This window comes from Anolis sagrei, chromosome 2 (genome assembly GCF_037176765.1).
Source record: "Anolis sagrei isolate rAnoSag1 chromosome 2, rAnoSag1.mat, whole genome shotgun sequence".
Lineage (NCBI taxonomy): Eukaryota > Metazoa > Chordata > Lepidosauria > Squamata > Dactyloidae > Anolis > Anolis sagrei.
In genome coordinates this window covers 272,511,928-272,772,675 of record NC_090022.1, presented here as the reverse complement: position 1 = coordinate 272,772,675, position 260,748 = coordinate 272,511,928, and the positions used below count along the sequence as shown (strand labels likewise).

Sequence of the window (260,748 nt, the reverse complement as noted above, 5' to 3'; positions counted from 1 at the left end):
GCCCTATGAGGAGCAATTTAAGGAACTGGGCATGTTTAGCCTGAAGAAGAGAAGGCTGAGAGGAGACATGATGAGAGTCATGTATAAATATGTGAGGGGAAGTCATAGGGAGGAGGGAGCAAGCTTGTTTTCTGCTGCCCTGAAGACTAGGATGTGGAACAATTGCTTCAAACTGCAGGAAAGGAGATTCCACCTGAACATTAGGAAGAACTTCCTAACTGTGAGAGCTGTTCAGCAGTGGAACTCTCTGCCCCAGAGTGTGGTGGAGGCTCCTTCTTTGAAGGTTTTTAAACAGAGGCTGGATGGCCATCTGTCAGGGGTGCTTGAAGGCAATTTTTCTGTTTCTTGGTGGGGGGTTGGACTAGGTGGCCCACGAGGTCTCTTCCAATTCTATGATTCTACGATTTTATGATCCTTTACTTTATTCTGTCTTATTCACAGCTTATATCTTGAAGCCCATTCAGAAGAATTCCCACGTATTTGTACCTCCGTTATTGGATTCTCCTGATTATCCAGCTTTGATATGTTTCTCCTATGCAACAGCTGTGAGTCAACGATGCCCTGTGAAAATAGATTTAGACACTCAGTCAACTCAGGCATTCAGTTTTCCACCCTGTACTGTCTAAAATAACAAAGTTACCAATGCTCAGTGTCACTATTATGCTGAGATACGGGCTAAAATCTTTATTACATAGTGGCACTCCAAAAGCCACTCTTGGCAAAGTCCCATCATCCCAATAATCCCAGACAATGTTGGTGTTTATGAGGTTTGTAGTTTCAAGAAAAACTAGACATCCACAGAGTCTCTTCCCTCCAGTCTAGGATGCTTAAGTATCCCTTGGACCTCTCTCACACGCATACTCTTTGTGGAACTGTCAGTTATAATACTGTACCAAATAGAAGAGTGACTCTCAAATATCTTTTAGTTATTTAAAACTTTAATTCCTAGAATCCCCAGCTAACCTGCTGAATGGCTAAGGATTTTGGGATTTGAAGTTCAAAAATCTAAAACGCCAAAGCTTGAGATGTGTCACAAGAGTAAAAAAGGCAACATGAAATCCATGTTGCGAATAATATCATCTTAAATATTCTCATTAAAGACTGATTCTATCCAATTTGGATTAGAGTCCAGTTGGATGACTGAGGAAAAGGGCTGTAGCTTTTGGGGATGGGGGGGGGGGGATTGACCTTTTCTTTCTGTGTTGACATTCTGAGAGATGGTAAATAGGACAGTTTTAAGTGTGAGCTATTTTCAGTTTGAAAGGCTAAACATTTTGTGACCGAAAGGACATTTATTGGAAAGGGAGAGAATTCATGTTGTGGGGCAATGTCCTCTTTTTGGCCCTACCCTCATATCTAAACCATTGGGAGCCCTCACTGGCACAATGGGTTAAACCCTTGTGCTGACAGGACTGCTGACCAAAAGGTTGACAGTTCGAATCCAGGGAGTGAGATGAGCTTCCATCTGTCAGCTCCAGCTTCTCGTGCGGGGACATGAGAGAAGCCTCCCACAGGATGGTAAAACATCTGGGTGTCCACTGAGTAACATCATGGCCAATTCTCTCACACCAGAAGTGACTTGCAGTTTCTTAAGTCGCTCCTGACACACAGACACACAAAAAAAAAAACTAAACCATTGGATAGGAATCATATAGCTCACCATATTGTCATACTGCAGCTTCTAAACTGCACAGCTTATGTAGGCCAATAATATGATGGTATGTTACATATCTGACAGCATTCACTTCCCATCTTTGGTACCAGATGTTCTTGGCCATCAGCTCTTAAGAATCTGAAAGCCAGCAACATCTTGAGATCCTACATTACAAATTCAGAAGTAGCAAAGGACTCACAAAGTCATCACTTACTTTCCCCCCTCCGTCAGCTGGCAATACATTTTAAAATATAAGGTAATGTGGAATAGATAGATCAAGCAACTAGGTAAAGATAGAAAGCGAGTGCAATACACAGGCCACATATTTCTCACCTCTGGTGCTGTGTGAAGTTCCCTCACCCAGAGACAAATTTAAGGCACTAAACAATGGTGCAAGGTCATGCAATAATATGGAAGTGTATTTAGTTGCTGCAATATATACAACAGCTAACTAAGAGTACACTGCCAAACCATCACATACAGAGAATACTGGCACATTGTGGAATCAAAGATGCATGCTAGGATGAGAACCATTTAGTGAAATAACTGGAATAATTGCAAGCTTTCAGAACTCATAGAATCCCTCATGTGACTGTCCAATGCAAAAATAAAAAGGTAGAATATTCAAGGAAATACTGCACTTGTAGCAATATTAGCAAATACCTAGTATCCTAGATAGAAGGATAGATGGATGGATGGATGGATGGATGGATGGATGGATGGATGGATGGATAGATGGATAGATAGATAGATAGATAGATAGATAGATAGATAGATAGGAATAATTTATTACAATTAACAGATCAGACAAAATAGATAGATAGATAGATAGATAGATAGATAGATAGATAGATGGTTAATATGCAACCAGAGAAATTCGTTAATGTTAAAAGGTTAATGTTAAATTATCTAAAAGTCTGTTGATGTTGCATTGCTAAGTAATGTATATAGAATTTATTTGTTTTTATATCATCAAAATTCTAAAATATAATTTTAAAATCATTAAAAATAGCCAGGAACAAGTTAAAGCAACAAGAAAGAATAACAATTGCTTAAAAATATTTCTGCTCAGATCATTTTTGGTGGTTTGATGATCAAAATATGTGCCGTAGATTGGCAGCTGAATGTCAGTTGGGGCCATTGAGATACTCATCCAGCTAACAATACACTGCCATTCCACTACACACATACAAACTTACACACACACAGCTCCGTGGCATCTTTTACCAGACATGAATTTCTGCAACATCTAAGGCCTCTTTCACACTGCCTTATAATCCAGGATCTGATCCAATATTATCTGCTTTGAACTTGATTATATAAGTCTACATTGCCAGATAATCTGGGATAAGCAGATAATCTGGGATTATCTGCATGGAAGGGGCCTAAGAGTTCAGTAACAACTGCAGGAGTCATATGAAACAGCCAACAAAACATGGTAAAAAGTCAAAGGATTTAATAGTCAAGCAGCCTCAAGACAAGCTCCATTTACGAGGATGTGATACTAAGTTATGAATCGGTCATTTGTCTTAAGGTAAAGGTAAAGGTTTTCCCCTGACATTAAGTCCAGTTGTGTCCGACTCTGGAGGGTGGTGCACATCTCCATTTCTAAGCCGAAGAGCCAGCGTTGTCCATAGACATCTTCCCGCTGAAGACCTATTGATCTTCTCACATCTGCATGTTTTCAAACTGCTAGGTTGGCAGAAGCTGGGGATAACAGCGGAAGCTCACACAACTCCCCAGATTCAAACCTGTGACCTTTTGGTCAACAATGGCTCAATGGTTTCACCCACTGTGCCACCAGGCTTAGTACCAACTTATTACAAGGTTCGCAACAATACATTACTAGAAATTGAAATTGTTCAGTACCAATCATACAAAATAATGGCTAGAAGAAAATTGACATATTCATATCCTTCTTCCCAAGTCACTCCTGGGGCCTCTGGTGGTACAATGGGTTAAACCAGGGGTCCTCAAACTAAGGCCCGGGGGCCGAATACGGCCCTCCAAGGTCATTTACCTGGCCCTCGCTCAGGGTCAACCTAAGTCTGAAATGACTTGAAAGCACACAACAACAACAACAACAACAACAATCCCATCTCATCAGGCAAAAGCAGGCCCACACTTCCCATTGAAATAATAATAAGTTTATATTTGTTAAAATTGTTTTTCATTTTAATTATAGTATTGTTTTAAGTGTTTTTTGCACTACAAATAAGATATGTGCAGTGTTCATAAGAATTCATTCATGTTTTTTCAAATTATAATCTGGCTCTCCAACAGTTTGAGGGACTGTGACCTGGCCCATGGTTTAAAAAGTTTGGGGACCACTGGGTTAAACCCTTGTGCTGGCAGGACTGCTAACCAAAAGGTCGGTGGTTTGAATCCGCAAAACAGGGTGAGATCCCGTCTGTCAGCTCCAGCTTCCCATGTGGGGACATGAGAGAAGCATCCCAAAGGATTGTAAAACATCAGGGCATCCCCTGGGCAACATCCTTGCAGACAGCCAATTCTCTCACACCAGAAGCAACTTGCAGTTTCTCAAGTTGCTTCTAATACGAAATAAAAAACTTCTACAGTGTAGATTGACCTATAGCCTCATAACAAAGCCAAGTCAAACCCCCTCTGAATAAACCTTGCCAAAAAAAACATAAAAGGGTTGCCATAAGTCTAAACCAACTTTGATGCACTTAGCAACAACACCAGAACTAGTCATATTGGTCTGAAATATAGAAGGTGGACATCTCAGTAGCATACACAAGGGGGTGCAATTCCATTACTTTTGCAGTGTTTTGGACGGCATCAATGTGGAGTGCAACTAACTGCTGTAAACATGAATATATCTCAACAGCCAGCTAGTGGTGCACTGCCAAAGCGACACAGTCCCATATTCATTTTATCTGCCGGATTTTTCTCATGAATAGCACAACAATTAATTGCTATAGGCACTGAGGTGTCTCAATGATAAATATCATCATCAGCATAATGTGCACCATCTACACTGCCATATCACGTAGTTTGAAATTGCATGAGATGGTTAGTGTACACCAAGCATGGGCAAACAGCACCTCCAGGTGTTTTGGACATCAACTCCCACAATTCCAAACAGTTAGTTAGAGGCGAAGTTTGCCCATGTCTGGTGTAGACTCATATAATGTAGTTTAATTGTACTGAACTGCATTTTATGAGTCTACATAACCATGCTGGAAGAAGCAAAGACCACCAGCATTGAAGCGATGCTCCTCCGCCAACAACTCCGCTGGACTGGCCATGTTGTCAAAAGCAATTACTATGTTCCCAACTGAAGAACAGAAATGTTGGTGGACAGAAAAAGAGATTAAAGGTGGGCTTAAAGCCAACCTTAAAAACTGTGGCATAGACACAAAAAACTGGGAAGCCCTGGCCCGTGAGCACTCTAACTGGAAGTAAGCTGTGACCAGCAGTGCTGCAGAATTCAAAGGGACACGAATAAATGGCAAAAGGGAGAAATGTGCCAAGAGGAAGGTATGTCAAGCCAACCCTGACTGGGACTTGGATTCAGTCTAAATTTCACCATGGACCCAATGGTTTGCAAAGAAAAGGTGACAGAGAATTAATCCTCCAGTTTCAGATATTGCCTCACCTTTCTTGGTGTCCTGTTGAGCGAGTGTTGTTCTCTAGTCCACCTGAGATCTCTCCCAAGGTTTTTCATGATTTTTTCCTTCAAAACAATCATACAAGCATTTAATTATCATTCATAACCATGATTTATTTACATAACACCGTGACTGTACATGGTGCTTGGCAAGTAAACAAACAACAAAATAGTGGTGCTGTTTAATTTCTAGGCATTGGATTGTAAAGTGATACCAAACTGAATAGTGTAGAGCAGGCTAAGGGCCAACTTGGGCCCTCCGGGTGTTTTGGACTTCAAGTCCCACCATTCCTAACAGACTGAGGTTCTTACCTTTTACCCCTCAGCTTAAGCAGCTGAGAGGGACAAAGAAGTGGCCTGAGGCTGTTAGGAATGGTGGGAGTCGAAGTCCAAAACATCTGGAGGGCCCAAAATACCTGGAAGGAAAAAGGAAGGGGCCTGGGGCTGTTAAGAATGGTGGGAATCAAAGTCCAAAACACCTGGAGGGCCCAAAATACCTGGAGGGGAAAAGGAAGGGTCCTGAGGCTCTTAGGAATGGTGGGAATCGAAGTCCAAAACACCTGGAGGGCACAAAATACCTGGAGGGGAAAAGGAAAGGGCCTGAGCAGTTAGGAATGGTGGGAATTGAAGTCCAAAACACCTGGAGGGCCCAAAATACCTGGGGGTGAAAAGGAAGGGGCCTGAGGTTGTTGGGAATGGTGGGAGTCGAAGTCCAAAACACCTGGAGGGCCCAAAATACCTGGGGGTGAAAAGGAAGGGGCCTGAGGCTGTTAGGAATGATGGGAGTTGAAGTCCAAAACACCTGGAGGGCCCAAGTTGGCCCTTAGCCTGGTGGAAATGCTGCCCTGGAGTCAAACTGTGATGATGAATGCGAATTTACCCACAAGACATCTTCATCCGTCTTGACTTTGGGGGCTGCAGATCTTTCTAACTTCCACTCCATCTCAGACTAAGGGAAGGTTCGCCTGATGGAGCTCACTATGGCTGGAACTGAACAATCTCCTGCACTTTTCCTACTGATCAGACCCCACTGCGGGGACCTTTCTCTCTTAGGCTATCTCCAGACCCCTGGGAGGGCAATCTAGCTCCCCCTTCCTACTCTTCTTCGGGCTCCCATTGAAAAGGACTGAGTTCCTCCCTTGATCTTTGCGCCCTCCTGCTGACTACATCTCCCACCTCCATGGGGGATGGATGATGCCCTCTTCCCTCTGAAAGCGGCTCCAAGTTGGAACCATTTAAAAAGACAGAATAAGCGGCAACTGGAGCGGGAATCCCTCGCCCCGGCTCCTGATTGGCTGCCCGGCCCAGTGACGAAAGGAGGTTCCTCTCGATGGAACGTTGCCCGGGCAAAGCCCCGCTTCCACCGCGCGATAGAGAAGCGTCGCCATGGTTACCGCGGGGCAATCGCGGGCTGGACCCAAAGCGCAGCGCCAAGGAAGGCGAGGAGAGCGGGCGAAGAAGCGCGGAAAAGGGGAGGAAGGAGCAACCACTAGCAAGAAGTTGGTTGTTTCCCGCCTTGGGAAGGAGAGATGGGAGGGGGAAACGCCTGTCCCCTATCTCAAGATAGGGCCCATCCACACAGGCCTACATCCCAGCATATCAAGGCAGAAAATCCCACAGTATCTGCTTTGAACTGGGTTATCTGAGTCCACACTGCCATATATTCCAGTTCAAAGCAGGAAATGTGGAATTTTCTGCCTTGATAGTCTAGGAGAGTGTTTCTCAACCTTCCTAATGCCGCCACCCCTTGCTCTTACCTACAAGAAGCACTGCCTGAACATCAAGCAAAAAGTGGGTGCTAGAAACAATATCATACGAAAGCTGACTGGCACAACCTGGGGATCACAACCAGATACAGTGAAGACATCAGCCCTTGCGCTGTGCTACTCTGCTGCGGAGTATGCATGCCCAGTGTGGGACACATCTCACCACGCTAAAACAGTGGATGTGGCTCTTAATGAGACATGCCGCATTATCACAGGGTGTCTGCACCCTACATCACTGGAGAAATTACACTGCTTAGCCGGTATTGCACCACCTGACATCCCCCAGGAAGTAGCAGCCAATTGTGAAAGGACCAAGGCAGAGACATCTCCAGCTCATCCCCTGTTTGGGTATCAGCTAGCACGTCAACGACTTAAATCTAGAAATAGTTTTCTGAGATCTACAAAGACACTCGCTGGAACACCTCAGCAAGCGAGAGTCCAAAAGTAGCAGGCTCAAACCCAGAACCTCAACCAATGGCTGATACCAAATGAGAGACTCCCCCCTGGGCACACAGAAGACTGGGCAACTTGGAAAGTGCTGAACAGACTGCGCTCTGGCACTATGAGATGCAGAGCCAACCTTCAGAAATGGGGCTACAAAGTGGAATCCTCGACATGCGAATGTGGAGAAGAGCAAACCACTGACCACCTGCTGCAAAGCAACCTGAGCCCTGCCACATGCACAATGGAAGACCTTCTTGCAGCAACACCAGAGGCACTCCAAGTGGCCAGATACTGGTCAAAGGACATTTAATCAACTACCAAACTCACAAATTCTGTATTTTGTCTGTTCGTTTGCTTTGTTCTGTTAGAAATGTAATATAAGTGGCTGGTTGCCCTGACACGACAAATAAAAGCCCCTTAATACAGTTCCTCATGTGTTGGTGACCCCCCAACCAGAACATTACTTTCATTGCTACTTCATAACTGTGTTTTTGCTACTGTTATGAATCGTAATGTAAATATCTGATATGCAGGATGTATTTTCATTCATTGGACTAAATCTGGCACAAATACCCGATATGCCCACATCTGAATACTGGTGGGGTTGGGGGAGGATTGATATTGTCATTTGGGAGTTGTGGCTGTTGGGATTTATAGTTCGCCTACAATCAAAGAGCATTCTGAATTCCACAAACGATGGCATTGAAAAAAAAACTTGGCACAAAGAATTCCCATTATCAACAGAAAATATTGGAAGGGTTTGGTGGGCATTGGCCTTGAGTTTTGGAGTTGCAGTTCACCTACAGTCAGAGAGCACTGTGGACTCAAACAATGACGGATCTGGACCAAACTTGGCACAGATACTCAATATGCCCAAATGTGAACTCTGGTGGAGTTTGGGGACATTGAGATTTGGGAGTTGTAGTTGCTGGGATTTATAGTTCACCTACAATCAAAGAGCATTCTGAACCCCACCAATGATGGAATTGGGTCAAACTTCCCACACAGACAGGGGCAGCTCAACCCATTACGCAAAGTAAGCATTGGCACTAGCAATATCGTTGATTTTGCCCAGGGGCACTCTTGAGGCGCACTTGGGGGGAAATAGACCTTGACATATGCGAGTTGTAGTTACTGGGATGTATAGTTCACCTACAATGAAAGAGCATTCTGAACTCCACCAATGATGGAATTTAACCAAATATGGCACACAGAGCTCCCACGATGAACAGAAAATATATATCAGTGATTGGTGGGGGGGGGGGGGGGCAAAATACTGTTTGCTTACAGTTGAAAATTACCTAGGGCCGCCTCTGCACACAGAACAACATGGAAATCCTATGATCTTGGCCAAGTTGCACTCTCTCAGCCTCAGAAAGCAGCAAAGGCAAACCTTCTGAACATAGATTTCTAAAGTAGGAAGAGACTCCTGCAAATAAGCAAGAAAACCACCTTCAAAGCACCCCTGACAGATGGTCATCCATCTTCTGTTTAAAAGCCACCAAAGAAGAAGCCTCCACCACACTCCAGGGCAGAGAGTTCCACTGCTGAACAGCTCTCACAGTTAGGAAGTTTCTTGTAGTTTGAAGCCATTCTGTGTCCTAGTCTCCAGGGCAGCAGAAAAAAAGCCTGCTCCTTCCTTCCTATGACTTCTCCTCACATATTTATACATGGCTGTCATGTCTTGTCTCAGCCTTCTCTGCAGGCTAAACATGCATCCTCATCCGACTTCTTCAACCGGTCACACTGACTGCAGAACCCCTTCTCTCAAGTAGACCACCCTCAAAGAGAGAAGTATTTCTTCCTTCATCTTCTTCTGTTCTTCTTTCAGCTTGTGTCTGATCTCCTCCATGGCTATTTTCCTCCTCTTGACCCTAAGTTTGTGGAAGCCAGTCAGGTGCTCTCTGGGAAGATGAAAAATATTGCAGTAGAATCATTGAATCATTGAGTTGGAAGAGACCTCGTACGCCATCTAATCCAACCCCCAACTATGCAGGAAAAGCACATTCAAAGCACCCCCGGCAGATAGCCATCTAGCCTCTACTTAAAAGCCTCCAAAGAAGGAGCCTCCACCACACTCCGGGGCAGAGAGTTCCTCTGCTGAATAGCTCTCACAGTCAAGAAGTTCTTCCTAATGTTCAGGTGAAATCTCCTTTCCTGCAGTTCAAAGCTATTGTTCTGCACCCTAGTCTTCAGGGCAGAAAACAAGCTTGCTCCCTCCTCTCTATGACTTCCCCTCACATATTTATACATGGCCATCATGTCTCCTCTTAGCCTTCTCTTCTGCAGGCTAAACATGCCCAGCTCTTTAAGCTGCTCCTCATAGGGCTTGTTCTCCAGACCCTTGATCATTTTAGTTACCTTTCTCTGGACACATTTCAGCTTGTCAACATCTCCCTTCAATTGTGGTGCCCAGAACTGGATGCAGTGTGATTCCAGGTGTGGTCTAACCAAAGCAGAATAGAGCAGTACCATGACCTCCCTGGATATAGCCACTAGACTCCTACTTATGCAGGCCAAAATCCCAATGACTTTTTTTCCCACCAGCTGACATTGTTGGCTCATGTTTAACTTGTTGTCCAAAAGAACTCCAAGATCTTTTTCACACGTACTGCTCTTGAGGCAGGCATCCCCCATTCTGTACCTTTGCATTTCATTTTTTTCCTGACGAAGTGGAGTATCTTTGCATTTGTCTCCACTGACCTTCATTTTGTTAGTTTTGGCCCATCTCTCTAATCTGTTAAGATTGTTTTGAATTCTGTTCCTGTCTTCTGGGACATTGGCTATCCCTCCCAATTTGGTGTCGTCTGCAAACTTGATGATCATGCCTTCTAACCCTTCATCTAAGTCATTAATAAAGGTGTTGAACAGGACCGGGCCCAGGACGGAACCCTGCTTATGGCACTCCACTCGTCACTTCTTTCCAGGACGAAGAGGAAGCATTGGTGATTACCCTCTGGGTTTGTTCGCTTAACCAATTACAGATCCACATAATCGGAGTTTTGCCTAGCCCACATTGGACTAGTTTGTTTGTCAGAAGGTCATGGGGGATCTTGTCGAAGGCCTTACTGAAATCCAGATATGCTACATCCACGGCATTCCCTTCATCTACCCAGCTTGTAACTTTATCAAAAAAAGAGTTCAGATTAATCTGGCATGACTTGTTTTTGACAAATCCATGTTGACTATTAGCGATGACCGCATTCGTTTCTAAGTGTTTGCAGACCACTTCCTTAACAATCTTTTCCAGAATCTTGCCTGGTATCGACATGAGGCTGACTGGACAGTAATTGTTTGGGTTGTCCTTGTTTCCCTTCTTGAAGATAGATAGGGAACACATTTGTCCTCCTCCAATCTGTCCCATTCTTCAAGACCTCTCAAATATGATTGCCAAGTGGTTCTGGGATGACTTCTGCTAGTTCCTTCAATAGTCTTAGATGTAGTTGATCCAGGAGTTGGTCCAAAACAAATGGAGGGCCAACGTTTGTCCATGCCCGATCTAGACTGCTCCCTTCTTCCTATGTGGTGCTCTGAAACAGATCAATCCACAAAGAATGACTCACTCTTGTTGCCAAATAATGAGAGAAATTAAGGAATGGAAAGATATGGTTTCTTGAAGAGCGAAGAAATATGCATTTCTTTGTCCTGAAAAGAATGAAGATTGTTTATCATGTGGGCAGTGTACGCTTGACTGTGCCCTTCGGTTTTTATTTCCTCATTTTAAGTGCTTGACTTTGTCATCAATGATATGACAGCCTAACTGCAGACTTGTTACTTGGGAACTTTAACTGGCTTTGGGAACAAAGTGGTGACAGTTTGAGGTTGTGGGGAAATAGGAGAGTTTTTCTAAACAATAGCAAGACAGACTTTGCGGACAATGGAACGACACATAGCACTTTGCTCATGCTAACAACATTACATAGAAAAGTGGGACAGCTGTTCATTTTGCATTTTTAATGGGGTTTAGGTGTCCCCATCTGAGGGGCAGATGGGGACGCCTGCTTTTTCTGCCTTCAGTTTCCTTTTTGCCACTACAGGTGAGCTACTCGAAGGCTGCATCTACACTGTAGAATTAATGCAATGTGATACAACTTTGACTCTCATAGCTGAGTGCTTTGGGATCCTGGGGTTTCTAGTATGGCGAGGCACCAGCACTCTTTGGCAGAGAAAGCTAAAGTAGTTGTAAAACTACAACTTCCAGGATTCTATAGCATTGTGCCATGGCAGTTCAAGTGGGTCAAACTGCATTAGTTCTACATTGTAAATGCATCCCAAATCTGCCAGGATTGTTGCCAATGGGCTCTTATTAAATAGCAGCTCTTCCCAGGTAGAATTGTTCCTCACTAAATCACATTTCTTCTAACTGCTAGGCAGGGAAGAGCTGTAACTGGAGAGGTGACAAGATCATTGCATTCTGAGCTCTGGGTTTTTGAGGACCAGGCTTTAGTACAATAGGTTAAACCATGAGCTACAGAAAATCTTGCCAATCAAAAGATCAACACTTCAAGCCCAGGTTGGGGTGAGCAACCTCCATCAGGCCAGCTTCTGCTCACCCAGAAGTTCGAAAACAGCGATGGGAGTAGATAAATAGGTAACACTTTGGCAGGAAGGTAATAAAAGGCACCCATACAGATATGCCAGCAATTTGATCAGGAGAAAATCTAAGGACAACAATGCTCCTCGGCATGGAAGATGGAGCAACAACACCTCCCCGTGGCCAGAGTCAAGCACAGCCTCCAGATGCCAGAGATTGAAAAAGATGGGAAGCCTTTACCTCTGTTTATGTACTGTCTGTCTTTGTTAATTGTATAACGGCATTGGATGTTTGCCGTATATTTGTATTTATTTATTTAAGATATTTCTATCCCACCTCAGCCCAAAGGCGACTCAAGGCGGCTTACAAATTGTCAGCAATTCGATGCCATAATAGTTCATGGGGCTCCATAGGGCCTCCCCAGACAATCTTAAATTCCTGGATGTTTCATAAGGAGAGATACATACTGTACTGTAATCCGCCATGAGACTCCTTAGGGATATAGGGTGGAATATAAATAAAGTATATTACATTCTTTAATCAAGGAGCTACTTTGTGGCTGTGTCCCTTCAAGTTGTTTCCAAGCTGTGTCAATGTTAAGGTGAACCTCTCGCAAGGTTTTCCTGGGTTAAAATGTGTGGCTTGCCCAGGGATTCAAACCTTGGTCTCCAAAATCACAGTTTGACACTCAACCACTAGGCGTGATAATAGAGAGAGGGAAAGTCCACAAAAGACAAAAGAGTTCTGTCAACACCTTCATGCACATATTGGATTTCTGGATCACAGGTGCAAGTGCAAAACCACATTTTACTCAGGTGCACATATTCCAACCTAACATCTGTTTCTTGTAGGAAAAAAACATTTTGAAGAGAGTATATGATCTTCACCCCAATACTTGGTCATTGGAATGGTTCCTCCAATCATTTTTATTTCTTGCTTCTTCTTTTTCCTTCTTCCTCGCAAACGTCTGTACATTCCTGGGCCTCACACAGATAATCTGAAAAAGTAAACAAATGGCTAGAGTCCTGCAGTTTATTGTCTCCTAGCTTGGAGGTGATTCTTGTTATAAGAACAGCAACCCTGCTTTAATTATGAGCATTAGAATGAGCATTTGGGAAGTGCCTTTCTTGGAAGACATCTTCCAGTATTCCCAGCAGCCACCAAAGCTGGGTAAGAGCCCTGCAAGTTGGAATCCAAAAACAACAACATTCCCAAATTCTTATTAGACTGCAATGACAACTGATGAAGCTTATTGGTGCAGTTGAATTCTGAGGATGTTTGTAAATTGACAGTAGCTAGAATTACCAATCACAGCATATTCAGATTTCTACTCTCAATAGATTGTCTTTGAAAAGAAAGTTCACAAAAGTGGTGGGAAAATGCAGTTTCACAATGGAAGCAGATGTAATCAGTATGTGTAGAAGTACTTGTGAAAAAGATCTTTGAGTCCTCATGGACAACATGTTAAACATGAGCCAACACTATCATGCAGCGACAAAAAAAGCCAATGGGATGTTGGCCTGCATAAATAGAAGTATAATGTCTAGATCCAGATAAGTCATGCTACCCCTCTATTCTGCCTTGGTCAGACCACATCTGGAATACTGTGTCCAGTTCTGGGCACCACAGTTGAAGGGAGATGTTGACAAGCTGGAATGTGTCCAGAGGAGGGTGACTAAAATGATCAAGGGTCCGGAGAACAAGCCCTATGAAGAGTGGCTTAAAGAGCTGGGCATGTTTAGCCTGAAGAAGAGAAGGCTGAGAGTAGACATGATGGTCAAGTATCAAGATGTGAGGGGAAGTCATGGGGAGGAGGGAGCAAGCTTGTTTTCTGCTGTCCTGGAGACTAGGACATGGAACAATGGCTTCAAACTACAGTAAAGGAGATTCCACCTGAAGATTAGGAAGAACTTCCTGGCTGTAAGCTGTGGAACTCTCTGCCTTGGAGTGTGGTGGAGGATCCTACTTTGGAGGCTTTTAAGCAGAGGCTGGATAGCCATCTGTCGGGGGTGTTCTGAATGCGATTTTCCTGCTTCTTGGCAGGGGGTTGGACGGGATGGTCCACAAGGTCTCTTCCAACTCAATGATTCTATGATTCTATGATCTGGGAACTAGCCCATCTGAAATTTAGCTAAAGAAGAGGGACAAGTACATAATAAAAAAACTTGTGTGGAAGCATCCTGGAAATCTAAAGTGCAATAGTCAAATGTTGTCTTTCTTGTATTGTTTTGCAGCTGCATGCGGCACAAAGAAACACTAGGTGGTGCTGATGCTTTGTGTTTCATATAACCCATAATACACGCACTCCACAGAAACTGATGTAAAGATATGTCCTTCTTCCCTAATTTAAGCAGAAGGGAGATCCAAAGTCCCAGAAGATACCAATGGTATATTTACATTGCTCGTCGGATATTTCCTATTCTTCTTAAATGACAGCATATATTCTTCCACAGTGGTGTGCAACTTTGATGATACCTAAAGACATGTCTAGTCTGCAAAACACCAACAGGGGTAATGCTGCACTAATATTTATTTATTTATTTATTTCATGCACTTTTCTGCATGAAATAAATAAATAAATGATAACTGGCGTCATCTCCAAACAGGAAAACAATCAGTCAATGGTGGTAAACATCACAATCCAGGATCACCTGTGATTCCATCATTCTTACTTGCAGGAATCATGTGATCTGGCAGTTACAGTAGGCCCTGGATTCCACTTCATTCCCTCTATATCGTTTGAACACATCTTGAAAAAGTTACTCTTTTTGGGCTTCCAGCTCCTGGAATTACTGGACCAGCATGGCATGGTGCCATGTTAACTGTAGTGTGTGTGTGTGTGTAATTCTTGCAGCTGATGTCTAAAGCACTAGCTTTCCCAAACTGTGTGTCTGACTAAAAGTACCGTGAAGCTTTTGAGAAGGTATGGGCTATGCTTTACAAGAGATTAGTGTATTTGAAAGTAGTGAATATATTGATTGAATCAAATTTGCAAACAGGACACTGCTGCAGACTAGATCCCTATTTCTGGAGATTTGACGTTGAATCAAGCCATAGTCTGATTTATCAAAGATATGTCCATGTGAGTGAGTGAGCATTTTTCTATCATAGCTTCAAGATCACGAAAGCTAGGTTTCTGATGGTTGACATATACCTTCTTCTTAGGTGATCCCTTGTTGTCCAAGTAGGATTGTCTTCCAAGATCGGTGTACTGGCAGTGGGTCCGTAGGTAACTGTGGAGCCCTATTCTTGATCTGCATGTTCTCCCACAGTGAGGGCATTGGTTTCCAGGTGGAAAACGGTCCCGGTCAGGGTTGGCTTGACACACCTTCCTCTTGCCACATTTCTCTCTTTCACCATTTGTGCCTCTTCAAATTTTACAGCACTGCTGGTCACAGCTGACCTCCAGGTGGAACGCTCAAGGGCCAGGGCTTCCCAGTTCTCAGTGTCTATGCCAGAGTTTTTAAGGTTGGCTTTGAGTCCATATTTTAATCACTTTTCCTGACATATAGATAAGATATGAAAAACCGTTGCAAAACACACCTCTGGATTATTGGGGGGAGGGGTTGTTAAATTGGTGACATTTAAACTTGACTGTGGTGTACACTACCATCTCCAGTCACTAGATGTCCCTTTTGAGCAGAATTTATTTATATATTTATTTAGCATATTTGTATCTCATCCTTCTCACCCGTGAGAGGGGACTTAGGACGGCTTACAACAGGCAACCATTTGATGCCATCAAACCGATTCATAAATAACAATTGCGATTAAAACAGTAATTAAAACATTAAATTATTAAAGCAAGACCACAAGGAAGAAAAAGAATGTGGCAAGGGAGAGAAAACGAGAAACAGAAACAAAAGAAAGGACATCAAGTCTGGGAACAAGAGATATCTTTGTAGGCAGAAAAGTGAAGGGTGAGGAGGGAAGAAAATAGGGGGGGAGGAGTAGGTCAATGGTGGAAGGTTGAGGAAAACTGCCTGTATTGGTATGTAGATAAAGCAGGGAAAACAACAAAATGGGTGCAAAGAAAGAGCTTAGAGTTGGAGGGAAAGTGTTTTCTAACCTGTGCAAAATTTAATTCTTTATCTTTAAAGGGTCTGGAGAACAAGCCCTATGAGGAGCGGCTTAAGGAGCTGGGCATGTTTAGCCTGAAGAATAGAAGGCTAAGAGGAGATATGATAGCCATGTATAAATATGTGAGAGGAAGCCACAGGGAGGAGGGAGCAAGCTTGTTTTCTGCTTCCTTGGAGACTAGGACGCGGAACAATGGCTTCAAACTACAAGAGAGGAGATTCCATCTGAACATGAGGAAGAACTTCCTGACTGTGAGAGCCATTCAGCAGTGGAACTCTCTGCCCCAGAGTGTGGTGGAGGCTCCTTCTTTGGAAGCTTTTAAACAGAGGCTGGATGGCCATCTGTCAGGGGTGATTTGAATGCAATATTCCTGCTTCTTGGCAGGGGGTTGAACTGGATGGCCCATGAGGTCTCTTCCAACTCTTTGCTTCTATGATTTATGCCATTTTTGACTTTTGGTGAAACTTATCAGAGAATTTTCTAGGGCTGATAGTGACCAAGCAGGGAATTGAACCCTGGTCTTCAGAGTCTTAAAATGCTCAAACCACTACAGAAGTTTATTGATTTAAGTAGTTATTTTATATGATGCTTTTTCTTTATAACCTTAGTGGCACAACAGATATCTTCCCTCTTCTCGCTTTATTGTCAGACTGAGTGTATAGCAAACCTCAGGCCATGACTCAATGATGATGAGGACCTGGTCCCAATCTAACACTGATCAGCTCTCTCTCTTTTCATAACTGGTCTCCATGCCACTCAAAATCTCCTACGTGAGGCAACCATTTCCCTCTGCCTAATAGAAGGGCCAGTTTTTGACCAGTCTGATAAACCTTATGGTTGAACCCTTGATTACTAGAAATCCAATGCAAGTGGATTAACAGCAAACTGACCATTTTGTGTCTCTTCTAGTTGCCTTGGTTTCTGAGCTAGTCACAGAGAAAGGAAAGCCCCTTCTTCTGCAAATAGCACATAAAGGCAAACACTTGCCAAAGAAAGAATGGATTGAAGTATTCTGGCTCTGCCAGTCCCTTCATAGAAGTCTTTTTTTAAAAAAACTGTGCATTTTAAGTGGCAAGCCTTCATTATTTTCATGGCTACTTCTTCATGACCAGCATGGAAATGCAAGTGTCTAGCTTTTCGGCAAGCAAGTAAACTATTTTGCAGGACACCAGATCACATCTAATCTTAGAAGCTGAGTAGGGTTGACCCTAGTTAGTACTTGTATGGGAGGCTGTCAGCAAATATCAGATAGTGTAGGCTTTATTTTAATGGAAGGAACTCTGAGCATGGCTTTTTAAAAGAAAACTGAAATTCATGGAGCCTCCGTAAATCTGCAAGTGATAGAGAGGTTCTGATGGACATTCATTTTGGCTCAGTTCAGTAAAGTAAAAGTAATGGTTTCCTCTTGACATTAAGTCTAGTTGTGTTTGACTCTGGGGGGGGGGAGGGGTGCTCATCTCCATTTCTAAGCCGAAGAGCCGCCATTGTCCATAGACACTTCCTAGGTCATGTGGCCAGCATGACTGCCAAAGCTGAAGTAGTACCTATTGATCTACTCACATTTGCATATTGTTGAACTGCTAGGTTGGCAGAAACTTGGGCTAACAATGGAAGCTCACCATATCCCCAGATTCGAACCCCCGACCTTCCAGTCAGCAAGTTCCACTGCTTAGCCCCCTCAGTCCAGTACAGACCCAATATATTTAGAAGAAATCTACTCCTATACAAGTTCAATCCACCAATTATTCCCAAGTGGCTTGATCTGAACAGCTTCTGGCTGCACATCTCTCTTATTCACTCTCTCTTCTTTGTGGGATTTTCTTCCATCCCAATAGACGTCAGTCTAGGTTGGTCCAGTTTGACCTTCCTGATGGCCTCCAGGACGGCACTATTTTGTATGACCTTTGGTCCTTAAGACTCATCAATTGAATTTAACTAAAATTAAAATGTAAAAAAACATAATGTGTTTCCACTGTATGTGTATGATTTCAACTCATTTTTAAAAATCAACTGAGGGATAAAAATGGACCTTTAAATAAATAATTTTGCTGCACATGGTTGTCTATAGTTTTTGTAGCAGGCTATTTCCCATGGAAGGAAGTGAACTGGCTAAGTAGCTGGCAGCTGGGACGTGTAGTGCTGAGGCTGGAACCGAACCCTGCACGTGCTGCATTGAGCTATTTCAGGAAAGTTCTCTTAAGTACATATGTTACATTAAGCAGGTACAGAACTGGCACGTGAAAATAAAGCTTTGCCCCCTTAATGTTCAGGGGGGGCTATGTCATCTTTCTGCAAAAAAAAAAAAAATCCCACTCACAATGTTACTTAATAGTACTATATTCTTCATGTAGAGTGATATATTTGGTAAGTAATGTGGGGACAAAGAATGGTCTAACAAGAAGACTGTTTGCATAATCCCTCTACAACTCTGACATGGAGTGTTTTATTTGTTCAAAATAATAATACAAATGAAACAAAGCCAGCAGGTGGGTATGCATTCAAGCATGTTGCTTCAGCACCTGTGTACTAGATCTTAAATGGCTGGAAGGAGAATTTTAAATGAATATATTTATTGCAATAAATGTAAATAATGAACTATTACCAGCATTGTCAGGATGGCTCATGGTATGATTTGTAGATTACTGTTTTTGCGGAATAATCAAGGCACAATAGTCAATTCTTGCTCACATTGTAATCTGCCATTCCACTACATGCTTCGGAATATTGAGTTTGTTTTTGGGCAACTGTGTTACATGACAGTGTAGATGGGGCCTACGGTGATGTTGGTTGCACCCAGATAATGCTTCTGAATAAGGAAAACATCATAGAAACAGATAAAAGAAACTAAATAAAATCCCACATTACCTGCTTTGAACTGGGATATATGGCAATGTGGTCTCAGATAACCCAGTTCAAAGCAGATATTGTGGATTATTCTATCTTGATATTATGGATTATATGGCAATATGGAAAGGCTCTGGGCAGTACCATAGCCAGGATTTTGATGGGGGTGCTGAGTTTGATTTGGGGGGGCTGAGTCTGAGTGAGAGAGGATCTACCCTAGCAAACCTTTTGTATACCCCCATGCATATGGGATATATTGAGCATGGTGATCAGGTCATGATATGAATAAACATAACAGTTTAAATAATGTACCAGTAAGGCCTTCTCACGGACCACCCTGGGAATTTGGGGGGGGACTGCAGCCCCTCAAGCCCCCCCCCCCCCCCCCCCAGCTACGGGCCTGGCCCTGGGTTGCTGTGAGTTTTCCGGGATGTATGGCCATGTTCCAGAGGCATCTATGGCAGGCATAGGATATTGGCAAGCTGGAATGTGTCCAGCGAAGGGCGATCAAAATGATCAAAGGTCTGGAGTCCAAACCCTATTAGGAGTAGCTTTGGGAGTTGGACATGTTTCGCATGGGGACAAGAAAGTTAAAATTTGACATGATAGCCATGTTTAAATAGTTGAAAGGATGTAATATGAAGATGGAGCAGATTTGTTTTCTGCTGCCCTAGAGACTAGCGACCTCTTCAGACACAAGGTTCCACACACACTTGAAAAAACATTTCAAAGACAGAGTCCCATGGAGCCCATCAAACAATTCAAGACTGTCATTCCCCATGGGAATCCATCTTTGAAATCTCTTTCAAATGTGTAGAAACAAGAGTTTTGGAGTTGGAGAGCAATCTTGTTCATAGCTCCCAATTTGCGCAGAAACAGCTAAAGGGGCTTGTTTAACATGGGATGAAAACTGTCAGATTTCTCTGTTTTATATCATTGTAGTGACATCAAAGTATGGGCATTCCTCTTGGCAGTCTCGAAATGTGCCTTGATGCTCATTTTCTTTCCACTAATCCCCTTGCATGAAACCTTTAAGGTATTTTAAAAAAATAATTTATTTTTCAGGAATTGAGCAATTATGATATATTACCAGTTCGCTATAGCTATATTTTCTCCATTTTTTAGACCTGGGATTTCCCAATTTCAAGATAATACCAAGGTGATCTTCTTCAAAATCCAGAAAGAATTTACATGTAATTATACTTTAATTTGTTTTAATTGGTTATCTAACTGCACATATCAAATATGTTTTCAAACAGAGACTGGATGGCCATCTGCGGGGAATCATCTGATTTTGTGTTCCTGCATGACAGGAGGTTGGACTGAATGGTCCTTATGGTCTCTTTCAACTCTGTGATTGTGTGATTCAACAGAGTTCAAGTGAGGGAAAGAGAAATATTAGCGTAATAACACAAAGATTCTGTTTAATATAATACTGCTAAAACAGGGAGAATCAAAACAGAAAGATTTGGAAACTCTCAGTACACGACTTTGAGGCAATCTGTTTAAGCTTGCTGTTTCATTCAGTCCCTTTCTCTCTGTCTTGCAAAGAGCATAGCATTGTTGCCAAAAGCATTATGGAATTACTGAAGGAATATCAAACCCATACTTGAATGCCCAGTGTCTCCTGCCAATGGGAGTGAGCTATTCTTCACCAAGTCTGTCAATATGCAAACAGAAACTTGTACTACAGTTAACAAATTTTGTTCTTTTATGACAAGCTTACCTCACATTTCTTTTTATAGCGTTCCAAGTTTCGATTTCTTATGGATTTACTTTTTCCGCATTGCATTCCAATATTGATTTGTGTTACTGCTACAATTTTGACTCTTTTCAGCTAAACTTTTGTTCTGGCCATATTTTATTATGTTTTATATATTTGTAACATTTCCAATTCATATTGACAGATGTGCATATAAAATTCTTCAGAAAAGTGTAAGCACATAGCTTATTGCCTCCCAAGTAGCTTCTTGAGGGGGAACTCTAAGGTTTCACTTAGGGGAACTCTAAAGTAGAAAGCCTATCACAGGGTTTCTTTGCAAGTTTTGTTCAGAAGTGCTTTACGTTTGCCTTTTATCTTTGACCCTCTCTACATTGACGTAAAATCCAGATTATCAAAGCAGATAATCCAGATGTTCTGCTTTGAACTGGATTATATGAGTCTACACTGCCACATAATCCTGTTCAAAGCAGATAATCTGGATTTTATATGGCAGTGTAGAAGGGGCCTAAGAGTGACTTGCCGAAGGTCACCCAGTAACTTTGCATGACCAAGAAGGAATTTGAACCTTGGTCTCAAGAGTTGCCATCCGACTCTCAAACCATTGCACCATGCCGGCCTTCTGTTGCATATATACACTTACACCTTTGTACACTTTCATCGAAAAAACTCATCTTATAATCATTCTCTGCCCCAATAGGTCTCAACCCATGCTTTTACAAAAGTTTCTGTAAACCCAAGTGATTTTCACTCGAATACTAATCATTGTCATGTAACTCAATTCCATTAAACTCTGTTACAGTAAAGAAGCACACACACGGTTGTGTAAATTTTCTATAGAAGTAAAAGTCCCCAGAGTTTCTTAGTTCACATTATCAATGCACAAAACATAAGAAATACTGATTTCAGTAAGCAAGATATTTCCAGAATTCTGAACATTTTTAGAATGGTGTTAAGTATTGAGAATTTCCCATTCTTTTTGTTGTGTTTGTACATGCATTAGCAATATCATTAGCAATATCATTGTAAATAATATTTACAATTTTGTGTTTAAATATATGCTTCCCAATATTTCTTTGGTGAAATAAATGTGTTTGTTTTGAAGTGTAGGATAAAATGTTTGTTTGTGAGACTTTAAATGCCGTTTTTAGCGAAGTTTAATTCTTGAAAAAAAATCTGTACTGGTCAAAGGTGTGTTAAGTGAATTCAGCTATTCGCTGAGACCATGGGTTCAGAGCCCAGCGTGCTTCACTACTCCAAAGGGTCAGATTAAAAACATGAACCAAATTTGAAGGCAACAGAACAGAGATTTATTTATTTCAGACCTGAAAGGATGTCAGGATAGAGTCTGTACTCTCAAAGATCCAACATAGAACCCAATGCAAAATGCAGAACAGATTTATACTTTTGACAGCTGTTCAGAAAAACCTGTGCCAGCATTTGATTGGTGGCTGTCATTGGCTGCTGGCTCCATGACGCAGTCTGGTGATAGGTCCTCCATGCAGTGGGAAGCTCAAGGATCTATCATTTGATGTTTTAAAGTGTGAATCCATTTAAAGATCTCTTGAATGCAGTAGAGAATGTCAGTAGGGCAAAGGGCGAAACAAAGGGATGCTGTCTTCCCTGTATTACAAAGTTGTTAAAATATAAAAAATAAAATAAAAATCAAGTTTAATCACATTGAACTTGCATTGCATCCATATTTTAGGAGGGGGGTCCAATTTCTCAATAACAGCTGCCCTAGTCTCAATCTATGCAGCAAAATTCAACATCCCTTCCCAAAATGTTCAAATACATGGACAAATGGATTCCTTCATGGTGCAATGGCTTGAGTGTTGGAATAGGAGTGCAACTACACTGTAGGATTAATTCAGTTTGACACCACTTTAACTACCATAATTCAATGCTATGTAATCCTCGAATCTGTAGTTTGGCAAGGCCCCAGCACTTCTTAGTAAAGAAGGCCAAAGATTTTGTAGAACTGCAGCTCCTGGAATTCTATAGCATTGAGCTGTAAGAGCTAAAGTGATGTCAAACTACATTAATTCTACAATGTAAATGTACTGTTTTATAGGTAAGCATGGTTCAAGTCCTTATTTAATCATGGAAAGATACTGAGAAAAGCATTTCTTCAACCTTAGAGGACAGCCATGGCAAACTTCCTCTGAATAAATCTTACAAAGAATACCCAATGATAAGGTTGACATAAGTCATCGTTGACTTGAAAGCGCAGAACAACCACACAATGATTATACAAAGTTGTAAAGATAACCTTTCTACAGGGAGAGGTTTTTCACTGGGTGCATTATTGTTAACTTTTGTATTTCTCTGGAGGTTGAGAAATACTTTCCTGTACCTGAAAAGTGACTAAAACGATCTTTTAAAAAATTAATTAGGTAAAAGTAAACATAAACCTTACTATGATTTCTTCAGTCTTCCGTGACCCAAGTCAAGGAGAATATCAAGTTAGTAATAGTAGGAAGGGCCCTGTGGTTTATTACAGATTAACAGCATTAGCATTAATTTTTCACCTTTGAAAGAAGTGTTTTAAATTATCTGCTGTTGTTATTGCTGAACTATTCATGTGCACTCAAGTGATTAGAAGTAAAGTATGGCATTTTAGCATTTTAGGTCTGTTTATGAACAGTCCAATGACTGAAGGTAAGGACTGTTGAAAGTAAATTTTAATTGTTTTCATAGTTTGTGAACTAGGGGAGAGACACTAAAAATCACACCTCAAAACACCATTAATCAATTGATTAAACCCTACCATTAAATGTTTGGAACTTACAAAAAGAGAAAAATACAAATTTTGACAGTCTTGAGAGGAAATATACTGGTTTTTGTGTGATTGCCCCAAATGAAAAAATCAGATTGGAAATCACTCAGGACTCTTTTATCGTTGCAGCTTTTATATGAAAGACCATCTTATCTTGGATCCATTGCATGTTGTTTATGTCAGTGTTTCCCTACAATGGAGTTTGTGTTATTCAGTTAACTGTATGACCCCCCCCCCCCCAAAAAAAAAATTGGGTCCAGTTATATGTGGTTAGGGAGATGAGTCAAAGAAAAGTCTACTGGAACTTTTTTGCCATCCTCTTCCTCTGCACATCAGCTGTCATGCATGCATGCACTGCAATATACCAGCTGTTACAGCCATAGCAAACAATCTCTCCAGATATTGCAATTGCCAGATGGCGTTGGAATATAATTCCAATTAGCCATATATAACATAGCTCATAGGAAAGACATTGGACATTGCAGGCACCTGTAAAGCCACACTTTGCCCACCCCTTCTTAGCATACATCAGAATCATATTGAGATAATGTAAATTTCAGAAAGTGGAAACTGGCAGTCCACAGAAAATCCAAACCTATAATTTGTGTTTCTCATATCTTTAAATTAATGGCAGTCCAATCCAGTACTTGGAAAAGTATTTTTTCCAGACTCTAGGCCAATGTATCACATGATACATCTTCTACAGTGCATCCAAATATGTCTGTATAAGCTGTTTCTGACTGATTCCCAAGATTGGGATCCAGTGTGGCTCACAAGTTAAAATGCAATATAGTTAAAAGTATAACAAAGGTACATGCTAAAATAGAATTAAATTGATTACAATTATTAAAACAATTACAGTAAAATAATTTAAATAAATAAATAAAAGCTGTTAAAATAGTTTGTTCTAAATCTGTGAAGCCCACCCCCAGCCCATTTTTTTTAAACTCTGCTTTGAAAAGCCTATCTGAATAAAAAGGTATTAGCCTGCTGCTGGAAAGACAACTGAGGAGACATTCTGGTCTCCTTGGGAAGGGTGCTTCAAAGCCTAAAGACAGCCACTGGGGACATTATCCCACGCTGCCCCTTGAAAATGGACAGATAACAATGTATGATGGAGCCCTTCCCACAACACAGGACTTCCTGTCCTTGCCCATCATAAGAAAAGTGTCTCAGAAATCCTTGAAAATGGGTGGTCCCTACCAAGCATTGATTTCTCTCCCAAAATCCTGCTTGGTAATTTTTTAAAATTAATTTAATCATTCAAAACACCAAAATTTCCAAATATCTTTGTTTTTCTTATCTGTACTGCTAGCTTTTAAAGCTTTGGACTTCCATAATGGAGAGTACTGAGATAGGGAGAAAAGCCCAATATTCTCTTTAATATGTCTCTTTAAGATCGGTGCCTCTTTAAGAGTGGTCTCTCTTTAAGATCAATGCATCGGGTCTACTCCAGGGCAGCAGGATTGGAGGAGAAAGCCCAGTATCCCCAAAGATATTTTTTTCCAAGGCTTTTCTGTAAAAAAAGAAATGGAGTAGGTGGGAAACAGCATTTGCTCATGTGATAAATCTGAAAATGATTGATTTCGGGAGAAAAGACAAGAAATAACAACATCTGATAAGGAATGGCAAGTGGAACTATTTGCTTTGTAATGCTATACGACTAAACACCATGGTGATATGACATCTCCAGCATGGGCTAACATCCTAAGAAGACCCTCTCTCCTGACTCAAAAACTCTAGCAATGGTGATAGGACTGAGAGAAGGACCTCTCCTTGTGATCCTAGAAATTTGACAGATATAATCTGCCATGTAGCCTGGACCTAAACCGTATAGAGCTTATAAGACTTTAGAGACCATAACCAACACATGCTGGAAACAAGCAGGCAGCTAGTTGAGCTATTGCAGAATGGGACTTGTATTTCTCTCTGTAGTCAGATATAGATAATCTGACTACAATTTTTGGCCCAACCGAAGTTTCCAAACATTGTGTATCTGGTATGGTGGTTTGATAAAGCAACATATGCTTAAGAGGATTCCAAATGAACTAAGGCCCCTTTCACACAGCTGAATAAAATCCCACATTTTCTGATTTGAACAGGAATATATGGTAGTGTGGACTCAGATAACCCAGTTCAAAGCAGATATTTTGGGATTTTCTGCCTTTATATTCTGGGATACAGGGCTATGTTGAAGGCCCCAAGACTCTCTTTCTCTCCATTGACTCATGAACTGTCTTCCATTAATTACTGGGTTCTCCCACAAGTATCATAGAATCATAGAATCATAGAATCAAAGAGTTGGAAGAGACCTCATGGGCCATCCAGTCCAACCCCCTGCCAAGAAGCAGGAATATTGCATTCAAATCACCCCTGACAAATGGCCATCCAGCCTCTGCTTAAAAGCCTCCAAAGAAGGAGCCTCCACCACGCTCCGGGGCAGAGAGTTCCACTGCTGAACGGCTCTCACAGTCAGGAAGTTCTTCCTAATGTTCAGATGGAATCTCCTCTCTTGTAGTTTGAAGCCATTGTTCCGCGTCCTAGTCTCCAAGGAAGCAGAAAACAAGCTTGCTCCCTCCTCCCTGTGGCTTCCTCTCACATATTTATACATGGCTATCATATCTCCTCTCAGCCTTCTCTTCTTCAGGCTAAACATGCCCAGTTCCCTAAGCCGCTCCTCATAGGACTTGTTCTCCAGACCCTTGATCATTTTAGTATCCTCCTAAAAGTACTCAGATATTACTGCTATTGATTTACTTATCTACATTAATGATTAACCAGTCCCAAAAATATTGTGAACACTCCGTTTTTTTTCTTAATAGTCTAATTTAAATGTAATTTCCAAAACATTTCCCTATATGGAACCAACCAGGCAGACCTTGGTTATAAAACTGCAATCAATCTTTCCCAGTTTTTTTCTCCAGTGAAGGTTGGCATCATGTACCAACAGGGTTGTGGGTGGAATTTTGAGGGGAACTAGGGGGTTTTAAATGCATCTTAATTTATTTATCGTATTCAAACTGTATTTTTGTAACCTAACACACAATAATGTTTAATTGTTTTTTTAAAAGAAATTGTATTTGCTTTGTTTTAAATCAGTGGTTCCCAACCTGTGGTCCGTGGACCTCTAGTGGTCCGCAAAAACGAAGATATGGTCCACGGCCTCACCATTACTACACCATTGCGTGAGTAGCCAGCCTCTCCCCTCCCAACATCCCTGTTACCTAATGGTTGAGAACCACTGATTTATAGGAATTATAGTTCACCTACACCCAGAGAGCACTATAAACACAAACAATGGATCTGGGCATTCATACCCAATATGACCACATTTTAACATTAGTGAATTTGGGGTGGAATTGGCCTTGCTTGACATTTCTTGTTGTAGGTACTAGGATTTATAGTTCACCTGCAATTAAAGACCACTCCAAACCCCACCGATGATGGACTGGGACCAAACTTGGCACAGAGAATCCCTGTGACCAACTGAACATACTACAGGGGTTTGGGAGGGGGGGGGGATTGACCTTGATTTGGGAAGTTGTACCCCACCAACAATGGACCAGGACCAAACTTGGTACAGAGAAACCCCATGACCAACAGAACATACAAGAGAAGTTTGGGGAAAGGGGAGTTATAGTTCACCTGCATCAAGAGAAACAGTGACCCCCACTGACAATGGACCTGCACCAAACTTGGCACAGAGAAGCCCCATGACCAACTGAACATACTGCAGGGGTTTGTGGGAATTGGCCTTGATTTTGGGAGTTGTGGTTCACCTGCATCCAGAGAGCACGAAACCCAAGTGACAACAGATCTGGACCAAACTTGGCACACAGACCCCAAATGGCCAATTTTGAATACTGGCAGGGTTTGGGGAGGATTGACCCATGACTGACCCATGAACTGAGAATACCTAACATCCAAAAACAAACAATAACCTGAGCATCGCCAGGTCCCCAAGCTAGTAGAATAATAAAAACAAATCTTTTTAGCAAAACCAGACTGACAGTCTTGTTATGTTGAAATCAATAGAAAATTTAACATTAATTTGTGCATATCTTCACCAAGTTGCATTCAGCCAACAAATCCAGTAAGTTGAGTTGCTTGCTTCTGCCATATCCTATAGGAATTGACCTTGTTTAGAATTGCCACTTTTGCAATTTGAAGCTTGATAGAATGACCAAAATAACCCATAGCAATGATAAGAACTTGCAGGTGTTGTAATAAATAACAAAGGAGGCAACTCTCTGGTACCTTAACTCTTCTCTCTGAAATTAAGCAAGACATGTTTGCATTTAGCAGCACTGGAAGGTACAACTGATACCAGACTGTAAGGGTAAATACTCCATGTTAAGTGGTTTAAGACATTGAGCATTTAGACCAAACCTCTGGACAAAGGCCAAGAGTAAGATGAAGGAATGACGCTGCCAGAGAGGTCTCCAGCAGGGGCAAAGACTTAGCTGTCACAAAATTAAATTTTGTTCCTATCCTTAAAGTCAGTCATAAGTGTTTTGTGGTGGTGTGTGCATCTACACAAGCAACATTGCTACCTGTTTCTCCAGAAGTATTCCTCTGACTTTAAGGTTGAGTGGCATACAGAAATTCAACAAATTGAACTTCTCTCCAATTTATAACACATAAGAAGTATTGGTGACAATTCATCTTTGTTGGTTTATATTGGGATTGCAATTTTTTTTCGGGGATGAAGTTATCAGTGGCCTCTAATCATGATATTAACTCTAATCAGCCTCCTCCCAGTAGACTTATATCAAGGGAAAGTTTCATGAGAACCACCAGTTCACAAAATGTTTCTCCAACAACAGCAAGAGTATCCATCTGGGCAGAAAAATCAGGAAATCCCAACTGGAATGCCCCCAATGAGGGTTTTCCTCCAGGGGCCAACCAAGAATGGGCAACTTGGAAGTCCCTGAACAGACTCAGAAGTAGAGTGGGCAGATCAAAAGACAACCTGACAAAATGTAACTACTTAGAACAGGGGTCTCCAAACTAAGGCCCGTGGGCCAGATGTGGCCCTCCAAGACCCTTGACTCGCCCCCCCCCCCTAACTTTAGACTGAGGGTTGCCCTATGTCTGAAATGACTTGAAGGCATACAGCAACAATAATAATCCTATTTAACTTGACTATCTCACCAGCCAAAAGCAGACCCACACTTCCTATTGAAATACTGAGAAGTTTATGTTGGTAAAAATTGTTTGCCATTTTAAATATTGTATTGTTCTTTCATTTTTTTTGTTTTTTGTTTTTTAGCACTATAAATAAAACATGTGCCATGTGCCCAAGAATTGGTTTTTATTTTTTCAAACTATAGTCCCGTCCCCATCCCCCCCCCCATCGTCTGAGGGAATGTGAACTGACCCTCTGTCTAACACGTTTGAGGACCTCTGACATAGAACAATCCCCCACCATGTACGCTGTGGATCAGAACAAACAACTCAGCATCTGTATGCTTGCCCACAATGCCTTGCCTCATGCACAGAGAAAGAACTGTTTAAAGCTACAGACAATGCAGTCACTGTTGCCCGTTTTTGGACTAAAGCTATTTAACTGCTTGTACTCCCTTTATTTTATCATCTTAAACTTTTTTATTTATGTGATGCTTTTGACATGAAATAAATAAATAAATAAATAAATAAATACATGATATTAACTGAATTTCAGTTATTGAGGAATATCAACGCTATTGTATTGATGTCCAGCATGTGAACTTCCCAAGAGAGTCCTGTCTCAAAACGGGAAGTTTCCGAAGATAGGCCATTGGTCTGATCCAACACGACTACCCTCATATTCTTATATTCATTCCCTATTACAGTATTATATTGTAAATGCACTTGTGATCAATACTAAGTGATTTTAATTAAGAACATTAGATTCAACTGTGTTATTTCAACACATATTTCCCTTTAAAACTAAATAATAATAATAATAATAATAATAATAATAATAATAATAAATCTTTATTTATATCCTGCTTTTCTCCAAAGTGGCTCCCAGCATGTTAAAATACAGTAAAATAAATAAAAATACAAAATCAGCAACAATCAAAGACACAAATATAAAACATAATAAGCAATCAATAAAACATAAACATAAATAAACATCTAAAAACCAATATACATTATTGTAGTGTCTTGTCAAATCTTTTTGCAGTTAGCATTGCCCAATGAAGTTTAACTTTCATGGGATCCATCTTTAAGAAAACTTGTGGAACGCAATTCAGTTTAATCATAATTAATTAAACAATAAGTGATTCCACAAATATTTAACAGTTACTTAAATTACAATTCCCAATCCTTACTTGGATGACAAAGATTACATTTGTACATTTACAAGCAACTTCATTAATATTCTGCGATCATCTGGGGTCAAGCATTGTCGATTATGAAACTTTGAACACATTGTGTAGAAATAATACGGAAATCAAACAGCCCATTTACAACTTGGAAATCCCCTTCACTTTTGGATCCTTGACTACATTCCATATTATTTCCATAATTTAAGGCAACATTTGGTGTAAGGAAATATCAATTGGTTTTTGAATCATATTCATTCCTGTAACTCATTTAAACATTTTGTGGGGGGAGATCATTTTTAGAGAGTGCTTGCTAAAGCCCAATATTGTGTTTAATTAATTAATATTATTAAGAACAACACTCAAAAACATGGGGACTTCAGACAAGAAATAATCAGGAACAGCTAATCACCTCTCAACAAAATATTCCCCCAAGCAGTAAGAAGCCAGACCTTGAAACTGCTAGGCCATTAAATGCTAATCAAGGTGGCCAAGTGAAATATTCACACCTATCTCCAGCAGACAAGAGTTCTTTTTCCCACACTGGACATTGCACAGATATATAAACCCCATTTTCCTAGTTTCCAACAGACCTCACAACCTCTGAGGATGCCTGCCATCGATGCGGGTGAAACGTCAGGAGAGAATGCTTTTGGAACATGGCCATACAGCCCAAAAAACTTACAGCAACCCAGTGATTCCAGCCATGAAAGCATTCAATGATACATTTTAAAATCAGCAGAAAAAGTGAAGTGGCACAGGATTAATCGAGACTATTGTTGCCCAACTTGGATATTTGGAGTGTACGGCTTTCTGTACCATTGGCCTTCATGCGAAAGGAATATCAGATTCCTGCTGGTGTTTAAAACCGCAGCCTAGTTCTCATATTAAGGTCCAGTTCTATTATCCCTTTGTATTTTTATAGGTGTTTCTGTTACAGCAGAAAGAAAAGTAAATAGAATAACGAAGTGAACGTTGATTTTTGTTTAGAAACTTCATGCATACCCGAGGTTGCAATTTAAAGTTTAAAGTTTAGTTCTTTGATTAAGTGTGTAGGCATTGTTGAAACAGCATTCATACGCATTCATAAATGTTCTGGCCTTCTGTGGTAACCGCTGACTGAAAAAGTGTAACAACCCACTGAAGGTGAGTCTCTGGTACAGTAAACAAATTAATCTTGGCTGAATCTCCGATTTAGGGCTATAACCCGGGTGGATTTATTCTTTATTTAAACAGCTGTATATTGTTGAACAAATTGAAAAGAATATGTATTTAATTTTTTTCCATAACACTTCATAGGGTTGAGTTAAATATATAATTACCACAAAGGATTACGCTTTATATAAGCACTGAGTGATTGGGACAGTGTACGATTTCACAGTTCCCAGTGTGCAACAGCCATTGTAATACAGATCCTTGTCCGCACCCACATCTTTTCTCATGTAGGTGAAAAAGCGACAAGGAATATCATTTTTATTGATGAAACTACCATGAGAGCGTGTGCTAAATGGTTCTCTTCAACTAGAAATTGCATGTTTGCATGTGCCTCATTTATTTCATATCAAAAGCATTGCATAAACTAGTATAAAACTGATAAAAATGGAAAGATTGCAGACAACCAAATATCGTTTGACTGAAAACGGGCAACAGCAATGGTATTGTCTGTAGCCTCCAACAATTCTTCCTCTGTACATGAGGCGGGGCATAGTGGACAAGCATACAGATGCGGAGTTGTCTGTTCTGCTCCACAGTCACACAAGGTGTGGGATTCTTTTAGGTAGTGCCATTTTGCCAGGTTGTCTTTTGATCTGCCCACTCCACTTCTGAGTCTGTTCAGGGACTTCCAAGTTGCCCATTCTTGTTTTGCCCCTGGAGGAAGACCCTCGTGGGTGGCCATTGCAAGACAGCCATTGCAAGACTTAGAAGCAGCTGCTTGGAACAGTTTAAAGCCACAGTGTCAGCCTGATATTGAGTTATTTCAGCTCTGCTAAAACTAAGGGTTTGGGGCCCCGGAGTATCTAGCTTCCCAGAAGGCCAAATGAGACATAGACAGGTAGAAGGCAAAATCAGAGGTTTGTTCTCAATGGCCAAACATGATGTCAGCAGATAAAGCCCACCAAAGTATGGACATGGCAATTGTAAATATAGAACATTTCTATTTCATTTGACTGCTATTCAAGAAACCTACCCAGCTCCTCATTGGTTGAGAAACTGTCTAGCTAGGATCTGTGTTCTGCTCAGAACTCCATCCAATGACATCACTGGTTGGCTTTTTGTGGTGGCAGAAAATTCAATAAACTGTCATAGGAGTATTTGAAGTGTCAGTCTGTTTAATAATCCACCACCCAAGAGGGGTGTAATCATGAGCCAGTGTGGTCACGATGAGCTTAATGGGTTGGCTCTAGTGAACACAATGGGGTTAGCCAAAAGTACACAATAGATGCTTGAGGAAGATGACAATCTCAATGTATGAGGCTAGCTTGAATCATGGGAGATGGATCATTCCCACAAATAGTCCCAATTTTATCAAGGGAAACAGGAAACAGGCCCAGGAATTCTGGGATGTGTATCTCTGTGTTTGTGTGTATACAAGTCTAATATAGTACTTTGCTGCTGTTTAAACATTGGGGAGTCTGGCACTGGGAAACCACTTCTGAATATTCCTTGTCTAAGAAAACCCTATGAAATTCATGGGGTCACCATAAATCAACTGGCAACTTCAAGATGTGCACATGGTGCACACACACAACTGCAAAGCATAGAGAGGCCATCTTTGTGTCTAAAGGTAATACTAATATTAGTTTTATAACTATGAAGTACTTTTCTGTCTTTTGCAATGATTGAGTAGAACAATGTTTTAAGTTTTTCAAATATCACCCCAAAATCCCTTTTAAGTTATAAAAAAATTACACAGCAGGTGGGTTCTCAAAATCGGAACTAGTGTTTATTTTTTACATTAAATATTTGCTAATAAGTAGACTTCACTTAAGCAGGAGACCCAAAGTTCTTCAAAAATGCAACATTTTACATCATCTTATTCCGGGGTTCTGGGCCAAAGCCAAAGTAAACCCCAGCAGGAACTGTGGAAGTGAAGAAAATACTTTTTGAATAAGCAATTTCTCACTCTTCTGAAGTCGGTAATACATCATCCATAATTATTATGTTTCCAATTAAATGAAACCCATCAAACTCAGTGGTGCCTACTTCTGCTGTATAGATTCAACTTATAAAACACATTTGGCTTTAACAAAGGATCTCCAGACAGCTGAAATACAACCTTTAGCTTTCAATAAATAATATATACTTTCTTTAAAATTCAAAAATAATATCTATAATTTCAAAGTAATTAGAATTTTTGGCCTACTTTTCCCTTCACATAAGGGATTCCAATCTATGAAGACTCTCCTTTGCCTTAAGAATCCATCTTTTAATGAAGAAGTAGTTGAGATTTGTCATAGAGCTAACCTATAGCTGGGGGGTGGGGGTGGGGGTTAGGGATTCAAAGTACCCTCAAAAATTTTCACATTAAAAAAACTTTTACTCATGAATTTTAACTCATTAACCAAATCCCCATGCTAAGCCTATGAGAAGCAAAAATTAGAGTCCCTCCATAACTGCAGGCACTATCTCAACCAATTTGCCAAATCAGGAGACATTGACCTGAAAAGTCATCTCGAAACTGCAGCTATGAATCCCCAGTATACTAGTCTTCAAATACAGAATGAACTAATAAATATTGGTAGTGATAAGATAGTCCAAAAGTTGTTGAAAGATGAAATGCATCATAGTGTTTCTCTGTTTTGGCAGACAAAACTTTGCATATGAGTACCTCAGAACGGTCATCACTCTCTATAAGGTACATTGATGTGAAGGCTGCAGGAATAAGAGAAGACTGTATAGGCTTTGTGAAGATAAGTGATATGACAGACGGAGGACTTGCAGACATTTTGAAAATACTGGGGAAAAACTGGACTGAACTTGCAATATTTGTGTGGACAGAGTTATGATGGAGCTGCTAATATGGGTGGCCATATTAATAGTGCACAGGCAATTATACTGTAGTAGTATCCAGTGGCTATCTACATCCATTGCAGTGCTCACTCAGTAAATCTAACCTTAGCAAAGGTTTGCAGCATTCCACCTGTTAGAAACTGCCAAGGAACAGTATCATCTGTGTGCAATTTCTTCAGAGCATCATCCATTAGACTGGAGCTGTTGAGGAAAAATATAAAAGACTGTTTTCCTGAATCCAGAGCAAATGATATCTTGCTGCTTTGTGAAATCCTTTGGGGTTGCTGAACTGTACAGTGTGATGGTGAGAACACTTGACCTAAAAGAGAGTCCTCTAAACAGTGAGACTTTTTCCATGGTGGACACCTTCTTTTAGCTATTCTAAATACTGAATATGTAGTGCCCATACACATCCTAAGAAAGTTTCTGTCATCATCCCTTCAGCTTAGCAAAACATTACAAACAGTAGATATGGACATTTTCTCTAGTCTGCAACATGTCAGCAGTCTCTTAGAAAAAACAAAATGCACATAGAATCTATGAAAGAATTTCAGGGGATCTTTGGCACAGCAAAATCAGTGATGGAGTCTATGGGTGGAGAAGCTAGGATTTCTCACATCTGTTCAAAGCAAACTTGTAAAAGCAACATCCAGGCAACTGCACCAACACCAATGGAATATTATAGGCTAAATGTGTACATCCCATTTCTGGACTTTTTCTGCAGTCAGATTCAAGAAAGGTTTACAAGGCACAGGAAAGTAGTTCAGGAACTACAAGTGTTCCTCCCTATTAATTGTGGCCGTTTAAAATCCAACTTGAACAAGTGCATAGAACTTTACAGTTAATGCCTTCAAGATACTGACACACTGATGGAAGAGTTTGACCTGTGGTGTAGAAAATGAAAAAAGATTACACCTGCAGAAAAACCATCAAATGCACTGAAAGCATATATTTCCAGTGCTTTTCTGAATGGGAAGAAACCTCTTCGGATTTCTGCAGTATTGCCAGTGTCAACAGCTACAAATGAAAGTTTGTTTTCAACTCTTAACTTTTGAAAACATACAAAAAACACACAACAGGGCAAGAAAGACTGACTGGACTTGCTCTCCTGAGTGTCCACTGAAGTTTATCAATGGAGTCTGATTTCTGTCAAAGTGTATTGCCACAGATTTCAAGTGTTTTCAACAGGCATTTAATTAATCATATAATTAATGACTATTGCCACAGTTTATTGATTCTATTGCTCTTGTTAATTTTATATGTCTGGTTTTAAATGTGTTATTGATTTTAATGTTGATGTATTGGATTTTATATTTTGTATGGCACCATTGTGTGCTTTGTAAGCCACCCTGATCCCTAGTAGTCAGATGTGAGATGGTGACAGGGTAAAAATAAAAGATTATTATTATTATTATTCACTAAATTACCAATTAAGAGTCTTTTTGCATTTCTGTAGACTGGAAACATTTTAGATAAAATAGAAATTTGATTTAATTAAGTCTATATAAGGGCCCTCTATATCCTTGTTGACAAGTAGTACCCAGAACTACACCAAGCTTTCGGGATTTCAGTTTTCCAAAAAGAAATAGAGACTACTGCTTTCTTACTATTTTCTTCAATCTGGAAATGATATCCTGTTGACACCACCCAGAACTACATTGGCTTTTTTTTTTTTTTTTACTATTGCATCGCATTGTTGACTCATGAGTAGCTTGTGGTCTGTTAAGATTCCTTGAACCTTTTCAAGGAAGGTGTCCCCTTCATATGTTTGGGCATTTTACTTTTCCTGTCTAAACTTGTTTCCTTACACCCATCCTAATGTAAATTCCTTTTGTTAGTTTTGGCTCAGCTCTCCAATCTGTCATTTTGAATCCTGGTCCTGTTCTCTAAGCCTGTACTTCCCACCTTTGATATCACACGCAAATCTGATAAGTAGGCTTTCTATTCCATCAGCTAAGTTATTCATAAATACATTGAACAACATCATGCTTAGGACATAACCCAAAGACACCACACTTGTCACTTTTCTCCAAGATGAAGAATAACTGTTAGTAAGCACTCTCTAGATTCAGTCTATCAGCTAATTTCAGAAAGATCCACATCACTATCAAGCTCACAGTTCACCAGCTTGCCTCCAAGAATATTATGGGGAACCTTGTCAAGAACCTTATCTATATACCATGAGCATTATTGTTCTTCTGTACCTTCAAGTCATTTCTGATTTATGATGGCCCCAAAGCAAACCTATTATGGAGTCTTAGCAATTTGTTCAGGCCAGGTTTACCTTTGCCTTTCTCAGAACTAAGAGAATGTGACTTGCCCAAGGTTATCCAGTTAGGGACCCAAACATCCTTTCAACCAAGATATGGTATCTTGATGCCCTCCAGATTTTTTAAACTACACTTTTCATAATTCCCGACCACTCTTCATTTTAGCAGAGACTAATGGGAAATTGTCTACAGTCATTTCCTCCTCCAAACTGACATATCCTGTGAAGACATTTGTTACTACCGCTCTTTTCCTGCACTTTTTCTACCCTCATCTTCATGTGTAACAAGGATGACCTCCTTTAATAAGTCTTTTATCTCCACCCTGGCCTTGAACTGCTGTTAGCGCTTTCTCTGACCACCATTGGAAGCATCTAATCTGGACAACAAAGTTGAGTTTCTGTCCATAGTTTGAACAGAATGACAAGAAAAGAAGCCAAGTCAAAACATGCTAGAGGTTTTTAGATTTGGAGAGTTCATGATTAAAGGCAAAAAAAATTCTAGTTTTATGAAAAACTATGCCATCCTGGTTTAAGTATTTCCTTAAATAGATCCAGCTGTATGAACAAACTTCAAGGCAATTACAAATCCAGATTTCCCCAAAGATTTTGTTTAAGGGTGTGAAGTAAATATTGAAAATAAGAAGGCATTAGCTAAGAGTTTGAACAGGTGCTGGATTGCAAGTGGACCTGGTGGCCTTATCTAGTACACCTATGATGTCTCAGCAAATGTCTACACTTCTAAGCTTTGCTAGTTTCAGCTATCCGTTAAGCTCATACAATGAAAAATGTAAACAGAGGCAAACGACCAGGGAGCAGGTCAATGTTTAGAATGGATAAAAGGGTCTTCTGCACAACCATTTCAGAAAAGTGTGGGCTTTTTTATTTTAAAACATCTCGCGTAAGTTAGTAAGATAACTATTATTTGCATATAGTTCAAGTAAAAGTCATTAGATGCTTGTTGGAGACAGAGGCGGCCCTAGGTAATTTTCAACAGTAAGCAAACAGTATTTTGCCCCCACCCCCACCCCCCAACCAATGACTGATATATATTTTCTGTTCGTTGTGGGAGTTCTGTGTGCCATATTTGGTTCAATCCCATCATTGGTGGAGTTCAGAATGCTCTTTGATTGTAGGTGAACTATACATCTCAGTAACTACAACTCGCATATGTCAAGGTCTATTTTCCCCCAAGAGTGCCTCAAGAGCGCCCCTGGGCAAAATCAACTATACTGCAAATGCTTACTTTGCGTAATGGGTTGAGCCGTCCCTGGTTGGAGAGTAACAGAATGTTTTGCAATATGTGATGTTCAACCACTCTGTGCAAAGTAAGAAGAGTAATGAGTTACAAAATCTGAAGCTGGGGAAATTAAATTTGTCTGTTTCCCCGTGGATTAACATTAGAAACAAACATGTTGTTTCTTGTTTTGTTCCTTTCAAGTCATTTCTAATTCATGACTTTTCTAAAATAAATCTTTCACAGGGATTTCTTGGGGGAAAAATTCAGGGAGAGTGTTATTTTCTCAAAATCACCCAGGGCCCATCCAGACAGTGCCTTTATTGCTGTATCTGCCACAGTAAAGGAGTGGCTGTCCAGACAATGTTCTGGACAGTCCCAAATTAATTCACTACAAAACAGGAAAACCCAGGTTTGTAGCGAATTAATTAGATAGTGGGTTTATTCCATGCCTTCTTGCAAGGCATGGAATAAACCCACTATTTCTGGTTTTGGACTGTAGAATACTGCAGTACAGACAGTATTCCCACAGTTTACTAGGCTAAAGAAATCCGGTAGGAGTACCCCCCCCCCCCTCCAAGCCCTCAGACCCCTTAGAAAAGTAATGAAAACTTATCCGGCCTCCATTATGAGCCTCGGCTGGCTCTCCTGGTGCATAGAAATTATGTGCCAGGAGAGCGGGGGGGGGGGGGGGGGGATGAAAATTGCTCCCCTCCCCCTGCTCTCCTGGTGCATCATTTCTACGTGCCAGGAAAGCTGGCCAATGCATGTAATGAAGGCCAGGTAAGTTTTCATTACTTTTCGAAGGGATCTGGGGGATTGGGGGGTAGGGCCTCCAGATGATCTCTCGGGCTAGTCTTGAGAGCGCATCTGGACCCCCACCCCAGAAAGCATGTGTTTTCTGGGGTGGTTGTAGACAGGCCCCCTGGGATAAAGACCTGTCTGGATCCGCCCCCAGTGGATTTCCATGGCCGAATGAACTGGAATCCTTGCCGACCAGAGTCCCAATTCAACATTCACACTGTTGACTCTTGTTCAGTTTATATTACTAATGCTTTCAACACACACATATATAATATCTTTATATGCAAAAAACCCTCAGAAAAAATGTCTAATTGCCTCCCAAATTGCCACCTCAAACATTTAGAAATAATGTGAACACTAAAAAGTAACAATATTTATAGTGCCTTTCATGTTCCTTGATTTGTGTTTGGGTGTTGTGTTTAGTGGTCCCTATGTAGACTTGTCCATAGCTGCACAGTTCTAAAGGGCTCCAGCTAAGCATTAATAATTCACAACACCACAGTGGGACAAATGTCTTTAGCTCCTTGTTGATTAATCACACTTCCATATTGCCAACACAAAAGTACTTTTATTATTTTAAAGTGCTTAAATTTTCACAGTAATTTACATAAAATTATTTTAAGACACAGCAAAAATGTAACAAAAATGAGTTTGTGTCTTCATAATTTAATGTCTGCAGTGCAGGTGCACCTCAGTTAATGAAGTTGCTAACAAAGAAGTTCCTCTCTGCAAATGTTTTTTTAGTCCTCCTTGTTCTCTAAGTAGACTTCTTTTAGCAGCATCAACACTGGGAGGATGGTGGGGAAGCCTTTCAGTGACAGATGGCAACATATTTTTCAAAGCATGGATTTTTGCAATTATACCAAAATGAAAACTGTATGAAGAATGGAGAATGGTAAATGAAAAAATCATCCCTAAATAGATTTTGGGATAACTTTCAATGTATCTCTAAGTGGTTCAAAAATTGTTTACCAATGTAAATATTCCCTGATCTGGTCATTTCATTTCACTTGAGCATGCTGTTAAGTTTGGATATAAAAATTGCTGAAACACGTTGGACTACTCTTCCTTTTTCTTGTGATTTTTTCTGGTACCAAATTTTCTATTAAAGAACTAATGCCCAGGAACACACTTCATTAACTGAGGTATGTCAGTACAGCATTTATTCCTTCATTGTTATCTTTCTTCTAATAGGTGTCAGTAAAAAAAAAATCAACAAAAAACAAGCCAGATTCTGCACAATCAATTGCACTATTGTGATAGAAGCATCTAACATAAATTATATATGCCACATGAAATCTTTCTACATAAGTCAATGGTAGAATATATGTTTCCCAAGGGTAGATGGACTGGTGGAAAATTCAGTCGAAGGCACTTCTATACTTGTACATGAGGTTTGTGACCCAGAAAGTAAGGTAAAGGTTTTCCCTTGACATTAAGTCTAGTAATGTGTGACTCTGGGGGGTGGTGCTCAACTCCATTTCTAAGCCGAAGAGCCAGTGTTGTCCGTAGACACCTCTAAGGTCATGTGGCGGGCATAACTGCATGGAGTGCGGTTACCTTCCTGCAGAAGAAGTACCTATTGATCTACTCATATTTCATGCTTTCGAACTGCTAGGTTGGCAGAAGCTGGGGCTAACAGTGGGAGCTCACCCCACTCCCCGAATTTGAACCACCGACTTTTCAGTCAGCAAGTTCAGCAGCTCAGCAGTGTCACCAAGGGCTCCACAATTCAGTCAAAGGCATATTCTGTATCTGTACATGAGGTCTGTGGCGCAGAAAGGAGAGGAGCAACGAAAAGTATAGTCATATAAACACTTAGATGATTCTGCTCTCTCTCATTCAAGTTTCAATTGGGTGTAAATACAATGATGCAAACAAATTACTATCCTTGTTCAGATTAGTAATAAAAACTGGCCAATACAGTAGGCCATCCAATTCTTAACAACATCATTTTTAAATCTAAGATAAGTTTCTATGAATCTCTAAATCGTGCAGCATGGCTCTATGGTCAATTTCTGATTGGAGGAAGTTGGTCATAGAAGAGCCTTGGAGGACCTAGAAGTTCCCAGAAGGTGGTATTAATTGAACCCACAAATCATCAACTCTATAAAAGTTAAACCCACAAATGTGGAGGGTCAACTGAACATACAAATATTATATTAAGGCATAAGTGTACACATATATCAATGTACATAGCACAGTTTTGTAAACTTTCTGGCATCATAATTTGACATAGAGCAGCATCTTAGTTTGGAAAAGGGTCTACCCAGATTTATGCAATATTTTAAAAATATTATAATAGAATAAAGATTGCAAAAAAAAATCTGTGCCATTTAAAATTTGATCCAATTTTAATAATAAAATAGTCTGAGTCATATCTACATAAACAACCAAGATGACTTGGAAAAAAGACTACCCCTTCTCTGTTTTCTCCACTAATACATTCAGTCTCTTTTCATTAACCACCAGAAACAAGGGCTTAACATAGAAAAAGTTGGTGGTAAATCACTCCAGCAAGGAGATGCTATGGCTCAATGACAGGTTACATGCTTTGCCTGCAAATGTTCCCAGGTTCAATCCATGGGATCTCCGAATCTCCGGTTTGAGACCCCGAGGAATTGCTACCAGTTGGAGCTGAAAATAGGAGTCTTAAATGAACCAATGGGCTGATATAACATAAGATGGCATCTTATAATCCTAAATTAGCTCTTTTTCTGAAGTATTTACCTTTCCCCCAATTATCAGGAACTTTAGTTTTCATCAATTAGATGTCAGAACCACACAACATGAGTTGCCTTGGCAGCTCTTCTCCTGGACGTTAGTGGAGATTTGGGAAGAAGTAACTGGAAAGTGAGGCAAGTGTAGTTAGCTGATTGCTTGGTCCTTACATCAGCTAGGTACCCATCTGAATTTATAACCCCCAGTAACTGTCCTGACAGTAAACGCATTGCCTTGAGGAAAAGCCATCGTCCGGATATTACAATGCTCTTGGATGGACGTCCTGAAAGAGACCCCTTCCTCCAGCTCACTGCCACTCAAGTCCAGGGAGCTACGGCTGCTGCGTGTCTGTAATCCCTGGAAGGATCCATACATGTGGATTGCTTCATTCTCCCCACGAGGGCGCTTCGGGCCCCTGTCGTCAATGGACTGCAGTGCTGCATTGCATTTGTCTGATATCTCTCGCAAAATTTCGTTCACTTCCATGTCACCTTCTTGCTCAGCAACAGAAGCATGCGGGAGGCTTCTCTTGTTGGGGCCATTGGTGAGAAAAACATCTGGGCTGTCTTTGCACTGGGGAATCATCAGCTTCTACCAAGCAACATAAAGTGAGGCATTTACTGTTTGTGCAACATACATACAATATGGAGAAAGTGCAATTTAGGAGTAGGAATTTCTGCACTTTCTCTTTTACACAACTCCAGGGGTGCAGCTGCAGAATTAATGCCGTTTGACACACCACTTGAACTGCCATGATTCAATGCTATGGAATCCTGGGATTTATAGTTTGGTGAGGCATCAACACTCTTTGGCATAGAAAGGCTAAAGACCTTGAAAACTACTAATACAATGATTCCAGAGCACCAAACTATGACAGTTTAAGTGGTGTCAAACTGCATTAAGTGTGTATTGTCGAAGGCTTTCATGACCAGAATTACTGGGTTGTTGTAAGTTTTTTGGACTGTATGTCCATGTTCTAGAAGCATTCACTCCTGACGTTTTGCCTGCATCTATAGCAAGCATCCTCAGAGGTTGTGAGGTCTGTTAGAAACTAGGAAAATTGGGTTTATATATCTGTGGAAAGTCCAAGGTGGGAGAAAGAACTCTTGTCTGTTGGAGCTAGGTGTGACTGTTTCAATTGGCCATCTTGATTAGCATTTGATGGACTGACAGTTTTTAGGTGTGGCTTGTTACTGTCTGGGAGAATCCTTTGGTGAGGTGATTAGGTGTTCCTGATTGTTTCTTGTCTGTAGTTCTCTTGCATTTGAGTTTTGTTCTTTATTTACTGTTATAATTTTAGAGTTTTTTAATAGCCAGATTTTGTTCATTTTCATAATCACCTCTCAGCAAAGGATTCCCCCAGGTATTAACAAGCCACATCTAAAAACTGTCAGGTCATGAAATGCTAATCAAGGTGGCCAATTGAAACATTCACACCTAACCCCAACAGACAAGAGTTCTTTCTCCCACCCTGGACTTTCCACAGATATATAAACCCAACTTTCCTAGTTTCCAACAGACCTCACAACCTCTGAGGGTGCCTACCACAGATGCAGGTGAAACATCAGAAGAGAATGCTTCTAGAACATGACCATACAGCCCGAAAAACTTACAAAAACCCACTGCATTAAGTGTCCTGAGCAGAAAAGTTCTGTTTGTATTTTTGAGCATCTTTTTTCCCAATTGCCCCTTCATTGATTAAAGTGCAACTGTACCCAATTAAGAAATCTATGTAGTGACTTTTTGCATGCTTTTTTCCAATGTGGACATGCTAGTGAATATTTTTCTGTTTCACAGAACAGAATGCTGACTCAGAAATGTACAGATTTCAGACACAAACTGCATCCCATTTCATGTTCAGTCCAGGAGATATGAAATTAGGAAAACCGTTTTTATTTGATTTTTAAAAAAATATTAAATAATTTTTGGGGGAAACGTTTATCACGTGCTCCTAACATGGGTTTGAGCAACAGTCCCCTCTACAGAGTGAAATGTAACAATATACGGCAATTGTATAGGGTGAAAGCGAGTGAATTTCCGTCATCACCAGAATTTCCATCAACAACAGCAGGGTTCAGGTTGATGGTTACTATTGCCAAACATGTATTAAAAACCCACAAGATGGAATGACCCAGAAAGATATTTTAGCACCTACATCCAGCACAGAGGCGAGCTGTTTTGCTTGGCTAGCCAGTTCCTTCAGCTGGGTATTCTTTTCTTTCAAGGAAGCAATCTCTTCCTGCTTTTGGGTCAAGGTCACTTGAAGCTGTTGAGAGATCAACACAGCCAGTGTGAAATGTACAGCCGGAGGTAATCAAAAGAACACACTTAACCTATAATGTAAATACCAGCCACATTTTAGGTAAAGGTAAAGATTTCCCCTGCCATTAAGTCCAGTCATGTCCGACTCTGGTGCTCATCCCCATTTCTAAGTCGAAGAGCCGGCATTGTCCATAGATACCTCCTCGGTCATGTGGCTGGCATGACTGCATGGAGAGCCATTACCTTCCCACCTATTGATCTACTCCACAATTCAAGAGAGATATGGACAAGCTGGAATGTGTCCAGAGGAGGGCGACTAAAATGATCAAGGGTCTGGAGAACAAGCCCTATGAGGAGCGGCTTAAGGAGCTGGGCATGTTTAGCCTGAAGAAGAGAAGGCTGAGAGGAGATATGATAGCCATGTATAAATATGTGAGGGGAAGCCACAGGGAGGAGGGAGCAAGCTTGTTTTCTTCTTCCCTGGAGACTAGGACACGGAACAATGGCTTCAAACTAAAAGAAAGGAGATTCCATCTGAACATGAGGAAGAACTTCCTGACTGTGAGAGCCATTCAGCAGTGGAACTCTCTGCCACAGAGTGTGGTGGAGGCTCCTTCTTTGGAAGCTTTGAAACAGAGACTGGGTGGCCATCTGTCAGGGGTGATTTGAATGCAATATTCCTGCTTCTTGGCAGGGGGTTGGACTGGATGGCCCATGAGGTCTTTTCCAACTCTTTGATTCTATGATTCTATGATTCATATTTGCATGTTTTCGAACTGCTAGGTTGGCAGAAGCTGGGGATAACAATGGGAGCTCACCCCGCTCCCCAGATTCGAACCTGAGACTTTTCGGTTAGCAAGTTCAGCAACTCAGTGGTTTAACCCACTGCACCACCGGAGACTCCAAGCCACATTTTTGTGACCTGTCAAATACTTAACGACTCTCCTGTTTTTATTCATGCAGGAAGATATCTCTTTCCCTGGGAGGCCAGCATACAGGTTGAGCATCTCTAACCCAGAATGCCATAACTGGTCTCAATAATGGGTGGCTCGAATCTGGACACCTTTGCTTTCTTGTCATTCCATGTAGACAAACTTTGTTTCATGCGTATACTGTATATACAACTGTCTTCAGGCTATGCATAGAAGATGCATATGAAACATAAATTAATTTTGTGTTTAGATTTGGATCTCATCTCCAAAGCACCTCATTATGTGTGTGCAAGTACTCCAAAATCTGGAAAAAGACAAAATATGCAACACTTCTGGTCCTGAGCATTTAAAATCCTCAACCTCTATCTAACCATCTTTTCCTTGGAAGGTAGGACAAATGTTTTTCTTGACAATCCAATATATGCAAAACATACTAGCTTCACTAGAACAAGAAGTAACTTGGGCTTAATCAACTGTTCCTTCAGAAAACATAATTTTCCTCTTAACCCAAGGGACCTTTGGCCCTCAAGATGTTTTAGATTACAATTCCCACAATTTCTTGCCATTGGTCATGCTGGGTGGGGTTGATGGTAGCTATAGGCCAAATATTAGAGAGCCCAATGTCCAAATGTAGACACCCAAAGCTATTTTCATAGCTGTTGGGGAGCTTAGGGGTAAAGAAATAACCCCAAATCCCCCTTGGGCATTTTTACCATGTTTTTGAGCCTCCTTGAGGCATTTTTTAGGACCAAAACCCTGATAGTGACCGAAAATCACCTTTACTCCCCAGTGGCACAATAGGTTAAACACTTGTGCTGGCAGGACTGCTGACCGACAAGTTGATGGTTTGAATCTGTGGAGCAGGGTGAGCTCCCATCTTAGCTCTAGCTTCCCATGGGGGGGACATGAGAGAAGCCTCCCACAGGATGGTAAAACATCAAAACATCCAGGCGTCCCCTGGGCAATGTCCTTGCAGACAGCCAATTATCTCACACCAGAAGCAACTTGCAGTTTCTCAAGTCGCTCCTGACACACACAAAAAAAAACCCTCTAGTTTTGAAAAAAAGTTTTTCCCAGGTCTCCCAGTGGAATAATATAGCCTTTAATTTCCCATAGTTGCTTGGTCCTGACACAAGGTAAACAATTATGACTCTTAATCAATTCTGTTTCAATATAACAATCTGATTCCAAGTTAGTGTGCCATTCAACTTATTTCCAGACAATGCACCAAAGGTATCCATAGCAAAGTGAGTTCTCAGGGTGATCTAAATGCCATTTTTGTGCTTTTGTACCTGATTGTTTTCCACAAGCGCATTCCCTAGTGCTTTCTGGTTATGATCGGCCAAATCCTTCCAATACTGCTCAGAAGAAGAGATGTTTTCTCTATTTGTCTGTGAAGCAGGATCAACCTGTGAAGGTTGCTGGAGGCAAGGGCTGAATGGTTCATCGTCATCCACAGGAAAAGAGAAATCGTCAGAGTCTAGCAGAGGAGGCATCAGTGAGGAAGAATCTAGGGAGACCAATAGGAATCGAATTATATGGTTGAGCAGAATTATTCTTGTGATTGATATATACATAAATGATTTTTAGTGCTGAAAACCAAACTAGACGTGAAGCAGAATATTAAATATTAGGATTTGCTAAACTACAGCAGAAAAGAATGAGTTCCTGGGCTGGGGACAAGGCGAGGAATGAATAATTCCTTACACATCCCTCACCCCGAAGGTGACTCAGGGTGCCTCACAGCAAAAGTACAATTCAATGCCTTGAATAGATATAAAAATATAAAACAACATATACTTTAAGATTACATAATTAAAACATATCACTTAAAATAATTACTTAAAATCACACAGTCCAAAAGCATATTCCAACTGTTATTGCACAGAAATTATTGTTGGGAATCAGTGTGCAAATGCTTGGTCGCACAACCAGGATTTAACTTTCTTTCTGAAGGTCAGGAGGGAGGAAGCTGATTTCCCTGGGGAGGGAGTTCCATAGCCGAGGTGCCACCACCGAGAAGGCCCCATCTCTCATCTCCACCAGTCACACCTGTGAAGGAAGTGGGACCAAGAGTAGGGCCTTCCCAGGCGGTTGTAACCTCCAAGATTATTCATAGGGGGAGATATGTTCGGACAGGTAAGATGACCGGAACCCATTTAGGGCTTTATAGGCTAAAGCAAGCACTTTGAATTGTGCTCAGTAGCAGCCAGTGGAACTGGTGCAACAGGGGGTTATGTGCTCCCTGTACCCCACTCCAGTTAGAAACCTGGCTGCCACCCGTTGGACTACTTGAAGCTTCTGAACAGTCTTCAAAGGCAACCCCACATAGAGTGCATTGTAGTAGTCTATTCGAGATGTAACAAGAGTGTGGACCACCATGGCTAAATCTGACTTCCCAAGGTACAGGCACAAATAATGTCATTGACAGATGCGGAAAGCACAAGACCAGTCCACCAGACCAGCTCAAAATTTTTCTTCCCCATAGTCATTCCAACAGGTTGAAACCAACTGACATGCGATATGAAATAGAATTATTTCTGCTACTGAACTGTTACCACTTTTTTCATTTTCCCCTCCCATCCCTTTTTCCTTTCATGTCATGTCTTTCTAGATTATTATAGTTACATAGTGAGCAGGCCCGTAGCCAGGATTTTGTTTCGGGGGGGGGGGGGGGCTGAGTTTGGTTTGGGGGGGGTGAGCCTGAGTGAAAGAGGGTCTACCCTAGTAAACCTTTTGTATCGTTACCCCAATACCCCCATGCATATGGGATATATTGAGCATGGTGATCAGATCATGATATGAATAAACATAACAGTTTAAATAATGCACCAGTAAGGCCTTCTCGCAGACCACCATGAGAATTGGGGGGGGGGCTAAGGTCCCCCAAGCCCCTCCCCCCCCCCCTGGCTACATGCCTGATAGTGACTACAAAATGAGATAAAATACTTTAAATAAACAATAAAACAGAACAAGATATGAACAACACGGAGAGAGGGGATTTTCATCTTTTCCTAATATGAATATTAGGAAAATACTGGCATTTAATACTGGCTACCAGTATTAAAAAAATAGATCTGTGGGACTCCCCCATTCCCATACAGAATCAGTAACTGGCTAGAGGAGAATGGTTTCAAATCAGCAGAGTAGCAAAGAGGAAAAAGCACTGCACCCTTAGACAGTTTCCTCGTTCTCTCTAGCTGTTTTTGAACCTTATAATAAGCTATCAGAATCCTACATCTCCCATATCTCATTTGCTTGGAAATATCTCTTCAGTCACCAGAAATAGAGCTGGAATGTTTATCTGGACTCTTTTTACCAACTAAACACAGCATCCAACAACCTTTTCATTTGCTTCCACCAAGACTCTTCTGATCTCACTGAACCTGGTAATCCTTACCTCTTTCCCCCCACTTACCCAAGCAATCATTTTCTCTCCCATCTAACTGCTGTGAGATTTTGAACTAAACTCTCCCTACACGTACCTGATATGAAGCTATCGACAGCATCGCGAAACTCTTGGAAATCAAATTCTGGCTCAGGCTGCAAGCAAACGCTCTGAAATATATGCAAGAGAAAAGTGGGAATTAGAGAAATCCTCATCTGATATCCTCTTGTTGGGACTTCTGCAGGTCGTCATGTAAATGTTCAGTCGCATCTTATGGTGGACCTTCAAGTCATTGCAGATATATGGCAATCCTATCATGGAGCTTTCTTTGGAAATATTTATTCAGAAATAAGTTTACCTTTGCTCTTCCTCTGAGGCTGAGAGAGTGTGTCTTGGACTGCATCTTCACTGTAGGCCAGGCATAGGCAAACTCCTGCCCTCCAGGTGTTTTGGACTCTAACTCCCACAATTCCTAACAGCCGGTAGGCTGTTAGGAATTGTGGGAGTTGGAGTCCAAAACACCTGGAGGGCAAGAGTTTGCCCATGTCTCCTGTAGACACCCCTTTAACTGCCCCATGGTGCAATGCTATAGAATCCTTGGAGTTGTAGTTTTACAAGATCCTTAGCTTTCTCTGTCAAAGAGTGTTGGTGATTCACCAAACTGCAAATCTAAACCCATTTTAACTGCCATGGCTCAATGCTTATGGAATCCTAGGATTTGTAGTTTGCACTATTTGATGGAGAAAGTTAAGGGATTTTATAAAACTACAACTTCCATGATACCGCAACATTGAGTCATGGCAGTTAAAGAGGTGTCAAGCCCCATTAATTCTAGATGCAACCTTAATCAAGGTTACCTGTGACTGAGCAAGGATTCAAAGTCCAGTTTCCAGAATCATGGGGTGCATCTACACTGACACCCCTTTAACTGCCCTGATTCTATGCGATGGAATCCTGGGAGTTGTAGCTTTACAAGGCCTTTAGCCTTCCCTGCCAGACCGCTGAGTCCCATCCATGGGAGAAAAGCAGGATAAAAATAAATAATAATAATAATATTTCACCAAACTACAACTCCCATGATGCTACAGCATTGAGCCAGGGCCAATGGGGTCTCAAACTGCATTAATTTGACAGTGTAGTTGCTCTTCCTCTAAGGCTGAGAGTTCAAAGCTCAAATTACTTATTCCACCTTGTCTCACCTGGATATCCATGGGCCAAGCCAGGTGATGGAAGCTGCAAGCTTGCAGCGCCATGGTGCACGAGCCCATCAAAAAGACAGCAGCCAACCAGAGGTCCCTGCAGAAAAGTCAGAACTGACTCGAGTTTACAAATAGCCCTTTAAGACGCAGGGAGGAACTCATTGGACAGCCACAGGAGCCAATCATATCCCTTGGAGTTAGGCCTGCCTATAGTCCTGATGTTGACACTTTGGCAATTGGAAGGTTCCCAAAGAGGCTGCCAGGTAAGGAGTTTTGTGAGCTGCCTATGCACTCTTGTGGCTAGTCACCAGGGCTGCATCTACACAGTGCACTTTGGTACCACTTTAACTGCCATGGCTCACTGCTATGAGAATTGTGGTTAGTAACCAGGGCTGCATCTACACAGTGCACTTTGGTACCACTTTAACTATTCCATGGCTCACTGCTATGGCAATTGTAGTTTTACAAGGTCTTCGGCCATTTTCTGTCAAGTAGATCTGATGCCTCACCAAACAACAAATCTCATGATTCCATAGTATAGAGCTGGTATGGCAAACTTGAGCCCTCCAGGTATTTTGGACTCCAACTACCACCCTTCCTAACAGCCTCAGACCCTTTTCTTTTCACCCTCAACTGCTTAAACTGAAAAGGGCCTGAGGCTGTTAGGAATGGTGGGAGTTGGAGTTCAAAACACCTGGAGACCCAAAGTTTGCCCATGCTCTTTTTGGCTACTTGTTCTAGGAGGCTGGACCAAATTATGACCAAGGGGGTCAAAGGATGACAAGATGACATCTAGTGCCTTCCATATCCATGGCAAGATAAATAAATTCACTCCAGGTCTTACTTCAACATTCAAAAGAGTTATCATAGTTGCTCATTTGGGATTAGGGCCCAGCACCTTGGATAGATCCCTAAAAGTTCTGATTCATTATTATCCTGAACCAAAAGCCACAGTGACCAGTTTTCCTTTGCCCTAACCCAGCAGTCCTAAGTCTTTAGTTGTCCAGATGCTTTATGTTTCGGCTCTCAGAATCTGTGGCCAACAATAGCTGGATGGTCCAAGATTAAACAAAACCCCACCTTTCTCCCTAACCTGCAGCCCATTCACACTACAGACTTCTAGAACTATGATTCCACTTTAACTGCCATGGTTCCATTGTATGAAATTCTTTGATTGACTGGTTGAGAAAGAGCATTTTGAATTTTTGAGACAGGTGACTCCAGTGCCTCCCCAAACTATACATCCCATGATTCCACAGGATGTTACTATGACAATTGAAGTGGCATAGTAATAATAATAATAATAATAATAATAATAATAATAATAATAATAATAAAGTAAATAAATAAATAATATTTTATTTATATTCAAATTCTGGAGCCACCGGTGGCGCAGTGGTTTAAATCGCTGAGCTGCTGAACTTGCTGACTGAAGGGTTGGCGGTTCGAATCTGGGGAGCAGAGTGAGCTCCCGCTTTAGCCCCAGCTTCTGCCAACCTAGCAGTTTGAAAACATGCAAATGTGAGTAAATCAATAGGTTTCGTTCCGGTGGAAAGGTAACGGCGCTCCATGAAGTCATGTCAGCCAGATGAAAACGCTGGCTCTTCAGCTTAGAAATGGAGATGAACACTCAGAGTCAGACATTACCAGACTTAATGTCAGGAGAAAACTTTTACCTGACCTATTTATATTCTGCCCTATCTCCCCAAGGAGACTCAGAGAGGATTACAGCATATATACAAACTCAGGCAAACATTAAATGTCTTGATACAATGAAACAGAAATACACAAAGGCAAAGGCTTCCCCTTTTCACTTCCAGCTCTGGAGGTGGTGGTCATCTGGGCTTTGGGGCAGTTGCTCATCTCCTTTTCTTCATGTCCATTTCCAAGCCAAGGAGCCTGCGTTGCCCATAGACACTTCCTGGTCATGTGGCTGTCATGACTGCATGAGGCACCTATTTGCCTTCCCACCAAGGTGGTACCTATTGATCTACTCACATTTGCATGTTTTCAAACTGCTAGGTTGGTAGGAGCTGGGGCTAACAGCGGGGAGCTCATCCCAACCCTCGGATTTGATCTGTCAACCTTCAAGTCAGCAAGCTCAGCAGTTCAATGGTTTAACCCATTGCATCACCGTGGGCCCTAGATTCCATATGATCTTGGATGTTAAGCCCGGGCGACCCTGATTAGTACCTGGATGGGAGACCACCAATAAATACCAAGTGCTGTAGAATATCCTTCAGAGGAAGGAAATGACAAAATCACCTCTGAGTATTCCTTTTATGAAATTCATATGTGTGTCATAAGTCAACAGGAGACTTGAAGGGGACACACACAGAGTACTATACTGGCAGCCCCTGAGTTACAAACATCTGACTTACAAATGACTCATGGTTAAGAACAGGAGTAAGACAACAGGAAGTGAGATAAATCTACCTCTTGAAAGGGAAATTCACCCCTGAAAGAGTTATCATGGGGAAAAGGTGTCTCCACTGAAGCTTTATCACCAATCCTTGTTTTCACAACAAGCCACATTTTTCAAAATCCAATTTTCACAGGGACTGAAAGAGAGGTGAAATCTTCTGAACAGGGGCAGAGACAGCAAAAGAAACACCACAGGGGTGGTAACCCTTCTCTGTGTTACTCAAAGCTTTAAAAGATATTTTTTGGCTGAAGGTACACTTAAGAAATACACCTGTTCCAACTTACAAATAAATTCAACTTAAGAACAAACCTACAGAACCTATCTTGTTGGTAACTTCTTGTTTTGCAATGGCTCCCAAGGCCCTTTTACTCCACAGACTTAGAGCAGTATGATGCCACTATAATTCTCCTGGATGCATGATGTGGAATTCTGTGATTTGTAGTTTGGTGAAGCACTCCCTAGCTGAGTTTCTAAACACCTCTCCTTAAACTGCAAATTCCAGATGTGCATATGATGTCAATATAGTTGCATGCAGAGTGTAATAATAATACATCAAATATATGAAGAACACAAGGAAGATTATATTTGGTGACGGGCTGTGAATTACCTGCGGAATTGGAGAAATTCTAGCAACCTCCTGCTGGAAAACTGAGGTGCAGTCAGCTAAATCTTGCCAATCGATGGTTGGAAAGGCTGTTGAAGGAAAGGACAGGTCAGTGGAAGAGGTAACTGGAGTTGCTATAAAATGAACTAATCTGGCCATGAGCCAGATGAGAAAGCATGCAAGGAGAGTTTGTCAGCAGAAAGACAAATGATATATACAAGAATCATCAAGAGGAATGTATTCCAGATTAATTTTTCTAGGGTAATTATTATCCTTTGGTTTCTGCAGTTCAAATTCATCTTAAAAACTGTCCATCCCCAACCAAAAAAGCTATCTGATAGATGGGTTGCTGTAAGTTTTCTGGGTGTATGGCCTTGTCTGACAACCTCACAACTTCTGAGGATGCCTGCCATAGATTTGGGTGAAATGTCAGGAGAGAATGCTTCTGGAACTTGGTCATACAGCCCAGAAAACTCACAGAAATCCAGTGATTCTGGCCATGAAAGCCTTCTACAACATATCTAAAATATCTTTTTGAAACTCCATCCCTATAACCCTTGGCCTAACGAGCAGGGGCTACTGGGAGCTGCAATCCAAAAACAGCAGGAAACTCCCAAAAGTTCTTCATTCTTGATTATGTTATATTACAGTAGAGTCTCGCTTATCCAACATAAATGGGCCAGCAGAACGTTGGATAAGCAAAAATGTTGGATAATAAGAAGGGATTAAGAAAAAACCCTATTAAATGTCAAATTACTCAATGATTTTACAAGTTAAGCACTGATTTTACAACAAATCAACAGAAAAAGCAGTTCAATGTATGGTATTGTTCTGCAGTAATTACTGTATTTACGAATTTAGCACCATAACAGCGCAATGTATTGAAACAGCTGTGGATCTGGGCAGGAGGCAGATTTCGTTGGATAATACAGAACGTTGGATGAGCGAAGATTGGATAAGCAAGACTCTACTGTACCTGACTCTGAAGGAGCTGGGGGTGGTGACAGCCGACAGGGAGCTCTGGCATGGACTGGTCCATGAGGTCACGAAGAGTCGGAAGTGACTGAATGAATAAACAACAACACTGTACCTTGATTGGAAGGATGATTATTGTCTTTGCAAAGGGATGGCTATGCTGTATTAGTTAAGAAGCAGGTAATATATAATTTTTGCAAAAGAAATTGTTACATATCCAAAAACATAGGTCAATTTCAAGTCAAACTCACCTATATCTATAGAATCCAAAGGGGGATCATTATAAATGGTGACTGGGTTGCTTCTAGGTTGAATCTTCCGTGGGACCTGCAAGGGAAACAGATTAAAATCTCAAAGCCATCAGTTTGGATTTCAAGGAAGTCCCATTGCACTCTGTGGGTTTTGCCTCTGAGAAAACATGTTGCAAAGACAGAACTACTGGTACATTGCCTTTTAAACACTGGCAGCTTTTGTCATATACCTGAGTCATTGGTTGGGATTGTTTTGGAAGAGCATCTATGGTTCAAGAGCTGAAATGATTGCTAGATAAAACTCCTAAATTTAAGTTGCTGAGGTTTCAAGATGCTCAGGAAAGCTTTCTCTACTATTCAATGGCTGGTAGTGATTATTCTGGGAGCTCTGTATATGCTCAGACAGGCATTTGATCATTGCCCATCTTCCTGTGTCTGAATAGGGAATAGTAGTCAAATTGGTGTCAAACTATGGGGTAACTTGGCCCCTCATTCCGGGTGTTTTGGACTTCAACTCCCACCATGCCTAACAGCCTCAGGCCCTTTCCCTTTTCATTGGTCATTCCCACATGGCCCACTTTACAACCTGGTGAGGTTTGGGGCAGGATGGATCACGGGCGATGGGATTTCGAGTACCTTCACCCAATTCACCTCTCACAGAACACCATGGCCCCCACACATCAGAGATCTGGACCAAACTTGGCACACAGAGCCCTCATGATCCACTCTACATCCTGGTGCACTTTTAAGGAGGATGGACCATGGATAATGGGCTTTGCAGTACCTTCACTCACTTCCTGAGACCACTGTGACCCACACCAACAACCGATAAAGACCAAACTAGGCACACAGAACCCCCATGAACCACTCTACATCCTGATGCACTTTTAAGGAGGATGGACTCTGGATGATGGGGTTTGTAGTACCTTCACTCACTTTCTGAGACCACTGTGACCCACACCAACAACCGATAAAGACCAAACTAGGCACACAGAACCCCCATGATCCACTCTACATCCTGATGCACTTTTAAGGAGGATGGACTGTGGATGATGGGCTTTGCAGTACCTTCACTCACTTCCTGAGACTACTGTGACCAACACCAACAACCGATAAAGACCAAACTTGGCACACAGAGCCCTCATGACCCACTCCACATCATGGTGCACTTTGGAGGAGGACGGACCACATGATGGAACTTGCAGTACCTTCACACACTTCCTGGGACCACTACGACCCAGACCAATGACCAAGGAAAAGGAAGGGACCTGAGGCTGTTAGGAATAGTGGGAGTTGGAGTCCAAAACATCTGGAAGGGGGGACCCAGAGAAGGGTCAATAAATAATGAGTCCTCCAGTGGAGATGCGCCCTTGGGTTTCTCTTCTGTCTCCTCCTTTCCCCCGGTGATGAACGCACCTTCCTCTCTCCTTTGCCCGGCTTTTTGCCCACCAGCCTCTGGGCCAGATCTTGCACCCGGTTGGGACAGAGGTCGCCACAGGCTTGCCTGCTGCTGCTGCGGTGGCTCTGCATGGCTTGCCTTCCCTCGCCTGGGGCCAGGACGGATGGGCTGGGCAGGAGCGGAGCTGGGAAGAGGGAAAGCCGGGGGCGAAGGCGGGCCCTGGACTCCTCCGCCTTGGCAAGAAGGCAGAGGCAGGGAGGCAGGGGCCAGCCTGGCAACGCAACCGAGCCCTTCCCTCCCCTTTGCCCGCATCAGGCTCTCGCCCGCCGCTCTGCACCGAATTGCGCCTTTTCCTTGCACATTGGCGCCGCCGCCAACCGACGGGGCTTTGGGCTTCGGTCTCCAAGGAGTAACAAATCCCAGCTCCCTTTGTGTCAGGGATCCCCCTCCCCCTCCCCCTGCAAGACCTCGCTTCCAGGGTGGAAAGGTGAGAATGCCTCCCAACACGGGCAGAGCATCCTCCCTCTGCTCTTCACAACTGGACCTAGCAGAGCACCTGCAGCTTTGCTCCTGGAGGAAACCCCACACTGTGGAATGAATGCAGTTTGGCATCACTTTCACAACTTCTCCATGGCATGGAATTGTAGCTTTGGTGAGGCCCCAGCAGCACTCAAATACTACCAGTGTTTCTCAACCTTCCCAATGCCACAACCCCTTAATACAGTTCCTCATGTTGTGGTGACCTCCAACCATAACATAACATTTTCGTTGCTGCTTCATAACTGTGATTTTGCTACTGTTATGAAATGTAATGTGAATGTTTGATATGCAGGATGTATTTTCATTCACTGGACCAAATTTGGCACAAATATTTGATATACCCAAATTGGAATACTGCTGGGGTTGGATTGATTTTGTCATTTGGGAGTTGTAGATGCTGGGATTTATAGTTCACCTACAATCAAAGCGCATTCTGAACTCCACCAATGGTGGAATTGAACCAAACTTGGCACATAGAACTCCCATGAGCATCAGAAAATAGTGGAAGGGTTTGGTGGGCATTGACCTTGCGTTTTGAAGTTGTAGTTCACCTATATCCAGAAAGCACTTTGAACTCAAACAATGATGGATCTGGACCAGACTTGACATGAATACTCAATATGCCCAAATGTGGACACTGGTGGAGTCTGTGGAAATAGACCTTGACATTTGGGAGTTGTAGTTGCTGGGATGTATGGTCCTCCTACAGTTAAAGAGCATTCTGAACCCCACCCATGATAGAATTGGGCCAAACTTCCCACACAGAACCCCCATGACCCCCATGACCTACAGAAAATACTGACAATCCCCTCGCAACCCCCTCCCCAGGTGTCTCGACCCCCAGGTTGAGAAACACTGCACTAGAGAATGAATCCACTTTAAATCTGGTTTCTGCCTCCTGCAGAATTCTGGGGTTGGTAGTTTAGTGTGGCTGTTAAAGGCTCCTCCCAAAACTTCAAACCCCAGAAGTCTGCAAGAGGCAGCAATCAGATTTAAAGTGGATTTATTCACTGGTGTGATGAGGTCCTATAGAATCATTGAGTTGGAAGATACCTCATGGGCCATCCAGCCCAAGTCCCTGCCAAGAAGCAGGAAAATCACCTTCAAAGCACCCCCAACAGATGGCCATCCAGCCTCTGTTTAAAAGCCTCCAAAGAAGGAGCCTCTACCACACTCCGAGGCAGAGAATTCCACTGCTGAACAGCTCTCACAGTCAGAAATAGTTCTGATACTGGTTTTGGAAGTCATTCAATGTATTTTTTCAATAAATCGTGTTCAATTTAACAACCTCTGTAAATTAAGAGATTACAAAAAAAAAAAAAAGATGTAGTTCAAGCACATGTAAATTCCCTGGTCACTATATTACTTAAAGATCATGGAATCATAGAGTTGGAAGAGACCTAGTCGACCATCCAGGCCATCCCCCTGCCAAGAAGCAGGAAAATCACCTTCAAAGCACCCCCGATAGATAGCCATCCAGCATCTGTTTAAAAGCCTCCAAAGAAAGAGCCTCCACCACACTCTGGGGCAGAGAGTTCCACTGCTAAACAGTTCTCAAAGTTAGGAAGTTCTTCCTCCTGTTCAGGTGGAATCTCTTTTCCTGTAGTTTGAAACCATTGCTCCGCATCCTTGTCTCCAGGACAGCAGAAAACAAGTTGCCCTCAAGTTGTTTCCAACCTATAGAGGCCCAACCACATGGGTTTCTTGTTGAGATTTGTTCAGAAGAGGTGTGTCATTGCCTTTCTCAGAGGTTGAGAGAGTTTTGCTGGCCATGGTCACCCAGTGGGTTTTGTGACCAAATGGGATTCGAATTCTGGTCTCCACAACTATAGTCCAATGCTCTAATCATTACATTACACCAAATGAACCTTTCATGATTTGCTTAAGTGGTGTTATTATTGACTATATAGAGAACACATACAGAAAAAGGGGAAGATCTGAAATAGAAGAAAGGCTTGCACCAGGAAATAACGTTTTTAATAAGTCAGTGTTTCCTTCTTTAAAACATCTCACTGCAAAGAGAAAACAAGCAAAAGTGGCAAGGGCTGTGATTTAGCTTGATTTGTTAGTTTTCAGCTTGCAGAAGTTTATTTTGTTTGTTGATTTGTTTTAATGTGAAGAGCATTTGGAATGAGTTCCCCAGCTCTAGTTTTTTTATTGCTACTTTGTGTTTATGCTTTTTATGTATATATAGTTCAAAAGACTAGTCTTTATCAAGAAGGGGAGCACAAAAAAATTCCCCTTCAGATGTTAGATGTTGTCGTTTCATATTAAGTAGAAGCTAGAAGGGAGAAGAATTTGAATTCAGCTCATGTTTGAGATAGGGCCAGACTGAGAGGGCAGCAAACTCACTTTTTTCCAAATGCTATACCTTTTTGGTCTTAAATGCTTCACCTGCTGCACTATATAGGTAAAAGGGTGATTTTTTTTCTATTTCTCACTTTCCTAAAATACCACTTGTGTGCTATGGAACTGTAAAATGAAACCGCTGGAGTTCAATGTCATCTGTATGCAGATGACATCCAACTCTATTGCTCCTTTCCACCTGCTGCTGAGGCTGTTCAGGTCCTGAATCAGTGCTTGGCAGCTGTAATGATCTGGATGAGGGCGAACAAATTGAAATTGAATCAAGTCAAGACAGAGGTACTCCTGGTCAGTCATAAGGCTGAACAGGGTATAGGGTTACAGCTGGATGGGGTTATACTGCCCCTGAAAACACAGGTTCTCAGCTTGGAAGTGATCCTAGATTCATCACTGAGCCTACAACCACAGGTATCAGCAGTGGCCAGGAGAGTTTTTGCACAATTAAAACTTGTGCACCAGCTGCATATGTACCTTGAGAAGCCAGAATTGGCCACCGTGGTCCTTGCACTTGTTATATCCTGAATAGATTACGGCAATGCGCTCAACATGGGGTTGCCTTTGAAGACTGTTTGGAAGCTTCAAGTGATCCAACAGGAGGCAGCCAGATTCCTCACTGGAGCAGCATACAGACAGCATACAATCCCCGTTACGTCAACTCCACTGACTGCTGACGTGTCTGCTACCAAGCACAATTTAAAGTGCTGACTTTAGCCTATAAAGCCCTAAACTGTTCTGGCCCAGCTTACCTGTCCCAACATATTTCCCACTATGAACCATCTTGGAGATTAAGATCATCCAGGGAGGCCCTGCTCTCAGTCCCACCTCCTTTGGAGATGCTGTTGGTGGGGACGAGAGACAGGGCCTTCTCTGTGGCGGCCCCTCAGCTATGGAACTCTCTCCCCAATGAAATCAGGTCAGCCCCCTCCCTTCTGACCTTCAGAAAGAAAGTAAAAAATGGCTCTGGGACCAATCCTTTGGATAGAAGCAGTGCAATAAGTGAAGCTGGAATATGTACAGTCATGACTGGAATGGTCTTGACTATGATTACGGATTATGTGGTTTTAATAACTGGTTTTTAATGTTTTATACTGTTTTTAATTTAGTATTTCAATGTATATGTTTATTGTTACTGTGTTTGTTCACATGGCATCTAATTGCTGCCTGTTGTAAGGCTGCTCTGAGTCCCCTCCAAGGTGAGAAGGGCGGGGTAAAATATATCGTAAATAAATAAATAAAATGCTTAAATTCCAAATTAGAAGCTCCAAATGTATGTCCTCTTACAATAAAGGAACATAGAAGTCTTTAGGTAGTCAGTATTACAGAAACATGATTATAACTGTCCATTGTGTCCTGTATTTTCTCCTCTGACATTGGTTATCAGACAGAATTATATAAGCCTACATTGCCATATAATCCAGTTCAAAGCAGATAACCTGGATTTTACATGGCAGTATAGTCTGCTGCCAAAATCTAGTTATGATCCTAAAGTTACGATCATAAATATATGTATTAGGTAACATGCACCCTGAGCACAGAGGGATATACCAGTTATGTTCTACACAAAATTATATAATTAGCACATTTTCTCATGAGAGTACACTGAAAATAATACAACACACTTCTGCAAATTATTAATGATAGAAACTTTATTAGATGAATGGCTTAGTAATAAACTATAATCTCAATAAATAAGTACAGGCAGAATATATACACTGTTATTTAAAATAATATTAGTGCAATATACAACAAGTCTACTGTGCAAAATAGAATCTAAAATGATGTTCAAAGGGTTAGAGAAGCCATTGTTTAATTTATTATATTTTAAACCAGTATTACAGCTTCCACTACTAATATAAATACCATGTAAAACTTGTTGACTATTTAATAAAAGTACAAAACAAATACTTTTGAGGTATTACTTATGATCCTTCTATACATGCATTGGCAAATAGACAAAAAAAATTCTTCCAAATGCATGTCCACACACATAGCTTCAAGTATTTTTGGTTTGTTTGGTTAGCTAACTCATTTTTCTAAATGCAGATACTGATCTGAAATCTCAGGGGGTAGTACTAGAGGCAAAGAATCCTCATTCAAAGACACCAGTAAATGCAGCTTGTCCATACAATCTTGCATTTCTCCCTCAGGATAGTCACTTATCTTCAAGTCCAGTGGTTTCTGATGCTGCAACATCTGGTCAGCCAATCCCAAGCAGCAAATTGCCAGTAAGGAAGGCATATATTTGTTAAAAGCATAGTCAGCCAAGCTAAGTTCAGCCACGCCTTTTGCCAAAGTTTTGGCACAGCTGGCCTCCCAGGCATCCGCCTCACAAGCCTCTATCCGCATGTGAGTGAAGTAGTCCAGGAAGAAACTGATGGTAGGGGCTGCCAGGTTAAAGTGAAGCTTGCTCAGAATGATGCACTCCAGGTTGCAGAGTTGTTGGCGAGAGAAAGTGTTGCAGCAAAGGGCCAGGAGCTGTTTCACTTTGGGCGGGTGCACTTCCACCTGAAAGACACATAGGCATCAACACTATGGCACAAGTCTTTAAACAAAAAAACAATCCCCAAAGCTATCTATAAACTGTATATATTTTAATAGTTATTACATTAAAATCAAAGGCAAAACATTTCTTATTGTGTTGTTGTAGGTTTTTTGGGCTGTATGACCATGTTCTAGAAGCATTCTCTCCTGATGTTTCACCTGCATCTGGATGCCTGCCATAGATGCAGGTGAAACATCAGGAGAGAATGCTTCTAGAACATTGCCACACAGCCCTAAAAACCTGCAACAACCCAGTAATTCTGGCCATAAAAGCCTTCAACAATACATTTCTTATTGTTCTTGCCTTTGTCAGTATCTCCGTTTACAAAGTAGATGTGTTGCTGGACATTACTTTCTTAACAGAAAATCGTGTACCAGAGGCACAAAAGCATGGGAAAAAATGTTTCTACACCACAAACGGCGCTCCATGCAGTCATGCTGGCCACATGACCACATGATCATGCTAAGCCGTCACTTATGTAAGTGTAATTGATTTAAGGAGTCTCTGACAATAAGAGCTAACCATTCAAAATAGGCCAAACTAATTTGGGTGGCCATCTGTCAGGGGTGATTTGAATGCAATATTCCTGCTTCTTGGCAGGGCGTTGAACTGGATGGCCCATGAAGTCTCTTCCAACTCTTTTATTCTATGATTCTATATTTAGGCTTCTTTGAAGTTTCCTAATCACCATGTTTTCATCAGATGTTTTCCTTCCCTGCAGACAAGTTTTAATAAAGTTTGTCCTTCACTTTTTACAGCATTCAAGTCAAGTCATGATCCTACAATAGGGAAGACTTGTTAAATTCTGTTACCTGTTTGCAAGAGATTAAGAGCGAGGTGACCCCTAAGAGCTGGAAGCAGTCTGCGGCCACTGGGGTGGTGGTGAGGAAGCGGTCCAGCGTGTTCACAGCCAGGCACAAGGATTCAAAAGAGAAGCCAAAGTGCTTATACACTGGAATGAGCCAGCTGATCAGTTTGCACCGGGCCTCTGCAGTTACCTGGGAAAACAAGACCAAAAAAATGGAGATATGATAACAAAACAGTGAAACTGGGTTGCTGTGAGTTTTCCAGGCTGTATGGCTATGTTCCAGAGGCATTCTCTCTTGCCGTTACACCCACATCTATGGCAGGGCATCCTCAGAGGTTGTGAGGTCTGTTGGAAACTAGGCAAGTGAAGTTTATATATCTGTGGAAGGCTCAGGGTGGGAGAAAGAACTCTTGTCTGTTTGAGGCAAGTGTGAATGTTGCAGTTGGCCAGCTTGATTGGCATTGAATGGCCTTGCCGCTTCAAAGCCTGGGTGCTTCCTGCCTAGGGGGATCCTTTGTTGAGAGGTATTAGCTGGCCCCGATTGTTTCTTGTCCGGAATTCCCTGATTTTTTTTTTGATTTTTTTAGTGTTGCTCTTTATTCACTGCCCTGATTTTAGAGTTTCTTAATATTGGTAGCCAAAATCTGCCTACAGTATTTAAAAAACTCTTAAAATTAGGAAAGCAAATAAAGAGCAACGCTCAAAAAACAGCGGAATTCCAGACAAGAATCAGTTAGGGAGGTGATTAGCTGGTCCTGATTGTTTTTTGCCTGGGCTAATCACCTCCCAACAAAGGTAGGTGTGAATGTTTCAATTGGCCACCTCCCAACAAAGTATTTCCCAGGCAGTAAGAAGCCGAATCTTGAAACTGCTGGGCCATTAAATGCTAATCAAGGTGGCCAATTGAAACATTCACACCGACCTCCAGCAGACAAGAGTTCTTTCTCCCACCCTGGACATTCCACAGATATATAAACCCAATTTTCCTAGTTTCCAACAGACCTCCCAACCTCTGAGGATGCCTGCCATGTATGCAGGTGAAACATCAGGAGAGAATACTTCTGGAACATGGTCATACAGCCTGGAAAATTCACAGCAACCCAGTGATTCCTGCCATGAAAGCCTTCGACAATCCACTGAGTGATGATGGGCAATTCACACTCTCTCAACCTCATAGGAAAGCTAAAGTGAACACACTCTGAGCAAATCTTGCCCAGAAAACCCAGTGATCGGTTCTCCTTTGGGTTGTCATAAGGCAGTGTTTCTCAACCTGGGGGTAGGGACCCCTGGGGGGGGGGGGGGTTGCAAGGGGTGTGTGAGAGGGGATGTCACCTAAGACTATCAGAAAACACAGTATTTTCAGTTGGTCATGCAGGTTCTGTGTGGGCAGTTTTGCCCAATTCTATTGTTGGTGAGCTTCAGAATGCTCTTTGATTGTAGATGAACTATAAATCCCAGCAACTACAACTCCCAAATATCAAGGTGTATTTTCCCCAAACTCCACCAGTGTTCACATTTGGGCATATTGAGTATTCATGCCAAGTTTGGTTCAGATCCATCAATGTCATCATATGTCATCAGTTGGGAACCCCTCCCCTCAGCACCAACTGCCACTCTGGGCCTGAGTGAGGAGAGAGGAGGTCACTTCCACCTTGTCTCCTGTGCTATGCTAATAATATAATATAATATAATATAATATAATATAATATAATATAATATAATATAATATAATATATTGTATATACATATAATATTTTATAATGTAATACAATATAATACTACTAATTATATATTTTATATTACATGTAATATTATTAATAATATTACAATATAATGGTATAGTACAATATAGTAATATATAATATTGATATTGCACTATGCTAATTATCTATATAAATAAAAATGTAATGTTCATTTGTGGGATTAACAGAACTCAAAAACCACTGGACAAATTGACACCAAATTTGGACACAAGACACCTAACAACCCAATGTATGTCCTTTACTCAAAAAAATGATTCTGTCATTTGGGAGTTGTAGTAGCTGGGATTTATAGTTCACCTACAATCAAAGAGCATTCTGAACCCCACCAACGATGGAATTGAACCAAACTTGGCACACAGTACTCCCATGACCAACAGAAAATACTGGAAGGGTTTGGTGGGCAGTGTCCTTTGCTTTTGGACTTATAGTTCACCTACATCCAGAGATCACTGTAGTCACAACAATGATGGATCTGGACCAAACTCTACACGAATACTTAATATGTGCAAATGTGAACACTGGTGGAGTTTGGGGAAAATAGAATCTTGACATTTGGGAGTTGTAGTTGCTGGGATTTATAGTTCACCTACAATCACAGAGCATTCTGAACCCCACCAGCAATAGCATTGGGCCAAATTTCCCACAAAGAATCCCCATGTGAGCCACACCAACGCGTGGCAGGGGACGGCTAGTATATTATATATGTGTGTGTATATATATATATATATATATCTTGTAAGCTGCTCTGAGTCCCCTTTGGGGTGAGAAGAGCGGCATATAAATGTCGTAAATAATAAATAAATAAATAAATAAATTTTGAACTGTGGTGTTGGAGGAAAGTTCTGAGAGTGCCTTGGACTGTGAGAAGATCCAACCAGTCCATCCTCCAGGAAATAAAGCCCGGCTGCTCATTGGAGGGAAGGATACTAGAGACAAAGTTGAAGTACTTTGGCCACATCATGAGGAGACAGCAAAGCCTAGAGAAGACAATGATGCTGGGGAAAGTGGAAGGCAAAAGGAAGAAGGGCCGACCAAGGGCAAGATGGATGGATGGCATCCTTGAAGTGACTGGACTGACCTTGAAGGAGCTGGGGGTGGTGACGGCCGACAGGGGGCTCTGGTGTGGGCTGGTCCATGAGGTCATGAAGAGTCGGAGACGACTGAACGAATGAACAACAATAAATAAATAAATAAATGTTTTATTCCACAGTGCTCTCTGGATGTAGGTGAACTACATCTCCAAAACTCAAGGTCAATGCCCACCAAACCCTTCCAGTATTTTCTGATGCTCATGGGAGTTCTCTGTGCCAAGTTTGGTTCAATTCCATCTCTGGTGGAGTTCAGAATGCTCTTTGATTGTAGGTGAACTATAAATCCCAGCAACTACAACTCCCAAATGACAGAATCAATCCAACCCCACCAGTATTCCAATTTGGGCGTATGGGGGTATTTGGGTCAAATTTGGTCCAGTGAATGGAAACACATCCTGCATGTCAGATATTTATATTATGATTCATAGCAACCAAAATAATGTTGTGGCTGGGGGTCACCACAACATGAGGAAGGTTGGGAACCACTGCCATACGGAAAGGGGAGTCTTGGCTTACTTGGGGCTGGAGGGCGAGCGGGTCTTTCGGCTGGAAGCGCCCTTCCAGCGCCTTTCGGAAGCGGTACCAGCTGGGCCCGTATTCTCGGAAGGCCTGCCGCTCCAGGGCAGAGGAGACCCGGAGGGGAGAAGCGCCCCTCTCCCCCGGCTGGCTCCTCTTCTTGACCGGGGCGCGGGGCTCCTCCTGGCCGGGCCCGGGCCTCCTCTCCGCGGGGGTCACATCCTCGGCCCTTCGCCGCTTGCAAGGGCGCTGCTGGCCGGCAAGGCGCGCCACCATCTCCGCCTCTCTCTTTCCTTCTCTTTCTCTCTCCCTCCCTTCCTCGGACTCTTATATACCCAAGGGCCCCGCCTCCCTTCCGCCCCCTTGCCCCTCTTTCCCGGCCAAAGAACCGCTCTCCCTGCCGCCCAGCCTCGTACAACTCTCTACAAACATACAACGTAGCGGAAAAATGTATAGATTTCTGACCTGTTGCGTTGCCTCCAAGTCGCTTCCAGTGTAAGGCAACACAGTAACCAAAGTCCTTTCCCTTTTCAATTTATCCAAGGCTCCTTGTCAGGAGGATGGTTTTAGGGGTGCATAGACCAACTTGCCCCCCCCCCCCAGGTGTTTTGGACTTTAACACATATTGGGGAGAGGAAGTCCAAAACACCTGGAGGGCCGAAGTTTGCTCATGCCTGATCTAGTGCCATTACTGTGTGCTTTAAAATAGTTCTCTCTTTTCAGGCTTACTATCGGATTTAAAGTGCCATCTACACTGACCATTGAATGCAGTTCGAAGCTAGCTTCGAGCTGCAGTGGCGGCGGTAACAAAACTCCCACAAAGTGCCTTAATGCGCATCGGGGCTCTGTGGTTTGTGTCAACTGAAGCGGGTTCCAGGGTTTCCTATGCGATCTTCAGCACCACTAAACCACTGTTTTGAAAGTGCTTTAAATGGTCTGTGTAGATGGGAGCCTAAGAAACCACTCCATCCCAGAGTAATGTCAGGATCACAGTGGTCTTCTGAGGAAGCGCCTGCCATTTTGTTCTGACTACATGTGCACTGGGTTAGGGTGACCCTGAGCAAGGGGTAGGGTGTCCCTGAGCAAGGAGTTAGGTGTCCCTGAGCAAGGGGTAGGGTGGCCCTGAGCAAGGAGTGGGATGGCCCTGGGCAGGGGGAAGGGTGGCCCTGAGCAAGGAGTTGGGTGGCCCTGAGTAAGGAGTCAGGTGACCTTGGGCAAATGGTAGGGTGGCCCTGGGCAGGGGCTAGGAGATATTGTTGGAGATATTGTTGGACTGCTTCACTATTGGTTGTGCAGATTAGGGTTGATAGATGTTACAGTCCAGTATCTAGATAGGGTGCAGTTGCTTTCCCCAGTTGAGTGTAATACCATGTGGGTAGCAGGCTTTTATAAATGTACTAGCTGTCCCCTGCCACACGTTGCTGTGGCCCAGTCTGTGTATATGTGTTTTGTGTGTATATATGTGTGTGTGTGAGTATATATTTGTGTGTGTGTGTATATATGTGGTTTTGCACATGCCTTGTAATGTATTTTTATTTTTTGGCCTTTAAAGTCTCTTCTGCTGTCCCCCCCCCCCCAGTGTTTTTGTGAGTGGTGGTCATTCACTGGCCTGATAGGTGTATTGTGTCCAAATTTGGTGTCAATTCGTCCAGTGGTTTTTGAGTTATGTTAATCCCACAAACTAACATTGCATTTTTATTTATATAGAGTATGCCACACATCAATCTATGATTGGATTTCTCTTTTATAATGATCTTTTGTGGTGAGGTGCAACTTTGGACATGCTGTGTAAAGACAGCCTGGGAACCGCTTGCAAGTGAACTCAATGTGAAGAACCCTTATGTACTGAATATTCATATTTTGGGACAGCAGTAAATTGATGAACTTGTTAATTTGTTGTTTCAATTAGATTATTAAGATTATACAGACTGTCAAAAATGGTACCAATAGCTTTCCTACAAAGTTGGAATGACAAAAGGTTATTATTTCGAGAAGGAAAATGAATATTTATCTTTTTGTGCTTGTGCATACACATGCAATTTCTACTGTAAACGGAAACAAGTGCTTCTTCCAACCTTACAGGTCGATACGGTTTTAAACTACAAGAAATAAAAAATTAGAAAGAGACTGATTTGAAACCTGTTCTCAAAATGATTTTAAAAAGAAAAACAAGATTTAAGTATGATGTAAAGACTTCATGTGTTAGTGTTTCTGCAGGCAAGCTACTCCCTCTCTGGAATCAGTAGACAATTAGACTAGGTTTGTACACTTATGTTGAATATACGTAACGCTGCTCCATGCAGTCATGCCGGCCACATGACCTTGGTGGTGTCTACGGACAATGCTGGCTCTTGGGCTTAGAAATAGAGATGAGCACCACCCCCCAATGTTGGACACGACAAGACTTAATGTCAAGGGGAAACCTTTACCTTTACCTACAGCATGCTCTGCCTTTACAGAGAAAGGCCTTAAGCCTTATTTAGTACATTTTATATTTCGCCTTTCTACCATCATGGACTTAAAGGTGGCAACATGTAGTTCCGAGGATAAATCTAAGCCACTGCTTTCCAGCAACATGAAGATATAAAGATTTTTTTATCAGAGAGTCTGGTGTCTAGGCAGGCCCGTAGCCAGGATTTCGTTTCGGGGGGGGGGGGGGGGGGGGGCTGAATTTTTTTCAGGGGGGTTTTTGGGGGGGGCTGAGTTTCGGGGGGGTTGGGGGGGGCTGAGTTTCGGGGGGGGGGCTGAGTCTGAGTGAAAGAGGGTCTAGCCTAGCAAACCTTTTGTATCATTACCCCAATACCCCCATGCATATGACATATATTGAGTATGGTGATCAGATCATGATATGAATAAACGTAACAGTTTAAATAATGCACCAGTAAGGCCTTTTCGCGAACCACGACGAGAATTTCGGGGAGGGGCTGAAGCCCCCCGAGCCCCCCCCCCCCCGGCTACATGCCTGTGTCTAGGAATTTTCAGTTCAGAAGTCTATAAACCTACCAGTGTTTGAAGAGCTATGGTTTTCCTTTTAGCTGTGCCTGTTTGCAGAAAAGGCCAAGTGGGAGCAACTAGTCAGAATGAACCAACATGCTGCTCAGCCTGAATGAGTTGGTATCTCAATGCACTTAGAAAAGGTAAGCTCTACTATTCATTCTTTCAGTCTTATGGAAATGCTGTAATGGTTACAGATAATTAAAAATGAAAATGTTTGAGCTCTATATGCTGTATGACAATCCTCATGACCATTAACTGTTATTTTGAGGGTGAGCTATAAGCTCAGAATTAGAGCATTCGAATTTCATGAAGACGAGTTGGGCAAAAGCTTCAGCTGGTACAAGAAGGTGTAATATTCTCCAACAAGGCAACAACTATGTTTTAGAGGTCTTTTAAAAATATGTGCATATGCTATAAAATATTCACATTAATGTTCATAAATAAAATACATCTCAATTAAGATTGCACAAACTACTCATGCAGATAAACATTATTAAATAGCTTTAGTTTTCATCTGTTGACAAAGATTTCTAATACATTTTCCTTCTGTTCTTAGCTACATATTAGGCAAAAAACCAAAACACTGCAACAGATATTTGAGATACTATGGTATTCCACACCTTCGTTGCTTCCTGTTTGGACTACTGAAATGCTCCCTATGAGGGGCTGCCTTTGGAGATAGTTTAGAAGCGCTAATTGGTTCAGAGATTGGCAGTCAGATTATTAACTAGAGCACCTTACAGGGAGCAGACAACTCCCATGTTACAGCAGCTCCACTGGCTTCTGGGCTAAATACAAAGGGTGAGTTATTACCTATTAAGCCCTAAACAGTTCAGGCCCAGACTATTTGAAAAACAGCATTTTCTTGTATAAACCAGCACAAGCACTTCTGTCTGTGGAGGAGGCCCTGCTCTCAGTTCCCTCAGTCCTACCCCCATCTCAAGCACGTGGCTGCTCCCTGCCTCTGGAACTCCCTCCCCAAAGAACTAGAAATGCCCCCCCCCTCCCCTCCTTTAGCAAGCTTCTAAGGACTCATTTGTGTAATTTAGCTTACAGAGAGGAGTAAGATGAATATATCTGATACATACGGATATCCGATAATGGATATTTACCTGTTTGCTAATATGTTATGTTACATTATATTGTACTTTTAAGGTATTGTATATTAATTGGTATGGCTCTTTGTGTTTTATGTTTATGTAGTTTAACCCTTGTTTTTGATTGTTTATAAGTTACATTGAGTTTACTTTATTTTATATTTTTGCTTTGATTGTGTATTTGGTTTTTGGCATTGAATGTTTGCAATTTTGTTATTTCTGTAAACCGCCCTGAGTCCCTTTGGGGGGAGAGGGCGGGTTATAAATAATTTATTATTATTATTATTATTATTATTATTATTATCATATTTGAATACAACTAGGGGCTAATTCATATTTCATGTTCATCATTAACAGGATGGCCCTTTTGGTCTTTTCCAACTCTATGTTCCTATATGTTAAAAATAACCTTTTTTGATGTATTCCCCTGCTTGGTTTTGATACAACTGCAGTTTTGATATATGCATGCTGCACAAATCTTATTTGTAGTACAAAACAAATATGAAAGAACAATTTCATACAGTGGTTGACCTAGATCCCATTTTAGCAGTAATGCTCATATAGTCCAAGACGGACAAAACAACAACAAAAACCCAGTAAACACTTGTATTTGCTACACTCTCTGTATTGGAACAATTAAAAATCTTTAAGTACAAGTCCTTTATTTGTATAGATTAGTTTCCAGATCTGGTAACTGATTAGTGGACATAGTTTATGCAGCTTCTATATTTAAGAGAGGGGGAGGGAATACTTTTATTTACAGTAGAGCAGAGATAGGGAACATAGAGATCTCTCGATGCTTTTAGGACCAGAGCTCTCATCACTGATCACCATGGGATGGTGACGAGGACTGGCTTCATATGAGCTGTAGACCAATAATATTTGGAAGGCCACATGTTCTCTAACTATTCTTAAAAAGAGGGTGACTCATAATGAAAAAAAATTAAGACCTTACTTCAATACAAAGGCAACTGTTATACCTTTTCTTCTTTTGTAAACCTTCTTTCAAAGGAGAAAATAGGTTAAATTTCTTGAAGTGTAGAACTAAATGTTTGTTTTTTTTAAAAAAAAACATTATTGTTTTCTCTTGAGGTTTTAGTGCAGTGTCAACATCGTCTTACAATAAATTTCAAAAGACAGTATTAACAGAGCTCCAGAGCAAATGTCTTGCAGTTTTCTTTAACTCATCGTATGTGCAAAAATCAAAGAACAACAATTTCTTAAAATGTATTGCTTAAATGACCATGATACAGATCAAAATCCAGTGGACAGTTGCGTCTCTTACACACCTTTTGGCAAGGAAAACAAAAGGCTTCTTCACATGGAGAAGTAAAACCTGGTTCAAATTTTCGCTGGAACATTATGCTTGAAACTGAAATGAAAACTTCACAACTTCTCATTTTCTTAATGAAACAATCCTTCGTTATAGCATCCACTTAAAAACATTTGAACAAGGGGCACCAAATTTATTGTTAAAATTTACAATGCATTCCTATTCTCACAGAACAACATAAAACATGTACTTATCCAGCAGCTTCCACATGATAATTTGGCATTGCACCTCTTTAAAGCAACCCTATACTTTATTTCTGTTATTTTTATTATTATTATCCCAAGTATTATGGCAACGTAACTCTAGGCAACCTTTTGTTTCAGACTGTGTTTTCAGATTTTATCAGTTCTTTGATGATGTTCAAAATCTTATCATCTGAAAAACAAAGATGAAAAAACAGTGACAGTAAGAAATGGGAAGGAACTGTAAATAACAACAACAACAACAACAACAACTTTATTTATAACCCACTACCATCTCCCCAAAGAGGACTCGGTGCAGCTAACAGGAGGCCAGGCCCAAAATAATACAATATGATAAACACACAGTAACAAAATACATCATAACAAAATATAAAATAACAAAATCAACAATATAAAATGTAATTTATCACAAATTTTAATCATATATGCTCTAGATTGGGGTCCTAAAAACCATATTTAATAATGTAGCGAAAGGAGATTCCATCTAAACATTAGGAAGAACTTCCTGACTGTGAGAGCTGTTCAGCAGTGGAACTCACTGCCCCGGAGTGTGGTGGAGGCTGCTTCTTTGGAGGCTTTTAAACAGAGGCTGGATGGCCATCTGTCAGGGGTGCTTTGAATGCAATATTCCTGCTTCTTGGCAGGGGGTTGGACTGGATGGCCTCTTCCAACTCTATGATTCTATGCGGTCTATCCAATGCAATTTTCTGAATTAGCACCCCAAATAACCCCAGGAACAGGCCTAAAAATGAAGACACCAAGGTGCCCCTACTTCCAGGCACAACATGGAACGGCTTTGCTCAGGGGAGGGAGGAGGCTTGTTGTTGTACCTTTTGCAATTAGGAGGCTTGTTGTCGCACCTTTTGTGGGTAGTCAGCCCCTCTCCTCCCAACATCCCTGTTGACTTGGCACTGTAAGAGGATTTCGCAAGGCCAGTTGCTCTTGTTACAATGGTGTAGTAACGGTGAGGCTGCAGACCATATTTTAGTTCTTGGGGACCACTGGTGGTCCACGTACCACAGGTTGGGAACCACTGTCCTAGATCCTCTAACTGTGACTCTTATCAACTTCTGCTGTAATGCATTTTGAAAGGAATTTTTTCTACTCCTAGTCTGTTTTTTCCCCTTCATTTTTGGTGAGGAACAGCAGAAAAGGGATAAGCACAGAAGACTACCTGTGGTTCTCAAGCTGTTCTTGTTTGTAGTCATAAATGGAGCTAATCTTGGCATAAATTCTTTTTCATGTAGAACTCAAGTATCTTTTTTTAAAATGGATGTAAGAGATCTTTGCATAAAAGAACAATATGTAATCAAGAAGAATCTATTAAGCATCGATATCAATTTATTAGCTTTGATAAAACAAATATCAAAGTAGCATTTTACATTAATCATCTTTACATATGGATTTTCAGTTTCTACACTATGTTGAAAATAGGCTACTCTTATGTTATCTGTACTCATCATATGATGGCCCGTCAGTAAATACTTTTCTTTTCTACTAACTTTACATGTGGGCCCCCCAGTGGCACAGCAGGTTAAACCGCTGAGCTGCTGAACTTGCTGACCAAAAGGTTCAAATCCAGAGAGTGGGGTGAGCTCCCACTGTTAGGACCAGCTTCTACCAACCTAGCAGTTCGAAAACATGCAAATATGAGTAGATCAATAGGTACTGCACTGGCGGGAAGGTAGAAGCACTCCATGCAGTCATGCCGGCCACATGACCTTGGAGGTGTCTATGGACAACGCTGGCTCTTTGGCTTAGGGATGGAGATGAGCACCCCCCCCCCCCAAGAGTCAGACCCGACTAGACTTAATGTCAGGGGAGACCTTTACCTTTACATGTATTATGGGTTTACATTTTCCAAGAAACAATAAAAAAATTACCTTCTAATGACATTTTAGGACTTTCAAGTTTTTGCTTCAAAACTGAATCAATGAGTGCTCTCAGTTGCTTGAAGATGACAGCAATTTTTACAGGGGCCTGTTAAAAAAAAGAAAAGAAAATGAAATCATATGATTTTTCCTGCAGTGCAATTTGTTAATAGCATATTGGATCTTTTAGAAATAATTTTAATCCACAAAATCTTCAGGCAAAAATCATTTCTGTGACGCCTGAATACTAGTTTTAGGTAATAATTTAGGAAGAATTAAATCAAGTGCTTCTTAATTCATTATGGGACTCTTATTTAACCAGAAACAGAGGTTGGTACTCATTGTGAATGGTCATTCTTGGATGAATGTAAGAGCAATCTACACATATAGCTGGTTGTTCCCTTGTGCCAACAGATTAAGACAGGAATCCAAAATTCTACTTCTGTTACAATAATTGCCTCCACTGTCTTGTTTACCTGTTTTTGCAATATAATCTTGCATACAGCATCTATTAGAACTCTCTCTTACTGAAGATGACATGAGAGATAATGTAATACTGATGACAACACTGTCACTTGCATCGTTAATAAGATTATTCTGAGCCCTTTAAATGTTCAATCCTGTAGGAAGACCAACACATTTCTTACCTGCTGAATTGCAGTCAAAAGAATGGATACTAGGATTGGCTCTTTGTGTGTTTGTTCTCTCTCTTTATTGGAAGACACCCACTTCTCGGTCAGAGACTGACACTTTCCTATTTTTCCTTAAAACTTCTAGATAGATTCTTGAATTGCAAGTGTTGATAGTTTTAGAAACAGGTTGTGGAATCAAGTATAGGAATAGGAGTAACAGGGAGGACAGAACAGAACTGTCAATCATCTGGGAAGGTGGGAAAAGTAAAACTGGTAAATGGAAAAGTAGAGTCAATGTTTGTAAGAGAAATAGACTTTTTGACTTGATACCTCGATCTTTTGGCACAAGGGAATTTGTGGACATGCTCACACAGTTATTCTGAGATTGTTTCCTAACCAGAAATTATGTAGTTGGCCAAAAGTTACCAGAACTTAAAAGTACCTGAAAATGGATCCAGCCATCTACAGACAAAAGGCGTTCACGATGTAATACTTCTATATCTCCACCAAAGAGTAAAATTGGAAAGGGTGAAATTAAAGTGGTTTCTTTCAAATACACCTTGGCATACCTAACCTGCATTAAAAACACAAGAACAATGAAATTATTTTGTCAGACAAATTGATGTTATATAGAAATAAGTTATTGATGTTCCCATGAACCTTACAGCACTTAAAAGACTATTGTAAGTATGTGTTGTCAAAGGCTTTCATGGCCGGAATCACTAGGTTGCTGTGAGTTTTCCAGGCTGTATGGCCATGTTCCAGAAGCATTGTCTTCCAATGTTTTGCCCACATCTATGGCAGGCATCCTCAGAAGTTATACGATCTGTTGGAATGCCTGCCATAGATGTGGGCAAAGATCATCCCACATTAGGACTTTAAGATCATCTGAGGAGGCCCTGGTCTCGGTCCCACCTCTGTCTCAGATGTGCTTGGCGGGAATGAGAGACAGGGCCTTCTCAGTCGCGGCCCCTCTGCTGTGAAACACCCTTCCTAAGGATATTAGATCAGCCCCCTTCTTCTTAACATTTGGCTTTTTGAGCAGGCATTTGCAAACTTAATGTAACAGGCAATGATAAACCACAGAACAACTGACGATGCGATTGAATAGTGATTTCAGTAAGGAGACGTTAAGGATGTATTATTTTATTGACTTTTTATGAAACTATATTTATATGCTATGTTTTTAATTGTATTTTATATGTTGGGAGGCACCCGAATGTAAACCACCTTGATTCGCCTTCAGGCTGAGAAAGGTGGTACATAAATATGGTAAATAATAAATAACATGGCCATACAGTCCGGAAAACACATAGCAACCCTATTGTAAGTGTTTTGTAATAAGTGTATTTCTCCTAAACATTACACATACATATACAATGCTTCATAGCCTCATGCAAGCATACTTTACATACAAAACATAAGTTTATACAAGTAAAACACCACAGGAAAAATAATTGTTGCATTGTGTCAATCAATTGGGGGACTAGAGAAATCTTTATACAAAACATATGGTAAAGTTGTTGATCAGTCACCATTCTGTAGGAAAGAAGAGGAAGTTTTTCTAAACAAAAAGTCTTTGAACACTAAACAATGCTTTACTGCTACTAAAAAAGTTCAAATTATTTTGTTTTAACAATTTGTACCATACACAAGAGGCATTATTTCGGTCTTTTGGAAACACTCAAATAAAAGAATACTGAGAAATTAGTCATTCTGACATATTTGCTGCATCCTTATGGAAATGGAAAAAAACCACAAATAAAAAACACTATTTTTTTACCTAAGAGATCACCTGGAGTTAAAATCAAGCTTACAACAATAAAACGCTGGAGGCAAGTCTTTAAATCCTTCTTTCCACAATCTTAAAAAGACAGTTCTAAAGGTTTCCTGCTCAAATCTCCTGTATATATCAGCTTCAACTCCCATCCGCCCCCTAGTGAACAAACACTGTGCCTACAGTCTGTTAAGGGCAGTTTCAATTTCCCTCACAAAACAGATGTCTTATATACACTACGTTCCCCAACTGTACCCAGCCTCCCTCCTACCTCCCTTCTTTATGACAGAAACTGAAGCAGCCAGTCCCAGGCTGGTACAGTGATCCTGACATCACCTCTCTAGGAGTCTCTAGTCCTCCACTGTGATTCTATGGTCAACTTCTACCAAAGGTTGACCACAGAACTATGCTGGAGGGCATAGAGAGTTCTAGAGACAACATAGGAATCAACATATTTATCAAATCTATGAATAATCAAATGTGCTAAAATGAAAATCAGAAATGTGGAGGACTGACCATATGCTACAACATGTCAAATATACCCACTGCCATTAAAACAAGTCTACTTCAACCATACTGCAAAGATCTTGGTTTAAATAGCACAGTATTTTAATAGATTTAGAAGAAATCCAATTCTTCAAAGGATGTAGCAAACCTTACCTTTTCTTGATATAGCAACCATCCATAAGTCTGTAGATCCCTGTTCACGGAAGAAGGATGTGCTTGTGCTTTACCCTGAGCCGTCTCCGCCACACATGCCAACTTCTCGGTAATGTCCACAGACTTGGCGAACAGTATTTTCCCCACGTTGTCATATAACCCTGCAGTTAGCACAGCTTTAAGGAGGACCATATCTTGCAGTGAAAGGGAGTGTGTTCCTTCATGATGACATGAGGGTGCTGCAAAGCCTGCTAACCGCACCACCCTAATTAGCTCTTGTTTTACATCCTAAAATAAATGAAAATGGTTACACATTGTAGTATTTCATTCACTATGTAATACTAGATTTAGCCCAAAAAAAATTTGCTCTATTTTAGACTAAAATAAAGGTTTTTTTAAAAAAAAATTGGCTTATTTGGTAAATAATACTTGATATAAAGACAGTAAACCTATTAAAACTGTTATATAAATATACTGTACGTTCACTTTGGTCTCCAAGAAAAAGCATTTTGAAAAACGTGAGATCAACTTTAAAGAACAGTTAAAAGTGTGGGGGTTTAATAATAAATTGTATTTAACTTCATTTACATCATGAAGTACAGCTACTTATAGTAAAAGTGGTGCAGCGGGTTAAACCACTGAACTGCTGAATTTGCTGACTGAATGATTAGCTTTTCGAATCCGGGGACCAGGGTGAGCTCACACTCTTAGGCCCAGCTTCTGCTAACCCAGCAGTTTGAAAACATGCAAATGTGAGTAGATTAATAGGTACTGCTTCTGCAGGAAGGTAACGGCGCTCCATGCAGTCATGCTGGCCACATGATCTTGGAGGTGTCTACGGACAACGCAGGCTCTTTGGCTTAGAAATGGAAATGAGCAGGAGTCGGACATGTGAGGGGAAACTTCCCTTCATCTTATAGTAAAAATATCTATAACTGCTTCCTGCTATCTCTGGCACCATGCAGAAATATGAAAAGTTTGTCAACAAATTAGAGCTTCATACTATATGTAGAGCTGTCCTTGCCAGCTATTCTAAAAGAGGCCCAATAAGCAAAAAGAGACAAGGTGGATTTAACTTCACTTGCGCAGTGGTTCTCAACCTGGGGTCCCCAGACGTTTCAGGCCTACAACTCCCAGAAATCCCAGCAATTTCACAAAAATATGGTGTCATTTATTTCAATGACATTTTTGAAAATATAAACAAAACATTGTTGACATTGTGGATTACAGTGAAGGCCAATGGGATTCACCATGACCAAGGAAACATGCCAGTGTATGGCATTCGTGCTTCTTTTTGCAGGATCAACTAAGCACACCATCTTTCTGTTCATTCTTTGTTTTGTCTCATGTCTAAACCAAGAACTCTGGCTTGTTCCTCTTCTTTAAAAAGTGTCTCATACCTCCAGAGTTAGCAGTGAAGTTCTGTTGAGGAAATTTCTCCTACAGTAAGTCATTTCAGCACGATACCCTCCTTCGTGACGGGCTTTCTTCCACCTAGAAAATACATAGACATTTCCTATTTTTTTTATAACAGAAGAACTCAGTACCAAGGAATATTGAGAAAGCATTTGAAAATGATAGTGATAAAAGATACTTCAGCAATTGTTTGTCAAAACAGTCAGCTGAAATCAACACTGTCCTTCCAGAAATTAAGCTACACTTTCAACAGCCTTCCATGTATAAATACTAACAGACAGTTTGTAAGTACAGCTTACACCTTAGGCCCAAATGTTTATCTCAGGAATGGGCAAACTTCAGCTCTCCAGGTAATAGAATCAAAGAGTTGGAAGAGACCTTATGGGCCATCCAGTCCAACCCCCTGCCAAGAAGCAGAAATATTGCAATCAAAGCACCCCTGACAGATGGCCATCCAGCCTCTGTTTAAAAGCTTCCAAAGAAGGAGCCTCCACCAAACTCTGGAGCAGAGAGTTCCACTGCTGAACGGCTCTCACAGTCAGGAAGTTCTTCCTCATGTTCAGGTGGAATCTCCTTTCTTGTAGTTTGAAGCCATTGTTCCATGTCCTAGTCTCCAGGGAAGCAGAAAACAAGCTTACTCCCTCCTCCCTGTGACTTCCTCTCACATGTTTATACATGGCTATCATATCTGTGGGCTACTATAAACTTCTGTCTCAGCAAAATCCAGTTGAGGAGCAACAGTGAAGAATATTCTTGAGTTGCTGTATACTTATCTATCACATTAATAGCCCTCATAAGGAGGGAAAAAAACCCTAGACAATATTGTAGGTTTATTATCAGCAACTACTCTCAGTTTTCATTCCAATGACAATCACCAATAAGGATGAATTTTCTTTATCTGCTATTCTGTTTCCTAGACAAAAAGAGATGAGCAAAAGAGGATGGAAGAAAACACAGATATGATAAGATAATCTCACTGCTTAGATCTGGGTCTACACTTGTAACTATGATTTTAATGTATTTTAATGCATCTAATGGCTGCGGGATATAAATGCTTGAAATACATAAAATAAATACACTGACTATTTTAAAAGTCCTTAGAGATAGAATTACACCCAGAAATTAAGGACAAATCTAAATATTTTAATGTAGGGCGGGCGGGCCCTGGTGATGCAGTGGTTAAACCACTGAGCTGCTGAACTTTCTGACTGAAAGGTTTGTGGTTCGAATCCGGGGAGCAGGATGAGCTCCCGCTGTTAGCCCTAGCTTCTGCCAAACTAGCAGTTCAAAAACATGCAAATGTAAGTAGATCAATAGGTATCATTTCTGCAGGAAGGTAACAGTGCTCCATGCAGTCAAGCTGGCCACATGACCTTGCAGGTGTCTATGGACAACGCTGGCTCTTCGGCTTAGAAATGGAGATGAGCACTACCCCAAGAGTCAGACACGACTAGACTTAAAGTCAAGGAAAACCTTTACCTTTACTAGCTGAAGTGGATATAGGTGTATCCATTCCACTACCAAGAGAGAGAAGCAAAGAAAAGTTTGTTCTTTCTCACCCAATTCTCTCCCCCTCAATCACTCCATTAATGAAAATTCGAAAACAAATTCAGCCACATTAAATGGTACACTGGGTGTTTTGATACCCCCACAATGTGGATCACACTGAAGGCTTCAGGATGGACTCTGGTTAATAACAACAGTGCAGAGTTGTCAAAGGGATTAAGTACCAAGGAATACACTTGTTCTTTTTTCCTTTTCTTCTTCCTCCTCAACCTGCTCTTGTGCTCTTTGCCTCTTGTCTATCAGCTGCTCAAGGGCATTATACAGCCACACAAGCTGCTCATGGTCTGACCCTCCTTGTCACTAATTCCTTTGAGTCTACCAGGCCATACTATCATGGTGTTCTTTTCTAAACGACTCAGTGTTTCATGGGTTCTCTCTATGGACAGAAGGCAAACAGGTTATGATATGGCTATGATAACAAAATAAAACCAAAAATATTTTATTAAGAGCATACTACTATGCTACAAATGTTCTGTGAAATGTTATTCTTAGATACCCCAAGTATGCTTTGTAAATGGTCAAGTGGTCTGAGTTTGCTAGTGCCAGGGAAGATTTTGCAAGGTCTGCTTCATCTTTTCTTCCAATCGGTGTAGTAAATGGAGATTTTTCTGTCATGACAGCAGCAATTGTAGCCTGCAAACAATAGCAAAATATGACATATTAAAACTCCAAGAACAATTATATGGGTTTCAAATAATCTCTTGAGGATGAAAGTTATATCATTAGGGAAAGACAGCAAATATTCCATGCAAAAATTCACAGAAAAAAATTACAAGTTACATATGTGGAATAAATGAATGGTACACAAGTGCGTGTGCTTCCCAAAGTTGTTGACTGGATGCCTTGGAAAATTCAAAATTAAAGTATAAAGGACAGCTATTTTCTTTATCTCAACATGCTCCTACAACATGGTCAGGGAATGTGTGGCCCATGAGTCCCAAGTGTACACTGTATTCCAGTCATGTGCAACCAATTGCTCCATAGAAGTCACCCAAAGCCCCCGATTAAAATGCTTGTGGCCCTTTGAGGGAAATTTTCATGCTGAAATTGTGCCAACCTCCCACTGTATATAAATATGCCTCTCTCAACTCCTAGAATTCCCCATCTCCTGTTTTAACAGTATCCAGTTCCAAAAAAAAAAAAATGTAAATTGGAAGGTCATGGAATCCTTCATCCTGTTTGTCAACAACAGAAACTTGTTTCAAAAATGTTGCTGCCACTGTACTTTCAACGGCTGAAGCATCCTTCTGAATTTGTCTCACCTGCCATCCATAAAAGCACCTCAGTGCTAACATTTACCATGTGAACAATAATAAAGGATATCATAACAGAAATCATAGGTTTACCACTGGATCAAGGCAGCCAAATATAGCACCAAAGATAAGCATTTTTCCAATCTTCACATTGACTGGCAGTGATGCAAGATGTTGGCCTAAAGGAGTCAGCTTAGGCTCACTTAGTTCACAAGCCCCAATCTTGCGTAAGAGGTTCATGGCGTTAGCAACTACTTGAGGCTGAGGTGGATCTAAGGCTTTAGAGAGGAAATCTTCTGGAGAACCAAGATTACATTTCTGTAGAGGAAAAAGAAAAGATCAAACTCATGTAATTTTATTAAGTAATGCTCAAGAACAAGTTTCAGGCATCTGAGAATATAGAGTAGCTCTTCCCAGCAACCTGGCTACAGATAATTGGAGTTTTGGCCCAATATATCATAAAAGTATACACTTTTGGATGGCTTAGCTGAAGTATATTCCCCCTTTTTAAAAAAGGGAACCCACATTCCTTTTACAGTGGACTCTAATTACTATACCCCATATTATAACATACCATAGAGCCTGTATTGACTTGACAGTGATATTGAAATGCAGTGCCATATATACTTGAGTATAAGCTGAGTTTTTCAGTCCTTTTTTTTAGGCTGAAAAAGCCCCCCTCGGCTTATACACAAATCGAAGTTATTTATCATTTTACTCTATTATGATTATTATTTGTATTACATGTATTATTTTACTCTGTTATTATTATTATTATTATTATTACATTTATTATTTTACTCCATTTATTATTGTTACCTTTTTTACTCTATTTTTATTATTACATTTACATTAGTTTACTCTATTATTATTACATTTATTATTTTAATCTACTTATTATTATTACATTTATTATTTTACTCTTTTTATTATTATTAGAAGGATACGTAAGCACATTTACAATTAAGAAGGTTAGAATAATGGTTTAATCAGAGTTGAACAGTCTTATCTTAAATTACAGTTTTATGTAAATATACAAAAACATTTCATCTCCTGATGCCACAATTAATGTAATTTTATTGGTATCTATTTTTATTTTGAAATTTATCAAACCCACCCACCCTCAACTCGAGTCAATACGTTTTTCTAGTATTTTGTGGTAAAATTAGATGCCTCAGCTTATATTTGGGTTGGCTTATACTCTAGTAATTAAAAGTAAACAAATACAAAAACAAACTTAATGTAATATTTTTACTAAAGTATTTTATTTTACTTTTTATTTAAAGTATTGTTATTATTATTATTGCTGGCTGTTTGAGAGTTCTGGTTAGCTGACAGTCTGTAGTAATTCCTTTTTTAAAAGACCTTATCTCCTCAACTTGTAAAGCACTCAGGTTCTTGAGCCAACTGCATCTATAACATCTTGCTGTATGCTCAGCCTTTCTACATCTTTCTGAATTCAGCACAAACATCTTATATATTACACTATTCCAAGCTCTAAGATGTCATGCTTACATATGCTGATTCTGTCTTTGGAAACATTTAGAACATATTTTGATGTTCTTAAACATATTTTATCTGAGGGCATCTGCATAACCAATGTAAGATTATATTATTGCTTGCTCCTCCAGCTTGTCTTCAGAGAATTAGTATGTTCTGTTTCTGTACTGAACTGCTACAACTTCATGCACGCCCCCAGAGATTCTGATGATAGTTGTAGACATATGCAACCCCTCATTTCTAAAAACAAAAGAATTCATAATGAAAGCAGAAATGAGGTACCATGATGTGAAGGCACAGTTCTTCTAAGGGTACCCGTAATATTTCTGGAACAGAGTATTCTAGAAAACTTTCAAATCTGCAAAAAGTAAAAGACAAAACAATACTTATACAGCTGAATTCTTGTATTGATTCTGTATCCAGTTACATGAATATATGGAAACTATTAATGTGGTTTAAGCTGAAAGCCATGTCCTTGATTGTGGATATCGGAAAAATATTTAAAATTAAGACTATCTTGTTCACTTGTACTGATCCTCCCAATGACCTGTCAATTTGTGCTAAAAAATTGATGCCAAAATTACTCCTCAATTTTATTTCATTTATACACCAGCAGATATAAAACATAAAATGCTTATTAAAAGCTGAAATTACAGTACAGTAAATTATTTTAGAAATACTAAATGCTTCTTAAGAGATATGAAATACATACAGATATGGCATAAATATACTATTAATTAAAACATTAAAGAACCTAGCAGTTTGAAAACATGCAAATGTGTAAATAGGTACCACTTCTGCGAGAAGGTAACGGCACACCTTGCAGTCATGCTGACCACATGACCTTGGGGCTGTCTATGGACAATGCCAGCTCTTCGGCTTAGAAATGGAGATGAGCACCAACCCCCAGAGTCAGACTTACCAGAATGGATTATTTGTAATTTTAGTGCTGTCTAAGAGACAGTTCTATACAAAACACAGCAGTACTTGCTAAACCTCAGCATTTTGATAGCTTAATCCAATTTACCTGTCTCTCGTGTACATTCGAAAGCAGAATCCATCCCTCACACGGCCGGCTCTTCCTTGACGTTGTAGTGCACTGGCTTTACTGACAAATGTTTCCTCCAACGAACTCATCTGACTGCTTTCATGGTATCTGGAAAAAGGAATTTACCAAAAATGTGAATAATTAATCCCAGAAAATACTAAACCTAAGGTTTTTTCTCTCTCTCTTCAGATAAATATACTAATCAACTTCTCAAGAGTTCTAAAAAATCTACTTTATATTATCTTCTAATTTGGATAATACCCAAGTAGTTTTAACTACAGAAGCATATGCTAATTTTTCTTCATGGGTCATTTGTCAAAAGATAGTGATCTTTTAATGTATATCCGTTTTCTAGGAATGAATCTGTCCCATGATATTACTATGAGAAGACATTATAAATTACACTCATGTGGATAATGACACATAAAAAAGTGTTGGATGTCCATCTTCAAGAGGGGGATATGATTACATTACCTGTTTTCTTTTGTTCTCCCACTGTCAATTACAAAAACAACATCAGGTATAGTAATTCCTGTTTCGGCAATATTTGTGGCTAGAACAATCTGTAAAAGAAAAGGAAAATACTTAGAAATGCCATTTTTTGTCTAACTTTTGTGATGATGATGATGATGATGATTATAAAAACTTTATTTATGCCTTGCCACCATCTCCCCAAAGGGACTCGGGGCAGCTCAAAAAAGCACTCAATAGTGCAAAAATATAAAATACAACAAAGCAGATAAGCAAAATAACACAATAACAATGAAATCCATATAAATAAATCACATACTATGTCATATAAAACCCCCTACTGACTTAAAATGTACAGGAATGTATGCCTTGGAATTATTACCTAATTTACAGAATTTGTAAAAGGCAAACTCCTCTAATCTGGAACCCCCTGCACATTCCCAAGGGTTCCTCAATTACTGGGGGCACATTTTGAGGAAACAAGGAGGTGTATATGAAAGAGAGGGGCAGGAAAGTTCTGCTCAGCAGAAGTGAACTTCATTTTCTTCATATAAGGAAAATTTAAACCTAGAATGAGGCATACTTACAGCAGAGAAAATTTAAAATTATCGTAAATACTTGAGTATAAGATGAGTTTTTCAGCCCTTTGGGTTATACTTGAGTCAAGGTTATTTATTATTTTACTCTGTTATTATTTTTTATTATTTTACCTATTATTATTATTACATTTTGTACATTATTTTACTCTATTTTACATTTATTATTTGACTCTATTATTATTACTACATTTATTTTACTCTTTATTATTACATTTATTTTACTTTATTATTTTGGTTATTATTACATTTATTATTTCACTCTATTATTATTGGAAGGATACATAAGCACATTTATATTGAAGATAGTTAGAATAATGGTTTAATCAGAGTTGGACAGCGTTATCTTAAATTACAGTTTTATGTAAATATTCAAAAACATTTAACCTACAGATGCCTCAATTAATGTAATTTTATTTGTATCTATTTTTATTTTTATTCTTGTAATTTACTGCTGCATTTCCCACCCTCAGCTTATACTCGAATCAATACATTTTCCCAGTTTTTTGTGCTAAAATTAGTTGTTTTGGCTTATATTCGAGCATATATGGTACATAAATTTAATCATGACCAATTTTAATAATCATCTAAGTGTGCCTAAATCTGTTATCAAGCTCATCAAGTTCCATTATCCCAACGGAAGAAACATTATCTATATAATTTAATGATCTCTTTCTGCTTTTGACAACAGAAATTATTTTGTCTGTGCAAGCAGCCAATATTTATTGTAAAATTAGTTTTTAAAAGTCAGTATCAGCTTTAAAAAAACACAACCAAATTGAATCAAACAACAGCAATTCTAGCAGTATCCCTAAAGAGCTCATTCCAGCTATTTTGTAAAGACTACACTTCACTTCCAAGATCAGATAGGATCTGGTGCCTTTAGGATATTTAGGCCCTACCGCAACCCTAGAGGACCACGATTGTTCATCTTACTAGACATCAGATTACTCTGATGTTTCAGGAACTTTTAAATGGATTGAGAGTCACCTGGTAAGAACACATTTCCAGATATGTTCAAGCCAGAGCCAGTTTAAAAAGTATGGACAATTTAAAAGCAGAAGTATCACGTTTCAAGATGTATGGAGTGCAATTTTCTCTCATTTGTGAAGTGGTTTCTTGCAAAAGTAAGGGAAGAGAGAAATGTAAACTCTAAATGCAAAGTAAAACACCATACCTTTCTGATACCAAAAGGAGGCAGCGTAAAAGCAGCTGCTTGGTCTTGAGTGGACAGAACAGAATGCAGTGCTATTAACTGGTGTCTGAGAAGGAGAAAACAGAAAAATACACTGTGAAAAATCAAATATCTTACACATATATAGAAAGAGACATTACACTAAATTATTTTGACTTCTATCTATAGGGCAGGAGGAAAGTTACTTCAATCTTATACACTTGGGCAACGGGCATTCTTGAAATGTTAATACATCAGTAAATCATCAGTTTACCTTTGCCTTATATCAAATCTTCTGTCAGTTGCAATGAGGTCATATAACTGTTGAATATGAGCAAGACCCGGTAAAAAGATCAAAACAGCTCCTTCAACATTTTTGAACTGGGGAGTTCTGTCTGTAATGGAACACAATTAAATAGTGACCAACAAGAGAAAACATGTTACTTTTTCCAAAAATGAAAAAACAACAACACAGTAACATATGGTTAGAAATTTAAATAGTATTTCCTACCATTGAATAGTGAAAGAATGTGTACAAGCAGCAGAACAATGCTTGCAGCTTAATGGATGCAGATTAATTCAGCAGGCATTCATGCTGTGTTCAATGGGTCTTATTCCCTGAGAAGTGTATTTGGGACTGTAATCTTCATGAGTTTTCCTTATAATAATGACTAACTAGAAAACAATTTACAGAAATGCCTTCTAAGAGAATATTATGAAAAACAGAACAAAAACATACCTAAAAACGCAAGCAGCTCCAAGATGAGATCAAAGTTGATCTTGCGGGGATTCATATAAAAGATGGCTTGCCGTGTTCGACTGCTGTATTTCTGATAATAAGGGCCTAAATCAATACTTTGCGTACTTTGAACCGGTACACTTTCCTAAAAATCGGGAAAATAACCAGAATATAAACACTGAAAAGAGGTAATAAAATAGCTATTTCTAACTTCTGCTTATATTATCACCATAACACATATGCTGCGGGAAAATAACACAAGCAATGTTTTTGAGTGCTGGACTGGGACTTCAAAATCCAGGCTGAATATGGTTGGCACCCCATATTTGTGATTTTAAAATTCATGGGTTTGATTATTCACAGATTTAAGTAAAATCTTCTCTCTAGGAATATCTAGGGCCTTTAGCATAATTCTTTGATCTGCTTTCACTAAGAGAGTCATTCTGGATAACTCAAAAATTCCTTGAGAGCTAATCTCTCAGGTTAAAACATTGTTTTTGACCTTGGAGTTTCATGGAGTTTTATACAGGATGGACCTGTTTTTAATTTACAACACCATACCATCATATATAGCTTATATAGGAAATAAAATTATATTGCGTGTCAAATATTTTCAATTTGGTAAAACAATGTTATTAAAACATCAGACACCTTTGTGACTTTTGGTCCACCTTGTACAATACCAGTAGACAAGAAACAGCAATTTTTGAATTTGTGCTTTTTCCCTTTCATGGGGATCCTACACCCCTGAATCCAGCCAATGTGGAGGGCTGACTGTGCTTCCGTTGAAATTTACTGTGGAGCTTGGGCCATTCACACTTGTCCTACGGAGGCCCTAGTGGTGCAGTGGGTTAAACCCTTGTACCAGCAAGACTGCTGACTGAAAGGCTGGTGGTTCGAATCCAGGGAACAGCGTGAGCTTCAATCTGTCAGCTCCAGCTTCTCATGTGGGGACACGAGGGAAGCCTCCCACAGGATGGTAAAACATCCAGGCATCCCCTGGGCAAGGTCCTTGCAGATGGCCAATTCTCTCACACCTCACATGAAAAAAAAAGGCTGACCTACATCAGTGTTGCTGGGAGGATAAATTAAGGAGAGTCATAATAGCTGTCTTCAACTTCATTGTCCCAAAAGCCCAGATATAATTGTATAAACCAGTTATTTCAAAATGTTACAAAATCCAATAATATGTGGTTGGATCCACAACAAGAGGAAAGGAACTGGAATTCCTTTTTTTTCCCCATCTCCTTGTGACAGTCCATCCAGCTCATTGAAAATGCTACACAGATAGCCCTGGAGCAATGCCCCAAAATCTCTGAGTGGTACTTTGCAAAGTAGGATTTTGGTTATGCAGTATGCAAAGGATGAATATGCTAATCCACAGTGATTATGCCACTTGAGATAAATATGCATCTGGCACTTGCTCTTTAAAAAAGGATCTATTAAGAAACCTAGTGTTGAATAGGTAGTAAATCCCTTGGGTCAATTCCCCCGTATGGTCAGGAAGCGATATGGATTGACTAATGTCTCCAGAATCCAATCTATTTTACAGGATTGTGATATGATGCCACAAGGTCATAACAAACAACAAGAATCATACAATCATTGAGTTGGAAGAAATCTCATGGGCCATCCAGTCCAACCCCCTGCCAAGAAGCAGGGAAATCACATTCAAAGCACCCCCTACAGATGGCCATCCAGCCTCTGTTTAAAAGCCTCCAAAGGAGGAGCCTCCACCACACTTCAGAGCAGAGAGTTCCACTGCTGAACAGCTATCACAGTTAGGAAGATCTTCCTAATGTTCTGGTGGAACCTCCTGTAGTTTGAAGCCATTGTTCCACATCCTAGTCTCCAGGGCAGCAGAAAACAAGCTTGCTCCCTCCTCCCTATAACTTCTTTTCAGCCTTCTCTTCTGCAGGCTAACCGTGCCCAGCTCTTTAAGCCGCTCCTCATAGAGCTTTTTCTCCAGATCCTTGATCATTTTAGTCTCTCTTCTCTGGACACCTTCCAGTTTGTGGTGCCTAATATTAGACACAGTATTCCAGGTGTGGTCTGACCAAGGGAGAATAGAGGAGTAGCATGACTTCCCTGGATTTTTAATTATTTATCATATCAGAAGCAAACCAAGGGTACAGTTGTAATGTATTTTGAAAAAACAAGAAGTTAAAAACAGCTTTGATCTTATTAAAGAGAGTCACCTTTAGTTAAAGAATCTCACCTCATATTTGGTAATTCCACCTCCTTTGGTAGTAACGTTTATTGTTATTTCCTCCTCCTCTTCCAAAAATTTCTGACAATACTCGGAATCCTTTTCCAAAACAAAACCAGTTTCCTCTATCACTTCTTCAATATGGAACACCTAGAAAGGTATAAAATGAAACAATCTTTGAACACATAAATCGAAATATGTTTTGGGACAATGTCACTCAAGTTCAAATGAAAAACCCGTTCTGTGCTGCACAGCCTATAAGCCAAAGCTTGGCAATCCTGCTTTTTCTACTGGACAAAGGTAACAGATTTAATACAGCATGACCCTCCATGCAATAGCCCTCTGTGAGATGCACTAAAGCTTCTCTTTTCTTGAAATCATGAAGATGCTTTTAGAAAGAGAAGGTACTTCTAATGTGGTTAAAAACATTAATTACAAATAAGAAAATACAGTTTCAAAAACAATATGAAAATGTAAAATTCCATAAAATTCAAAAGCTAAAAAAGCAGATAAAACAAGTTGAAAAGAAATAATACAAAAACAATAAAGTATTAAAAGATATGTGGCAACACATATTGGATGATTTCTTCCCTTGAAATGATATAGGCATATCAAAGATAAAATAAAACAAAACATAAAAACTCAATGAAGTTTCACACACAATTCTGTAACAACCCCACATATTTACCTCTACAGGATAACTTCTCCCAGAAATTCTTATAATGGGACAGTGAGTAAAATAGCTGGAGAATTTCTCACTATCTACAGTGGCACTCATTAAAATAAGGTGCAGATCTGACCGCTTGTGCAAGATCTCCCTCAGAATAATTAGCAAGAAATCAGATTGAACACTTCTTTCGTGAACCTTGAGGGGAAGAAAGGAGAAAGAATACATTTAAAACTGAGGCAGACACACATCTAAAATATTTTCTTCTGCACCGTTCCAGTTCTCTCATATGATCAAGAAACTGTTGCTCACCTCGTCTACTAGAACATGAGACACGTCAGACAGAAGGATATCTTCTTGCAGCTTCCGGAGAAGAACACCCGTTGTGCAATAAAGCAATCTAGTGGCCTCGCCTGTTCGGGATTCCATACGGATTTGATAACCGCACAAAGAATTCTTTTTTTAAGAGAAAAAAATAAAATAGATTAGAAGGCAAAAAATGTAATCCTAATTTATTTTTGTGCAATACAATCAGCCCTTCACAATGAATAATAAAATAAACATTACAAATTACAAAAAAGATGTACTTCCAGCATATGTAACTTCCCTGGTCACTATATTACCTAAAGATTGTAAAGTCGAGCTAAGTAAAGCCTTATCTTTTCTTACACTTTCTTAAAAGTATTAGAGATCTTAACCAGTCAATAGACTCTATGAATACATTCAGAGTTATTCTTTACGTGATTCTTCCAACTTTTTGGATATGAATGCCAACCCTTCAATAATCAAGTATCATCAACAGTGGCTTCAAATATTACTCAAATTCATTACTCAGCAGCATTCAACAGACCTCCTTGAAACTTCTAAGAGCAACAAATGTGAGGTGGTTTCATGACAAATTGATAATTTGGAGTCTTCAGTATTCCTATTACAGTCTGTAAAAAGCAGTCTTTACACATTAACAATGAAGGATTCATGTAATAGCTTACTTTTCCACCAGGTCCACCTTCGCAGCCCAGTTCTTCACATACCCTAGTTGCCAAACTCACTGCTGAAATTCTTCGAGGTTGGGTGCAGACAATATTACATTTAGTCAAATTGTGGTCATTACGCAGCAAGTCTTCTAATAAAAAATGTGGAACTTGGGTACTTTTGCCACTGCCAGTTTCACCGGCTACAACCACCACTCGGTGCTTCTTAAGGGTTTCTATCAAGGAATGTCGGTGCTTAAATACAGGTAATTGCTCCCTTTCCTTTAATAGCTTCTGATATTTCGGAGTACTCTGAAGTTTTTTAAAGAGGGTCCTTGCAGGTTCCAAGTCGTCTATCACTGGACTCTCCAGAGAAAGTCCACTGAAGTCATCTTCAGAAACTAAATTTTCCCAGGAGTCCTCTGCATCATCAGAAATTTTGGGCTTGCTTTCCAACTGCGGCTGCGGCTGTTGCTGTTTCAATTTGTGCAACAGTTTGGCAATGAATTGGTCACGGGGCTTATTAGTTTCCATCTTGTTTTCTTCTTGCTTTTTCTTTTCAGCATCACTCCATTCCAGCCAAACATCTCTGTATGTAGGTGGAAGTAGCTGATGGACAGACTGAAGAAAATATATTTTTAAAAGCTTTGAAACAAAGGGTCTTTTAGGTAGGAATAGACAGGATCATAGCTCAACAACTTATTTTACTACTTGTTTATAGAGCACACAACCTATATTAAGCCAAGCCAAGGGAGTTTCTGTACCACTCTTCAGTATATATAATTCTTTAACCCCAACAGCATAAAGCTGTACTCATCCAGAAATGTTGCTTCATTCTCCCTTCTGTTATACATGAATCTCAAATGCATTACGCAACCAACCAAGAATATCTGGTTTTGAATTTACATCCCACTCATCCAGAAATTGAATGGTTCAACCTCAGCGTTGATCTCTGGACAACTCCAATGTAGGTCAACTCCCAAACTGAACTCTATGCCAGTGCAGATACTTGTTTGTGTTCTCATACTCATGATCAACATGGCATTACCAAATGGATTACTAAATGCTCAGTTTTTCTGGGCTTGCATCTAAGGAAGACTCTGCTTTATTCAGAATCTTCTGGACAAAACCACAAACATCTATCAATAACAGAGAAGGAAGAACCATTCAGTGCCATAACCTTCCTGGCCTAAGCCAGGGATGGAAAATCCATGGTCCTTTAGATATTGATAGATGGAAGTTATCAATATCAGTTGTGAGGGATGATGGGAGTTGCAATCTAGCAACATTTCACATCCCTGAGCTAGATTTCTAACATTGTTCTCTGCAATGCTCAGTTGAACTCATCAAAGTTTTTGTCCAGCTGTTACTGCATGGATTTCGATTGCCCATTCGTCACAGTTAAAAAAGATATAATTTGGGCTCTGGTCAATAAGGGTCATTATGTTAATAATCTCAGTTCAACAACCGACTAGAATCAGAGTTGGAAGAGATCTCATGGGCCATCCAGTCCAACCCCATTCTGCCAAGAAACAGGAAAATCACATTCAAAGCACCATCCAGCCTCTGTTTAAAAGCCTCCAAAAGGAGTCTCCAGCACACTCTGGGACAGAGAGTTCCACTGCTGAACAGTTCTCACAGTTAGGAAGTTCTTCCTTATGTTTGAGTGGAATCTCCTTTCCTGTAGTTAAAAGCCATTGTTCCACGTCCTAGTCTCCAGGGCAGCAGAAAACAAGCTTGCTCTGTCCTCCCTATGACTTCCCCTCACATATTTATACATGGTCTTCATCCTGTATCCTCTCAACCTTCTCTTCCTCAGGCTAAACATGCCCAGCTGTTTAAGCTGCTCATTACAAGGCTTGTTCTCCAGACTCTTGATTATTTTAGTCACCTTCCTCTGGACGCATTCCAGCTTGTCAACATCTCCCTTCAATTGCAGTGCCCAGAATTGGACACAGTATTCCAGGTGTGGTCTGACCAAGAGGGGTAGCATGACTTCCCTGGATCTATCCATGCAGGCCAGAATCCCAGAATCTGCCGCATCACATTGTTAGCTCATGTTTAACTTGTTGTCCACGAGGACTCAAAGATCTTTTTCACACATACTGCTGTCGAGCCAGGCACCCCCCATTCTGTATCTTTGCAGAATATCCGAAACAGTGTAATCGATAAACTTCCTGAAGCCAACCATTCAGATCCATTAGACTCCACAGCCTGGCTGGCACACACTTAGAAACACAAAATCACTACTTACATTCAGCCATCTTCTGCTCAAGGTTTTAAAATTTCAAAATAGGAAAAGTTATCACCCATATTTAAACTCTCACCTGTCCTTTTGTTAATTGATACAGTGCTAACGTAGCACCCAGATGCTGAGCTTGCATGCTGTCCTCTGTGACAATTGTTGGACACACCACCAGTGTATCATCTGCTGATTTGATCACTCTTACCCTTTAAAACAATTCAGCCAAAACAGACAGAAGTTATTTTAGTCATTCCTGCTTTCTAATAAAACTGCAAGTACTCAATTTCTTACTATTCTACACATTTGGGATCATCATTGACACAAGACATGTTGAAACATAACACGTTTTAACATCATTTTGTACTTCATGCTTCATTTTGTGTCTCTTGTTTTTCAGTACACCCCCACAACCGTAATTTATACTACTTTTTCATGTAGTTATCTATTTATGTGCATGATATCAGAGAGATGTATGTGTCGAATATATGTGGAAATACTGAATGTTCATTTTTTTCAGAGAAGCAAATGTGAGAACCTAATTCAGTAAGGATTCACTACAGATTTTTCTGTGCCCCAGTTGCCTCTGTCTACTGTAAAATTGGAAAAATCTAATTCAATGGTTCTTTCTATGGATAAATGAGACTGCACATTAAATCCTTGGCTTTTTGTGAACATTTTAACTATGGACAATATGTAAAGATGACAGTGTGTCCTTTCAGCATCATAATACTAAAATAAAAATAAAAAGTGTTCACGTTACATACGTTTACTACATACCTACATTTCCAGTATCTTCCTGCTGGAACTTTTTCAAAAGAAGGATTTGGGCACTTAGGATAGTGTTTCCTGCACCAATCGATCAAAAACTGTTTGGGGGATTTTCCCGTCCAACTTCGAGCAGTATAATCAAAATTCCTCAGATCATAAGGTTCTTTCTTTTTTGCTAAATTAGAAAAGATTAAACAGAAAATAAAATAATATAGAATGTAAGCACTCTTTAACTTGTGTTGTCGAAGGTTTTCATGGCCAGAACCACTGGGTTACTGTGAGTTTTCTGGGCTGTATGGCCATGTTCCAGAAGCATTCTGTCCTGACGTTTCGCCCACATCTATCGCAAGCATCCTCAGAGGTTGTGAGATTATGCAAGTGGGATTTATATATCTGTGGAATATACAGGGTGGGAGAAAGAACTCTTGTTGTTTGAAGCAGGTACGAATGTTGCATTTGGTCACTTTGATTAGCATTTTTTGTTAATTTTGTTAACCATTTTGTTAACAGATTTTGTTCATTTTAATGTTTTCATTCTCTCTGTTGAAACTGTCCACACACTTGTTGACTTCAATAGCTTTTCTATGTAGTCTGACATGGTAGTTGTTAGAGTGGTCCAGCATTTCAGAAAGGAGGAAACCATGAAAATGAACAAAATCTGGCTACCAGTATTTAAAAACTCTAAAATCAGGACAACACAAAAAACAGGGGAATTCTAGACAAAACGATCAGGGCCAGCTAATCATCTCCTAACAAAGGATTCCCCAGGCAGGAAGCAGCCAAGCTTTGAAGCTACAAGGCTATTAGATGCTGATCAATGTGATCAATTGCAACATTCACACTTTTCTCAAACAGACAAGAGTTCTTTCTCCTACCCTGGACATTCCACAGATATATAAACCCCACTTACCTAGTTCCCAACATACCTCACAACCTCTGAGTATGTCTGCCATAGATGTGGGTGAAACGTGAGGAGAGGATGTTTCTGGAACAAGGCCATCCAGCCCAGAAGACGAGCAGCAACTGACTCTTTAACTATTATGAAATTTGAAGGAAAAAAAAAGACTTCACATCAAGACACAACAAGAGTAACCTATTTCACATTGACCCATGTTAACAAACCTGTTAGCTAATCACCTTTGCCCAACGTAATCATTTTGAGTGGTCTCCTCAATATGCTTCTACGCAGAGAATGTAGTGAACTGAAGTGCTGTTTTAAACAAATTTCCCAATACCTTTTTGTTCCTCAGGAGGACCTTGAAGTTTTTCAAGCACATTCAGATTCAAAGCACTATCTGCTTCAAGAGGAACAGGAGTCTTCTTCTTTTCACTTGGCTGTTTTGTAACTTTTATAGTGGGATTAAACACAGGATGTTCTTCCAGTGCCTCCATTTCTGTAAGAGAGGACATAAATTTGATTAAACAAAAAGAGTGGATGAGATTTTCTTCATGTTAAGGGAAACTCTGGCTGTTCCTGGAAGTTGGGTATATAGTGAATACAACTTCTATCATTAGGTAGGTGTGTTCTTGAGTATCTATTGGCATCAGAGCTAAATGTTAACAGCTATCCAGTAACATCAAATGCTTTGCCTGTGTCTTAGCCCCGCTTGATAGTTGCTCTTTAGCCTGGCAGGTCACACCTGGCATAAGATCAGCAGGCCATGAAAGGAGAAACGTTCTTAGCAATCTGCTTGCATAGTTCCCACAACTATTCGGTTGGGAGAGGACTCCTGTCTGAGCATTTAAAACTTTCGTTTAGTTCTGACATGCATTATCTTTGTGATCTTTCCCTTCTCTGCCTTGTGTAGAGGATTAATTATTCAAGCTTAGGGAACAGAAGTGTTGGGCCTGGGATGATGAGGGTAAAGTGCATTGTTTAGAGGCAGAATTCTAACACTTATAGCAAAGTAATGTTGGAGATTATTAGTTAAAAGACTTTGATGCTTCCTCTGCTATAGGCTACCTGTTGCTTATTTTGTAACAGAAATATGTGTCAGGGTCCTTCCACACGGCCATATAACCCAGAATATCAAGGCAGAAAATCCCACAATCTCTGCTTTGAACCGGGTTATTTGAGTCCACACTGCCATATAATCCAGTTCAAAGCAGAAAATGTGGGGTTTTATTCAGCTTTGTGGAAGGGGCCTCCGTTTTTGGTACAAATGAAGTCTTAAAAAATCCAGAAAATGTTCAGCTCAGAATGGGGTGAAAGAACGGCAAATTTCAAAAATATATTTTGTTGTTGTTCATTCGTTCAGTGTTTTCCGACTCTTCATGACCAGTCCATGCCAGAGCTCCCTGTCAGCAATCACCACCCCCAGCTTAAAAATATATACAGTTGGCAAATTTTACTTATTTATTTTCTTAAATTACTAGGGACAACTGAGACTTAGATGCAAAATAAAGGATGCAGAGGAAAACAATATGCTACTGGTAGTCTTTTTTTTCAGTTTGGCAAGTAGTACACCAGTTGCTCTTGTGGTCCCTAGGCACAAACTGTTTGTGCAACTCATAGCAGAACTGGAAACTGTAATGATTCTACTCTGTCCTGACACCATCCCAGAGCACATCCCATGCCCAAGCACAATGACATTGTTGGATGCCAGCCATAGTCCTGAATGTTCTTACCTTGCTGAATGCGCCTGATTTTTTCTTGTGCCGCCTTCTGCCCTTGTTTGTTTTTGTCTTGCTTGGAAGAACTTGCTTGTTCTTTTGCTTCCACAAGTTTCCCAGCCAAATGTAAGTATCTTTCATTCTGTTCCAGACAAAATAATTATTATCTTGAACACTATATGTTGCATATAATCTAACAAAATTAACTTAAATGTATTTTTGAGACCTGAAGATTTTAAAGTACACTATGCACTCCCTTTGTATGTCATCACTGCTAATTGTGTAGAGTTCCTGGGACACTTGATAAACACCCAAAGAAGCAACACACAGTTTGATCCCATACTAATAAAAGCAATGTTGGAAAGGGATCTCCTTCAAAGAACATGCAAAAAGTGTTTTTTCCTTTGTCCCAAAAATGTCACTGGGACCCCTTCCACACAGCTGAAGAAAATCCCACATTATCTGCTTTAAACTGGAATATATGGCTGTGCAGAAGGGCCCTGGGTGTTTGCAAGTGTTATGGGGGAAGATCCAGTCTTTCAAGGTCTGGCAAGTGCCCATTCATTTTATAAAGCTTTTCTTGTCTGCCATCCTACCTATACTAAGGAGTATGCACATGGTAACATTTCTGAATATGTTATTAGGTGCAGAGCTTAGTTTCCTTAGAATCCCAGGTTTCTCCTTATCTATATAAATAAAAATGTAATGTTCGTTTGTGGGATTAACATAACTCAAAAACCACTGGGCAAATTGACACCAGATTTGGACACAAGACACCTATCAGGCCAACGAGTGACCATCACCCATAAAAACACTGGAAAACACAGCGGAAGAGACTTTAAAAGCCAAAAAATAAAAAATACATTACAACACATGCACAAAACCATATATATACACACATATATACATACACAAAGCACATATACACAGACTGGGCCACAGCAACGCGTGGCAGGGGATGGCTAGTGTTTTTTAAAAACCTTCACAGAGTCACTACCTGGTACTATTTTAGATGGTACCAGTTAATGCTAAAGTCTACCAAAAATCAGAATGGATACAGATTTATGTAAAAAGACTAATAGACTTACCGGGTCAAATTTTTCTTCTTCTGAATTTTTCACAGACTCACTTTTCTCCTCATCACTCTGCTGTTCTGCATATTGCAAAATCCATTCTTTCATGCTAATATCTTTCTGTTTTGCTGCATTTACCTTGGGATAATTAAAAAAGATTAAGCACTTGAAAATGTTTTAGATTTGTTTCAAAAACTAAGACAATGAATCTAGTTTGAATTACATACTGAAGTGCAAAATGAGGGGCATGTCTTGAGAAGATACTGCAAATATCTTCTAAAAAAGGGGGGGCTGTTGTTACTTTGTGTCTTCAGGTTATTTCTTAATTATAGCAATGGTAAGGCGAATCTATCATTTGGGCTTCCTTGGCAAAATTTATTCTGAGGGGATTTGTCTTTGCCTTCGTCTGAAAAATGGTCAGGCAAACAAACATAAGCCCTTTAAAATAATAACTTGTTCTACAAAATCAACAATCCCTTTGCTTTAGGTTCCCCATGTCCATCAAGTACCTTCTTTTCATTCTCATCTTCCTTCTTTTTATTGTTTGGCACCTGGGGAATTTCACACCGTGGCAAAGGAGGATGAAATCTTGCTCTAGTTTTCTGTTGTTCTTCACCAAATTGTTGACTGAAACCTTCAGGCAATGCATCTTTACACAACAAAATCACAAGTTAAAAATTTAAAGTCAAATATGTGACATAACAGATGTATACAATCATTGCTTCGTTCATTGGCAATGACTGGCATGCTCCAATGCAATGCAAAATTTTAAACAAATCCATTCTTATCATTTCTACTCCTATCATCATTCCGACTGTATTTTGCTTCCATCACTTCCAATATATAGCTCACTATTTCATTTCCAACCTTTGATTGGCACTTCCTGTTCATCTTACACCAAGAAAATGAATATAGCTTTACAATATTATCTATCAGAAAATGCAGGAGGAAGCTATATATTTATTTAGCAGTGTATGAGATGATTATAGGTTGGGTATCTCTTATATGGAAATCCAAGATCTGAAGTGCTTGAAAATCCAAAATTGTACATATGGGTGGCTAAGATAGGGACATTTTTGCTTTCTGATGGTTCAATGAACACAAATATTGTTTCATGCACAAAATGATTATATGTATGAGTAGAAAATGTATATGAGACATAAATGAAATCAATGTTTAGACTTGGATCCCATCTCTAAGTTATCACATGACAGATATGTAAGTACTCCAAAATCCAGAAAATCTGAAATTCAAAACTCTTCTGGTGCCAAGTATTTCAGATAAGAGATAATCAACCTATAAGGGGTCATTGGCCCCTTCCACACAACTGAATAAAATCCCACATTGTTCTGCCTTGATATTCTGGGAATAAATGGCTGTGGGGAAGGGCCCTTAGTTTGAATCCCTGGTCTATCTGTTGCTCTTCCTTTTTATAAACAAAATACCCACTATATCTTATTTTTAATTAAAGTGAGATTGTTACAATGCCATCTTCAATCAGAGCTCCATTGCAGGTTGCTACTAACATGACTTCAGACTTCTCTAACAAAGGAAATTATGAAGAAAATTCCTTTTATCATAATGCATTTCATGTTGAAAGAGACTAAGATGGAATTGCTACTTTTAATTAATACCAATATGAAGGATCAGTATGTGAATATTAAGTAAAAAGGCCATTTCTGTTAAATACAGAGAAAATCCAATGTTGCATAAGCTGACTTCTCCTTCTACAACAGGAATTCTGTTCCCTAACCCTTTCCCTTCATATTTACCATCAGACAGGTTTAAGCACAACCAATCAAGCGCAGAATGTAGATCACCACCATACAAAATAGTATTTTTCATGGCTTCTTCGATGTCTTCAGTCTTAAAAGAAAATCCTTGCAAAGCCATGTATACATCCTAGAAAGAAAAATATGTATATACTTACTATAAATACAAAACTAAAAAGCAGGAAAAATAAAAATAAAAGAATATTCCAGATTCTTAGGTTCTGATAATTTGCTAAGATATTTAGTAATATATATCACCCCCCTGTTACATCAGATTCACAGACTGCTAGCCTGCTACAGAGCACAATTCAAAGTGTGGCCCATTTTTGGTCAAAAGATATTTAGCCGCCAGCGCTACTTCTATTTTTATCAGTTTTATACTAATTTATGCAATGCTTATGGTACGAAATAAATAAATATTCTTTTCAATGGCACACAGCAAACAGAAGAATTGGTCAGCAACTGAACATACTAGAGAGGTTTGGAGAGACATCTAGAGTTGTAGGTACCTGGACATTTTGGAGTTGTAGGTACTAGGATTTATAGTTAACCTGCAATTAACGAACACTCTGAACTCCATCCAAGGTGGAATTGGACCAAACTTGGCACACAGAGGCCCCATGACCAGCAAAAATACTGGCGGTCTTTGGGGGAAATTCACCTTGATTTGGGGGATTTGTACTTCACCTTTATCAAGAGAGCACTGTGAACCCAAAATCCATTTGGACCAAACTTGGCGCACATACCCGATATCCCAAAGTTTGATTTCTTGATGGGTTTTTGGGGAACAGATCTTCCTTTATGGGAGTTGCAGTTCACCCACAACCAGAGAAACTGTGACCTCCACCGATGATAGACTTGATCCAAACTTGGCACACAGAACCCCCCCCCCCACCCCCACCCCGACTAACTCAGCCTACTGGAGGGGTTTGAGGGGACTGACTTTAAATACTGATAGAGTTTTTCAGAGTTAACCTGGCATGATGCAAGTCGTAGTTCACTCACAAACTTACGCATTTGTATAATTTAAAAATTGACTTTTTCAAATTACCCGGATAACGCCGGGTACCCAAGTTGGTAAATAATAAAACCCACTACTATTTAACAAATGATGGTGAATATTTGCATTTTCATTTTATTGCAATGGGTGGGAACTCTTATATTTTACCTGTTATACTTTACCTGTAATTTTTTAGCAGTAAGTCTTCTAGAAATCATCCCCTTTTCTCCACTTTGTTTTTTATGCTCGTTGATGATGCCAATGATTCGTTTTTCCAAATTATGGTTAATCACTACCTGTGAACATAATGATTAATTATTTGCATTTTTAGCTAAAATTCATTAAATACTGTACACAAGAAAACCAAATCCAAAAAGATATATGGGTTCATGGACCATGTATTTAACATTTCTTCATTACTAAACCGCAATAGATTTGAGAACGAAAGTAAAGAAAAAGTACACCTTAAACTTTTTTGTTGTCTGAAACTGTCTATTATTTATTTACAGCATTTATATGCTGCCCTTCTCACCCCGAAAGGGACTCTGAGCGGCTCACAAGATATATATACATAAAATATATTATATTATTAGAATAGTACAATATAAATAAAATAAAATATATAAAATAAATTAAATATTACTATATTGTACTATACCATTATATTATAATATTATTAGTAATGTTACATGTAATATAAATATATAATTATAATATCATATTTTAATAGTAGTAGCATTATAGTCTCCAGTAGCCTGCTATAATCAGACATGGGCAAACTTCGGCCCTCTAGATGTTTTGGATTTCAACTCCCACAATTCCTATTTATGAAATTCAAAACACTTGGATGGCCAAAGTTTGCCCATGCCTGTGCTATAGTGATCATGTCGTCTGCAGTCCCCTTTATAACTTCTCAGGAACCATAAAGTAAAAGAATCTGCATAGCAGAACATACATATATATAATATGTTATATAATATATTATATATACATATAATATTAATATTATAATGTAATGCACTATAAGACTAATAACAATATGCTATTATAATTATATATTTATAATACACTAGCCACCCCCTGCCGTGGCCCAGTCTGTGTACATGTGTTTTGTGTGTGTTTATGTGTGTATATATGTGTGTTTCCATATATATATATATATATATATATATATATGGTTTTGCACATGTGTTGTAATGTATTTTTATTTTTTACTTTTTAAGTCTCTTCTGCTGTGTTATTCAGTGTTTTTATGAGTGACAGTCACTCGTTGGTCTGATATGTGTATTGTGTCCAAATCTGGTGTCAATTCGTCCAGTGGTTTTTGAGTTATGTTAATCCCACAAACGAACATTGCATTTTTATTTATATAGATTTATATAGATTAGATTCTATATAAATTTTAGTTATATAGATTATATAGATTCACTCCACGTCTGCAGTAATCTTCGTGCCTAGGAAACTTCTCAGGGAGTAAAGGTAACTGCATACCAGAGCATACATACAGGAAACAGTAACTCACCGGATCATAGATAAACATTACTAGAGAAGGCTTGAAGAAGGTTGTCGATGCCAACAGTCCACGTCTGCAGTAATACAAAGCCTGTCACTGCATCCACGTTTTCTCCCTCTATGTGTTTAAATGCTACCCACATAAAATACAAAACCACATAATAGGCAGCCTTACCTTCAGAATAGATTTATCAGTGTTTGCAGAACCACTGCAATCAGATGGAGAACCCAAGGTGTATGTTTTGGGACCTAGAGAATTGAAGACAGAAATGTTAAAGGAGATTAGAGCAAGCAGGAGACAGTTTGGGCCTTCCAGGTGTTTTGGACTCCAACTCCCACCATTCCTAACAGCCTCAGGCCCTTTCCTTTGCCCCCTCAGCCGCTTCGGAGGGCCCCAACCTGCTCCTTCCTGGTGTGGAATGAGTCGCCCTCCCTTGGTAGACCTGCCTTGCTTGAGGCGCGGGTCCTTTAAGGCCGGGCTCGGCCGAGGCGCCGCCGCAGCTGCCCCTCTCTTGCCGGCAGCCTCTCCGGCGGCTCCGGACTCCGCCCCGGTGGCGGCGGCAGCGGCGACCACTTTGGCCCTGGCGGCGGCCACGGCAGCGGGGTGGACGGCGGAGGCTCCCGCGGCGCCGCTGGCGGCCTTGTGCTTTTTGTTCTTGCCGCCCATGACAGCCGTCCCGCTGTGCTCGGCTCTGCTCTCCACAAAAGACCTCGCGCCGGCTGAGCTTACATCCGGGTCCCCAGGCGAGCGCCTTCCCGATTGGTCCACCCGCAGAGGCGGGCACGCACGAGCGCCTTCCCGATTGGTCCACCTGAAGAGGCGAGCACGCACGACGCCTGACGCCTTCGAGCACCCGCTTCCGCCCACAGTTGTCCTAAAGCAAAAGAAGAAACTCTGTCACGCTTTCTCTTAGGTCCCTTTCACACAGCCCTATATCCCTGAATATCAAGGCAGAAAATCCCACATTATCTTGAGTGTGGGCTCAGATAACCCAGTTCAAAGCAGATATTGTGGGAATGTATTGTCGAAGGCTTTCATGGCTGGAATCACTAGGTTCTTGTGGGTTTTTTTCGGGCTATATATCCATGTTCAGGCATTTTCTCCTGACGTTTCGCCTGCATCTATGGCAAGCATCCTCAGAGGTAGTTTCAACTGACCACCTTCATTACCATTTGAAGGCCTGGCTGTGCCTGGGGGAATCTTTTGTTGAGAGGTGTTGAAACATTCACACCTAGCTCCAGCAGAGAAGAGCTCTTTGCCCCACCCCAGTCATTCCACAGATATATAAACCCATTTTCCTAATTCCAACAGACCTCACTACCTCTGAGGATGCTTGCCATAGATGCAGGCAAAACATCAGGAGAAAATGCCTCTAGAACATGGCCATATAGCTCGAAAAAACCCACAAGACCCTAAAACAAGAAACACTGTCACGCTTTCTCTTAGGGGACCTTTCACACAGCCCTATAGCATCATAGAATCAAAGAGTTGGAAGAGACCTCATGGGCCATCCAGTCCAACCCCCTGCCAAGAAGCAGGAATATTGCATTCAAATCACCCCTGACAGATGGCCATCCAGCCTCTGTTTAAAAGCCTCCAAAGAAGGAGCCTCCACCACACTCCAGGACAGAGAGTTCCACTGCTGAACGGCTCTCACAGTCAGGAAGTTCTTCCTCATGTTCAGGTGGAATCTCCTCTCTTGTAGTTTGAATATCCCAGAATATCAAGACAGAAAACCCCACATTATCTTGAGTGTGGGCTCAGATAACCCAGTTCAAAGCAGATATTGTGGGATTTTTCTCCTTGATATTCTGGGATATAGGACTGTGTCACATAGCCGTATGCCTTCTTTCCACACTTCCAAATCAGGAAAAAAATCAAATATTGTTACATAGTTTAATAAAGTGATGTCAAACTTCATTAACTGAATGCTCCTTCCACACTGCTTTATGGCAGTGCGGACTCAGATAACCCAGTTCAAAGTAAATATTGTGGATTATCTGCCTTGATATTCCAGATTATATGGCTGTATGGAAGGGCCCCAAGTCTTTTTTCCCCCCTCTCCTGTCCCCATTACAAAAAAAGGTAGTTTATAATAATAATAATAATAATTGAAATACACAAGCATGTGGACAATTTCAACAGAAAGGAGGAAACCATGAAAATGAACAAAATCTGGCTACCAGTATAATAATATAATAATAATAAACCTTTATTTGTACCATGCTACCATCTCCTGCAGGACTCGGTGCGGCTTACAAGAGGCCGAGCCCAAAGTACATCATCAACAAAAACACAACAGACAGCAATACAATGCAACAATACATAAGCAAACAATAAAATAGTAACAAAAGCACGACACTGTTAAAAACTTGTGGCAGGGCCAAATGTAATAGTTAAAATTCTAAAAATGCTGGGCATGTCCAGGTGAGGTAGACTGGATATTTTGGGAACAGAAGAGTGTGCAGACAATTCTAACTCTCTCATAAAGTGCATTAGGGACAATTGCTTGGGATTCCTTAAATAAGAGTATTAAAAAACTCTAAAATTACAACAGCACAACAACAGAGAGGAAACAAACAAGGACATCTAATCACCTCTCAACAAAAGTTTGCTCCAGGCACTGTCAGGCCATTATATGCTAATCAAGGTGGTCAGTTGAAACATTCACATCTAGCTCCAGCAGACAAGAGTCCTTTGTCCCACTCTGGTCATTCCACAGATATATAAACCCTTTTTCCTAGTTGCAGCAGACCTCACTACCTCTGAGGATGCTTGCCATAGATGCAGGCGAAACGTCAGGAGAGAATGCCTCTAGACCATGGCCATATAGCCCAAAAAACCCACAACAACCCAGTGATTCCGGCCATGAAAGCCTTCGACAATACACTAATAATAATAATAATAATAATAATAATAATAATATAAAAGGTAGTTTCAACAGAGTATGGATTTCCAATCTTGAGAGTCCTGATGATGGTTGGAAACCTTTGGGAGGTTTTTTTAAAGGCAAAAAGTAACTTTTCTAAGTTTTTATCATTGTGTGCATATAGGGAAAGGTTGTCCCCTGACATTGAGTCCAGTCGTGTCTGACTCTGGGGTTGGTGCTCATCTCCAGTTCTAAATTGAAGAGCCAGCGTTGTACGTAGACACCTCCAAGGTTATGTGGCTGGCATGACTGCATGGAGCGCTGTTATCTTCCCGCCGGAGCGGTACCTATTGATCTACTCACATTTGCATGTTTTCGAACTGCTAGGTTGGCAGAAGCTGGGGCTGACAGCGGAGGCTCACACCGCTCCCTGGATTCGAACCTGCGACCTTTCAGTCAACAAGCTCAGCGGTTTAACCCACTCACCACTGGGGGCTCCTTATATAGAAAATATATAATATTCTATCTGAAACAATTAGATTTTGTTCCTTTTGTATTCATAGTAAGTATACACATTTTTTTTCTTTTTTAGTATGTTTGCAAGGTTTTTAAGACTGAAGACATTGAAGAAGACATGAAAAATACTATTTTGTATGGTGATGATTTACATTCTGCTCTTGATTGCTTGTGCTTGAATCTGTCTGATGGTATTTATTTGTCGTGTCAGAGCAACCAGTCCATTATATTACATTTCTAACAGAACAAAGCAAACAAACAGAAAAATACACAACTTGTGAGTTTGGTAGTTGATTAAATGTCCTTTGACCAGTATCTGGCCACTTGGAGTGCTTCCGGTGTTGCTGCAAGAAGGTCCTCCATTGTGCATGTGGCAGGGCTCAGGTTGCATTGCAGCAGGTGGTCAGTGGTTTGCTCCTCTCCACACTCGCATGTCGAGGATTCCACTTTGTAGCCCCACTTCTGAAGGTTGGCTCTGCATCTCGTGGTGCCAGAGCGCAGTCTGTTCAGTGCCTTCCAAGTCGCCCAGTCTTCTGTGTGCCCAGGGGGGAGTCTCTCATTTGGTATCAGCCATTGGTTGAGGTGCTGGGTTTGAGCCTGCCACTTTTGGACTCTCGCTTGCTGAGGTGTTCTGATGGTAAAAAATAAAGGGAAGGGTTAGGGAACAGACCGCCAGTTGTTGAAGGAGAATTCAACTTATGCAACACTGGATTTTCTCTGTATTTAACTGAAATTGACTTTTTTCTTAATATTTACAGATTGATCTTTCTATAGTTGGCGTTAATTTTAAAAGTAGTATTTCCGTGTAAGTCTGGGAAAAGTTGGGTTTGCCATAGGCTGTTAGGAATTGTGGGAATTGAAGTCCTAAAACACCTGGAGAGCCCTTGCTTGCCCATTCATGCCTTCTCTATCTGTTTTGGTCTCTACGGTGCAATGGTGATGTGGAATGCATACCGGAAGTTTAGGTTTCCTGCCGTGCGTATTTTCTAACTCTATGTGCTTGCGCGCGGTGCATGGTGGGAAGAGGCGGCAGGCGGTTGTGAGGAAAGATGGCGGACGCCTTCGGGGACGAGCTGTTCAGCGTGTTCGAGGAAGATGCCTCCGCCTCGGCCTCGAAGAAGACGAAGGGAGCCCCCGAGGCAGTTGCTGGCCCTGTGGGCAAAGCTGGGTGAGGAAGACGGGACGAAGTAGAGAGCGGCTGCCCCTCTTCCTGAGGCAGCACCCAACTTGGGCCTTCCTCCAGATGTTTTGGACTCCAACTCCCACCATTCCTAACAGCTTCAGGCCCCTTCCTTTCCCCCCTCAGCCGCTTAAGCGCTTAAGCGGCTGAGGGGGGAAAAGGAAAGGGCCTGAGGTTGTTAGGAATGGTGGGAGTTGGAGTCCAAAACACCTGGAGGACTGAAGTTTACCCAGACCTGGACCAATGGGAGTTATTTATTATTATTTACTAGCCACCCCCTGCCATGCATTGCTGTGGCCCAGTCTACGTGTTTTGTGTGTGTGTATATATGTATATATGTGGTTTTGCACATGCATTGTAATGTATTTTATATCCCCCCCCCTTTTAAGTCTCTTCTGTTGTGTTTTTTAGTGTTTTTATGAGTGATGGTCACTCGTTGGCCTTCCTATTTCTATGACCCGAAAGCTCCGTATTGTCCAGAATGCTGCAGCCAGGTTACTCACAAAAACACCCATGAAATGCCATATAACACCAGTGCTGCGGCATCTTCACTGGCTCCCAATTGAGTACCGTGGTTTGTATAAGATGCTGGTCCTGACCTTTAAAACTTTATATGGCCAGGGTTCATTGTATCTTAGAGACCGTCTCTCCTTCTACCATCATCGGAGGTCGCCACGACCATCCCAACGCGATTTGCTCTATATACCGGGTCCTAGGGAAGTGCACTTGGAAAGCACCAGACACAGGGCCTTCTCTATTTCTGCCCCTGCCTTATGGAATTCCTTGCCTCCCTATTTGAGAGCCATGTGTGACTCAGGGCATTTTATCCTAGCACTCAAGACCTGGCTTTTTACTAGAGCATTTAACCCATGTTAATTTTAATATTTGTATGTATGTGTTTTATTCTGTTTAATTTCTGCTATGTAAATCGCCTGGATCCTCTCGGATGGAGGGCGATTAATAAGTAATTAAAGATTATGATGATAGGTGTCTTGAGTCCAAATTTGGTGTCAATTCATCCAGTGGTTTTTGAGTTATGCTAATCCCACAAACGAAAATTACATTTTTGTTTATATAGACTAGCAGTCTCCTGCCACACGTTGCTGTGGCCCACATGACTGTTCTGTGTGGTAGGTTTGGCCCAATTCCATCGTTGGTGGGGTTCAGAATGCTCTGTGATTGTAGGTGAACTATAAATCCCTGCAACTACAACTCCCAAATGTCAAGATTCTCTTTTCCCCAACCTGTGTTCACATTTGGGCATATTAAGTATTCGTGTAGAGTTTGGTCCAGATCCATCATTGTTTGAGTCCACAGTGATCTCTGGATGTAGGTGAATTACAACTCCAAAACCAAAGGTCAATGCCCACCAAACCCTTCCGGATGATCTTAAACTGCGAGGCGGGACGGGGAGGGAGGTGCGTTTGGACAAGTAAGCTGGGCCAGAACCGGGGCTTTATAGGTCAAAACCAGCACTTTGAATTGAGCTCGGAAGTTGACCGGCAGCGGGTGGAGCTGACACAAGGGGGTGGTATACTCCCTGTATGTTGCCCCAGTTAACAATTTGGCTGCTGCCCATTGGACTAGTTGTAATTCCGAACAGTCTTCAAAGGCAGCCCCACGTAGAGTGCATTGCAGTAATCTATTCAGGATGTAACAAGAGCGTGGGCCACTGTAGCCAGATCAGACTTCCCAAGGTATGGGCACAGCTGGCACACAAGCTTTAACTGTGCAAAAGCTCCCCTGGTCACCGCTGAAACCTAGGGTTTCAGGCTCAGCGATGAGTCCAGGATCACTCCCAAACTGCGAACCTGCATCTTCGGGGGATTGTAACCCCATCCAACACAGGCTGTAACCCTATGTCTTGTTCAGCCTTTCGACTGACTAGGAGGACCTCTGTCTTGTCTGGATTCAACTTCAATTGAAGTTAACACCAGTTTTGTTTGGGTCATGCTTATTTATTTGAAATGACCTATTCTGATGTTTGGATTTCAGGAAGCGATCAGAGGGCAAATCTACAGCGCCTGCTAAAGTTCCAGCAAAAACAAAGCGAGAGGAAGAGGCTGATAATGGAGACATTGCAGTTTTGGGGAAGAAGCCAAAGTTGGATGATTTCACTGCGGAAGATATGAAGTAACAATTAACTTTTTTATTAGTTTATTTGGAAATATTTACAAGGGTGAAAGTGTATATATATAGAAATGGTTGTTGTTTGGAAACTCTACAAAGAAAAATGCAGCAAAAAGCGATTATTTTGTAAGAGAGGTGTTATACATATTTGTGTGTATTTAAGCTTTTTTTAACCAATATGCTGCCCTAGAGAGTAGGATGCGGAGCAATGGCTTCAAACTACAAAAAAGGAGATTCCATCTGAACATTAGGAAGAACTTCCTGACTGAGAGCTGTTCAGCATTGGAACTCTCTGCCCCAGAGCATGGTAGAGGCGCCTTCTTTGGAAGCTTTTAAACAGAGGCTGGATGGCCATCTGTTGGGGGTGCTTTGAATGCAATTTTCCTGCATCTTGGCAGGGGGTTGGACTGGATGGCCCATGAGGTCTCTTCAAACTCTGTGATTCTATTTTTAAGAAGCTTGACATGGCAACCCTTTCAGGATACCTTGGTGCCCTTCCACACAGCCATGCAACCCAGAATATCAAGCTTATTTTATTTATCGTGTCAGGAGTGAATCAAACAGTTGTATTGTATTTAAATAATAAAAATACCACAAAGTTTGCACATTTGGCATTCTATTAAACGTCCTTTGACCAGTAGGAGTCCTACTTGGAGTGCTCCTTTTTGAAACTCCTGGCTTTGACATAGGGAACCTGGTGGCTCCATCCCTTTTGTTGCTGTGCTTCAATTTAAGTCTAGAAGTATATTCTGCTTTAATTAGTATGTTTGTAATTGTTTGCAAGGACTAATTTATAGTTTTATTTTCAGTTTGGCCGACCTGATGCCAAAAGTAAAGGTGCAAGCAGTAGAAACTGTTGAAGGCTGTACACATGAGGTAAGTGTAAAATGGATGGTGATGTTTCATTTTGCTCCAAACCTGGAGCCCAACAATAGAGCATCGAACAAGACTCCTTCCTAGTAATTTTCACCAGTTCGTTGATCCGAAGTGCATTCAGAGGAACTGCCAAGTTCACATGAAAAATAACAACCGATTCAATTGTCTACTTCATTGAATTACCTGATACTGATTAACATGCAAAGAAACTGAGATGACTTCAACTTTTAAAGAATTTTGTTTCTTCATAAAAAACTAGAAACTTCCTTAGGGAATATTGTATTATATTTTCTTTGTGCCTTTTCAGCAACAATTCGTTTAATTTTGATTTTTTTCTGCTTATTGCAAGCATATATAGAATTTTTAGTATGAGTGAGATATGGATTTAAATGTAATTTCAAATGTATATTAAGCAAGGAAAGAAAGGATATTATTATTATTATTACTATTATTAACAGATTTAATTTCTTTAAAAAAATAGGTTGCTCTTCCTGCGGATGAAGATTTCATAGCCCTTAAGCCAAGAACTGGGAAAGCTGCAAAGGTTTGTGATTTTGGAGCCTTCCCCTTTATTTTATAGCTAGTAGAGAAAAATGGAGGGAGGGTGGCTGGTATGTATAAATATATAGAAGGAATTGCATGTTTAAGAACATAATTTTATCTCACACTTCTTGTTTGGATGATTTGCGTGTTCCTAAAGATCTTACTGGTGGTGATATTGTTTGAAAGTTGCATTAAGAAGATCTGGCTTGAATTTAGAGGTTAGCACTAGTTTGTAAGTTAATAGTTGTTCAGTATTTATTTCTGAACTTATACATTCATATTAAATAACTTAAATAATGGAACTTTCAATAAAATGATTTGGAGAAAAACAGAATTGTTACTGCAGTTGATTTTGGATAGTGAATTCTGAAACTTTCTCTAAAACATCTGGTTTTCAAATTTTAAATTAATTGCATTTAATGGAGCTTTCCATTTCCAAAATTTATCAACTATATTCAGTTCACCTTTTAAGATGCTAGGCATGAATTAGACAGAATGAGTTTTATGGGTGGCTTTCTGCCATAAGATTCCTCTCTTACGCCTCAGATGAGGGAGAAAGAGGCTGAAAAAAGGAAAACTGACTAATGGAACAACTTCTCTTTAAAGCAATACTTGCAACCTTTGATCTGCTCCAGCCTTCTCAAGCAGGACTTTTCCAGAACTAAAAGTGGATTTATATTTTTGGTTTTGGGTGAGAGATGGGCCTGGTATGGCCTTTGGAGAATCTAGAATAATCAGTTCCTAGGCTTTTGAGGCCTGTGCATCCTTCATCTAAGAAGTCTGCACTGTTTGTTGTTACAGAGCATAAACTCCTCCATGTTTTGGACTGTAAAGCATGTATGTGAATATGTTTGTTGAACTAAAATTGTGCTCCAAATATAACAGATGTAGCATACTGATTTATCTCTTCTAAATTAAAATTTTAACTGAAATGCAGTTGGGTTGAAGAATTAATATGGTATAATTGAAGCTGAAATATTATTTTCCTGTTGTGCAAAGGAGATGGACAGTGTATAAGGAGTGCATGACGGTGTGCTTTCTTTCCAGGAATATCCATTCATTCTTGATGCTTTTCAAAGAGAAGCTATTCTGTGTGTGGATAACAATCAGTCGGTTTTAGTTTCTGCTCATACATCAGCAGGAAAAACAGTATGTGCAGAGTAAGTATTTCTTTGGTGAGTTTTAAAATAAATACGATATTTTCCCGCAACCATTTTTTCCTAAGAGAAACACTATTTCTGTTTCCAGTGTTGTGTAACATCTTCTACAAGTAACTAGCTGATCTCTAGTTGCTGTTTTGGTAAATTGACTGCCACCTTTCTACCTTCGTTACTTAGTTCTTAGCACCCTCAATAGACATTTTTTAAGATAAAGCAGATATGGTCACCTCTGTAGGCACAAGCTGCGGTGTTTATATGTCTGTTTCAGGCTATCTGGGGTGGAAGCGAGGTTAGATGAAAAGGGGGGTGTCTACTGAACTCCGTGCTCTTTAGTATTCCAGTATGTCCTCGTATTTTTTTCCTCCATTCAGATTTAAGAAACAAATGTAGTTTCTTGTAGTTTAAACCTTAAAATTTAAGCAGAAGGTTGCTGTGGATCAAAGAAATAGGTATGAGAGGAACCCAACATTGTTAAAAATGGTACATTTGGCTCCTAGATGATGATGATGATAGTTTTATTTCTTGTCTGCCTTTCCTCATGGCTTAAGGTGGGGTGCAGCATTAGTAAAACATAAACAAACACATAATCATTTAAAACACTGTAAAATACACATATTAAAACATACCTCCATAAAATATATATCAAAATACACAAAACCAAAACGATGTGTGAGATTGTGAGTTACAAAGAAAATCTAGAGAGGTTGGGAGTTAGGAAAATGAATTACGACTTGGCAGCTTCCTGATTATTATTTTTAAAACTGCATGGCTAGCTTTGTTGTATAACTTGGCACCTCACAGTCTTAGCAGTTTATTCATATATCATTTATACTCACATTTCCAAAGTAAGAAATTTCCTTTGTATTAATAGCAATGTTTTTGTATGCGTTATATGTTATATAGGAATAAACCAAAATGCTTCATTTAAAACAGTAAAACTTTATATGGTCCTTATTCAAATTATCAAAAGGTTTCAAATTAGCAATAGCCTAAACTTTAACATAGTTATAACAATAATTATAACAGAAGACATTAGTAGGCATTAGTGATATAAGAAGAGCCGATTTACTTCACTGATTTATTATGAAACTGCACCCTCAATAGACATTTTTTAAGATAAAGGTAAAGCCGCAAAGGACTGGATGGAAGTCAACAGACTTTTTAATACTTTTATCTTTTTTCATATATTTTTCCCTTCAATTTCTGATACAAGTCTTTTTTTTTCTTTTTCATTCTTTTTATATCTTTTTATATATATTTTCCTATTTCTGCTATATGTCTCCTACTTCCCTATTATTTTATTGTTCCCCCACTTTACATGTACGATTACCCTTCCTCTCCTTTTGTCTAGAGTCCCTTGCCTCTGATTTCCCTTTTTCACCTTTAATAAAATAGATTTGGGAAAAAAACAAAAACAAATCCCTTGTTTAATTAGGAGAGCAATGAGATATGGATTTCATAGATTTTTGTTAGGAAACATGTGGACTTCCTTAAAAGTGGGCACATATTACAATAATGCCAGCTCAGCTATTATTTTGATATAATTAATTAATTAATTAATTAAGAGTATTTTGGGTGCTTTTACTTTAGGTTTCAGCCTATAGAGAAAAAAAATGTATTCATTTATTTCAAAATGTAACCCTTCTACAAAATCCTCCATATACATTATAGAAATGTAGGATGTTGCAAGTATAATGAATATGCAATTATATTTGAATTCCAGATATGCTATTGCATTGGCTTTGAGGGAAAAACAGCGTGTGATCTTTACCAGTCCAATTAAAGCTCTAAGTAACCAAAAATATCGTGAGATGTATGAAGAATTTCAAGATGTTGGTTTAATGACTGGAGATGTCACCATCAACCCTACAGCATCTTGCCTTGTAATGACAACCGAAGTGAGTTTTGTTAATTAATCCTGTATTGTCTCTGTATTGGTTCTCTGTTGGAACGATAATGCATTCTGTTCTCATCTACTGAGAAGTATGTTCTGTTGTGTTCAGTGGAGATTATTGTCAGATAAGTGTGTTTAAGATTATAGGATAGGTTTGTGTTATGAAAAATATAGGGAGGGACACGTAGAAGAGATAATGAATGGGATAATCCCAATGAATTGCGCTGAATCATAATTCTCTTTTGCCATCTGATCCTTTTTGGTATGTAATGTAATTTACTATGTAGTTGTTTCTACTCAGTGCTTGTGAAAGGTCTCCAAAACATGGCTTTCAGTCCTGGGTATTTTTTAAAATGCTAAATGTTGATACCTGTTTAACAATATTTTTTAAGAGGTTCAGAAATTTGACTTACTGGGTTATATCCAGACCTTGTCGACATTGGATTAGGGCAGTTTATAGCACTTCAATTACTAATTGATTCCATTATGTCTACTTTAAGCATGGTTACGGTTGGATCTAACTCTCTGTATTTAGTTAGTTTTATTTATAATCTACACTGTTCTTTGGGTTTTCTCATGTCTCCAAAATAGTTCGTTTCCGTCTAGATGTGTTTGCTTAATACATCATTTGCATAATTTTATTCTTTTTTTTAGATTTTGAGAAGTATGCTTTACAGAGGTTCTGAGGTCATGCGTGAAGTTGCCTGGGTCATCTTTGATGAAATTCATTATATGAGAGATTCAGGTATTGCATTTACTTCTTTATATATAGCTTTATTCATTTAGTCTGTCTCCTCCAAGATGGGAATTAACTAAAAATGGAGATAAGTCCAGTGTTTATTTATCGTTCAGAAGCAAATTGAGAATACAGTTATAATTTTTAAGATTTACATGTTTTAATTATTTGGTTTTAATGTATATGTTTGGACTTTCACTTGTTGAGATGTTTCTGCGAGTATCTCTGTAGATCTTAGGGTGCTATTTCTTGATATTGAGAAAAGCCCAGTGAATTACAATATACAAAATCAACTCCCGATATTGAGAAAAGCCCAGTGAATTACAATATACAAAATCAACTCCCTCCCCCCCCCCCCTCCCTCAAATAAGACTGATAGAAGTACTGTATGGGTGCCTTGTAATCTAACTTGGGAATTTTCTCTTTGTAGAACGTGGTGTGGTATGGGAAGAAACCATTATTTTGCTGCCAGATAATGTTCATTATGTGTTTCTTTCTGCCACTATTCCAAATGCACGCCAATTTGCCGAATGGATATGCCATCTTCACAAACAGGTAATATTTTGTGTATAGAATACCTTTCATTTGGAGGAATTGTTGCCTTTAGAATAGTTGACTTGATGTTGAAACTGAAATTTCGCCCAGATGCTGAAATTAAGCAGTAGCATCTAAAAGCCCCATTCCTCTACAAAAATAAATGTTAAATTCAAACCAGCTTTTCTTTTTTTTAAGAAATATTTTTTATTTATTTTATCATAATTCAAAACATTTGTTATACATCATTTGTTTTACGCTAGACACCTAATATTTAATACATGGAATCATAGAGTCATAGAGTTGGAAGAGACCTCGTGGGCCATCCAGTCCAACCCCCTGCCAAGAAACAGGAAAATTTCATTCAAAGCACCCCCGACAGATGGCCATCCAGCCTCTGTTTAAAAGCCTCCAAAGAAGGAGCCTCCACCACACTCCGGGGCAGAGAGTTCCACTACTGAACAGCTCTCACAGTCAGGAAGTTCTTCCTCATGTTCAGATGGAATGTAATGCATTACAGTATGCAATACATTTTTTTTCTTTAGCATCTACTGTTATTTTCACACTTATGCATACATATTTTCTATCCCTCACCACCGTGCCCCCCTCCCTCTCAAGCCATTTCTTTTATGTTTACTCTGTCCAAAATTTCGTTTCCCCTTGTGGAAGTAATTTTCCGTTTTTCTTTTTAAATCTTCTTTCAATACATTTTCTCCATACATCATCAAAATCATTTTGATTCTATATCCCTCTTTTAACTTCTAATTTACATGTCAGCTTATCATTATTGCCAATTTTCATGCTTCCTTATACCACTCTTCTCTTTATGTCTTTATTTCCCTTTTCCAATTCCTTGCTATAAGCAGTCTTGCTATTGTTAATAAATTTGATATACAGTAGCAACTTTTCCCTCTTTATGCAACAATTTATTGTTATATAATAATAATAATAATAAAGCAATCTATGACTTATTTCTATTTTGATATCCATTATATCCTCTATCTCTTTAAATACACTTCCCCAAAAATTACTTACATATTTACATTGCCACCACACACACACACACACACACATATATATATGTACACACTTCTTGGCATCCTCTCCAACAATGTTTGAATTTTTTTGTTTATATTTGCTATTTTTATTGGTGTTACATATCATTTCCATATATCTTACAATAATTTTCTTTAACTCGTATTGATAAATTTTTCCAATATCTCTGTCTCCATAACTGTGACCACTCCATTCATTTATTTCTATCCCTAAGTCTTCTTCCCAAATCTCCTTGAGTTTGTTATTCTTTAATATCTTATATAATTTTCTGGTTATTCCTTTCAGATTTTTATTTTTCTCTCTACCTCTTCCATTTTGTATCAAGTGTTCCAATTGATTAAGCTTGTTTCCATCAAACCAGTTTGTTTTCAGTGGCTTGTGTATTGCAGTCCACCTTTAGCTGCCTCCGGTTTCATAAAATCTTAAATTCGAATTAAAGATTGCAGCTTTCCATTGGCAGTCCTTGGTCATTCACTTTTTTTCTCCCCTCGAGTGTGCTGTCTTAGTTTCATTGTTTGCTTTGTTATAAGGATAAACATGAAGCCAGAACATTTCCGATCCGCTCTGTATCATGTATAAATTAGACATTGGGCAAACTTTGGTCCTCTAAGTGTTTTGGATTTCAAATCCCAGAATTCCCAACAGCCCAAGTTTGCCCATGCCTGGTATAAATGAATTTTTTTACATGTTATGTTTTTATCTGCCAGCCTTGCCATGTGATCTACACAGATTACCGGCCCACTCCTCTGCAACACTATATCTTCCCAGCAGGGGGCGACGGACTTCACCTTGTGGTTGATGAAAATGTAAGAAATTATTTATTGGGTTGGAATAGGTGATGTCTTTATTTGTAATGTTCAATATCACGATGTGAAATGAAAAATGAGAACCAAATCTAGAAAACTTGGACTTTCAACCTCTTTTATTGAACACAACATTAAATGAATGTGTGCATTCCATTGGACCTTTGTCCAAACAAGCTTTTCTTGGGTTGCTGTAAGTTTTCCAGGCTGTATGGCCATGTTCCAGAAGCATTCTCTCCTGACTTTTCAACCACATCTATGGCAGGCATCCTTTCTTGAGAGGTGTTAGCTGACCCTGTTTGTGTTGAGTGCTTCTGTCCATGGATCCAAACAGTTATGCCCTAATTGTTCTTGCCTGTTGCCATTTCTTAGTTTTTTTGTTCACTGTGAATGTTCAGTTCCTATGCAAATATTAAGAGGTTTTTGCTGTTGTCTGTTTTTTTAAATGTATATTAAAGGGGAACAAATTAAAATGGACAAGAACCTCATAGCCAAAAAGTGGGAAATATGTTAAGAACCTGATAGCCAAGAAAGTATGAAATAAATTTAGTTAGTTTGACTGTAGGTGCTCCAGTTTAGAGTGAAATCCCAGATTCATATATTAGCTGGAATAAACTATAGTTCAAATAATGCAGATTAAACATTGTGTTAATGTTCACTTTATCTCCAGGGTGATTTTAGGGAAGATAATTTTAATACAGCAATGCAAGTACTTCGAGACGCTGGTGACTTAGCCAAAGGAGACCAAAAAGGGAGGAAAGGGGGAACAAAAGGTGGGTTTTAAGCTTTTTATGTAATATGCGTCGCAAAATACCATAATACCATTGCATCCCCCAAACAAAAAATTCTTTGTTGTTTTCATAGGTCCGTCCAATGTATTTAAGATTGTAAAGATGATTATGGAAAGAAACTTTCAACCTGTAATAATATTTAGTTTCAGTAAAAAAGATTGTGAAGCATATGCACTTCAAATGACAAAATTGGACTTCAATACAGGTATGTATTAATCACTTCCAACTGACAGTTTGCTCTCAGTCGGCATTGTTTCTGATCAACTGATTATTTGTTTCTTGTTTATTTGTTATACAATATAGGAGACTGTTGTTTGAGTTAAAAACAAGCTTAAACCATCTTTGGCTTACAGAATTATTTCTGTGTTTGATCCTAGCTAGCATCCTCAACCTGCTGGTTTTGTTTATCTTTGTTGTATATGGTGACTGGTTCTGTTCTTGATTGTATCAGTCTTACGGCTTTAGCAAAAACAAATCTAAAGAATATTTAGTTACTTCGCATTGCTAGTAAATAAACATTGCAAAATTATATTTTGTTTTGTTTTTCTGCAGTCTCTTTTGGATCACTCAGAATTTCTAAATTTGACATTTTGCTTTGATAATCCAATAAACATGTTCTGGTGTAAAAGTGTTTCAGCAGTTGGCAGCTCATTTTCCACAATAAAGTAGTTGTACTTGTCATACTTCCTGAAAAAAATTATATAAAAACTTATAGTATTGTAAAAAAGTGACACTTTGCTATCTCTTTAGTTATTGGCATTGCAGGGATGCTTTTGTAGAAAAGTAAATTTTTGTTTGGATTTTTATTTCAGATGAAGAAAAAAAGATGGTTGAAGAAGTGTTTAATAATGCAATTGACTGTTTATCTGATGAGGACAAAAAACTGCCACAAGTGAGTACCTTAAATCACTAAAGATGTATGTACAAGCAAGCAGAGGGGGGCAAAAGGTATTTCAGAGCTAACTTTTTAGACATGGGGAATTTGAAGTTGATCATCCAATAGCAGTTTTTGGCCTTCAAGTTGTTTAATAAAGTAAACTACTGTGGGCCAGAAAAATCAAAACAACCCAGTATTTTTCCTACTTAAAACTACACTCCATTTTAAAATTCTAAATGTGTGACCCCCCCCCCCCCAAAAAAAAAAACACACACACACACACACACACACACACACCTATTTTGGACTTGGGTCTTGTTGGTAGAGCTGAGTTCAAGTGAAAAAAACTACATCTTGTAAACTTGTTATTTGCCTAACTCCGGTTTAGGTACAGGGGTTATTTACATGTCACACGTATTCATGAAAGATTCATATTTTCTCAGCCACAAAGTAATTACATTGCTATCAGTCCCTATTTTATTTTATACCAGAGCTTTCCAAACATTGAATGTTGGTGATACATTTTTTAGAGTGCATCATTTTGGCAACACAGTAATCGAGTTTAAGTAGCAAGCTGAGGGTTAGATTAACCCTTATAAGAGATACAGACATATTTATTATTTATTTATTTACAGTATTTATATTCTGCACTTCTCACCCCAAAGGGGACTCAGGGAAGATCACAAAACACATATATGGCAAACGTTCAATGCCAATTATACAATGACAAGACAGACGACAGATAGAGGTATTTACGGTATATAGGCTTTCCCCCATCTTTCAGCATCTTTGGAGACTATGCTCAGTTCCGGCCACACAGGGGTGATGTCGTCCTATCTCCTTGCCAAAGAGCTTTCTTTGTTCGTTTTCTGTTCGAAACACCGTGCCTAAAATATCTCCCTGCTTAATGCAGTACCTATTCATCTACTTATATTGCTGCTTTCGATCCGCAAGATCTTCAACCTAGAAGATTTACTGCAGCTGCAGCTGATGTGATAAAGCCGATACACATAAATTGTAATAACAAAATGAATGGGGGCACAATCTATCTCATAAAAGCCTTTCATTTATATGATTTATGGCTTATTTCACGTAGACTCAAAATTTTCTTGTTCTCTTCATGTGACACAGCTACATACTGCAACTGTGCAGTTTAGAAAACTCTGCTCTATACAGTACTAGGCAATTTTTAGACCTGTGGATACTCCATTGCCATTTCTGCCAGATTTCCTATGTGTAGATGACCTTAATTGTCTGTTAAGTGAAGCATGTGTCATGGAAACAGACAAAGATACTATGCTTACTGTGGCTCAACCTATCTATTTGGACGTTTTTTTCTTCAGACATTATAGACCAGGCATGGGCAGAGTATGGCCCTCCAGGTGTTTTGGATTTCAACTCCCAAAATTCCTAACAGCTTACCTGGTGGCTGAAGTGTGGCCATGCCTGTTATAGAATGTCCAGTCCAATAAGGTGTTTCCTCTTATATTCCTAATATTCCTCTTGTAGAATGCTCTTCTATCCAGTAGGTGTTTCTGTGAGAGAAAGGGTTTTTTTCTATGTCAGGCATGACTTAAGAAACTGCAAGTCACTTCTGGTGTGAGGGAATTGGGCGTCATCAAGGACGTTGCCCAAGGGACGTCTGGATGTTTATCATCCTGTGGGAGGCTTCTCTCATGTCTCCACAGGGGAAGCTGGAGCTGTCAGACAAGAACTCGCCCCGCTTCCCAGATTAGAACCACCAGCCTTTTGGTCAGCAGTCCTACCAGCACAAGGGTTTAACCCATTTCTCCATCAAGGTCTCCTCAGAGAAATGGGTGATGATTTATATGAATTCTCCCATTCTGCATATATCACATTCTGCCTACTGTGAAGCAGATTTGGTGAAGCAAAAATGGCCTTCCCTCTGTTTTTCATGGAGCCTTTTTCTGGCTCAAAGAGCCTTCAGTAAATGGAAGGAAGCAGTTGGATACAGTCCAGTAGGATTGATATACGTAGTGCTCTTCCAGCAGGTCAGAGTTGTATAAAACTGCCATATGGCAGCTGGATGCATTGCAGTGTTAGGTTTAGCTTGTAAACATTTATAGTTTCTCAAAATTGGCTTTCAAGTATTCAAAGAAGGGGAATCAGACTTCCCTAGACTATTATTGTGCCTTTTAAGGTTAGTACATTAAATGGAGTTTATGTTTGGCGGTCACCAAAAGTAATTCCTAGCGTAATCCCCAGCATCTGGTTTCATCCTCGTGCTCTTGAATTTGTTTAGAAATACAGTGTTCTGAATGAGGTTGAATGGGTGGAGGTTAAACCTAGACAATGTGAACAGAACTTTGAAAATAAAGTTAAATGTTCCTAACAGTATTATCCCTTTTTAAAATATAAGACTAAATCCACAAATTTTGCTGGCTTACCAAAATGGTTGCTAATTTACATTGTCCACACTTACATGGTTACATTGGTCATTTAGGGCCTAAAATAAGAACTATATTTTGCAGACATGAGCAAACTTTGGTCTTCCAGGTGTTTTGGACTTCAATCCCTTAATTCCTAATAGCCTACCGGAATTATGGGAGTTGAAGTCCAAAACACCTAGAGGGCCAAGTTTTGCCCATGCCTGATCTTTTGTATATTACTGGCAAGTAGCATGGAGAAAATTCTTACTCAGTGCATGCAAACAGGCAATGGCTACTCAATTTTCATGTGATTAGATCACACTATGTAACAGAATTTGATTTTTTTCTGTTCCTGGTTTGAAAGTGCACAGTACCTACTTTAAAAGTAGTTTTTGTACTCTAGCAACTTTGTTTTTGTGGCTGCCACAAACTATGTTGAATTGGTTGAGACTCTATGAGATACTCATTGAAAAACTAGCAAAATGGGATGCAGGATGTCCAACAAAAAGAAAGTCTTTGCGGTTTAATAACTTTTTTCCATGTTTTTATGATAGAACTGATTAGGAAATGACATTTATAACCCAGGAACAAAAATCATGTTACATAGTATTCTATCCCTTCTTTTCAATTTCTGGTCACAGGTGGAGCATGTGCTGCCGCTTCTGAAGCGTGGCATTGGAATTCACCATGGAGGTTTGCTTCCTATTCTCAAGGAGACAATAGAAATACTTTTCTCTGAAGGACTGATAAAGGTACATATTATAAGATATATTTTGAAATTGCTTTAATTGTGGTTTCCCTTACAGATTACAGGTTTTTTAAATTACAATTTAGAGTGTATTCAAGCTTCTCAATTTGCCATGGGCCGATATATGGTTTATCAAAACTCGTTTATCATTTTTTTTCAATATATTTAAAATCAGCTTGAGAGTTTTAAATGATATAATATCAACAAGACATCTGTCCACTGTGCATCCCAAGCAGATACTATCTTAATTAGCAAGAAATATTTTGATTGGTTCTTCTTGTTGACTTAACCAATTAAACCTTCAGAGAGAAATAAAACATTGTTTATTTTAATCTATCTCCTCAGCTTGCAGGGTAAGAAATTGTAATGGAGCCCTCTAATTGAAGCCTTTTGCGTATGCATGGCAGTCGTAGAATAAGGTTATTAAACATCACACACAATCGTATGCTTGTTGGCACATGCCTGTTTATGTCTGCACTGCAGGTGTGACTTACAGAGCCATTTAATTGTTTAAAGTAAAAGAAGGTTGCTAATAAAAAGGCATGTCAGGAATCAGACTGTATTGTGAGCTGGATAGAGTTCTGAACTTCCTGTTGCCAAGCTTTGCTGCAAAGATAGTGTCTATAACATAATTTTTCTATTCATGCTATGATTGCTTAGGCGTTATTTGCAACAGAAACTTTTGCAATGGGAATAAACATGCCAGCAAGGACAGTGCTATTCACAAGTGCCCGGAAGTTTGATGGGAAGGACTTCCGATGGGTAAGCAAATTGCATCATCCTGTACATGAATCCATGTTGGAAAAGCAGATTTGCCCTCTAAATGGGAACATATGTACTCAATATAAGCAACAATTCAGCTGCAGAATGCAACCATTTGGTGTAGTGTGGGATAATATTCTGACAATGGAGTCAATATCCCCCATTTCTTTCTTGGTTTGCAGATTTTTATTGGTGAATTTTAACTGAAAAATCCCCCCACTTTGCTAAATTCAGCATAATCAGTGGGGGAAAGTACAAATATGAGCCATTTTATTATCAACATTATGTTAAAATTTATCTAAATACATTTAAAGTTGCATTATATGTTAATATAAATGTAATTATTTATAAACATGAATAAAGGTTTTTTTAAATAATTAATAGGAAGATTTTATTGTTTATTATTATGTTCAGTCATTGAGTGTTTGCCTTTTTGTTGTTGGAATCCATCCCGAGTCCCTTCGGGGAGATAGAGCGGAAAATAAATAAAGTTTTTATCATTTATTATATGTAAACATAAAAAATGAAATATATTGAAAAGTGAAGTGTCTCTAAGCCCCCCTGATTCCTCTTAGCCCGTTCCGCTTGGCTAGGCCATTTTCAAGCTGTTGCCCAACCTGAAAAGCAGCCCCCAGGCCTGCAGGAATTGCTCACCCTGAATTAGTGTATTTAGACTGTAGTGTATGTTCCTCAATTGCCAGTTGTCAAGGCAGCAGTGAGGCTTCCTTTGGCGTAACACTGAGTGCTAGCAAGGTATTATCATTATCCATCCTCTTTTATTTTCAGATCACCTCAGGGGAATATATTCAGATGTCTGGTCGTGCTGGCCGCCGTGGCATGGATGATAGAGGAATAGTCATTCTTATGGTGGATGAAAAGATGAGCCCATCAGTTGGAAAACAGCTTCTGAAGGTATCTTGATCGATATGGAACATTGACCAACTTTCATCTAATAGTTGCTGTTCTGGTTATTTTAACACTATCTTATTTGGGATTATAGCTGCATAAAATTACATTGTTCATTTGTTACCCCTTGGGGGTTCATCTACTCTGTAGAATTAATTTATTATTTATTTACAGTATTTATAGTTTGCCCTTCTCACCCCAAAGGGGACTCAGGGCGGTCACAGAACACATATACAGCGAACAATCAATTCCGTTACACTATGACAAGACAGACAACTGTACAGATAGAGATATATAGGCATTTCCCATTGGGAGGTTGTGCTTGATTCCAGCCACACTGGGACAGAGGTGCTGCCATTTCATCCTCCATGTTGAAGAGCCCTGTTCACAGACTTCCTCCTTTTTTGATCACCGGTATTTTTCTGATATTTCCTTATGGTGTCATTAAAATGCCCCCCGCCCCCACTTAAGCGGTACCTATTTATCTATTTACAGCTGTTTTCGATCTACTAGGTTTGCAGTGGGCTGCCAACCTTTCCAATTGGCAAGATTTATTGCAGATGGTGGTGAACCGGCTGTGCTAAAGCCTGGTCCACTTTGATGCCACTTTCACTGTCATAGCTGAACTGCTATGGAGTCATACAAGTTGGTTTGATGAGGCACCAACACGCTTTGGCAGAGAAGCATGAAGATGTGGCAATTAAAGTGGTGTCTAACTGCATTAATTTTGAGTACCAAAATACAATTTATAGTAACCTTTATCTGCCCATTTACCCTAAGGAATGGTAAAAATAATTTTCAAGTCTTGAGAAACTCGTGCATAAAAACTACTAAATCTACGGTTCAAACATCTTTTTTCAATCACGATCTTTTGCCATGGACTCCTAACAACCTTTCACAGAACCCTGCTTTCACAAAAAAAAAACCAAAAAAAAAAAAAACCAGAACCCCCCCCCCCCCCCCCAAAAAAAAAACCCAGAAACCCTGCTTTACAGCCTGTACTTTAGGTTTTCCTACTAGGAGAATTTTAGGTTTCTTCTAGGTTTCCCAGTAGCTTTTCATCAGCATATTATGCTGTATGTACTTTACAATAAAGTAGTCGACAATTATAAATGATGGGAGTGTAGTATTTTTTTAAAGCACCAAACACTCTTCAGTAGACCTTTACCATATAAAGTAGTGAATTGAAGCTACAAATTTAATACATTTTGTGGGCATACACACTTTGAGTGCAAACAACATGAAAAAGCAAGGAAATAAAATAGTTTGTTGTTTATTTTATATGAAAGGACATGAATTCTACACTGGTTTGTCATTATTTTAGGTCACGCTCATATTAATAGTGTTGTGTATTGGCCAAAAGAGCAGAAAATGGACAGCTTGTACTCTCGCAGTCTTCTAGTATTTGTCCTGATAGACGTAGCTAATGATTTCATGCTTAAAGTAATTTGCACATTTGAATCACTAATTGGAACCTGTAATCATTATATTTGGAAATTGGCAGAGGTGCCATTTTCTTTTCCTTTGAATGTCTGTGTTACGTTCACTTCTGTAGCAAATAGAGAAATGAACAGCAGTGCTTGTTCAAAAGTTAATTAAATGGATTGAAGGGAGTTGTGGCAAGTGTCCTCTTAGTTTGCTAGTTTCAAAACACAGTACTATGCACCAGTACTTTTCTTATAGCGTAACAAACCTTTTATACATCTGAGTTGTAGTTAATGTATCCCAGATCCACAGGAACAGAGCAATGTTATCTTTCTTTCATTCATTTAATTAGCACACTGTTTCATGAAAGGTCAGCTGGAAAATTTAATTTGAAGTGCTCAATTGCGGTTATGGACACAAGGAGTTTTGGCAAGAAAACTGTAGTGTTATCTCCTTTGCTTGTTTGATAGGCTAGTTTCCAAAGAGTGCTCTGCACGCATTGCAAGTGTGTCCATTAAGAAACAGGGAAGTTGGCCTTTGCTGAGCCACAGTCCTCATGTCACTCCAAATGATTTTCCTTAAACATTCCTCTACCTTGAGAGGTAGCTGTTAAGGGACTCCAGCTGGAAGAGGAATCCTGAAAATTCCTGTGTGGGTGCAGTGCACTGGTCTCAGTGGTTGCATCCCAGGAGTAATTTGTAAACCTTCATAAGGATTTTAGTGGGTTGTTTGTTTGTTTCTTAAAGCAACTTAGTTCAGGAAAATTCCAGTTGTGATGGGAAGGTAATTATCTTAAAACCTGTAGCAGTTGGGTATACATAAAACCCAGATTCAACAACAGTTTTTCAGTACTGTATTTTCTGGCGTACTAGACGACTGGGCGCATAAGACAACCTCCCGACTTTTCAATTTAAAATTTTAATTTTTGGATATATTTGCCATATTAGACTTCCCCTCTTGCCATCCCCTTCAGGCCCCAAGTTGCCTTTCCTGGGCCTTGAGGTGGCTTCTTGGCTCCATAGAAATGGCCTCCTCTCTCCGCCAGGCCCCGCCGCAGCCAGCCAACCGCCATGCTCATCATTTCCTGTTTTGGGTCCAAAACAAGATGGAGGCCCCTAACAAGCGAGGGAGGTGGGCAGCTGCCCTGTGCTGGAGCAGGGTGCCCGAAGCAGCTGCTGCTGCTGCGCTCCTCTGGCGCCGCTTGGCTCCCGCTGCCGGGCTGCAGCCTCACTGAAGGGCTCCTCCACTCCATGCCTGCCTCGGCTGTCAGTGTGGCAGTGGAGGAGGAGGAGGCAACGTGGCTGTTTGACGAGTATATCGCCTCCTCCTCCTCTGCTGCACTGATAGCTGAGGCAAACATGGAGTGGACGAGCCCTTTGGGGAGGCTGAAGCCCGGCAGCAGGAGCCAAGTGGCGCCAGAGGAGTGCAGGAGCTGCTGCTGCTGCTTCGGGCAATAGCACAGGTCAGCTGCCCACCTCCCTTGCCTGTTAGGAGCCTCCATCTTGTTTTGGACCTAAAACAGGAAATGATCTTTTATACCCAGCGTATTAGACAACCTCCAACTTCGGCAAGGATTTTCCAGGGTTAAAAAGTTGTCTAATACGTTGGAAAATATGGTAATATGGATACAGAAATTAAAATACAAGAAAATGTAAATTTCATAGAATAAACTATAGATAGACTTAAAAGTTAATAGAGGCCTAAATTCTACTGTTAGCCCTAATTGGGCATGGCCCGTTGAAGTAATAGGATTGACTAATCATTCAACAATTGAATGAATAGATACATTGTCTTAAAGGCTTCATAGTGCTTCAGTGTTGGAAATCATAGTGAAGGTTGCATGGGTGTGGGGAAGAGGTTTTATTTTGTGTGGTATAGGCGTTTCGATTGTATGGTCTGTAATACATCGTGTTGTTTGAATGATGGTGAACTCTTATATTATTTTAAAAAATCACAAAAAACCCAATTGAATGGATATGCTCTAATTTGGACTAATAAACAAGATTACTTGACACTTAAAAATATATATTTTAAAGAAATGGCCCTGCAATGTATATAATGAACTCTTAATCTTACAGCATAAAATGAACTGAGTTATCCTTCAGGCCTTACTTTTCCCTGTGCCACAGTTCCACCCATGTCAGATTTATCAAAATGTTGCATACAGGAAACGTGACTCATGGTAGAATCACTCAACTCAAGATGGAAATGCTTTTATCATTCATTTTTTATGGAAAGACTGTATATGGTCTTCAAGAACATTCTTTTAAATACCAATCTGATGGTATTTAAAATAATATCTTGAAAACCATATACAATACAGGGAGTCCTCAAGTTACCAACAAGATACAAATAGTTGAATTTGTATGTAAGTCAGAACGGGTAAATTTTTGAGGTACGCCTCCAAATAGATAGATGTACTTTGGATGGCATGTGGAGGGGTTAACACCTCTATGGTCTTTGTTTTACTGTCTCTGCCCCTGTTCGGAAGATTTCACATCACTTTCTGTCCCTGTGATCATTGGATTTCGAAAGATTTCACTTGTTGTAGAAACAAGGATTGGTGATGAAGATTCAGTCAGGCCGGGGGGGGGGGGGAGTTAGGGGTTCACCCCCCCCCCCCATTTTTTCAGGTTAAAAAAAGACCTGGTTTACTCATGAATTTTAGCTGGTTAACCAAATCCCCATGCTAAGTCTATGAGATGAAAAAAATTAAGAATCCCTCCAGAACTGCAAGCCCTCTCTCAAGCAAATATTGACAATTTATTCATACTCTCATTACTTGCAGCAATAGCCGATGTAGCGAAGCAACCAAGTTGCGGGGGGGGGGGGTGTTGAGTGCTCTCATTAAGGAGGCCAGACTTGATGGAGGTGGTTGACAGGGGCGGAGCTGCAGGCTATTGAAGGCTGCTCTGCCCCCTGCTGTGCTCTTTGCTTCAGTGTGAGCTAGCAGACAGGTTTCAACCCCCCCCACCCAAATTTTTTTTTTAAACCCAATTTTTTTCTGGCTACGGCCCTGGATTCAGTTGAGACACCTTTTCCCCATGATAACTCTTCGAGGGTGAATTTCCCTTCCGAGAGTTAGATTACGCTCACTTTCTGTTGTCTCACTCCTGTTCTGGAGTGGAGCCCCCGGTGGCACAGTGGGTTAAAGCCTTGTGCCGGCAGGATTGAAGACCGACAGGTCGCAGGTTCGAATCCGGGGAGAGGCGGATGAGCTCCGTCTATCAGCTCCAGCTCCTCATGCGGGGACATGAGAGAAGCCTCCCACAAGGATGATAAAAACATCAACTCATCCGGGCATCCCCTGGGCAACGTCCTTGCAGACGGCCAATTCTCTCACAACAGGAGCGACTCCTGACACGACAAAAAAACCAAAAAAAAACCCTGTTCTTAACTATGAGTTATTTGTAAATCAGATGTTTGTAACTCAAGAACTGCTTGTATGGAAATAATGTTCTTGAAGACATGTGTGTGTGTTTTCTTTTTAAATTAGGACCAATTATTTGAATGCTACCAAAAACATTTTATATTTACTGGAACCCACTTTTCTGTTTCGTGATGTGACTTCAATTTTCTTTTCCTTTCGTTGTACTGGATTTGCATTCCCTTGTAAGTTGAGACCTGCAGGGGCTGAACACGATGTTGTGATCCCCTTGGATCAGGACTTGAAGTGCCCATCCCACACAACTTAATAACAGATGCTTCTCCTTCTGTCCTCCTAAAGAATGTAATGTTCCGTGATGAAAGCATCTTTTTAGTGTATGAATCACCATTCTGTGTCCTTCACATTATACTGCTCTTTTTGTAGAACGTATGCTCTACTTTTTTAAAAATCCCCAAAGCTATTTTCTGTTGGAAAGTCATTCTGTGACCTCAGTGTTTATTGCAAGAAGAGAGAGAGGAGGGGCGGCATGACTTTCAAACAAGCTGCTGGAGTGGAATCCGTCCATCTATGTAGAGGCTGTCTATAAACATCAGCTGAACACACAGACTTAATTGCAGGCTTGTCTGGTTTTGCATCAATTGCATTCACGTATGTTTCCCAGCATCTGCATGTGTGGGCAGGCTTTGAAAACTGTAAGAAGGGTCAATTTGTCAAAGGGTCCAACCTGCCAGCCAGAGTCTAGCATGAAGATTGCCAGGTAGTTTAGCAACATCCATAGTCACCAGTGTTCCCAATAGCTTTGGTGCTCCCTTAGGACAGCGTAACAGAAATAAATTTCATTTGGAAGTAATAAAAACTTGTTCCAGACAGGCTTAATTCCACATGATGTTGAGGTCTATCAGGCAGGATTTTTTCAACAAGTATTTTGGAAATTAGTGAAGTATATTCTTAAATCTGCAAATATTTCCTCCCTTTAGTTGACCTATATACATTTTGATAATGCTATCTTCCAGGTTATCTTTAACAATTAATTTGTGGTCACAGAAGCACACCAGGTGTGTTTGTTCTACCTATTTTTTAAAGAACAATGCCTTTCTGTTCGGAATCTGGAAATCTGCCTTTTACTGGCACATTGTTGGACCACCTGGTTCTCCAGAGTTACTGACTGATTTCTTTCAAATTTTGTCTGAAGATAGTGGGGTTTGAATCCAGGATATTTTGTGTAAAAAGTCTGTGATCTGTCATAAAGGGATCACAGAGATTAATGTCTAGTTCCTCAACTGTGGGTAGTTCCATGCCTCTCCCAAGTGTGTTTTTTTTAAGAGCCAAACACTGATATAGTTTATTACTATAGCCTCAGCTGTATTGATGGCAAATGATGTAGGAGATATGGTACATAGCAAAAAAAAAAAAAAAGCATTCTAAACCTTTTCTGATATGATGTATCGCCCCCTCACTGCCAGTGACAGAACTGGGCCTCAAATTTTACCAGCTTGTTTCTTGATAGGCAGATCAAATCATTATTACTGGATTTATGTGGAACCTTTAGGCTAAAAGCATGTAGAAGCAAACACAAAAAAGTAACCAACGAGGTCCCCCTCAGGGTGAGAAAAGCGGTATACAAATACTGTAAGTAAAAGGTCCAAGCTAACTCTTTCACACCATGAATAGTTGTCAGCCGTGATTGAAAGAAGGGGTGCATCTACACTATGGAATAAATGCAGTTGGATACCACTTGCAATGCTACAATTCAATTCCATGGAATCCTGGGAGTTTTGGTTTGATGAGGGCTTTTGCCTTCTCCGCCAGAGTGCAGGTGCTTCACCAAATTACAGCTGCTCGGATTTCACAGCATTGAGTCTGACAGTTCAATTGGTATCAAACCGCATTTGTTCTACGATGTAGATCCACTGAAAAACTCCCAAACACAATCTACCCAGTTACTGCATTTCTTGATGTGGGATTCTTGGGCAGTGCTGTCCATGTTCTGACCAGCCCAGGATTCTGTTCATATCAGAGGCTCTACTCTTCCTCTGAAAGAGACTGGTTTTTATACCGTCACAAAGCAAAGCAAGATGGATTCATAGAATTTATACAGTAAATGAACAAATACAGCGGACTGGTTTGATATTATGCATCTCTATGTAACACATGGTGTGTGGGTGCATCCAGAATTTCAGTGCTATCTATTTGCAGAAATCACAGCAGCTACTGTTTCCTGGGATTCTTTCAAAAAATGCTGGATAGTGTGGGTCTTTTGATTTACTGAAGGGACTCCTTTATATCCACAACAGGATGACTTAACATAGTTAGGCAGTAACTCTTTAAGAGATCCCGGGTATACACTTTTTCCTCTGTACATTTATTTATTTATTTATCATATTTATATACCGCCTTTCTCAGCCCGAAGGTGACTCAAGGTGGTTTACAGTCAGCAATCAATGTCCCCAACAAGATTAACATATAATATAAACCATATAAAAACAGTAGAAAGAAAAAAAAAGCAATAAAACACAATTCCTCAATGTCTCACTACTAAAATAATTTTCCAGTCGCATCGTCCAATCATTCCGTGGGTCTAAATTAGCCTGTTACACTGCATTTGCAAATGCTTGCTCAAAAAGCCATGTTTTAACTCTTTCGAAATGTTAGAAGAGAGGGGGCCGATCTGATATCCATAGAGAGGGCGTTCCATAGCTGAGAGACCACCGCTGAGAAGACCCTGTCTCTCATTCCCGCAAATCATTTCTGCGAAGGAAGTGGGACCGAGAGCAGCCCCCCCCCCCCAGACAATCTTAAGCTCCTAGCTGGTTCATAGGGAGAGATATTTAAACACAGATGAGGACTCTGTAGTATTTCGTAAAGAAAAAAAGCAGACTTTCCAACATATTCCATCTTGTTATGCAGCATGTAGTCTAGATTGGTGTACTTGGTCTCTGCTTCTGCTTTTCCGTCTCTGGAAAATGTTGAGCTGTTACTGTTTTCCTTTTTTCCTTTCCCCTCTCTGCAGGTGCCATATATATATATATATATATATAGAGAGAGAGAGAGAGAGAGAGAGAGAGAGAGAGAGAGAGCTAGCTAGCCTAAACCATGAACCATGTTTCTTGGGAATTGCTTCTTTCTTGCCAAATTGGTCACAGTAAAGTATTTAATGTTTGAGCTTGCCTTTACTGACTCAGCTGAGAACCTTTCAGCTAAAACATTTTCAGGAAGGGATGTTAAAGTAGAACTGTTAGTTAAATGTTTATTATTTCAGATCATAAGGCCGTAACAACAAGTACACGTGTGCAAGGAAACAGGAAAAGCCATAGGAAGCTGTCATTTTTAGACCTGATGTGAAACACACATAATAAATAAAGCATATCCTCTAAGCTCTATGTTATTCTTCCTTTTTCTGTCATCAGGTCCTACCAGTCTTTTACATAGTTTAGTAGCATTATTTAATTGGCATTTTTTCAAAAAAAGTTGGGTCATTGGATAGAAAGCTTTGAATCAGTCTGGATGTCATAGTAAACCATGGTTTATATTGATGGGGAAAATAATTGGTCTCAACCCGATCTTGTTCCCTCTGCCTCTCTAGCGTGTCCACCAGGGGATTAGGAGCCATCACTTCTGTCTTTGATCAACTCCAGTTTACCATTTTAAACCGTAACTAAGGAACTCTAATTAACTTTATCCTATCTTCAAACAAAAAATAGTCATATCAAATTATTTGAATCTAGATTTCTTCAAACAAACCATAGCTGTAGTTTTTTTTTCTTTAAAAAGAAAGGTATATTTAGCAGGACTTGGCTTAGGAAAAAAGAAAGTAAGGGGGTATAAAATTAGGCATGGTGCGGAGAAGGTACGTATTATTTGATAATATAATTTTACTAGAGCCATGATCATGCATGGACACTAAATGGTGGATGATACAGTATACCAGGCATGGGAAACTTGGGCTCTCCAGGTGTTTTGGACTTCAATTCCCAGAATTCCTAACAGCCTCAGGCCCCTTTCTTTTCCTTCTCATACACTTAAGGTTATGTCTGTAGTATACAAAGAAAAATAGGCAAATCTTAGCACAATGTATAGTTAAGCCATGTAACTAATGGGCATATGGTTGCCAATTTCAATGTATTTAAAACAGAACTGGGTAAATATATAGATAGTAGCGTCATTGCCTCCAATCGTTTGAGGGAGAGTGAGGTGGTAAGTACAGGTTTCTCATAGGTAATTGATTGACAAATGCATGAACTCTGGGTCTAGGGAGGTCTGTGGTATAATTCATCATTGCTGCTTGTGCTGCCATCATCATTGTCTTTATTTGTTCTCTTCCCTTTTTCTCCAAATTGGAACTCAAGGTAATTTAGAGAGTAACATGCATACAGTATAGCTAAAAGCATGTAAAAGATCAACATTATATAGAATGAAATAGTTAAAAAGCTTAGAACAATTTTAAAAGATATATAAAACAATGTATACCATGTCCTCATTAAGTGTTGCAAAATGGGGTTGGTTGGGAGACTAAGAAAGTCGCAGAGCCTGTTAGAAGTGACAGAGGTAAGGAACCGTGTATTCAAAAACGGGTTCTCAATCCTCTATAGCTAACCACTTTGTGGATACCTGTTGAACTGGAAGGTGCCTCTGGAGATTTAAAAAAAATCAAATAATGATTGTGGCGAACCTTAAATGCTACAAAGAAGTTGGTTTTGCATAATCCAAGCAACAGCAGGCTTCATTCAGTGCCATCACAGGCTTCAGTTCAGCAGGGGGGAAGAAAACAAGAAGCTGTGCTGAAAGTGTAAAATACAAAGAATTAGATAAACAACAGAAAATATTTCCCACATGTCTGATATACAGAAAGTCCCAGAGTTACAAACATCTGACTCATAGTTAAGAATGGAGATGAGACACCAGGAAGTGAGAGAAATCTACCCCTAGGAAGGAAAATTTACTCCTGAAAGAGTTGTCATGGGGAAAAGGTGTCTCCACTCAAGCTTTATCACCAATCCTTGTTTCCACAGGAAGCCATATTTTTAAAATCCAATGCTCACAGGGACAGCAATGGTACAATTGCAACACAGATCTTTAGTATTCTACAGAACAGTGGTCTCATTGTGTTGTCTTCTGTGGTTGTCAGGGCCTCTGTCAATTTTGGGAACAGTTTAATTATCATCTGGGAAAAGTAGAATGCAACTCTCATATAGTGCATAATTGTGAGGATTTTTGTTTTGTTTTGATGTAGAAGTATAGTGAATTTAAATTATCAACCAAGAAGACAGTGTGTCTAGTTTTCTTTGAGTTTGTAGAAGCAGAGCACAAAGAAGTCCTTCAGGTTACCTCTTCCCGCTTTTGTGTTTTTTATATTGTGTTGGGAATATACTTCTTTCCAAAAAGGCAAAAAAGATGTGAAGATTGTACAGGCAGCTCTTGGTGAGGAGGAATGCAACATCTCCCTCTTTGTTTTGTTTACTTTTTGCTCAATCTGATGGTAATCTTTAAGAATCTGGAATATAATAATGTAAACTCTATATAACTTCATGGTTTCATTCAAAATTGAAGAGAATAAAGGTCAAATTATGTGAAAAAACAGCCCAACATGTGGATCTAACAAAGAAAATGCAAAACTTGTAACTCATCAATATGGTGCACTGAATGTTTGGATAAATTGCATGATGTTGAAACATCCCCTCTTAAAAAGACAACTGTCAGTACTTTCCCTTCACAATGACATGAAGCAGGCAGATTTCAAGATGGTTGCAAAAGCATTCTGCAGTTGAGATTGACAAGCTCTATGCTGACAGTTGTGTCTTAAAGCAAATAAGGGAAGATACTATTTCTGTGACCCCTTGTGAGACTGTTTTATGACATAATTATGGATGATAGCATTCTGAAGGCCAGGTGAAACTGAACATTAACATGGCCTGTGCTTAATTACTAAATGTCTTTAAAACGATTTGCCAAAAACAGCAAGATGCCAGCTTAAGTATAAGTATAAAAAGTAGGAAACGGGCCAAGCTGCTCCAGGTTGAGGATATAACTCATTTCAAGTATTTTAGTATTAAGATGTCATGCTGACCACCTAACTACTACGAAGTGGCAATACTAGGAAGGGGGGCTTCAGCTGACATGCCAACTGCACCCTTCCTGAAATAGGAAGCTCTAGAGATGGTTGTACATAAGCTGATAACCTCAAGGCTGGACTTCAGCAATGTGCTACATATTGGCCTACCTCTGAACCAAGTTCAGAAACTCCAATTAGTTCAAAACATGGCAGTCAAATTAATTATGGAGTGATGACATTGCACTCATAATAAAATCACTTTACTGGTTGCCCAATAGTTTCTGGGCAAGTACAAAATGTTGGTTCTACATGGTTTGAGTCCAGGTTGTTGGGGGAAGTGGGCTTTTTAACAAAAGACCCTCCTCATAAATGTATAGCAAAGTAACTTATTAGCAGCATCGTGACCCAGCACCAGTAACCCAAAGTGATAAGAACAAAAAACACACAGACGAATGTTATCTCTTCCATAGGAGACTTTTTCTTCGTAGTAAAATAATATAGTTGCACTACTTACAAAAACAAGGTTTCCATAACACAAATAAAGTTCAACCTTCACAATGGAGTTTCACATACAAGGCCTTCTTGTACCGAGACCTACCTCACACTGAGGCCTTGCCGAGTCATTGCATCCCTTTAGTGCTTGACTCACATTTCTGTAATTAGAAATACCTAGTTAATTTTTAATATTTGTGACAGAGGTTTCCTGCAGTATTGCCTTCTCCTGTACAGTCAACCCCATGCATTCAGGTCCTGTATTCTAGGCAACATTTACTTCAACAAGACTAGACTAGTGACTTTCACCCAAAGGACCATTACAATTTAAATTGACATTTTAAAATTTGTGTATGGATAATTTTAATGTGTGATGCTTTGTGTTTTAGTCTTATGTTTGTGTGTTTTTAATCTATGTATTTTGAACGATTCATATGTTTTTAGTTATCAATTGTCTTTTAAACTATATTGTATCCCTCCTTAAACTTTAGTGAGAGGTGAGTAAGAAATAAATTGCTGTTGTTGAGGAATGAACACACTTAAGAAAGTGACAAAAATGTCTTCTGGTAATAATTGCTTTTACAAACTTTTTTGGGTTTACTTACGGTACTTTAAAAAAATACTCTTTGTTTAAAAGTTTTCATATTTGTTTATATAATTATAACAAAATGTCATACAGAAAGTGCACAGAGAAGTCTGTAAAAACAAAAACAATGTACGATAAACAACATAAATGAAACAGGCTGTGCTTTCTGGCTTGTAAAGTCTGATTTTCTAAGTGTGGGTTTAAAAAGTAAAGGCAGATTAAATGGGTGGAAATTAAGCCTGGTAAAGCAACACGTAGAAATTCAATCTCAGTTGAAAAGATCTTCAGGAATTTCCCCTGCCAGCATTGGCAGCCCTAGTGAGGAATGATCAAGTGGGTGGAACCATTATTTCTGCCTCTCCAGCATCTTTATCAGTTTACAAGATGTCCCTGTTTTGTTAGAATAACTTGTCAAGGCTTCTTTACCAAGTAAAGATGTTAGAAACCATAAAGGTGAAGAAAAGTGACAATGTACAAGTCACAGGTGTACACTTTGTCTCAGATGTTACTTCTGGCATTAGTTAAGAAGGTCTAGACAGATAGCAATACAAGCAAAGACCATTTCGATTCTTTGTTATATGTCAATGTGGCTATCCCTAAATATATTTGTTGACAAGGGGCATGTACTTCTTGTTCTCCTTGTTGCATAGATTTTCTGTCATATGGCTTGAATTATTTTCTCACAATTTGCCATTTTGACAATGCCAGTAGATTGTTTTTGCTTGTTATGAATATGCTGGTTTCTTAAAACTTCTGGTTTGCACATTTAGGTCACTAAAGGTTGAAGCACACATTCTACTAAGAAAAGATTGAAGTGGGGGTTGTACATTTGTCTTGCCATGGTTTTCTTAGAAACAATCTCCTTTTTTTTAGATAAAGTGAATTGCGTTTTAACAGGTTCTCTGTTTTAAATTGTATTGGTATTAAATTACTAAGAAGATATGTTCAACAGATGGAATCTTTATTCAGTAGCAGAAACCAGTAATTGCTTTCGGTCATTCTTTCTTTTAAATGGAAATGTAAAATTGGTTTTAAATGGAAATGTGAAAAATTGTCACAATTGCTCGGTGCTTTTTAACTTTTGTTCATGAAATATTATTCTGTTTTAGGGATCTGCAGACCCTCTGAACAGTGCTTTCCATTTGACGTACAACATGGTATTAAATTTGCTGCGTGTGGAAGAAATTAACCCAGAATACATGCTAGAAAAATCTTTTTACCAGTTCCAACATTACAGAGCAATTCCAGGAGTTGTTGAAAGTAAGTTATGTAAAAATATTTTATTTTTTGTTTACTATTGTGTGTATTGCAACAGCTCACTTGTAATATAATCTGGAGAGCAAGCGAACTTGTTCTTAATTAATGACTATTATTAAAAATATCTAAAGAGCCAGGAAACACATATGTTTACTCTTCCCCCTGAAAACATACCCTCCACTCTTGCCAATTGCAAACTGCTATTTGAAAGTTTCTCACTTTCTGATTATATTTACAATCTCGTTTATATACACGTGTGTTATATGTCAATGCCTTTTGAGTATGTAGAACTAGTCACAGAGTTTGCTGGCTCCATGGTCAGTGAGCACAACTGGATGCGTTTCCAAATAACTAGCTTAACTTATACTGAAGTTAAAAGAAGCATTTTTCAGTTGAAATTAAATCTCAAGTAGAAATAAGAGGAATAAATAGCTTCGATATTATTGCAGTTTGCACAACAAGGATCTATGATCCCAAGTGTTGTATTAACTCTGCATGTTAGATAAAATAAATAAACTTTATTTATACCCTACCACCATCTCCCAGAGGACTCGGGACAGCTTACAAATCACTCAAAGGTGCAAACACATAAAATACAAAAATTGCAAAAACAATAACAGCTAACATAAATGTCTCACTTCACAAAACCCTCTGGTTAAAATCAGTAAGATACAGTAGTAGCTGCATGTATAAAGCAGAAATAATGAATCTCAGTCATGTAAAGTGCTTGGTGAAATCTATGGGTCCTCAAGTATATTAATTAAAGGAATCTAAATACAATCAAAGACTTGTTGAAAAACCATATCTTCATTTGTGTGCAGAAGGCTTGAAGAGCGGGGGCTAGTCTGATCTCCCTCAGGAGGGCATTCCAGAGACAGGAGGCCCACCACCGAGAAGGCCCTCTCTCTCGTCCCCACCAACCATATTTGAGACAGAGGTGGGACCGAGAGGAGGACCTCCCCAGTAGATCTTAATGCCCGTGCCAGTTCATAGAAAGACATGCAGTCACAATGATAGGCTGGACCTGAAGCGTATATGCTGCTCTTTTTGATCCTTTAAGGACACTCACTTCGGTGTACGCAACTCCTGAGAAGGAATACGATGCTATTTTGCTAGGAACAAGTGGATGACCCATGGTTCCATGCTACTAGCACAGTTTAACTCAGGCATGGGCAAACTTCAGCCCTCCAGGTGTTTGGACTTCCAATTCCCACAACCCCGGCTGTTAGGAATTGTAAGAGTTGAAGTACAAAACACCTGGAGGGCCAAAGTTTGCCCATGACTGCTTTAAAGTGTCATGTATGAAAAGGTCCTTGGAAATCAGTATCAAATGTTGGATAACAAAATTATTCTTACAACTTTGTGCTTTCTGGATGCAACACCAAGAAGAGTCTTTGGGGACCATAAAGGATCCTTGTTCTATTTTCCCCTTGCATTCATTCTGGTGCCACACTGAGCCATTCCTTGAAACAAGGCTCTCTAAGCTATGATGTTCCTTTTGAAAAGAAAGGCCACAGAAGTTTTCTATAGCACAGTATTTCATGATATCAAAGTGATATCATCACTTTTGCACACCATTTTTCACACCATTCACTGTTTCACATTTCTTTTTTCTTTTGGTAGAGGTGACTAAGTTGGAACAGCAGTACAATGAAATTGAAATTCCAAATGAGGAAAATGTTGTCATATACTATAAAATCAGGCAACAGCTTGCTAAACTGGGTAAAGAAATAGAAGAATACATTCATAAGCCAAAATACTGCTTACCATTTTTACAGCCAGGAAGACTAGTAAAGGTAAGTTGCTTTCATTCATTTCTGAAATGTCTTCTCTGCTTTAAAAAAAGCGTAACTTTTTAAACTGCCTTTCCTAGAGGCTATCCATGCTGTCACATGTATTTGTATTGTCAAATTTAACATGCAACTAAGAAAACATTAATTATAGGATTTTGATTAAGTAACAATAATTTCAGTATTTATTAATCTGCAAGTTAGGTTTACCCATGTCATTCTCTTGATGTATCTGGATCTGTTAGCAGAAGCAGGAAGAGAGTGGCTTCCCTTCGCTCCTTCAGACTCTGCTTACCTTCAGTTTTGGGCTGTGAAATAAGCTTGTGGGAGGGAAGAGAAATATCATTTGGTTGTGATCGTGGATTTCCTCTGGTGCAATGCTGGATTTGACATTCAGTCTAGATTCAACTATCTGCTTATTAAAATTAACTGCTGCAACCAACACTAGAACACTCAGAAAGTAGTGATATGCCAGATGTAGATATGATTCCGCAAGTTTATCAAACAGCAGAAATATCTCTTCTCATTATGTGGAGGAAAGGGTATAGAGAACCTCCAAAGATTGATTATGTTTCTAAGGCTCAAAATAGGTTTCTGAATGTTGTGGTTATATTTTCAATGGCTTTGTCTAATGCCTTTTCTCTGTTTCATGTTCATTTAAAATATATCTGTTGTTAACTGTGTTTTCAGAACTATTATTTGTGTCATCTTTTTTGTTCATCTTTTTTGTTCATCCTTTCTTGGGGACAGAGTACAACCTGTAGTGTTCTGGAATTGCACTATGTAGCACAGTAATGCGGTATGCTTTCAAATCACTGATCTGCATATTGCTATTTTGCATCCAGTACATTTATAACAGAACATTGTTACTTTTATATTATAACTGTTTTGACTGAAGTAGTGAAATCCTATTAATTATCTAACATATTTTGACAAACTTATATGATCTTTGAATAAGTATCTAAGTCCTTTCCATATTTTGTTAGTGTTCCTGTGAGACTCTCTGTCTTGCAACTGGATGAGAATTCCTCCTTATGCTGATTGGTAGAAATAGTGTCATGTGATGAGAACTTGGGAAAGTTGGACTCTGATTCCACGCCAAGTTTTGCAGAAGCTCAGAATCTGTACACTTTAATAACATTACAACATTACTTAAATGTTTTCTTTCATTTCAGCTCTATTATATAACGTTATTTTTAATTTTTCCCCCTTAGGTGCAAAATGAAGATGATGATTTTGGCTGGGGAGTGGTGGTAAATTTCTCCAAGAAGTCAAATGTGAAGGTAAACGAAAAGCGCTAAAGTTTTTTTCAAGTGGTGTGAAATACATATCAAAGATGTGATAATACAAAATTACATACTGGTTCTTACAGAGAACTTGTATCTCTTGTAGACAAGCTTTCACAGATGCTCTGATTTTTAGGAGCATCGTTTGTGGCTCCTTGTATATCTTTTTAAAGTAGGACTCAATTTAAATTCAATCATGTGATTACTGTTGTTGTTACTTCTAATTATTGCAGGGATAAGGGGCTTGGTTCTGTATACAACTACATTGTGCATGTCCCATGGAAAGTCAATGTGACTTTCAAGCTCTGTTTTGGATGTGTATTAAATGCATCACAACAGGCACTGCATAGGTGGAAATAAACTGGATGGAAAAGGCTGTTTCTGCCCTGGAAATTCTTAGACAAGAGAAAAATGAAACTTTTCCCTTTTTAAAAGTTTCAACCTGAAGTAGTGGAAGAACTGGCTCAATTTGTCTAAGAATAACTGTTTCCCTCCCTACATTTCTATAAGGTTGTTATTGGGAACACATGCTAATTTCTTTTTTGTTCATGAAATACATATTTTCTGCTATTAGTAGAAATTAGTAGACTCCCCTTTGGGGGGTTTCTGTATTAGATACTTGGCTACCTGTCTAGAATGCATCTAGTGAGGATGATGTAATCCAGCCCCAGTTGCTTTGTGTACCCTTAGAGTATTTTATGCATATGTCAGCCTCTTCCAAGTTCAAGTAAACAGCACATGTTTTTAAATGTTGGCCTAAAGCTGATTTTCCACATATGGACTGCATTTTCAAATGCAGTTCAGATGACACAAATAAACATACGGCTTTAAACCTAAACCAAAACAGCTGCTGTAAGTATCTTTCGTGCAGCATAGAATGGGGCAGATTATTCACAACTGTTTTTATGAATAAATACTTTGATTATTGGGTAATCTAATAGGGGAACAAGGCATGTGTTTCTGTTTACATCTGGGCATTTTAAAGTTATCTGTGATACAGTGTGAAATTCTTATATCTTCCAACTGGTATGCCTTGTTGAGAAAAGCTTTCCCTCAAAAGAGAGTAACCCACAATTGTCTTTATGCTTTTTGAAGATATTTTCTAATTTAATCCTTTGTGAAAGAACTTGTGCTATACCCTTACATATGTGTGTGTGTGTATACACACACACACACAGGGCCCCCTGGTGGCGCAGTAGGTTAAACCATTGAGCTGCTGAACTTGCTGACCGAAAGGTTGGCAGTTTGAATCCGGGAAGCGGGGTGAGCTACCACTGTTAGACCCAGGTTCTACCAACCTAGCAGTTCGAAAAAATGCAAATGTGAATATGTCTACGGACAATGCCAGCTCTTCATCTTAGAAATGGAGATGAGCATCACTTCCCAGAGTCGGACACGACTAGACTTAATGACAGGGGAAACCTTTACCTTTACCTTTATACACATATACGTACATAAATTTCATATGAAGTCATTTACACTAAATTTATGTGATGAGATTTTACAAATGTGTGTGGATATTGGCCCAGTGATAACCACAAATCTTTCTGTCACATATCCACACCAAGAGGCAAAGTAATAAACACTTTGTCTTCCCAGAATTTCCTGTAGATGAGAGAATTTCACTTTATACTGATTGGAAGAGGCAATATCATGTGACAAGAACTTGAGAAAACTGGGAAGGGCTCAGACTTCATGCCAAGTTTTGCAGAAATTCAGAATCTGTTTCTGAGTTGCCCTTGAACTGAAGACCAAAAACGAAAGTACACTTTCACTTCTGCCATTAGTTAATGCCATTTGTATTGGAAGGTTGAACTCTCCTGCCTCCTAGGAATAGAATCAAGCCAAAAGGGAGACCAAGCACCACCTGCGGAGATCTCACTTTCTTTTCCTTTTGTTTGTCGCCATTAAATGGAATGGCAGAAGTAAGGAGAAAAAGCACTTTGGACCCATGTATTGGTTAGAGCAGAGCTTTCCCGACATTTCATGTTGGTGACACACTTTTTCGACATACATCATTTTACAACACAGTAATTCGGTTTTACTAGCAAACCAGAGGTTAAACCAACCTCTTATGTAAATTATAATAGCAAAGTGTATGGGGCTACCACATAGCTCATAAAAACCTTTAATTTATATTTTTAAAATATATTATTTGTAAGATAATAACATTCATTTCCAAAGTTTTTGTCATTTCTCATTACATTCATACAACACACCTGCACACTTCAGGTGACACAATAAGGTGTTGTGACACACAATTTGGAAAGCTCTGAGTTAGAGGAATAAAAATTACTATTTGAGCAAAAATAGCAGCAGCAGAGATGTCTCTGTTTCAAGCTACATTTATTGCCCAGTTAATAGCTTACCACCTTATTTTTTTCCCTTCACGTTTGCTTCCCTGAGATAATAATAATAATAGTAATAATAATAGTAATAGTAATAATAATAAAACTTTATTTGTACCCCGCTACCATCTCCCCAAGGGACTCGGTGCGGCTTACATAAGACCGAGCCCACAATACATCAGCAAAAAACAACAACAACAGTAATACAAAACAATAAAATAAAACTCATAAACAGAAAATAAGCAGTAAACAACAACAATAACACAACAATGTTTTAAAAACGTATGGCTGGGCCAAATGTAATAGTTAAAATTTTAAAAATAATGCTGAGCATGACCAGGTGAAATATAGCCAGGATAGAGCTAATGATAATCCTTTATTTTCTTCTTATGTTTGTTATGCAAATATTAATTCTTTCTTGTTTCCCCATTTTGGCAGGACTTCTGTTTTCTCATGGAACCTTTATTTTGCCAAATAGATTCTTTGATTCTGTTCTGTAACTGCATTGACACACTCTTTCAGTTTGCTGTTACCTTTCCTGCTTTGTCCAGTCCAGATTTTTTAAAACGTCTGTTTTTGTGTTTAATGTTCATTTGCGCTAGAGATTTCACTGTTTTAACCTTCTTTTTAATTTTTAGTGTACCATTTTAGAGATTTCCTCTTTTGAATTTCAGTATGACTCTGCTAGTTTTCCTTGGCAGTTATCCAGTTACATACATGTTGAACTTGATAAGATTTGAGGCAAGATACAACTCTTGGCTTCTCCTTATGATTTATATCTCAAGGAGAAGCCAGGAATAGTTACCTCACATTACAGAATTACATTATGTGTAATACAAAGCTTTATGTGGGCTTCATAAAAATCAAGATCTTGTATACTTCCATTTTAGTTAAAATTGATAAAATCAAATACTTGGATGCAGGAAGTCCCTTGATTCACACTAATTCTGTTATCATTAGTATTAAAATGACACTGTCTTACAGACTTTGTTTCTTTCTGATACTTCAGCCTAACTCTGGTGAACTGGACCCACTTTATGTGGTTGAAGTCCTCCTGAACTGCAGCAAAGAGAGCCTGAAAAATTCTGCAACAGAGGCAGCAAAACCAGCAAAACCTGAGGAGAAAGGGGAGATGCAGGTAATACGTTTTATTTAAATGTTATTTGTTTGTTCATTTAATGAATTTATTAATTAATGAATTTATATGCAATTTTTCTAATAAGATAGTATTCATAATCACGAGAAGAGAGCAGAAATCATATGGCAATTTTGTGATTGGAGGGTACATTCTGTATTCAGGTTGCCAGGAAATCCTTTCTTTCACCTTTATAAATAGTTGCAAAACTAAAATGGAGTATTTTTACTGGTTGCTTAAAAATCCCCTTTTGCAGGATCAGTAAGAAATGAGGTTGTCAAAAAATCATAAGGATTTGGCTTGCATTTATTTCGTCAATGAAAGGAATGAAGCGCATGGAGGTCAAATAGCCCTTGGCTGCAGCAGCACATGATTGAGCAGTCATCTGGGAATGAGAGACCTGATTTAGAGATGGAGGATGGTCAACAGGAAGCACTAAATCTTAGACTTGTCTAAATTATTACGGGAACTGTAAGCTGTGCTGCTCTCTCACAGTTATGTCAACACAGTGTCAGAACACACAACAGAGCAATAAAAGCTCCTTTTCACTAACAGTGTGGTGAGGCAGCTATCCATCCAAATGAAGTATCAAGGAATCATCAAGTGGTGGGTTGTGCCTGGAGAATTCAGACCATACCAGCAGCATTTGTCTCAGTTTTGGTTGACAGGTCTGAAGAGCAAAGAGAGGGAGTGAAGTTCTCATTGCCAGGAATCCCAAATATTATACAGTGGCCTGATAGGTTTTTGAACTGACAAGCTGTTTTGTCGTGTAGTGCATCCACCCTTCACACACAAATGTTCTCATCACCTGGTGGACAACAGATCCTGCGATGACTTGCATCTGTGAAAAGAGACCATATTCTTGTGATCTCCATCATATCCTTCTCAGCAGAAACACCTTGCTTACATAAAACTGCAAGGTTTTTAAAGATGAACAGTGGAATTATCTGTATATACTCAAGTATAACCCGACCCGAATATACGCCAAGACACCTAATTTTTCCACATAAAAACTGGGAAAACGTATTGACTCGAGTTTAAGCTGAGGAAATGCAGCAGTTACTGGGAAAAATTCAAAATAAAAATAGATACCAATAAAATTACATTAATGGAGGCATCAGTAGGTTAAATGCTTTCGAATATTTACATAAAACTATAATTTAAGATAAAATTGTCCAACTCTGATTAAACCATTATTCTAACCTTCAATGTAAATGTGCTTACGCATCCTTCCAATAATAATAGAGTAAAATAATAAATGTAATGATAACAGTAATAATAGAGTAAATTAATAAATGAAATAATAATAAAAGAGTAAAATAATGGAAATGTAATAACAATAATAGAGTAATATAATAAATGTAATAATAACAATAATAAGTAGAGAAAAATACTACATATAATAATAATAATAATAATAATAGAGTAAGACCATATAAATGTAGTAATAATGGTAATAGAGTAAAATAATAGATGTAATAAAATATTAATAATAACATAGTAAAATAATAAATAACCTTGACTCGAGTATAAGCCGATGGGGGCTTTTTCAGCCTGCTGTATATACTCGAGTATATACAGTACATAAAATGGCAAGGTTTTTTAAAATGAACAGTGAAATTATGTGCGTGCCAGTGTGAGTCATCCCTAATTAGAAGGTAACCAATGAATAGAGGAACATTAAAATAGCTGTAGACATGAAGGATGACTGACCAAGAACATAAGGGGAACCATGGTTGATTAGACCAGACGCCTATCTAGTTTACCTAGTACTGTAGCGTTCTGTTCACAAAGTGATCACCCTGCCTTTTCTAATAGAACTTAATCTAAAAATGTCTCATTCTTCTTTCCAAAGCCTACTGAAGGCAAGGGCAATGACATACATTAAAATCGTGCTGTAAAATTCAAGGCTGAGAGCTTATTTTTTATTGCAACTGAACTTTTTGCGGCAGCCAAAGTTGGAAACGCAGTTTGAGCTGATCACAGATCTACTACTTGCTTTTTTAAAATGATTATGTGTCTGTGTGTATGTTTGTGTAAGATCTCTGCAATATTAATAATGTTAGTTGATTTCCTTCTCTAGTATTTCAAATCCTTCAGGTATATGTAGTAATATGATGGAATCCTAAAAGAAATCCATATACAATTAATAGCTTTTTATTCATTGTATTCTAATTTTGTTTCAGGACTTTGTAACATAGCCATAAAAAATATTCACTAGACAGAAACTTCTTCATCCATGGCTAGTCTTGTTTCGTACTCCCACATCCCTCATCTCAGTTGTGGTTATTTTTTTTTCTTCTCTAGGAAAAAAAGGAAACGTACAAAATAAAAAGTGATTTGGAACTTTTTGGCTGCAGCTTTCTAGCTAAATTTAATTCCCCTCCCACGATTACCCAAGTTTATAGAAGGCATCATTGTTTAAATCCCAGTTCTGCTTTTCAAAATCCCATTTGCCATATTTTCAGACTGTCTCAGAGAGTCTGTTAAACTATTTGCCAATTTGGCAGACAAAACAATATCATTTTAATGCAGCCATTTAATATTCAAGATATTTTCCTTCATTCCAATAAAGAGTTGACATTTTATTCTCTGTCTTTGAAAAATGAGATTTTTGCCATAAGGAAGTGATGCCAGTTGGCCTGATGTTAGGTACATTCTGTCACAGAGCATTGTTTGAAGAAGCAATAATGATAGCAGTGACTCCATTTGGGTCAACAGGAGATTTATCAAATCATGCTGTGTTGTAAATACTAACTCATTCCTTACATTTCATCAGTCCCAGCACAGCCAAAATGAAGCCTACTATTACTTTTGCAGCCTGTCATTTTCCTGCCACAAAGAGCTCAGACTTTATTGAATATTAGTTTCACAATTGCTTTATAAACTGGGCTACTGTGAGATGGAGTAACTCACTGAAAACTAATCAGTGAGTTCAGTTTATCCATGTGGTTTTACCTCTAGATAATAAGTTCAAGTGTGATGTCATAGCTAGCCCAATTTATCAGTGAACATTTATATATATATATGAGAAGATAAATTTATCACAATAGTGTAACATATGGCCAGGCTTAACATAGTTGTGCTAGAGAAAAATCCTGTGGGTCAAAAGGTCAGCAGTTGGAGCCGGGGTGTGCACCTGCCATTAGCCCCAGCTCACCTGCCCATGTAGCAGGTTGAAAGCAGAAATGCGAGTAGATAAACTAGGTACTGCTTTTAGTGGAGAAGTAATAAAGGTGCCCTTAAGGACATTGATCGGAGGAAAAGCTCCTCGGCATGGAAGATGGAGCGACAGCAGACACACACTCACACACCCCTGGCTGGAGTTGAGCACAACCTCCAAGATGCCGGAAATAAGATGGGAAAACTTCAGTGTACACAAACTTTGTATCAAAGTACCTTCAGGCTGTGTAAGGTGTAAATGGAACCAAGAGGAGCTTCTTGTTTAAACTTGATCCCCATTTCAAGATATTTTATTATGTATGCATGAGCAAATACATGTATTGAAAAATTAGGGTAAAATATACTCCAGAATACTTCTGATCTCAAGGGATACTCAACTTGTACTACATTTTTGTTAGAAAATCTGAAACAGAACAATGGTTTGCTGATACAAACCACAGTTTGCTGATACAAAATCACAGTCCTTTGTACAGAAAATGATTTGACTATCCTGCAATCTGAGGGATAGATCCTGCTAGTTCATGCTACATAGAATTGAATGAAACTTGTTATGCAAGTCCCATTGGTTTCAGTGGACTTGCTTGATTTTCCCTTCCAGTTTCAAAACACTGGGATTTTACCCAGTGGTTCACAAATTGATTCCTACTGATTCCTGTTTTAATAGGTTGTTCCTGTTCTTTTGCATCTTCTGTCAGCAATCAGTAGTGTTCGGCTTTATATACCAAAAGACCTGCGGCCTCTTGATAATAGGCAGAGTGTCCTGAAGTCTATACAGGTAAACTATTCCTGTTGTCCTTTTGTTTTTGAGGATGAAGGATTTTTTTTTAAAAAAAACAAAAACATAATGCTTTCAAGTATTTTAAACGTTTGGCTAACGGAAAGTGACTTGCTAGCAAAGGGCAAGGCTTGAGCCATGGAGTTCCACATTCATAGCCTCATCTCTTTACCGTGATATTATGCAACTCCCAAAATATGCAAAATACATTATGTAATAGAGTTTCTTGCTTTATTTTGTTTTGTTTTTGGTGTTTTTGTGCACCCTTAAAGTTTGTATTATTATTATTTTCTTTTTAGGAAGTACAAAAACGATTTCCTGATGGCGTTCCTCTGCTGGATCCTATTGACGACATGGGCATTAAAGATCCAGGTCTGAAAAAAGTAATCCAAAAAGTAGAAGCCTTTGAGCACAGAATGTATTCTCATCCACTTCACAATGATTCTAACTTGGAAACTGTGTATAAACTTTGTGAACGAAAAGCACAGGTAAGGTGTAGGTTTAACGTGTGTTTTAATTCTGAGAAGGCTGTGGGTCTGCTGTTTTGTTGTTTCTCAATATACCGTATTGGGGCTTATGGAGAACCCAGAATGCTTGCTTTTTTTGATGATTGCTCCCAGAATCTCCCATTTGACATGGTCACTGGCATAACCAGTTGTTCTTTGAGCAACTGGTCACTTCCTGAACTGCATGCTACAGTCCTGCAAAGGGGCTTTTTACACCAGAAAACTGTTTGCTTGACCAAAATGAACAGTGAAAGATGAGGTAGAAGTATATCTGCATTTAGAATACTTCTGACATCTCCCTGATTGTTTTTAACTCTAGATTGCTGTAGACATTAAAGCAGCCAAACGGGAACTGAAGAAAGCTAGGACGGTTTTACAAATGGATGAGCTCAAGTGTCGTAAACGGGTTTTGAGAAGGTTGGGTTTTGCAACCTCTTCTGATGTCATAGAGATGAAAGGACGAGTTGCTTGTGAAATTAGCAGGTAAAACATGATTATACTTTCAAAATACCCAAATACACATGTATGAAAAATACACACATCTTTCCTTTTTACCCGTAACCCATGATATTGGACAATTAAGGAAAATCTCATATGAATATATGCAACAAAAAAAAAAAACCAAGAAAAAGAGGAGAAAAAAACAAAGTTAAAGAAATCCTGTCTAGCATCTTGAATGTGAAAAGGAGCAACATATTAAAACATATAATGATGTTCCTACAAGTCATTGCTGTATCAGTTGCGTGGTTTATTTGTTATCGCCTTCATTTATTGATGTACTGTGGGCTTGGCCTCATGTAAGCCGCACCAAGTCCCTTGGGGAGATGGTAGTGGGATACAAATAAAGTTTTATTATTATTATTATTATTATTATTATTATTATTATTTGTCGCAGTAGGTGAAAATTCTAGCACAGGGTTCTCAACCTTTGATGCTAACCACCAATTAATTTGTTCTTTTCCAGCGCAGATGAGCTGCTGCTGACGGAAATGATGTTTAATGGGCTATTCAACGATTTATCTGCAGAACAAGCAACGGCTTTACTAAGCTGCTTTGTATTTCAAGAAAATGTAAGTTGTGTAAACTTGATCTGTCTTTAAGAAAGCTCATTGTTTGGATGACTTTTCTTTCTAGTTAAAAGCCTTAGGAGATAGATGGTCCTAGACCTCACAACATTACACAGCCCAACCAAAATATTTTTTCTTGGTGTTTTGGTTTTTAAGCCTGACAGCTACTGGATGGCGTATGTTCTATATCAGGAACTAGAGCTGATGTGGTCCATCCAGTGCAGTTTTCTGAATCAGCACCCCAAATAATCAAACCGAATCTAAAATTGACCAAAAACTGATTCATAACCCTTTTGGTACTAATGTTGGAGAGTGGTCCCTGGTCAAAATAGTCCCTGATCAAGTGGTCCTTGGTCAAGTGGTCTCTGGTCAAAAAAGGTTGGGAACCACTGATCTAAATACTAGATCCCTGTTGATGTCGCGTAGGATTCCAGCAGAGTTTGGTGCACACGAAAGAGGTCAACCCTCCTGTTTAAGGAGCTCCATTGGCTGCCGTTTACCTACCGAACCCAATTCAAGGTGCAGTTGCTTACCTACAAAGCCCTAAATGGTTTGGGACCTGCCTACCTGCGTGACCGCATCTCCGTTTACGAACCCACGCGCTCCCTTTGTTCATCCGTAGAGGCCCAGCTCGCGATCCACCTGCGTCGCAGGCGCGTTTGGTGGGGACGAGGGACAGGGCCTTCTCTGTGGTTGCCCCCTGACTCTGGAACACCCTCTCCAAAGACATTAGACTAGCACCCACGTTGGCAGTCTTTAGGAAGAATCTGAAGACCTGGCTATTCCGATGTCCCTTTCCAGAATAGGATAACCTCCAGCACTACATCCCAGAAGCACTTCATTAGAGTTTAAGACTCTCTGCACATTGCACTGCCCAGAAATCCAACATACCACCTGCCACACCCAGCACTTTTTAACCTGTACCCATCACTGGCCCGGCCATGGTTTTTATTGCGTAATGATGTAATGTTTCGTTATTGCGTATGTTTTTAATTTGCTTTAAATTGTATTGTTTTTTGTTTTGCTGTTGTTGTGTTGAGGCCTTGGCCTTTGTAAGCCGCATCGAGTCCTGTGGGAGATGCTAGCGGGGTACAAATAAAGTTTAATAATAATAATAATAATTACTCCTTCATCTCCTTCAGTGTATATTTCTCGGCACTGTCTCAGGTTCTGCTTCAGAACATCTCCTAAAGTGTTTTTAATGGCGAAATTGAAGGTCGTGCAGCAGGAAGTGGGACACCCAGGAAATATAACAAACTCCCACTGTTTGTATCTGGCTGTTATTTAATAGGAGGGAAATATTTCTTTGAAAGGAAAATAATTCAGAAGAGAAAATATTGAAGTACTTGTGGTTAAATAAATAACACAGTAATAAAGTTCTCATTGGTAACCACAGAGTTCTGTATCGAATGTTCTCTGGAACTTTAAAATAATATTGTGGCACAGAAGGCTTACTTTTTCATATTTTACCTTTGTGCCAAGTGAATGGGTACTAACATACTGAAAACAGGATTAGTATTTTGCTGAAAGGGAAGTTAGATGTCATTGGTTTTTCCCATAATTATTAGCCTCTTATTTTTTTTATTTTTTAAAAAACTTTTCTGGAATGATTAAAAGAACTTGTGAGAACAGTCCAACAAGCAGTGATCCTGTGTGATCCTTACCTGTTTTAGTGACACCGGATACCAGTTGCATAACTTCTAATTTTTGAAAGGAAGAAAACTAAATTGAATGTAAATTAAATGAAATGCATGAAAGTAATTGATATTTTCTTTATCTTTTTGTAGTCCAGTGAAATGCCCAAACTCACAGAACAGTTGGCAGGACCCCTCCGTCAGATGCAGGTGAACTTCAGCAAAAAAAACTGGTCAATTAATGTGCAAAGCTTTTGTGTAGAATTTAGACGGGAACAAAGTATTTCTAATTGGAAGTATAAACATAAATTGTTCAGTGCCAATTTTTTTGACATGGAAAATGTTTTCCCAGGTAATGGCTCTCATGGCTTGGGAAAATGCCTCTCCCGCTCAGCAGGCAATTTCCAAAGCCAAGACTTGTACATTACCTTGGTTTCTAAGATACTTCAGAGATAGGAGTGTGGGATGCGCATGCTGGGTGGCCCTCATCTTGGGCATTAGCAAGTGAGTTTATTAGGTGGTTTGAACCACCCACCAATATTGGTTGCTGCTGCCATTTATTGCTATTCTTCTGTAAGTGGCAAGAGAGTCAAATTATATGGGAAAGGTCCTTGTTCCCAAAGGATCCCAGCCATTGTATCAACATCACTCTTCATATCCTATGTGCTAGGCCTGGCATGGGCAAATTTCAGTCCTCCAGGTGCTTTGGACTTCAACTTCCACAATTCCTAACAGCCAGTAGAACAGCCCATGCCAGATCTACATTGCTTAATGAATGCAGTTTGACACCACTGTAACTACCATGGAATCCCGGGGTGGTAGTTCAGCAAGACACCAGCATTTTTTGGCAGAGAAGGCTAAATAAAAACCTTGCAAAGCTACAGGATTCCATGGCATTGAGTCCAAGTGATGTCCAGCAGCATTAATTCTGCAGTATGAAGTTATATTCAAGATCTCCATGTTTGCAAGTGTTGCTGCAGGGGATGATGCAGCTGCCCAGACCGCTCCCATAATGACTCATGAACACAGCCCTGCCCTCCAGTCAACAGATCTGTGACCTTGGATCCCTCCACAATCTCATGGACTTTTTACCAGCAGAGTATTAAGCTGTGCCAGTTCCCAGCTGAATTCCTGCCTATGTTTGAATGCTGTTAAATAATTTAGATCAGATTTGGTGGGGTGGTGTTTGGAAGATTCCCCTTTCCCAGTTGCACTTTAGGTTTGGTGTTTGAACTGCCACTGATCTGCATGCAAAACGTCCCATTAATCAGAAGTGGTTTTCCTCTGTCATTGACTTTTGAGGATGTGAAAAGATTTGCAGGGCATCAACTCAAGTGTTCCATTCCTCATGTCACGTGTTTCAGGAAGATAATTTCCCTACATATTTTCTGTTGATTAAAATAAATGCATGCCTCTTATTTTTAAAGGAATGTGCAAAAAGAATTGCTAAAGTATCAGCAGAAGCTAAATTGGAAATTGAGGAGGATACCTATCTCAGTTCTTTTAAACCAAACTTGATGGATGTGGTGCACACATGGGCCAATGGCGCTACATTTGCTCACATATGCAAAATGACAGATGTATTTGAAGGTATGTATATTTGTTACAAAAGTTAATGGAAAAGGACTGTTGAATTGCAGTTGTCCTTACCTGTAGTTAGATTACCAGAGAGTTGCATGTCACTAGTTCCTGTTATAATGATTTTCATTCATGGGATTGAGGGACAGCTAGAGTTTGTTTTGCATGACTGAATACAACTCCAGTGTTTAATAAGAAGGAAAGCTGAAAACAATTTATTATCAGTCAGCAGACTGTGAATTAGTTAACTCCTGTTACGAACCGCACTAGGCAAGATAGTATTGATCATCTCCTGCTTCAGTTCTTCCTGCCACTTTCAGGAAAGGTTGTGAGTCCATCTTTCCTGCTTTCCCTGGCAGTATTTCTCTTCTTTCATCTTTCTCCTGCCTCAATGATACATCATTTCAAAAAAAAAAAAGAAGATCTTTAGCCTTTAATTTCCTGTATTTGTTCCCCCCCCCCCCCCCCCACCAGTTCCACCCTTCCTTCCGCCCTTCCTTTATTCCCACCCTCCCTTCCTTCGCCTCTCCTCTTTGCATCTATTTCTCGTATTCTCCCTTGGGATGTGGGGAGCAAAAACAAAGTCCACCAAACCAGACTGTTCTGCCCCAAGATATATCCATTTCACCCATGACACTTACATGCCCCCACTGGGATCCACAAAGACATGCACAAAAGCATCCCTATGGACATGGTGGCCTCCTCCGGAGCTGTCTATGGCAATGAAGCAGATCCTCTTTGTGCCTCCTAATTGTATGTCTGAGGCAGTGCAGTCAGTTTTCATTCAGCCATTAGAAGGTGTTGACCTCCTAGGGAACTGATAGGCTTTTAAGGAGGCTTTTAAGCAGAGGCTGGATGGCCATCTGTCAGGGGTGCTTTGAATGTGATTTTCCTGCTTCTTGGCAGGTGGTTGGACTTGATGTCCTGTGAGTTCTCTTCCAACTCTATGATTCTGTGAACACTAAAGAGAGATTTAAATAAGGAGATGGGAGCTGACTCCAACAGGGATGCTTGCCCTTTCAATTCCTCCAATCCTTGTCCCATTTCTTCTGCAGTACCTCTCAAGACAAAGAGTGTGTACACATGTTGCAGCGTCTCAAGGCAACTATTTTTATCTTACGTTATAGATATCAGCTGTTTCAAGCAAGGCAATAAATACTATTCCTGGTGCAGTGCCTATCCCTTGTTTAATCAGAGTACATGGCTTCGAATTCTCTTGATAATGACAAAGGAATTAAAAAAAATGAACCAACCTCCTCCAACTAATAGTGGTGCCACTAAAAGGATAAAACATGACCCAGCCCTCAGGAAAAAATTGGCTAGCAAGCAGCTTGTGCCAATATGATACTATAGTTTTATGAATGTAGTCTTTGGTAGCTGAGAGATCCACTTTACCTGGAGCTGACACTTCATGCCCCTGTGCTCCCATTCAGGACCCAGATGCTGCTTCTCCCTATATAACATTCCTGAGAGAATTATCTGATTTAGGAGAGGCGGTACTCCTCAGGTATTTCACCAAGTAGTTCTAGTGGCCCTGTCTTGGCCAAAACTCTTTGCTCTGTCCATTCAGGTGCACCTAATGCTCCCATCATTTCCTCCTCTTGTTCCTTCCCCTGATTAATTGAAAATCATAAGAGCAAAACAGTAGTGTTGAAGCAAATATTTCTGTGGGTAAAATTGTATCACATAAAGCAGTTTACTCTGCTGAAACTATCCTGTTAGTGCCCTGTGGGAGAATCTTTCTATGTCAGTCCCGCCCCCTGGACATTCTTAAGTCTGATTCATGCCTCCTTTCTAAAGTCTGTTGCAAGCCTTCCTTACAAAAGTAACTACAACTTGCTGTATAACCATCTTACAGCTGGATCTGTTTGCATGTATGCAATAATAAATTCCATTGAATCTCATATAACACATTGTAAAATAATAATTATAGGAATGAAACCTTGCTTTTGCTCTTAGTGAGTGCAATAAGTATGTATGTATTTAAACAATGTAAGTAATCAAACATACAGTTATGAATACATGTAGAAAAACGGGAATTGCTGCACCTTGCTTCTGTTCTTTCAATTTCATTCATGGTCTCGGCTAGCTTTGTAAAGAAGGCACTTCCTTGTTTTTGCAATAGTCATCCTGAAAGCAATCACCTGAGCAATGACAAAAGCCTTCATTACAAAAGTAACTACGACTAGTAAGAGGCTCTGAAAGTGGTAGAAGATGGGCTTCTCTCCTTTACTCACAGAGAGCACAGGAAAGGATGGGAAGACCATGAGCTTACGCATATGACATTTTGGTGAAAGCACAAAGGAGCGGGGAGTAATGAAGACTCTGCATTTCTCTTGCACATCATCCATCTACTCTGGTTCTGTTTACCCTGATGTCTGCACAAACGCAAGATTCATTGACAGGAATATAGACTTTTGAATATTAATGACCTTGCTTTCTTGCAAATGGTCCTTATCTTTCTGTTGATACTGTTTCCTAACAAGTATGTTTCGATGAAATCAGGTTGTTACCGATTACAGGCAGTCCCCAAGTTACAAACATCCAACTTACAAATGACTCATAGTTACAAAGAGGACAAGACAACAGGAAGTGAGATAAATCTGCCCCTTGGAAGAGAATTTCTCTCCTGAAAGAGTTATCATGGGGAAAAGGTGTCTCCGCTGAAGCTTTATCACCAATCCTTGTTCCCACTAAGCAAGATGGTTCAAAATCCAGTTATCACAGGGACAGAAAGTGATATGAAATCTCACAGCAGAACAAACAGCACAGGGTTGTTAACCCTTTCCTATGCTATCCAGGACTCTCATCTCCCCATCCCTCTCTATATATAAATATCACACACACACGCACACAATGTGTATATGTATGTGTGTGTGTGTGTGTGTGTGTGTGTGTGTGTGTGTGTGTATATATATATATATATATATGAATGAAGCTACACTTTAAAAATGTGCCTGTTCAGACCTACATACAAATTCAACTTAAGAACAAGCTTACAGAACCATCTTGTATTGTCAAAGGCTTTCATGGCCAGAATCACTATGAGGTCCTCACAATCTCTGAGGATGCCTGCCATAGAAGCAAGCAAAACATCAGGAGAAAATGCTTCTGGGACATGGCCATACAGTCAGGAAGACTCACAACTACCCAGAACCCATATTGTTTGTACCTTGAGGACTGCTTGTAGTTACATTTCCCCAACTGCTATCACTTTCATTTTGAGAAAGGTATCAGAAAAGCTTGAAGTACAACACAGAAGAATGCTTACGTCACTTTTGACAAGATACACAGTTTATTGGTTGTAGTGAAGCAGACAATCAATCCTGTGGATAGTTGCATTTGCAAATGCCGTATCAAAATAACCCCACACATACCCCATGCGTTCCTTCCCCATGCAAGTAGGTAGGGGAAGATGTTGCTCAATAAGGGAACTCTTCAATTCTAGTAAAGAGAACAGAGTTGCTTCATGAGCCAAGTTTCTTGATGTTGAGCGTCAGGAACGGTGGGATAATGAACCCCTGAAAGTTGCCCACAATAGCAATTTCCACTGCTAGGGTAGAAATTATGTAAAACACAGGCAAGGCACTGACCAAAGCAGCGTAACTCCAAACCACCGTCATGCTCATTTTTTGCTAACTCTGTGTAAATGGCACATTCTTATTTCCCAGATAAGCAACTCTTTTAACAAAAATGTAGTTTCCAAAAGACATAAGGAGTAGTAATACTGGTAGAAAGGCACTTTTCTTTGACAGAGTACTTTGAAATGACATTTCAGAGTCCATGGATAAAGAGTCTATAATATTTGGAGGAAGACTGGAAAGTGGAAGTATTGGATGAACCTTCCCAAACTTACTGTTCTTGAAATATGTTGTATTATACTTCTCATTATCCCAGGGCAGTATAAGACAAAATGAAAGTTGTGGTCCAAAGGTCGAGACTGCTTTAGGTAATTCAGTGGTTTTAGCAGAGGCTGCTTTAATATATAGGTGAAGGAAATACATGCGTTCTGTAGTACGAGCATACATGTGCTAAACTTCTACAGATGGTGACATGCTCTTGATTTGAATTTCTTAGCATGCTTCAGAAGCAGAAGCCATCCTGTTCTCCAAAAACCAGTGTTCCTCAAACTATGCTCCTCCAGGTGTTTTGGGCTCCAGCTCCCAGAACTTCAGCTCCTGATTCTCAGACAGCTTAGAAGCCGTTGGGAATTGTCGGAGCTGAAGTCCAAAATACCTGAAGGAGCAGATATTTATTTATTTACAGCATTTATATACTGCTTTTCTCACCCCGAGAGGGACTCAAAGCAGAGAAACACTGCTCCAAATCACAGCACACGGTCTGCCCATGGAGGATACATCCTAACTTCCTTTGGCTCAGGCTTGTGTCTTTTTGGTAATTGACTCCATGTGGTCTTTTACAATAATTGCCAAGTCTGAATCAAACAATCAAATTTTATCTTTCGCTGAGGCTGGCTGATTAGACTTCACATCATGGTCATCATGTAAGATGTGAAGCGAGAGTGAGTGGACACAGGGCTTGATGTACAGTTCTCCAGCCACGTTTGAAAGAAAAGTGCAGCTTCTTCTAACGTGTGCATACTAGAAATAGAAGCAGGCCCATAAGAAATGAGGAATGTCTTTTCCCCTCCTCATTTCTCATTATGGAGTCAACTGACTACATGCTAAATACTGTAGCGTATATTTTCTAACAACTAGCACATTTAAGGATTCTTGCCACGTTTTCTCACAAAGGGTTACTCAGATGTCAAAGCAAGAAAGATAAAAATCAAGCCAATGCCTTTGAGTGGAGGAGAATTCACTTGAGCCCACCCTTTCTCAAAACATGTATTTGAGGAAAAACTAAATACCCAACAAGTATACAACACTGCCATTCCGATATAACATTGATGCTTTTTTTTACTTCCAACAAGTCAACCTCTGACAGTCCTTTGGCTCATGTTTAAGACAAGGGTTGGGTAAGCTGCATGCCTTTTTAGAAGGAAGAGTCAGCCAGTCGAGAGGAAGACTGAAAAGTTATTTATAGAGCTTGTCAAAGGGAACAGTAATGCTGATACTACTGATAATCAAGGAATACATATAATCTTATGATTCATCCAAAGCCTTGCTTTGCTCTTGCAGGAAGCATCATTCGATGCATGAGGAGGCTGGAAGAGTTGCTTCGACAAATGTGCCAGGCAGCAAAGGCCATTGGAAACACAGAACTGGAGAACAAATTTGCAGAAGGTTTGTATTAACAGTATTTTATAAATACATGCATCTTAAAGTGAAAGCTGTTTACAATCCTTTAAATTTCTTGGTGCCAAACCAAAATGTTCCCCTTCATCTGAATGTAGGTCCCATGGACCTCTTTTTACCTTCTGCTCTCTAGTTCTTTTACAAAGTAGGTAATTTGGAGCAGGCTTGTTTTCTGCTGCCCTGGAAACTGACTTGGAGTAATGGGTTTAAATTACAGAAAAGGAGATTCCATCTGAACATTAGGAAGAATTTCCTGACTGTAAGAACTTTTCAGCAGTAGAACTTACTGCCTTGGAGTGTGATGGAAGCTCCTTCCTTGAAAGCTTTTAAACAGAGGCTGGATGGCCATCTGTCAGGTGTACTTTGCTTGTCCTTTTCCTGCATGGCAGGAGGCTGGACTAGATGGCCCATGTGGTCTCTTCCAATTCTATGATTCTATGATAATTGGAAGATCTTTAATGTTGCCACAATCCCATCAAAATAGCGCCTATAGGTTTTTTCTGGGAAACTGGGGAGAAATCACGCATTTTGAATATTCGATACTGACCTTTAAACATGTGTAGTTGACTACACCCCTTATCACTATTAGTGTTAACTGCAAGGCTGCAGCTGCCCTTATGACTGGATTTTGTTTTACCCTCAACAGGCATTACCAAAATCAAGAGAGACATTGTATTTGCTGCAAGCCTTTACCTGTAAGAGGTGTTTTCCTGAAGTGGTGTAGCTAAAGAACTTGCATCTATTCTGCAACTGAGGCTTCAGTATACAACCATGAAGTAGATGTTAACCATCAAGGCTACCATTCCTTCATCTTCAAGCAAGAACAGCTGCTTAGTGTCATTACTTGTATGTATTTTGCTGTAAGCCTCATGCTAGCAAAGCATTTTACATATGCTATTGCTATTTGTACATAAGTATTACCACATTATTTTAATTAAAAAAAAGCTGGAGTACTGTGTTTTTAAAGCAAAAGCTCAACCAACAGAAATTTGGAAGTTTTTAGATACACAATTGTTACTATATACAAGTAAAGTGAGCATCCAAGAGGTATAGCAGCAGCAGTCCCTTCAAAAGGCATTTAATTTATTTTTGTACATAGGCCAAGAAAGATGGGTGAATTTTTCCTTTTCGAGATTCCACAGGCTAATAGCTCTTGAATCTATCATGGCTGGTGATTACTACCATAGTGATTCCCATTGGTAGGTGTCTCGTGTAAAGTTGTGTGTGAATCCTCTTCTTCCTTCTGTTTGAACGCACGGCCTCTCTCTTTGAAGAAATCAGATGCAAACACAGCCTAGGGAGAAAGATTGGACAATATCAGGCATCAGAAAACAAACTTTCAGAATAAGCAAAACTCAATTACTTATTCCCTTTGCATGAGACTTCAGGCACTTCACCCAATTGCTGCCAGAGAGGATAAGAAATAATAACACTTTATTTATATTCTGCTGTATCTTTCCAAGCGGAGTCAGAGAAGATGACAAGATACACAGATAGGCAAAAATTCAGTGCCTTTAATACAGTGGGATAGCAATGACATAGAAATACACAGAACAAAGTAAAGGCTTCCCTTTCATCTCTGGCTTTCTGGAGGTGGTGCTCAACTCTGGCCATGGGGAGGTGCTCTTGTTCCATTTCCAAGCTGAGGAGCCTGCTGTCCATAGACACCTTCAGGTCATGTTGCTGGCATGGCTGCATGGGTGCCTTTATTACCTTCCCGTGGTATCTATAGATATACTCGCATCTGTAGCTAGAGCTAACAGCTAGGAGCTCACCCGACCCACTGTTTTGAACTGCTAACCTTTATGTTAGCAGATTCAACAGGTCAGTGGCTAAACCCGTTGCACCACTGTGGTCCCAGTATTGCCAGAAATAGCCTGGCAATAGCAACATGGGCTCTATGGCCAACTGAAGGGGCTCTCTGCTTAAATGGACGTAATGTTTTGTTACTGTCCTGGATATATACAAACTGTGCCAATTGCTTGAGGCAATAGAAATGCTCACATGAATATGTGGGATAAGAAAATGCATGTTGAGAGGCAAGCATTTATTCAGAAAATATGGAGTTTCTCTCCTTTCTCCCTTCCCCAACACCTTCTAAACCAGTTAACATTATCTTTGTGTCATCATAATCAGCTTGTCCTTGATCCCATATTTTCCATAGCATATGCTAGACATTTCCTAAAGGCTTGTGCATATTTACAATCTTGCCCCTCACCATATTCTTACTTATTTTACACTTAACCAATTATCCATGTGCATTTCATCAGTGGAATTTTACAACTCTTTTAAAATGCTTCAGAGGTCAAACTTCTTAAGCAAGCCTTAATTGTATTAATCGCGTGTAGGCAGATTTCTCCAAACCTGACCGGAATCAGCATTTTAGAGGGTCACTTCAGGGCTTACCAGGAACTTTTTGCAGGAAAGCTACATCAGTGGCTTCTCTTCCCTCCATTGGAGGCATGCTGAATAAGAGCCTACATGGCACTTTTATTCTCTTCTAACTCCCACTCCGTGCTACAACTATCCAAGCCAACTTGAGGTATTTAGAAAAGGTTGTGAAGTAAATTAATTTGGTTGCAAGTAAAATTGTTTGAATAGTAAAGCAATTCTATATTGACTTACAATAAGTATAGCTACCAATGCTCCTTGGATAAGTCCAGTCAGTACATCACTCCAGTGATGTTTATAATCAGAAACACGGGAAAGACCCACATAGATGGATGATGCAATGAGTCCAAACTGTACTGTGGGGCGCAGAAGTCTTGCCCAGTCACCTTTCATTCGGGCTTGAAGATAAAGCTGAAATCCAAAAGATAGATGTTGGAACAGTAGCAGATTTACCTCTTTCGGAAACATATCCTTTCTGACAAAGCCTAAATAGAATTTCTGGTTGTGCAATAATACATAGAACTTCATAATTAACTGGCAAAACAAAATTTACTGCACTCCACATAAACCTATTAAGAGAATAACAATTTAGCAAAGTTAGATTATGATCTGCCTAGTTTTACAGATGTCATCTAAGAATTTTGCAAAATGGGTTAGCATTTTTATATGGACTGTTGGCCACCTTTTCAGACCCCAATTTTGTAGAACATATTATATAGTACAGTGAATAGTTATGTTTACTCAAGCTTACTTAATTGGTAGCTATGGTCTTAACTCAAGTAATAATCCAGTAATTTGTGAGTAGTAATATTCTTGCTTATTACACTGGAATTCTAGAATGCAATGCCAAGGCTATTTTTAGGGACCCAAATCCATCACAAGAGTACAAAATATTTATTTAAAATGCCTACCATTTCACCTAGACTGGGTGGGTTAGGATCCTGCCACTTTCTTGTCCTCCCTGCCTACTTCACACATATAAAAACACAATATTTTTGGCCACACAATTAAGAAAAACACAGTATGACCCCAATACCCATAGAACTGGTACCCACAGTTTCACCTACTCCATTTGACAAAATATGTCCTCTCTAAGTATTTTCTGGGTCCTCCAGGCAATTCTGTGGTATGCTTCAATACGAAGTTGCCATGGAACCATATTGGGAGGACCTAGCAATTATTCAAAGTCCCCCAACGTGAATCTGTAGTAACTTGTAGTGGAAGTTGCTCATTTCAGTGGTGTCTGCTATTATCCACACTTTTCTGTTTCCACAGTAAGTTCAGGAATGCAAATATAGAAGGCTTTACTATAATATTAACTTACAGATTGAAAAAAAGGCCTTCCCTAGGCATAAACCAGCCTGTGGGGAATTTTCCATGGTGGTGGTGGGGCACTTTCAGGGAAGGTGGCATAGCCTCTGGCTCATATGAAGTTGAATTCATGAAATATTAAAGAGTGCCTTGTCAAACAGTTCAAAAATGCATAGCAAAATATTACTGAAATTACAATGTTGGCAAGTAAACTGCAGCATGTAGGTTTAAACACTTGGAGAATGAAAAAGCCCTTGCCTGGTTTTAAAATGAAAGAAATACTGAGTTTGTGAAAATTGGGTAGCACCCATCCCTGCCTCTGTCTTTAATGCCTAGAATTCCTGAAGGATAACCTCAAAAGGTTATGCTGTTATACAGACAGGTTTGCATGGTGAGAGTAGTTTGTCAGGTCTCTATCTTGGACTTGGAAAAGCAATCAACAGCATTTTTGAACTGTACTCACAGAAACAGAAGGAGCCAATACTATTGTTTAAATAGTGGCAAAATGTGTTCTATCCTGGTCTCAACACAGTTGCATTATGAGTTTTCACACAATGTTCAAAGTCATTCTCACATATGACACATTGTAGTCATTTAATCCGAAGGTTGCCAAGAGTTTTTTTTAGTAGTGACCAGTCTGTGGCACAAAGTTACCGTGCAAATGACACTGCAGGAAATAAGTAGCTTCACGAACTGAATTTGCAATTTTAACATTATCTGGAAAATTCATTTATTTATTTCATACACTTGTACGGCCTCACAACAGGGCGGCCTCACAACAAGCACCATTCAGTGCCATCACAATCATAAAAACATTCAACAAATTCATTAAAACAACATTGAACAGTTGTTAAAATGCGCCAGTTAAAGCCAAAGTCCAGGTCAGTTCATTGTCGCTTCAAATTGCTTATGTCTTCTTCTCACTTGCCGCTATTCAATGATCAAGTGCTTGGTCCCACAACCAAGTCTTGAGTTTCCTTCTAAAGGACAGGAGGGAGGTGGCCAATCAAATAATATTTCAGTTTTAGTTGGACTATGTTCCTCTAATAGATCTCAGTGGTTAATTCCTGATCCTAGATTGTTTCCATTATCTCAAGTGAATTTGTCTTTAAATTTACCTTTACTCACTTCTGACATAATAGATAAATAACCTTTAAAATCAAAATATAGTTGGCTTTGCTAGGAATACACTGCCAGATACTTGTGTTGTGAATGCCCAACCAACCATCTTGTGTAACTAGATTGTCCAATTATGAATGTAACAACAGCAACATGGTACCACCTTTCATCTCTAAAAGCCTAAAGGAAGACTTTTCAACAGTACCAACAATTCTAAAAATCGCCTGTCTCAGAGGTTGTGGAGTCTCCTTTGGCAATCTTCAAATCGCCATCTTCTGAGAGATGTGTATTCCTGCATATCAGGAAGTGGACTAAATGCCCTTGCAATCCCTTCCAGCTCTGTTATTCTAGGTATTTACACCCACAATATAGTTCCTGTCAACATGATAAAGACATTTGCGCAAAAATGATAGATCCCTGTGATTTTAAAGAAACCTGAACTGACTAGCAGGCAAGTCCCATCCTCCTTCCTCCTGGTTTCAAGCCCTTTTGAGGAACTGAAAGCATCAGTAGGCCTGAATCAGTGAAAAGGGGAACAACCACACCACTTAAATATCTCCAGAGGCAGAACTCCCCACTTTCAGAAACGGGCTTTGGGGATCAAAGGTTTCTGAAGATTTCACCCCCACTACTCAGGCTATGCATGTCCCACACAAGCCAGAAGACTTCCAGATCTTTTATAGGAGAACCTCACAACCCCCTCCCTTTAAGATGCTCAGATCTGTGCCCTCTCATAAGGAGGCATTCACTATATTCTGGACACAGTCTGGTAAATCCCACCCAGCTGGAAGTTACGAGCCATAAGAGGCAGACATACCAGGAACAAACTGTACTTCACCAAACACCTTATTCAAGGCGTCAGGCCTTAAGAACTAAAATTCATGCAGCAAAACTGAATGGTACTCTAGTTACATCTGTGAACCACAGAAACATAGATGTAATAACACCACCATCTAAGATGACAAGCTAACAAGTGGACTTTATGGGATGCCAGCAGAGGTTCACACTTCCATAGGCAACTTCAAAAACTTTGTGTACCTCCTAGGATTATTTGGGTTGTATAAATGGATACACAGAGAAACACTCTATTTAAGAAATAGGTGCTATTTTCCAAAGTTAAATATTTGGGGAATGCCTAATCGGTTTTTCAAAGCAGGATTACATCACAGTTTTGGCATGCACCTCTTCCATTTTGCTATTAAAAGTTTGTCTGAAATTTAATGTGGGTAAGGAGCAAGTCTTTGCAAAGCAGGTAGTAGACTGAAGCTGTACTCCAGGTACGTTTTGTTTCCACAAATGCAGTTCAGGATTCTGAAGCATGTTTTAAAAGATGCATGCACATCTTTTAAAATATGCGTGCATTCAACTCCCAACAACAAGGGGTAAGTAAGCCTACTACTATTTAACCAAAAGAGTTCAACATAGTAAAGCTACGGAGAACAGTTCCAAGCCAACTGCCGTGTTTTCTCAAGGCCTGTTTGTGACTAACCTCCACACCAATGCAAATCATTTCTCCCCAGTGAGAACCCGAGCCAGGAGTCGTGCTGGTGGTCTAAAGACAGCAGCCTGGCAATCCAGTGCTGGCATATTTCCCTTTTTCCAGCTTACAAATTCCACCAAAGAGCCTGAAAAACTACATTACTTGGCTAATATTTTTTGCACGCAAGGAATTGCTGTAGTTGGCACAGGGACTTTATACATGTAGGAGGGAAGGTGGTATGTGCGGTTATGAGTGGGAGAGAAGGTGGGATCTTAAGACAGTCACTTAGAAAAATTGTGGCCCATGTTTGAGGGCCTGGGACAGGGATCCAGGTGATAGGATTTCATGCTGCTTGCCAATATGTCAGAGTTGAACGAATGATTAAAAGGTTTTGTTTGAACCTCCCTGCAGCAGAAAATTATTTAGGACTCTACGCTATGAAGGCAAAACAGGAAACCCAGGCTTGATGTTTATTCATGGCTTTTATTTCCACATTAAGAACTTAGGTATTAGCCACAGCTGTTTAAGACGTAGATCTACGTTCTAATGAGATGTATAGGAGGCACAGACTGAGCTGTGTTTGTTTTACCAACAAGAGCATCAGTTGCTGTGTTCATCTTTAAAATAATGTGAAGAGAAGCCAAATGCTCGCCCCTCTTGTTAGGCTACAACTGGTGTAAGTTTTCAAACTGCATCTGCCAGCTGTGCCAGTGCAGACTGAAGTGTCTGAACAAGAACTGGTAAGTCTAGCTTTTCAAACCAAAGACAACTTTCTTCAGAGTAGCTACTATTGCCATTTGTTAACCCAGGCATATTTTCATTTTCCATGCCTATGGCTGTCTAATCAAATGCACCAGGAAATATCTCAATTTATATGTCACGGCTGGATCTGTTGTTCGGTATAAATTTGAAACTCAAAAGCAGGCGAAAATGCTGGCACCCATCCAATCACAAGGAATAAGTATGGAATAGAAACTGCTATCTGAACCTACCATAATATAGCGAGGAAGGCTATGTCAAGCCAGGTTATACATTAATGATCACCTGCCTTCTGGTGACATCTTGAAAGGTACTATTTAACAGCACTCTATTAATTGAGTGCATAGTTAAGTGCATAATTAAAGCAATGGTATTCCCCGTAGTAACCTGTGGATGTGAGAGCTGGACCATAAGGAAGGCTGAGCGATGGAAGATAGATGCTTTTGAACTGTGGTGTTGGGAGAAAATTCTGAGAGTGCCTTGGACTGAAATAAGATCCAACCAGTCCATACTTCAGGAAATAAAGCCCGACTGCTCATTGGAGGGAGGGATATTATAGTCAAAGATGATATACTTTGTCCACATAATGCAAAGACAGGAAAGCTGGGAGAAGATAATGATGCTGGGGAAAATGGAAGGAAAAGAGGGACCGACCAAGGGCAAGATGGATGGGTGGTTTCCTTGAAGTGACTGACTTGACCTTGAAGGAGCTGGGGGTGGCAATGGCCCACAGGGAACCTTGGCGTGGGCTGGTCTATGAGGTCACAAAGAGTCAAAAGCGACTGAACGATTAAACAACAAATTAACTGAGGGCATGATGTAACAAGTTTCTCACTTGCTGCCAATGGCAAGAGGAAAAGCTCATTATATATGATAAATGCTCACAAGAATGAGAAAGTTTGGGGAGGGAAGGCTGCCAAAGAGATGCAATCACCAAGGGCACCTCTAACACATTCTGATTCTCAGTAAAAGAAGGAAGGCAAACAATGATTTTTGTAAACTAACAGCATGGTAAGCAACTTTACTCTTCAGACGTTTGGCTCTCCTCTGAAGAGTGTCCTTTAGATACCAGATGTGTTTGCCTTTGGTGGTCTTCTTTTAAAAGTGCTTTTAATTTCCTAACTTGAAGCACACCCACAGTTCCCTTCTAGGTGTGTTTACAGAACGTGGTTAAACCTTTCATTCATAATGAAAATGCAGTCTCTTGGCCACATATATCCTGAGCACAGCATTCCACCCACTTTCTGGTCAAATGCTCCATTTCTCCCACTGAAAGTTCAACATGTACCCCCTTCAGAAGAAGCCACAGACACAAGCAGAAATACTTTTTCAAGTAGAGAATGATTTGCTATTATAAAGGCATTGGTAAGCATCACAGTGAGCAGATGCAGCCGTTAAAAGGGTATTTGGAACCACTAGAGGCTCTAACCAAAAAAGGAATAACAGTAAGCAAGTAATTATTTTTAGCTATTGGAAAAGTTTGACTTTTTCTCCAAATGTTCGTTTGCAGCAGATATCACACAACCTTGTCCTGAGAGCATAGTTTAATTACTTGGGCCCCATCTACAGTGCCAAGTGATCTATATAAATAAAAATGTAAATGTCAGTTTGTGAATGACCTCAAAACTCCCAAAATACTTCACCGATTGCTGCGAAATGTGGACACAACATAGCATTCGAACAGGTGAATGTTTTTATTTATGCACATACCTATTATATGGATGTCACACCTGTGACAGGTAAAAACATGCTTGGCATCAAAAACAGTGCCATCTGCTGGATGTCTAAGCAACACACCACAAAGCGACCCCGTCAGGGTGAGAGCCACTGTTAGAGATCCGCAGCCAGGTCACCCTCACCAAGCCTGCCTGCCCGCCTCCATCTGGAGCAGAACGGAAGAAGAGCAGGAAAAGGGCAGCGAAGCAGGTAGGGAAATCCAGGCCAGGGAGAGGGGTGGGGCACGGGCCCAAGAGAGGGAGGGAAGGAAGCAGGCAAGGAGGTAGGCCCAGTCCAAGCCCCGGCCTCCCATAGCCTCACACCCTGGCTGGCCTTGCCCGGCACCGCCTCACGCCCATGCTTCCAGGAAGACTGGAGGTTCAGAAGGAAGGACTGAATAGTAGGAAGGGAGAGATAGATAGGAGGGAAGGAAAGGAAAGGGTTTCCCCAAAACACACTGATGGTTATTACATAGACCAGTATCATTGTTATTATCTTTATAATACACACCAGTATTATTACATAGATTATAAAGGCCAGTATTATTATTATTTACACTATTAGTATTTCACAGACAATGGAACAACAAAAAATGCTGCATACCCACAAGCATTATGAAATTACATATATTAGAAACCATCTCTTTCTTTTTTCTTTCTTTTCCATTTAATCAGACTGGGCCACAGCAACACATGGCCGGGTACAGCTAGTAAAATATAAAACTGTATTATATGGTCAATGTAGATTCATATGATGCAGTTCAGTACAATTAAACTGCATTATATGAGTTTACACTGACCTTATAATGCATCATATGTCACTGTAGATGGGGCCTTGGCCTCCCAAACCTTATCTCTTCTATGAAGCATCTTCTTATACAGACAAAGGAAATGAAACGTAGATCATCCCCTGTATAACAAAAGGAAGTACCTTTCTTCATGCATTAAGACACCCTTAATAAGTACCTCATTAAAATCACAGAAGTATTCAAAGCAATAATGTAGTGCAAGATGTGGTTATTTACATGGAAACAATTCTCCAGAACGTTCTGGCATTATCTACCAAAGTGGTGATTTGTATGTGGTATGAGATTTTGGGACTGGCACACAATCCCTTACAGTACGTGACATGCAAAGTTCTACTTTTTCAAGTTATAGTTCAAAATCAGAAACAGAACAACCCTTTTTCTAAGCTGTGCTTTAGAAGTGGTTGGCTTTTGTGTGCATGTTTCTGAGAAACAGCCATACAATCGCATGCTTTGGAACAAAAACTGACTGAATTTTAGGACTCTGAAAACTAGAAACCACATTGTATACATGTTTACTCATTACACAAACACCAGCCAATGTTTCATTTGGAATTCCCCCCCCCCCCCCCCAAAATTAATTGTTCTACATTTCTAACGTAGTCTACTAAATGACAATACTTCAAAAGGAAAGTACATGTCCTTGGGAACTACAATATAGGGAAGCAGGTATGGCATTCAGCTGAAAGATTTACCATGTGTCATATTTTCATTTTGACATTTCTCAGTAGAAGTTAAGCCACTGCATTTCTAGGCTCTTTATAACACATACAAAAAAGCTGAAATTCTCAAGTTAATGTATTAGAATCTATACTAATTAAATTATGTCCTGCTGCTTGCAACCACCTCAGAGTCATATTTACCTCTGAGAACCCTTATGATTCATGAGTGTATCTTGCACAATGACAGCAAGAGCAGGTAATGCCTGCCAAGTCATATTCTTTATTAATAAAGTGAGACATATGCAACTATATAATGTACACAGCAGCTTTGTCTACAGCAAGATAATTGTCAAAATAGTTTCCACCAGTTGTGATGCATTTGCACCACGTTCGAATCCACTCATCAAATTCACTTTGGAAAAACTCTTTTGGGCAGTCCCTGGGCCAAGGGCTGATAGCATTTTATATTTTATCTACATCACTGAAGCGCCATGCCCAAGGGATCCCTGGCCACCTTCCAGAAAGACTTAAAGACTTGGATGTTCATCTGTGCCTTTGGATAATGCAAGAGCCTGTGATGCTGTCACATAAATGTGGAGCCATTTATTTATTTATTTCCAACATTTCTACCCCGTCTTTCACAACCCCCCAAGGGGGACTCAGGGCGGCTAGAAACGGCAGCAATTCGATGCCGACAACATGCAAACGCATTGCATACAACATTATACAAAAGATAAAACATTAGATTAAAATACATATAAAACATTATTTATCATATAGCCGAATCCATGTCTGATTTAGCAACCGATGACCCAGTCCAAAGCCTGTTATATAGTCAAAGCCAAATTCCAACATTATGATTACTGCCAAACCTACTGTCCGAAAGCCTGGTCCCAAAATCATGTTTTGAGCTTATTTCTAAAAGAGAGGAGGGATGGAGCCAACCTAATTTTGCTAGGGAGAGCATTCCACAGATGGGGGGCCACCACCGAGAAGGCCCTGTCCCTCGTCCCCACACTTGCGAAAAGGATGGGACCGAGAGAAGGCCTTCCTGCAGAATCTTACATTCTGAGGAGGGATGTAGAGGGACATACGTTCGGACAGGTAAGCTGGGCTTTATAGGCCAAAACCAGCACTTTGAATTGTGCTCGGAAGTGGACTGGCAGCCAGTGGAGCTGACATAGCAGAGGGAGCCATGCATTATAAAGGTAGGTTGTATCTATCTGTTTGTTGTCTTTTCTTACAGATGGCTTACTGAAGCGATTGTATGTGACAGACATGCAATAATGCATATTTCATGTCTGTCACGTGAAATATTGTATATTTCATGTGACAGACATGAAATATACAATATTTTCCTACATGGTGGTGCTTTCCCTTATGGAAAGGAGTTAGTGAAGCTGTCTTCTGGTGCTTTAAGAGCCTGTCTTACCACATCTTTCATTCTGTGAACAGCACATGTTCTGTTCATCCCTTCCTCTTGGAATTAGACCATGGTGGTGGTGGTAATCTGACCTACTGTGGTGTGATAATTGAAAGCAATCTCTGTGTGGTATTTTTTTTCTCACTCCTAAAGGGCTAAGTGACCTGACAAACACAATGGAAAAGCTTATCCTCCTCATCTATGCAGAAAACACTGTTTAGCTAGTTTTCTTGCTGTTAATCATTACAAATACAACCATGAGGCCATTTCTGAAGCAGCTTGTGTTCAGTATTATGGTCCAAGAGCACATAACATCACAAGCAGTTCTTTCCTCAAAGAGCTGAGGAGATTAAAAAGTATAACTAGAGACAAACTAAAAACACTTGTAAAATCTCTCATCTTTGCTTCTCCACCCCACCCTCCTCATTAGGCAGTTCTTCACTGCTAGGCTAGTAACAGATGAGGCTTCTGCAATCTGAAAAAGATGACATTGTCCGGAATAAATATCGTATGAGATGACTGGTGTACAACCTACTGGAGAGGCAAAGAGGCTTGTTTTTGAGGGATTATTAATCTGCAATGACAAAGTATTTTTAAAAAATAATTTTTATAGTCACACTTCCTTTAGTACATTGATGGCTTTGGGAAATGTGGCAGAATTTTCTGCATCGATATCACAGCCATGTAAGAGAGTATACAGTATGTCCAGTCAGTTAAAGTGGACGGATTAAAGTACCTATCTCTTTTATACATCTTCCTTCTGCAGGAGACACAGCACTGCAAGGATGCTGAAGAGGTCTTAAAATGATAAGATACTCCAGCAAAGCAGGAGCAGCAAAACACACCAGAAAAATGATGGCAGAAATAATAAATATAATCCTGTCAAGATGAGATATATATATATAACATAATGATAAGCCAAAACAGAGATATTCAAAAGCCAGGCCAATCCAAAAGATAGTCAGAATTACAGAAACACTCAGAAGGCGCTAATTGACACGGATGCTGCGGCAGATGAAAAGTTACTGAGGCTTAAGGCAGGAAGAGTGCCAGTATGGCATGAGGGGGAAGGGCAGGTTGCCCACCCAAATACTTCGTAATAGTTCTATAACATTCCAAACAACACACTGTGTAGATGCAGAAAATCCATTTCTGTGAATCACAGAAAACTTTTCGATCTCTTTCCTTTCCTATTCCAATAGTGTTGATATGCCACCAATTGCTTAGTCAGTAAAAATAGTGGGCTACCAACCTCTGGACACTGTGAGGAGGCAAGGCCAAATTATACATACAAATATTTGAATGCCAAGATATAAACAACAGCCTTAAATAATCTAACAGCATTGGATCCTGTCTGATCATAGAACTTAAGCAGGGTCAACCCTGCTTAATACTTGGATGGAAGACTACAAAGACATACCAAGTGCTGTAGGCTGTATTTCACAGACAGAAACTGACAAAAAAAACGCAGCATTTTTTTTGCCTAAGAAAACACTGAAATTCATGGGGCCACCATATGCTGAGATTGACTTGGAGGAACAAAAACACAACACAGGATAAAACAACAGACTTGATTAATATTATGCTTTAGTATAAAACAAATAGATTATCCATCTCAATGAAAAAAAGCAACCTTCATGATAACATATTGATAACACTGCCCCCAGAGTAAGGCGTATGCATGTTTATTTGAAGTTTAAAGCATCTCTTAAGGAATTTCATAGTACAAGGCATTCCGTTGATCGAAAAGACCATATAAAGTACTGCCAGAAAGGTTTAGGTTATGCAGTCAACTGCCCTGTGAAGTATTTGGTCCAATAGGAACTGCTATTCTGGAAATAACTTGCTGACTGACATCTTCTGGGAAAGCTATCTGAAAGTGTACAGCCCTGACTCCTGTGTGATTCTCCTAACTTTGCCCAACAAAATTCACAAACCATTTCTGTGTCACTTTTATTCTCCCCAAGTGGGAGAGGAGTGGAGGAAAAACAGTCCATTTTCAGTGAATGGCAAATACTAAAGACAAAGTAACAGCTGCATATTCATAAGCAAAGACTGTCCCATTTCCTCATCAAGTAAATCTTTCCATTCCTGAGTCAGTGAGAGTCAGGTCAGCTGCCCAGCAAACCAGAACTGAGATTCCAAACAAAAACAGAGAAGACACCAAAATCCACATTTTAAACCACTTTTTAAGCTTAAGACTCATTTGTTTTACTCATTAACAACTATTATTCAGCCATTTAGATTTGGCGCAGATGACCAAGATGGTTATAAACAGTTTTTATAAACATTAAATGTTTTTAATGTTTATGTATGCATATAATGAATTCTTGTTCCGGCATCGAATGTTTGCCGTACATATGCTGTGCTCTGCCCTGAGTCCTCTTTGGGGTGAGAAGGGCAGAATATAAATGCTTTAAATAAATAAATAAATAAATAAATAAATTTTATAGCCCTAGTTCACCAGCCAAAAACAGACAACATTCCCTCAACTGTCCATAGAGGAATGTGCATGAGTATGAATCATGCCTTCTTTCAGCTCGCTCCAAGAACAAGCAACCCCTTGCCTGTTGCACCCTGGAAGGCAGCAGAAGGGAGGGAAGGGTGCTATCATTAGCTCACTGGGTTAAAACATTCCCCACTTGTTACTTGGCAACCTTCAATATTCCCAAAGCATACCATCCATGCTCAGTTCAATGGGAATAGTCACATAAATATTCTGTTATCTAGAAAGAATGTATCACTCAGTAAAAATATTAAATAGCCAAAATAAGATCCTTCGCATACAAATATTCCCTGTCCTTTTAGTGTGGCATTCATGTGTCTGGAAATTATAAGGTGCTGTTTCTAATCGAAGACTGAGCAACATTGGAGACTCTTGACAGTGTTCACCCAGTAGTCTGGGACAAACCTGATTTTCTAAAACAAAATGGGGGCAAAAAGAAATGGTAAAAGATCTCATTTTTGGTAAAATATCTCATTTCTGTCCAATGTCCTTTTTTTGTGCCCTGCTCCATCCTTGCTGTATTTTCAAAGAAATGGAAATATGTGCCATGTCCTTCAAGTATTAATGGAATCTGATGTCAAGTCTGCTTATATCCGCAGCCTTCGCTGTAGTTTACTGAATCTTTTAAAGTAGTGGGGGTTTTATATGTTGTTTTATGTAAATTTGTTAGGTGAACTTACTGATTTATGTCTCTATTTACCTTGCTGTATTTTGCATATTGTTGCACTATTGACTGCTTTTTGTGAGCTGCCCCGTGTCCCCTTGGGGAGATGGTGTGGGATACAAATAAATATTATTATTATTATTATTATTATTATTATTATTATTATTATTATTTCAACATGACAAAAATTGATTTCAGGTTTTCAATTATTTGACACACAATCTCATTTTGATTACGAGTTGCAGATATGCAAATCTTTTTAAAGGTAAAGGTTTCCCCTGACATTAAGTCTAGTCATGTCCGCACCACCACCACGGCTATTTCCTGGATGATGAAGACAAGGAGTAGTAAGAAAGACGAGCTCTAGAAAAATCAGCCAGTAACAGAACGGACTGAAGGATGAATGAATTCAATCTGCCCCTCCCTGTAAAGAAAGTAAGAATTAGGCAGAGACTAACAGTGACAGGCATCCTCTGGAATCTCCTGTGGCCTCTGTGGATGACGTCATTGCTGTGAATCCAGCTATAGGAAAACAGCTGGACATTCTCTGCTGCCAGGATATGGTCATGGGGAGCGAAAGACCTTAAGGGAAGGAAAATATGGGCTTTGTGGCAGATTTTGGCTCACTGCAGGGTCAAGATAGCCATAACAACAAAAGTGAATTATTATGGTGTAAGTTGGACTTACACCACCATAATTCACTAACAGGATGGCAGCCATTGTGTTCCTCAAAATGTCACAAACAAACCTATGTAATTCTTACAATGATCTTGTGAGAAAGGAAGACCAATATCTTCTCAAATTGCTGATGAAGAATTCAGAGAAAGCAGTTTGTCTTAGAAAGAATTCTGGGACCAAAAGTGTTTACTGGGCTTCTCCAAAATATCATGTCCCCTTCACCATTACACCAATGCTTTGTGGTTTCCTACCTTGTATGCCTTTTCCCTCTTTCTAACAGGCTTTTCTCCCTAAAGCATAGGCACGAAGAACTTTATTCTAGAAAACACTTCTGTATTCTAGAATACACTTTGATGGCTGAAAGTGAGGAGGGCCTGAGGAGCCTTCTAACAAAAGTGAAAGAAGAAAGTGCAAAAGCTGGGTTATAGTTAAACATCAAAAAACCCCAAGACTATGGCAACCAGACTGATTGATAACGCAAACAGAGGCAGAAAACATAAGAGGCAGTGACAGACTTTGTATTTCTAGGTGTGAAGAGATTACTGCAGACGCAGACTGCAGCCAGGAAATCAGAAGATGTTTACTGATTGGGAGGAGACCAATGGCCAATCTCCATAAAATAGTTAAGAGTAGAGACATCACACTGGCAACAAAGGTCCACATAGTTAAAGCAATGGTATTCCCCATAGTCACCTACAGATGCAAGAGCTGGACCATAAGGAAGTCTGAGTGAAGGAAGAAAGATGCTTTTTTGAACTGTGGTGCTGGAGGAAAATTCTGAGAGTGCCTTGGACCGCAAGAAGATCAAACCAGTCCATACTCCAAGAAATAATGCTCAACTGCTCACTGGAAGGTAGGATATTAGAGGCAAAGATTAAGTACTTTGGCCACATAATGAGAAGACAGGAAAGCTTGGAGAAGATAATGATGCTGGGGAAAATGGAAGGAAAAAGGAAGAGGGGCTGACCAAGAGCAAGATGGATGGATTAATGTTATCCTTGAAGTGACTGGCTTGACCTTGAAGGAGCTGGGGTGACAACGGCCGACACAGAGCTCTGGCAAGGGCTGGTCCATGAGGTCATGAAGAGTTGGAAGTGACTTAACGAATAAACAACAAATGTTCTTGTCTTCGAGCAACTCTGCCACTGAAATGTAATTCAATCTCAGGCTTGAAGAGGTTCCCCATTCTTACGGTAAGGCAAGGGTGGGAATAATCAGGACTTCCAGATGTTGATGGGCTTCAGTTTTTAACATTTCCCATTGGCTATAATGGCTAGGACTGATTGTGGTTGCAAGTCCAGCAACATTTGGCAGACTGAATGATTCTCCTCCCATTTCAAGGCAAGACTAGAACTGAGAATTTTTTGATTGGTAGCTTAATCTGAACCTGTAGGAGCAGGATTCCCTTTCCTTCCTAGTATCTGAGCAGGGATCATCTGTCTTCTGAATTGTACACAGATACCCATCTGAAATTGCAGTTAATCAAATTTAAGGATGTTAGTAGCATAACAAACTTATCTGATCCACTGCAATACTCAACTGCAGTGTTACATATTCAGTATTTAGAGTTTTGTGGGATCATTTCCTGAACTAAACAACCAGAAACTTTTGTTTGCTGGGGAGGAAATGCATGTTTCTGACATCTCCACACAGGATGGGAAAAATGAATTTGGTACAAAGCTTACACAACCAACAGAAACAGCAATGGCTTTCTTGGCCAAACATACAGAGTTCTAGAAAGGGCAACCTAAAGTTGAGGGGACTAAAGAAAGGATGACTAGTCAATATAACCAATGCTACTCTGTAAAGAGCACAGAGGTCAGGCAGATATTACAAGTTAATCACTGCATTTATCCAAGAGTTCGTTGCACTGAAAAAGGCTCCAGAAAAATAAAACATTCTAAACTCCATTTACAGTTCTCTAGATTCTTCTTCTAACTAGTGGTAAGGACTGAGAAAACACTCATAGGGAGAAATTTGGGCACAATTCCATCCAAAATGATGCTCTTGAAGAAAAGTGACCCAGAGTCCCAATGTCCATTTCTATGTCTATTCTTGGAGACACAGAGAATAGAAATGGGTCACTGGAACTACAATCCCCAAATCCCTTAGCCAGCAAGTCTAGTGACTGTTCCGATGGGGTCGATTCTGGGAGTTTTAATCCAGTCAAGTAATTTCCCCATCACTGTCCAGCTTTTCAAGGCCACCCAGCAGGCCTGTGCTGCTTATATAGCAGGGTCTCTGGAAAGAAAGGGAAGGAAAAGTAAGCATTCCCCACAGGAATTACAACACCGAGACAGACAGTGGCCGTTACAGTCCTAGGTTTGTGGTTCAGCAAGTTGCTGTAAGTAACTGACAAGCTGTGGCATCTTCTTGTGGGCCAGAGCAAACACGGCAAGACTGAAAACAAGCTTCACCTTCTTACAGTCTAGAGGAAGTTGAAGAGAACAGTTTAAAATCAAGACTGATAGGGATTGAGGGGAAGCTGGGGCTCCATTGGTTTCTACAGAGTTGTAATCTAGTTGTCAATGTGGCTGGCCAATTCCACTACCATATCCTTTTTCGCCTGCCTTTTTTGTTTTTGTATGCATGCACAGTTGGTTGCACCAGGCATACGTCAGATTCCTCCAGCCCTCAAGAGGCCAAAGTTTTAAGCGTCTGGTTCTGATTAATGCAGACGGTGTGAGTAATGCCACATGTTAGTAACTGGAGAGTTAAGAGCAGCGCACAACTGCAGCTGGGGTTGAGCGTGCAAAAGGCAAGATGAAGCTGGTCGGAAAGAACATTTCAAAAAGGTTATCAGAGGCATCAGACTTGACCTAGGGCCAGTAGCAGAACTCTATATTGCCACGTGGGAAAGTAGGGAGCCCTGAAATGTCAATGCAGGGAGACAGACCTGAACATCTGCATCCTGTAAATAGCAAATTGTCAGAACAGACAAAACCACCCATCGGGCAAAGACCTTCACAGCACATGACACAACCACTAACTCATTAAGTTTTCCAAACAGAGACAAATTACACAGACATTTTCGAGGTTCTCTCTAGTTTAGTTGTTCTCATCCTTTGGGTCCCCCCCCCCCCCAGGTGTGTTGACCTACAACTCCCAGAAATCCCAGTCAGTTTACCAGCTGTTAGGATTTCTGGGATTTGAAAGCCAAAACATCTGGGGACCTATAGGTTGAGAACCAGGGCGCTCATCCTGAATACAATGGTAGCCAAGGGAGGGAGTCAAACACGTATACTACGCTATCACTAGAATACACTGCTAAACTGCCAGTTGCTGTCTCACTGTTAATTCTAACATTTATCTAAGGGGGGGGAAACCCACTGGAGCACACTGTACAGTCAGTTGGCAATCTCATTACACTAGCGGATGGCAAGCTAATGTGATAGGGAGAGGACTGGGGAAAACAGACAAGCAAAAAGTAAATGATCACATAGTGTACTTCCCTAAAGCTATACATGTTTTTCCAGGATTCTAAAACAAAGCAACTTTGAGGGGTTTTTTAAAAAAATGTTACTGTCTTTATACTGCTGCCTTTCTCAACTAGGTGCCACACTATATCTCACATTGCTCCTATACTGGTGGCAGAGAATGATATCTGCAAAAAAATTGCAGGTTGAAGAGAGCTGGTCTACAATATAGTATTATGCCCATCCCACTACAGTAAATGATTAGAGAACCAGGATCTAAAGCCTAAAGTGCTGCTCTGTTATGTAAAAAGAGAAGGTACAGCTACCTAGGACAGATCCTTTTCAGTAATGGCACCAAGACTAGAGTTGCCTTCCTTTTCATTGCTGGGTTTCTAATGCTATACCAAAGCATGTCTTTTTTCCTACAACATTATAAGTGTTTGTTTTTTCAGAGCTTTTTCATGGCTTTTCTGAATTTGAGAAGGCTTTTCTTCCAGCTACTTCACTGAATGATACCACAGAGTATTTCCAAAAAAGGTAAACCAGCCTACTGTCTGCCTTCTTCCCAGTGGGGATGGCGAGAGATCATCATGCCTGCATAACTGTCTGACTTCTCAAGCCTTTAATCCCTCTCTTGGGACTAATTTTAACTACAGCCCTCCACAACTTAGCACACCTAGCCAAAACATTTTGGAGTCTCGTGTGATTCTCCCCCTCCTCATTTTTTATCATCTAGAACGGAAAAAAGATTTGGAGACCTAAACAAGAAAACACTGCATATTTTGAGAGTTTATATTTAATTTGGCTAAAAATGCTGCCCACCTGTGAATTTCAGATTTGGGACTATCCCAGTAGACCAATACAGCATCTATCTATCTTTCTTGGAATTGCAAAGACTACACAATTATTAAGTAAACCCCCAGAGTGAGTGAGAAAGCACATAGCACTCCTTGCATTGAAGGTCCTGACCAACAGCTCACCGCTGGAGCACGTTTGCATGCGGAAGGGTTCCAAATTCAATCCCAAGTCTTTCCAGTTGGAAGATGTTACAGTAGTAATGCCAGGAAATATCTCTGCATTAGAGAGCAGCTGCCAGGCAGAGGAGCCAATATCAGACTAGATGGCCCATGGATGTGTAAGACAGCTTCACAGCACAGTTCTTTTAACACAAGGTGAATCAGACAAAGTTGGCAGACACCACTGTTAGTACTGACACTGTTCATGATCAAAAACATCACTCCAGAGAAAATACCATGGATCCACAGAGTTTGTGAGAGACAAGAACAAAAACAAGGGATCTAATTTCAGGTGAGGAATCAGACTGCACTAAATGAATGCCCAAAATAAAAATAATAAAAAATTGAGTATCATAAATGTCACTATAAGCTAGAAAGCCAGACTTGTTACGATGCAGGGAGTTGAAACACTCTTAAAATTTATTGCATTTATTACCAATGGATCTTGTGGCCAGATACACAAGTACCAAAACTTGTGAAGCATACAATATGTACAAGTATTAAGTATTTAAAACATTGAATATCTTCCCAACTCTCCAGCAAGACGTATTTCTGTACAAAATAAAATCACAATGTTTTAAAATGTATTAAGCTTCCTAGAATATACTAAATCCACAAGATGTCTTCAAAACTATTCAGAATCGTCTATGAAAGAGAAGGAAGGAAGAAAGGGAGAGACTTAGGGATCTTGACCCACTGTTCTCCTTTGAATGGCTAAGATTTAGACAAATGCCTCTTTTGTGTGAATGGACCTCTTTCCAGGGGTGTCTCAACTATACTTGGCAGAGCAGACAACTGCCCAGATTTCTTTCCAATGATGCCTTTCATATCAGGAACACAATTTAGAAATCAGGCACTTGTACCATTGCTAACATGACTAACTCACTTTATCATCTTAGACAGCTCTTTACAAGTTTATTTGCAGTCATGAGTTGCATCTCTTTGAATCCCATTACCCCATGCTCTGATCCCACCCCCACACCCGTAGCTTAATATTGAACATCATTATGGTATCTGAAGTAATAGAATGAAGTGCTTCAAAAGCTCACACTAAAATAATTCATTTAGACTCAAAGATGATATAAAATTATTTTTTCTTTCTTTCACCACAATGTCCTTCCAAGGATGCCTTTGGTATCAAAACATGCAAGGATGCTTCCTTGCATCTTATAAAATGTAACAAGGTTTACACTCTCTATTTGTGCAGGGAGGGATGTCAGCAATGAAGCTGGTCTTACAACGTTAACACAGATTCAGTGCCAATCAATCTGCGTGTTTAACAGTTAGCTCTCCCTTTTCATTCACTTATGTGCTGTTAACATCTCAGTAGCCTGTTTTCCAAACTCGTTACCAGTCTGAAATGAGGAACAGAACATAAAAGAAGTCAAAATGCAGACCAGAAATCTTTATTATCTTCTTAACGATGTATTTTTGACCCACAAACACACAGAACAATTCTGAGCAAGATAACGTGACTTGCAGTGGCAAAACATTCCAACCTTGAGTCGGATTATCTCAGAGCAAACACTCCGCCCCATCCAAACCTTTTTTTTATTTAATGTTTCTCTTGTACAAACAGCCCAAATGAAATGCTGAGGCAGCAAATGTTTCAGCTTTCATGCTATGAAATACAAACAGATTTTTCCCTTCCCTTTAACTCCATAAAAGACAGAAAAATATACTTACTGCTAGGAACAGCATGCAATACATGGAGAACGAAGAGTGCCCAGAATAAAATGACAGCCTGAAAAACAGTGACACAGATTAATTGCTTTTTGTTGTATAAAGTCGTAAACATTAAGCAGTCATCATTATTTACAACTTTCTTTTCTTTAAAGAAACACAAAGATGAACAAAACGATTTTGTTGATCAGCCCCAAACACAAAGGTAAGTAGTGTGAGATAGTCCTCCATCTCTGAGTTGGAAAAGTAGAGTTCGTTTAAAAGCTGACTTGGTGTTTCCCACCATAACTTTGCTTAAGAGAAGTTAGAACAAGTGCTACCATGGGAGATGGAGTACAAGCGTAACTGTACAAAAATGCTTTGTGTTAAATGATAGTTTTATTTAGTTGAGAAGGAATGAAGCACACCTTCAAAATAATGCAGAAATATAACTGTTAAAGCCCCTTCTTTCTTGTTTTTTGTCTAGCTCGGTAATTTCCAACCTTTTTTTTGACCAGAGACCACTTGACCAGGGATCACTCTCCAATCACTCTCCAACATTAGTACCAAAAGGGTTATGAATCAGTTTTTGGTCAACTTTAGATTTGGTTTGGTTACTTGGTGTGCTGATTCAGAAAATTACATTGGATAGACTTCTTCAGCTCTAGTTTCTGATACAGGACATATGCCACCCAGTAGCCGCCATCTGCTTGCCCACAGAAAACCTTTTTTAATAAGCCTCGGCACTATAAAAGGGTTTCGCAAGACCAGTCGCTCTCATTGAAACAGTGTAGTAACGGTGAGGCCTCAGACCATATTTTAGGTCTTGCAGATCACTGTTGGCCCACGGACCAAAGGTTGGGAACCACTATTCTAGCTGGAAGCGTTTTAGTAGTGACTAAAGCACTGGATATTAATTACAATAATGATTTAGCCCCCAGATCCAATAGTTCTAATTAGATGGCTAATTACAGTGATTAAAGACTAAGTTCTCTCTCAATATGATGTTTACAATGCAGTATAAAACTTTTAATTAGGAACAGTAGTTGTCAGAGGATTACTGAGTTTTTTATGGTCTTAAGTTTCCTTCAAAACTTAAAGTTACTTTTCAAAACTTAAACAATTTCCAGACTCCCCAAGCCAATATGTTCACTGCAGATTATTTATTTATTTATTTGCTGCATTTATATACCGTCCCTCTCAGCCCGCAGGCGACTCGGGACGGTTTACAGTTGGTACCAAGACCATAAGTTGGTATCAAGACCAACTAGAAGAGCTGTTGTCAGAAGAGTAACTTTTCCATGCTCTGGATAATATTTAGGGCTGTGTCAAAAGAATTCATGCTGAAGTGCCACTTCTAGACTGCAGATTAGGCACATTAATACTTTTATATTCCTAATGGGAAGGTTAGAAGCTGATAAGGGAGCAAGCAACAAGGCAACTTCCACACCAGGAGCTCAGATTTATCAAGATTACTTTTCTATTCCTGGGTACGGCTTTTGCCATGAGACACAGCTGGTACTGTCATGACCTTGCACAATGGAGAACGTGTAATGTGCTTTGGAAAAAAAAATGCAATGACTCACTACAACATTTAGTTTACCTTTTCATGGGTCACACATAGATCCAGTACATAGACTACAGCCAAAGCCACGTCTGTCAGGGTGACTTGGCCAAAGGTGATGGATTACAGTGCCAGATTCCAGCTGGAAATATTATTTATCCCTTATTAAATCTGTCAGTCCTCCCTCCCACATACATACATTCTCTCTTGCTGGCCCCACAGTGATAATATTTTAAACAGAGCAGCAGACGCACAGGGAGGGGGAGACAATAGAAAGCCCCCCTGAGGCATTCCTCTACAGGCAGCAAATCCAACAGCAGTTCTGAGTCAAAAAATTTCTTCTCGCCTCCCATCCAGGAGCTTGAATGTCCCAACTCAGATGCAACTTCAGGGCATATAAACTTGCTTGGTCTTCACCCTGCCACCTTTCTCAAACACCAGTCCTCAGTCCCACCACTGAATAAGTAAATGCTTCCAATGTGAAAGTACCCCAGTGGTGGAACATCAAGCCCTTGTTTTGTTTTCATCCCTCCTCAATCTCTTCATATTTTAAAAAGACTAAAATCACCTCAGTAGCAGTTCATACATGAGGTCTTAAACTGTCAGGATACATATTATTGTTTCATGGTAACTGGCTTTCTATTGGACGCTTTCCTTCAATAATCAGATCCAGTGCACATTTTTTATTTCCACTTCTCACTTCAGTCCCAAAGACGAGGTGGCCACTACATCACAGAATGAGCTATTTAAGTTTAGGAAGGAGCCTCTCTTAATACAAGGATAACTTGCCGACCCATTATGAGGACTCTAGCATAGATCATGAATACAAAGCATAAGGTGAAATACAGAAAATTAAATATTTAATGACTATTCAACATAGTTTGCATGCTGGATTGTTTATCTATGGGCCATAGTATTTTTTTTTTACCAAGGCAGCTTGTAATCTCAGAAGACACTGAGCAGAGATTTCACAGAGCCATCATAATAATGGGTTGTTGTGAGTTTTCTGGGCTGTATGGCCATGTTCCAGAAGCATTCTCTCCTGACGTCTCGCCCAGGAGAGAATGCTTCTGGAGCCTGGCCATACAGCCTGGAAAACTGACAGCAACCCAGTGATTCCGGCCATGAAAGCCTTCAACAACTCATCATAATAATGTTGCCATAAAATGTCACATGTTCTTTTGCTTGATAGCTTTGTATTCCAAATAATATGACCCAATTATGTTAAGCATTTTAACCTGTTACTACAAAGATGTGTGCCATACAACTGAAAAATGCACCAGCAGTTGTGTTAACTCTTAAGAAGATTCCCAAGCAGGAAAAAAGGGAGTAAACACAGAACTGAATGGAAGGATATATAACAACATTAGGAACACAGTGCACAAATTTTGGAAAGTTTTCATTAGGACGTTACAACCAATCAACTTTAATAAGTATATAAACGCCACACACGCCTTTTCCAATACCTATTTGTCTAACACACATTTTAAAGAAAGTTGCTGTGTGAACTTGACGAAGTATTATCTGAAATGATATTTCAATATCCGGCTGATATTGAAAGAGATCTGGAAACCTAGCCCTATATAATCAGTCCTTGTGGTTATAATCAACAAGAACACAATCTTGCAATTCATTATACATACACATTACACAGGCAAAAAAAAGTCAGCAGGGCTGATAAAATCAGTAAGAACTGGGGTGTGCTACAAGATTTTTTTGAAACCATAATTAAGAACTTCAGGAATTTATTTCATTTATTTCAAAGTTTTATATACCGAGCTTCTCACCTCATAAGAGGGACTCAGCCCGGTTTCCAACCATAAAAACACATACAATCGGTAAAATATCAAAATACACATTACAATAAAACATTTAAAAAGCACATATATTTAAAACTACAGTGGTCAGTCGTCATACTAAAATGAAGAATGAAGAAGACTCAAGTGTCCCTGATGCCCCCCTTGGAGTACCTTAGGGGGGTACTGAAAAGGCTTGTTGTTGTTTATTTGTTCAACCACTTCCAACTCTTTGTGACCTCATGGACCAGCCCACACCAAAGCTTCCTGTTGGCCATCGCCACCCCCAGCTCCTTCAAGGTCAAGCCAGACACTTCAAGGATAACTTCTTGCCCTTGGTTGGCCCCTCTTTTTTAACTTCCATTTTCCCCAGCATAATTATCTTCTCCAAACTTTCATCTTTTCTCATTATGTGGCCAAAGTACTTTATCTTTGCCTCTAATATCCTTCCCTCCAGTTTTTTTTAAATTTTATTTTGATACATCCCAACAATCAATAAAAATTTTGCCATACAGGGCTTATTTCAATAAACATTATTCCAAGAGTAAATATTTCTTAACTGACATTCTATACATTCCTTAGTTATGTATCACCCAACAACCCCCCCCCCCCCCCCAATTACCTCCACCATATCCTTCCCTCCAGTAAGCAGCCGGGCATTATTTCCTGAAGAATGGACTGGTTTGATCTTTTTGTGGTCCAAGGCACTCTCAGAATTTTCCTCCAACACCACAGTTCAAAAGTATCTATCTTCCTTCACTCAGCCTTTCTTATGGTCCAGCTCTCATACCCATAGGTTATATGGGGAATACCATTGCTTTAACTATGCCTATCTAGGCTAACACATTTTATTTGGCATAGAATTCATGCAATGTAAGTAACTTTACAAGATGCATCTGTAGGGTACAATAATTGTGCTAAACAAAATTTGTTAAACAAAACAAAAACACTTATGAACTACCCCTTTAGAAATGTCATATTACAGTTAATAGTGGAGGAGAAGGGTTGATCAGTTTATGCCAGGAGTGGTCGATGAAGCCACTAGATGTTTTGCTTTTACAGATCCTATCCTATCAAGCCAGCATAACCACTGGTGAAAGATTATTGAAACTACAATTGAAAAACACCTGTACTGCCCTACTTTATCCTTTGGTTGGATCTGTCCAAACGCACACAGATGAAGCTGGACATTTCTGGAACTTGGCCAACTTAACCACCCTGCTATTTGCAGTTTACATCCTATGCAGTTACAACCAAGAGGCCTTATGGCAGTTAGATACCAGTTCGGCAACATTAACAACCTGCCAAAGAGTCTAAAGAAAAATCAGAAATAAAGCCCTTTTTTAAAAAGCAGGAAAGACAAGCTAATCAACAATAATTTATTATTCTTTAATTTTTTTTCATAAGCACAGCATGTTTTAACAAGTTAAGCATTCCACAGAGGAACAACCTGTACAGCATATTTTCTTCTTAGATCATTAGAACAGACCTTCTAATGCTTGAAGAATAACAACACAGAAAGATTTGTGAGAATGTTTGCTGAACATCTGTAAGATTCCAGAATATAAGGTAAATGCCCCATTTGTAAACATTTTGTATATGTATCTCTATAATATTGATAATGTATGTCAGACAGCAAACAATCTTCCACTATCCCTAATAAAATAACATTAATTCAGATACAGATATAGGATTCAGAGAAATATTATTCCTTGATATATTCCTTTTTTTAATTCCTCCCATTCTTACCAATAGCACAATGCAGATGAGAACATTTAAAATTTATGCTCTTGTTGAATCAATCACATTATGGCCATTTTAAAAAAATGAAGCACTGGGACAGGAGAAGAGCCAAAGTAAACAATCTTGGTACGCATGCATGTGTAAAGTCAACTTTATATCAGCACTATTTCACTCTTTATATCTACCTAAGAAACACATTTAAAAGTCAATATTATAGTAAGACAAGGCAAAACTATCTATAAAAGAGAAACTTTATGGTCACAGCAACTGAAAGTGTGCAAAGATTTAGAACCTAGAAACTAGTTTCCTTCTCATAATTAGCTTTCCAGAAGAAATCTTCACTTTATACCTGATGAATAAAGGAGGAAAATATTGACAAATGAATCAAGAAGGGAAGTCTTCACAATAATGCAATGTTTCACAAAAATGGGGAAAACTGGTTTGCATTAGTAAAATAGCACTGCTTTAACTGGACCGTTTATATGTAACGTTAAGCTAAGAACCGTTAGCAATCAGCTGAAATGTTTTAGAATAGCTTGATTCCAGCAATAAGCTGCTTCAGACACCCAAGAGGATTTCCTATTTCTTGTTAGTGGAAAGAGAGCACCTGCTTTTTAAAGGAAAATTTCAGCACATACAGTATGTGCAACAATTCCTCTCCTTAAGGTTCCTCTGTCAGCTACATCCAGGAGCTGTTTTCTGATGGCTGCCAGGAGTCTGCTGGGTTTCAAAAGCTAATTTTCTCAATAATGTGTTAACTTGCTAAGCATAGCATAAAGTTATTTTCACATTTTCCTCTAGTAAAAGTACGATTAACTTGTATTCATAAGAACTCAAGGGGTTTATAATTCAGTATACATCATGCACATATTTTACTAGATCTGCCATTAGCAGCTAGACTAAAACAGAAGTATTCCAGCTTATCAGCAATGGGACAACTAAATCTACAACACGGATTATATTTTTTTCAGGATTTTACATATGGAACCTATTTTCAATGACAGCTATGCAACAAAGAGAACCACTGACCATGTGCATGATAGGTTAAGGTGGCTGTAGTCTACATATAATGTATTTGTCAGCATCATGGATTCTACCATGTATTTAACCATGTTTGCACTTACTTTGTGTCTTTGTATACTGGATGATGGGGCATGCCACATTTTCTCAGCAGACTGGAATCTGGCTAGGTTTATAGCTAGATGCAATGGGAGTGAAAACTAATGTTTAAAACAGTGGTTCCCAACCTGTGGTCCCCAAAAAACAAAAATATGGCCTGCAGCCTCACCATTACTACACCGTTGCCTTGAAACCATGTGGCAACAAGAGCAACTGGTCTTGTGAAAATTTCTTATAGTGCTGAGGCAATGGGGATGTTGGGAGGGGAGAGGCTGACTATCCACAAAAGATTAATATTACATCAGCTCTAGATTATTAAATATGGTTTTCTGTGGGCAAACAGATGGCAACTACTGGATGGCATGTGTTCTGTTATCAGAAACTAGAGCTGATGTGGTCTATCCAATGTAATTTTCTGACCAAAAACTGATTCGTAACCCTTTTGATATTATGTTGGAGAGTGGTCCCTGGTAAAAAAAAAAAAAGGGGGGGGGGTGGGAACCACTGGTCTAAAAACTGCCAATGTCATTGTTGTGAGAGAAAATAGGAAGAAGGATAGCTCCGAGAAAAGTGAATGTTTTCATATTTTATCAGAAACAGCAGTATTACTTGCATCAAGATTTAATTGTTTGCTCTCAAATATATTGTATAACTGCTAAACCTTCAGGCATTATTTGTTTACTGAACATGTATGTAGGATATCTCGGTTAACAATCACATCACCTTCAGCCCAAACAAGAAACATGTACAGTAATCAACTCTCTTTTCTGAAGAAGAACCTTTTAAGAAAACTATTTCAAAGAGGAATCTTTAAACATGACGTGAGTAATTAACCTTAAGTTCTTATGGAACCAGATCATGGATCTTCCTAATTTGGTATTCTGTCACCAGTGAAGACAGACAAATAGTGTGGACCTTTTTCAGACCATCACAACAATCTGACACACATTAGCGACTACAGTAATGTCCTGCGTGTTTATAGCTAAGCAGACCAGAAGCAAAAGATGGGGAAATGGGAAGATTGGTATCTTTAATGGATCCAAATATTACTCATTTTTGCCTTTGGCAGCATTATCATTTTCAATAGTAATATATCAAAGCAACAGGTATGAAGAACTGGCTCATCCTATAAATTCAACATATTTTTTTAGCTCTGAGTTAAAGTTGTTCTTTTCCTTTTAAAATAACTGTGTGCCATTTTGTTTATTACTGATTTTGGGAAGCTGGAAGAAAGCCATTTTTTCCATCTGAAGGTACCTTTTCAACTGCATTAATTGTGAAACGACACAAGCTACACAGCAATTCATCTTCCTTGCAAAAATGATACACATATCTGGCTAAACATGTATATACAGCTATCTTTGAAGGCAGTTTTGACACACACTGCAATAAAATGGCTGTTAGGCAAGATCAGCATTGTAAACTCTGTTTGAATGTCTGACTGCCAAGGGCTGTTTCAATCTCACCAACACAGAGCACACATTTAATCAAGCCTCTTACTACTAACATTATCTGGTTTTTGTTCAGATAGAGCTTAAAATCCGAAGTCCCGTCTTCTGCTTTGCAACTTAAAAACAACTCATTAGAAAATAGCCAAAGATTTCATTTCAGGACTCTCTATAAAGTGAAACTCTATCCTTTTCCTGACTTCTGGTTGAAATAGTTTCCAAAATACAGAGAGCTATTACTTCAATAGTAAAGCCCTTGCAGGGCTCATTTGATGAGAAAGACAGAGTTCTTTCCTACTTTAAGCAGTGAAATTGTATCCTGCACACAACTATACAAACTTACATCCATGGTATATAAATATGGATCTCTCACCTCAACAAAGTCCAGCCACAAAATTCACCTGTAAATCAAATCAGAGAGATACCGGGGGAAACCATTTTACAGGTCCAAACAGAAATTAGGCCTGATGGATATGAGTGGGCTTCAAGACTTTCTTGCAGTTAAAGTTCACAAAGGTGTAAGCACTTCCCTTACTTTTCTGCCTTGACACAGATCAGTTGTGAGAAATGGTCAGCACAGGTCTCTTTATCTCACCGAGGATGCTAATGGTCATTTGCAGAATTAAAATAGTCACTTGTTCTAAATCAGTGGTTCTTCCAGATGTTTTGGCCTTCAGCTCCCAGAAATCCTAACAGCTGGTAAACTGGCTGGGATTTCTGGGAGTTGTAAGCTAAAGCACCTGGTGACTTTATCTTACAAGTGGATGAGGGATTAGAGTGGATGAGGGATTAAAGGACATCCAACCCCAAATTGGGAAACAAGTCGTCCAGGAATACCTGGCCGCTCTAAATGAGTTCAAGTCCCCAGGGCCAGATCAACTACACCCAAGAGTACTGAAGGAACTAGCGGAAGTCATTTCGGAACCATTGGCAATCATCTTTGAGAGTTCTTGGAGAACGGGAGAAGTTCCAGCAGATTGGAGGAGGGCCAATGTAGTCCCAATCTTCAAAAAGGGAAAAAGGATGACCCAAACAATTACTGTCCGATCAGCCTCACGTCAATACCAGGCAAGATTCTGGAAAAGATTGTTAAGGAAGTGGTCTGCAAACACTTAGAAACAAATGCAGTCATCGCTAATAGTCAACATGGATTTATCAAAAACAAGTTATGCCAGACTAATCTGATCTCTTTTTTTGATAGAGTTACAAGCTGGATAGATGCAGGGAATGCCGTGGATGTAGCGTACCTGGATTTCAGTAAGGCCTTCAACAAGATCCCCCATGACCTTCTGGCAAGGAAACTAGTCCAATGTGGGCTAGGCAAAACTACAGTGAGGTGGATCTGTAATTGGTTAAATGGACGAACCCAGAGGGTGCTCACCAATGCTTCCTCTTCATCTTGGAAAGAAGTGACAAGTGGAGTGCCACAGGGTTCCGTCCTGGGCCCGGTCCTGTTCAACATCTTTATTAATGACTTAGATGAAGGGCTAGAAGGCATGATCATCAAGTTTGCAGACAACACCAAATTGGGAGGGATAGCCAATACTTCAGAGGACAGGAGCAGGATTCAAAACCATCTTGACAGATTAGAGAGATGTGCCAAAACTAACAAAATGAAGTTCAACAGTGACAAATGCAAGATACTCCACTTTGGCAGGAAAAACGAAATGCAAAGATACAAAATGGGGGACAATGCCTGGCTCGAGAGCAGTACGTGTGAAAAAGATCTTGGAGTCCTCGTGGACAACAAGTTAAACATGAGCCAACAATGTGATGTGGCGGCAAAAAAAGCCAATGGGATTTTGGCCTGCATCAATAGGAGCATAGTGTCTAGATCTAGGGAAGTAATGCTACCCCTCTATTCCGCTTTGGTTAGACCACATCTGGAATATTGTGTCCAATTCTGGGCACCACAATTCAAGAGAGATATTGACAAGCTGGAATGTGTCCAGAGGAGGGTGACTAAAATGATCAAGGGTCTGGAGAACAAGCCCTATGAGGAGCGGCTTAAGGAGCTGGACATGTTTAGCCTGAAGAAGAGAAGGCTGAGAGGAGATATGATAGCCATGTATAAATATGTGAGAGGAAGCCACGGGGAGGAGGGAGCAAGCTTGTTTTCTGCTTCCTTGGAGACTAGGACGCGGAACAATGGCTTCAAACTACAAGAGAGGAGATTCCATCTGAATACGAGGAAGAACTTCCTGACTGCGAGAGCCGTTCAGCAGTGGAAAACTCTGCCCCAGAGTGTGGTGGAGGCTCCTTCTTTGGAAGCTTTTAAACAGAGGCTGGATGGCCATCTGTCAGGGGTGATTTGAATGCAATATTCCTGCTTCTTGGCAGGGGGTTGGACTGGATGGCCCATGAGGTCTCTTCCAACTCTTTGATTCTATGATTCTATGACCCACAGGTTGAAAACCACTTTTATAAAGGAAATGCTTACAGATCCAGTTATGTAACTTAAAGTACACAAGACTCTTCAGTGTAACAGCAGTATACTCCTCCTTAAGCATACAATGAAAGATGCTGTGGATATGTTGCATATATGATGCTGATTCTGTTGACTGTAAATATTTAAGCTTCATACTTCAGAGAAGCCACTGAAATCCACATGCATGCAGACAATTTCAACAGAAAGGCAGAAACCATGAAAATGAACAACATCTGGCTACCAGTATTAAAAAATTCTAAAATCGTATCAGTAAATAAAGAACAACATTCAATGGCCGTCACCTTACAGATATGAACTCATCTTCCTTTAGAGACTCTAGAGACTCCAAGTCAACACCAACCATTTCTCCAAGGAGCTGAAATTTAAGTTGTTCAATTACTAGACTTAAATTCAATTGAGTGAAATGATTTTGCTTTCTTTTATTTTACAGGGCATTTCTTTTATTGGATTGTGGTTTTAGAAAAGTAGAGACATTCTTATTTTGTTAGGCATTAACTAGCACGGGAAGGAAGCTAGTGCTACTAGCAGTTTAAAAAAGAACAGTTCTACCGTATTTCCATTTATTATATATTTTAAAACATTCTGGGGGACTCTCTTGCTGCTAAACATGTCGAAAACACATTAAGAAAAGTGTTTTGGTGATTTCATTTACAATAATATTAAACTGGAAAACAGATAAACATAAACAGAAGTAAGCTTGAAAAAATGAGGCAAAATTAAGGTTCTTAGATTTACATACTATTCAGGGAGGCTAAAACCAATGTTAATAAATAGTAAAATTCTAAGGAGGAATAATATAATCAGACGGCTATTGAAGATAAACTGTTGCAAAACCCATTAAGTAAACAAGGAGGCTTTTGCCATATGGTGAAATGACATATAAAACACAGTTGCCAACCTGGTTTCCTACGTCAAAGAATTAGAATTATTTATATAAATGCAAAAATCCAATGGATAATCCAACACAAACACAAAACAAAAAATATACCTACATATATATAAAGCCAATTCTGGGTCATTTAGGATGTATGGCTTGTACTGAAATAATCCAATTTAACAATTTAACCGTAAGAATGTAACCTTATATTTATATATTTAAAAGTTAAATTATTGCAGAATGTACTAAAACCTTTATATTATTTTTAAAGAAGGAAAGCATCACACAATATCAGTCATAGGGGCTGTCAGGAGACCATTATAAATAGTTTAAAGTCTCTTTTAAGATAAAATATTTTTCCTTACCATAAAAACAGTGCAACAAGTGCAAAGGGGTATTTTTGCTAACTCCACAAAGAAATGACTAATCTCAAAAATTCTCTCTTTGTAATTATTTCAGATAACAAGAGGACAGTGGATTAAAGTTAGAACAGCTCGCCTCTCTGGCAAGGTGTCTGCAGGAAATCTGGATTACTTCGTTGCACTAAAAGAAGAGGAAATTATGCATGGAAAGTATAAGTAGTCAGTAAATGTTAACAAAACTGCAATATTAGAACACACTGGAGAATAACAAGACACGAGCAAAGGTCATTGTACAGACTGGAAATCAAGCAAGAAAGGAAAACCAGAGGCTTTGGCTCAGCAATGAAGCTCCTGGTTGTCTACAGCTGCCTGCTGGCCCCCAGCCTTCCCTGAAAAACTTAGTTCCCTGGCTCAAAAGGACTCTCTGGCTCCCTAGTTTAACACAGCCTCCTCCATCCTAACTTTCCTTTCTTTTTCTCCTTCTTCACTTATGCTGGGGCTGAAAATTAGTTTCAGAATAAAGCAAAAAGTGGCTGTGTTGTATGAGAAAAAAATTAACTCATATTCCATGAAGTATCTTTATCAGAGGAAAATGCGTAAGGGTTTGGTTTATGAATTTACGAAGGAGAAAACAGAACAGGGAAGAAGGAATTGCAGTCGTCCCTCCCCTGCTGCAGATTTTATTAATATGGTCTCTTTAGGAATCTCTTAGATCCTCCACTTCAATTCTATGGACAATTTAAAATTATTTTATGAATAAAATCAACTTTTAATACACATGATGATTTTATGCCAAATCAAGTTAGATATAATGCAGTTTATGTTCCCAAAGTAACGAAATAATGTCCAATCCATACAGCATGATACTACACTTTTCATTCCTGCATTTGGTTTAATAGGCACAAAAACACTTTCTCCATTACATCTCTAAGTATGCAGTCCTGCAGATCCCATAAAAAAAGTCATTTTACTCTGAACTCTGGTATAGTTCTATCACACAATGCAATGATTTTGGATTTCACATCAAGAAATTTTAGATAACTAAAAAGAAACCTTAAAGGGTTTACTTTTTCAGCCTTCAAAATATAAAATCTAACTGTAAACTCTACCTTATATAAGCACTAGCCTGTGCAATCAATGAAAAAAATGTTTCAATATTCATTACAAAATTACATAACTACTTTTTTGTTACTTTTCGTTAAGTAAATGTGCCAATGGGGAAACTTCAGAGGTGTCTTTCTCCCTCATTGTTAGAGCCCCTCCCGAATAAAATCAGATTGGCCCCCTCCCACCTATCCTTTAGGAAAAATCTTAAAATTAAGTTGTGGGATCAAGAATTTGAGCAGAAAATGTAGCAATAATAATAAGAATGATTTATTGGACTGACACTGGACTGACCTGGATTATGACTTGAACTTGAGTGATTTTAATTGTTTGTTTATATTTGATATTTTAGCTATTATTTTAAATCTAAATTGTTATTGTAATTGTCTGTGTTTAGGCATCTAATGGTTGCCGATTGTGAGGCCGCCCTGAGTCCCACTCTGGGGGTGAGAAGCGTGGGATACAAACGTATGAAATAAATAAATAAATAAATCTCTTCTTAATTTGAAGAGAAATGACAGCCTTTATAGCTTCACCTCACTTGCTCTGAAAATAAAACTCACTTCCAAGCATTACAGAATTCAAATGAAAAAGTATTAGATGAGTTTTGATTCTAAAGTTTTTATTCTCATGTATCTTAGCATCTGTTTGTATATAAAAAACTTACGAATTACATATGACTTACGATTTAAAAACGAAAACGTGCACATCCCTAATAAGCACACCACCTTCTTTGATGATAGAAAAAGGATAGACATTGTTAGATGGTAGACCACGGTAGGGGTTTTGTTTTTTTAATCGCCAAATTGCAAACAGGGGTGGTTAACCAAAGCACAGACTTCCAGTCTGTGGTTGGCTTATCATGGCATTCAGACATGGCAATCTGTCTGGCTTCTCCTTCAAGGAATCAGATAAATAAACCAAGAACAAATTGTGGGTTGTTTCCTTGGCTTCCTGGTGGATGAAGTAGCCAGATTGCTGGGTTCAAATGTCACAATAAGCAAACCACTAAGGGAAGGTCCATGGCTTCTTTAACCACTCCAAATGTCTTCTCCCTGATTAGCCAGTACCCTCAAGAATTAAGAATTTTTGGCTAGCGGTAGCCTATAAATGCAGTCCGCCTGTTTTTCTTTATCTCCCTTCTCTTCCCTTCCCCAAGACCATAAACTATTTCAGCAGACTGACCTTTTAACTTTTGTACAGTACTTGTATGCTTTTAAAACACTTAATAAGCAAACAACAAGGACAGGTTGGAAAGGAAGCATAACATTAGAAAAGTGCCCGATGTGTCATGCCAAGGGTGAAACTCAATGCCCTAATTGATCTATGCATCCTTCTTTGGAAAAAGCAACAAAATAAAATAACTCTCATGGCATTTTCTCATGATGTGGCAAGTTTGGAGAATGAATCCCTGAACTATGTGCCAGAAATGTGATGATTTCTGCTGGAAAACAGTTCTCCTGCAGCCTCCCAAGCCGAAACAGAATAAATAGAAAGAGTACTGAACATTCCTAGATGATGAACATTTTGATGGCAAGTGGTTAGTGGTGTTTTGAAATACCTGTGAAAGTGTCCGTTGACATTAATATGAAGATTTAATTGTATACTCCAAACTATAAATTAGGACACAGGGTGTTGTTTATTAGCGAAATACATGCTTCGTATTTAGTAGACTCTGTTTACCCCCATGGAAGGCTGGGAAAAGACTCCCATCAAACTCCGAACTACTTTGGATGGAACTAGATGGATCAGTGCAGCAATCCATACATTATTATATGCAAATTCTTACCATGGACTTAATTCAGCATGTATTTAGATGTATGAGTATGCATTTATTTATTTAGCTTATACCCCACCTGTTTCCCAGCACAAGATCCAAGGTTGTACACAATATTTAAAAAGCAAAATAAAGAACTTGTACTTTTTAAAAATGATTTTAGTGTTTCTTCCCTTTGCGGCCTTTCCCTTATCCTCGGCTTTCTTGACTTTATCTGAATCAAGGAAACACATAGCTCAGCTAGGGGAATATGGCTAACAGTGTGTAGCAGGAGCATCTTATCTGAGCAGAACATTACAGTGTATGTTTGCAATTAAAATTGGACACCCTCTATAGTGAAGTGGTATGAATACATCCAGTCTTCAAACAGAATAAAACAGACCACACAAAATAAAACATCCAAAGTTATATTAGATCAAGGGTGGGAACTGTATTGCCCTCCAATTTCCCCATCACTGAAAAAAAATCACTGTAAAAATAGAAGCCACAGAAGCTCTAAGATTTGTACTTGGTTTTTAAAGATCAGCTTAGCATTGAGGACCTCTCAGAATGAAATATGCTATAAGTGCACCAAATCAATGGTGTATTGATTACATGAATGCATCAAACCAAATGCAGAAATGAAACCTACAGGCAAAGTTAACTCATGCCCTTCAGTTATTCATGAGAACTACTGTTCACTGGGGTTCCAACAATGAACTTGAAACCAGGCCAATGGACTGGGGTTCCTGGGCTGGACAACCTAGCAGCAAGTGCAATTGCCCATTGTTGTTCATGCATTCAGTCGTTTCCGACCCTTTGTGACTTCATGGACCAGCCCATGCCAGAGCTCCCTGTCAGTCGTCAACACCCCCAGCTCCTTCAAGGTCAATCCAGTCACTTCAAGGATACCATCCATCCATCTTGGCCCTCTTCCTTTATCCTTCCATTTTTCCCAGCATAACTGTCTTCTCTAAGCTTTCCTTTCTTCTCATGATGTGCCCAACGCAATGTTATTTCCCTCAGATCTTTTTAGGGCCCAAAACAGCCCTTCCTTTTCCAAACTATCAATGAAAAAAATAAAGATGTCTGGCAGTGGTGGGAAAAGGGACTTATGTAGTTTCCAATCTATCTGCAGTTGTCTGTCTATATGCCATATGTAATCATGTGAACTATCATGAGGACAATTGCTTGTAGCATCAAACCAAGCTCCTCCCAGTCTATCATTCTGTTTTCAATCACAGTAAACCAGATGCTTCTGGACAATCAACAGCAGAACATGAAAATCATGACCATCCTCTGATGTCCGTCCAAAGCATCTGGTACCTGATGTCTGTCCAAAGCATCTGGTACCAAGCTCCAAGGACTTGTGTAGCTATACAGCCATTTTGAGTGCAAGCTGAAAAATGTCTGACAATATTCTCTTGATGTCTTCACGAAAGGTAGACAAATAGTTTGTTACACTGCCCAAACTGAGTGCATGTGATAAGAAATGATCATTTCAAGATGGAATGATAAGTTTTAGAAATTTGCTACCAAATTTAATCAGTACAGTTTGCAACACCAAGAAATCACCTTAGACGGGTGCTTAACTTTAAAGCCATGTGTTGTCCATACCTATGCAAGAATAGCGGAACCCATGCCACATGAGCAAAAAACCACATATGCTGTGGCACAACACCCGAGATACACTAATGGAACACTTTCTCAGTACAGCAAAAGCCCAATAACTAAAATGAAGTGGAGCTGGGGGTGTGATACTAGCAGCACATGGAAGGAGTATCTCTCCTCACTATCAAGATTTACACATTTAGAGCAAACAAGGAGGAACTTCAGAGACAGAAAACAAGGAAGTTAATCTATATGCTAAGGCAGCAATTTCTAAAAAATGGATTGTCCTCCAATTTTTGTGACAGAGTGCTAAAATTTCTCTGCCCAGCAACCTAGCAGGTACCTCATCTTGGGACTTCAAACACACTCCTCCAATTCTACTTCACACCAATAATAGGGAATGCCCAGGTAAGTAACTCCACACCAGCCCAATGACCTCATCTGACTACATAACCAACCCACACCATTTTGTGAACCCTTGCTGGCTGTTGTACATTAATGTGAATGTCTTGTTTAGATCTCTGCTTTTATAGAATTTTGTCTGATTACATGTAGTTAAATTTATTGATGTCAGGTATAATTTACTGATGTTAGGTCTTGATTTAATGTTAGGCTTTAATGTTACTTTTCTATGTGGGATTTTTCTGGGATTTTCTGTTAGTATCGTGTGTTTTATGCAGGCATTGAATGTTTACCATTGTTATGTTGGAATCCACCCTGATTCCTCTTGGGGAGATAGGACGGAATACAAATAAAGTTGTTTATTACTACTACTACTACTACTACTACTATTGGGGCCAGTAAATAATGTAATACTCTGTAACAACACACATCACTATTATGTTTTTATGTCATACGTTACAATGCATGGGTGACATATACTCATTCTCTTCCTGTTGATAATGACACCAGCATAACCTGGCTAATGAATCTTAATGTTTCTGGGAAGTGGCTGCCATTTTGTGTGTGTGCGGTTTTATGATTTTTAAAGCAATTTTTCCATCCTGCCCTGAATTAAACCCATTAGAAGGATGTAATAGCTACTGTATCAATATAGAATTGGTGCACATTCCACTTTTCTCCCATTTTGCATAGAAGGAATTCAGAAGCTATTGAGGGATCAAGGTAATTAGCCCACAGCAGGCTGCACAGAAGTGCCCCAAATACTGTACATCCAATTCTCATAGTGTTCATAGTAGGGAACAGTGAGAGAGGCAAAGGGAATCAAAAACACATTTTCTGGTTACATGTGTGTTTTTTCTTAGTTTTTTTTACCATCTAGGGACAAGCCTGGGGTCTTCAAAGCCAACAAAACGGTCCTGCAGTCTACATCTTCCCCACTGTGGAGTAGATTTAGACTTCTCAAAAAACCTAATCCTTAGACCATAATACCCTGCTTCAATATACAAGCAGTACCCAATTTACAAACATCCAACTTACAAATTACTCGCAGTGAAGAATGGAGATGAGACAACAGGAAATGAGAGAAATTGACCCCAAGGAAGGGAAATTCAGTCCTGAAAGATTTACCACGGGGAAAAGGTGTCTCAAATGGGGCTTTCCCATCAATCCTTGTTTCCACAACAAGCCAATTTTTTCAAAATCCATTTATCAAATGGACAGAAAGTGTGGTGGAATCTTCTGAAAAGGGGCACAGACACTAAACAAACATCACAGGGCTGTTAACCCTTCCCTATACTAGCCAAAGCTTAGATAGATAGATAGATAGATAGATAGATAGATAGATAGATAGATAGATAGGCAGGCAGGCAGGCAGGCAGGCAGGCAGGCAGGCAGGCAGGCAGGCAGGCAGGCAGAATTACACTTAAAAATGTGCCTGTTCTGACTTAGATACAAATTCAACTTAAAAAGAAACCTACAGAACCAGTCTTATTTATAACTTAGGGGCTGCCTGTATCCTTCTTTTATATACCAAGTACATAGATAGGCAACATGGTCAACAACAGTCCTTGATGATTAAAGAAATTACTTACTAAAACCATCTACAGATTACTTTTTTTTAAAAGGGGGCATTGCTTGCAACAAGGTAAATTTATAAAATATGGTACAAAAATCTTGTAGCTCTCTGCCTTATACAAATGCCAATTTCCAAAGTTGTCATAGTAAAAACAAAAAAACAAAAACAAGATCAAGGCCAACATTTGTTGCTCTGCTTTTCTTCAATGTTATTCTTAACCATGCTGAGAAAATAGACCAGCGAGTGTTGGAATGCTCATCTCTACATACCTGACCTTTCTACAAAAGATCTGTGCTATATCATTTTCCACTATAAAAATGTGCATCTGGCAATACAAGTCTTACATTAAAACTAAAAATATGTTAACATGTATATGACATTTATTCTGGAGTTACATTTAGCTTCCTTCCAACTTCCATTTTAGCACTCTGACTACCTACAAATAGAAAACTGAACTGTAGTTAGACTTCCCTACACTTTGTATAATACTGGAATAACATAAAATTACATTATAAACAGATAAACATCCTATGCTAAAATCTCAATTGTCATTCTCTTCCGTCAGGGATATTTCACCCCTAACATTTCTCTACACAGGAACAAAGAAAAGAAAGACCTGTCACATGTGACTATGGTATTGTTTTGCTCCAAAAGTCAAAAGTAACATAAGGAGGCTTTTTAATAATACATTCTTTAAAAAAATTTAGTTGATTTACCATCTAATGCTTAATTTGAATGGATGTCATTTCACACTACACAAATGGGTGTTTGTCCAAGAAAGCACTTTCCTTTTCTGCTTGCATGCACCTCCTACATGCCCAAATTTAATGTGGAGGGCCTCTCAAACCTCTGCAGATTTTAGGGAGACAGGAATCTGTTTCAAGAAACAAATCCCACTGGATAGCATTATATTAGAAACCATTCCATAAAGATGCCTTGCTAGGGAGAGGAACATCTTCTTTGAAAAATAAAGCAATATGGGGAGAAGGACGAAATATAAATAAAGTGTTGTTCTTGTTGCAATTATTATTATTATTATTATTATTATTATTATTATTATTATTCCAGAATCATAGGGTTGGAAGGGACCACACGGGCCATTGATTCCAACCCCCTGCCATGTAGAAAAAGTACAAAGCACCCCCCGACAGATAGCCACCCACCCTCTGTTTAAAATAGAAACACAGCACATCCCTACCACACCCCCACCCCCGTAAAACCTTCCAGCTAAGCTGTCCTAACAAAACCAATGGAGATGAATTCTGTTAGTAGTAGCACCAAAATATTTGATACGCCATAATCACCAACCCAACCTTTTATGGCATTAAGGGTTTTTGAAACAATCATGTAATTGTCTTGTTTTATTTTAACAAAGGCTTCCTTCAGTCCCTCAAAGTTAGCAGCCCTTGGATGGATAAACTAACTAGTGTCAATATTTATGACACTTTTGGTCATTGCAGAAGTGGACCAAATCAATATTTAAATCATATCAGCAATGGAATTGTGGAAAGGTTGATACTTCAGAGGCAGAGCTCAGTATTTGCATACTACAAGTCCCAGAATCGACCTCTTTGCTAATCAGATGGGACTGCAACTTCCATCACCTTTGGCTAACAGCAAGGGATGATGGGAATTGCATTTCAAAAAATATCAATAAACAATAACTGGGATGAGTTCTGTTTCACCTTATTTGAAAATAATATTGGTGAATAAAAGATTTGGGAATTTTGAGCTTCAGCACTTATTTTGTGATTGAATATGTTTATTAAAATACACTTAGTATTCAAGAATATGTGTGCACACAAAAAAAGCCAACCTTGTTCTGTAAGACACTCACTCATAAAAGAAAAAGGGGGTTGAAAAAAGATTTTGTGTTCACTTCTATTTTGCTCCCTGGCTACTGTTTTTGTTCTGTTCACTTAAAAATACCCAGTGTCCTTCCACAGACCAAACAAAGGCATTTTAAAATTAGACATCCATAGTTATTGTGGGATTCACTCTTTTAGTAAAGTTGAATGGTAATTGTAGTACAACAGCTCACGTTAGTATATATTTTAAAACAGAGCAATGATTCAAGCAAAATGAAATTTGACACCAAGGTTCAGACATGATTGAGATACAAAAAATTCAATCTTCAAAATATTCTGGCCACTCAGTGTGATCATAAAGTTACAAAATACATCTCAAGCAAAAAGCCTAAATAAAACCTCCAATTCCTCTGATAGAATTGAAACCAACGGTTATTGCATGTGTTATATGTGTTATAACAGTTATTGCATGGGATGTGTTAATGCCCCAACTTTATTCTCCATCTTCATTGCTATGATATTGCACCTTGTTGATGGGAAGCTACCCACCCAAAAATGCTGCACTTGCAGAGTTCAGTGTTCCTCAAACACTCTCTGCTTCATTCGAAAAAATGTCCCAATGGACATTCATAGGAATATCAAGATACTTGTTTAGAAAGTGATTGTCCTCACAACCCTGTTATACACCTGCAAAATGTGGACCATTTACAGATGCCACACTCAACCTCTGGAACAATTCCATCGGCCCTGCCTCAGAAAAATCCTGCAAATCTTTTGGGAAGACAGGCGGACAAATGTCAGCGTGCTGGAAGAAGCAAAGACCACCAGCATTGAAGCAATGATCTTTTGTCATAAACTTCACGCGATTGGCCACATTGTCCAAATGCCTGATCACCATCTCCCAAAGCAGTTACTATACTCCCAACTCAAGAATGGAAAATGGAATGTTGATGGACAGGAAAAGAGATTTAAATATGGGCTTAAAGCCAGCCTTAAAAACGGGCACCAAGAACTGGCCCTTAAGCATTCTAACTGGAGGTCAGCTGTGACCAACAGTGCTGTGGAATTCAAAGAGGCACGAACGGAGGTTGAAAGGAAGGTGCATCAAGCCAACCCTGACTGGGAAATCCACTTGGAAATCGATGTCCTCACTGCGGAAGTACATGCAGGTCAAGAATAGGTCTCTATAGTCACCAACAGACCCACCGCCAAGACCTTGCACTTGAAAGGCAATCATACTTGGACACAAGTGATTGCCGGTGATGATTGAAATACACTAATTAAAAACAAATAAAGACAGACTTGTCTTAAACTTCCATTTCTGCTAAAATATTTAATATTTCAACATTTATTTTTTATTTAAAATATGATACCCTTGATTTTGTTGCCAGTTATTTCACAGTTCTGGTTGCTTGAGTTCCGGTTAACTGAGAGTCTGCTGTATCGTGTAACTAAGTGCCACATTAGTAATATTACTGATGCTTTCAAGCCAATTATGTTTTCAGATGGAAGCCATATTAATACAAATTCTGTACATCAGCAAATGGACTCCTACTGCATTACATAAAATCAAATTTCCATTATCAGCTGCCTGATTTCTAAAGCTGGCCTTGTGCCTTGTGCCCTCATCTCAGCATCAATGTATGGCAACCCTAAGTAGGAGAGACCTTCAAATGTCCTGGTCATCGTAAATGCAAGGCGATGGTTTCTTTAAATGAGTCAATCCACTTGCAATGTGTTCTTCCTCTTTACCTATTTCTTTCAGCCATACTATGCAGTATCATATTCTTTTAGAAACTATTACTTTAAACAGTAAGTTTCTAACTATTCTAACTTGGCTGCAGATGCAGTACTGAACACAGAAAAAAACTTTTAAGTAGTGAAAACTATAATATCTGGAGTTCCAAGATAAAATAAAATATTACACATTTGGCTCTCAGCTATTTTCAGGCCTGGGTTGAGTAGCGGGAGTCTCTGAAACTTATTTCAAGATCATCTGCAGCACCAAGGCTGACCCCACAAACACAATGACCATTCCTAAAGAGCTACTTTGAAGTGTAAGCATCGGGACGTATCCACAAGTAATTTATCTTTTTCTCTTTGCATGGCAATCCCTTCCTGTACTGTGTCCCAAACTTTCAGAAAAGCCTTTAGATTTCAGAAGAGATACTCTATAGTGGAAATGACTATTGTCTAAAAAATAGAAATTCAAACTTCCTTGGGCATTCAGAGCCAGTCCTACATTTCTTTGGACCCAAGCCGTTAAAATTACTTTCACCCTTTTGGCTTCAGTAACTATGTTCAATGAACCTGTTTGAGCGCATCACCCTTTTATCTTTGATCACCAAATTTTTGTCCCATCTCACACATTGTGAAATTCCTCTAGGCTTAAAAAAGTGTTTTGACACATTGCCTTGCGGTGGATGGAGTATTGGCGAATTCTGCTGGCCTAAAAAACCTCAAAGGGTTATCATAGATGTATGAACAGGGTTATAGACAAGTGGTGGGTTTTGGTGTCCATAATTTGGATCCATGATGCTTACAAGTCTATCTATTAACATGACCTGTCTTCTCATAAGCTTTGGAGATTCCTCCCTAATGGGCTGATTCCATTACAATTTCTTAACTTCTGAAACCCTTAAGAAATCCCTTCTTGCATATGGACAGTGCCACTTTGGCTATAGTAGGAACAGTACTCACAAAGTGAACAATGGAAACAGAAGGAATGACTCCGCATGAAGAAGTGACTTAAGCATCAGCAGCAAATTAATTATCTTATTAGTCCTACTTGTGGCATCTGCTCTTGATGATACCCATTCAGCAAAGGGAATTTATCTTGATCAATAAGATAATGCAAGCCTATTTGATTTGTTTCCTACTTTTGCACAGCTGAGTGCTTCATAAATGGAATCTAACAAATGAATTGACAGCAATTAAAGCAATTTATACTTTACTCAATGTGCACACTAAATTCTGGAAAGCATTATTATTTATTATTACTACTGGTGTTGTTAATAGACACACGATTTCGGCAATATATCCAATACATTATATGTGCTCAAGCAAGATAAATCTGACTTTTGGTTGAGGTGAACTTAAAATCCATTATCATTACAAAGCCAACTCCACTGGGATCAAAACTCCACTTATAAAGTATGTAAATTCACAATTTCATCAGGCAATCTCAATATATGTACATATAAAAAAGGTTACCACACTCACCTTCCCTCATTAACCTTTGTTTTGTCTCCAAGGCATTTGAAGTTTTCGATGTAACCTGCACTGCAGTTGATTTGTGACCAATCTGGTTTACATATGTCCAGAAAATGAGGTCTCAGTCTGCCTATAGAATATTTGGCAATGTCTGTCAGAGACTGGCTGACTGCTGCGCCAAAAATGAATGTCCCAATGGCTTTGTATATAGCAGCGATATAGTTGTTTCGCACAAATGAATTGGAGTGCAAACGGTTGTAATACACTGAAAGGGCCTCTCCTAGGATCATCTAGAATAAAAAAAACAGAAATACACAAATTAAATGGAAACACTTATACCACTGGAATAAAAGAATTATATCAGAACTACACACATTTGTAAAGTGGGTTTTCAATTGTCTAGATGAAAAAGTTAATTAAGGCTCTATAAAGAGAAAATAATTTCTAGAAACCATCTCAGACCCCTACTACATTGCCATATAATCCAGATTATCAAAACAGATAATTCAAATGACCTGCTTTGAAGTGGATTATATGAGTTTACGCTGCCATATAATCCAGTTCAAAGCAGATAATCTGGAATATATATGGCAGTGTAGAAGGAGTCGCAGTATCTGGTTCTAATGACCCAGCTAAAATCACTGAAGTAAACAGGAACTTCTGTTCTTTCTCCACTTGATTAAAAGGTGATGGTTTAATGAACTCACAACATAAGTATTAGGAAATCTTCACCTTTCCTTCCTGGAGACGGAAAAAAAAACCTTTCCCACACTCTTTATCAAAAGCTCAGTAGCATCACCCTCAGCACTTAGCACACTTCATTCTTCATCAACTTTCTACTCATTCTTGACCTTCTGCTCAGAAGAAATGGTGTCTCTGCCAAAAACGTGATCATTCTGGAAATTCAGGAACCAAGTCAAATGGCAAGACAAGAACACACATGCCATCGATGTTAAAAGCCAACTCCCACATTCAGCAAAATTTAATCATGTAAAAGAGCAGGCTTCCTTCAGGATGGAAAGGTTTGCCAAAAAAACAACAGAACTATGGGGAAGGTGGGGATCTGGAACTATGGGGAAGTACACTTGTATAACTTTTTGAAATGTTTTTGTTTTATTTTGTGTGTGCTTTTTCACAATAAAGCAAGTCAATTGTAGAGCACTGATAATCATTACTTCATAGTAAAGACTGGGTGATGTGAAGTGTTATTTGTTGTGGTTTCCCACCATAACCCACAAAGATAAATATTATTCTAAAGCTAAGAATCTAATCAGTAACTATTCTGAACAGTTGCTAGACCATGAGAAAGAGATCAGGATCCCAAGAGTGCATACCAGAATTTAGAAGGAGTTTTTTCCCTGTTTTTCCGATACTCTGGCCAAAGTCTATAACAGTGCAATTTAAAGTAACAGCACTTACTTGGGAAAGGGGAAGATCATCATCAAAGTGATTTAAAATGTAGCAAGCACAGATTTTTCCTTTTGAGGGCACTCCCAGCATCTGATGCCAGGTTTTCTGTTTACCCCAGATTATCTGACAGCATGGATCCATATAATCTAGTTTAAAGCAGAAAACCTGGGATCAGAACCTGGGATATAGGGCCTGTCTGGAAGGGACCTGAGTCTATGGATTCAGAACAAGAGTTACAATATTCACACAAGGTATGTTATTAGTGTTTTGCAGGTGAGTTACACAGGACTAAGGATTTGTCTCATGGTTGGAGATATGGCTGCAATACAAATAGTAGAACTGGAAACCCAACATACTGCACATATTCGAGTATAAGCCAAGTTTTTCAGCCCTTTTTTTAGGCTGATAAAGCCCACCTCGGCTTATACTCGAGTCAAGGTTATTTATTATTTTACTCTGTTATTATTATTATTATATTTAGTACAGTTATTTTAATCTATCTATTGTTATTATTACATTTATATTATTTTAATCTATTTATTATTATTACATGTATTGTTTTACACTATTTTTATTTTTATTACATGTATTACTTTACTCTATTATTATTGGAAGGATACGTAAAAATAGATACCAATAAAATTACATTAATTGAGGGATCAGTAGGTAAAGGTTTTTGAAAAATATACATGAAACTGTAATTTAAGATTTTTTCGTGTCAGGAGAGACTTGAGAAACTGTAAGTCGCTTCTGGTGTGAGAGAATTGGCCGTCTGCAAGGACATTGCCCAGGGGGCGCCCAGGTGTTTTGATGTTTTTCCATCCTTCTGGGAGGTTTCTCTCATGTCCTCGCATGGGGAGCTGGAGCTGACAGAGGGAGGTCATCCATGCTCTCCCCGAATTTGAACCTTTACCCTGTTGGTCTTCAGTCCTGCTGGCACAAGGGTTGAAACCACTGTGCCACCTCCATGATTTAAGATGAGACTGTCCAACTCTGATTAAACCATTATTCTAACCTTTTTCAATGTAAATGTGCTTATTTTGAAATTTACTAGTAGCTGCTGCATTTCCCATCCTTGGCTTATACTCGAGTCAGTTTTTTTGTGGTAACATTAGGTGCCTCGACTTATATTCGGTTTGGCTCATACTCGAGTATATATGGTACATAGACAGAAGTAATTTCCATTTGTGCCTCTTGTGATGTAAGCCACCCTGCAAAGTCCATGTTCCATGGTACATATTCCTATACTTACAGCCATCATTCATAATAATCAAGTGACATATAGGGATGCTAACATGATATAATAAGCAAAAAATCATATGGAGGGGCATGTATGTTACTTGCTTGGTTAACAAATACCAAGGCACCCTGTTTTGCCAGGATTATCCACCGGCACTGTCGGAACGAATTAATTACCCTAGATCTCACACCTGGAACTAGTTGAAACAACACTGTCAAAAGCATGTGGGGGTGCAACAAGACAGCAGTTCCCACCCAAAATTAATAATCAGTCCCTGGATCTTTCAGAGTCACAATAAAGAGCCCAGGGTTTTTTTTACATACCCACTTAAAACAAGATTGGAATGTTTATCTTTCTATATACTGCATTTATTTATTCTGCAAGAACTGCACACAAGACAATCTCTGTTGCTATTATAAATATATTAACTGCATATGCCATTACCAGGCCCAAAGCACATGCTGGTTCATTTGTATCTAGACCTGTGTTCCTCAGACTGTGTTCCTCCAGGTGTTTTGGACTTCAGCTCCCAGAAATCCCAGCCAGTTTACCAAATGTTAGGAATTGTGGGAAATGAAGTCCAAAACATTTGGAGGAGCACAGTTTGAGGAAACCCTGATCTAGACAAATGCTTTGGGGTTTAAGAAATGCCCTAGGACAGTGGTTCTCAACCTGTGGGTCCCCAGATGTTTTGGCCTTCAACTCCCAGAAATCCTTTTAAGCAGAGGCTGGATGGCCATTTGTCAGGGGTGATTTGAATGCAATATTCCTGCTTCTTGGCAGGGGGTTGGACTGGATGGCCCATGATGTCTCTTCCAACTCTTTGATTCTATGATTCTATGATTCCTAACAGCTGGTAAACTGGCTGGGATTTCTGGGAGTTGTAGGCCAAAACACCTTGAGAACCACTGACCTAAGAAACTTGTGTCAAGATAATTTTTGCACACTCGTGAGTTCTGCCTTCTCCCAGGAAACATATAATACCCTTTACAAAATGACCTTAGTACATTTTACAGAACAGGTAAATCGCTTGATCTTATATTTAAGATGGGTGTTGCTGCATTATCCCATTCTGAGTTTCAGGGCAGGTGTCTAATTATTAGCATCACAAGTAGTTTATTATTTCATAATCCGAGAAACTCCTCAACACAACCTAGTTAGCATGTTAAAATAAATCTCAGTGCTTCCAAGGAGGATGACCTTCTTTGACAGATACTTTCAGTACCAAGGTACCTTATAAGAGCATTCGCTCCTTCCCAGACATGCTAATATTTCTGACAAATGTGTAACTGTCCTTTAGTAGTAATCTGATTATCTCCAGACAGAGTAATCTCACCTATCAATGTTTATTTGCTAAAGACAAATACATATTGGTACTTTTCCTACAGAATCAGCACTTCTGTTAACTACCAAGATAAGAATTTTCTAAAATAATTTAACAGTTTGGAATTGTTTGTTTACTCTCAAAAATGATGATGGGTGCTTGACTAAAAAACAAACTAATGTTGACAAAGGTGGTTAAAGATGTTCATCTGGTTTCAGCCACACCTAGAAAACTGGAGCCAATCAGCGGTGAAGGATGCTTACTCACGTCTGCAAAACAGAAGCTGTGGTGTCCCTAAATTTTATCCTACTGTGCAGGTTGCTCAGCATCTTCAGGGGATATCACAACAAGAACAGAATTCAAGAATAATCTGCAGCTATTCATAACTCGCTTCATTAGCCCTAGAAGTTCCATCTCTTCTTTTAGAATGCCTGAAATATACAGCAAACTTTCTGAAGTATGATGACTGGAAAAAGCAACCAACAGGAATATGTTTTCATCTTTCTATATACTGAAAGATTATCAGTTCAGGAATTCAGGCAAGGAATGAACATTGAAATAATCATAATTACGCATAATATATACAACATCTTGGACATAGATATTAGTGTCATTATTTACTTGCATCTAATTCTCTATGTAGCCCAAACAGATCTCAGTAGAAACTTAAACACACAAGAGTCAGTTGAGTTTTTTTTAATTAATTAATTAATTAGTTATTTGTATTTATACTTCACCTTTCTCTCCATGGGGTCTCAAGGGCTGGGCTTAACACAACAGGCCGAACTGCTGTGCTGCAGAAAAAAATCCTGTTAACCCAGCAGTTCAATCCTGGGTTGGGGTGAGCACCCACCATTAGCCCCAGCTCACCTGCCCACCAAGCAGGTCGAAAGCAGAAATGCGAGTAAATAGGTGCTGCTTTTTGTGGAGACGTACTAAGGCACCCTTAAGGACATCGATTGATTGGAGGAAAGCCCCCCATGGCTGGAGTTGAGCACAGCCTCCAAGATGCCAGAAATAATTTGGGAACAACTGCCTTTACCTCTGTTTGTTAAGTCTTTAATCAGCGTTGTTCAGTGTTTAATCAGCATTGAATGTTTGCCATATGTGTATATTCTGTAAAGATGCTCTTGAATACCCTTCGGGGTGAGAAAGGAGGAGTATAAATACTGTAAATAAATAAATAAATAATGCGGACTTCTAGAACTGCATCTTTGTCACTTCCAGATTGCAGCAGTCATAATAACATTGTATTATGTGCAACACTATATGTCTTGTGGAGAGTATGCCCTAAAATGCTTTCTCAGCCTCTATCCCAAAGCACCCCACCAAAACTAAAAAGCCAGAAAGGAGTGACTATATATCATTTTCAGCTTTGAAAGATGCATGCAGTACCTTTCCAGAATGGCTGAAAATTGGATTTGGTAAAGTATTTGATGATGTAGACTTAAAGCTATGGATATTTATGCCATGCTATCAACTTCTTTCTCTCAACTGCTCTTGAATATGCTATAAGATCCTTTCATATACTTATCCAGATTAGCATAGCTATGGTCTTTGAAAACTGGGTGTTGTAGCTGCCTGAGCTTCAGACCATGTCTAGCCCTACTTTAAGCAGTCACACACTATTAATTTTTTTAAGTTATTCTACTACACTTAGAACCAAACCTTTCTCCACAAATAAGTAAATATTTAATCTTGATTAGAATGTGTCTTTTTGTTAGAATAATATATGGTTAGAATGTATTATTCAGCAACTGGCTTTCTAAAATTCAGTTTCAGAAACTGCTTTATTTTATTTTATATTAGAGGGCCCTCAGGCTCTTTTCTTTAAATACTTAGCACAAAGTGAGTTTTTGGTTAATATTGTTATAGCCTTGAAGAACATCCTGAGCTGAAAAATACTTGGAACTGCTTTTATAATAGGCAGCATTAAAAATAGCTAAACTGGAAATGACTTCCAGGAACAAAACAACACTACAGAAAAGTTATTTTTACTTCACCTCAAGAGCAGGGTGAACTGGAAATCAGAAGAATGCTGAACCTGTTCATCTTCTCATTTATGGTAAGGAGCTAGTAATTTGTTTCAAGCATCCTTTCATTTTTTTTAAACAATGTAACACTGATGATATATTTCAGTACAATGTATATCTGAACAAATTATAACAGTTATCTATGGCACAATCAATTTTCCAGTAAGCTGAGGAAACTATCAGAAATATTTGGGCTTACAGCAATCATGTATGACATATAAGTAGCCTCTTACCCAGGAACTAGGCCCAATCTAGTTTAACTTTAGAAATTAGGCAAGGTCATGTGATTTCAGGGTGGTATAGGGATCCTGGGGTTCTTTGTAATACAAAAAACAATAACAAGAATTCACTTATTAATGCAATGGTAAGCAACAAAATTTCACACTCCCTAAAGCTATTTGCCTCAAGTAAAGGCATACAGGGTTAGCTCTATTTTAAGTGCTAACCCTATACTTCTACCCTTCCTTGATTTAAATAATGGTGCAACTTAATCGGGAAAATGGCCTGTTCACAGAAAGACTTGACACTCTGGGTTCTTCCACACAGCCCTATATCCCAGAATATCAAGGCAGAAAATCCCACATTATCTGAGTGTGGATTCAGATAACCCAGTTCAAAGTAGATATTTTGGGATTTTCTGCCTTGATATTCTGGGATATAGGGCTGTGTGGAAGGGCCCTCGGGGGCTTCTTATTACATAGTAATTAAAACTTGTAGATGCATGCAATACACACATTGCAGCCGACACACTAACATGTCGCAAATTACAGTTTGGAAAACTCTGCTCTAAAGATTTCAGGCAGCATTCTTTCCTAATTTCACCTGAAAATCCCTTCAATCTACTTTTGACCTTCCATCTAAATGAAGTAAGATCATGTGTTCAGAGTAATATAATGATCCTTCAGGTGAATAAGATGTAACATCACTTGGAACGTCCTGTTTTAAGCACTACAGCTCATAAAGGATAATTACAAGCTGAAATGTGTTGAGGAAAGTGACTACAAGAGCAAAACGACCAAACCCTATGAGGAATGGCTTAAGCACCTGGATATGTTTAAAGACGAGAGGCTTAAGTGGTGCTATGATAGCCACCACTGAATGGCATCTTCTAAAGGGATACCCATATAGAAGACGGAGCTAACTTTGGGGAGATGGTGGTGGGGTATAAATAAAGATTATTATTATTATTATTATTATTATTATTATTATCATCATCATCATCATCATTATTATTATTCTGTTGCTCCAAATGGCCTGAAATGACAAAAAGAAGATTTCACTTAAACATTAGCAAGAGCCTTCTGTCAGTACAAGTCACTTTACAGTGGAATGCACTGCCTCAGATGGTGGTGGGTTCTCCTTCAATTGAGATCTTTAAAGAATAGCTGGGTGATAATCTTCCAGGAGTCTATAGTTGCATATTTCTGCATGGCAGGGATAGGACCACATGGTCCTTGTGGTCCCTTCCAACTCTAAGATTCCATGATTTTATATGAATTTGATATGTCCTTATCTCTAGTGCACAATACAGTTGTTCATGAATCATACTTTTTTGAGCCATAACATTTATTATTCTATGAGCATCAGACAGAAAACCGCACCTAAACACACTTACTTGAACTATCCATATTTCTGCAAGAGATCCCACCTACCTCACAGACTTGATAACCCTGTGCACAAATGCTTTGTCCAAATACCAAAGGATATTATCTACAGCTTTTAATTACTATTAGAATCCTAAAATTATTTCCTTTTGTTTGAGTAAATACAAAGGCTGGAGTGAGAAGAATATTTTATTTAACATGAACAGAGTGAAAAAGTTCTACTACTACTACTACCACCACCACCACCACCAACTGGCCTAGAAACAGTTAACATAATTAGATGGAATTATCAGGCATTAAATGACAACTGAGAGTAAAAAAAAAACTGCTGTTTTTTAATCAGACCAGATGGAAAATTTCTGCTTTGCCTCTTCTACTGATTATATTGTTTACCTTTCTTCCTGATATACTGTACAAAGTAAGCCCTACTCTCTGTGCTTAGGCTTCATTACTAGGGTCTGTGTGTGTGAGTGAATGTGTAAGTCAGAACACAGTCAGTTTAAGAAAACTGGAAATCTCCCTTGATCACAACATTGGATTCATCTTTATGTCTAGGTTGGTATTGGGCAAAAGGCCACAGACATTTCCAACAAGATAACGACCCAATAAGACTCTCATTTGTTCATATCCTCAAGGCAAAATGATAATAAAGTTTATTTAGTATGTGTCTCCATTTCTTTCCTGAATAACCTAAAACTGAAAATATTTTCCTTGAAAGCACTGCATGACCTTTCCATTTTGGTTGAGTTTTCAGTTAAAAGCAGACAGTAGATTCAGATTTTGCGTGACTTCCTTTAGATACCAATCAAACTAGATATTCTGCAAGTGGGTTTTTTTCTTTTCAGGGGAAAAGGGTTAGCTGCTGAGATTTTAGAATGAAGCAAGCAATGCATGTACAAAATTAAAATAAAAAGGACTTTTAACAATTAAGTTAATAATAAATGCATTACAAAGGTTCTAAGATGTATGTAAATTCTGCTCAACATAAAGCAGTTCATCTTTGTTCATAAATAAACCAAATGCTTACTCCTGAAGGAACTCCTGAAGAGCTGCCTTCTTCAAAGACTGTGGACTCTCCTTTGACATCATGTATACCCGATTGCAAAACAAGGCATGACAACTTCTCAAGTGCAAGATAATGGAAAAAAATTAGGTGTACACTTACAACGATTATATCGAATGGAACAATAATCCCCGCTAACAACTGATATGAAATGGTGTCCTCTCTGTAAGGGTACTGGATGGATTCATCATTACAGAACACTCCTCGTTTGAAGGGAATATGCCTTGCAGTCAGAATTGCAAAAGGCAAGCCAGCTAGCAAAAAGAATAAGATAATTACGTTACACAGGGTGTTTCAAAAAGTTTTAACCCCAAGCATTTTCCATCCAAAGCAATAAGCAAGAGCATAAAAGAGACATGCAGATAGGTGGACCATTTCGGCTTCCTTCCCCATGCATGCTGATTCAACATTATGTTTTGAAGCTTTGAGATCAAAAAGAAAGGCACGACAACTTTTCAAGATTTATCTCTGCCCACACAACTGTACTAAATTGACAGTTCACAAAATGCATTCTTAGAAATAATTTTAAAGCAACTCTAATAGGCCTTCTATATTTGTTTCTTGCTCATAAGCAAGCCAGATTTTTGTGTTCCTCTCCAGTCAATGTTCCTATCCAGAGACAGACAACTGTGTTCTGTGAAACATTATGATTAGTGTGTCAAAGAAAGAAAAGAGGAAATAATGCAAAGGAATATGGAAAAACTTGGTCACTGTTTCTTCTGTAAATTGCGTCCAACACTACCACTTATGGTAAATTCAAATCAAAACAACACATCAAAAAAAGATGCATATGCAAACACAGGTTTGTTTTGCAAATACAGCTCATTGCTGCATCTTCTTTGCTGCCTTTGTAATCTGACAGACTAATTAGAAGCACCTTTTAAAAAGCTTCATCTACAAAGAGGACTTCGGAGAAAACATATCTCAACATGAACTTGACAGGCAATAAGAAATGTATACATCTAAACTTGAATATTATTTCGACAAAAAGCAAACAGACCACAAAACTTGCCACTCAATTTTCGTTAAACAGAAAACATAAAAATCCCTCCACTCTCTCCAGCTCCTCATGCGGGGACAAGAGAGAAGCCTCCCACAAGGATGAGAAAACATCAGAAATCATCTGGGCGTCCCCTGGGCAACATCCTTGCAGACGGCCAATTCTCTCACAACAGGAGCGGTTGCTCCTGACACGACAAAAAAAACAAACAAAAAAACAGCATATTTCAAATTAGTGTAAGAGAAACCCAACCCTAAAAGCTTCTTTTAAATATCTCGGAGTTGAGGCAGAACCACATTAAATTTTTAATCACTCCACTTTTAAGGCAGCATGAAAATTTCCAGTTCCAAATAATTACCAAAAACATTCATGTATTGCTTGCTGAAGCTTTAAAGGAACTTCAGAATTTTAATGAAGAAAGAAATAACTTCGCATACTGCAGTCTTGTACTCTGCCAAGGAGATCTGTCCTGCAACATTGGGGCAGTAAGAGCCAGAGCTGTGTAGGTTTGAGCACTGGACAATGACTCTGGAGACTAGAGTTCCAGTCCCAACTCAGCCATTGAAACCCAGGGCAAGACATACTCTCATTACCCCAGATGATGGAAAAAGAAAATCTCCTCTGAACAAATCTTGCAGAAAGAAAGAAAACCCCCTGATCATTTACCTTAGGATCACCATAAGGCAGAATGAGCACCAAACCATCTACACATAAATGTTTTACACATGAAGTAAAGTGAGTATCAACAAGTCTGAGATTTTCCTCAGCTCCTTTTCTGAAAATAAGGTTATGCAGATGCAGACCATCATCTATAAGGTCTGCCTCTGAATTACCTTAAAGATTACATTAAATTCAAATACACAATAACCTTCTTTGTCTTACTGTAATGCTGACTGTTTTCAGCTTTTACCATTCTTCCCACTTCTCATAAACTGTCAAAACCTAAGAGAAACTACAAATCTTACAATCCAGAAACTTGTCCCTTGTTATGTAACAAAATTTAGAAGACTTTAAAAGTGAATTGAATTCAGAAGTTATTCAAATATATAAAATTTAAAATGTTCAAATGTGATAGTTTTATGAACGAAGTTATACAGAAAGAATAATGGCATCTTAGATACTGGGCTGGGAGAAGGAATTAATATATAAGATGCCATTATTCTTTCTGTATAACTTCGTTCATAAAACTATCACATTTGAACATTTTAAATTTTATATATTTGAATAACTTCTGAATTCAATTCACTTTTAAAGTCTTCTAAATTTTGTTACATAACAAGGGACAAGTTTCTGGATTGTAAGATTTGTAGTTTCTCTTAGGTTTTGACAGTTTATGAGAAGTGTTTCAGTAATCTATATGGGATGTAACCTTAAAATTGGGTCATAACATTTGGAACATTTATGGACAATTAACAAAAAACAAACAAAGAAAGAAAGAAAAACAGATACTGGGCTGGGAGAAGGAATTAATATATGTTTTTCTTTCTTTGTTTGTTTGTTTTTTTATGGGGGGGGGGGGGCTAAAAAAAGTTTTTGTGGCTTCAACAATCCTAAAGTGTTCCATCCCTACCATTATCACACCAATATTCATCTCTTCCCGATTAATTGTCCATAAATGTTCCAAATGTTATGACCCAATTTTAAGGTTACATCCCATATAGATTACTAAAACACGTTCTACGTGGGGTTGACTTGAAGACTGTTCAGAAGCTTCAATGGGTTCAACGGGCGGCAACCAGGTTGCTCACTAGAGCGGCGTAAAAGGAGCATACCATCCCCATTATGTTAGCTTCACTGGCTGCTAGTCTGCTACAGAGCACAGTTCAAAGCACTGGCTTTAGCCTATAAAGCCTTAAAAGGTTCTAGCCCAGTCTACCTATCCCAACATATCTTCCCGCCATGAACTATCTCAGAAATTAAGGTTGTTTAACATAGGAATGTATTTTAATATGTATTAATTTTAATCTAATTTATTTTTAAATTAACATTGTATGTTTTTAAGGCACTGTGGAGGTGCCACATGTAAGCTGCCTTGAGTCCCCCTTGGGGTAGAGAAAGGCAGGATATTAATAAGGTAAATAAATTAAAGAAATAAAGTTAAGTAAGGTATTCCTATACCCCTGCATTTAGAAGCATATAATATAAGATTAATTGGAAGGAAGAATAAAGCAAAACCTGAACAGAGAAGAACCCTCTTTCAGAAATTAGTACTAGAAAACATAAGGACACCAATAAGATTGGATGTTGAGTCTATTTGAAATTAATTTCATGTTTAGATTTCAGTGTTTTGCATATGCTCTATTTTCAACTCAGACAGTTGTGCATTCTGTTTGTATAAATTCATTTGAGGGTTAGGCTGATCAAATTGGTAATTCAATTAGTTTGGCAAATACATTCAAAGGGAGTTCAAGCATAAGGCTTAAGTCTGTTTGCATTAGTCCAAACTTCTTAATTAAGAAATGTTTTGACAGGAAATATTTGTCGATTTTTTTATTGCATTTGCACTCAATCTTGTTCAAGGCAATGTTTTAATGGCCAGAAAATCCTATGATGTAAATCAGGTAAAATAGCTATGACCTCAAAGACATTCAAGTATGATGGGTTTGGATGTGAGCCTAGGTGTGCCATGTTCAAAACCCAGTAGTTAATGACTGCACATTGCCACTAGTCTAGCTAGTTATAATACTTATCTAAGAACCTTTTAGGTTTGTTTTTTAGCATTGTTTCAACGATATGTACAAGGACTTTCAGATCATGTATACAGTTCTTTTAAATTACAACCAATAGAATCGATCTTGCCTGGGTTAGCTATATAATAAAAGGGCATTTTGCATATCAGTGTTTGTCAACAAGCTAACACAAAACAGGATATAACAGCATATTCTGGCTTCTCAATGTACAATGCACACAATTATATATTTAATGAATAAATTCTTTATATTTTTACAGGTATTCTTGTCACAGCTTTCATGTACAGATAAACAGTAGTGTGTAAAGCAGTTTTAATCACAGTGAATATTTTTAAATAAAACTCCTGATTTGCTTTGTTTTGAAGGTAGTGGTTCTCAACCTGTGGGTTCCCAGGTGTTTTGACCTACAACTCCCAGAAATCCCCGCCAGTCTAACAGCTGTTAGGATTTCTGGGAGCTGAAAGCCAAAATATCTGGGAACCCACAGGTTGAGAACCACCATTTTAAGGTAAAGGAACCCAAGATAAATAGGAGGAGGCTTAGTATTCGCTGCAGGTTGATTTCAGCTCACCCCCCATGGATACCAAAATCCATGCTTAAGTCTAATTATATACAATGGTATATTGAAATCGTGTCCCTTATATCAAATAACAAAACAAAGGTTGGGTTTGGGGGGGGGGGGGGTAATTAAAAAAATATTTTCAAGCAGTGGATGGTTGAATCCATGGATGCAGAATCCGTGGGTACAGAGGGCCAACTATTACTAAAGCAAGTTGGTATACAGCTGCTAGGAACTCTGAATGCAGTTCTGACTTCCTGAGATCATTATTCTATGCACTGGGCCATTCTGCTGCCACAGGCCCCAGCTGTAAAGGGGAGAAAACCCATGAAATAACACTATTTGTAGATGTCAAGAATGGTACTAAGATGCATCCTGCTTTTAACACTCCCACAAAACCTGCTTCTACTCCTAGAAAAGCAGTACTGTTCATTTTGGCATAGCTCTGAAACAGGTTTTAAATACATCATAGAAATTCCTGAGGCAAAGGCTGCACGAAGAAGGTTTTTAGCATGCACATTCAAGTCAGTGTACATTTTATACATAGGGGCAAGAGCTGAGGTATTCCTGAGGACAAAGCAGGAGGTGCTATGGCTGACTCACACTGCTTCCCCTACATAGCACTCCCTTTTTATCACATTCCTAGGTTCTGGAACCCAAACAAGCTTGAAAATAGGTCTGTGGCCTTCCAAATAATAAGATACACCTACAGTGTTTAAAGTTTGTCAAATATCAGCAAAACATCTTTCAGCCTCACAAAAATCCTACTCTGCAACTACACAGCATAATGTACCATACCTCCTGCATAGCCCCTAGCCTACCACTGCTCCTACTACTGGTCATTCCTCCATTGAAGTGGGACCTGAAACAGATGTTGCTGTGAGAGTGTTCCTGGTCAGTCAGTAATGCATCATTCCATTATATTCTATCATCATCATCATCATATGGCATTCTCCCTAAACTGAGACTCATGGCTTACAATTCTCCTTATTCTTTGGTTTTCCATTTTCCCTTTACAAAATACTTTGCCCTTCCCACTGAGTAAACATAGTATCTAATGGGCTGTATCTACTGATTCCTCCCATCTTGTAGATGGTTGGTTCAGTTTTAGCTACAGCCACCTCTAAATTCAGGAAATACAAGACATGATGAGGAGAGAACAAATGGACAATGTGCCACTCACATGTAACAAACGCCCCCCCCCCACATTGCACATATCTTTTTAAAGAAAAGAGGTACCTTAGTCTGCCACCGAAATTTGTCTGCACACTACTTCATGTAGCATTTTGACTGAGAAAATGAACTAAATGCAGCACACTCAGGCAAACAGTCAATACTTTACATGAATTTAGATTCTTTTAGTTTAATATCAATAGTCAATATCATAATGAATATTCAAATACCTACTTTAAAGGTTAATGTTGATATAGATGAAAATTCAATAATCTAGAATCAGTGGGAATGTTTTATTTCTCACTAATAAGTGTGGGGGTTAATAATAAGCATACACAATGGGGCTTTGAGGGGGGGAAACCTGGTATTAAAACACAGAAATACAATAAAAATACACTTGAAGAATAGACACCACAATGTTTGAACAGTTTGTCCATATTGTGTAAAATATTGTTAGTAACTATTCATTTACAGATAAATGTTGTGCCTCCTGAAGTCAGATATAATAGGTTAGCCCAAGAAAATGGAAGGTGTTCACACCTATCATGCCCCCACAGAGACTCCCACTATTTCCCCCAATTTAAGTCTTCTTTAGTCCAAAGGGCCTGGTCTGTTTGTGTATAGTGATTGTTGGGGGGAAACCACAGTTAGCCCTTCCCTTTAAGACAGTGGTTTCAACCTTTGATGCTCCAGTTGTTTTGGACTGCAACTACCAGAAATCCCATCCAGTTTACCAGCTGTTAGGAAGCTGAAGTCCAAAACAACAAAGCTTGGGAACCACTGCTTTAAGACATTCCCTTTCCCTTAAAGACACCCCCCGGGAGGCAGAGCCTTACAGCTAACTCTGGCAGCCTCTCGGGAGTAAACCATTTGTCCAGGAGGTGTTAGAAGGAGTAAGGACGCTAACATTATTGAAGGTCAAAGGTTGATAGTCAAAGGCTGGTAGAAGTCCAACAATTGAAAAAATGAACAGCTAGTTTTACAAACAAAGAGACTTTGCCATAGATACAGAGAACAAGGAAGAAAAGACACAGAAGACAAGGAAGAAAAGAACACTGCACAATCTAACCTCCAACCTTTTTCAGAGACTTTTGATTGTCAGATTGGGAAAGAGTTAGAATTTGGACCTTTTGCGATTTTATTAAATTCTTTATTAACTGTCTTTCTAGATACATCAACTCTGTTCCTAGTAAGATCAGGGCACCTTCTGAAACCTTTACCTTTACTAACTTCTGAAAACAGCTTGCATGGACCTAACAACACCCTTTAAAAGGACTTCCAGCGGTTCCAGCTCTTAATGAACAATGACAACTTGGCTGGTTTCAGGTTCTACAGGATAGTCAAAGGAGGAACAGCTCCAAGTAAATGTCAAGTATTGACTGTAATAGTATGTTGCTGAAGTAAAGAGCAAACAAATGAGCAGTACTAACTTTGGGGAGTGTAGATATATAATGAAATATTACTTCCAGGAAGAGTTACCATGAGCACATGATTGTAATTTGTGATGCGTGTTTATCTGATTGCACAAAGCATTTCACAAAGGTCTTACTTTTTTAAGAGTCTTAAAAGGCTAGTAGACACATGTTATGATGTTTACAACACTTTCTAAGAAACAGTTCTTCAACGTGTGGCCTACTGTTTTGATGATTCAAGGTTGCTGATAACTAAAAACTGAAACTGGATTTCCCCACACTTTCTTCCCCAAGCATACATTGAAGTTACACTAGTTAATCTTACATCCAAACATATATAGGTTCATGCTAGGCATCTTAGATTTGCATTTCATTGCTATAAATACTTCTCAGCACTCAGTTTAACTGCACATTGGAATTCAATAAGGATGCTTAACTCTAAATCAGGCACCCTGGTAACGCAGCGGATTAAACCACTGAACTGTTGAACTTGCTGACTGAAAGGTTGGCAGTTCAAATCCAGGGAACTGGCTGAGCTCCCACTGTTGCCCAGCTTCTGCCAACCTAGCAGTTCGAAAACATGCAAATGTAAGTAGATCAACAGGTAGCACTTCTGTGGGAAGGTAAAGGTGCTCCATGCAGTCACACTGGCCACATGACCTTGGAGTTGTTTACGGACAACACCGGCTCTTTGGCTTAGAAATGATGAGAACCATTCCCCCAGAGTCGGACACGACTAGACTTAATGTCAGGGGAAACCTTTACCTTTACTAACTTGAAATATTTTCTAATGCAAAGAAAAGTCATTTTTTTCACAAAGTAATTGTATTTTTTCAATTTCCTTTGCTAGGATATGAAGGGGAAATGTTGGGCAGAACTGCTCTCCTCAACATCTAGTTTTAGCTACAAAGGGTCCTAAAATCAATACAGAATTATTCGTGATTAAATCAGTTGATTTCAATGTGCTTAAGCATGCATAAATTCTGCACTGGGATTAGGTCAAGGAACTATTATATGAAGATAACACGAACTAGGCGATCTCCCCACCTTCTCTACCCCAGTAATGCATCGGGGAAACATCTGATTCCTTTATTTGCTGTTAGTGTGATAAGATAAGTTCTCTTGTTTGGCAATATGGAAAGTAATCACTGATTTAATTTGAAAGAGTTAAGCAACTAATGGGATATTAAAAATCTTTGTCTTGGGCTATACCAGACATAGCCAAACTTTGTCCCTCCAGGTGTTTTGGGCCTTTGGACCAGTAGGCTGTTAGGAATTGTGGGGGTTGAAGTCCAAAACACCTGGAGGGGCGAAGTTTGCCCAGGTCTGGGCTAAACTGTTTGCAAACTTTGGAAACATAAAAAGACTTCTGTAAATCTATTCTAAAACCTGTAAATATAGGCCTAACCTGTCAACCACTTAAATCTATGTCACGTCACCTAATAAATACAGAAGACGGAGTTTGTGGATGTTGCTTCAATGGCTGTTGCTTTCTAACTTTGTTTTCATATATCAGCTGGTTGACTGAAGCTTGATGTCAAAAACTGCCTACAAAAAGAATTTTCAAAATAATGTAACACCTATCATCCTATATTATTCAAAGTACTTGCTGTTTAATCATGATTTATTGACACCAACCCTGTTTTCTCTTGAAACTCTTAAATGTTACTACAACATCAATGTTGAATGATACTATATAACTAGGAAAGAAAATATCTGTTCTGTATAATCAGTTGATTTAACAGCACTAAATATGATTGCTGAAAACTATTTCCCAATGGGATCTGAACTGGGATAAACAGGACAAGATTGAGTCTTAAAGGTCAACACAAGTTATTTCCAATTATGAATTAGCCTTTCCCCATAGCGATTGCTAGAGTAACTGATTTTCCTCCTGCTCTTTACAAGCACACGCACACACACACACGCACACACACACATATATATAACCAATTGCTAGTTTGAGTTTAGGTCAGTTTATTTTTCAACAAATACAGAGATGATCATAGAGACATTTCATAAGAATACAGTGTTACTTGAGACAGAGATGCAATTAATTGAACATCTTTTATTCTGAGTTACTGTATTTATTTAGTCCAGGGGTTCTCAAACCTTTTCAGTCGTGGAGCCCTTTTTGAAGCAAAAGTTTCTTGTGGAGCCCCAAGAAATGTTTATATATTAACTAGTCAGTGGTTCTCAACCTGTGGGTCACCAGGTGTTTTGGCATACATCTCCCAGAAATCCCAGCCAGTTTACCAGCTGTTAGGATTTCTGAGAGTTGAAAGCCAAAACTTTTGAGGACCCACAGGTTGAGAACCACTGATCTAGGCCATGCAGGAAAAACACAATCAAAGCACCCACTGGGCAATGGGAGGGAAATACGGCTTTGGGGGGGGAAAGTGGGCGAGGGTCTGGGCAGTGAGAAAATGAGTCTGGACAGCAAGGGAGAGGGCGAAAAAGGGGTCTGTGCCTTGGGTGGACGCTGCTGCTGCTATTTCCAGCAACTCAAAACTTCAATTGCCCTTGATTTCTTAAGAGGATGAAAGAGGAGGAGTCGGGATGCTGCATGGCACTGTGGAGCCCATCACTATTACCCAGGGGGCCCCAAGGGCTCTGCGGAGCACAGTTTGAGAACCCTTGATTTAGTCAATAATAAATTCATTGAAGCCAAGCCTTCCCACTCAAAGTCTTGGTCAAATGGTGAAGTCTTGATCCGAACTAAAGATCTTTCCCAGACAGCTGCCCATATTTTTAGCTACTTACAGAGCAAATGGGCAGAGTGAAGCCCACTACGTAGAGGACACTGGATGTGATGGTACTGTCATGGAACGGATACTTGATGCTGTCATCATTACAGAAAAAGCCCCTCTGATACGGCTTTATTTTTGCCAAGTTTAGAACAGCAAGGGGTAAGCCAGCTGTTGGGGAAGGGAAAAATACAGAGTTAAATATGTGTGTGTGTGTGTGTGTGTTTGTGTGTGTAAATTTTATTCAAGCATGGAAGAAACTACAGTGCAACATGCAACATTCAAGAGATTCTCCAAGACAGGGAAAGGAATTTCATATCATGCAATGCACAAAAGCTGCCTGCAACATTAAATGCCATGAAATGGTCTGTCCATTTTGCCAGCAACCAGGCCTGCCAACAATCACAAAAAATACTGTGATACTAAATTCGGAGTTCTTGGATGTACAAAAAGATCCTTTATATATAAGGCACATTATGGAATAAAGTATTTAGATGATGTAACACTAACATCAGAAAAGGTGTAAAGAAAGGGGAAGCCCCTGAAACTTGTAAGTAACAAGAAAGTCTGCAGGGATTGTGATACAACAAATTAAAGAGGGTTGGTTTCGAGAAAGGCACTATTGGCAGGAAATGTGTGAAAGGTCAAGAACACTGCCAAATAAGCTCAATGTTAAATAAACCAATTTCAGTAGTAGAAGTGTGGAGCAATGTGCTAGTAGTCATGGAATCAACACCATTTAAGAAGGTGAGAATTTGGTAAAACTGATACACATTTCTTCAATTCTAAGACACATTTCCCCCCCTACCACATAAACATATATAAAAATGATGTGCACCTTAGAACCAAAGGTACTATACATACAAAAAGCTATATAAGCTTTTTTCTGTTGGTAGTACTGAAATTAGTGTGCATCTTACAATCAATGGCATCTTAGATTGGAAGAATGCTGTATTGTTTCAGGAGATATGTGCTACTGGCCCACTGAGGCTAGGAACTGCTCCCTAAGCTTTCTTAAGGAAAGAATGTGGAGCTCCACCAATTCCCTCCAAAGTTTGGGGCTAGCAAGGAGGAGGAAACATCCTGGCAACCATAGTGCCCATCAACTATAGTTTCATGTGTTGTCAAAACAATTCCAAATAAAAGGATTTCCACACATGTGGGACCCCTTTTTAAATTTAATATTTTCTCCATGACATTCAACATCAATCTTATGGAAGAGTAAAACCAGAAGATTGGTTTTTGCTTTGTGCCCTATAGAGAACAAGCCCTATGAGGAGCGGCTTAAAGAGCTGGGCATGTTTAGCCTGCAGAAGAGAAGACTGGGAGGAGACATGATAGCGATGTATAAATATGTGAGGGGAAGTTATAGGGAGGAGGGAGAAAGCTTGTTTTCTGCTGCCCTGGAGACTAGGACATGGAGCAATGGCTTCAAACTACAGGAAAGGAGATTCCACCTGAACATTAGGAAGAACTTTCTGACCGTGAGAGCTGTTCAGCAGTGGAATTCTCTACCCTGAAGTGTGGTGGAGGCTCCTTCTATGAAGGCTTTTAAACAGAGGCTGGATGGCCATCTGTTGGAGGTGCTTTGAATGCAATTGTCCTGCTTCTTGGCAGGGCGTTGGACTGGATGGCCCACAAGGTCTCTTCCAACTCTATGATTCTATAACCACGGTTTTATTTGGAAACAGGGCAGGATTTACTCTATATTCAAGAAATCCAGAATTCCTCAATTTGGGGCTATTGTTGTGTGGGTCTGTCTGTGCAGCTTTTCTGTGAGAATTCTCTGCACTGAAGAAACCTTGGTACATGTGTCTATTCACTCAATCTCCTAAGCCTTCTTGGGTTATCCTTGGTAAGGGATAAAGACCGGACCCTGTTCCACCCTAACATTGCATTTAACTGTTTCTTACAGTGTTTCCAAAGGACCTACACCACATTTTGTACACATTCCTTTATGAGGAATCACAATTATGGAGGCTGACTTAAAACATTACATCTGTTCCAATATGGCAATTCAAAGCATTAACTGTCCCAAGCTGTAATTATAACTAGACCTGACACTTTTGTGTAGGTCTACATATTCTTTGTAACATGTTAAAGCTTGGATTACACAGATGTTAAGACATCCAATGGTGGCCTGCACTTTGCTGTAATTTTTATTACCAAGGGGGTATGACACTGTAAGGATGGGGAGGAAAACTGTCATTTGCAGGAACCAGCCCTTTCAGAGAGTCACATAATTATAAATGACTCTTGAAAAGTGGCCAGCCTCTGAAGTACAAACAATAATCAAGTATGTACTTTAATGAAGACATCTCTCCCATACTGACGTATTTCTGATTTCCACAACTGGGGATATACTCAAAGGGATTTTCCACCTCTCTTGGTGTCTTCCCACCTGCTTTGCCAGTGCCATCCAAATTAGGATTAAGAAACCTTCCAGAACAGTATGGAGAGTGGTACAGGAAATTTGCAATGCAAATCAGTGTGTTTTTGAGGGGTATCTGTGCAAGCAACAGTGCCTTATATTTGCATCTTTGATCCTTTGCATCCAACTAGAGAAAAAACAATCAAGGAAACAGAGGCTGAATGTTAAAGGGCATGGAAGACAGGAAGAGCAGAAAAAGCATGATTGGTGCCAAAAGACAAGCAGTGTGGATTAAATGGACATAGGCATGAATACATGAATCAGAACTTGGAAGAATGGAATCATGGGGCTACACAAAACAGCAAAATATTATTAGAGAGGAATCTACTTCACTTATCCAGCAAACTAACACCTAACTTTAAATTATTCAACAGTTTTTGCAGCATCTCTTACTCAAAATAAAAAAGCAACAACATACAGTATTTCTTTAAAAGTTACACAAACATGAAGCATAACATACAGGAATAAGCCTATACAGGTTGAGTATCTCTTATCCAAAATGCTTGAGGCCAGAAGTGTTTTTGATTTAAGATTTTAAAATACCTGTATTTGCACACAAGTACATAATGAGATGGGATTCAAGTTTAAACACTAAATTCATTTATGTTTCATATTTATGTTTACATGACCTGGAGATAACTTTATAACATTTTAACAATTGTATGCATGAAACAAAGTATATGCACCATTAGAAAACAAAGGTGTTACTATCTCATACACCAATTTTTTATTTCAGAATTCCATATAAGGGATGCTCAACCTGTATTACTTCTAATAGCAGAGTTACAAAACATATTGAGTTCTCAGAACAAGCAACAACTTCAAATAAAGAGCTTAGGAAGCTGCCTGCTCATATTCAGCCTTCTTTAAATTAGTATCTTCCAGATGTGTTAGGTCACATTTCCCATTATCCCTTGTCAGATAGGGATGATGGAATTTATAGCCCAAGACATCTGAAATAAAACAGACTAAGGAAGGATCATCATTATTATATGGACTGTAAATTTAGCAAAATATATCCCAGACTACAGTGGGCCGCATGTCTTTTACATTCAGTAAGATCCAATTGCTATCATCCCTTTTGTTAGGAGAGTCTTGGATACAGACTATGTGTATGTCATGCTCAACAAGAAAGAACAATCAAAAGTACAAGACAGCATCTGATTTGATCCTAAATAGCTGCTTTTGAACTGGAGTAACTGGAAATGTTACACACCGAATCAGGAATGAAATGTTTGTGTATGTGTCAGAAGAAAGCATTATGAAATAGCTGAAAGTGAATTCTTTTTAATTTGTCAGACTTTCCCCCTATTAAATCTGAGAAGTTTTATTTGACGTTGCTGAAAAAACTCCTAGAAATGAGAAATTCCGTAAGTGATAAGATTTTAAAAAATATTATCAATATCATCTTTGGGAAGACATTTCAAAATGTTCTCTCCTGACACAGTGCAAATGTTCATGCTGATTTCAATCTGCAACCACTTCTGTAAATACAAGATCAGAGCAGCTATGCAGGATCAGAGCAAATGCCAGTCTCCTGCGGTATCCCTGTCCTCTCCCATACCCAAGGGAGACCCATAAACAAGACATAAACATACTAGCACCCTCTTTCTTGCTCATGCTCTCCGGGATCACGGGACACTGTCTAATCAATCAGTTCAGCAGAGAGAGTCCTGTTTCCATTCTTAGGCAGGGTGAGAAGCAATTGTTCTGGCTGAAATGGTTACAGGGAAGGGAGGGGAAGCCCATAGGAAATCCTCAGTACAGAACACGGATGTCCACAGGAAAAGGAGTGCCAACTTGTTAATATCCGCAGAAGTGAAAAATGTGCTTCCCTTGACAAAAAAAAAAAATAGCCTGTTCAGTTAGGGTTTTTTTTATTAGTCTGTTTCTGTTATGGAAATATTCTAGTTTAAGAATGTGAAATGGTGAAAGAAGCACTGCAAAAATAACTCTACATAACTAACAAGATGTCTACTGATGATATTTTACCAAAAGAACAAGGACATTACTGATTCAAGCTATACTTTCTGAAATCCTAAGTCTGATTAACAGGTAGCATTTTTCAATGGTGAAATGATTTCACATTTTAGACACAGATCAAAGTATGAAAGGTTCAGGGATGTTTTGTCTCTAGGAGAATTTGCATGCAGCTGCATGTGTTTCCAGAAGACAGAGCAGAGCTGGTATCATTGACCATTGAAAAGATCTGGGGCTAGAGCAACAAACAAAAGCAATAAATGTCATCTGTCAGGAACAGCATGAGGCTCTGGCAGCAGAGCACACTCCAAATTTGCTTTTATTGTGACAGGATACAAAGGCAGCATTCATTTCAGAAATATTCTCCTAGTAAGCAAATCAGAAAATAAAGCAGAAGGGGTTAGACTATAATACAACACTAAAGCAGAGACTGATTACAATAAAAAAATTAAGTGTAATAAATAGCAAGGATAGTTATTTTGGCCACAAGGGGGAAAAAATCCAAAATCTATGTTCAGGCAACAGGCATATTAGGCCAAGATAAGAGATCATAAAATTGTGTGCAAAATCTCAAATTCTCTAGAATTCTTCAATAAAGTAAATGTTAAATAAAAGAAAGGCTAGCCTATTTTAATAGAGTTTTTTAATACTGGTAGCTCTAAAATCATAACAGTAAATAAAGAACAACACTCAAAAACAGGGGAATTCCAGACAAGAAACTATCAGGGCCAGCTAATCACCTCCCAATAAAGGATTCTCCAGGAAGTAAGAAGCCAAACCTTGAAACTGCCAAGCCATTAAATGCTAATCAAGGTAGCCAATTGAAACATTCACACCTACCTCAAACAGACAAGAGTTCTTTCTCCCATCCTGGACATTCCACAGATATATACACCCTACTTGCCTAGTTTCCAACAGACCTCACAACCTCTGAGGGTGCCTGCCATAGATGTTGGTGAAACATCAGGAGAGAATGTTTCTGGAACATAGCCATACAGCCCGGAAAACTCACAACAACCCAGTGATTCCAGTCATGAAAGCTTTAGACAATACAATAAATATTTGGTTTGCAACTCTGTTGAATTACCAGTTTATTGGTCAGCATAGTGAGAGATACCCTACACAGTAACAAGGGGTGTTAAATAGCTCAGAAATCCTTATTTTTTTTTCTTAATACAATAACATACCAAGAACAAAGGATCCTCCTATAATAAAAAAAATCAACTAAAGCTTTTCTTTACCAATTATAGCAGCCATTCTCCAATAAATGTTAAACGGATTAACCTATGAACCTCAAATTATAGGCCTCTATACAAAACAAATGAATGCTGGACTCAATCAATTAGATGGAACTGAGATTACTACACTATCTAATTTTCGATTGCTTCACTTAGGTCAAAGGTTGATGGTAAAACATGTGTTCATATACAAAGAAATGAATGTCACTAAACTAGATGCCAAAAAAGTCCTGCCCCAAGCTATCGTAAATTTTATTTATTTCGCAAAAAACAAGTTTTCTTTCCTCTTTTCACATACCTTTCCTTCTTCCAACATGATCAGCATCTTGAGGGGGTCATTATACTTTGATAAAATGCACATAAACTATATTTGCTATCTGTTTGCCCAATGCACAAGTCTTCCTAGAAAACCCAACAAGAAATTAAAAAGGACACAAGTATAGTTATTCCGCCTAATATCGTACATGCTTACTCAAGAGTTCCTTCTTTAGAATTTAGAGAATCAGTCAGAAAGTTATGCAAAAAGTTATCCTGAATTCAAGAACTGCACTTTCATATTCATTATGCTGTGTTTTCTGTTTTTCTCTACTATGCAGAACTATGAAGGTCTGTTGATTTCCTTCAACATGACTACATGGGTGGCCTAGATACCTCAGAAAGGAGCGAAATGCTGCCCAAAACACAGACACCTTTACTTCCCAACAGCCAACCATATCTAAGTGCAAGAGCGCTTGCATGTTGATTACAAAAAGCAAACCACCCAAGTCATTTTGTTTAGGTTTATTAAATGCAGTTAAGCAAGAAACAGCTCCATTCATAGTTAATGATTATTTCTTAAGAGAATATTACAGCAATGCAGCCCAGAATTTCTGTCAATGTCAACACTCCAGCACAGGTTTCCAATACAGTCACAGGTCTAAGAAGTAACTGGAATGGGAAGTATTTTCTTCCAGCCTTTTAAAAGTATTTTAAGAACCTCAATCCTGTACACTCTGTTGAAGTAAGCAGGAAGTTCATATTATGTAAATAAAGGTCCAAGGAAAATAACACATATCTTGGTTTTAGAGATCAACAGAGATAGTAAACATGTGACTTTCCAAATATGTTGGGACTATAGCTTCCACTTTTTTTCCAATTCACTGCCCATACTGGCTGAAGTTTATGGATATTGGAGTACAATCTAATCTGAAGTGCCATAGGTTTTATGCCCATTCCTCAAAACTAGATTATGGAGTGTTACAAAAATCAATGAGAAATAAGGAACACATTCAGATGGAGGTGGGGTGTCTTCCAGAGCTACCCCATTTATATCTCCCAAACTCCTGTGTGAACTCAAAGTATATTGTCTTTCTTTACCCACACTTTGCAGTACAGTTTATCTTGGAAAACATCCAAAAATTAGTGTATTAGGGGAAAGTTTGCACAAAGGGCTAAATAGAATTGTATCTGAATAAATGGGACTTCTAAAATAAAAGTAATGAAGCAGGATGCATATACATTGTAAGACCCATTTCGATAGAAAGTATGTTCCAGAGCTTTGCATGAATATGCAGAACAACAGATAATTGCAAACCTATTCAACAAACAACTTCTGGCATAAGGACACCACAGAGTGACACTGGAGGACCTAGAAAACGCCTAGACTAGAGAGAACAAATTTTGTAATACATGGATAAATAAAACCATGGGTATTCAGTCCCGCAAATAGCACAGAGTAATTGAGAGCACAAGAAATATCCACAAGGAAAATATTCATAAAAATATAGACATTTCCATATAAATCGCTTTTTAAGAAGTCAAAAACCTAAGCTGGAATGGGACTAAATAAAGTGTTCCCTCGCTACTTCGCAGCTCACTTTTAGCAGACTTGCTGTTTTGTGGGGGGGGGGGGGGGGGGGGTTGAAAATATTAATAAAATATATAAAATATAAAATATTTACGTCCAGTGGAGGCCAGGGACCCCAGAAGTGCGGTGGCCTGAGGCGTGGCAGAGAAGGCCTGCCTCCCTGGCCTGCTGCTACCTGCGTGGCTCCAGAGGCTCTGCTGGGGTCTGTGGAGGCCAGGGAGAAAGGCAGGTGCCCTTGGGACGGGACGGGAGGTGGGTAAGGAAGCGCAGGTAAGAAATTAAGAAATTAATATATAAAATATATAAAATAATGTATAAATATTAAAAAATTATTATGGTGTCCCTACTTCGCTGGTGGTCCTGGAATGGAACCCCCACGATAAGTGAGGGAACACTGTAAGCCTGACCTGGCAAGCTCCAAAAGCACAGTAAGACTGAGACTGGCAAATCCATTCAACTCTGCAGCACTGTATCTCTGCTATTGTGTCACGAATATGAACTACATTTAAGACTGATACCAGCTGAACCTCTGAACTATGACTCACAGAATCTCCTTTTCCAGTTCTCCAAGTATCAACTCATTGCAATTGCTCACACTGTGATGAAATCTATGTTTATTTAACACGATCTGTAATTTTTTCCACTGTTATTTAACATTTGATCATGCAACAAAAATGTTTTATCTAAAAGGCCAGTGGTGAAGAATTGATAAGAAAGCTTAATTAAGGCTGTCTTTAGATTACAAGCCTAAAGAAATCAGTCTATGCCCAGAAATCAGATGCAAGGGCTCATACTGCCACGGAGAAATCATTACAATCTCTTAGTACTAAAGAAGGGCAAGAGGGTCCTTTATACAGCCATTCAGAATGCTAAAGTCATTAAAACTTTTTAAAAACCTTTTAAAGACACTGTAATTTTTTCCAAAAATGTTTTAAATTACAGTTTCTTTTATACTAGATAATACAATATTTCTATTGATAGACTTACATGACATCACTAAGCTACCGTTTTTCCAGATGAAAAGGGCAGATGGGAAACCATCTAGTAGTTTTCCATCCCACATAAATTTTGTGAATTCAACCAATTATTTAAAAAAAATCTATCCTTAAATGGCATGTAGACACTGAATAAATAAGAAACAAAATTGCCGATAGTAATGTTAGTCTGTTAATAAAAATCCAGTGAAGTTATATACTTTTTACTAGCACCAGTTAAAACACTAAGGCCTTTCTACACTGCCATATAATCCAGATTATCTTCTTTGAACTGGATTATATGACTACACTCATATAATCCAGTTCAAAAAAGATCATCTGGATTTTATATGGCAGTGTAGAAGGGGTCTAAGATGAATCTTTGAATGGCTTTCTGTGTTTTGATATATTTTAGTTGTAATACTTAAAAATTATATTTATGTTCCTGTATTTTAAAGGAAGTGAGTGATCCTGAACACATGAAATGATGAGTGGGAAGACTTAGACAGAGACTTAACATCTAACATAGGATTTTTAAAGGCAGGGGGTGGGGGGAGACTAATACAAGTTTCATAAAACATTACTGCATAGTTCAATGCCACATTTGGCAAAATATTATATGAAATTAGAGAATCACTCTGCAGTGTGCAAAGCACACAGTGAAACCAAGTACTAAAGAGAAAACCCTTCTAAATATAATGGGAACCATTCCTTCCTTTGGCACACAGAACTTTCTATAACATGCAAACCTAGACACATTTCCAGGCTGCTAGCTCTGTCCTTAAAATTATGCTATGATTACATTGTAGGATATAAACCAAATTGTAATGCATGTTTTGAGTAATAAAATGTTTTAATAGAAAATATTGAAGTATTAATAATATTTCATGAAAACAAAAACAAAAATTCCAGAAATGTGCATCCTGAATGTTAGCATTGGAAATATTAAGGGTACTTTGGGTGGAGTTATAGAAAACTATCATTTATTTATTTCATACATTTATATCCTGTCTTTATCGCACACACCCTGGGGTAAGGCTCAATGGCCCCACACCCGGCAACAATTAGATGCCCAAACAGACACAATTATAAAAACAATTTACATTTAAAACAAGTACCGTAGTTAAAATATCAAATATAAAAAAACTCCAATTAAAATTACACAAGTTCAAGTTATAATCCAGGTCTGTCCATTGTCAGTCAAATAAATCATGCTCATTGTTATTGCTGCATCTAGTGCTCAAATGCTTGGTCCCATAATCATGTTTTAAGGTTTTTTTTCCCCTAAAGGATAGATAAGAGGGAAGGAACTAACCTTTCTTCCTGGAAAAAACTGTTCAGGCTTTTCTTTTACTTTAAATTATCTGGGTCAAATAAAATACCCAGGACTATAAAAATAAAATAGCAATGATTATGGCAAATCCATAGAAAATGTGAATATGAGCAAATAGTACATACATGTACTTTCACCAAGTAACTGAAACTGCCTGAAAATACTGATCATATTTATTAAAATGCTATTCAGCTTTCACAACATATGCAGTTGAAGACTTCATCTAAGTTCTCCCCCTTCAGCAAGAGGAAGAAACCAGTCCTATTAGAGAGAGCAATGCTGTTGTCTTCCTAGAAGGAGGAGAAGATAAAGAACTGGCCAATTGCTGGGAAATTTGCAGCAACTGTTCAAATAATTCTAACATAGAGAAGTTGACTGTCATACTCTCTTAAACTATACTGCAAAACCAAAGCAATGTTGCACAGAAGCCAGTTTTTGTGTGTGATGACCGAAATCTACCAATATTTAGTTCTAGTATTCAAACAAAATATTCAGCTCTGAATTCTACGTACTTGTACACGTCTTTTGCAACAAACTTCAGACCTTGATCTCAAGGTTCGAATTTTTAAAACAAGCAAGCAGATCCCACAAAATTGAAATCAGCCACCCTTATCAAAGTAATTTCTCAGAAAGGCCAGTGCCAGGGATGGCTGCTCTCACCACTGAACCTTTACAATTATTATTTATTTTATTTATTTACAGTATTTATATTCCACCCTTCTCACCCCACAGGGGACTTAGGGCGAATTACAATGCACATATACATGGCAAACATTCAATGCCATTTAGACATACAACATATATAGATAGACACAGAGGCAATTTAACATTCCAGCTTTCCGGCTTCATGAGGGTATGCTTAATTCCGGCCACAGGGGGATCTGCCACTTCACCATCCTCTTGTGACACTGAGTCCTTGATGGAGTACTTCCTCATTCTTACGCTGCTGGAAGGTTTTATGGTGTCGTAAATTAGTTAAATTAGCCTCCCTACATAAAGCGCTACCTAAATTGCCTACTTGACAGATGCAGTTGTCTTTCAGGCTGCATAGGTCAACAGCAAGCTAGACTATTAATGGTTGGGAGCTCACTCTGACCTGGGATGGCTTTGAACTCATTATCTTTATATTAGTAGTGATCTATAGTGAATTACAATCTCCTATCACTGAAATTACCAGCAACTTCAGCAAGTAGAACCAAAGGTGGGAAATTATATATGTACAGGCAGTCCCTGAGTTACAAACATCCGACTTACAAATGACTCATATTTAAGAGGAATGCCATTGAAAACCAGCAGAAAAAGTATCCTGATGCTGTACATATTATAGCAGAGGATTTAAACCATGCTGACTTGAAAACAGTACTCTCTAAATCAGTGTTTCTCAACCTGGGGGTCAGGACCCCTGGGGGGTCGCGAGGGGGTGTCAGAGGGGTCGCCAAAGACCATAAGAAAACACAGTATTTTCTGGTGGTCATGGGGATTCCATGTGGGAAGTTTGAGCCAATTCTGTCATTGGTGGAGTTCAGAATGTTCTTTGATTGTAATGAACCATAAATCCCAGCAACTACAACTCCCAAATGTCAAGATCTATTTTCCCCAGACTCCACCAGTGTTCACATTTGGGCATATTGAATATTCGTGCCAAGTTTGGTCCAGATCCACCATTGCATGAGTCCACAGTGATCTCTGGATATAGGTGAACTACAACTCCCAAACTCAAGGTCAATGCCCATCAAACGCTTCCAGTGTTTTCCATTGGTCATAGGAGTCAGGTTTGGTTCCAATCCATCGCTGGTGGAGTTCAGAATGCTCTTTGTTTATAAATGAATTATAAATCCCAGCAACTACAACTCCCAAATTACAAAATCAATCCTCCCCCAACCCCACTAGAATTCACATTTGGGTGTATTGGGTATTTGTGCCCAGTTTGGTCCAGTGAATGAAAATGCATCCTGCATATCAGATATTTACATTATGATTTATAACAGTAGTAAAATGACTGTTATGAAGTAGCAACGAAAACAATAATGGTTGGGGGTCAACACAACATGAGGGACTGTATGAAGGGGTCACGGCATTAGGAAGGTTGAGAACCACTGCTCTAAATTCTATCAGCATGTTAAGTGCAATACCAGGGGAGCTAACATGCTGGATAAAGTGTATACTAACCTCAAACAGGGCTACAAGGTCATAAAAGTACCACAATTTGGGCAGTCAAATCATGTGTCATTGTTCTTGGCACCAGCATATATTCCTTTCAGGAAACAGGCCCTGCCTAAAACAAAGACTGTGAAATCCTGGCCTAAAGATACTTCCCAAGAACTTCAGGATTGCTCTGAGAGGACAAACTGAGACATTTTTTATCACCCAGACCTGGAAAAACATACTGTAACTGTTCTGAGCTACACCAAATACGGAACACATAATGTCACTGTGGACAAACTCATCCAGATGTATCCAAACCAGAAACCCTGGATGACCAAAGGAAGTCCAGCAACTTTTGCTTGATAGAAACAATGGTTCAGGCCTGGTGATGAGGTGAAATGTAGTGCTGTCAGAGCAAGTCTCAAGAAAGGCATTCGGACAGGCAAGATGAAGTGTAAGAGAAAGGCTGAAAATAATTTCTACAACATCCTGATACAGGCATGGGAGGGGATACAACAAATTGCTAACTGTAAACCAAACACTGACATTTCTGCTGAGGGGGACGCCTCATTGGCAGAGGAGTTGAATCACTTTTTGCCTGCTTTGAAGTAAGCCCACCAGAAGTAGCTGGAATTCAGCCAATTTCACCATGGAGGAACATGATGTAAGGCGTGTTTTGAGGGCTGAGAATCCTAGGAAAGCTGCTAGACCGGGTGGCATTTCTGGTCAGGTGCTTAAAGACTGTGCCAACCAATTGGCCGGTGTTTTTACTGTGATCTTTAACTGGTCTTTATCTCAGTCTGTTACTCCATCTTCTTTGAAGGCCTCAATCATTATCACCCAGACCTGGTGATAGTTCACTGGTTCCCAGTGAACTGTTTTTAAATGGAATGTAATAACTGTTTTAATTGTGTTAATTGTAACTGCATTTTAATGTATTATGTTGGCATCTAATGGCTGCCTGTTGTAAGCCGTTCTGTGTCAGTCTTTGGAGGTGAGAAAGACGGGATATAAAGGCTCAAAATGAATGAATAAATAAATAAATAAAATGTCAAGGCTGCAGACCAGTGACACTTCCATGATCATAAAGTGCCTTGAAAAACTGGTCTGCAGGCATATCATTTCTTGCCTTCCACATGCACTGAGTAAACATCAGTTTGCATACAGAGCCAACAGATCAACAGAGGATGCCATAGCCATCACACTCCATACTACTCTGACCCACCTGGAACGATGGAGGAACTATGCAAGGATGCTTTTTGAAGACTTTAGTTCCACATTCAACACAATCCTTCCACACAGGCTGGCATCTAAACTCATGGATCTTGGATTGTCATATTCAATCTGTTCCTGGATTATGGACTTATCTTGACGTTCTCAGAGGGTGAGATTAGTTCACCATACCTCATCAGTTCTCACTCTCAACACTGGGATACCAGAGCTGTATACTGAGTCCTCTGCTTTTCAATCTGTACACATATGATTTTACCCCCATCCACCATAGCAATAATATTATCAAATTTGTAGATGACACAACCATAGAGGAGCTTATTTCTGAAGGGGATGGGTCTGTCTATCAGGATGAGGTGAATCGGCTGCTCTCATGGTGCAGGGACAATAATCTGGTTCTTAACTTCAACAAGACTAAGGATCTCATAGTGGATTATAGGAAAAACAAACCAGAAATTCAGCCCTTGGTCATAAATGGAGACCAAGTGGAACAGGTGGCCAGTTTTAAGTTCCTGTGTGTCACTGTGAAGGAGGATCTGACCTGAGGCACTCATACAGCAGTGTTAGTTAAGAGAGCCCAGCAAAGACTCTACTACCCTGAGCCACCTAAGGAATCATTAACTAAATGAAAAACTGTTGATAACTTTCTACCACTGTGCTATAGAGAGTATCCTAACCTAGTGCATCTGTGCATGGTTTGGTAGCAGCACAGTAGCAGATAGGAAGGCGCTCCAAAGGATCACCACTTCGGTACAGCAAATCATTGGTTGCCCTCTCCACTCTTTGGAAGAATTTTTATAATTCCCTCTACCTTAAGAAACCTCAGAGCATTCTTGGCAATCCATCTCACCCAACATATTCTTTTTTTGAATTATTGCCATCTGACACACCATACAGGGTGACATAGACAAGGACAAACAGACTGAAGGATAGTGTTTATCCTAGAGCTATGGCTATGTTGAACTCTGTGGTTTCACACAGATGTGGCATTTGGGGCTGTGTGGTGGTGGGTGGGATGTGCTGTTTAGTGGTGTGGGGGAAGGCATGTAAATTCATTGCGCAATAGCACAATGACAAAGGACGCTATTATATTCTATTAGATTTTCTGAATTATTAATAAAAACATCCACCAAAGCAACAAGTCCAAACAATATTGCTTCAAGACAAGGTTAGGAATTTCTCAGATGGACTATCAGCGTTACAAATGGCAATAAACACAGACTGTAACGGCAGTAACCCACGGGTAAGTTCTCATTCTGTGTTTGTGAGTAGTGTTACTAAAACATGATACTACACCAACTGGAACACTATTTAAATCACCATTCCCCATTTCAGCAGTGAACTTTGGCCTAAGCTCAACTCATCACTTACTGAATTGGTATTTTAAGAACACCTACAGGCAAAGAAGAAAAAGAAAACAAATTAGCTGTCCTGTCTGTAACTATTTCATATGCTTTGATTGTACAAAACCATCATGCAGTTCTTCACAACATCACATAAACATGCTGTTTAATAGATACTGCCTATATTAGTCCTACAAGCCAAAATAAAGGCCACTTGGTCTCTATTTATACTTTTCTAAATTAGTCATCATGTTTCAAAGGTTCTCCGCTATATATTCCATGCCTATAACATCAATTTGTCTGGGCATCAGACAACATTCCAATTTGATTCACATGTGCTAAATTCCTGCAAGGAAAACTCTGCTGTTTTTATTAACACTTCACACTTTTTCAAGTGTAAATATACTTTAAAATACATATTTGTGCAAGGACACACAACTGATTCTCAGTTAACCGGAACACATGCAACCAGAACTCCAAGGCAAAAAATATATACATACATGATTTTTTATTTTTGAAGTTGTTTTTATAATGCAGTAGTATATTAAAACTATGTTACATTAAGTTACATTTGTCTACATTACTGTATTTCAATAGTAACATTACATAAATACAGAGTTTATGGTATATGAGTACAGGCTTTAGTTTGGGATATAGTATTTGTTAGACTTTTAAATAGTAAAACTCAAGCAACAATTTATCTGGCATCTACCAATCATCATGGGTATCAATTAACTGAGAGTCTATTCTAACTGCTCTTAAAAAAAACTATCAGATTGGCTACTAACAAATAAGGGCATATAAAACCAGAGGCAACAAAATTCCGTAATCCCCATATGCTTAGGCCAAGGAATCAACACTTTTAAAAATCTGCTTCAGCTGCACCTACTCCAATTCCTTTCCCATGCTACCTTGATTGGCTATATTTCCAAAAGAGCTGCAAATGTATTCATAAACCAATGTGACGCTTTATGTATACATAGCATGCCAGAAGCAGGAGTTCAGTTGTAACTCCTCAAAATTTAATGCATCAGCAATAGCTGGGGTTAAAATCTAGGAGGCCTTCAAACAAAATTAAGTCAAATGTGTATATTTTCATGCAAGGCATATAGAACCTGATCATAAGATTTGATGGCTTTATGTTGAACTGTTTTGTTTTCTTGCCATAAGTAACAAACAAAGACATGCCTCAACCCAACATGTCAAGCTATTGCTTAGTAAATGGAGCAAAACCAAGTTGTTAATGTATTGTGCAGGAACTGAGGCTAAAGAAGAAGAAATGTGTCTGAAGGGAGTGGATTGCCATTGTGCCACACAAAGGGCATGCTCTCCTACTGCTATGCGTGGCAGGAAGGCTGTATCACTGATATGATTGAACATAAAAAAAGCTTTAAACAAGACCATAAACATTATGGAGGTGTTTTTTTTTTAAAAGAGTTGTAATTTAGGTTTTCCATTTTTTTTCTGCATGAAATTATGTCAACATCAAATACCTTCATATTGAGAAAACATTTATAAAAAATTCTTCAAATCAAGAATACCCCTACTCTCAAGATACATCCATCAGTCTTTCCTGTTTATTTCCTTAAAATGGTTACTGGAAGGCTTGTTTATGGCTTCTCTCATGTCTGAAACAGTGCAGTGCAGCTGGGAATAGATCTAAAAACAATTAGAGACTCTAAGCATTTGACAAAACTTGAAAAGGCTTTTTTTTTTTAGCACAATTCCCAAAGTGCTACAGGTAGTTAAAGTCATAGTTATGATGGCCATGGGAATCTGGAAAATCCCCTCCCCCTCTAGTACGTTTTCCAAGGTTTAACATTTGGCAACACAAGAAAAGAAGCTGAAGGGAAGAGGCTCTAAAAAGTGTACCTTCCAGGCATTGGACCTATGTCTTTAACAGATATAGCCTTACCCAGTATGGACGTACAACTATGGAAAATACTGCAACTGCTGGATACATGCCTGTTGGGCAGCTTTTTAGGAAAGCCTTGCCAGAGCATAAATGACTATGAGCAGCCAGCTGACTTTCTGTCTATTGGCCTTACCACCAAAAGATTTTTCCAGCTAATGGTAACTGTTCACTTCAAGGATGCCATCCATCCATCTTGCCCTTGGTCGGCCCCTCTTCCTTTTACCTTCTACTTTCCCCAGCATAATTGTCTTCTCTAGACTTTGCTGTCTCCTCATGATGTGGCCAAAGTACTTCAACTTTGTCTCTAGTATCCTTCCCTCCAGTGAGCAGTCGGGCTTTATTTCTTGGAGGATGGACTGGTTGGACTCTCAGAACTTTCCTCCAACACCACAGCTCAAAAGCATCTATCTTCCTTCGCTCAGCCTTCCCTAAGGTCCAACTCTCACATCCGTAGGTTACTACAGGGAATACCATGGCTTTGACTAGGCGGATCTTTATTGCCAGTGTGATGTCTCTACTCTTTACTATTTTATCGAGACTGGACATTGCTCTCCTCCCAAGAAGTAAGCGTCTTCTGATTTCCTGGCCACAGTCTGCATCTGCAATAATCTTTGCACCTAGAAATACAAAGTCTGTCACGGTCTCCACATTTTCTCCCTCTATTTCCCAGTTGTCAGTCATTCTTGTTGCCATAATCTTGGGTTTTTTGATGTTTAGCTGCAACCCGGCTTTTGCGCTTTCTTCTTTCACCTTCAGTCTAAAACTTTAAAATACCCAACACAAGTTCAGAACCTTGGGTAGCTCCTTTTAGATTCAGACTATGGTAGATTTCCCATGCAATTATTGTGAAAGTCACTAATCACCACTGCATTCCACTCTTGTGGAAATCTAAGCTCTTCCACACAACTTGTCCTCCATCCCACTAAACCAGATTGCTGTCTTTCGGATAAAACAATAGGGATTCAATCTGTGCTGGATGGAATTATACTCCCCCTAAAGATGCAGTTTTGTAATCTGGTAATCGTTCGTAATTGGTGTAGCTATTTGGGTATACTTCTGAACCTGTCACATCAAGTCCCAACTTTGGGGGGGGGGGGGGGGGGCAATGATAAAATCTTGATAATGATAACTGAAGTGTAGCTTGAATCCTAATCTCATTGCCAGTGTTGAAGTAAGGATCAAATGCTAGTCCATTTGCAACACAGTTTCTATATTCCCTTATTGAAGAGACTTGTTCATATCAGAAGAGGCCATCAGGCATCATTACACGCATCTGGGTGTGAAATATAATTCAGTAATAAAATTTCAGTCATGCTGTTTCAGTCAAACAGAAAGTAGACATGCAACCTTGAAGTGTAGTGGAACTTAAATTACTCACAGCTTTGGAAGCAAATCTCATAATTAAAGCCGAATGCAAAGTCAACATCAGAACAGTTTCATCAACTGCGTAAGGAAATATATCATTGACAGGAACTTGGGAAAATATTTCCTTATTGTTTTATTACATCCTGGGCAAACTGTTTCCACTGGATTGCATTATAGCCCTAATAGTTAGATGAAGATCTAAGTGCCCCCCCCCCACCAAAAAAATGCACAATTTGCATTCTTCAAAATTGTGTGTTCACAGAGATCCAGCATCAAACAGGGAGAGCATAACACTGTGCCCACACAGTTTCCTGTCCTCTCATGACCCTAACATTTGCTAGGTCCCAGGTAGGGCAGCTACTGTTGCTTACTGATAGGGAGGGAGGAAAAGGCAAGTCAAATGATGACTCCTAGCTGGAAAAGCATTCTATTCCATATTTTAAGTGTGGTTAGCCTACCAATCAGGATAGCTTGCGCATAAGAAAGAAAAATAGTTGACAAGCGAGTAAATATTGTGCTAGCATCAAGAAGCACAGAACTATTTGATCAATACTATTCAGGGTTGCTATATTACATGAAAGATGGTGTTCCTCTCCATCCAATGTACAGAAGCCAACTGGAATAGCAACTGGTACTTACTACAACACCTGAAATTGATAGTGATCTCCAGCACCCCAGACACACTAGACTGGTTTATAGGGCCCATGGTATAATGGCTGGTCTTTTATTACTGATATGTACAAAGGCAAGTCCAATGTCTTTTTGGTGACCACTGAATTTGATATTTTCTTCTTATTCCTTATTCCTTATTCAAAAATGACCAGAAATGATCACTGCCTAGCTCCTGCAGCTTCCTCCTCTCCCTGCCATTCCTTCCCTACTGGCAAGCTGAGCTGCAAGACACGCATTTGAGTGTACCCAGATACAGAATTATTATATCATCTCCAGAGGACCCTCACAGACCTCAGGAGATGCTGCAATTATTCTATGTCTGGCTGTGGGATATTGCTAGATGCTTTTCTAATTCTCTCCCCCACCCCCACTCCCGGCAGATCCATTTCAAGCAGTCACTGAATTGCTGAGGGTGTAAGGACTAAACATACTCTATATCACAAGATTTCAGCCTCTCTGCAGCACAGGCGGCTCTGGTCACAATACAGGGGAAAGTTTGTAGAAACAGCAAGGACACCACTGCCACTGATTCCAAATCTAGCATTTGCTGCCTGAGGCAGTTGTCTCACTGTACCTGGGTGACCTCTAGGTCTACATAGCACTATCATTGACCTACTAACACAGGAAACTAAACTGTAGTAGCAGCAGCGCTCAGTTATTATTCACCTCCACTAAAAGGACAGAGCTATGCGCCCTGCATACTCTTGGAATCATAAACTAGGCTACAGCCCTCGGGTAACAGTGAGCTGTCAAAAGGAAAAAAGATTAAATCAGTCTCAGAGTGAGGTGGGAAATCAAACTTGCCCTAGGTCCAGTTCCCAGGTAATCAGATAGTACTCTGTCCTGCACTTCATCCACTTCCTCGCCCTATGATCTGCTATTTGCACTATCCCATGCCCAGCCCTTTTATAGTTGCCCCCATCCATTTAGTAACCCTGGTCATTAGTTTTGTTAAACCTCTACTGATGGAGCTATAATGAAATGAGTTTTAAATATTTTTTTATCTTTAATGTGTTTTAGCAGAATTTTTTGTACTTACGTTTTATTTTGTCTATTAAGTTTAATTTATTTATTTATTTATCATGTCAGGGGCAACCAGATGATTATTAAGTTTAATTAGGTTGCCTTATGTTGTCATATGTGTTTATTTTGATGTGATTGTCTGTATTGTTTTTTTCTGGCAATTGAATGCCTGACTTACATGTTGGAAACCACCCTGTGTCCCTCTGGGGAGATAGGGTGGTATACAAATAAAGATTATTATTATCAGACAAAAAAACTGTGGCCCAATCACATCTCTACTTGTAGCAATTTTTACCCTTTCCTCTCCAATAACAAGTACATATTCTATTTTCTCTTCAAGCTCAATTTTGTCAAAACTTTTTTTCAGTCTTTAAATACCATTTCAACTTTATCTTAATATATACACAGCTTTACATGTCTAACTCACTACAGCTTTCCATTTCCGTAATATATCCACTATCACCATCTATAACTAACTGTGATCACATTATTATTGGAAGGGAGTCAACTAATAAGCAATAACAATCATCACATAGAGAGTAGGAACTTTGTTATTGTTATAATAATTGAGTTGTGGCATCTTAATTGTAGTACAGAGCATGTAGTTATGTTATTCTGGTAGTTTTAAATATCTTGTCTGTGTGCTTTATTTTATCTTTTGCTTGAATAAAAATATTGTTTAAAAATCTATGTCTACCACCTTCCCTTTTTGTGCCATCTGGCTACAACACTAATTCAAAACTGAGTAAGCACTCTAAGGAATATTTCAATTGACAGCAGAAATGTTGTTTCTTCATGTCCTTACTTCTGAAAAATGGAACCTGTGTGGAGATTTACTAAATTGCAACTCATTAAAAGGTTCAGTCACATCACCTGTACACTAATCAGAATCAAGTCATTTCAGCATGCTACATGAAATATTAGCATATGAATACCAATATGTTTACAACTACCAGAAATTTTCCTTTGAATAGCCACCATTAAGTAAAGTACTGATTATACTCTCCACATTTAATCTCTCACTGGTTTTATTTAATATAATCCTTCCCAAACCTCTTGCACTGTGGGGAGTTTTCCCTTATGTCCCAGTCTTTAGGGTCTTTAGGGTGTTTCAAGAAACACACAACAAAGAAGTTTACTACCCACCATCATTCACGTTATTTACTCTTCAAGGCAATGAACAAAACATATCTGGAGAGAACCACACTTTGGTCCACTCCCCAGTCAATTATCAACGCCACTATTTATAACAATTATTTTCATAAGCACTTCTGTTAAAATGATTAGACTGGGAGATTTGCCTTTAAGTCATCAAGACACATTAGCTAAGATACGTGAGGCCAGTTCTAAAAATTACTCTGTCTTGCAATTAGGAAATGTATTGACATAGCACATTAGATTATTCAAGATCACACCCATGATTTGATTGTAATCGTTACAAAACCCTGAAAGATAAGTCAGTATAAACATTTCGACATTGCAGATGGGGTCAAAGGCTGACTAGACTAAGGCCACTTATTCAAAGGCTAAATAGGCTAAGACTATCAATTCACAGCTCAGTCTTCATTCCCACCACTTCAATTTTAAACAGAGCCCTAGAATCTATATTGTTGTATAAGAGAAACACACAAAAATGACATTAGATAATAATTTATTTGTATTCCACCCCATTTCCCCAGAGAGAATCTGGGCGGATTGCAAACATAAAAGGCAGACATTCAATGCCTGAATATAATAATATATCCATAACAACAAAAATTGACAACTCAACATATAAAAACAAATTATGGCTTAACAACTAAAATTTTATGAAAAACGCAACCTGTTATATCAGACATCTCTTTTACACAGGTTTTTTTTTTCAATTGTTCAAAATGTAAACCAATTTTAGTGGATTTTTTTATATTGAGATTGGCTTGTTGCCCCGCAATTTTCTACTTGCCAGAATTGGAAAGAATGCCAAAATGAAAAGGTAACACAACTCCAAGTTTTATATTATTTTTGAATAATGGAAGATTATCTCATACGTCTTTCCCTTTTTCTTTCAAACCCAAGCACTAACATTTACATGGCAAGAAATTATTTAATTGTTTTAATTAGCTACCTTACTTCAGTGCCAGTTACCAATTACCTATGGATATTGATAACCAATTATATTTCTAGCAATTAATTTGCGGGGAGCTGAGCACTGGTAAAAATATAACACTTAATAAACCCCTGAAACAGCGCTACCAAAGGATGCTGGGTCACCATCTGTAAGCTGCCATTTAAAAAAACTTTTGACATACATTTAGCAACACATAAAGAAACCCATTAGCCCAATATTATATCTATTCTATGAGATTAGTCCATCCCAAAGTCAAGGATGCTTTGTTATATAAGACTTTCCAAATCCCTATAAATATACACATAGCTATTATCATTATCTGGCAGTGGGGACTCATATAATCCAGGTTAAAGCAGAAAACCTGGGATCAGTTCCTAGGATATAGCGCCTGTCTGGAGGGGCCATTAGACTGCTGAAATATACACACCTTCCTTCAGGTAGCAATTATTGGGGTTTAAAATGGATGATTCCACATATCACCAGTGTTCTTCAGATAACGGCTAGAATAAATTCCATGCACTAAGACCAAAACAGAAGATTTAGAGTGAATGCAGCACATGCTGCATATTTCCATATTTTTTCATACAAGCGATGAAAATGGCAACATTCTAACTTACCATGGCTCAATGCTATGGCTTCCTGGGATTTGTAGCACTTTCTGGTGGAGAAGGCTAAAGTCCTTGTAAAACTGCAACTCCCAAGATTAGATGACACTGAGCCATGGCAGTTAAACTGGGGTCTGTATTCATTCTACAGTGTAGTTCAGGCATGGGCAAACTTTGGCCCTCCAGATGTTTTGGATTCCGACTCACACAATTCCTAACAGCCTATTAGCTGTTAGGAATTGTGAGAGTTGGAGTCCAAAACACCTGGATCGCCAAAGTTTGCCCATGACTTATATAGATGCACCATTCCTTCTTGGTGCCTCAAAATAGAACAAAGACCAGCTACATAAAGAATTAGTAAAGACATGTAGAATAAGAGTGAATTGTATATTGGTAAACAATAGGGTGGTTTAGCCTACCTTATTCCTAAAACACAAGCGCAATGCAAGAGAAAAAAAAATGAAATCACCTTTCCATCAGGTCTCAACTTCACAACACTTCAGCCACCTTGCTCTCATTTCTCTCACTCTAGTCACTGATGCAAATTCTTACAACTCCAAATTATCTTCCTTTAGAGCAGCCTGTTAGAAATCATGGGAGAGGAAGTCCAACACACCTGGAGGGTCCAAGTTTGCCCATGGCTGCTTTAGAACCAGTGATTCCCAAACTGTTCCAAGTGTTTTGGACTTCAACTCCCAGAAGCCTCAGTTGCCTTGGCCAATGATTTGAGACTCTGTGAGCTGAAGTCCAAAACATCTGGAAGGAACATGAAAGGCACTGCAGACTAACTGAACCAAAGAAGTCAGCCATAGCAGAGCTATTGATGAAACAACCTGAATATAGCATATTATTTGAGAACACAGAAATGCTGGACTATTCCAACAATCACCATGTCAGACTACACAGAAAAGCCACTGAACCCCACAAGCATGTGGACAATTTCAAAAGAAAGGAGGAAACCATGAAAATAAACAAAATCTGGCTACCAGTATTTTTTAAAAAACTCTAAAATCAGGACAGTAAATAAAGAACAACACATCACAAAGAGTTGGAAGCGACTGAACAAATAAACAACAAAAACACATTATAAACAGGGGAATCCCAGACATGAACCAATCAGGGCCAGCTAACAACTCCCAACAAAATATTCCACCAGACAGGAAGCAGCCAGGTTTTGAAGCTTCAAGGCCATTCAATGCTAATCAGAGTGACCAATTGCAATATTCACACCTGCCTCAAAAAGACAGGAGTTCTTTCTCCCACCCTGGACATTCCACAGATAAATAAACCCCACTTGCCTATCCAACAGACCTCACAACTTCTGAGGATGCCTGACATAGATATGGGTGAAACGTCAGGAAAGAATGCTTCTGGAACATGGACACACGGCCCGGAAAATTCACAGCAACTCAACTCCGAATTATCTTCCTTTAGAGCAGGCATGGGCGAACTTGGCCTTCCAGGTGTTTTGGACTTCAACTCCCACAATTCCTAAGTCCAAAACACCTGGAGGGCCCAAGTTTGCCCTTGCCTGCTTTAGATCCAGCGATTCCCAAATTCGAGCCTTCCAAGTGTCTTGGACTTCAACTCCCAGAAGCCTCAGCTGCCTTGGCCAATGATCAGGGATTCAGGGAACTGAAGTCCAAAACAAATGGAAGACCAGTTGTGTCATATTTCATAATACTATTAATAAAATATAAGTATTTTTGTTATATTACATGTGATATTACTAATAATATTACAGTATAGTGGTATAGTACAATATAGTAATACATAATACTAATATTGTGCTGTGCTAACAATATAATATATTGTATACACATATAATATTGATAATATTATAATGTAATACAATATAATACTAATAATACAAAATAACAATTATATATTTCGAATTACATGTAATATTACTAATAATATTACAGTATACTGGTGTAGTACAATATAGTAATATATAATACCAATATTGTGCTGTGCTAATAATATATTGTATACACATATAATACTGATAATAATAATGTAATACAATATAATAATACAATATAATAGTAATATATTTCATATTACATGTAATATTACTAATAATATTACAGTATACTGGTGTAGTACAATATGGGAATATATGTTTGTAATATTGTGCTATGCTAATATATTGTATTATCGAAGGATTTCATGGCCGGAATCACTGGGTTGTTGTAGGTTTTTTGGGGGCTATATGGCCATGTTCTAGAGGCATTATCTCCTAACATTTCGCCTGCATCTATGGCAAGCATCCTCAGTGGCAGTGACCTCACTATTTCTGAGGATGCTTGCCATAGATGCAGGCGAAACGTCAGGAGAAAATGCCTCTAGAACAATATGGGAATGTATGTTAGTAATATTGTGCTATGCTAATATATTGTATTATCGAAAGCTTTCATGGCCGGAATCACTGGGTTGTTGTAGGTTTTTTTGGGCTATATAGCCGTGTTCTAGAGGCATTTTTTCCTGATGTTTCGCCTGCATCTATGGCAAGCATCCTCAGTGGTAGAAAATGGAGAAAATGCCTCTAGAACAAGGCCATATAGCCCGAAAAAACCTACAACAACCCAATAATATATTGTATTTACATATACCTTGTAAGCCGCTCTGAGTCCTCTTTGGGATGAGAAGGGCGGCATATAAATGTAAATAAATATATAAATAAATAAAATATTTCTTACTTGAGTCTAGATATAGAACTAAATAAAATAAGCAATGATTGGACAAAAAGAAACACAGTGACCAAGTACCTCCAAGTCCTTTCCACTTAAGGATGGATGAATGGATAGACAGAAAGAGGCAGAGAGAGAGTGAAATGTACGGAAAGCAGGATGGGACAAGATGATGGAGTGTTGTTGCAACGCCTTGGTGATCAAAGCAGGTGAGGCTGTCAGCATGCAAAGGAAGGCAAGCTGCCCCACATATACACACACACACAAACCGCATTGGTTCATATCAACACTCAGGTAGATTATGTGGGCGCAGATAATACATACTGACAGGCATACGAAGCAAGCGAATTGGCCACAGCCAAGGGGAAAGGGAAGCGCCCAGCCAAGCAGCACCGCGGCTGAGGAAAGAACATACCCAGGATCACGCAGATAACATCCAGCGCCACATAAGGCAGCCGCGTCTTGTCGAACATGGTCGCGGAGGAAGAGGCCCAGCCGCATCCAGCCACAGGGCCGGCTGAGGGGAAGCGAAAAAGGTAGAGAGCAGCACTACCTCACGCTCCGAACGCCTCTCCTAATGTGGCTCGCGCGCCGGGCGGGCTGGGCTTTTAAACCAAAGGGGCGGGGCTTGGGGAAAAGAACGCTGGCAAGGCCCCGCCTACTTTCCGGGCGCGCGCTATACAGCTCCGGCTCTTGCTTGGCCACGCCCACAGAGCGCGAGCAAAGGTTGGCTCCGCCCTCTTTCTCTCCCCGCTCATTTCATACTGACTAGGCGGGGTTTGACACTTAAGGGGCGGAGTTCCCTTAAGGCCACGCCCACAGCGTTCAGTTAGGCTCCGCCTTCTTTTTTTCCACTCTCTCTCTCTCTCTCTCCCCCTCCTCCATTGGTTGTGTCTTAGCGGCACAACCAATCAGATCACTCCATTCCTTACTAAGAAGGAATGGGCGGGGGGACTGACAAAGGCACGCGCTCCAATTGCGGCCTGCTTAGCCACGCCCACAAAACACAACTGCCTCCTCACCCTCCTCACATTCCTTGTCTTTCTCGCAGAACCAATCACAGCGCCCCATTCCTTAGTCCCCGCCTCCGCGGCTTCAGTCTGGCCACGCCCATTCCCTTGGGGGACTCATCATCGTCATCAGTCGCTATGATTCATTGCTTCCCTTGGCCTCTCATACTGGAGGAGTGACTGTACCGCGCATGCGCACCGTTGTCTCCTTTGTGTCAGCTGTAGTGGAGAAGTTGTGATGGTTGGGGCCAGCCTTGTCCCTCCATGTTTGTGTTAATAGCATCTTTGCTTTGCTTGATCTGCTTTATGTATTCATTCTCCAACCCTTGGAGATTAATTAATATGGAATAATTCAAAATGGAAGAATTTTATTTTGAAAATCTATTTGAATTCAGGACACAAGGGAGGTTTGGTGGCAACAAGATGGAGCCTATACTGCTAGATCGGGCCAACTTGGGCCCTCCAGGTGTTTTGGACTCCCACAATTCCTAACAGCCTCAGGCCCTTTCCTTGCATAGCGCAATGGGTTAAAACCTTGTGCTGCTGAACTGCTGACCTGAAGTTTGGCAGTTCAAATCTGCAGGTCGGGGTGAGCTCCCACTGTTAGCCCTAGCTCCTATCAACCAATAATAATGATCATAATAAACCTTTATTTGTATACTGCTCCATCTCCCCGAGGGGACTTAGGGCGGTTTCCAGCATGGTAAAGCATTGCAATTACCAACATAAAAATATAAAAAGTCATCATAATAAAGTATAAACATAGTACTATATAACAATCAACTTGTCTGCAGAACACATCATGCGATGTGCGGGGCTTGATGAATGCAAGGCTGGGGTGAAAATTGCTGGAAGAAACATTAACAACCTTAGATATGCAGATGACACCACTTTGATGGCCGAAAGCGAGGAGGAGCTGAGGAGCCTTCTAATCAAGGTGAAAGAAGACAGCGCAAAAGCTGAGTTGCAGTTAAATATAAAAAACTAAGATTATGGCAACAAGAATGATTGACAACTGGGAAATAGAGGGAGAAAACGTGGAGGCAGTGACAAACTTTGTATTTATAGGTGGAAAGATTGCTGCAGACGCAGACTGAAGCCAGGAAATCAGGAGACGCTTACTTCTTGGGAGGAGAGCAATGTCCAGTCTCGATAAAATACTGAAGAGTGGAGACATCACACTGGCAACGAAGATCCGCATAGTTAAAGCAATGGTATTCCCTGTAGTCACCTACCGATGTGAGAGCTGGATCATAGGGAAGGCTGAGCGAAGGAAGAGAGATGCTTTTGAACTGTGGTGCTGGAGGAAAGTTCTGAGAGTGCCTTGGACCGCAAGAAGATCCAACCAGTCCATCCTCCAGGAAATAAAGCCCGACTGCTCATTGGAAGCAAGGATAATAGAGGCAAAGATGAAGTACTTTGGCCACATCAGGAGAAGATAGGAAAGCTTAGAGAAGACAATTATGCTGGGGAAAATGGAAGGAAAAAGGAAGAGGGGCCAACCAAGGGCAAGATGGATGGATGGCATCCTTGAAGTGACTGGCTTGATCTTGAAAGAGCTGGAAGTGGTGATGGCCGACAGGGAGCTCTGGCGTGGGCTGGTCCATGAGGTCACGAAGAGTTGGAAACGACTGAACGAATGAACAACAACAACAAATATAACAATCGTACATATTTAAAATTTAAAAGACAGTTTCAGTACTAATTACATCAGGAAGCTCAGCTTCCAATGGCCAAGATTCCAAAGGGCCTCAACAAATATGAGAGGCCGGTGCTAGTACCACGAAGTGGACTAGGGCCCAGGGAGTGGGTAAAGGACAAGCATGGCTTACCTAATGGCCAGAGTGGTACCTGCAGCTCTTTCCAGGGCCTGCTGAATAGCTATAATAGGGATAGACCAGGGCTAGTAGCAAAGGGCTGGGGAAGTGTGTAGAGTACAAAGTGGGGACCTAACTAATAGCCAGGGTAGGGCCTAGGGTTAATAATTTCGAAAAGCCTGCTGGAATCACCAGGTTTTCAGGTCCTTGCGGAAGGAGGCAAGTGACGGGGCTTGTCTTATCTCTCTACCAGTTTGAAAACCAGTTTATCTCTCTACCAGTTTATAAACAACGCAGGCTCTTTGGCTTGGAAATGGAGAAGAGCTCCTCCCCCAGAGCTGGAGACGAGTGTCTTCTCCAGAGCCGGAAATGAAAGGAGAAGCCTTTGCCTTTGTGTATTTGTGTCTCATTGTATTTCATTGTAACAAGGCATTGAATGTTTGCCTGTGTCTGTTTATTTGCTGTAATCTGCTCTGAAAGAAGAGCGGAATATAAATAAAGTATTATTATTATTATTATTATTATTATTATTATTATTATTACTCTGGGAACAATGTAACGGGAGCCAATAACCACCCACCCAGAGGTAGGTTTACTTGCTCTTTCTCCAATATGACATAAGCCTGCCTATGCCAATAATGCTCTTCTACACTCTAAATTTGGACAAACAAGGCATTGTGTGCCCGAGATGATAATTAAGACACAAATATAACACCAGGCACGGCAATATCTAAAAGCTAATTTCAGAACATTTCAACATTCCTGGAGGTACAGTATAGTATTTACAGGTTGCAGTCTATGAACAAGAAAATTACAAGACAAGACTGGAAAGAAAAAATGCTGAATTAAATTATATTCGGAAATCCCAATCCCATAGCTGAGGTATGATCCTATTACAATATTTCCCACTCCCACAGATGTATAAATAGGCTTTTTAACCTATCGCTCTGAAATGCATCTAAGTTTAATTTGATATATACAGAAGCTCAAGTTAAAATAAAAACCAGTTAATTTTAAAGATGCGACATTCCTTTTCACCCTCCCTTCCAGCTTTTTACAACGAGATTAACATGGGTACTTCTTTGGAAACCAGTTCACCAAGCGATCAAGTCTTGCAAGTCCGGACCCGTGGCTTCCTTGCATGCATCAGTAATACGGTCCTTTTCTTTTTCTACTTAAAAGCATCGTTGTCCGTTCTCATGAGTCACGTTTTCTCATGAAATCTTCAAAGTACAACAGTTTTCAGCGTAGCCATCTTGGCTTTTATGGAGGCTTCGGGCTTGATTTGCTCTTGGATTTGGATTTGTCTTTGGACTTTGGATGTGTTGGAACTCTCTTACAACACATTGCAAGTTATGAATGGTACTTACAATTAGTTAAGTATATCTTAGCCAAACAGTTATTACGGCATGAATACTTGAAGCCTAGAATCCCACTTGTCACATGCACTAAGTGTGATTTTAAACAAACAAACAAATACACTTCTGTAACCATATATATGTGTGTGTTTTGCTGTCCAAGGAAGTTCCAAACTCAACAAGCTGTCAAACCTTTTTTGAGCCAACTCCATTGTGTAAAATAGATTATGCAGGTTTTGCTTCTATGGGCAAAAAATGTTTAAAATCACACAGGAGAAAAACTAAATTAGGGATGATGTTAAGACTCACACGCTTATATTCTGAGATGTTGTCACTTAGATGGCATTGTGGGATTTCAATGCAAGCAGAGGCCATTCCCTTTATGGGCCCTGTGAGGACTAGGGACAAAGAAGCAATAAAAGACAGTTAATAAAATTTCAATTCCTATTAGCAACAGAAAAGTAACTTGTCATGAGATCCAGATGTCCCCATCCTGCTCGTTTCATAGGCAGACAACATTGACTTTCTCAAGGAGTTTTTGTACTTTTACATCCAAAAAAATCTCTGGGTGCTGTAGAAGGAAAACTTGTCAAACTTACCAAATTACTTTTCTGAAACAAATGTCTATTGAAGGGAGGGGGATTTTCAGAGGGAGAAATAAAAAAGAATAGCACATTACTAACCCTGCTTTGTAACCTTGGCCTCTCACTGGATATCAGGAAAACCAAGTGCTCTTCCAGCAGTCACCAACCAATCCCTCTGCAATTCCAGAAATACAGCTTAATGGTGTAACATTAGAAAATGTTGACCATTTCCACTGCCTTGGCAGCCACCTCTCCACAAAAGTCAACATTGATACCAAAATACAACACTACCTGAGCTCTATGAGTGCAGTATTTTTCCTGAATGTAGTAGAGAGTGTTTGAGGATCAAGACATCTGTAGGGATACCAAGGTGCTTGTTAATCAAGCTATTGACCTCCCAACCCTGTTATACGCCTGTGAGACGTGGACTGTCTACAGACGTCACACTCAACTCCTGGAATGATTCCATCAGCATTGCCTCTAAAAAATCCTGCAAATCTCTTGGGAAAACAGGAGGAGAAACATCAACAAAGACCACCAGCATTGAAGCAATGCTCCTACGCCATCAACTCCGCTGGACTGGCCACGTTGTCCAAATGCTCAATCACCATCTTCCAAAGCAATTACTATATCCCAACTCAAGAATGGAAAACAGAATGTTGGTAGAAAGATGGTCTTAAAGCTAACCTTAAAAATTGTGGCATAGACACCAAGAAATTGGAAGCCCTGGCCCTTGAGTGCTCTAGCTGGAGGCCAGCTATGACCAGCAGTGTTGTGGAATTTGAAGAGGCATGAATGGAGGGAGAAATGTGCCAAGAGGAAGGCACGTCAAACCAACCCTGACCAGGATCGCCTTCCACCTAGAAATCAGTGTCCTCACTGTGGGAGAAGATGCAGATCAAGAATAGGGCTGCACAGCCACCTACAGACCCACTACACTTGGATGACCATCATCCTCAAGCTATGAGGGATTACTTAAGTAAGATACAAAATACTCAAGACTGGATAAAATAAAGCAAAATTTTCCACGCAGAGGAAGAAATAGAATATACTATGTGAAGAATTTTTTTGTGGATTCCAGAACTGAATATATTTGGAAAACTCTTTTGATACCTTAGGTGATGCAAGAAGATGGCTTAAATAAATGAAAATGTACAAAATTTAAGTAGTGCCTTTAGTGCATCATTCTTTTAAAATGCAGGAAGTGTTCAACTTACTGAATCAACCTTGGTAAAAAGTCGAATAACCTGATGTAATTGCCCTGATTAAAACAATTAGCATCTTTTACTACTTCTCTCCATGATTCCTTTCTAACATGTGAGATGCTAGTATGCAAATCACTTCTAGAACCCAGAGGTTGACAATGAGTTACTCGTCTAGAATTACACAATTAACAAGGCACAACAGAAAGATTGTAGTGTAGCTTTGTGGCAGGCCATTCCAATTCAATGGCTGTGTCAAGGAAATAAGATATTTCGATTAAAGGAGTGAATCAGGTGCCGCATAGTGTGTGATTAGTTTACACATGGTGATGAGCAGCATAACTTCCTTTCTATGTTACACCATGTTAAGACACATTTCCTTTTTACATATTGAATAGCCACATATATGTAATCCTTTAAACTACATGGTTTGTTCTAAATTTATTCCTTTGGCTTCTTAGGGGAAAGGGACAAGACAGAATGTGTCTCCTCCTTGATTGGGTGTAAATAATAAACAAACTAAACATGGGATGTCCATTGTTGGCACACTTGTTATTCCTTGTAGCAGGAACAATCAAGAGATCTGCTGTAGGACAATTTGCATGAACTCATGACACTTCAAAATACCTTCCTCATCATAAAATTTAAATTGGATTTATGCGAAATTTCCAAACAGAGGAAATTTAGAGAGGTGTTGTGGAAGAGTAGTCATGGGACTATGCGTTGCCAAAGCAGCACCGTAGCATGATGATAGAGAAATGTGATTAGTGATTGTCTCATGATTGCTACTAGACAATAGACTGATATGATAAAGTCCTCAGATTCCTTTCTCTCTTTGATCCCTCTTCAAGCTTCTTTCCTGAGAAGCCTTTATATGTCCCTGCTTGGAACTCACCATAAAGCTGTAAATAGATATGGATTAATGGCCCGATTCTTAGAAACATCACAAATGCAGTTCTTACAGTCACCATTTTTCTTTGAATTAATATTTATTTATTTATTTATAAAATTTCTATCCCAACCTTCTCACTCCAAAGGGAACTGAGGGCAACTTACATGAGTGGCATTATTCCATGCTCAAACAACAACAATTAAAACCAATTAAACAACAATTTAAAACAACATATGTAAACATTAGACATAGATGTGCATAGATCCAAAGCCAGATACTCAGTTAATCATATTCATCAGTCCAAAGCCAGTTCTAAATGTAATGCACAGATAATTATGCTGGGCCAAATGCTTGCTCCCAAAGCCAATTTTTCAGTTGTTTTTTAAATTACAGGAGAGAAGAGACCAGTCTAATTCCACTAGGGAGGGAGTTCCACAGCAAAGGGGTCACCACTGAGAAGGCTCTGTCTCTTCAGCCCACCAGTCGCACCTGCGAAGGTTGTGGGACCGAGAGCAAGTCCTTCCCAGAAGAGCTTAACTTCCATGATGGTTCATAGAGGGAGATGCGTTCAGAAAGGTAAGTTGAACTGGGGCCATTCAGGGCTTTATAGGCCAAAGCCAGCACTTTGTATTATGCTCGGTAGCAAACCAGTAGCCAGTGGAGCTGGTGCAATGGGGGGGGGGGGTTATGTGCTCCCTGTACGCTGCTCCCAATCTGGCTGCTACATGTTGGACTACTTAAACCTTCTGAACAGTCTTCAACGGCAAGGCCAGCTAGAGCTCATTGCAATAGTCTATACGAGATTTAACTAGCTCATGGACCACCGTGACCAAGTCTGACTGCCCAACTGGCACACAAGTTTTAACTGTACAAAAGCCCCCCTGGCACCGGTTCAGAACTAGACAGTTTCCTTAGCAGCAGGTGGGAAAGAGTGATAGAGCTGGACATCATCTGCATATAGATGGCATCAAACTCCAAAACTCCAGATGATCTCTCCCACCGGCTTCATGTAGATGTTAAACAACATGGAAGACAGTACTGAACCCTGAAGGACAACGGCTGTGCAGTCGAGCAGGTGTCCCCAACAACAATCCTCGAGGAAGGATCGGAACCACTGTAAGACAGTGCCCCCAAGCCCCATTCCCATGTTTCATCCAATTTAAGCAAAGCCTGCTTTAAGGAACTATTTTTATTCACATAATTATTTTGCTGTTTTTTTCTAATGTGTACTAGACTGTTTTTCATTCATGAGCTAACTAATTCTGTGTTAGAAGCTATATATGGTAATTTTTTTGCTATTCCCCAAGGCAATTATTGTATATATTGTTATTCTTGTGTGTTAAATAAAATATAACCAAGAAATTGCTGTTTGTGTGACTCACTAGGAACAATTTACAAGAGCATGTCACTGCCAGGGTTCAAAGATCCCTTCTATATTTGCATCCTGGGAACGTGTATCTGGAAAACATAGTCAGAAACACCAGTAATGATGGTAGTGAAGTGATTTTCCCACATCAGTACATGCTGATTTGTCCGATTATTGGTATGGGAAGTGTTTCTCATAAATTCAGGTTAGAGCTTTGGATGCTGAGAAACAATTTCCCCATAGTCGAAGTACTTGCTGAAAGGATATGTTCTAGATTGCATACAGGACATTTGCCTCATAAACATATTGCAAAAACATTGTAAATGCAACAAGGAATATTGGTAGAGCCCTGCACTGTATTTAAACGTACCCTAAAGCTTTATGGGCATCATTTCTACAGAAAGATTTTCATATCTCCTGAAGAAGAATGTGTTCACATAGTCAGCAAACCATTGTGTGAGCCAAAGGCATATGAATATATCTCCCCCATCACCTATTTTACCAAGGGATCCCATTAGTTCATAACATTTTTCGTCTTAGAGGACAAATAAAAATCAATTGGACCAAACGTGAACTTCTCATATGTGGATGTAACACCCTGTAGTATTGAAGCAATGGGTGTAGGAAGAGGAAGAAATCCACAAAATAAGTTAAAAACAGATTTCAGAATGTGATTCTCTCAGTTTTCTGCTAGATCAACCACTGTGATTTGATTGGCAATTGTATCATGAGGATTACATCCTAAAATGTTTAACTAAGACAGGCCAAATTCATTTTCGAGCAAATGTAGTTGTTGTGGGAACCCACTTACACAGCCACATTGAGTTTATGGTTCCTTTAATGCCATTTTCTTTGGTCATGAGGAACCCTCAACAGGATGTGGCCTGAATAAGCGATCACAGAGTTGGATGAGGTGTTATAGGCCAGTTGGTTCAACCATGTGCTTAGTACAAGAAATGTACAGTTGGAGAATAACAAATGGCTATCTACACACAACCTGAAGGCCTCTAGTAAAGAACACACTGCCCCGTTAGGTAATTGACGCCATTGTAATAGAAATAACAGTTTGATATAGTATTTCTTAATGTTAATCCAACATTTATCCTCTGTAGCAAGCTCTGGAATATGGTTTGGCTTCCTGAAACACTGAAAAACAAGTCTTAATGTTCCTATGATAGTTGCTATCGTGTTTTTTCCTCAACATTCTCTTTTCCTTCCATCCTCCTTCACAGGATGTGTTTTCCTCACCACTGACTCTCTTTGGTAGATTCCACTAATCCTATTCTGGCACATCTCTGTCTTTCATAAAGTGTGGCATCCAGAACTCGGCACAATACTAATTATGTTGGACTACTGAAGAGTAGAGTGGAACTGTTACTTCACATGATTTGGAAACTATGGCTCTGATTATGCTCAACTTGTGACTGACTTACCGGAAGCAAAGATTTTAATTCTTCTCTGCTGGATTTCATTTTGTTTGCTTCATCCAGAGTTTGGAAATACTGCTTTTTGAAATTACATTTCCAAGAAGCCCCCAGCCAGCATCTGTAGGTAATAATTAAAAAAAGAAACATCTCTGAGGTTTGGTTTCAACCCACTTTCCTGTTCTGTCACTTTCAATATTATCTCTATATTCAGTGTTCATCTCAGTTTTGAGTAATTTACAACTTTGAAAAAGATTCCTGTCAATTTTTCATTTATGTAGTTGATTTTTAAAATGGCATTAATGGTAAAGAATTGGGGTTGCAAAAAAACAGCAACCCCCAAACCCTTTAGCATTACATTTGGAAGGATTATTCCAAAGTCATCATGTCCTCACATTCCTTTGGTTTTAATATCACACAATATTCAAAATTTAGCCATGAAAGGCCCCCCTAATAACGCTGGGAAGAGGGAAGACGGAGGAATATTGCAAAAAAAAAAAAGTGGCAACCTGAATGCTAGCTAATTGAATCCATTGCCTTTGCTTTATGTTCTTAACACCTTCACTAAACTAATCCAAGTTCATGGTGAAACAGTCATAGCTGGAGTTGCTCCCAAACACTACATGTCACTTTTCAGCAGCCAAATTCAATTTTTTTCATGCTCTGCTTTCTTAACCAGAAAGCAGGAGTCTTCTACTCCATTGCAGCTCAAACAAAGTCTTGTTACAAGGCTTGCTTTCACTTGGACATACTACTGGTCTCTAAACTCTGGCCAAATACCTGAATTATGTATGTCAAACAAGGAGGTAACTCCCCTAGAATGACAGTTTTACAGCATCATCATATATGTATCTACTGAAAAGTACCGTTGTGTTCATGGGGCTTACTCCCATGAGGTAAGTGTGAAGAGAATCGGATTTTTAATTATTAAAATAGCATGTCTTTTCTCATCATTATGTCTTCAGATCTCTTGGAATAAAAACCTAAATCAACCCTAGCTTACATGGCCAGCATTCAAGAATGACGTTTCATTGCCAAAAATTGCAGGAGACCACATTGGAGAAGGCAACAGAGGTCCTTCAAAACTTTTGGCCTACAATCCCCAACAGTCCTGGTATACACAAGTGAGAAGTGATTATGGGAGTTGCATCCCAAATGTCCCCTCCAACTCATTATAAATCAGTATACAGAGACCTACTGGGAAATCAAATAGGAAGGATGACAACTAGAGTGCAGACAGTGAAAAATTGAACTTTTATACGACAAGACATGGTATAGAGGGCACCTTTGCTCCCATAAGATGGCAATACATGCAGCAAAGAAAGTTTTCTTCTCTGCACACATTGCACCTCCTGATTCAAGCCCAGTTCAGAGTTGTGAGGTGCCCTCCTGTCAGAAACTCTTAGAACCTTCAGTAGCTCACTGTGATGCCTCTAATAACCACTTTGCAGGCAAAATATCTCTCATAACAGCTGTCTAAGGCCCTTTCTACACTGCCATACAATCCAGCTCAAAGCAGATAATCTAGATTTTATATGGCAGCTGTAACGAAGCCTCCCAGCTACTGGCACCAAATTATGTAAAGAAGTACTATTTCCACTGAATGTGAGGAAAGTACTAATTTTCCTTGATGCCAACAATATTTGTAAGGAACCTTCTTTTAGATATCAATTAAGCTGCCACCAATATGTTTAGAGACACTGGTTTATGTCTCTGTTTATCTTTAGTTGTGTTGTGAGGTGACGTTGGTAGTGTGGAATGCACCAAGCATAAAAGCAATGGAGGAGGCAGGTTTGAAATACAAAGAGAACAAGCTTTATTGTTAACAGAACGTAATTGTTGCAGTTTTGAGAATTTGAACCTGGCACAAGGCTTGATGTTACAAAATGGCTAGTTTGAGATACATTCAAGCTTCTGATGTTACAATTCTATAAACTCCTTCTTTAGTGAAGTGCTTTTATTACTTCAGAGTTCCCTATTGTGAATATTCCACACTGTTTGTCCTATACTCGGATCAAACCACTTTCCTTACTGGCAATCCTTAAAACCCCTTCTGTTAGATTCTTTTAACCTAAGCAATCTAACAAGGTAACACTTTCAGCTCTCTTGCTGAAGAAATATTCACAAATCCTAAGAACTAACTGAATTCTCACAGCTTCACAACCCAGAGCCCTAACTGACTCTGATCCTCTTCCCCGGGTCTCATCCACCGGACTAAACTACTTTTCCCAGAGTCCTTTCTTGACTCTGCTATTTCCCAGAGCCCTTAACTGGCTCTGCTCTTCTCCTCAGGGTCTCTTCCTCCTGACTGAAGCTTAACTGCCACTTTCAAACCTTTTTCTCCTTAAGCTCCACCCACCTCCTCTTCGGCCCTGTCACCATGGCAACCTATCTCTCTCAGCTAGGCCCTGGCAACCAATGTAATACATAAATACAGATTCAAACACATTATAAATAACACTTTATAATAAACATATTATAAATACAGTTTAAACACATTATAAATAACACTTTATAATAAACATTATAAATACAGTTTAAACACATTATAAATAACACTTTATAATAAATACATCTCAGCGAAGAAGGAGCCTTAGATGACGTCATTGGAGCAGAAGACAACAATGAGATGTCCAGCAACTCTGTGAGTGGGATTACACTGGATCAGTTTCAATTGGTGAGTATTGCTGATGTGGACAAGCTGCTGGGGCAAGTAAGGAGGACAGCTTGCTTTCTTGATCCCTGCCCCTCTTGGCTGGAGATGCAATTTGATCTAAAATACAAACATTATTAATGCATCTCTCGGGGAGGGGAATTTTCCATCCTGTTTAAAAGAAGCAGCAGCAGTAGCTGCTGAAAAAACCCTCCCTGAATCCTCTGGACCTTATACATTGCAGATCAGTGTCCAACCTTCCTTTTATGGGCAAGGTTATTGAGATGGTAGTTGCCCTTCAACTCCAGTCATACTTGGATGACACACACTTCCGTGACCCATTTCAAACCAGCTTCAGAGCAGGATACGAAGTTGAAACTCCTAAGGTCACTTTAGTGGATGATCTCAGTCTCAGCACCAACAAGCAGTGTAAGTCTCTGTTGGTTCTTCTCAACTTCTCGGCAGCCTTTCATACCATCAATCATGGTATCCATCTAGAACACCCAGAGAGGCTGAGAATTGGAGGCAGTGTGCTGCAGTGGTTCCAGTCATACTTCTCAGGTAGGTTCCAGATGGTGGTGCTTGGGGATAGCTGCTCCTCAAAAAATTAGCTGTCATATGGCATCCCATAGGGCGCCATTCTATCCCCAATGCTTTTTAAATTTTATATGAAACCGCTGGGAGAGATCATCCGTGGGCATGGGGAAGGCTGTTATCAGTATGCTGATGATAGCCAAATATATTTTGCATGCTTTCCAAAATAGCTCTTGCTAAGTATAGTGTGTCTCCTCTGAAAGAATGCCTGGAGGAAATAATGGGCTGGATGAGTAAAATCAAGCTGAGACTGAATCCAGGCAAAACAGAGGTGCTTACAATCAAGGGCTAGCTGGAGGTCCAAAAATTGCCTCAAATAACTACATAGATCCCAAGGTGCCTACTCCTAATTTAATGAGACAAAGGGCTGGTGTACCCATGTAAAGACAGTATGACCTCAACGTAGGGATGCTGACCCAAGCTGTATCCTTGTAGGAATGTCCTGAAGTCCACCTGAGTGGAATAACATTCAGAAGTACACACCAAGTAGTACTAATGCTTATTAAGAAGTTATAATATTCAGAAGCTTCTAGCCCAAGCTGTTAATAGCCTGTATCTATTTCTTTCTTAACATCTCACAGCAACCTTTCTCTCAGTCCCACCAGTATCAATGGCCCATCTAGTGAGAACAAATCCTGCTCCCATGCTGTGGACATCCATTACATGGGAGGGACAATAAACTGCCCCCTCTTTGCTCTCCTTTCTGTGGCAGGAAAAGGCATTTTTATTTAAACAGGTATTTGATAATCGCTTAGATACAGAATTTATTAGATACAGTATTTTCTTGTACTTTTTATCTTTAACTCTTATGTTTTTAATGACTGGAACTTTTAAATGAATGAATAATATTCCACCCTCTATCTAAAGATCCCATGAGGGTGTAAAATAAAATCTTTAATAAGAGAGCTTGTTTGCACTTTCACATGTTTATCAACCATTCTTAGCTCTATTGATTTAATTTTGCTCTGAAGTTGCTTTTCAGTCCCATGTCTGATTATAAATAAATTGCATGTACATGAGGCAACTCCCAGTGCAAAGGTTCCCTAACAATAAGTAAAAGTTGCTGGAGGGGGTGCTCTGTTCTGTTCTCATTTTCTGGCAAGCACACAGGTTTGCAACCTAAAGAACAATAGATTTTAACTAAACCACATGAGTGCTGGCACCAACACTAACACAGAAGAGAGGGGGAGGGAAGGAAGAAAAGAGAGAGAAAGAGAGAGAGAGAGAGAGAGAGAGAGAGAGAGAAAGAGGAGATAGCAGCCGTGTTTGCTGGAGAGATTTTGGCTTTTCACTTCCTCCATTCCCATTTATTTTCAAGTATCCTGGAACTAGTGCAGGATTGTGTGTGTCACTAACTGTCAAACAATATTTTCCCCACTTAGGCAATCCAAATATTTCAACAATTTTTCCCCAAATCCTCATAATTAACCCAAGTGCCTGTGTTGTGTTGAATCCTTGAAGCGAGCAGACGGAAGCTCAACAGCACGTCCCCATCCATCTGTGCAGCAGGCTCTGCGTCTGGGCCTCTTGGAGACCACATGGTCCTTGGTCTCCTAACGTTGCTTCCAAGTCCTACAGTAATTTGTGCTGACTTCAAATGATGCCTCTTTGGCTAATAGAGGCAACGTGTAGTATAGAGTAATGGGATCACACATCACTCTCCCTCTTTCTTTGTTAACTTTCCATACTCTCTGTTGTAATTGCATAAGATTTTTTGAAAACCCGACAAAGATCCAATATATTTGCATATTATTGGCAGTCCAGCAAGCTAACTCATCTGGAGGAAAGTGAGCCCATAAGGCAACATTTATTCCACTTTTGTGAAATCTCAGAGCATTCTACTTTTGTGAAATCTCATAGTGGCAGGGCATGGCTCGTGAGACAAAACCAATGGTTCTGGATAAATGATATCAGAAAAGGTTAGCATAAAAACTATCTATTCTGGGAGAAAAAAATTAAATGGTTTTGGGATGGGAAACCTGCTTTAGCATAGGGCTAATGCAAATGGAAACACACACACACCCTACGTCTAGGCGCAGACTCTTGTAACCAGTCCACAATCTTTACTGAAAGTGTGAGAATTCTCCTTCACATGTAGTTGCATTTATTTATTTAGTATTTATTTATTTGCGGTATTTGTATGCCACCTTTCTCAACCCCAAAGGGGTCTCAGGGAGGTTCACAGTGTGCAATTCCCAACTCTTCATTATTGGCTATGATGGGTAGGGCTGCAGAGTTGCAGTACAAAAATACTGATTGCTGTCACTAGTGTCAAAAAACAAAACAAAATGGTTCTTTTTAGTTTTGGGTCCCTTGCTTAATGAGACCTCTTTCATCAAGGACACCAACCTGATCTCAAGATTATCATGTTTTCAGCACCAGTTTATTAGACTGTCGTGATAGTCATAAAATCTCAACTTGGATCCATAAAAACAACCTCAGCATGGACATTGAAGTTCCCAAACCATTGCTTTGGAATTCTCTGACCAGCTTAGTAAGGAAAACTCATAACAGTGTCAGCACTAATCCAGCAGCATCTGTGTTCAGTCTCATTGACTTAACCCAATATCCTCAGGGTTTACTTGTGAGTGAGATAGAATCCTTGTAGATGGTCACAACTCTTCCCTGCTGAACCTCCAATCTAAGTTGGTGCTTCATCAAATACCCAAATGGTCAAGGGTAGGATAGGTCCACTTCACCAAATTCATGTCCTCAGGTCTCAGGTCCGCCCTGAGTCCCTTCGGGGAGATAGAGCGGAATATAAATTATTATTATTATTATTATTATTATTATTATTATTATATTGCCAGGTTATTATAAGGATACCTCTTATTTTAGGACTGGAAAGCTTGTTGCTTACAGGACTGGCAGAAGTTCTTTATCAGAGGGAATGTACCCAATTTCAGGGCTGGAAAAGCCTTTTCTTTTATATAGGCCGATGCCAAAAATTCCTGCATTCTTTGGGTGTGGGCTCTTTATAAAGACAGAAATATGTGCATCGCGTAATTTATGAATGTGAACAATATGTTAATTTTACAAAGAAAAGCCAGTACTTTCATTTGGTATTTAAGCAGAACACATTCTTCTTAATAGTACCTTCCTGACTGTCAACCCCAAATGCCACAACTTTCAACGGTTGCTTGTTGCTGTTTGGAAAATTTGGCAAGACCAGGCAAGAATAGGCCTGGAAACGATGATTGTTTTGTTATGGGCTAATCAGGTTTTCAACTGCACCAACAGACTGCTGCAAGATCTGTTTCAGCAAAGAGAACGTACCTCTTCGAGAGTAGGGCACCAGGCTCTCTCCTTCTCAGTCTCATTAATTCAATAGTAAACATCCATTGGTTGGCCGGTGAGTTAGTAAACTGCTTTAATTTTAGCAACTAATTCAAGGTTTTTCTTGAATGAGGAGTGCAATTGGTTGCAAACTCTTTCTCTCTTTCTTTATGAGCCAGGACATTGGATATAGGATTTTCCCTCCTTGTTTTGCATAGCTAAGAAAGTACATATATAAATAAGAGTAGCATGCAAATATAAATAAATGATTTACTATGACATTTTGCTGCTTAGCTATTTAATACCTCTAATAAAGCTAGCAGCAAAAAGTCACAGCCAAGAAAACTTCCAAATACTGCTTTGAATGCAATTTACCTGTTTCTTGGCAGGGGGGTTTGAATGGATGGCCCATGAGGTCTCTTCCAACTCTATAATTCTATAATTTGGAATTATTCTGAATTCATTTTTCCTATTTGTAAGATGACAATAATCAGCAGAGCCTTCTTATATTTTTGTATTGGGTTAAATTTTCTAAGGAATCACCACACACCTGAAGTAATGCAAATGTTTGCATTTAAAAGGTTCAGTCTCTGGCACCACTTGTGAAAGATTTATCTCTGAAACACAGGAAAATCATGACCAGTCAATATAGTATTAGTCCAGTGCTGAATAAGATTGATCAATAAGGCAGTTTCCTAAATAAAAGCATTAAGAGTGAATATATGAAGCTGGGACTCAATTTCCAGTGAACACCCATAGGACCATACTATTAGCTCCCTTTATAGCCAGGACCCAGAGCCAGACACTTTTATGGAAATGGACAATTGTTGGAAATTACAAGCCTCCTCTAGTAACTTGTTTGTATATAATCCTGTTGCTTACCTATTGTATGTATGTTCTGATATGCAGCTTTCTTTCCTTTACTCTTTTTTCTTGAGAAGTTGTGGGAGGGGCTGCAGACCACATGATCTGCTCTGGGAAGAGCACAGAGCTCAGACTCCATTAGACTTTGGGACTGCTCATACCAACACTTGCCTGCTGTTTTAAGAAAGATGCCCTGTGCTATCTGCACACAGAAACTATCTTAAACATATCTGAAACTGTACCGATAAGTTGCATACCCATGTATGCTGAACACATGAAGTTGTGAGTAAGCCAAATATGTTATGTATTGTCGAAGGCTTTCATGGCCAGCATCACTGGGTTGTTGTAGGTTTTTTCGGGCTGTATGGCCATGGTCTAGAGGCATTCTCTCCTGACGTTTCGCCTGCATCTATGGCAAGCATCCTCAGAGGTAGTGAGGTCGTGACCTCACTACCTCTGAGGATGCTTGCCATAGATGCAGGCGAAACGTCAGGAGAGAATGTCACTAGACCATGGCCATATAGACTGAAAAGAACCTACAACAATCCAAATATGTTATTTTTTACCAAAGTATACTTCATTTTTGTCTCTTGAGTTCATGATATAAAACAAGTTGTTTTATGGGAGAGTAGATATATTTTTGGGCATTGAAAAACACTTCTGAAGCACTGCTATTTTATGCACTGGCATATTCTGTTTTCCTAACAGATCAGAGACAACAGGTTTATTCAGTTTAACAACTAAAAACCTTACATAATTATACCTGGTTGTGATTCTACTCAAATGGGTTTTTGACTCTTCTTTGAAAGGTCATACTTTTCCAAAGGGTTATGATCTCCAAATGGTTATGAATATCATTTTCTAAAAACAATCATTTTAAGGATTTTAGTATCTAAATGCAAAATTGACTTTATAAAATATGACACTGTCTTTAAACAGCGCAATAGCATTAAAAGGATATAGGTAAAGGTTTTCCCCTGACATTAAGTCCAGTTGTGTCCGACTGTGGGGGTTGGTGCTCATCTCCTTTTCTAAGCCGAAGAGCCGGCATTGTCTGTAGACACCTCCAAGATCATGTGGCATCTAAGCAAGCAACCTCCCTTCTAGGAATCTGCTGGAAAACTGTTTGGCCAGGAAGTCAGCAGCAGGCAGATCGCTTTGGAGGAGAGTAAAAATGGTGCTCATTTGAATCTGAGGTGTGTAGAGAAACAAAGTTTCGGTATAGTTTATTAAAGGTAGGTATAGCACGAAAGAGGTAAGTCTGAAGCAGCTTCAGGCCCGATTAATCTGAATTGCAGGTGGGTTGTTTTGGTGATGCACGCAATCCCATCAAGGAACTGGTTAGACAGAGACATAATTATATATGAAGTATCAGAGAGCCAGCATGTAGTGGCTTGAGGATTAATCTCTAACTCCAGGATAAAAACACCCGTCTAGCAATGAGAGCAGAACTTGAAGTCTATTCTACCCAGTGCCAGTTTCTGATAAAAGTCTTTAATTACTGGCTAAGGATTCTTCAAGTGGACCCAGGGACTTCCTAAACTCTGTCTAGAAGACCAGTTCAGTCTACAGTGACCTAATCTCTGGGTATTCCAGCTTTTCAAACTAATGAACCACCTAGACTTTTCACCTTCCCATCTACTTTCTCTAGGACAGTGGTTCTCAACCTGGGGTCCCCAGATGTTTTTGGCCTTCAACTTCCAGAAATCCTAACAGCTGGTAAAGTGGCTGGGATTTCTGGGAGTTGTAGACCAAAAACATCTGGGGATCCCAGGTTGAGAACCACTGCTCTAGGACCTTCGGCCCAGGAAACATTCAAACAAAAAGTTCTAATGTCAGTGCACAAATGGATATAGCTTTGTTGCCCAGCTTCAAATCTCTAAACTGGTTAGCCAAAAATTAAAATCATGTTTGGCACAAAAAGGTACCTTAGGATGATCCTCAGGGATAGAGAATTTCCAGAGCTAGATTCGAGCAACTTAATTCTATGGAAATAATAGGATGATTTCCAAAAAAACCTTACCATGAAGGAACACACATCTGTGGTTCACCAGCCATAGAGGACACTGTGTATATTTTGTTTGATTGTTGACTATATACCAAGGTAAGATTCCAATATTTACAACTGCTTTTGGTTAGAACAACCAACTGGGATCCAATTGCCTAACTGCTATTTTATCTCTGGGGGCCCTTCCACACAGCCCTATATCCCAGAATATCAAGGCAGAAAATCCCACATTATCTGAATGTGGACTTAGATAACCTAGTTCAAAGCAGATATTGTGGGATTTTCTGCCTTGATATTCTGGGATACAGGGCTGTGTGGAAGGGCAATGGGAAGAATCAACACTGAGTCCGCTGCATAGCCAAATTATAAAAGTCACCCACCTGAGAGATCTTTTTATCTCATAAAACAGGGTCCCTTGTCATGGTGATAAACTTATCTAAATTCTCTGACAGATTCTTTTTACACTTGTACTCTACTCCCCCTACTTCCAACTTATAATTTAATCCAGTTTTACCAAACTTATTATTTAATCAAGTTTTATAGTGTTTTA

At 39.5% G+C, this 260,748-nt stretch overlaps 6 protein-coding genes across 8 annotated transcripts in view; 1 reads left to right on the top strand and 5 right to left on the bottom strand.

The window, feature by feature from the left end:
- The window catches only part of CDC20B (cell division cycle 20B), a 32,778-nt gene extending 26,547 nt beyond the window's left edge, over positions 1-6,231 (bottom strand). The window contains exons 1-3 of the mRNA XM_060761490.2: positions 6,169-6,231; positions 5,277-5,354; positions 487-561 (exon numbers count right to left, since the gene is read on the bottom strand). Of these exons, the coding sequence (XP_060617473.2) occupies positions 487-561; positions 5,277-5,354; positions 6,169-6,231 (216 nt within the window). The remainder of the gene's footprint in view (positions 1-486; positions 562-5,276; positions 5,355-6,168) is intronic.
- A 34,748-nt stretch (positions 6,232-40,979) lies between these two features.
- On the bottom strand, positions 40,980-48,658 carry MCIDAS (multiciliate differentiation and DNA synthesis associated cell cycle protein). Its single transcript, XM_060760805.2, has 5 exons — positions 48,590-48,658; positions 47,488-47,560; positions 45,295-45,512; positions 42,964-43,074; positions 40,980-41,399 (listed from the first exon to the last, which is right to left on the bottom strand). The coding sequence occupies exons 1-5, from the start codon at positions 48,656-48,658 to the stop codon at positions 40,980-40,982; spliced, it is 891 nt and encodes a 296-aa protein (XP_060616788.2).
- A 10,193-nt stretch (positions 48,659-58,851) lies between these two features.
- CCNO (cyclin O) lies at positions 58,852-64,192 on the bottom strand. The gene is made up of 3 exons (XM_060760806.2): positions 63,868-64,192; positions 60,502-60,687; positions 58,852-59,652 (listed from the first exon to the last, which is right to left on the bottom strand). Exons 1-3 carry the CDS (start codon positions 64,141-64,143, stop codon positions 59,173-59,175), a joined length of 942 nt encoding a protein of 313 aa, XP_060616789.2. The 5' UTR covers positions 64,144-64,192; the 3' UTR covers positions 58,852-59,172.
- Positions 64,193-68,602: 4,410 nt separating this feature from the next.
- On the bottom strand, positions 68,603-99,797 carry DHX29 (DExH-box helicase 29). Of its 2 annotated transcripts, XM_060761491.2 has the most exons (27): positions 99,478-99,797; positions 99,206-99,279; positions 97,701-97,814; positions 96,519-96,648; positions 95,256-95,395; positions 94,762-94,884; positions 93,689-93,815; positions 92,296-92,454; positions 91,070-91,235; positions 90,375-90,498; positions 88,066-88,668; positions 87,389-87,532; positions 87,098-87,274; positions 86,419-86,559; positions 84,201-84,345; positions 83,736-83,856; positions 83,465-83,549; positions 81,695-81,783; positions 81,200-81,328; positions 80,455-80,530; positions 78,766-78,990; positions 77,916-78,052; positions 75,838-75,931; positions 74,438-74,725; positions 72,443-72,574; positions 71,381-71,477; positions 68,603-69,669 (listed from the first exon to the last, which is right to left on the bottom strand). In XM_060761491.2, exons 1-27 carry the CDS (start codon positions 99,695-99,697, stop codon positions 69,614-69,616), a joined length of 4,116 nt encoding a protein of 1,371 aa, XP_060617474.2. In that variant the 5' UTR covers positions 99,698-99,797; the 3' UTR covers positions 68,603-69,613. The 2 variants fall into 2 exon arrangements, with proteins under 2 accessions (XP_060617474.2, XP_060617475.2); XM_060761492.2 differs by lacking the exons at positions 92,296-92,454; positions 93,689-93,815; positions 94,762-94,884; ... (3 more) ...; positions 99,206-99,279; positions 99,478-99,797 and having other exon boundaries at positions 91,074-91,157.
- Positions 99,798-103,430: 3,633 nt separating this feature from the next.
- MTREX (Mtr4 exosome RNA helicase) lies at positions 103,431-154,531 on the top strand. Its single transcript, XM_060761493.2, has 27 exons — positions 103,431-103,584; positions 105,592-105,729; positions 106,536-106,602; positions 107,084-107,146; positions 108,193-108,305; positions 110,029-110,203; positions 110,854-110,944; positions 111,366-111,490; positions 113,233-113,331; positions 113,999-114,101; positions 114,193-114,324; positions 114,932-115,011; positions 118,028-118,138; positions 118,795-118,896; positions 119,683-119,808; positions 132,852-133,002; positions 134,623-134,795; positions 136,004-136,072; positions 139,433-139,561; positions 143,406-143,516; positions 143,816-144,004; positions 144,342-144,505; positions 144,987-145,092; positions 146,877-146,933; positions 148,151-148,313; positions 153,443-153,547; positions 154,206-154,531. The coding sequence occupies exons 1-27, from the start codon at positions 103,466-103,468 to the stop codon at positions 154,256-154,258; spliced, it is 3,114 nt and encodes a 1,037-aa protein (XP_060617476.1). The 5' UTR covers positions 103,431-103,465; the 3' UTR covers positions 154,259-154,531.
- On the bottom strand, positions 151,578-241,749 carry PLPP1 (phospholipid phosphatase 1). Of its 2 annotated transcripts, none has more exons than XM_060761494.2 (6): positions 241,566-241,749; positions 216,267-216,421; positions 198,005-198,285; positions 175,192-175,249; positions 156,185-156,361; positions 151,578-154,853 (listed from the first exon to the last, which is right to left on the bottom strand). In XM_060761494.2, the coding sequence occupies exons 1-6, from the start codon at positions 241,621-241,623 to the stop codon at positions 154,722-154,724; spliced, it is 861 nt and encodes a 286-aa protein (XP_060617477.1). In that variant the 5' UTR covers positions 241,624-241,749; the 3' UTR covers positions 151,578-154,721. The 2 variants fall into 2 exon arrangements, with proteins under 2 accessions (XP_060617477.1, XP_060617478.1); XM_060761495.2 differs by lacking the exon at positions 216,267-216,421 and adding an exon at positions 206,772-206,923.
- Positions 241,750-260,748: the final 18,999 nt, after the last annotated feature.

Bases quoted from the DNA above. Each gene is read 5' to 3' on its own strand.
- MCIDAS (XM_060760805.2), bottom strand. From the start codon at position 48,658: ATGGGCTCGTGCACCATGGCGCTGCAAGCTTGCAGCTTCCATCACCTG. The intron at 47,561-48,589 runs GTGAGACAAGGT...CATATATTTCAG, and splicing joins CTTGGCCCATGGATATCCAG to AGCGTTTGCTTGCAGCCTGA. The intron at 41,400-42,963 runs GTAGGTGCTAAA...GTTGCTTGGTAG, and splicing joins AGCTCGCCTCTGTGCTGGAT to AAGCTGATGATTCCCCAGTG.
- CCNO (XM_060760806.2), bottom strand. From the start codon at position 64,143: ATGGTGGCGCGCCTTGCCGGCCAGCAGCGCCCTTGCAAGCGGCGAAGG. The intron at 60,688-63,867 runs GTAAGCCAAGAC...TTGTTTTCCCAG, and splicing joins CGCTCGCCCTCCAGCCCCAA to GTAACTGCAGAGGCCCGGTG. The intron at 59,653-60,501 runs GTAACAGAATTT...TGTGTCTTTCAG, and splicing joins TCTTAATCTCTTGCAAACAG to GTGGAAGTGCACCCGCCCAA.
- DHX29 (XM_060761491.2), bottom strand. From the start codon at position 99,697: ATGGGCGGCAAGAACAAAAAGCACAAGGCCGCCAGCGGCGCCGCGGGA. The intron at 96,649-97,700 runs GTAAAGTATAAC...TTTTCTTTCTAG, and splicing joins TTACTGCTAAAAAATTACAG to GATGTATACATGGCTTTGCA. The intron at 74,726-75,837 runs GTATGAGACACT...CATTTATTTTAG, and splicing joins CTTCACTGCTAACTCTGGAG to GATGTAAAACAAGAGCTAAT.
- MTREX (XM_060761493.2), top strand. From the start codon at position 103,466: ATGGCGGACGCCTTCGGGGACGAGCTGTTCAGCGTGTTCGAGGAAGAT. The intron at 106,603-107,083 runs GTAAGTGTAAAA...TTAAAAAAATAG, and splicing joins TTGAAGGCTGTACACATGAG to GTTGCTCTTCCTGCGGATGA. The intron at 119,809-132,851 runs GTATCTTGATCG...ATTCTGTTTTAG, and splicing joins TTGGAAAACAGCTTCTGAAG to GGATCTGCAGACCCTCTGAA.
- PLPP1 (XM_060761494.2), bottom strand. From the start codon at position 241,623: ATGTTCGACAAGACGCGGCTGCCTTATGTGGCGCTGGATGTTATCTGC. The intron at 156,362-175,191 runs GTAAGTATATTT...TTTGGATTTCAG, and splicing joins ATTGCATGCTGTTCCTAGCA to CTTTATCTTCAAGCCCGAAT. The intron at 154,854-156,184 runs GTAAGTCAATAT...CTTTCTCCCTAG, and splicing joins CATTGGTAGCTATACTTATT to GCTGTGTTTGCATCTGATTT.